At 44.5% G+C, this 288,358-nt stretch overlaps 3 protein-coding genes across 9 annotated transcripts; 2 read left to right on the top strand and 1 right to left on the bottom strand.

Moving 5' to 3' along the window:
- Positions 1–90,499: 90,499 nt before the first annotated feature.
- Positions 90,500–214,201, bottom strand: BANP (BTG3 associated nuclear protein). Of its 4 annotated transcripts, XM_032701011.1 has the most exons (14): positions 206,614–206,699; positions 203,702–203,894; positions 195,261–195,402; positions 194,268–194,362; positions 192,835–193,034; positions 180,617–180,739; positions 179,593–179,768; positions 171,966–172,205; positions 154,794–154,961; positions 147,720–147,850; positions 145,273–145,344; positions 143,291–143,335; positions 93,704–93,847; positions 90,500–91,227 (listed from the first exon to the last, which is right to left on the bottom strand). In XM_032701011.1, exons 3-14 carry the CDS (start codon positions 195,328–195,330, stop codon positions 91,156–91,158), a joined length of 1,536 nt encoding a protein of 511 aa, XP_032556902.1. In that variant the 5' UTR covers positions 195,331–195,402; positions 203,702–203,894; positions 206,614–206,699; the 3' UTR covers positions 90,500–91,155. The 4 variants fall into 4 exon arrangements, with proteins under 4 accessions (XP_032556902.1, XP_032556903.1, XP_032556901.1 ...); XM_032701012.1 differs by lacking the exons at positions 203,702–203,894; positions 206,614–206,699 and adding an exon at positions 213,498–214,201; XM_032701010.1 differs by lacking the exon at positions 203,702–203,894 and having other exon boundaries at positions 206,614–206,720.
- On the top strand, positions 213,923–238,958 carry CA5A (carbonic anhydrase 5A). Of its 4 annotated transcripts, XM_032701017.1 has the most exons (9): positions 213,923–214,194; positions 222,443–222,640; positions 226,132–226,250; positions 226,984–227,079; positions 227,972–228,034; positions 229,569–229,724; positions 231,216–231,332; positions 237,665–237,710; positions 237,932–238,958. In XM_032701017.1, the coding sequence occupies exons 1-8, from the start codon at positions 214,077–214,079 to the stop codon at positions 237,680–237,682; spliced, it is 885 nt and encodes a 294-aa protein (XP_032556908.1). In that variant the 5' UTR covers positions 213,923–214,076; the 3' UTR covers positions 237,683–237,710; positions 237,932–238,958. The 4 variants fall into 4 exon arrangements, with proteins under 4 accessions (XP_032556908.1, XP_032556909.1, XP_032556905.1 ...); XM_032701018.1 differs by lacking the exon at positions 237,665–237,710 and having other exon boundaries at positions 237,932–238,957; XM_032701014.1 differs by lacking the exons at positions 237,665–237,710; positions 237,932–238,958 and having other exon boundaries at positions 231,216–235,447.
- An 83-nt stretch (positions 238,959–239,041) lies between these two features.
- SLC7A5 (solute carrier family 7 member 5) lies at positions 239,042–277,413 on the top strand. The gene is made up of 10 exons (XM_032701045.1): positions 239,042–239,719; positions 252,077–252,202; positions 263,366–263,471; positions 264,151–264,195; positions 265,663–265,786; positions 267,045–267,148; positions 267,761–267,857; positions 268,306–268,455; positions 269,352–269,529; positions 271,259–277,413. Exons 1-10 carry the CDS (start codon positions 239,125–239,127, stop codon positions 271,312–271,314), a joined length of 1,581 nt encoding a protein of 526 aa, XP_032556936.1. The 5' UTR covers positions 239,042–239,124; the 3' UTR covers positions 271,315–277,413.
- The last annotated feature ends 10,945 nt before the right edge of the window (positions 277,414–288,358 follow it).

The raw sequence follows: 288,358 nt of genomic DNA, 5'->3' as shown, positions 1-288,358 counted from the left end.
TTACACTAGAGAGAGATCAAAATTCTTGCCAGGGCAGCAGGAAAGTTGTGCTTTATGTTCATTGCCACGATTCCAGTGGACACAATAACAGCTGCTTGCTCCAAAGCAGGCAGATATCCTAATGTGCTTCCCATCCATGGGTTAGCGGTGCCAGAACTCCTCTAAGTGCATTTTGAGCTACTATTTTTGTTTTGGGGAAGATATGCACAACTCCTCTGCTTTCACATCCAAATGGTCTTTTTCATCCTCCTCCTCCCCTCCTCCCTGGCAGCTGCTCCTGCTGCATCTGTGCCGGGGTGTTTTCAGAGCTGGGAACTGGCAGTTGGTGTCCTGGTACCTGCTGAGCTCTGGCTGCTGCTCCAGCCAGGTTTAACCAAAGCGTCTCAGGACTTGCAGCATTTCACACTCCACGGAGGTTTGTGCTTTTGGGAGGGTGTTACAAAAGCTTCAGAGTCAGGGATTGAAAGTAAGGAAGCAAATGCAACCTCAGGCTTACAAAGAAATTAGTCTGGCCTAAACTAAAGGGTAGATGAGCTGGGGGCAGCTTTCCAGAAGGCCACAGTGGTAATCAAAGCTGAGGAAAGGGCTTTGTAAGGGGCACAGGAGCTTTGACCCAACTCCCAAAGTGATCAAGATTCACTGTGTAATGAGGAGAAGAAGATACTGCAACAACCACCTGTGCTCATACCAAAAGGCAGGTAAATGGAACGAGCATTGAGAGTCATGAAGATGCTCCAAGGGCTGGAGCTGGAGACAGGCTGGGAGAGGGACTTTGAAAGAGCATGGAGTGACAGAATGAGGGGGAATGGTTTTAAACTAACAGAGGGTAGATTTAGATGGGATATTGGGAAGGAATTCTTCCCTGTGAGGGTGGGGAGGCCCTGGCACAGGTTGCCCAGAGAAGTTGTGGCTGCCCCATCCCTGGAAGTGTCCAAGGCCAGGTTGGACAGGGCTTTGAGTGTCAGCTCTCCCTGCACGCCAGCAGTGCTCTCTGGCTCAGTGACACCCTCAGGTGCTGGTAGGGAGCTCCAGCCCATGTCTGAGAGGAGGATTTGGCCCAGTCTGCACATTCAGCTGAAAAGGTCAGGTTGGGAGCTGCTCACATGCTCTTTACGCCTGGCAAGGGGAGGTAAGTGCAGCCTTTAGCAGGGCTAAAACTCAGCTTAGTAAGAGATTCCTGGAAAGTTTCACTGCCTCAAGGGTCTTCACCTCTGGCCAAGAGCAAAGGAAGATTTGCTCCCACTTTGTCCATCTCCATCATAAGCAGGGGGCCTTCTACAGCTGCATAGAACTGATGCTGGTGGGAATTCACACACGCACAAATTCCTATGGAAAGCCAGTCCATCCCTTCTTTACTGGTGGGAAAACAGTGAATTTTTTATTAATTTTTTAAAACTCTTTTTTTTAACTGCCAGATACAGGCTCAGGAGCTGGGGAAGCAGAAGCATGGCTGCCCCCTCCAGCAGGTGACCAGAGAAAAATCCCTGAGGAACGTCAGCAATTGGAACTGGCTCTCCCTCCCTAGGCATGATGCCAAGGACAGGGGCACACCATTTTTTCTCCTGCCCAGTTCCCACTGCTTAATAAGGTATCAGAAAATTATGAGAATACCCCAGATGAGGTTGTGCACCTTGTCTATGCCACAAAAGACCCCTGTGATTTCTAATCAAATTACTTGGGTATAACAGACAGTGATATACAGAAAATTTCTGTTAATCCATTATCCTGACAATTTAAAGACAGAAAAATGTACGTTCACCAAATAGATTCCACTTGGTATGACATTTCTATTAAAGTCAGATTTGTTTTAGATGACACTGATAGCAAAGATAGCAAGGGGACACTTAATCATAGAATGGTTGGGTTGGAAGAGACCTTAAAGCTCTGGTTCCAACTCCCTGCCATGGGCAGGGACACCTTCCACTAGACCAGGTTGCTCCAAGCCCCTTCCAACCTGGCCTTGGACACTTCCAGGGATAAAGAAACCTCCACAGATCCCAAGAACAGGAGAATTCAAAGTGGTTTTCCTCTCATCCAAACAAAAACCAAGCGAACAACAATCTACAAACCTCACTGTCACAGGATCTCAGAGGCCAATCTCAGTGGGATTCTAAAGGATTGCATATAAATATATAAAGCACAAATACTGGGGGTTCTTACATGAAATATTGAGGAAAAATCCTGGAGTTTGGAAGAGCTGTACAGCCCCTCTTCTTGCAGAGCTTTTGGTAAAATTAAAGTACCACGAACCAAGCCCAAATCCCTCCCTCAACAGATGACCCCCCTCTCCCTGCCATTGGGAGCAGGGGTCCCAGACATAGCCCTGATCAGGTGGGTTGATGGCCAACAGCAGGATCAGGGCTCTGATCAGGTTCTTACAGCCCACTGGTCCTGGAGGAGAAATAAATGACAAAAACAAAGAGAAAAGTGCTGCCCAGGTGGGAAGAGCAGAACCAAACTGGGCAGGAATTCCTTTCTCTCATTCCTCTTTAAGAAATGAATGAGCCTGGCTGCCCACTTAGACCCTAATCATCCTGCAAATCTCCCTCTCTTGCCACAACCTTCACATCCCATGACCGTGATGCCCCTCCAGCTCTAACCCAGCAGCTGCCCCAGCACAGTCCAGGTAGGTAGAGCTGAGAACACACATCTGGAGCTGAGCCAGCCCAGCCCACATCTGGCTTTACTTTATCCTTTCTATTAAAGCACGAGGCTACAGAGCACCCACATCTCCCCCTGCAATTATCTCCTCTCAGGATCCTCAGTGCAGCCCCTTGCTTTGAGCTGCTGTGTTTTATTTGGGTTGCACTAAAGTGTTCTTTAATTAAACAGACGGTTTTCTGAGTATGTCTCTGATTGTATCACATTTAAACCAGAGCCCCGAGTCCAGATCTACATTTCTGACACAAACCAGAGAGCCCTCCATAGAACAGCTCCCCAAACCTTCATTACTTTTATGTTATTGCTTTTCTGCTTTAGAGGCCAATACAGGGGCCTGGGGCAGAGAGATGAAAGTTTTGAAACTGTCCACAAAGTGAAGACAACAGTTCCTGCCCCAGGAAGGTTTGGGCAGGTGCTTTAAGAAACCGTTGGTATCTCATACCGAGCTCACTCCTGACTCCTGAGCAAGGTCAATGAACGGGGCTGCTCAAATCCTTTCACAATCTAAAGAAACACTCAGATCCCAGGCAATAACTGCACACAAACCCTTTGTCCTTTCTCCCACCACTTGTGTTTTTGCTGCTCGGTTACCACCTCCCCTTGAATAGTCCAGCTGATCCAGAGCTTTTCCAGAATGGACAGCAGGTGCAGAGTTATGGGATTTCGCAGTCTGGGGCTTTGGAAATCTTGGCTGTAAAATACATCAGGCTGGAGCGTGGCCTCAAGGTGTTTCCAGGAGGAACAGCCAAGGAAAACGTGAGGAGGCAGCACAGCTCCTTAGGGCAGCCGAGCAGCGGAAGCCGCCCTGTGCTGCAATTAAACACACGGCCTTCCAAAGGCTCCTTAATTGTCTGCAGGCAAAGGGAAGAGAAGGAAGTTGGAAGGCTCGGGAAAAGCTCGGCGAGTTCAGCAGGCTGCCGATGAGAGGATTATGTTACTGTTAGTGCTTAGACTTCCTTCCACAGGGACACTTACACATATTGGAGCCTGCACGGAGGAGCCACGCGCTCCTCGGGCTGGCCAGCACTGAAACCACGGATCTGAAACTGTGGATAACGCACAGAAAGGCAGATGCAATGTCCCATTCAGCATCACTGAACAAATGAAACCTAATAAATCCTCCTCAGAGTTTCCAGGAACCAGCACATCTCCCCTTATACTGGGGTTTTTCTTTCCAATACATATTGTCAACACAATGACATCAGCAAGCGCGTCTGTCCCAGTACGTGCACCTCTTGTCCAGCTCGTCCTTTCACTTGACTCACCATAAACACGCTACTCCCACTCCTTTTGACTTCCACTGTCATTAATCTTTCTCCCTGGGACAGTTTCAGCCATCAGTTAGTCTAAACCTACAGCGATGAAGTCATGCTCGCAGGGAACTGACTCAGAGGGGCAGTGACTCACCCGCCCGACACAAGCTTGAGGAGCACCATACGCTTGTTCCTGGATTGACCAGAGGGTTGTTTTAAGACATTGGCCACTGAAATGTTTCAGAGTTTAGCACAGATGGATAGGGAATGCTTGAAAATCAAGCAGTGTTGTTAGACCATGAATGTGGTGCACGTCAAGCTGAGTGAACACATTGGTGACCCCACTCCCACAACTCTGCCAACCTTCCTTGAGATGAGAGGTGAAAATGGGTTGTCTCTGCAGCAATTTGGGAAGACTTAGCCTTTGCTCCTATTCCCATTCTTCTGTCACAGACTGAGCCTAAAGTTAGAGAAAACCTAGACCGGAGAGGAACTTCCAGAACCCCTCCTTGGCAGAGCCACCTGGGAGCAGACACACAGTAAGGACAGTTTGGTTTGGCAACTTACTTGTAGGAATATATATATAGATACATACATTTTAATACCTTTGGCAAATAAAGGATCATAAAAAGAAAAGTTGGTTGGCCTTCCTGGCTGGGCAAAGAATGTACTTTAGGTGAAAAAACAGACTCTGAAAAGGATGAAGCAAGAAAAAAAAATTAAAACATTTTATCTGCCTCTGATCCTTCCTTTTGCCACAGATGTGTCCAGTGTCAGGGTGAGAGCACTTTACTCACGGTTCATCACCACAACAGTTGTGCCACACCTTTAGGGAGACACATTAGGGACAAATCTCTTTTCAGTCAAGTCCAGAAAACTGTATTTATTAATCTGCTCATGCTCTGGAATGAATTTCCCCCTGTGTAAATCACTGGGCTGACAATGCAAAACAAGGCCAAAGAGCAACCACGTTTCACTGCGGAGTCGTTCTCTTTCCCCCTCTCCTCTTCCCCTTTAATTGCCTGATGCTAATCCTGAAACCTGCAGACTTTCTCTTGCCCCCCAGCTCCTCACTAACCTCAGGATCATATCAGCGCCTCGACAATTAATGTGAATGTCTTTCAGATGGAGAAGGAAACTGCTCAATGTGGGTCATCTCTGAAGCATGGAGACAACCCTTAAACGTTGCCATAAAATGTACATATTTTATGTGAATGCCTAAAAAGCCTGTTCAGCATGAAAGATGCATAAAATAAGTTACAGACTGTTAAAATGGTGTCACTCCTGTGTAAAATGTCCATAAAGGTAATTGGCCTGTCCCTCACATCACGTAAATTGCTCTGAGAGTGCTCCAGGAGGCCAATTCTTGGCCAACACAAAGCAAGCCAAGAAGGAAAAGCAACTTTCATGTGTAAAGGACGTTTATGGATCAGATCCTAGTGGAAAAAGTCTCCAAGCACGTGGCTGTCCAGGGGAACTTGGTTAAGGTCGGTTCCACACCAAGCCAACCTGCACATTGGGGATGTGACACTTGGACATGACACTGCAAGTGGTGAAAGACCATTAAATTTCTGTGAGAATGGGGCTGGTCCAAAGCCCGCTGAGTTACTGGGAATGCATCCACTGATGACACTGGGCTTTGCACCAGACACCCTGGAGGATCTGGAAAGATACTCAGGAAATCCATGAGTACTGGTTGGGAGAGCTGAGGGTGTTCAGCCTGGAGAAGGCTCCAGGGAGACCTGAGAGTCCCTTCCAGTGCCTAAAGGGGCTCCAAGAGAGCTGGAGGACTTGACAAAGGCACAGAGTGGACATTGGTATCTCAGAGGGCACAGGACCTCTGCCAGCCACCCAGCTGAGTCTTATTTATTTGCCAGTTGTCAAATCCACGCAGTCAGAAAATAATGATGGTTTGGCATTTTGAGCTACATTTGTCATGAAATCCCAGAGGAAGATTAAGTTATGTTATCAGAAGTTCATCACCTTTTTAAAAAATTCCTCAAATAGAAGCCACATTAAAATTATAAATATACAGAGCATTTCAGAGTTTTCCCATCCTAACTACCAACAACACCACCAAAAAATAATAGTAATAAAAAATAATCACAAAACAACAGAACTGTTTCCAGTGAAATATAAATAATTTACCAATTACTTCCCTAATCTTTTTCCTAAGGCTGGGAACCTATTTGATGAAAGGCCTGGCCTTCCTCAGCTGTGGTGAAGTACCTACAAACCTTATAAACCTGACCTTCAGGTCATAGGTGGGAGAGCTCTGTATGGGCTCCACTCAGCCTTCCCCTGCTCCATCATCCATCTTTGCCAGACACTGCCAAGAAAAGATCTAAGATGCTTCCAGTCGATGAGGAAATGTCAAATGCTCACAGCACCATCCCTGGAGTCTCAAATATCCTGGCGTGGGAGGTCCAGCATGTGCTAAAAAGACTTCCCAAGCCACTTGCAGTGCTTTCATGCTTTAATGAAAAGCCTCAAAACCACTACAAAAATGAGAAACAATGTCAAAATCAGGAGAAATAAGGCAGGAATGGCAGCTGACATCCCTTCCTGGTGGCTCACCCATCTGGGCATACACACAAATGGCCAATGTGGAGAACAACGTTTGCTCTCCATAACTGACCCAGGAGTTGGAAATCAAGACAACACAAGAGCCTGGGTGTGTTTGTTGAGCTGAGGGACAGAGTGTTATATTGTGAGAAACTCAAGGAGCTTCTGAAGTTTGCTTGAAAACAAATGCTTTCTGCCTGGGTGGGAAAGAAGTGCCTGGTCTTCCTTCCTTAGGGAACAGCCCTGCCATGCTCCCAAGCTCTCCAGGTTTGTTGGTGACTCTTGCTTTCAGCACATTGCAAAGACAGGTAGGGAATGTTCATGCTCTGGTGGGAACAGAGAGATGAGCTACCTCTGAACCAGGCTTTTAACACCCAGCCCAGCATCTCTGTGTACTGCAAAACATCCATGATGCCACAAAATCCTGTTCCAAGTGCCTCAGGAAGTTCAGCTTGATGCCCAAGCGAGGCAGGTGTTCCCCATGATCCCTTCCAGCTACATCCCTTAACCCTATTGACAATTTTTGGTGTTAAATAACATGGTACAAAACCCAGGTGAAAAGTTAAAGTCAGAAGAAAATCCACTATCCAAATAGGTGCATTGGGCCAAAGGAACCTGAGGAGAGGAAACTCAAGCAGCATCGAAGGTGAATGGCATCTCCAGTGAGCCTGGAGGTGCAGAAAGGGTCAGAGACCACATGGAAACTCGTGGTGGGGGGGCATGGGGGGCAAACAAAGCATTTCCAGTGAAATGGAATAATGTGTCTTCTGGGGAGAGAGCTGGGCAGAGCCAGGACACGATGGGAACAGGGAAGAAAGAGGTTGCGTTTTATGAGTTTTCCCTTGGAAAAAGCTTGCGCAGAAAAGGCTGGAGAGGGGCAGAGAGAGGAGCCAGAGCAGCTCATCTGAGCAGGGGGTCAGACCCCTGCCAGCAGCAGCACAGGGGCCACACTCAAAGGCCCCCACAGACAATGTGTGAAACACCCCAAGGTCACCTTTGCTGGGAGGGAAACCAAGACCCTTCACATTCCAGCCCCGAAACATTGAGATGCATGTTAAACAATGGATTTTCCTTCCTGCCATGTGGAGCCAACATGGAAAGGCAGGTGGAAAGTGGTTTATGATTGCAAGGCAGGAGGCTTCTCCTCATGCCAGCTCTACAAATGACATCATTCCACAACAAATTGGCTGGAATTTAGCACAGAAATGCCCCGTTCAGTCATTAGAACGTTTTGGAACGTGTTCTCATCTCATTTAGATGGATGTGATGCCTCCAGAAGCAGACACCACCCCACCTCCACAAGTCACAGCAGGATCCCTTCATAAAATAAATTCTATTAATGCAACAAATCTATGGTTTGGGAGGGAACTCCACAAAGTTCAAAAGTACAGCTTCAGAGAGAACTGACACGCAATCCCCTCTTCAACATTAAATTTTTCCTATAAATCTGCAAGAATCACATTCACAATTCCAGTGTTCCTGTTCTCCCTCCCTGCCGAGATGGCTGACTCCCCCTAAGGGATGAGCATCTTGAACAGGACAACAACTTCCTCAAGGTCCCCAAAAGTGAGTCACAAAGCTCCCCCTAATTTAATAAACACTTCCAGGGATGGTGACTCCATCTCCCTGTAATTTCCAAAACCCCACAAATTTCTCACTAATGTCCAGTGGTTTTCCCTCTTTTCCCTCCCTGGAAAAGCCCACCAAGAAGAGCTGGTTCATTCTGGGTTTTCTGCTCCAGATCCAGCCCATATCTAAGTGTTGTCCACCCAAAATCTCCCCCCATTCCCACATTTCTCACTGTTCTTCTCCTTTCCTAGAGAACAAATCCATGTCCCACCAGGAAAGCTGTGAGCAGCCCTGGCTGGCGTCATGCTGGCACATAATAAACACCCCCTGCTCCAGGGTATTTATAAATAAAAAATAAAATGAAATAAAAACCAACACCCCTCCACTTTCAAGTCCAAGAAACTCCAATAACTGCTGATAAATAATCCTGTTTTTATTACAAAGAAAAACATTTTTAAACTTAGAGAGCCCTTCATTTATGTCTGTACAGCAGAGATCAAATTTATGTTCCTCTTGCAACTATTAATACAAAGCATTAAACCAAGAGAGGCATTCAAGATCCTCAGAGCACTTTAGAAACCCAGAAATATTTATGATCAGGCGTTGGGCCTCCTTATATCTGAAAGGGGTGTTGGAAGGAATGACTGGAGAAGGCACTTGAAGAGATTTACTTCCCTCCCACTGGGAATTCAGTGTCTGAACCAGAAACAAATTCTGCCATGACATAATATTCCATAAAAGAAAAATATGGCCCAAGTATTTTATTTGTACATAAAAATCATCTTTTTAATTAAAAGGAAAAACATATAGAGGGGCTTATCAGGGTTTTTGGCAAGAAATAAGTGATGCGTTCAGTGTTATACAACCAAAAACTACTGGATTTTTATTTTTAAACTTCATTTTTATCTACCCTGTGACACATTTCACAAGCAGAGTTATTGGAAGGGTTTTATTCTGGTCTTGCTCAAAAGAATAAAGGGGATAATTGTATTTGCTAAGTACATTTTAATTGTGTCACCCCAGATCAGGCCCCTCAAGGACACTATCCCGAGTCCCTTTGGGAGAGGAGTTACCTCACAAAAGAAATCCAGCCCAACCCCTCCATAGCTTGGCTCCTTCTCCCATTTTTGGCGCCTGTCCCTTCATCCAATTTTGGTTTGCATCGATCGTGATTCCAACTAATTTCTCTTGGAACCAAACTCAATGACTCAAACCTGACACGGTCCAAGAGATCAATTTTTGCCTGGGTTTTGGTGGAAATCACCTGACATTTTCCCTTCCCAGGCCTCTGGCACAGTTCTCACCCACAAGTGTGAAATGACCTGAGCCCTTCAAAGCTCAGGTGTCACGCTCCAGTTAGTGCCAGATTTGCTCTGTTTGGGTGAAATCCTTCCTCAAGTTAAAAGCAGGACACGGTCTGGGCACCTCTGAAACATGAGCAAAGGTCCTGGAGGTGCCTCTGTGTCTCACATCACGCACGTGCTTCCCATCACTTAACATTCCAATTATTGCTTGGAATTCAAGCCTCACTGGCCAACTGCACAATTCCCTGCAAACCCATTCCACCTCTGTTATCCCAGTTCACTTTGGCTATTCCAGTGGCCACCATAGAATGGTTTGGGTTGGAAGGGACCTTGAAGCTCATCTCCTGGCACAGGTAGACACACCTTTCAGTAGACCAGGTTGCTCTGAGCCCCCCTCCCCCAGCATCTCCTGAAAAGGTGGGAGGCCACACGTGTTGCCTCTGGCTGTGCAGGGCAGCAACCCCAGTGCAAAACCCAACCCTTGGAATCACAAAGGGGCTGACCAGTCCTCTGCACTCTGTGCCAAGATCTTGATAACACCCCTCAATACTCCAACCACTGAGTCCAAGAAGATCCAAGCACAGCTGAGTCACCTCAGAGCTATTTTGCAGCAGGACTTTCCAGGCCCTTCCATGCCCCTCGCAGCAGAGCTCAGCAGGATCTGTTGTCTGATCCCACAGAGTGGGACACAGAGCTTCAGAAGCCTGAGGATGACTCATGTCACACACACTAGTCTGGGCTTCTGGGTTTTATTTTTACTTCAGCAAAGTATTCAGCTTGCCCTGGAGCAAACTTATTAGTCACACTCGCTTCTGGGAACGGTCAGAGCCCAAAAGGGATCAAGAGTTATATGTGGTTTCCTTCTTTTTGATTTGATTGTTATTCATCAGGAGCGAAATTCCTTCCTTGGCACAAGCTCTATCTATCATGCATCCCTCAGATAGAATATGGGTCACCTAATTTCACCCCTGAAGAAACAAATATTTCCTGAGAAAAATCCCTTTCAGATTTCCTGAGAAACTTTTCAGAACACTTTCTCCACAGTCTCAAAGCCTGACTCTGCCTCATTTTAAATCAGAAGTTCTTGAGTTAAAGCACAAGGTCTCCATCCTTTCAGAGGAGATGTATCCAGGGAAAACAGAAACCATCTAAACCAGCAAGTTGTATTAGAACAGAGGTAGAATAAGACCCAGACAATGATTAAGGGCTTTAGTAGGACTCTTAGGACTTTCCACATGCAGGAATTATTTGTTGTGTTTATTGCAATAGTGCTCTGTGATTCAACCAAGATGAAACCATCTGCTGTAATTTAGGGCTATAACTTAGAGCTATAACTCAGATATAAGATGAATTTCCAACCAAACACATGCAGTCCCTGGGATGCTCCATGGTATGAGGTGACTCAGTGCTCCAGGAGAGGACAGTGCAGCCCAGTACCTCCCCAGGCAAAGGGTCTCCAAATTCCCTTCCAAACAGAAAAAACCTGCCCCTCCACACACAGAACAGGCATTTAAGCACCAAATGCAGCATAATGCAGATGCTTTTCTCATCCTTTCAGAGAACAACATGTCCCAGGAGACAGGGGTGGGGTGTTCTGATTAATAAGAGAAGTTAAAAGATAAATTCAACTCCAACCCACTTCCAGCCATGGGTGCTTGGAGGGATCCTCCCTCAAAACTGCTCATCCCACACACTGATAATTTCTAAAGCCCCTTCCATTTCCTCTCCATCCAGGAGGGCAATAAATCACTGGTCATCAGAAGGTCACCAGCTCTACTTCACCCTTTCCCAGCAGAGTCTGGAACTACGAGCAGGACAGGCCACTTCGTGCCAACACCAAGAGCTTTCTGTGGTATTTTATGGTGGAAGAATTGCCCTTTAAGAAAAACATCATTAAAAGCAGCATTTTGTACAAATTACTTTCACTGGGATGTAAAGAATGTGAGAAGTTTTCACAGTTTTAGTTGGACCGCAAGTACCTTTGCATTAGAAATATAAATAGCAGCTTAATCTGAGCCAGACCTTTTCCCAAAGAGAGCGAATCCCTCAGACTTATTCCAGCCCATCCAGATTTTATCTGACTTGCTGTTAATCCAGCAAACAACTTCTGAGCTACCAGCAACAGCGAGACTAAAATAAAAATCATCGTGGGAAAACAACAACTTGTTTTCAAACCTCTTTGCTCAGAGTCACTGTGTTCAGACACAACATCCCTTCACAAGATTTATGGATTTTATCACTTCCAGTGGCCCTTCTTGCCAGGGCAGGAGGAAAATGGGGCTTGTGGAATGGGGAAAATGGGAATGTGTCTCTAAGGGACTGAGCAGAGTCACATCTTTGCTGCATCTGCTCCTTAGCATCCCACAGTCCCGCTCAGAGCAGGACGCACTGAGCATTCCATCATTCTCACCACATGAGTCCATTCCCTACCAGTTCACTTTGGTTTTTAATCCTGAAACTGCCCATTTCAAGTTCCAACCAGTACCTCTAAGTACAAACCACAGTTGTCTCCAGTTCAGAGGCTGTGTTAGAGCACGAGGAGGCCAAGTGACACACACGGGAATCATGGGATGGTTTGGGTTGGAAGGGACCTTAAAGATCATCTTGTCCCACTTCCACTATACCAGGTTGCTCCAAGCCCTGTCCAACCTGGCCTTGAACACTTCCAGGGACGGGGCAGCAACAGCTTCTCTGGGCAACCTGTGCCAGGGCCTCACTTGGGCTAAACAACACACTAGACTAAAATATTTCACCAGATTTACAGGTTTTATTAAGTTTTCCCTACTAATATGTTTTACAGCCAAGATAGGCACAATAATGTATCCAAGGACAAATTCCAGCTCCTTTTCCCTAAGCCATAACGAACCTTAAAGCTCATTTCAGCAATACTGATATTGCATGTGAGTTTACCTTGATGGACACCTTTGAAGGATGTAAAACCAGACAACACAGTGGTTGTGAAAAATGCAAAATTAGTAAAAGGAGAAAGAAAACCCCAAATAATTAAGGGTTTTGAGTAGATTCATTTAGTGCAGAAAACCTTATTAACAAAGTAAACACTCTGGAGTGAAACACATGCAGAATCCCATGGATTTTGTCTCCAAAGACTCAAAGATCCAACCCAGGGCAGGATCCTTTGGTTACAGTGTGGGACACAGGAAGAAACTAAGAAAGAAAATGTTGTAATGAATTCTGAGAGGAAAGACTCACGTAATTCACCATCTTGATGTGTTTTAAAGCACTTCCAGAAGTCTGCCCTTTTTTCATATTGCATAATAACTGCATATCTAATCAGAGCATACTTTGTTAGAGCAGCAGAGATACATATTTCTGAAGAAATAAAGGGGCTTTTATATATATAAATATATATATATAAAGGCTTCAGCCTCCCTTGCAAAGCACACACACGTTTGCATTTCACAGCAAGGGCCAGGAGCATAAAGGTCCTTTGATTCCCCAACTTCCCCAAGACACAAACACCCCCCTGGCCCTATGGGCAAAGCTCCAGCTGGACACAGAGGAAAACCATTAAGACCAAACAAACAAACAAAACCCCAAAATGAAAAAATAAAAAAACCCACGCAACGAACCAACCAACCAAGCCAGAAAACTGCCAAAACCATCCCAACTCCCCCTCACTGCTGTTCCCTTCAGGAACAGGCTCAGAGATCCTGCCGGCTGATAGGAGGATAGTCAAGCCCTGTGAACAATCCCTCCCCTCCATTTGGGAGGAATAGGTGGGATGAGGGGAGCACAGGACACAGCCCAGGTCACACCAGGGTGAACCATCTCCAAAGCCCAGGGTTCACTCTGACCTTCCTCCTCAGGGTTCCAGCTGCCACATGGGTGGACAGGCTTGGTGTTCTGCAGCAAACAGGGGGAAGACCCTCACCTTGAAGGTCAGTGCCTCCACGTTCCCTTGCATTTACCTCAGGGTGTTGGGATCCCACGGGATTCTCCTGGTTTTCTTTCCCAGATTCCTCTCCAGGAGCACAAAGAGTTCCTGGATAAAAGGTCCACAGAAAGCTTTGCTCTCAGCTAGAGATCCCACGGCAGTGTCTGGGCTACACTCACTCTTTATTCCAGCATCCCTGCTCCTGGTTCCCACTTACCCACCAGACAACAGCTACGCAGCCGGTTGACGCAAGCAGTGGGTGATCCAGAATCCAGCTTCAGCCCTTGGGATCACTCCATCCGGAAGGCAGCCCCAGCCCCTGGGATCACTCCCTCCTGCCCACTCATCCTTGCTGCAGAGCAGTGGCCGTGGCCACTGGCAGGAGCAGGAGCTCCAGCAGATGGATCATCCCTGGGTGGTCCTGCTGACAACATCTCCACTCCCCCACTTCCCACCCCAGCCAATGAACAGCAGGGACTATCCTGAACTTCAGCATCTATAAAATTTGTAGGATGGTCATTAACTGTGTCATCCTACAAACACTCTCTGGTAAGAGCTTCCCTGTTAATGACACTCCCAAAGTCCCCAAGGGAAAACGGCAGCATGGAGAGATGAGTCCATGTCCCCTTCCACTGCTGGACGGTGGTGCCAGGGGACACAAGAAGTAGGAAAGACAAGGCCAACACAGTTTGCTGCTCCCCCTTCCCATATTTTCTAGCGCTGGATGCTCAATGCTGTTCATACAGCAATATCAAGTGCTACAATCCCTTAATTCCAAATTAAAACATGGATCAACCCAATAATGAGCTTTGATGCTTTAAACCCCTCATTTGTCATGAAACAGATACTCTAGCCATAGTTTGGAAGCCTACACATGACAAACCTGGTTATCCTGCCCTTTTCCAACCTAAAAATCCTCATCAAATCCATTATCCTTGAAGGCAGCAGGCACGGGGCCACCAGGAGAAAAAGGGATATTGCCAGCCCTATGGAGCTGCACAGGGAGGGTCATGGAGAGCAATTCCTCCCTGCTGAGGAAGATGAGGAGGTGAGACTCAGTCTCCCTTTGAGATCAGCCACAAGCTAATATCCACAACTTGGCATTATATCCAAATCCCTCTCTGTATGCCCAGATTCCTTCCCCACTCCTGGATGCTCAGAGGTGTGAATCCCTGGAATTGTTCAAGGGACTTGGAGCAACCTGGTCGAGTGTGAAGTGTCCCTGTCCATGACAGGGGGTTGGATTTGTGTGAGCTTTAAGGTCCTTCCCAACCCAAACCAGGCTGTGATTCCATGATGGGAGCTCACATCCCATCCCATCCCTGCCCGGGCTGTGACACCTTTGGTGAACACCCAAGATGAACAGACACAGTGATTACACCCACTACACCTAAAAAAGGAAAGGTTGGTCATCTTTTTCCCCTCCCTTTCTAAATTGCTCCACAGCTCAGTAACCACAAAGCAAACAATTGCCATCTGCAAAGCCAGTGTTCCCCTTGCAGGAAGGAGAGGGGGTGTGGGAGAGCTCTCAGGAGAGGGCTCAGCTGCTGAGCAGGATGTTCTGATGAAAGACAATTAAATCAGGGCTGCCTAGAAGAAGACAGGTGGGTTTTTTCTCTGTCTTTTCTTATTATTTTTCTTGCACACACCAGTATTTATTACAGGGGACAGTCCCTGCTTGCCTGCACAACCCCCCCTTAGACTCTCCATCTCCTCTGGGTATTTTTGGGGCTGCACCCTGCACCCAAAACAAGAGTTATCACTTCATTTTAGGGAAAGCAGCACAGGAATTGTGAACAACATGCTCAGGACTGAAAAGAGAGTTTGTAGGTCCAGATTCCACCTTCTGGCTGCAATCAGAAGATGATTGTTTTTTTTCCTCCTGATGCAATTTCCCCTTCCGCTCCTCCCTGTGTGAAGGTGAGGAGAGCCCGTAGAGCAAAAAAGGAGGGATCTCAAGATTTATCCCGACTCATCCCTGTGTTGCTCAGCTGTTCAAGCCTGATGACAGCCCAGGAGACAACAGGAAATGCCTCATTTCCACAAGTGTGCAGAAAACTCACAGAGAAGCTGCAATCTCAGCTCCATCATCATCATCATCTTAACTCTCCCTTTTCCCCTACCAATCCAAATCAGGCTTAATGTTCCCCGCGCAATAAAGAGCAGGAAATTGGAAGTTTTGGTAGGATTTTCAGACACACCGAATCCCCAGGTCAAAAACTTACTTGTCCCTCGTGCGAGGGAAAGTTTGAGAGTTAGACTGAAGGGATTTTTCCTTTTCCCCTTTAACAGAGCAAGCTGAAATCCTGCAAAATTTCATTTCATTTAATGTGCCTCCACCACGGCACAAATGCATTAATGACATTCACATTACAATGAGTTGCATCCAAATCTATACTCTAAGAGGTCCAGATGTTTGCCTGGACAATGAGCTCAGAGGAACTTATATGTTCATTTGCACCAGCTGGAAATTTGGCAGAACACGGGGGGAACATCTGAGTTTGCAGAGCCCTGTAAGGACGTGCTGAAATTGTGCAGTAGGTGTTAGAGGAGGGCTCTGCTTCAGACATCACCTCAAATCCACACTGAGGGAATAATTTATACAAGCACTGCTGTCACACAGTGATGGTGATCAAAAGATCCTTTGCCACAATATTTAAGGAGGGAGTGAGAGCCCAGTCCTGGCAGGTTCATCTCCTTATTCTCTCCCAACAGCAGCGCATTACTATGGAAAAGTTTAACCTACACATTACTTTGAGTTTCAAGCAAAGACAAATATAAAGAGATGAAAGTCTAGGCACTTTTTATTACCTCACCTATACAGAATCATGGAATGGTTTGGGTTGGAAAGGACCTTAAAGCTCATCTCGTTCCAGCCTCCTGCCATGGGCAGGGACACCTTCCACTAGACACTATTAAATTCTTCACTCAAAGTACTACAACATATATTAAAAATACTGAATTATCCTCAACAAAGACACTTGTGCACAAAGGAGATGTCTGGCACCTGTGAAAATGTATTTTCCAGCTAATTCCAGTGAAAAACCCTAATTCAAAGCCAATCTGAAAGTATCCCTAGAAGTGACACATGATCTATGATACACATTGATTTGTTACACAGTGATTGATAACAGCACCTCCTATTATGTGGTACCCAGAGTATTCTCATTATCCAGGATTTCTAATAATCCTTACACTGCTGAGTCCAGAAATCGTATTTTGCTGCAAAGGTTCACTACAGATATAAAAAGATACATTTTTTGGAGCAGGCTTCATTTAAAGGATGATTAAACCAAACCTGAGTACAAAGCACACATGAATTTTTCTCCCCAGTCCTTCCTGTTCCATGCTGAACAACCTCCCCTAAAAATGCATATGTGCAGGGAGTCTGTCCATAACAGGAGGAAGCAGAAATTTTGACCTATATTTAGGCAGAGTTTTGGTCTTTTTGGGACACTTTGGGTATCACCAACATGAGGGCAACAAGGCCAGCACAGATTTCAAAATTGGGCTTGCACACCTTGAAACTGCCCTGCCAACACATCTGCCCAGACGTGCTTCCTCTCTGCTTCATCTCAGGCACAGATACAAGTTTGCATCGGATTCAGATTGATATTGTGGCAAAAAGTGCTAAAAACTCAGCATGACCAACTGGTGCCAATCCCACCACGCCCAGTCCTGCAGCCACAGCTTTTCTCCACGTTATTTCTGTCTGGGATTTTGGATGACTTGGAAAAATCACATTTCTGTGCCCAGGAATGATTTTATCAAAAATACATAGATCAGAGATTCCTTTGTTGACATGCTGAGCTCTTCTCATCGTCTGCTGGGTCGTTATCCTTTAGAAATACTTGGGAACTCGGCATAAACTTCTGGAAGAGAGTAGCAACTCATCTCCCTGCTTGGTTCTTTGCAAAATACTTTTGTTTTCATGCTCAAAGCTACACATTTTTATTTGGACTCAGCTTGTTGGGATGAGCAGAGAGTTCAGTAAAAGACCCACGCCCTGAAAAATCTTTAATCGCCAGCATTTCAACTCCAGGCATTTTTCTGAGGTTAGAAAACCCATTTTAACTTTGGAGCTTGTCAACTTCTCCCCCTCTCTAGGAATCCAGAAAATGAGAAAATACTCTGAGAGAGAGGTTTCCTGGGGAGCATTATCCAGGCTGGAAATACAGAGGCTCCCAGGACTGCACAGGTTTGGGATGGGGGAATTCCCTGGGCTCAGGGCTTTCAGAACGTGGACAATGATCCAGCCCGTGTCATCCCCGGGCTGGTGGGAGCAAAGCCAAGGCCTGGGGGTCTGCACTGAGATCTGATGGGTATCCAAGAGCTTTGTGTTTCCTGGAGGGCTGGTCCAGCTCCCTTTGAATCCTTAGTTCTCACACACATGGTCACAACCACAGAAGGTTGAGCAGCACAAAGCTTTACAAGAAGCCTTGAGAAAAGACAGAGCTCTGTCTGTGCAAAGGTTTTAGCAAAAGCAGAGCAAAGCACAGCACAAGTTACCAGTCCCCCTTCAAATAACACTTCATGTGTCCTATGGGCAAAAACCACCATGACCACAAGCCGTCTAAATTTGAGTTATTGTATGAAAAGGTCCTGTTACAAGCCATGGAGGTCTGTCAGGGGGTTATAGCAGCAGACATTTTATAGCTTTCCTGTTGGTCAGGCTGCAGAGCAGAAAGAGATCTCAGGAAAGTCTGCAAGACAAAGATATCCTGCTGTAGCCCATAAATACCCCTGACCCAAACTGAGGTGCTTTCGCTGGCACAGGTTCAGGACACTCCGGAAAGAAACCAGATCCCTCCATCCAGGATCCAATCCCCTCCTGGTGTGGAACTCGCTCCATAAGACAAAACGTGAGCCTGTTTCTAAATTTAGGCAGGTCAGCTGAAAACTGGAATTATTAATTCGTTGGAGATGGGAAGAAAAATTATTAAAAGAACCCCAAACCCAACAGTTTCCAGGTCACAGACCAGGGGAAGGAAAGACTGAAAAACTGAAGGATCAGTAACAGGAAGAAGTCTTCCTAAATCATGTATCAAACTTGATAATATTTTCATAGAAAGGTTTATGGACACCCTTAGTAGAAGCAAAACAGAGTTTTTAAACAAAGAATGTTACCATTGAAAAACAGGTTTGTTGTGAAAACACATCAGTATTAATTAAAAGTTCATGGGAGAAATTTCACAGAACCTTTTCTTTGCATAATTATTCATCACTTATAGAGTCAAAATGTAATAATTTATATTTCTGACATAAACATTTAAAAAAGCCCTTTTTCCAGTAATATTTTTGATAGAAACCACATCCATCTGCTCAAGCAGACTGTTATTGCCCCCAGATAGAATCGTGGAATGGTTTGAGTTGGAAGGGACCTTCAAGACTGTCCAGTTCCACCCCCTGCCATGGGCAGGGACACCTTCCACTACACTAGGTTGCTCCAAACCCCATCCAACCTGGCCTTGAACTCTTCCAGGGATGGGGCAGCCACAGCTTCTCTGGGCTACCTGTGCCAGGGCCTCACCACCCTCACAGGCAACATTTATTTTTTCTAACATCTAATCTAACCCTGCCCTCTGTCAGTTTGAAGCCTTTCCACCTTTTTCATAAGATACAGAAACTTTCCAAGGAGAATTTTATTTTTCATCTATTTACACCCATCATCTAATTACAAGCCAACATCTCAGAATATCTGGCTCCCAAGAGCCAAGGATTCACCTGGGATCTTCTTGACAAGGATTTTTTTTTATGCTCAGAGGATGCATTCAGAGTTATTAAAAACACTAAATATGATTTGGAAAAGGTCCTGTTTCTAATCAAAGATAGAGAGTGGAGAGAATACAGCTGAACCCAGAGGAAAAGAAAAGCTGAAGAAGTGACAGTGAGCTGCTTTTATGACTTTCCAATCTGTTTTTATACTTTGCCCATTCTGAAAAATGACAAGGATTCTGTATGAATAGAAAGAGAATTAAAAAAAAAAAAAAAAAAAAAGGAAGGGAAAGGTTTCCTTCTGTCAAGTGGGATTAAATTTCTGCAGGATGGGATGATGTCATTCCACCCCCTGCTTTCCATCAGTTGGACACACTGAGTGTGTGTCACTAATTACAGGGGAAAACCCAGAGCAGCCACGTATCAAAGATGGGTTAAAGAACAGAAATCAGCCAATTTCCTGTTCCAACCCAAAGCTTTACTGTGATCTGTACTCACAGGGTGGTGAGGCCCTGGCACAGGTTGCCCAGAGAAGCTGTGGCTGCCCCATCCCTGGAAGTGTCAAGGCCAGGTTGGACGGGGCTTGGAGTAACCTGGGATAGTGGAAGGTGTCCCTGCCCATGGCTGGGGGTGGAATGAGATGAGATTTAAGGTTCCTTCCAACCCAAACCATTCCATGACCTTTGTGCTTTCAGGTACCATTCTGCTCATCCTCCCAACCCTTGTGAAGTGTGATGAATCATCAGATCAACATTGCACTGCTTAAACAAAGCCAAAAAGAGCTCTATTCCAAAGCCAAAATCTAAACTAATCCTCAAGGCTTCCGAATGGCTCCTCCCACAGAATTAATTCCTCTAGAGCTGGATCCATGCTCCAATATCCCCTGGATCTGACAGTTCACTTCCTTAAGGAAACCCATTTCTTCTTCCCCTCCCTGATTACAGCTGATCTGGATGGTCTGAGAGGCTGCTTTGAGGTGCTGAATCTTTGAAGAAATCCACCATGTGGCATTTGGTGGGACTGTTAAATTCCTTGGAGCCTGTGCTGTGCCTCCATCAGGAGCATCCTCCAATTAATTTGAGGAAACAAGGACTGGAATAATAAAATTATCTGTCCTGAGGCACAAATCAATGTAGGGCAAGCCTTGGGTCTGAGTTAGGACCCCTGTGCAAGGTGACTCACCAGAGAAGGAATCTGGTGTTTTTCCAGGCTCTGGGAGCTGGGAATGGCATATGGAGCTAATGGGCTGTTCAACCCCAACCCACATCAATAGAGCCCAGAGAGGTTACAGGAAACGAGCTGAAGAGGCTCCAGGCTGGAAGTTTGGCAGGTCCCCATCCCAGGGAAGGGCCACCAACACTGGCATCCCTGAACAACCATTTTTGGCTGCCATGACGAGGGATCTCAGTATCCAAGACCACCCGAGAGAATGGGAGGTGTTTCAGCAACCAGAGTAATTTTTGGGGACACCTGCACTGCAAAAGACCACTCGAGCATTTGCCACCACCTCTCCCTGCCATGCTCCAAACAAGCACCACAGAACTACAAGAGTGGTTCTGGACCCATCTGCTCTCACATCTGGGAGCCCAACCACCAGGAAAATAACTGAAACCAGCTGGATCAGGGAATTAAGGAGAAGGTGAGGATCAAAATGCCACACCGGAGCGCTCCATGGGTTTGAAGAATGCAAAAAACAAAACAAAACCAAACCACCCTGAAATCCTTTTGTTTACAAAACACAGGTAACCTGATCCCAAAGGATCGTGACAAACCCAAAGCAGAGGCTGTTCCTTCCTAAGCAAACACGGAGCAGACCAAGAAAACAGAACCAGAGACAGTTCATCCCCGTGTGAGCTCTTCCCAATTAAATCCTCGTGTGTGTTTGCACACAGGAGCTCACTGAAATTCAAGCAAATAGCAGCAAACCTCAAAGAACAGGAGAAATCTCACTGCATCCCCAAAATATGCAGCAGTGGAGATGTTGCAAAGATGCCAACTGGCAGAAAATGAGGAGGGAACACAGTACTCCTTAGAAAACTCCTCATTTTCCCCATTGATGAACCAAGCCAATCCAAAGGAGTGAGGAGAAGGAGGAGGGAGCTCAAACCTTTCCCCTAAATCAGGAGAAGAGGGAAAGAAAACACTGTAATTTCAGAACGAGCCGACCACACAGGAAAAGAAAAATAAAAATAGTAACAGAGAAAGCAAACTTATTTTCCCTTATTAACTCTTTGTTCAGGACTAACCAGACAAGATGTACCAAATCTGAAGCTCATATCAATTCTCTGCCCACGGCCCATCCCTGAAGGCTGTGGTCCTCAGTGTATGCTTCCCATGGGAAGCCTTCAGGGGCAGTTTGGGGACCTCACAGCTGCCAATGCCAAAAACAAGGAAGAGAAAGAGAGGATGAAATGTGTAGGAATAGCAGGAACAGCCAATGAAACCTCACTTTTCAAGAAAACCCTTGAGGAGAAAATCAAAATTCCACTAGGGCTGTCTGCTGCTCATCACACAAAGGAGAGAGTCACCACTAAGGTGTAGCAGAAGTCCATAAAACTTCAAGAAAACCAAATATTTTGTCCTCCACAGAAAGAAAAAGCTGTCCTGAGCCCCATAGTGCTTTAAGGTAAGTCATGGTCCTGCAGGGACAGAGCCCAGGCTGTCCTCAACTCTTCTGCCCTTTCAGGACTGAGTGGAAAACTCATTTATCTAAGCCATTGTTTGCGTGGCTGAGGAGGAATTAGCTGAAGTTGCAGTTCCAGGGAGAATGGAACTCCCAGTAGAGATCAGAGTCTCCCAGAAGATCCTAGAGAAGGGAACAAGGAAGAAGCACCACATCTCCACCTGAAATCTTTGAGAGGACTCACCGGAAGGACATACCGGGGTGGGGGGTCACCAGAGAGAAGGGACAGGCAGATTTATTCCAAACCCACCAAAAATCAGTCACCCCAGCAAACCAGCAGCTCTTTGGGACAGGCTCCCTGGGCACAATAGGTGGAGACAGCTAAAGCCAAAAACCAAGGCTGTCCCTCAGCAGCCCAAGGGCTGGTTTGGATCACAAACAGCCACGAGGTTTGGTGCTTTTGTCAGCATTCCCCAGCACCCTCTGGAGGGGCCCCACGCCTTTGGTGGCATCTGACACTGGAGAAGACCATCACTCCAGCACAGCAGCACTGGTGGAGGTCAGAGACACACTGGAAAGCATCATCCTTCCCCCAGGGCATTATGGAGAGCTGAATGCAAGGAATGACTCCTACAAAACCCATTTCACAAATGGATGTTGCTCAAAACCCACAGCACAGCCAAGCAGCTCCAAACAGCTCACGCTGGGGCAGCAGCTGCTCTGTGCCTCCTGCTCTGGGAATTAGCTGGAAAATAGCCTCAGGTCCAGGGAAAATAGCTTCACTAAAGCAAGACAGCTCCAATAGCCTTCCCAGGGGAGCCTGGTCCTCACCTCCACATTCAGTCTTGCACGCCAGGTCAGTTTAGCTCAGGAAGTTGCCCTGGAAGGTGGTGGTTTCACCTCCAGCCGTTCCCTGAGTGCCCTCAGCAGCCCCACAAACACGGCTCCCCAGGGGCAGTGCTGACTCAGCACAGTGGCTGCATCCTCAGCAGAGGTGCTCAGAACCAATCTGCACCCCCAGCTCAGCTCAGGGAACAGGAACCTGCCCCCATCCAGTTGGGAACATTGGGATACCAAATGCCCACTGTTCCTGCAGCAAACACCCCTCTGTGCCCTGGGGTAGCCAAACAGATTTTCATGGATAGATTACCCTTCGCTTCTTAGCCACGATCACACTTCCCCCTGATTTGAACATTCCCCCACATCATTTATTTACACCTGTAAACCACTGCTTCCCATATCACTCCAAACACCAGAGCATTGCCAGCAATGTTTCATTTTGATATTCCCCAAGACTGAAATAACTGAGATTGGAATCTAGAGACACCACACAGGACTAAGTCGAGCCTCACCATACAGATGTGTCCTTCCTGCAGTTGTGGGATATCATAACTGTAAGAAAAGCCTTGGAAAAACGTGGTGTTGGATGCCCTGAGCCATGCAGTGCTTTTTCCTGGGATTTTACCTCTCCTCCTCCTCACACCATGGCTCCCCTTCACCTCATTTGCACTTTGCTTTCCCTCTGGTTCTTGTTCTGCCTGGGCACCACACTCGGGATGACAGATCCCAGCCATGGCCTCCAGGCACTTCCTGATAGCAATAAATAATCCTTTTAATAACACAGGAATCATCCAAAGAGAAGGATGATCACGGGAAGCTTTAGCCCTCCATCATCTCTCATGTACAGCACTGGAGTTCCCTGAAAGCATCTCACCAAGATTCAGAGCTGAAGATGAAAGACAGTTCCTTCTTAAGCTTCTAATGTTCACACAAAAACCTCTTTTTGGCTAAAAAACCTTTGAGCTTATTCTTAGCTCATAAGGGATTCAGATATGTGGAAAGTCTGGAGAAAGTTAGACCAGGCTGCACCAGCAGCAGATGAAAACCAGAACCAGCTCCCCAGACCCCCTGCCCAGCCCCACTCCCAAAAACTCAGGAAATTAAATGGACTTTCTAATCCCCCCTGCATGACACATTTGCATCTTGTTTTGCTCCTCTCTGTGACTTCATGGGCTCCGTTTGGCTGTGGTTTAACTCCTTTTGGACAAAATGAGGTACAATATAAGTTCTAGTCTCACTTTTTTAAAGTTTCTCCTGCCAGATTCAGACAGTTCTTGTGGTAGTTCTGACCATGGCTGTATTCTGACTTCTGCACCCACCTGCAGAGATGAGTGTGGGCAAACACACCAGGATTAAATCACCCTGTGACTGTGGTCCTCCCCTCCATCCTGCACCTGCCACAGCCCTGGGCCACCAGTCCATGGATTATCCAAGGAGCTCAATTCCTTGGTATTACAGCAGGCACACCCATGTTTACATCCACACACGTGTTCTGCACTGCACAGATCTAATACGTGTCACCTCCAGAGCTGTCACACAGGGCACATGCATAGCCCTGGTGTCATTGAATAACCACGTGGATTTCACAGGGAAAAATTAGCCCTTGGGAATTCCTCCCTGCAGGAAATTCAGCTGGACACAGAGATTCTACTCTGACACAGAATCCCAGAATATTCTGAGTTGGAAGGGACCCACAAGCATCTTCAAGTCCAGCTTTTCAGTGAACAGCCGATCCAGGAGTTGAACCCACAATCTTGGCATTATCAGCACTGGGCTCTCCCAATGCTTGGTGTTCCATGGAGAGGACACAGTAAGTCCCTCTTCCCCCTCTCCTCCTCCTCTGAGTTTCTGGCTGCCTGTTCTGGCTCTCACTGCACCACCTTTACTACCCCAAGTCCCTTCCCAGCCAGCAGCTCTTCCTCATGCCGTGGCTCCCACCACAGGACACCGACACCATGGAACAGCTTGCAAAGGTCAACGTGATAGTTTGATGGTCTCCAAATGGCTGGATTCCTTCAGGATTTCCCTGGAATGAAGGAAGGGGGCAGGCAGCCACAACTCCAGGTGCAACCCACCCCAAACCCTTCCCAGCCAGCTGAGCTCCCCTCTGGGCATCTGCTAAAACCCCCAATATGCACAGGAGCTATCAGGTGGTCATGAGACATGGAGCTGCTGTCAGGAAATTTCTCCACCGTGGTTTGAGGTTGTGTCTTTCAGTATTATTTCCCTCAATCTCCCTTTTCTTTTCTTGAAAATAATCAGCTCACTCAGATTCTTGTGGTGAAAAGCTTCCAGTAAGTTCCAGCCTGGAATCCAGGCAGAGCAACAGATTATCTGCTTGCAGTAGGACACCTCACTTAGAGCAGCCTAATAACATAAAAATGATATATTTTAAGTCCTGCTCCCTCAATAATACCTTTTAACGTACTCAACTTATTTGAACATTATAAATAAAAGTGCTGGCACACACTGAGGTTTCTTTTGGAAGGGGGAGCAACAAGCTCTCCAGCTCCTTCGCCTCGCCGAGCTCCAGTTGCCAACCTCAGGGCTGGAACTCCAAGTAACTCTAATAAGCAAAATATTCCATTTTCCATGTATTGTTGCTCTTCAGAATGGATCCAGTTCTTGGAGTGACAATGAAAAGCTGCAGATTTCTGCAGAGCAAAAGGCAAAACTCATCAAAACCACATTAGAGCCCACTATGATGGGGCTGTGACCGTCACCTTGACACTTGGCTTCATCCTCTTCCAGGAGAAGAGGACCAGCTCCAACTTGCCATGCTCATCTCCATCAGCTTCCAGGTCCCTCCTGCTGCTGGAGGTTTGGTCACTCTTACCATGTTACACTCTGTGTAATGGAAGCCAAAAGATTCTTTCAAGCTCCAAGTCCCCAAAGTGTGGAAAACTGCAAACCCAGCCCTAAAACTTGGTACTTTGAGCTCATCTTTTCATGTGGGAGGTTGGAAATAGCCCTGAAAAGATATCATCAGTGGCCTTTTCCATAGTTCCACGAACAAAACTTTCTCTGCCTTTTGTTTTCAATAACTCCAGTGTAAATTGGAAGCTCTGGGGGATTTTTCCACATGTATTAACACATTGCCTCCATCCCCTTGGATTCAGGTCTGTTGCTGCAGGGATGGCTCATGTGTTGCTGACAGTTCTAAGCACCTCATTCTCCAGGAAAGAAGAGCTAAAAGCCTTTTCCCGGAAAAAAAAGAAAGGAAACTTGACAAGTTTGAGCTGAGTGGAGCAGGGATGAGGCACTACTACCAGCATCCATGTTCACAGATGGTTGAGAACACAAATACCTGCTCATAACGCAGCCCAGAAACTCTTTAGGAGTTCTGGAGGCAGGTTGGCTCCCCGGATAAATGGTTTTGCTGCTTCCAATGACTTCATCCCAAAAAAGGGTGGCCACTGGGCTTGGGGGGATTGCTGGCAGCAACACAGAGATGCTCTCCAATATTCCCTGGCTCAATCCCCTCCCCGAGCACCATTATCTCCAGTCGCGCACGGAGCTCATCCCGCCGCTCCAGAGATTCCCCAGGCACCGCCTTCCATCCGATGGGCTTTTCCTTTGCCAGAAAAACACTGAACAACATTGACCTCCACGTTCTGGCATCGCCGCTTCCCATGGAACGCGTGGCTGCTTTCACATCCAACTGGGATAACTGAGGTTGTTTGTGTTGTAACCCCGATCCAGCTGCATGACTGAGGAGTCAGGGATGGAGCATTATGGACATAATTGACCTGCTCCGCTGCTCCTGGGCCGAGGATCGAGGCAGAGCAGCTGAAGGGTGGGTGTGGAACTGGCGCAGCTCAACCCAGGGGTCCCCACCCCATCAACTGCTCCTTCCCCCGAGGGTCCCAGTTATTAACAAAGGGTGTGTCAACATTACGGAACCAGAGCGGGATTTCAGCTGCGTAAAGCGGGAGAGCCGCGCTCGGGGCTGATCCCAGTGAGGAGATGCCCTGGGATGGAGCTCTTCCAACATCTGCCCAGCAACATCAATTCAAACACACCTATACTCACACCAGACCTTGCAATGCTCGTGCCTTTGCCTTCTCCAACTAGGCTGGGCACCCAAAGGGTCCTACAGCAGCTGGACCCCAAGGCCCTGGATAGTGGGACATACAGCTGAAGGAATCATGGAATGGTTTGGGTTGGAAGGGACCTTAAAGCTCATTTCATCCATCCCCCTGCTATGGGTTGGAAGGGACCTTAAAGCTCATTTCATCCATCCTTCCACTAGGATCAGGTTGCTCCAACATGGCCTGGAACACCTCCAGGGATGGGGAGCCACAGCTTCTCTGGGCAACCTGTGCCAGGGCCTCACCACCCTCACAGGAAGAATTGCTTCCCGTTATCCCATCCAACACTGAAAATCTGGAGCTTTCTACAAACAAGTCTAGAGGGGAACGACAAAATTAAGTAAGTAAATCTTCATTTCAGGTCAACTGAAATGTTCCATTTCACTTTATACCCCAAGTATGTGCTTGGACACAGTAAGAGTTGGGTACATTCTTTTAATTAAGACTGAACTCAACACAGCACAGCAGTAGAACATCCCAAATCCCTTCCGTGACACGTAAAACTTTATCCTGAAAATACATCTCAACCCTCTCCTCGGTTTTAGGCCCTCCTTCCCTCAGAGCACACGGAAAACAGCCGATTCCACTTCACACTGAGGGCGAGTTACAACTGCTCTATCTCAGCCAGCCCTCCCTGCTAACAAATACATCCTGATCCTATCAATCCTTGCAAAACTTCTGGAATGCCTTTGTTTAGAAAGGCAAGACCTACAGCAGGACACTCAAAATATTTCATTTTATGCTACGCTACAGTGCCTGCCTGAGTGGCATGTTCAAAAAACACTTGGAATAGATGAGCGGGATCAGAGCTTCCAAGCTGTTGATGGGAATTCACAAGCAAAGCCAGTAGTGATAAGAAAAGGAAGCCAGGATGGTGAAAAGATGATATTCACATGAAAGCTGTTGGCATTGTCCAGATACAAGAAAATCTCCCTGTGGGAACCATGTCGTGTTTCATATACAGCTGGATTTAACACTTCCCCGAAATCTCCTTGCAGAAGCTCTGAGCTCTCCAGCAGAATAACCATTAACATCAAAGATTAACCCCAAGTGGCCTGGAAAAAACCCAAACATCACCAAATTCTGCTCTTCATTATCCCTCGAGGGGAAAAAACTGGATATATTTTAATTGAACAAGTGTCTTCCTGGACAAAAATGTGAGGAGAATGCATTTCATCAACAGTAGTTTTATAATTGGTTTTGCAATATTTCCTGCTCTAGGCCCTCTCTTATGTTTGTGCTTCTCTTATCAGCCAAGAATGTCCCACATCAACTCACCAGCAAGAAATTGTGTGTTTTCTCCCTCTGCCCAAGAAATTACTGTCCTGTGAAAGCTGTTCACAGTACTTAGAGCATCTCCATGTCTCAAAAATAAAGACAATAGTGCCCGAAATCACTGAGCAGATATGGCAGGGGACTGGCTGATACCCTGGAGTTACCCATACCACAGGCACATTGCACTGCACGTGCTAAGAAATGACTGTGATTCCCCTTCACGTCACCACAAGCTCCTCGTCTTGACAGGAATTCGGAGTAATTTTAAGAGTGAAACTTGTGTCACACCATTGAAAAGAAAGTGCCAAAGCCACAGAGCAAAACCCAGATATAGGTTCAATTCCGAGTTTTGCAGTAGATTTTCCCACTGTTCCAGTATCCCACCTGATGAGAAGAAAGGAAGAAATCTCCTTCCCTGAGTATGTAGGAACAGAGCCCTTGCCTTAGCCCACTGCTGCTCCTGTAATTCAAACAGTTACTAAAGTCTTCCCTCCAACAACCTTCCTTGTAGGGCCCTTCCAACTCAAAATATTCAGTGACTGAAGACATTTTGTGATTGAACTTCCCTAAGAATTTCGATTCCGGATCAGGCTCAGAGCACAAAACCTTGCTCAACTTCATAAAGCACAACTTAAATCCTGACTCAGATACTGAGTCTTAGTGTAACTCAGCTTTGCATAAAATAAAATTTCAGAGGAAAAATCCTCAAGTATTAAATTAACAGAGGTATGGGACAAACTTCCATATATTCAAATTTTTTTTTTACTGTGAATCTTGGGCGCTGTGAAAGGCTCAAAGTTGCAGGTGAGACACAAACTAGAGGGAGCAATGTACATTCATTCAGCAAATCTCCTTTGAAATGGGACCAGTGAATGTCACTAACTGGCCATAGCAGTGAGCAAAAAGGTTTGCAGGAGATTTCTCCCTTCCTCTTTAGGGCAGGAAATTGCCCGAGATCAGGGTTGGATGATTCCTGGTGGTGGCCCTGGCTCTGAATCAAGGCCCTTCAAGGCTGAATCAAGGAACTTCCAGGCTGACAGGAAGAGGACATGAACAAACTGGGCTAAACTTGATAACAAAAGTGAGGAAAAAAAGTATATAAACAACTGAAGAACCATAATTTCACAGTGATGTTACAAGGCAAACAAAAAAATCATCAGTAGTGATCTCTGAGCCTCAAATTCAATGAATTTACAGACCATCAGCAGCACAACAGGTTGGAAGCTCTAACTCCACAAAGGACCAGCACCAGACTTTCAGGGGAGATTAAACCCTGGCTTGAAGCTCAGCATCACCAGGGACCTTGGCCTTGGCTCGGCACAACAGGACGATAAGGAAAGATTTGCTCACGTGCAGATTTTTGAGCGATCTCAGTGCGCTCAAACTTGGCTAAACCTCGGCACTTAAACACACTCCAGACCTGGATGGCTCAAAGGGACACAGCGTTGTTTGAAAGCTCCAGACCTCCAGGAAATCCATGGAACATTTTATAGCTCACATGCAAGCGGGGTCAGGGGCTGAGTGTGTGCACAGTGCGTGAGTGTCGAGATGTACATTCAGGAGAACAAATGTGTGCATTAAGTTGGAAGGGTCACGGCCTGGTTATTCACTGGGGGATCATCTCCATCTCCTCCAACCCCAGCCCACAGCAGGGAGGGAAACGGGGGGACTGTTATCAGCCACGTGTGGGCCAGGAAAACCCAAGTCATACATTTGCCCTTTCCAGTACCTTTCCATCCCAAGATCTTGGATGCGAAGTGATGCGTGAAGCCAGCCCAGGATCCTTCCCTCCTTGCAGGGAAGGGGGAAGGGAGAAGTTGACTGAGTCAGAAATGTGCAGCCTGCCCTGCCATCTGCTCCTGGAACAGCACCACTGTATCCTGGCCATCACACAGTCTGTGGAAAAGTCACAATCTGGTGCCAATCCTCACTGGTTGGAGTTTCTCAGACTATATTTAGTATTTTTGGGAAGGAAAGGGGTGTTATTGGTTGTTATTAGGACAAAAACATGTGATTCAATCGGCAACAGCTTGATTCCACCGGACCACGGGATCATGTGAGCCCCAGTAACAGCCCTGGTTTCTAAGAACCATTTTGGAGCATTGTTTTTATTTATCATGCACTACACATCACGTTGAACGAAGAGAGAGATTCACTCCACACTGAAATTTGGACCCACTGTGTCCCATCCATATCAGAGCAAAACAGCTTGGGATTGGGAAATCCAATCTGCTCCACAACGTGATTTAACCCATAAATCTATGATTTCATTGGCACAGCTGCTCTTTTGTAACATCAGACTAGACATCAATAAGGAACGAGTTTGCTGGCGCTGCGAAAGCCCATCATGTGGCTCAGCTAATTAAAAGCTGACCTCGTCCATGATCATTAAATGTTGTAATCACATGCCTGCAAATGATTAGAAGGAAAAACAGACACCCCCCTCCTCGTTCCCATAGATCAGCAGCTGAGTAAGCCCAATGCAAGGCCCTTATGCTCAATCCTTTTTATAAACAGCAGAGCTCAGCTTTTAGAGATGAGGATCCAGGAATTTTGACCATTCAATGTTTCCTCTTGCTCCACAACCATATTTTTGCCAGACGTGGAGTCAGCATCAACTCCAACCCCTCTGCTTCCCTGTTCCACCAGAAGCTTTGTGCTTGAACTGGATTTCAGCCATGGTGCTCAGGCTGATCTATCTCAAGCATTGTTAGAAGGGTGATTTAGGTGGGGATGATACCATCAGCCATCGGAGGACAAATTCCAGCCCCGGCACTCAATCCTTGACAGGCATGTGAAGACAGAGAAATTGATTTTCAATTCTCTTTGAAACTTTGCCCTCCCTCATAGGTTCATCTCAGGAGTAGGTACACTCAGCATAGGGGAAGTTAATTAAGGGCAGATGAAAGATGATGGAAGTAGAGGAATGGATAAGAGGGGACAGATAAGAGGCAGCACGTGGAGGATGGAGAGAGGAGGTTGCATGGAGAGCCCACAGCATATGGGATTCTTCACCCTCAAGTTTGCCCTGTGCTCAAACCCCTGGTTCACAGAAGAAATTACAAAGATAACAAGGTATTTTCCTGAAACTGGATGTACTTGAGAGTTACCATTCTTGTACTGGCTTCACCTCTGCACCATGAGCACCTCTGTCACCGTGAGGGGAGGAAGAAACTCCTCCAAATTATGACAGTAAACAAAAAACCCAGACTATGTCTGCTCCATTATAAATCCCTTTGTTCATCTTGATTCATTAGAATCAGAATCACTAAGGCTGGAAAAGACCTGTAAGAACATCAAGCCCAACCCTTAACCCAGCAACACCATGTTCACCACTAACACATATTCCCATTCCAATTACCTTGGTATTTCTACTCCAGCATATTTGGGTATTTGTTCAGTTGGGATTATTTTTTTCTTTTGGCAGGGGTGGTGGTTTGGAGTTTGATTTTTTTGAGGGTTTTTTTGAATATTGGGTTTTTTTCAGTGGAAACCTGTGGAGCTCATGATCCCAGCCTGAATCCACGATGGACACAACATCTGACAATCCAGGTTCATGATTTTCTGGTTTAACTGAGCACCTCTTTTGTTGTGTATTCTCAGAAAGATCATTCAAGTCAAGACATTTCCTTACTTTATACTCCTTCCAATCACTTTTAAAATTCACTATGTGGTAAACACCTCCAAAATACTAAAACTCTCACCCTTCTCATTCCTCCTGCCTCTGAATTCCTTATTTTGCCGCCTCCTTTGTGAGATGAATTTACTAGAATGAGACAACATTTCAGGCACAGGCACTCAGCCCATTTATATAATGGCAAGATATTTTCCATGTGTTTTGTAGGCCTCTTAACACTTCTGTTTGCTTTTTTTTGACCACTGTTGTGTGTGGTGCCAAAGGCTACATTGAGCAACCACTGAGAAGTTTAAGTACTTCTTCTCCACTAATATATTAAACTTAGACCAGAAAAACTGGAGAAGCAGCTCCAATTATTTCTTCTACTGTGGATTACTTGGCATTTATCAACAAAGAATTCAGTTCTCACTAACTTCTTTCAGCTTCTCCCAAGCTGTACTCACTGCCAGTGCCACGAAGTTGACAATAAGCCAACAGCAAAACAAGGTGGCCAAAGGGCATCTTCCAGCCCTGCTGCTCCATGGATGGAGGCAGGACCAAAAAGAAATGAATGGCCCAGTAAGAAGTATCATAAAATAGCACACAGTGCATTTATCCAGGATTTTTCTGGGTGTAGGAAGGGATTAACCACCATGGGAGGGGACTGTGCATGCACTGAGGACTCTTTCATTTGATGATGGAAAAGTCTTCAAGAAGTGAAGTCCCACTTCATTGCACAGGTCAGTGCCCCACAGACTGAGCATTAACAGAGACCCAAGTAGCGTCACATGCAACACTGAAAATGTTGCATTAAATGAGATTCAGTCCATCAAAAGAGACTCAGAGTCAAGAAGAAAGATTTACTCATCCCTTTCATACTCACTCAGCCTCCAACACCAGCAAATATGCCAAGTCAACAACATTTCATAAGGCTTTTCACTCCAAAGCCAGACTTATCACATATCCCAGTGTCATAACCTAATCCATGCCTCACATGCAGAAGATCATGGAATGGCTTAGGCTGGAAGGGATCTTAAAGCTCATCACGTTCCAACCTCTGCTGTAGGCAGGGACACCTTTCACTAAATATCATTTGGAGCTGCTGAGCTACAAAATAATTACACATTTTGAGAAAAACAACCAAACAAATGTCCAGCCTTTCAGTACCCCCAATAAGCAGATTTTGAATAGGGTTTTCTAAGTTAGAGTTTGTACAAATTTGGGCCCTGGGGGCTCCTCCTAATCAGCACGAGAACCTCTCCCTTGTGAAGGGGAAAATCCCCCATTCCAGGTTCCTTCCATTGGTTCCTGGCACAACAGTTCTTATTTTTAAGAACCCAACCCTTGTTTGTGATGTTTGTCTGAATGAATTACATACCTACAAGAGCCTGATGGAAACACACTCAGAATCCAAACGGCTTCTGGGACCAAAAGGGAGAGAAGAGGCATCCAGTGATCCTGGCATTTTCCCTGCCTAAGTTGTTCTAATGTTCTTCTAACTCTGCAAATAGCAATGCTGCTGCACAACACACAAAATAAGTGTGAGGAGAGGCTTTTATCTTGGAAAAAAAAAAATAAGTGCTTTGCTTTCTGATAACATCAAAAAGCCCTACAGAATAGGAAAACTCTAGGAAAAAAACTAAATACTATAAAATTCTGGAAAATAATTAATAGATTTTTCTGTGCTTTCATAACATTCACTCGGGTAACCATAAAAAGCGATTATTATGGTAATAAAAAGGATGAATAATTTATTATGAATCCCAGACAAACTGTTCCCTTCCAGAATTCTAAGATGACTCCATGCATACGAAAATCAGCCCTTAAATCTCTGTGCTTGCTGTAGCCACAGGGTCAGAAAGGTCTTCCATTGTTTTATTGGATTGATTTTCTTTTCCCAAGTTAAAATGGATCATGAACCTGATCATATTGGCACCTCACTGTATTTGTAGGGTTGTAACCTATATATTCCCATTTATTTAGCACAGGGATCAGTTTTATTGTCTGCTGCATCTCAAAACATACAGAACAATTTGGGGAGGGCGTCCTTGTGCAATTCTCTCAAACTGGAATCTTCTCAACAGAAAAAGTGATATCCAGAATACACTTGCTTATAAATTTTATCTGCAGCAGCAGCATCCAGAATTTCCAACTTCTTTTTGTTGTATGGACTGACCATGTCAGTGCCTGTAAACTGTTGGAATCGGGGACTAAATCCAAGGAAGTCCAAATAATAAATCTGAAATCCAAGAGGGGAACTTTTCATCACGGAGAGATGAACACGCTATTAAAAACCTTTTACAAACCTCAGTGTTATGAAAAAGAAAAACAAAAACCAAACAAAACACAATAACACAAAGTCCTGTAGCAGCTTCGCATTAAGGGGCTGCTCTGGGCCAGTTCTCAGCTCTGCCATGGCCTGGATTGATCCTCCTGGATCAGTAGCAAGTCAAGATCCAACTGTGGCCAACTCCAGTCCCAACGTCACCAACACATCGGCATTTACTCCAAATGGGTTTGCTAAACAGAGACCCTGAAATTTTCAGGAGTTTTCTTCTAATTCAGGCACTACAGAGTCATACTCAGCACATTTATTTATTAAAAAAATAATACTAAGTTCCCTAAGTCTACTCAAATACTTTTGATATATTTGTTTATGCAAATACAACCTCTGAGCATCTCCTTAAACCCATGTCCCACACTTGGTTCTGTCCCCCTTTTCTTCAAGAGTTGTTCTTCCAAGACATGGGGTTTTTAGGCCATGCCAAGGTCCCATGAGAGGTCTATGGAAGAATTTGTCATCTCAGGTTGCCTCCAGAGCAGATGAGTCCTCTCTAACTTCTCAGCTACACAACACTGCCACAGCTCAGCCCATTCACCCCAGTGCAAAGCGTCTTTCATGTTGAGAAAGAGAGACCTTGGAAGTTCTTCAGAGGCTTCCACGTAAAAAATATTAGAAGGGGGGGAAATTATGAACTTGAAAATCGGCTTTTCACAGGTCACTCAGTGGCCCCATGGTCTCCATGGCAAAGGATAAAGCAGAAGAGAGAAGGGGGAAGAGACCAGAGTTGCTGCTCATCAGGAGAATGTGAAAGGAGCAGCAAAAAGCCAAGCCCTAAATGGGAATGGCTTCCCACTGCCAGAGGGCAGGGTTAGATGGGATATTAGGAAGAAATCATTCCCTGTGAGGGTGGTGAGGCCCTGGCACAGGTTGCTCAGAGAAGCTGTGGCTGCCCCATCCCTGGAAGAGTTCAAGGCCAGGTTGGATGGGGTTTGGAGCAACTTGGGATAGTGAAAGGTGACCCTGCCCATGGCAGGGGGTGGAACTGGATGGGCTCTAAGGTCCCTTCCAACCCAACCCAGTCTGGGATTCTATGAATAATCCAGTTTAGGGTGTGTGCTCCTCATTTCCAAATCCATCCTTTCTCCACACCTGCAGGGCAGGAGGCTCCACAGAAGCCCTGAGTTATCATAAGACCAGGATTACCAGTGAGTACAGACCAGAGAAGAATAACTGAAGCACCTTCCAAAACAAACAGCCATAATTCAGTATTTGAGATACTTTACAAATTACCTATTGAAAATAGGAGAAGCTAATTCTTAATAAAGCATAACTGCCTGGCTTGGATTTCACAGATGTTTGAAGTGTTCACAATCTGGAATTAAACCAGGCTAATCTAAACCATAAATAGGAACCATCATTTGGATTATATCTGCAACCCTCTGGTTCAATTCACAGATCATTATTCCGGAGTTCAACAAGCGACAAATAAACCTTAGAGAAAGCAAAAGAATTTTGTTACAGTCTAGTGTAATCTACTATTAAGTAAGTCCTCACACAAACCATAATAAAATTCAATTTATTGTACTTTGTAAAATGTGATTCCCCACCTTGATAATTAAAAAGATATTGTAATAAAAGTCTTTAGTCCTCATGTGCTCACATTTGTTACGATCTGATTTTATCCGAGCGGGAGGATTATAAGAACATGGAATTGCTGTTATACCCTCTGTGTGCAAACACAATGTTAGGGGAGATAATTCTGGTGTTACATCCATAATGGGCAAGAAATTTAGAGCTCTGAGCCCTCAGCAGCTGCTGTGCCAGTCCAGCCCACCATGGACCACAACAGACCACCGTGGACAGTCCTGCACCCACTGGCACGAGCTTGGCTTCCCAGAAAGGAAGTTTCTGAAATCTTGCCACCAACTAACACAATGGACTGACCAGTGAGATTAGTGCTGCCTTTCCACTTTGGATTTAAAGCCAGGCTCAGAGGAAAGACTCTGGTAGTCAACTAACAGGCAGAAGAACCAGAGGTGCAGTATCAGCCCTTGCAACCTGTGTGTTCAGTCAGTGCCCAGGATCTTACTGCCTGGCTTCCAAGAGAAAGAGTCAAGTAGCTTCCCATTTAACTGAAAAATGTGCACACAAAGCCATTTTTCCCTAAGTAGAACAGAAGGAAAACTCCCTCACAGACATTTCCAAGTCTCAATTCAGAGCCAACGCTCTGCCTGAGAAACCTCTAGTTCTCTTGGAATCATCCTGGGGCACAGCACCATCCCTCTGGGGCTTTTCCTGGCCTGTTTGCCACCCCTGACACAGATTCACACCCCTCATGAGCCAGCTGGGGTTCCATCCCTGTGCTCACAGCCACGCCCTGGGAAAAACCTTCAGACAATTCTGAGCTAGTTCAGCTTCAGCTCTTCTGCAAGGCTGGTGCTTTCACAGGATGGGTTGGAAGGGACCCAACTCTTTGAGTGGTGATTTCTATTGTTCCAGTTATCTTGGCCAAAAAAATAAGGTTTAATTGTTTCTCTCACCAAGCTGGTGCTGTGAGCAGAGCAGAGGAGTCTCCAACCACTGAACGTGAGACCCATTCTGGAGTCTCCACACTAATAAGCAGTGACTGATGCTGGAAGCAAAAATCGGACCAAGTGTGGGGAAATGCCATCAATTGCAACTCAAATCTCATGGAATCACAGAATACTTTGGGTTGGAAGGGACCTTTAAAGGTCATCTAGTCCAACCCTCGACAGTGAGATCCTAAAGAGCAGATGCTGTACCTCACACAGCCCTGCTGAACAGGACCCAGCACCTCAGGCTCTCCCACATGGACAATGTCTCTGGCTTATGCAATTCCACAGCCCTCATGACTCCCCTTGGCTGATGCAACCTCCTGGATCTGAACATCAAATCCCAGCCATTGGAGCGAGTGCAAAGGGAACCTGACAGCAAAATAGAAATCTTTCATCCAAACACATCACCCTTCCTAAAAATCAAGCAAATACACCCAGTTCCAGCAAGAGCCCAAACTTGATGTTTATTTAACAAGAATTCCTCTACCTCATGAGAGATTAAATCCATCAAGCTGGACAAACACTCCCATAACACAGGAAGAAAAGACAGACTCTACTCTCCTACAGTAACAGTTTGGAGCACCAGCAAAACAGGGTTATAAACCTCATAAAAGGTTTAATTCTTACAAGAGAAATTATTTTTAAATATGTTCACAAAACAAGCACTCCCCCCAACAAAGTTGATTCCCAGCACAGGTTCTCCTACAATGCCCACAGAGTAACCAAAGTACCTGTCACACTTTGTCATCACCAATTCATGGTGTCCAAATGGGGTTCATTTGTAGGTGCCTGTATTATTGGCCTGGTCTAAAAGCATCACAGCATTTCTAATCCACATACTGGCCTGGAATTGACTTGATTTGTTCACATCTAACCATATATAAAATAACATCTGCCTATAAAGGGAGGTAAGGGCTTTAGGCTGGGTCACTTCAGTCAGGTAAGTCCCTGTACAAAGAGAACCAAACTTAGATAACTGAAAGAATAGCCAAGAGTAAAACATGGTAATACACGGAGAGAGAACAACACAAGGACCATCCCTACCACAGGCTGGACTTGATGATCTTGAAGTCATTTCCAGCCTTAATGATCCTAAGATATGAAGAATGCAATTCATTATATCTCACCAGTAAAATGATCATGGTTTTGCATTCATTTACATATTTTGAAAGCAGCACAGAAAAGCCTCTCCAGCCATCACACCACAGACAACACCAGGAGGAAAAACCAAACCTGACAGGTCGGTCTTAATTTTGTCCTGACACTCCAAAAACCGGGTCTAGTCTGGGAAAGGCTTTCTCCTCCCAGCTCCCTGTCAGCACACAAGAGGGCACTGTTCTGTAGGCTCAGGGGAGAGAGAGCAGCACAAATCTATCATGTGCTGTACATGCAAATCCTTGTGCTCATGCCAAGCAATTAGAGCTCCTCTGGAGAATTCAGTGCATAGCAAGAACCAAACCTGCCAATTAACTCAGCATCCTCAACACCTCAGGTGATCCTTCATTGTAGTATCCTTTTTTTTTTTTCAGAAATGCAGATAATCAAGCTATTTATGTTCCCCCAATTATGAGTGTTGTAATTCATTAGCACTACAAGACTGGAGCTGACTCTACACGGGACAGTTTCTTGCTGTATTGCATAAACCAGGTGTGATGGAGACAACACACAGCTCAAAGACCTTCAGAAGGCTCCCAGGTCCAGCCCAGGTAGGATAACCACTCAAATTTAATATTTCAGGTTTAAAGAAATGGATCTAAGAACTCTGATTAAATCCAATGGTGAAATAACTGTTTAGAAATTGAAGTGACACTGAAGTGCCTCTGACTTGTGATTCCAACAGATGCCAACCCTTCAGGTATCTTGTTCTACTACAAAGTGTTTCATAAGAAGCAGAAAGGACAGGAGCAGGGTTTTAGCCAAAAAAGCAAACCATCTAGCAGGTGTAAGAGCTTACAAGGCACTCAGAGCTGCATTTGCTCCAGACTAAACACTGCTACAGTTTTCCCATTTTAGCAAAACCATTCCAGCTTCACCTTGCCATGAACCACATGGGCTGCGGTTTGTTTTCATCCCCAAACACTCTTGTTACCTGCATTTCTAACACCATCTCTGCCCTCTGAGCATAAAAACAGTGTTCATTACAGCCTCCCTCTCCTCCTCCTGCAACTAAATTAATAGGAAAGGGTATTTTATTATTTAAAACCCAGTCAGTCACCTGCTGTCAAGTCCCAATTTTAGGCTTCTGTGTTTCTCCTGCAGCATGTGCTGACAGATGCCACATTCTGGGGGAAACATACAGGTCTTGAAACATAAGCAAGGCAGGAAATTGCTATCTGTGGGTATCAACAGCAACAAAAAAATCATCTATGCATGGCTCCTCCAAGGACAACAATGTTCCCACTGAGGAACTGGGACCAGCACCTCCAGATCAGATTACCTGCATCCCAGAGCAGTTGATTTCCCTCCTGTTCACATTATAGCTCTCAAATCTTCGAGCTAAGTGGCCAAAAAAACATATCAGTCTAGTCATCATGTCTGCTTTTTGTGTGCCTTTCCTGTGCTGGATGAGGGAGCACCACATCACACCAACAGCACCTGGGAATCCCAAAACCGTACATTGTGGCAGGGGTACAGCCTGCCACTGCCATCCTGGTGGCCACTGCTCTGACATCTCAGTGGCCACCACTCCCTGCCATCCCTGTGGCCACAGCCAGCTCGGAACATCCCCCAGGAACCACTTGGCACCAAAGGGGCTTTGCAGTAGAATAAATGTTGTGTAAAACCTCTGGATTAAAGCCATCCTGCAAGTGCCAAGTTGATTGTCAAGTGGAGGCTTCCCTTAACTTAAATAACCTGGAGATGTTGTCAGCCCAGCAGGGCTGTGTTACCAAGGACAGAGCGCGCTCCTGGAACACAAATCTCTTGTCCTTAGGTAGCCTGTGAACTTCCTGAACTCATCCTGTGAATCAGGAGTTCATCTCCACATGCCACACTGAGGGATATTCATGTCTCCCCTGCCAATGTATTACTATGGAGTCATTATATCATCATCTGCACTTCACAGAGATGTTTCAAACATCTGGTTGGCTTTAAATGCTCAAAACCACATGCACGCACCACTCACTCTTCACGGTGAGCTGCTCCTCCCGTGGCTACGAGAGGCCAGAGCATGTGAACCTCAATGACTCCTCATCCATGATGGACATTCCGTTTACATTTCAGCTGACAACACCAAGGGGTTTCCTTTCCAGCTGCAAACAACAACAAAAGAGGAGAGAGAACACCAGCAAAACCCTCATCACGAGTCAGGGACTCGGTGCCTGCTGTCTCCGGGCCACATGAGCTCCAGAGGTAACAACGTCACAGCATCCTTCAGTCAGATTCCAAAGGGATGCAAATGGAGAACATTATTTTACCTATTGCTTAGAGACACTTAACCACCAATCTGGAAACTATTTAACACAATAGAGATAATTAAATTTGCTCACTCCGTTTTGTGGTGATAGAAGCAAAATGGAATTGGACTGAAAGGCAAGATGGGCATGTTACAGCCTGCAGGAAAAAATGGGAATCACTGGGATCAACCCCCCAGTGTCATCACAATATAGCAGAGCACTGGATTAGAATGGGAAATCATCACAAGTCACATATCTGACCTGAAAAAAGTTTTCTCCTGGTTTTGCTACACAAGTCTGGAATACTTGCTTTCTCAAAAATTTTGATAAGTGAATATATGGGGTTGGTGGGTGGGGGATTTATCACCACCCCCACCTCAGAAATGTCTCTTCTGATGGAGCACTCAAATCATGACAAACAGAATGGTACCTACAGACATGTCTTAAGATAAATCAGACAGACAGGAATGGAAGGAAAGACAAACACTGGGTTTCCTTTGCCTTAACAAAACCAGTTTGCCCAGTTGAAAGCTTCTGGAGCAGGGCACCAAACTGCCCTCAACTCTCAAAATCCATTCTGTAAAGACACCTAAAGACAATTCAATAACAAACTGTTTTCCTTGCCCATTCTTTCATCTAAACATTATGTGATGTCTAATGAGAGAAAACTCATTAGAGTAATGAGAGAAAACTTATTAGAGTAATGAGCAGCAGCTGCAAGTGCTTCAGCTCCCTTGATGAACATACCAAGGAGAGAGAGGGGCCAGGGTGGGCTGAGCCAGCACTGCCTGTTGGGACACTCCATCCAACAAGGACATTATTGTGGCTGCAAGCCTCAATCTCTCCTTTAAATCTCCAGGAATAACAGTCCTTTCCAGTAGAATAGAAGAGGATTTTCAACTGCATTTATTCAGAAAGCTGTGAGTCCTGAAGAGACCATGATTTCATCTGTTCTGACCTCCTGCATCACCCCAAGCACTACATCTCACCCACTCACCTGGCTCTACAAAGCCCAAGAACTACATAAAGCCCTAAAATTAAAGCTCCACTGGGGTCCTGGCTAAGCCCCCTCCCATGCAGGCTGGCCTGGTTTGCTGAGCACCAGGAGACAGTGAATTCTCTGTGGCATTCCCACCTGGAAACACGTGGTCTGTGTCTAAGATAGAATGTGTTAGGGTTTAGCTTCCAGCCTGGATTCCATCTTTTCCTTTTGTTTCCAAAGTTTCCTCTCACAAAACTATCCCAGTGCACAAATACCAAGTCACTTCATTCATTATTTTTTTCAGAAATGCAGTAGATTAAGAGTTTTTCAATATTGTTCTTCCCCCAGCTCTCAAATAAATTATTTTAGCCCTTTTCCACACTGCATTCTATTTTGTGATATCTTTTTGAAAAGAAATAAAAGAGTCAAACCCACAGGGGTTGGTTGGGGAGCACAGAGCTCCCCTACACACCCATCCCAGCATCACAGTGACCTTCCTGTGCCAGCCTGGATCATTGGGAATGGCAGGATGAGCTCCCAAAGGCATTTATTTCTGTGGCAGTGCCATCAGAACCTCTTGCCTGCCTTGTTCCCAGATGGAGAGCTCCATCTGCACCAAAGCCTTTTTGATTTGCATGGGCTGAGCTTCCCAAGCCTTCCAGACCACACGGCTTCTTGACTCCCCACTGCCCTTCCCAGCCAAGGCGTGAGCTGGACAAAAGCTTCACCAGCAGGAATGTTATCAGGACTTTAGGTCACTGATGAGAGGATGGAACAAGAGCAGGCCAAGATCCAAGGAGCCCAACAACCAGCCTCTGATTTCATGAGGGCTCCCCGGTGATGACTTTTTTTTTTTAGATGTATCAGCCAATTTTTAATCCCTTTGCTGTGTGTTTTAGCCCATGAAACACTAACTGCTTTCCTCAGATACACATCCAGCACTTCAGAAAGACATCCAACTTTATTTCAGCTACCTTTGTCAACAGAATCCTTAAAGAATGAGGTAACTTTTGTTTGACAGTTGAACTCCATTTCAAAGTGTCCACCAAAAAACCACATTTGTCTACAGAACTGCAACGGTTTATTAGTGCTTTTTCCTCCACTACAAGAAAATGGAGCAATCAAGTGACAGTTTATTCAGTTGGGAGGCTCAATCTGATCATTGAAGGCAACAGCTGCTTTTCCCAGTACCTTGTAAGGAGAGAAGCAGAAAACCAGATAAAAGTATCCATCAGTGCAGGGCACTTGGGAGTCCCAAATTTCTGCTCCATCATTCAGTAACAGCTCTCCAGGAGCACAGGCATTAACTGGTAATTGCTTCAAGAACCTTCCAAACTGAAAGGTAAACAGAGTCCTCACATTTCCCTAACATTGCTCAAATAACCCTCCGCTCATTTATCCGGCAAACCCAGCTCTTAGGATAAGTCATAACAATCCATAAACTCACTCTGAGCCTTCCAACTACTCCTCCAGCTCTGATGAACAGCCTGAACAGACAAACCCGAGTCACCACAGACAGGAATGAGTTGCTCCGAGTCGGGGCTACCAGTGCCACCCCATTAGTCAACTCAGGCCCGATGATTTCATCCCTATCCCAGCCTCAACCATCAAAGGCTTAGACAAATTACGAGTCTTCCCAACTTTCTAGCCAGTTGCCCACCAAACAGCTATAAACATGCAGCAAGTCTCTTTGGTGAGTAATGGGAACAGAATTTGCTCGGCGGCCGCGCTCCGCTCCCGGCGCGGATCCTCTGGTGGATATTTATCCGCACAAATATGCAACGTGGTGCTGCTTTCCCACAAATGTTCCTGCCAGCGCGATTTCTTTGCTCATCCAAAGTGGTTGGGGAATAAACAGCAAAGCAGATCAGCAAATTCAAGATGGAAAAATATCCATCTTGGGAGGATCATCCTGACCACGTGAGGAGGAGCGGCTCGGTGCCGATGCGCTGGATCAATTACCCGTGTTGGGCAAGAGAGTGAGTTGGACTCACCCCCTTCTCCTCCCCTCTGTACTTTTGCAGCCTCATTTATAAGCGGAAATAGAGGTAACAAAGTAGTAAATACCAAAAAAAACCCATCTGAAAACGATCACATAAATTGGTCAAGCCCTTCCCAGTCGGATCGCGGAGCCAGAGCTCGGTGTTGCCTCGGGCTCTGCGGTCATCGGCTCATGCCATAACTCCAACATGATGAAAAGGGACAGAGGATCATCTTGACAAAAGTATTAAAGTATTTCAGACACTTTAGACATGCAGGATGTCTCAGGTCACACATGGGGATTTTCCTCCTGACATGTTACATCTGGGATAAGAAACAGCTGGGAAGGCGATTGTGTTACACGTGCACAGTGCTCGCCATTGTGAGCACAACCAGAGACACCCAGGCCCTCCTTCCAGCCCTCAGCACGTGCTCCCAGAGCAACTGGACATACAGACCCCGGGTGCTGCAAGGCCTCCAAGCACCACTTGATTCACTCTAAACGACAACATCCAGTCCCTTTTGCCAAGGCCCCCATCACCCCCCCCGTCTCAATCCTCTTGCAGTTAAAATTTGCCCCCCTCCCCGCCGGCATCCCAAAATATGGAGCCCAGACCTCTGAAAGTCAAACTAAAATCCAATCACAGTAATTATTGCAGCATTAAAACCCCTGTGAAATGGCATTAAATGGGAAGATAACACAAACATGCAATGAAAGAAATGAAGTACCTGGTGCAGGTGTTCTGGAGATGAATTCACACAGGACAGAGTCAGTGGGTTCAATCGATAATCCTGCCTGCAAAAAGAGAAGAAAAATTAAGATTTTTTTCAGAATTTAAAGATCTTCTATAATTGATTAAAATGAAGATAGTTAAGTCATTAAAACTGCCAACACTTAAGCACACTTAGTAATCAAGAAAGACTTTGTGTTTTTTTCTTTACACCATGAACTTCTTTCTGCCCAATAAAAGAATAGTTACTAAGGTTTATAAGAAAAATTATTCTGTCTTCTTTCCTCCAAAACTATTTTGTTCTAACAAACAAGGGGCCTGGAAGAAAAATCTGAAATACTCTTTAAAAAACCCTATAGTGTGAAAGTTTCATGAACAGGCTTCTTCAGCAGCTTGGTCTTTCAGGTACTGAACTCTACCAGGGAATTTCTTGTAGTACAAACATTAACAATGGCCACACACCCCATTTATTCCACAGAATACTACAAAAACCTTAATGAAAGACCATTTCTTATTATTTTAATCAACATTTTAAAAAAATTAAACAAAACATTTAAACACTTAAAATTTCAGAACATAGTTGGTCTCAATGATCTTAAATGTCTTTTCCAACCTAAATGATTCTGTGATCCTTTGATTGCCATTTCCAGCATTACCCATAAGCATTAATTGGCTTAATAACCAAATATTTTCATTATAGCAGCAAGAACAAGGTCCAGAATCCAAAAGCCAACTAAGATCCTTATCCATTTGAGCCAACACTGTCTTTTCTTGCCTCTAAAGTGAGGGGACAAAAGAGAGTCTTCCCTGGGAAGCCTCCAGGACCCGGGGAAGAGTTAAGTCACCACCAGGACAAGGCCTGCTGACCCCACCCTCCTCCCTGAACTCCCTGGGCCACTTTGTGTTGTTTTATCTAGAAAAGTCTCCAAACATTTGATGCATCTTTTAGAAGTCTCAACACCCAAAGGCTCCTGTGTCAGTGACTATTTCAGTTATTGCATTACAATCAAAGATCAAAGCCCAAATCGCTGGAATTGCAGAGAAATCAGGAACCCAAGTACTGATTTCAGCCTGGAAAAGGCTCCAGAGAGACCTTAGAGATCTTTCCAGTGCCTAAAGGGGCTCCAGGAGAGCTGGAAAGGGACTTTGGATAAGGGCCTGGAGGGACAGGACAAGGGGGAATGGCTTCCCACTGCCAGGGCAGGGTTAGGTGGGATACTGGGAAGGAATCCTTCCCTCTGAGGGTGGGGAGGCCCTGGCACAGGTTGCCCAAAGAAGCCGTGGCTGCCCCATCCCTGGAAGCGTCCAAGGCCAGGTTGGATGGGGCTTGGAGCAGTTTGGGAGAGTGGAAGGTCTGTCTCCCCATCCACATGGAATGAGATGAGCTTTAAAGCCCTTTCCAATGATTCAATGATTTTACCCAGAACCACGACTATTAGGAAGGAAGCCAAAATCCCCCTACGTTTATTAATTTATTATAAATTCATGATTTTTAGCAACCAACTCACGATTTCTAAGTGTGCAGGGCTGGCAGAGCTGCAAATCCTTTTGACTCATAACATTCATGGGGGAAACCTCAACTGGCCTTCACTCCCCACCCACTCTCAGTGCTGATGCAAAGGTAGCTCCTACCAGGTCCATAAATATGACTGGAAGACAAGATCCCCCCCATTCCTGATGGCCACCAGAGAGTTCTCTGTCAGAGTATCTATGGCAAAGCTATTGCACAATGAACAACATAAAGTATCCCATTAAATTACAGTCAGTGTTTTGAAATCAGACAAAGAATGCTCCAGATATAAATATTTATGGGGGCTGATGAACCACTAATGAAATCAAGACTCGAATGTGCTTGGACTGTCCTTCACCCAAAATGAGTAAGACTTGAGTGTAAATATTGCTGTTCAGTGACACAGTTTGTGCACTGGCTCCATGGCAGGGAGAGCACACATGGGAGATCAAAGGCACAGAGTGGAATCTTGATTGAGCTGCAGCAAAATATTCAACCAACCATGCCAACCACGTTCTCCTGAACAGCCCTTGGCCAGCAGTGACTGGTGTGCTGATGTCACTGGTACAGGTCAACACCTGAACTGGTGCTAATCCAAGTAAGTGTAGCATTGGTTTTGGCTCCATTTCCCTTGGTTTGGATGCTGGCCAAGATGCAGATGTGGAGAAGAGCCCTTCTGGGAAGGGGAGATGATAATCACAGGGATTACAGGAGTCAAGCAAAGGAAATCCTCCTGCATTGTGGTCAAAGGCTGAAGGTGCTGATTCGTCCCCTCTGTTCTGATGAGATTCCACTAGGACAATGCAACCAGCTAACATAAGGATGTGGAGCTGCTGGACAAAGTCCAGAGGAGGCCATGGAGATGCTCTGAGGGCCGGAGCCCCTCTGCTCTGGAGCCAGGCTGGGAGAGCTGGGGGTGTTCACCTGGAGAAGAAAAGGCTCCAGGGAGACCCAAGAGCCTCTTCCAGTGCCTAAAGAGGCTCCAAGAGAACTGGAGAGGGACTTTGGACAAGGAGGAATGGCTTCCCAGTGCCAGAGGGCAGGGTTAGGTGGGATATTGGGAAGGAATTCTTCCCTGTGAGGGTGGGGAGGCCCTGGCACAGGTTGCCCAGAGAAGCTGTGGCTGCCCCATCCCTGGAAGTGTCCAAGGCCAGGTTGGACAGGGCTTGGAGTAACCTGGGATAGTGGAAGGTGTCCCTGCCCATGGCAGGGGGGTGGACTAGATGACCTTCAAAGGTCCCTTCCAACCAAACCATTCCATGATTCAGCAGTCAGGGATCCCCCTGTTCAAATCCACAAGATCTCAATAATTCCCATGCCTGATTTTCCATCTCAGTTGCAGGTCAGGGAGACCAGGAGCAGCAGGAAGCCAAACTCTCCAATGCTCTGAAAGCTCTTTGAGACTCTGCAGCTCAAGAGTTACAACTGTGGAGCAGCACCAAGACTGAGCTCCTTCCCAGAAAGCCCTCACTGCAAACTCCCAGGGCAGACTCTTTTGCAGACATCCTGCTTTTCCCACCCTGTAAAATGTTATTCCAGAAATTCCATATAAACGCCTTTCACATCACATTACATTCCCCCAGCAGAAATAAGCCAGATAAGGAATGTCTGCCCACGAGTGTTGTGATCAGGCTTTCAACACATCTGAACTTCAAAGGGGCCAAAGAGGAAAATCTGCTCATCCCAGCAAACATTTGCTACAGCTCCCACCTCCAGTGTCTTTCAGGTGTCTGATCATCAAATTAATGGATTTCCCCAACCCTTCTTAGGTGGCTGAGGAGCTTCTCCTAAACTCCTCCGAAATGATCAGTGAGGGAAATTAGGAAAAAACCCCAAGCATATGGTTTGAACACAATGGTTTTCAAAGGAAATAACAGCTCTCTGTAGACTCCACATCCTCTAAATCCACTGTGAGAACAGATAAAAGCCACATTGTAGTCGAGTCTCCACCTAAACAACTCAAGCAGAATCTAGGTCAGTGTTCCCTCCTGGGAAATGACGGATTAATCAGTGGTGCTTCCGAAGGGATTTTTGACTAATGCAGTGTTTTTATATAGGAACTGGCAGCCACCACCTCCTGCAACTCAATATTCTCTCAAAGCTTCCAAGAGCCAAAAGTTACACTTGAAAAGTGCTTTTAAGCCCGCTGGAAAAAACTGTGCCCTTATTCCAAGCAGAAACAGAAAGAGGAGATTATTCTTGGTAACAGCACTTCCTACCCAGCACTTCCAACACCAGAGGTGTCTTCTCCTCCCAGGTGGTGACAGTCCATCCACTCAGGGTTCCAGAGCTGCAGATCCAGGAGCCACCAGCCACAGCTCCTGAGGTCCCATCTCCACCTTCAGATCCTGTTTGCACCATCACTGTTCAAAATGGGAACCAGCCACAGGAAGTTTTCTGTGGCACTGGATTTAAGCAGGACCATCTTTGCTGGCTGGAAGAGAAGTTTCTCATCCCAGTTTTTTGGGATATGGTTCCTCTTGGCTGCACTGAAGGAACTTGATGTTTTCTGCCCAACCAGTCCACAGGGACATGTATTAAATCTGACAATATTTGGTGGAAAAGAATCTGAGGTCCAGCGTGAACGTTTTGCTGCCTCCAGAGAGATGAAGGGAGGCAAAGTGGTGGGAGGGGGAGCTTTTCCTATCCAAAAACTAATGTTTTGACTCCATTCCATTCAGAAGAGGAAAAAAAAAAACCAATACCAAAGAACAAACCCTCCTACTAAAAAGTCTTGTTTTCATTCCTTTGTGGAAATCAACCACAGTTTAAACTTCTATTTTTGTACAAAGCAGATTTTCGTTTTCTGGTCATTTATAACTTGCCCTCCACAATCATCTCCCACCTCCAAAGTGCAGGTGACACCAAGGGGAGTCCCCAGCACAAGGGATTCCAGAGCCAGGAAGGGTTTTATTTTCCACCTGTCCCTCCAGCCCAAGGCATGAGTTAATTCCAAAAGGACATGAAAAGCTCTGACTATGAAGACAACTCACAAATATTTTTAGCCTCTATAAAGACAAAAAAATTGAAGGATAACCTGTCCTCTCTCACTGCAGCTTCATCTTACAAATCTGGGATCCAGTTCCATCCCATCTGAGCTTCCCACTCTCCTCCCTCTCCCAGGGCCACAAGTTTTCAGAGCTGGATTTGGGGAAGATGCAGGTTTTGACCCTGGGGAGCTCCTGCATGAGCCACAGCACAGCAGCTGCAAGACCTGGGTCAAAGAAAGGCAAGAAAATGGGCACGAGGGCAGAAGAAATGACATTATTCCTCAATTTTAGCAATTTTACAGCAGCTGGGTATGCACATCTGGGTGTCAATTCTGCCACAGCCACGTGGCTTTTAAATCCCTCTAGGGATGGAGGATCCACCACTGCCCTGGGCAGCCTGTACCAGGGCTGGATAACCCTTCTGGAAAACAATTTATCCCAACATCCAACCTAAACCTCCCCTGGCACAGCTTGAGGCCATTCCCTCTTATCCTATCTCTTTTATTTGGGAGAAGACACCAATTTACGATCTACATTATAAATGAACAAGAACACAAGCCCTGAAGGGGTAACACCCCCCTCCAGCTGCTCTCTGCCCCCCAAAAGCAATGAAGTGGTCACACCCACACTCCCATCCTGTGCTTAGCAAATGTTTCCCATTTGCATCAATTTTATATCCATTTTGCTGGTTTTATTACCCATATCTCTGACCCATTATCTTCTCCAGAGCCTGCAGTCTCTCCCTGGACGAGCCATTTATCTCCAAACCCAAATAAAGAACATTTTTAGGCTGTGCCATTGCATGGGAAAGATGCACTTTAAGTTAACAGCTTGAATTAACAAGGCAGTAAAACTTAAAATGACCTTCTTTGTAGTTCTTGGCATGAGAGGAAGCATCAAGTCCTCCTTTTTTTTGTTAGAATGGCAGAAGATGGTGAATAGAGCACTGCTTATGGTATCAAGTGATCCATTTCAGTTTTACTCTTTAACAAATAGAAGACAAAACCCCTCCTTTTCTTTCCTAAAAGGGTTCCTCTCAGAGAGGCTTTTACTGACTGATAAACAGGGTAATTATATTTTGGCCAGGCTGCCCACAAAGAATCAGTATTCAAACCAACCCCTGTATCCTTCTCAGCTCAAAAGGCTTTGCAGGGACAATCAGGGAAAACGGAGAAACTATTAAAATCACATTTCAACAGGATCATAGTGTTTCTCAGGGCAGGTCCATTAAAGAGATGGACTGATACCTCCATGTCCTGTCAGGATTGGGTTCCTCTACTCAGAGGAAATGGCATGTTCATTTTCCAGGACTGTGCTGCAACCTGACTCTGAATAAACTTCGTATTTCCTCCACCTGGGAGCTCAAACCAAGTCCCCACCTGAGCCAGCAGATGCGCCCCTACATCCCTGTGGAGCAAAGCCTGGCAGCGCCCACTCACCCACTGCCCCAGAGCATCACTCTGGGCCTTTTGGTCACTGCTTCTACACATCCCAAGGGCAGTTTGAGCTCAGCATGGGGAAATGGAGCCCAGCATCCCTCTGGAGGGGCTGCCAGGACTTTGCACCACACAGGAGCAGCCCCTGCTCCAGCCTGGTCCTCTGATCCAGCCCATCTTTCCAGCTATTGATGCTGCCCTTTATTTATCACCCAGTGATCTCCAAGCACATCAAGTATTAATACATTCAGTTTTCAGGTCCCAGTGCAGGACATATCCCCCATCACACCCATCTCACAGACAAGGAGAACATTAAATCCTGGGCTACAGCCACATTTCACTCCATGACACAAGTGAGGACATCAGCCCCAGCGACATCACTGAGTCCAATCACCCCCTCAGAGACAGGATTGGCACCAGGACATTTTTGCCTCCAGCCAAGCCCACACACTCTCCAATATCAGCATGTCCTTGACCAAAGGCAGGATTTGGATTTTTCCCCCTAAGGATTGTTTTACTTCCAGTTGTGAAGGAAGCACATGCCTTGGAGACAGAGCAGCACAGGCTCAGCACTGTTTCCCAGTTAGAAAACCAAACCAATCATTCCCATCTTCAAAAAGCACTTTCAGGTGACAATCAGCACAGAGTTTGATGCACCCCTGGGCTGCAGAGTTCCTGCTTCCCCTTTCCATGGTTCCCACAAAAACAGCAGCTCCCCATTCCAGTTCTCTGCAGTTCCAGTGCTGTCCCACTGTTTCCCTCCTCCTCTCAGCAGCAGCCCCTGAAGGAACAGGAAACTTCTACAGGAGCTTAATGGAAAGTAGCTCCTGAGAAAACAGCTTTTTTCCTAGGAAAACATATCCAAGCACAGATATAAGCACTTGCTGCAGAGGTTCAAGAGTGCAGCCAAAAATGCCAGGAACCCTAAATCATGCTTTTAAAACTCTTCAAATACCTGACAGGTGAAGGCAAGTCTAAACTGAATCAACGCAGAGGCTCTCAAAAAAATAAAATAATTAAAGAAATAAATAAATCACAGCTCAGCTGTTGTTTAATCCTACAAACATTTAGGCCCTCCGGACACCTAAAGCAACTCTAAAGATCTCCAGGTACACAATATTCCACTTCCAGGCAGGTAGGATGAATTTTATTTAGGAGAACTGTGCAACTCAACTCCTATTTCCAGACTTAATCAAGTCATAATGATGGAGGAGACACGCAGGGAATAAGGATTTCCCACATCCCTGTGCCCTCCTGTCAAGGATAAAATACAGACACACACAAACTGAGAGACAAGCATGGATTTGGTATTTCATACCCTCCTTTTTCTCTTCTATTTATGAAAATCCCCTTTGAAACAGGAAGTCAAGATTCAGGACATCCTGAGAAGGATCCCAAAAAGGCATGTGGCAGTTTTTTCTTTAATTAGACCCAAAAGTGAAGGCACCTGTTTAGCCCAAGGGGCTTCGTTACTTAATTGTCTGGGAGGAGTTGGGTGGTGATGCTCCCAAGTGATTCCAGCTGGGAGGAGAAGACTCAGCTGGGTAGGGAAGGCAAAAGAAACTTTTAAACAAAAGCGAGGAAAACAACACAGCTTCTACTCCAAAGCCCATTAAATCCACGAGAATCTTTCAGGCAGCTTCCAAAGATTTTGGATCAGTCCCAGAAGCTGCTTCTCATCCACAACTCACAATGACTTTACTAGAGAGAGAACAAAAGGCCTTTTTGTTCACATTTTCCAGATGTGGAAACTGAGGAACATGGAAAGCTGGTGCAGAGCAGGTCAGGGTGACAGAGCCTGGGACAGGATCACTCCTGCTCACCACAAAACACAAGAGTGGGGGGGGAGACATCCAACCAAACCCATCCCTATCCCAGGGAGCAGGAAGGGTTTGAACTTGTTTTCTCATTACAACACAAAAAAGACAATTTTTAGTGGCAGAAAGTTGTCTCTCTCCAAGGGAGAGCAGAGAAGCAGAGGGTGACATGGTGGATATCAGAGACATCACAGAATTAAGATTCCAGGGGGCACTGCCCTCAGCCAAGTTTATGGATCACAAGGAGAGGAAAACAGCAACATCCACTACAATAAAAGCAAACCATTTGATACATCCACCTGGCAGCACTTAAAAATGACAAAAAGGAGGTTATAAGAAATAAAAGACATACCTTTTGCTGACACTGAAGAGCACAGGACCAAGAGGGAAGAGGTTTGGGCAGAAATGGAAAGGAAAAGCAAGAGCTGTTTTGCTCCAAGGGAACACACCTCTGAACTAGGGATGGTTTCTACATTCTGAGGCTTCACAGCCCCAGGGCTGAGACACTGGCACCAAACACTGCTCAGAATAAGAGGGGGAAGGAGCAGGATGAGCTTTGCATCCGAGACAGCTCTAATCTTCCCTAACTCAGAGCAGCAGCACAGTAGCACAACTGAACCAAGAGGGAGCGAAACCAAACCACAGCTCAGCCTCCCACCCACACACACACCAGGAAATCACAACCCATTAGACTCAAATCAAGGCAATTTGGGGACACAGAGGAGAGAAACACCTCACTAACCTGCTCAGGAAGGAAAGGATGACACTGGAAGATGCCCAGGGCTCCAGCCAGGTCCCAGGAGAGGTGACAAAATTTCAAAGCATAGCACATTGAAGCCCAAAATCCAGGGGTTCAGGAAGACCTGTGCAGACTCCCAGGAAGCAGAGAACTATCCTCCAACTCCCTTGCTGCCCTTAGCAAGTTATTAAATTAAAAATAAACCCTTAGCTCCAGGCAGCACCTCCACCAGAAACCCACTCCAGGGAGGGGAACCAGCACTTATGGGTAATTTTAAACCCACTGCCAGGTGGGGAAAATGAACTGGGCTGGGCTCTCCCATTCCATTAATCTCCTCCAGCTGCCCAGAGATGCTGATGGTCCCACCTGGGCAGCTCTGAGCTCTCAGAGGGGAGTCAGACAAGGGCAGCACCCAGGAAAGGGCTGGTGCCTCCTGCATCGCTTATCCCTATGGACTCCTCTCCTGGGAATCATTTCAGGACTTGTCCTTCAGTGCTCCCTGGTTGTTCTTCACATGGATGATTCCCTCCCTCATCATTCCCCTGGGAGCCTGAGCACATCAGAGCAGCTCCCACAGCCGCACATCAGAGCAGCTCCCACAGCCCCTCGCCCACCAGGCAAACCAGGAGTGAGGGGCTTGACAAACAGTTCTGGTTCAGAGGGGTAAAAGGTCCATCTGTCCTTCCAGAGTGACCCCAACAACAGTCCAGGATGCAAGAGGGACAGAGCTACACTTGGCTTTTCAGTCATGAACTAAAGGAAAGGGAGACAAGTCAAAGGGAGGTTGGACAGGGCTTGGAACCACCTGGGATAGTGGAAGATGTGCCTGCCCATGGCAGGGGGTGGGACTGGGTGGGCTTTAAGGTCCCTTCTAACCCCAACCATTCTGTGATTCCATGATCTCTGACTCCAGACACAGTTACAACAGGTATCAGTGCCTTGGGACTGATAGGAATTCCCAAAATCCAACCCTACCCCCACCTTCCCCAAGTTACACTGCCATCACTCCTGATTTGGGGTGGAGGAGGGAAGTTGAGCACCGACTTGTGAATGTGGCAGTGTTTCAACAACACAAAAGCTGCAGAGTTGAGAAACTGAGGGTTAATTTTCTACTGGAAAAGGGAGAGGAGAGCTCAGCCATGAGAATGTACAGAAAGGCAGCCCTGGCAGCTCTGGCTGTGTTGTTCCCCATCCCAAGCTTCTCTCCAAGTCCAAGTGCTTTGAAGCACAGGAATACACACTTATTAACTTGTAGTAATTACTGCTTAAACTCCAGGACTCAATGTATAGGGTTGCAGAGAGAACTTCAAAATGACAGCAAAGTGCTGCTTAAACTAAAACCCAAAACAAACCAGGGGGAGGGAGAGTGAAAAAAGGGAAAGAACCCCACATTTATTAGACATATGAGCCCTCATAATTCTGAACCAGCCTTGGGAGGTTGGAAGCCTGGTCCCAATTTATTAAAAGCAAGGGCCAGCAGTGCTGAGAGTGAGCTAAAAACATGCAGAACAGAAGATGAAACACACTGAGCTACTGGATGCGGTAGTAAATCCTTCACTTTGTTAATTAATTAGTTTTCATGCTAAAGGTGAGGTCAGATGTACACAGAGCCCATGGAGTGAGTCTAAATGATTTTTGTGATCAAAAGCTCCATCTTTTAGGCTTGCAGCCTAAATAAGCCAATTTTTCTCTTTTTTTAACCAACCAGTGATCTGGTTAAAGCTTTGCTCAAGGGACACACTGGTCCTGCCTTGTACTAAGCCCAGCCTGTGCAGGTCAGCTTTGCAAACAGCATCTCCCACAGAGCCAGGCTGCACTCAGAAATTATCCTATTTTCTGGAGAGTTTCTGGGGTTTTTTTCTCAAAAAGAAGGAAAAATGGAGACTGATGAATGTGGTTGTGTCTCAAGCATTTCCTACCAGCACTGGGTTGGTGCTGGAGGAGCTCTGCCACCACTTCTCCCCCGTGCAAAGTCAAAAACCATTCCCCACCTCCCAGACTGGTGGCATTGCTTGGATTCACCCTGCTGATGGAGCACAGTCCCACCTTATAAAGCTCCTTCTCTGCAGGGCCCTGTCTTTGCCACAAATCCTGTCCTTTCCTGCCAAACCCCTGCACAGGGAACAGGAATGTTCCTCCTTTATCTTCTTCCACCTGCACTTCTTCTTCTCCCGGGATAAGTGGGAAAGCAGCAGCCTGTGTTCTGTGAGAGGTGAGAATGGTGTGGGTTGGGAGGGACCTTAAAGCTCATCTCATTCCACCCCCTGCCATGGGCAGGGTCACCTTCCACTAGACCAGGTTGCTCCAAGCCCCGTCCAACCTGGCCTTGAACACTTCCAGGGATGAGGCAGCCACAGCTTCTCTGGGAATTCCATTCCAGCCCCTCACCGAGAGGAATTTCTTCCAAATATCCCACCCAAATCTCCCCATTTCCAGTGGGAAACCATTCCCTGTGTCCTGTTGCTCCAGGACAACAGCTTTTCTCCAGCCTTGCCTTTGCAGACCAACAGCAGAGCTCCTCTGGAGAAACCTCCCACCACCCAGCAACGGTGTTGGCTCTGCTTTTGGAAGAGCAATGAAACTCAGAATTGCCAAGATTCCAAGTTTTCCAGCAAAATATGGCCAAGACAAAGCCAGCTATGACACCCCTAAAATATGCTGTCTATGGATGCTGGAGGGCTCCATGGAAACTGCAGAACACACCTCTGGTATGTGCAGTCTGTGCAATTTTTTCCAAGATCGGAGCCCATTTTCATGGGATTATAAATCAGCTCTAATAAACTTAATTCTCAGCACAAAAAACTCCCTAATAATAAATTTTAAAACATATTTTAAAAAAAAAATATATATATTCTTGGGGTCATATTCCACAGGTTCTGCTCATGAAATGTTGTCCCACAGTTCTCTGGCCAGGCAGGGCAGGACAATACTGGGAATTCCAAATGAAATCTTGCAGAAAATGGGCTCAGATTCAATAGTCTGGACTCAACATATAGGAAAATAGGAAAGGGAATGACTGCCCTTGGCAGGTCAGCTTTGATCCTGCTGCTGAACCCTGCAGAGTGTTCACACACCACTGAGATGGGTGTGCTGAGTAAACACTGAGGAGCAAATCTGTGCAAGGATTAATGGAATTTCCCAACATTTTCAGGCTCAGGCACTGGATTTTCAACCTCCCTCAGGAAGTCTGGGAGCACAAATTCCTGCAGGGTGGTAGAATCCTCGTTCTTTATCCTTTAGACACTTTAAATAACAGTTTGGGAATCAGCATGGAATTTTGTCTTTTTTTTTTTTTTCACTCAGAAAATGAGGTCCCCAGAATTTTTCTTGTGAAAAGATTATGGTTTTGCATTATCATAGAATCCTGAAACGGTTTGGGTTGGAAGGGACTTTAAAGCTCATCCAGTTCCACCCCCTGCCATGGGCAGGGACACCTTCCAGTAGACCAGGTTGGTCCAAGCCCTGTCCAACCTGGCCTTGGACACATCCAGGGATGGGCAACTTTCAGCCAGAGACCCTGGGAATTTGCAAAATTACCTACTCCAAATGTAGGCAACTGCAAATTCCCGCTTCCAGCTGTCAACTCCCCCTTTTTTTTCATACCCCAGACCTGCAAAGCACCTTGCTTTGCTTTGCTGGCAGACAATGACTTTGCCCTTGGCTTTGTTGTGCCCTTCCCAACTCTCCAAAAATAGCCTTATTTTTTCCACTTGGAATTTATTTTTAGCCATTACATTCCTTTCATCAAAGCAGGCAGCAAACATATTTAAAGATATTTATCTTCCTTTAGTGGTCTGACTCTGACCTTACACAGAATCCCAGACTGGTTTGGGTTGGAAGGGACCTTAAAGCTCATCTTGTTCCACCCCCTGCCATGGGCAGGGACACCTTCCACTGGACCAAGTTGCTCAGAGCTTCATCCAACCTGGCCTTGAAATAAATTGGGAATAAACTCCCTGAAATCCACGTATTGAATGGGGGTAAAAGTAGCACCACCCTCTCCAGCAGGAAATGCTGCCACAAATTGTCCCAGTTTAACTTCATAGAGAAGAACTTTAACTCATCATTTCTGTGCTTGGAGGCTGATTTGACTCTGTAAAATCTGCCAAAACTGGGGGAAATGGCATTTTCAGTCATGCACAGGTCTGATTTTCTGTTGGGAATGTTGGTAGCTGCAGTTAAAAAGTACAACTTGCTCTACACCAGTAAGTTTGGAGAAAATGCTTCAAACACAGGAAACACAACATTTTTGTCTGAATGATGAACAGGTTCATCTCAGAGGGAGAGTGCCATAGTTTGTGCTGATTGCATGACAAGAATTCCATGTGAATTCCATGTAAAAAGGCAAATATCAGGGAGGTTTTCAGCATCCAAACCTCCTCCAAAACCCTCTGCAAAACTCTCAGGAACAGATGTGAACCAAAGGTAGCAGCAGCACCTGAGCTGGGTGGGTTTCCACATGCAGCAAATATCAGAGTTTGCAGAGAAAAGAGCCAAGAAACAGCAGGGAAAGGTTGAAATTCAAATAAAACTCAATACCCAGAAGCTGGGGAATGTCAAATAGTGCCACTGCAGCACCATATTTTCTTTCATTTTGGACACAGTGTGAGCCAGACTTTACAGGAGGAACAGAACTCTGGTGTCATCAGAGTTTTCTGACACCACAGCTCAGGAAATCAGGTCAGTCCAAGCCTCTGCACAGTCAGGCTTCCCAGGTAGGACCAGCATAACCCAAATTCCTAAATAAACACAACCCTCTGTGCATTAAAAGATGGGAAAGTGTCTCCCAGAAAGCTTCACCTGCCACGCGGCCACTGGAGGTGGGAATGCTGTTGGAATGCCAGGAGATGTTGCTGCCCACCCACTATCCCACACCTCTGTCCTGCCTGTCCTCATCACCACGTGCCCTCTGGGACCCCCCAGCAAAGCCCAGGCAGTTCTCAGCTCCCACTCTGGGGCTCTCCTAACTTTTAAGCCATTCCTTCAGCCTCACAGCCCGGTACCTGTTGCTCCCCGGGGATTTTTCGACCCAGAGGGAGCAATCCCAGGTTGGCCTGATGTTCCTGCATACTCAAAAGGGTTTCACTTGGATGAGCTGGTAAAATTGAAAGGAAAGAACAAGAAGAGAAAGTTGAGTTGGAGGAGGAGGAGGAGGAGAAAAACCTTTTTCCATCACCAGCCCATGGGGGGTTCCCAAGGTCCCCTCTGTGCCAGCACCAAAGCCCTGCCCAGCTACAGCCCCGCATCTCCTCCCAGTCCATCCCAGTTTAACACCCTGGGAAGTGCCCCGAGTGCTCTGCCTCATTCCCTTTCTCTTCCCAGCTGGAACTCCCTTTGTGGCACTACAAAGCTCTGGCACAGGTCCCCCTCTCCCTACCAATGGAGCCTCGGGAATACTCCCTGGATCCCTCAGCGGCAGCCAGGAGATAAGATGCATTCCTAGAGATTTAGGGACTTGGAGAAGGGGGAGGTCAGCAATTGATGTGGATTTCTTCCAACTCTGGAATCTTGCAAAGGTGAGAAAACAGAACAAACAGAAGAGAAAGGATCTCTGTGATCTCAGAACAAAACAAAGCTGGGGATGATTTCAAATTTCAGTGTTTGCATCATCCCTTTCTCATCTGCCCTTGAGCAAAGACAGATAGTGAAATACCTCTGAAATAAGAAAAAATATTTAACATTTCAAATGCTGGGCAGTAGCACCAGGTATTTTATCTCAGCAGGACAAAAGGTCCATTAATCATGTGGCACTATTTTATGCACCATCTCTTATCTCCCCATTGCTCCCTGAGCTCCCTTTTACAGGACATCTGTGACAGCAGTAAAATATTGATTCATATTATTATATACCAATGGTCTTCACTGAAATTGCTGTATTATTTAGAAAAATTGGAACACAGGCATGTGTTTGCCCCAGAATGCAGCCAATTCCAGGGTGGGATCTGCCCAGCAGCAGAGCATTTAGGATAAGAAATGGAAAATCCTCTAACAATGAGGAAAACTCACAGAATCACAGAATGGTTTGGGTGGGAAAGACCTTAAAACTCATCTCCTTCCACTGGACCAGGTTGCTCCAAGCCCCATCCAACCTTGGACACTTCCAGGGATGGGGAATCCACAGCTCCTCTGGGCATCTTCTTAAAATATAAGGCCTGAAGGAAGGTGGGATTTAAGGACAGAAGTAGGAGTTAAGACAGAATTACCCAAAATCCCTTCTTGCTTGGGAAAGTCCTGCCAGACCTTTGGAGAACACAGCTGAGCAAGACCCTGACTCCTCATTAGCTACAGGAAAAGATGAATGTTCATTTGCATATTTTAGAGCTCAGCAGACAAGATCCCCCAGTCATCAGTTTTTTCAGTGCTTTTATTATAGTTGTTGCTGAATCTCTTGGCAAGAAAGTCCATTCTCTGACATGTTAAATAGGGGGTGTGGTTATGCCTGGATTGGGAACAAGCAGATAAAGCTGATTTTTAGGAATCTCAGCAGGGGAAACCCCAAATTCCTACTTCCCATCAAACAGCCACCAGCAGGGCTCGATCCAGCTGCAGAATCCCAGCTCACACCACAAAGGAGATGCTGAGCTCTGGGCTCAGCTTAACCTCTGCAACACCACCCCACTAAAAATGTTTCAAACAGCTTCCCACTGGAAAGGTGACCTTACAACATGTGGGAATTGGTGTTTATGGAGGGGTTTAACTGTATCCTCCAGCTAAGAGCAGCATCCCTGTGGCCATCCCTGGGGAAGCAGCTCCCAGGCTGTGGGGTCACCTCATGGTAAAGCCACATGGAGGATCGCATCCCACCAGGACCCCACCCAGGGGATGGAGATCGAGGGTTGGGATGGGCAACTGCTGCAAGGAAACACTGGAAAACAGCTTCAAGGTTATTAATAATGAATAAATAATAAATAATAATGAATTCAGTTAATTAAATAAAACTTAAATTAGTTATCCATTTTAATAATAATGGAATTAATTAATTAAAATTACACAATGATAAATTAATAATAATTAACCAGCCTTTGCAGTGCTGAGGCTGCAGACTCCTGAATTATTCCAGGTGCTGACACATGGACACAGCAAAGGGGTGTTGGAGCAAACATGGCCATGGTGGCAGGGGTGGGAGGTGCCACCAGACCCTCTGAGTCTCCACACATGATCTCAGGAAGTTTGAAGCTATTTTTTGGAGCACTGGGGAGATCCAAGAGAGATTCAGGGCACCGCTCCCATGAGAGGGCACTGGCTCCACACATACCCTCTGCTGGGAACACACAGAGCTGTCCATGGATAACATGGACCATTTGAATAGTGCAAAGTAGGGGCTTGCTGGAAGGAGAAACAGAGTGTTCATGAAGTAATGACCTTCCAAGAGATGGAGACTGATGAGTTCTGGAGCCATGGCTGTGCCGTCCCCCCCCCTTGTGTCTAAACTTATGCAATGATTTATTTGCATCCTGCACGAAAACAAATGGATGTTTTACATATTTATATCATAAGATAAAGTGATATTTAAGCCCATCAAAGCCACGGCAGATCTGGAGGCGATTACAGCAAGTGTTTGCTTAGCTGAGGTCACGGCGCACTCGGTGCGGGTGAGGCTCCGGGTCTGCTCCGCACATGGGAGTGTGTGAGGAAGGTCAGCACAGGCAGGCACAGGCTCCAAATCCTGGCTTTCCAAGAGTGTGGACAGCTCAACCAAAACTGAACCTGGCTCCTTGCATCGGGCCTTGGGACAAAATGTTGGTCAAGGGGATAAATGTTGTGCCGTTTGCAGAATCAGAAGTTGAGTTTGTGGAGTTTAAAGCTTTTTGTCTCTGATGGAAAGGCATTTTGTGTCTGATCTGTAAGTCCTGAGAGGAGCAGCTGGGGGAGCTGGGGGGGCTCAGCCTGGAGAAAAGGAGGCTCAGGGGGGACCTTCTTGCTCTCTCTAACTGCCTGACAGGAGAGAGGAGCCAAGTGGGGGTCAGGTTCTGCTCCCAGGGAACAAGGGACAGGGCAAAGGGAAACGGCCTCAAGCTGTGCCAGGGGAGGTTCAGGCTGGACATCAGGAGGAATTTCTTCATGGAAAGGGTGGTCAGGCATTGGAAGGGGCTGCCCAGGGAGGTGGTGGAGTCCTCATCCCTGGAGGGGATCCATCCATGGAACAACTGGCTGTGGCACTCAGTGCTCTGGGCTGGGTGACAAGGTGGGGGGATCAGTCACACGTTGAACTCGATGATCCTGGAGGGATTTTCCAACCTCAGTGATTCTGTGATTCCACGAAACAGGGGGCAATTCTGTCCAGCAGTTTCTGAAATCTGCCTCAGGACCTGCACAGATTCCATTGTCCTGGGACTATGATTCCCTCAGTTCTCATCCCTCAGCTGAGCTCTGGTGACAGGCTGGACAACTCCTCCTGAGCCACTGGAAGTGGAAAGAAGCCCATTCCAGAGCACCCAAGTGATCCATACTCCAATGGACAGGCAGGCGTTAGTCTGGATCACCTGGACTGCTCACAATCACATCAGAGATTGGAAGGGTGGAAAAAGTAACTGCCAGATTCAGAGAGACACGACGACTTCTGGTTTGGGATAATGCTCCAGCAGTTTTTCCAGGTGCAGGTTCAAAGTCCTGGAAGCCAGGGCTCTGATTTGAGAAGCTGAGAGCTGTCTGCAGCACAGGACACAGATCCTTCACTCTGCAGACCTGGCATGCCCAGGGCTGGCCTTAGAGAGATTTTCCTCTTTGGCACCTGAGGTTACACACTAAACCACATGGTTGGTCAGGTGCCCCTGTGGAAATGGGCACAGGATAAAGGGGATGTAACACTTCCCCCTGGAAAGCCTTGCAGTGCTGGTGGCTGGGCAGAGGCTACAAAAGCCAGGCATGACCAGGGATGATCCAGCCCAACAGTGTACTGGGATAGACTGGAAATACTGATTCCCTGCCTCCCCGGCTGTGTCAAGGACACTTTCCCAACATCCACCCCATGGGAAACCCAGAGCAATGCTGATGCAGAGGGATGTCCCTGGTGCATTCCTTGCCACTTAACTAAATGTCATCCCACTTTTATTTCTGTCTGCTCCCACTGAAACAGCAAATTCCTGCTCTTATACCAGAGCCCAGCAAAGCCCAACACTGAAAAAGCCAAACTCTCCCTTAAACAGAGTCAGGGACTTGCCTGATTTTCCAGCCTTGCAAAGACATGTCGTGAGCTTCCACCCTTTCCACTCAGCATAACTGACTGTGCAAAGCCAGCTGGGATTTGCAATCCCTGAGAGAGGCAGAGCTGCTCTGGGATCTCATTCCCAGACACATCTGGGGCCCTGACAGCACCGGCACAATGCAGAACTGCAAACAAGCTGCCAGGCCGGGAACATTCCTCCTTCTGTTTAATGGGATGTTGAAATGAAAACCATATCCTTATCTTCCACCTCTCCTGTCATCCCATCTCCCTGCAACTCATTCCCTTTGCCCAAGCTCCTTCTGGCACCCGGGGCGTGCAGGAAGGGCAGCGCTTGTGGTGTGTCTGCACGGGGCACGTCACGTTCTCCAGCTGCAGCAGCCCAGCGAGCACATCCCTAATGAATCCCGTGTGTGCCATGGAGAAGACAAGAGGCTCCCTCTCCCTCAGCAGCCTGAGCCTTCATCACCGTGGCTCCAATGTCAGCACGATGAAAACACCCTCACCGAGCTCGTTATCAGCCTGTCTGGGGTGGGATCGGAGCAGCCACAGCTGCTGCTCCAAAGAGGGGATTAACCACTGCTGATAGGAGGTCTCCTTTCAAACAGACTCACTGCAGGTGGAAAACCTCCCGACAGCCCAAGAGTTCACAAACCACAGGAATTTTTGGCAAGTCTTTTCCTTAAGTGCCAGCCAAGGTGACTACAGGGCCGCTGGCTCAACGCTCCGAACACCTCAGTGATGCTCTGGGATGGACAAGGCCAGGGCACAAAAGCTCTGCTCAGAGCTGCCTCTTCTCCTCTCCTCTGAAAAATGTACTCGAAAACAGGAAAAGCCTGAAAATTTAACAGAAAAGCTGCAGACTTGTCTTTTTGGTCTGTCTCAGCAGCACGAACAGGTTGGAGCAATCTGTCTGGGTCACAGTCTCTCTACCACGGAAAAGTCATTATTTGGTCTATAAAGGGATTTTGATACCAAATACGTGAAAGCACTAAGACTTCCTGTAGCCAAACTCCTGCATAAAACAGAAAAAAGGCAGGGACTTCAAACAGCATCTTTTAAAAACTTTCCAGCAGATAAATTAAGAGCTGTGTTTTTAAAGAAGCCAAGGGAACCGGGGCTGCCCCACAGTGTTTTGCTGATTTTATTTGGGAAATGTCATGTTTCACACCACCTACACTCACTAAGAAGGGCTCACCAAGAGCTTTAAGCAAATTTATTTGCTTAAATGGCAGAAAGGGTGAATCCAGACTGGATGCAGCCAGGATTGGGGTGCAGATTCTCCACCCCACTTAACACTGAGCTCTGTTGTCCTACCTCCCAACAGCTCAGCAGACCGAAGATGCATGTCTTTGGGTAAGACACGGCACTGGTGAAAGTAAGACATGTTTCCCCACTCACAGCAAAACCCCAGTGCTGACTCTGCAAATGTCCCTCTGTCCATCTCTACCCTAAACCCTGTTTTGGGGGAAAAACCTTCTCATGGCAGGTGCTCTGGTCAAACTCCATCACTTGGACATACCTTGACCTCTCTGCGAGGCTTTGGGCAAGGCTGTGTGTGGGCACTGAGGGTTTGATGGGGTTTCCTGAGGTGGACACGAGCTGTGTGGGAAGAGGATGGAGACTAGCACGCTTGGCTTCCCAATATCCAGGGAAAAGACAGACCTTTCAGGATCTGCCCTTGTGTTTCCAAGACTTGTTTCACCAGACTGTACCAGCACAGCCTGTGTTTAACTGATCACACAGAAACACCGCTCAACCACAATCCATTTGGGACATAAATGGGCAAATGACCTCAAATAAAGGCTTCACAGTCATTTCCCCCAACCAGTCCAACCCCTTTAATATGTTCTTGCTCAGCCTCCGTGTTCTTGGCAAGTCTAGTCCCGACTTTCCAACTGCATCCCCCGAACCCTCTGCACAGCCCTCGGAAAAGGACAGATTTCATCATTCTTATCTGAGCTCTGTAGACAACATTTATCTTCCCTGACAGAAATCAGCTTGATTTCCGAACAAGAAGACAAATTAAAAGGCCACGAGGCCCAGGAGGGCCTGGACTGTTTGAGCTGGCGCAGTCAGGGGTGAAGTCCTGGAGCCCAGCATTTGTTTCCAGTTTGTCCCTTTGCACGTGGTGCACTGGGACTGTTCCAACACGTCGGTGCTGACGGGAGACGGAGCAGATCCAAGCCCTGTACACGGAGCACAGACCTGGGGGGCTGCAAATGTGAGGTCTGGGAGATGGGAACTCCAAGCCCACCCCATCCCAGCTCCCCCCACCCTCCCCACACCGCTGTGGCCATCCTGGAGCCACGTTTCTGTTGGCTCCTGTGCCGGCTGGGATGCAGGACAGGGATGAAATAATCTTTGGACATGCTGGACATGGACAGCAGGAGTTTGCTTGCAGTAGTGCTGCACCAGCAGGTCCCACAGGGCCTTAGGGAAGAGAAGAAAGACTATTTGCTCCCTTTCAAGGCTGGAGAAATGGCTCAGTCCATTCTGACCTGGCAAACCCCATTCTGGATTGCTTCCTCTGCTGTACCATCCTAAATGGTTTGAGTTGGAAGGGACTTTAAAGAACAACTTGTTCCACCCCCTGCCATGGGCAGGGACACCTTCCATTAGACCAGGTTGCTCCAAGCCCATCCAACCTGGCCTTGGACACTTCCAGGGATGGAGTTGGTGCCCTGCTCAACATGGGAATGATGGAGCATGTTCCTAAAGCCAGCACTGAAAGGGAAGAGGGGTTTGGGAAATAATCTTGTTTCCCACAGGTTTCTGGCTCCCAGAACCAGTCCCAAGCTGGTTTGCAGGGAGCAAACAAATCCCATGCTGGGCACCATATGGTCCAGATACATCTATCAGCTGGGACAATGCAATACAAGTCAGGATTCAGACAGAGCTGGAATATCCCCATTTGTGGGATAAGTGTGGCAGGGACAGCAAGAGAAACAAAGCAAATTCCCTGCCTGAGCTGGAGATCCTGGTTTTTCAGCCTAGATTCGTATTTTTTAGGGAACCATCTGGCCCTGCACAGCCAGATTCTAAGTAGGAGGGAGGAGAAGGATAAGAGGCACCTGATGCACTCTCTGAGCACTGTACCTTAGTTAACACCCCTTTCTGCATCAAATCCCTCGTTTGACCCAGTCTGAGCTGCTCCCTGCAGCACGAACAGCCTCAATACCCAGCTCAACATGAGTCCATCACACGCTCCGTGCCGTGCCAGAGATCTGCAGCCAGGCAGAGCAGCCCAAAAAACACAGTGTCCTGCCATGGAGAGGGTGTCTCCTCTGACCTTACTCTATCAAAGCTTCCAGGTTTTGTTTGCTTGAACTCTCAGTTTCTTCTTTATGGCTCCCTGGAGGTGACACACTCAGCACACACTCTGCTCCCATCGCTCCGAGATCAAACAGCCAGACAGGCTCTGCAGGGGCCAAGAGAGCCCTGCCAGCACCGTGCAAAACAGGTCCTGGTGAAAGCAATTCCCAAGGAAACAGCCCAGAAGGCTGCCCTGCTTTTAAAAAGCCCCTCGGGAGAAGTTTCCAAGCACATTCCTGCTGAGCAGAGTGGCCTGGGCTGGGTTTATCCCAACGGCAGGTGCAGCGCACAGATCACACTCCCCCAGCCAGATCCAGAGCCTGGAGAGGCACCTGGAAGTTTGGCACGTGGAGCCCCAGCACCACTGAAGTGTTTCTGCCTTTGGCTGAGCTCAGCCTCCAAATCCAGTCATCCATGGTGCCTTTCAGCCAGAGAGCTGCTCCTCTGCCTAACAGAGACCTTTTATTTCACTCTGCAATTAAATGAACATGTGCAGGACTGATCCAAGAGATCAGTTCACTCCAGGGGGTTTTTCTTTCCTTCAGGGTACACTGCCTGGTTTTCGGTTGGCACACACATTTTGCTCACACAACATTCGGCTGGTGGGTTTTGGCAGCAGTTTTCCAAAGATCTGGAAAGGAGCAGGCACCAAATGCTCATAAACTGTGCATGAACAACTCAAGCTCCATGGAAAATCCCAGCTGCTACTCCTCCCTGTTGTATCATGTGCTCTGAGCTCAAGTCAAGTAACAGCCCAAAGAGTCCAACCTTTGTAGAGAACTTCCAGCAATGGGTTCCTTCTCCACCATCCTTTGAAAACAACCATCACCAACCTTGAAGCCACAATAATAAAATTATCCATGAGTATCTTCTAGTGTAGGGGCAGCTGAAGTTCCAGCCTGAGGGATTGCCCTTGGAAACATTTCCAAATAGACAGCTCCAAGCAGTGGGAGTTCACCACACTGGCAGAGCCTGACTTAACTCCCCAAATTAGAAGCTGATTTTTTTTTTTTTTTTAAGGAAGTGACCTTAAATGACACGCTCAGTGCAACACATTAAATCCATCACAGTGCCAAGACTTGACTTCAGCTCTCCTGGTTTCTGTTCCCTGATCCCAGTCTTTTCCTCGCGTTTGGTCCCTTACACATCATTGTAACAAGAAGGTAAAGGCTCCACCACACCAACAAGCTCAACTCACTTGTGTTCAGTGCATTCCCTTCCTGCCTGCTCAGGAATCTCATCTTTCTCAGCAATGGGTCACATTCCAGCCCCCAACTCCATGAAAATTCCCTCAAGCCAGCCCAAGGTTTGGCTTCTGTAGAGGTTTCCATGGGCAGATGTGCAGAGGGGGAAGAAATGAGCTGCTGCCCTGACAGAAAAGCTGAACAAGGCAAGACAACCCTGTGCAGAGGTGGTAGGGCCATCCACTGCTGCAGAAGCCAAACTAAAAGGAGGAGCTGCCTCAGGCAGGAAATGACTGATGGACTCAACTACCCAGAGGATGGAGCTTGTGGCTTTAGGGATCCCCTGAAGGACAATTTGTCCCCTCTCCTGATCTTGATTAAAAAATTCCATGGGCAGGCATCAATATTTCCCATCAGAGAGAAAATGGAGGGATATTGGAGGTAATCCCTGATGCCAACCCCATCCCTGGCAGGATTTTGCCCAGAGTTTGGGGGGAAAGTCAAGGGAGGTTTGTCAGGACCCTCAGCGGTTCCCAGCAAGGAGCTGTGATCCTCACTGGCTGGCCCAGCAGGATGCAGGCCATGGATTTTTGGAATGCTCCTGGGAAGAGCAGCCCTGCTGTGCTTCAAGTGGAGCTGCCATCAATTTTAATGCTATTTTGCAAAAATTCCCACTGCTGATGGGAACAAAAGCCACATCCTGCCATGGCTCCAGTGGAGCAGCAGGAAGTGATGATGGACGTTCTGAAGGCACAGAGGCCCTTTACAGAAAGGGCCAGGGAAGAACAAAGAGAATAATCATCCCAGAAGGATGTGGGTCAGGAATATGACATTGCTCAGGAATGGCACAGACAAGAGGGATACAGCTTCTCTGCAGGTTGGGAACACACAGCACTTCCCACTCACTATTCTCCAGTATTTTTTCAGGTGTTGAGGTAAAAAAGCAATACTTTAGACCTTTCTCTATTTCTTACAAAGATTCCTGCAAATTAATGATGGTCAAAGCAAGCACAGTCCCAAGTCTGCCCTACCAAACTGAACCAAGGATCACTTGGCATAAAAACAACCCAAAAATCTGTATTTAAAAAAATTAACCCTTATTTAAAGTCCAATCACAACCCCCAATAGCATCATCAACAACTTCAGTCCATTTTCCAGGACACTCCTCATGTCTCCCCATTTCACTGGGACTTTCAGGGTTACCTCCACCCTGCCCAGTGCTCAGGGTTCACCAGACCATGGCAGCTCCAGTGTTGCTGGAGTGTCCAAATTTATGGAATACACATTTCCCCCTCCCTGCCCCAAGAACTTAATGCCTGGAGTAAAAGCAAAACCTCCTGAAAGGAGGTTGTAGTGAGACTGGGGTTGGTCTCTTCTCCCAGGGAACAAGTGACAGGACAAGAGGAAATGGCCTCAAGTTGTTACAGGGGAGGTTTAGGTTGGATACTGGGAAAATTTCTTCATGAAAAGGGGTATCCATTCCTGGCACAGCTGCCCAGGGCAGTGGTGGAATGCCCATCCCTAGAGGGATTTAAAAGTCATGTGGATGTTACCTGGGGACAGGGGTTAGTGGTGGCCTTGGCAGTGCTGGGGGATGGTTGGACTCAGAGCCTTTTCCAACCCAAATGACTCTGTGGTTCTACAGCAAAAGAATAAACCATGTCTTTGGGTCAGTGTGGTCACCACACCCCACAGCACTTGAAGTACCAGCTCAGCCCAAGCCTGATCCTGCAACAAACCATTCCCAGCCTCCTAGAAGGGTAGTCAGTCCTTCCCCAAAATTGACTGAGGTGTATCCACAAAACATTCCATCAGCTGAGCTCTGACCCAGGAATGCCAAGGCCGAGGAGCAGGGACTGCCTCATTTTGCTTTTTAAGGGCTTTTCTCCTGTTGTTGGACATGTTGCTTTGTTTATCCATCTGTTTGCAATTCTGGTGAGGTTTGGGAGTTTTATAGTTAATGAGGAATTGCTTGAAGCACCCCAAGCTATTATGAGTGGGAGAAGGGGTGGGGGTTCTTGGAAGCTGTTGCTGTGGAGAGCTGAGCACAGTATATTTCCTACAAGGCCCTTTAGGTTTGAGTCACAGCACTGGGGTCCTCCAGGGGATCTCACAGAAGTCTCTGCTCAGCACAGATGTCCCCATTTCCCTGCTTCTTTACTCAAAAGGCCTTCCAGCTGGATCCATCCCTCCTGGCCCAACTTATCCCAGTGCCACCTGGATGGGGATGGTTTCCCATCCTGCATCACCAGCCCCTCAAATGCCTTGGGTTTGTTATACACCCTGAAATCCGCTCACCACTTGTCCTGTGCTACTGTGAAAGGGAAGGATTCACTGAGTTTATTACAATATAAAAAGTAGAACTGTGATTCAAGATGAGGAATGGAAAGATCCTCAGCAACCCACGCACTAGTTTGGCTCCCATTGACTTCTCCATCTGGATCCCACCCAGCTGAAAAGCTGTCTGGTAGCTCCCAGAGCTCCCCAGGGAAGAGTGATCCTACTCAGGTCCTTATCCTGGGTGTAGGATCAGCACAGCCTGTCCTTTTCTGACCATTCTCTCCCTGTGGATCAACTCTTGATCCAAATCTCACCAGCCTGTGGTTTCCTCTGCTTCATGAGTTTGATACTGAACTAAAATATGTTGGTTCTATTTGTTGAAGGATTAATCCTCTCCCTGCCTGGCTCTGGGAACGCTCGTGCCCCTCGGTCATGGTTACACTGAGTCACTTCTTGGCCAGACACAAGCAAAACTCTGCTGAATGGACCAGCAAAGCCAAAGGCCCAGCTTGGGCCTTAATTTGATGACAAACAAATCATTCATCTGTTGTGACTGAAGTGTTCACAACAGAGGGAGAAGAAAAGGTCCAGGCTCTGTGCACAGCCTCTTCCCTTTGGAAACTGTCCTTCCCACCATGGAGAGCACTTGTGACTGTCACTCTGTGCTTTGCACAGCTGTGTAGGACAGCAATGACCTTGAGATGATTCATATGGCAGTAATATGGGAACTTGGGGTTGAATAACCTCAGATTTGGGGGGTCTGAGATTGAGCAACTCTGGGGTGTTTTATTGTTATAAAAATCAGGCAAAATGCTGCAATATCATCCATTGGGAGCAAATCCCTGAGAGGTATTCACTGCTGGAAAGGGATGGGAAGGATGCTGGTGGGTCTGAAACTCTCCTTTAGCATCTCCACAAGGGTAAAGGGGATGGAGGAGGTCACAGCTCTTAGTGCACAACCAACAAACCACCTGCACAACTCACTTCAACACATCCACGGCTTCTGGCAATGTGGGTGAAAGCACTGTAGCTCAAAATAACACACTAAAAATGCTAAAAGCACAGAAATGCCAGATCATGGAGTTGGAGGGATTCCATGAGGGAATATTAACCTGGCTTCATTTTAGCCACCAGAAACTGGGCATCTGGGTACACCAGAGCTGCTACAGGAACAGAGGTAAGTCATAAATAACAGGGCAGAAAGAAACAAGAGGGGCAAAGAACAGACACACTTTTGGCTGAGACCTGGAAGGAGGTGAAGGCAGACGCTGCTCCTGATGGCAGGAGCAGGAAAGAACAAACACTGGCAGAGCCAGGAGTTGGACTCGATGATCCTGACAGATCCCTCCCAACTCAGCATGTTCCATGATTCCGTGACATACTGTCACTTGCTCCCTGGCTCTGTCTGGAGTTGGTTGGGCTTTATTTTGCCAGGAATTAACAGGACAAAAGAAAAACTCACAGCAATACAGCAGCAAAGTGGAGCTTTCCCTATCAGTGGGAAGGAGACAAAGCCTCTCCCTGGAGCCCAAGGCAAACCCCAGGGCTGAAGGGCAGCCTGAGCCCCCTCTTGTTCCAGCCCCCTGTACTCAACACCACTGTCACGACACAGCCCATCTACCCCAGAGCAATTCCTGCTGGATGCTCTGTGTGGAGTGTTGAGGAATACCCAGGAGGGCAGGATATGGGCAGGTTTGGTGTGACTGGCAGCTGTCAGGGCTGCAGCCACACTCACCTCTGACCCAGCAGCCCCTGAAGGATCCAATGGGATCAACAATCCATCCATCCCAAGCTCCTGCAAAGCCTCCTCAGCAGCCCTGGGGTTTCTCTTCCAAGAGGTTCCTGGCAGCCTGTCACAAACATGTCGAGGCAGCACCAGTGGGTGGGAGCCAGGGTGGGCTCTACATGTTTTGGAGACTGTTTTTCATGGTTTTTCTGGGGTGTTGAAAGAAATCCTTTCTTTCTCCTGCCTCTGGGAGCTCATGGAGTACAACGGGGTGCTGCTGAAGCTCTGGAGCTGATTAAATCCAAGCTCAGCAGTTGGAGAAGGCTTGCTGAGCTTTATTGGTGATGTCAGCAGCACAGAGGTGTCAGCTCAGCAGCTTTCCCTGGCTCTCCATGGGCTGCAGAATTCCCAAAGGGTCCCTCTCTGGATATCTGGATGGTTTTTCCCAACCACCAATCCCTCAGTGTTGTGCCCAGGCTCCCTATGCTGTCCCTGTAAGTATGGGGTGGCACCAGGGCAACAGAGGCAGCACATCCCAGGAATGACCCCGCACTCGCAGCAGGAGCGGAACAGTTGCTGGGAGAGGTCAGCATGGGGGACTTGTAAAAAACTGGCCTCCATGACTCACCAAAACAAGGGTTACATCAGAGCCTGGATCCAACCCCTTGTCCCAAATCCCAGGCCTTTCCCAGGCAAGGTTCTGCCTGACACAGAGCAGGAGCATGTGGGAAACACAAGGCTGTTTCACAAACTGGATCCATCTGTCGGGTGTCCCAGTACACCCCAGTTTATCAAATAAATCCTCCCCACATTTCCCACTCCCACTGAGCAAGTGGTTTTCCAGATGGCACCAAAAAGAGAGAAGCAGACACCAGCTGGATGCAGTGATGGAGCTGCCCCTTCCCTTGCCTTGCTCGTGTCACCTCCTGGCCAGGCCTTTCCTACATGAACAGGGGCAATTCCAGAGAGACCTCCAAGCTGTGCAACCAACTGAAACAGGGAAACCCAAACTTAAGAACTCTTTTTTTTTTCCTGCTTGGATCCAGCAGAGGGAGGTTGATGTTAAAAGCACCAAGAACTCAAACAGAGGGAGAAGGTTCATTCCCTGCCAGTTGTGTTGTTCAAATCCAGCTCATCCTCAGTAGGAAAACAACACCCAAAGCCAAGACCATCCCCACATACACACATATCCCTATTTGCATTTTTCCAGGAGATCCCAAACTGTGCCCACACCCACCCATGGGAGTTACCCTCACTGCCCCAGCCATTGGGGACACCTCATGCCCACCCTGTGCTGTCACCACAAGGCAGGAGCTCATCAGAGGCCTCTGTGGCTCCTCCCTGATCGTGATTAATGTTATTAGAATTGTTATTAATGATTTTTAACCCACTGCTGAGGAGGTGAGGCCAGCAGGGCTGTGGGGAACAGCTGTCTCCCATTAAATCCCTATCGTGGAATCGTTTTCCTCTGGAAGGCCACAGCCAACTCTGAACTCCGTCTGGAAGCCCGCGGTGCCATTGTGCGAAAGGAAAGGGGGAGAAAACAAAAGGAATAAAGAGTTCAAAATCTCCAGAGGTGATTAATTTATCATCTGCTTCTTGCTAACGTGTGTCCATGGGATGAACCCGTCACAAGACAGGGGAAGAACCAGCCTTTGGAAAGCCAAGCTGGAGATCTCCCCAAATCCCCGAGGAAAACAACTATCTGCTAATCTCAGTCTCCAGGCCAGCGCTGAATATCCATTAGACTGGGGCAAAGCCAAACTCCAGCTCTAGGCCTCTGCTTTTCCTTTTTGGGATGGTTCCGTGCTGGTTTTTAGTGACTCTGCAGCACCAAACGTGTGTCTCACCCGCTCACACACATCCAAAGCCTGGGGCCACCATGACCTTGGAGGCACAGCTCAGATTTTCAAGGTCTCCACAGGACAGAAGCTGATTAACCCCTCCAACACATCTTCCTCAGCCCTCTAAGAGCTGTGGAGATCTTCCAAAGCAGGAATTCCCCAGTGGAACAGACCACACAGATGTAACCAGCTGGAAAAAAGGGCTTGAATTTTTTATATATATATATTTTTTTATGGTGTTGTTTTAACCTGCAGACAGTAACTCTAGGAGGTGCTGCTCATCTCCTTACGTTTCCTTCTGCCCAATCTTAAATGACATCCAGAAAACCCTCCCTGCTCCCTCTTGCCACCGACACAAACCACAAAACCCAAGGTGTGAAGCCCACAAAGGTATCAGCTCCAGCATCCCCCACAGCACAAGACCAGCCTCATCTCACCCACAGACTACAAGTATCCCAAAACTCTCCTTTCTGCATGAAATTTTAGCTCATTTTTAAGACAGCAGTTGCATAAGCACTTTTGCATGTGGTTACTTGTAAAACTTGGCCCAAGGTTCCCCTCAACATGGCTCAAGTGTTATTTTAGGGGGGAGGGAGGTTGTAGACACTGAAAAACCAGACCTATACAAGCTTCAAATAAGTCTTTTTTTGTCCTGCAGACTAAAATTACTGGAGTTTCAATCACTGCTATTTTATGGAATAGCACCTGGGAGAAGGTTTAACTCTCTGAACAAGCAATACCTTAAAAAAAAAAAAAGGAAGTTTATTAGTTCTATTCTTTAGAGGAATATAACTGGATTATTAACAGCATTGGGGATTATTAAAAACTGCTGAAAGCAAATTAAAAACTAATTCTGTTCTCACCATTTCCTGACTTCTTGTGCTTTTCACAACCTGGAGTGTGAGGTGCTGCAGAAGAGTGGATGGGGCATATTATGGAAAGGTGCTTCAAGTGTCTTCCCTGCCACTGACAACTCAAATTTTCCATTTCTGCTTAATTCCTTTTCTTGTCCACAAATTCTGGAGAGGGAAACAGCGGGAGCTCCCAGAGCCACAGGAAAAGGGGTTAGATTTCCCCCTCTCACCTCCTAATTTGCATGAAATACCCCTTTTTATGTATAAAATAGTTTTTATAAAATAGAAATGATGAGAAATCCAAGCTCTTGTGAGCAAGGAAAAGTGATCAGTAGGAAGAGACTCAGCAAATTAACTCCTTCTTGTTAGAGCAGAAACTTGTCATTAAACCTGGGATTAAACATCATTAAATACAAGAAGCTCAATACCAAACTTGAGCAGGAGAATACTTAACACCCAGCCCTGGTGTTGCTCTTCCCACCCTGTCCTTTATGGTGTTGTCAACTCACACAAATGACATCATTAGTAAAGCACTAATTACTTCTCTTGCAAGATGCAAACAAACCCAGGTTCCTCTTCCATCCAGGATGGTGGAGAGAGAGAGTAAACAATGGAGAAAAGATTCCTCTGCTCACCTTGCCTTTATGAAATCCCTCTGCACATCCCTGGAAACTCCCTTGCAGGGGATATGCATTCTCCAAAGGTAATTTCACGTTCTGTTGCAGTTCCAAGGTTTTTTTAAAGGATGTGACATAAAATCAACTAACCTTGAACCCCTGTAGGCTGAGAGCTCAGGTCACTCCACAGATCTCTCCCTCCTGAAGGAGTTTCCTGGAGGAAACCTTTTTTTCCCAGTGGAAGAACCAAACTGCCTGAGAAGGACCAGAACGGGTTTGGGTGTTAACACGGCTTTGCTGGGACAAAGCTCCAGCTCAAACATTAAAATAAAGAAAGGAGCTTTAGAAACAATTAGCATCAGGTGATTTCTATTAAATTCTACAGGATTTTTCCTGGGCTGTTGTTTTCAAGACGTGCAGGATCTCCTGAGCCCGGACACACAGGTGCCCCGAGTTTGGTGAGCACAGAAACCCCCTTAACAACCCACAGGTGCAAACACTCTGCCATCTCCACATGATTGCTTTTCACCTCTGCATTCACCAAAACAAGGTTTTGCAGCAAAGATGCCATTCCTTGTGGAAATGTCCCATTGTGGGATCTGGAGAGCAGGAGATGTTGCTTTTCCCCCGTGGCTTTCACAGTCCCTGTGATGGTAACACAAAAAGACACCACAGTCTGTACTGGCAGGTGGATCTGCAGCTCCATATGGAAAACTATGGGAGCATCAGGTGCTCCCAGGATATAGAATGTGAGAGGATGGAAAATTCACACTCTCCAATTATTTTCTTTATAAAATCCAAGTCACCCAGAGTTGAGTGAAAATGATCCCAGGCCCTTTGGTGCTGTCTGGAAGAGGATGCTGTGTGGTTTTCCTCTTCTTCTGTAGAGAATAAAGGGAAGGATTGGCTTTGTGTCCAGCCAAGTGTAAAGTCCCTGTGATGTCTGGAAATAAGGATTAACAGAATTCCCTAGGGAGGAAAAGATGAATTCCCCAAGCTCACCACTCCACTCTCCTCCTTGTGCTTTTCTCACTCACAAACCTTTCCAGGCAGGAGCTTGAGGGAGCAAATTTAGGGGGTCCTGAGCCAGAACTCAGTGAAAGCACAAAATGCTACACCAGAGCAACTCTCCCAGCCTTGTTTTCTGGCCTGAGGCCACTGAAGCAGCTGGAAGATGTTTATTTACCAGGATAATTATGAATTTAGCAAGGTAAAAGAGATGGCAAAGGCAGGAAGCCCCAGGCCAGCTCGGGGAGGGGGAGATGGGTCTTGGGGGGGACCCCCAGCAGGGGCAAAGCATTGAGAGCTTGGGGTCCCCCCTGGCATGGGGGACGATCTGCTGCCAAACTGCCTTCACAACAGAAGCCCTACAAACCAAAACATACAGTGCAATTAAGGTGCACTTTGGGAAAACAAAGCTCTGCTTGGGGGGCACTGGAAGATCAGCCAGGAAAAGCCAAGGCTGGAGCTGCAGGAGGCTGCCAGGACAAAAATGAGCATTATTTAGTAGCCAAAGAAGTCTTTTCCTTTCTTTTCTGTGCTTATAAAGATTACAAAGCTCAGTCTGCAGAATGCTTGGCGGATCAGAGTGTTAACCCAGGTTGCTTCTTGTTAATGGTTGGACTTTGTTAATGGTCTTGCAAATGTTAATTATTGGACTTGATGATCTTAGAGGTCTTTTCCACCCTAAATGACTCCATATTAACACACACACATACTATTTTTTGTATGAAGTATGTCCTGGTGAAAGCCCCTCCCATGACTTTGGGGGCAGATGAGCAGCAGTGTCACCACATCCAGGCCTGGAAGGAACAGCAAGGACAAGAACTGCCACTTCCAGAATCTCTTTAGTTCTAGAAATCAAGACATCCAAGGCTCAGTCTAAAGTGCACCAGTGCCAGCTAAAAGAGAACTGGTTTCCATCTTTCCGAGGGTCCCAAAAAGCTGGAGAAGTGGATAAAAGCCAGGAATGACTCCTCCATCCTGGAGTTACTCATTATAACTTCTGCTGAAAGAAGTGTAATATAGCCACTCATGTGGCTCCATCCAGGGACAAAGTGGGGGATAATCCAGCAGAACTGGGGTGGAGCCTTTATCTCCCTGCTCTCCCATCCATTCTCCTGTTCTTTCAGCACCCACATCCCTGTGTGGGATCTGCTTTGATCATTTAGTTTTTTACTGTGTAATCACCAATAACAATTTCTCCTCATGAAGACTATCAGGAATGTTTGCAAAGTGATTTCCCACCCCCGGGAGACCCTGCAACTGGATACCTCATGTGCTAACCCCCAGATTTTCTCCACTCCAGTATATCCAGGGGCCCAAGGCCTCAAGGAAATTAACAATCCAAACAAATTCTGCTGAGGTTTAAAAGATGAATTCTTTTAATAACACTGCACTTAGCTTGGATTCTGGGCTGGAGACAGCTCTCTGCAAAATCAGGCAAAACAGCCCAAAGAAAGAGGGGTTTGACCAAACTTCAGCTCAACTGTCACGTAGTTTTCTGCCCTCCTTCCCTTGCAGTGCTGATTAACCAGATTATTTATGTCCAAGCACAAGTTCAGTTGCTTTTCCTTCTCCAGAAGCTTGTTCTTTCCATGAGTTCCAGAGAAAAATGAAAGTGACGATTAAAAATAGAAGAAAAAAAATAAATAAATTTGCTATCTCCAATGGCTTTTGCTTCTGGCACTTTCAGAGCTGTTCCTTGTTTTGTTTGCTTGATTTCTTGCCTTTCTGTCTCCCTCTTCTCAAGAGTGAACTGCAAAGGTCAGACACTACCACGCTCTGAGTGTCTCCTGCAGCAAGAGCTGCTCTCAGATCTTGGCAGACACAGACACCAGACAGTTCCTTGAGCGAGGTCACAGTCCAGGCTCGGGAAGATCCTCCCGGAGCAGCACAGCAGGAGCAGCACGTGGGAGCCCTGAGTCACAGGCTGGGAGCTGCTCTGGCCCAGCTGGGTGTGAGATGCTGAGCTCCCAGGGAAGGGGCACATCCAGGGGTAAATAAATTTGCTAAGTGTTCGTGGTGGGAGAGGAAAACGAGCTCAGCTGCTCCACAGAGAGAGGGAACCGCATAAAACAGTTCATGGGCGAGGAAGAAGTTTCTGAACTGAGAATCCCAGAAGCAGTTGTTGTCCAAACGCTCCCTGACCTCAGTCACTGAACAGTTAAATTAAAACTTGTGACACAGACCACGATTCCACAGTGTCACATCCCCCTTTCCCAGCTGTGGAGGGTGAGAACTTGCTGGAGCAGCACAGGTTTGTCTCCAGTCAGCTAGAAGTGAAGCACAGCTCCAACCTGGTCCCAAACTGGAAGCAGATGGTTGCTCGGGGCTGCCAGCCCACCCTGCTTCTCTGCTGAAGGTCACTCCTACCCCAAAGCACTTCCCCCCTCTCCAGGGCTCCCAAAGTTCCAAAAGCTAAAAGAAACCAGTTACCCCTGCCCCGGGCTCTCTGCTTTGGTCTCAGCCTGGCACAGATCCTGGAGCAGCAGTTTGGGATCTTCTAGGAAAGGAAAATCTGTTGCTGTCAGACCCAGCTCCTTCCCTGCTCTCTGTGATGAAGTGACAGCTGCCTACACAGCCCAGGTTCTCATTGCTGTGGTTTATCCCCAAATTCCCACCTTGGTCCTTCAAGGTCTGTGAAGGAGAAAACCTTGGCACTGTCTCCGTTGGCTTTTCTGAATTTCAGTTTTTCTAGGTGAAAAAATATTTTAAAAACTTGTTTCAAAACCCCTGCACTGCAAAGGTCTCTCACTGCTGTGAGGGACCAGTGTGTCTCTGGGCTGCACAGGCCAGCAAAGGGGTCGACTCCAAAGTTCAGGATCTGCTCAGCAGCTCAGGATCAGCCAAGGTAAGAGTTGTCCCAGCGGCAGTAAAGAGCTCCCCAGTTTGGTTCCTCCATCACTGTCTATTTTGGGTGACAGCCAAGCCCCAAGTGGAACTGGTGGCAGAAGACTTACACCTGAAGATGCCAAAATTTTGTATTAGGAGGCTGAGGGGACCTTCTCACTCTCTACAACTCCCTGACAGGAGGGGGGAGCCAGGTGAGGGCTGGGTTCTGCTCCCAGGGAACAGGGACAGGACAAGAGGAAATGCCTCAAGCTGTGCCAGTGGAGATTCAGGTGGAGTATCAGGGAAAATTTCTTCATAGAAAGGGTGTAAAGCATTGGAACAGGCTGCCCAGGGCAGTGGTGGAGTCCCCATCCCTGGAAGTGTTCAAAAAACACGTGGATGTGGCCCTTGAGGACGTGGTTAGTGGTGACCATGGTGGTGGTGATGGATTGATGGTTGGACTTGATGATCTTAAAGGTCTTTTCCAACCATAATGATTCTTAAATTGTCTCTGTGTCACACCTTCCCATGGCCAAATGCCTCACTGGGAAGGAGGAAGACGGAGTTCCAGGAACCATGTGCAATGTGGAAGGGACAGTGGCTTTGGTGGCCCTTGCAGTGCCACAGAGAGGGGGGAATTCCATGCTCTGGGAAGGTGATGACCACATGTCAATGCTGGGAGCCCTGAGAAGGATGTGTCTCCACAGGACAGGACAGCTCTGTGTGTCTCATCTCCTGCCATGGCCCTTCCCATGGAGAAGGATCCTCAGCAGGAGCTGAAATCCAAACTGGTGTTGATGAATTACAAAACATAGGGAAACACTTCCCATGTTGTTAATAAGTAAAACAGGACCATGGAATGAAGATAAGGGGGAAATCAGCTGAATTCATTAGACTGCTAATTGAGTGGAAGGTTTCACAGCTTGAAGTGAAAAACTGGGAACACATGAAATCAAACCAAAACAAACCAAACTGGAAGTGGATTGCAGGAACCAGCTTTATCTTACTAAGAGAATGGACTAGACTAGACCTAGAAGGGCTTAGACGATCTGATAATGATGAGAAGAGACACAAATATCATGGAAACAGTGAATTTTGAGGCCTGTACTTCATCCCTTGCCCTGTTAAAGAGTGCACATGGTGAGCTACTGCTGCAAGTAGCTAAAACTAAGCTTAAAACACTGGGAGGAGTTGACTGAGTGTAGTTGGTCTTGGCTTCACTTCCCTGCCATAAAAACAAGTGAATTTAAAACACAGGATGAAAAGAGGGAGCAACAAGTGCAAAAGAAATAGCGATTTCTGTGCATTTGCTGTTTATAGCAGGGAATGAGTCAGTCTGTCCCAGCAGCTTCCAGGAGGACCCTGCTCAGGCCTCCAGCAAATCCCCACCTGGAAACTGGAAAAAGCCTCTGTACATTGGATATAAATAGACATTTTCCAGACATATGAGGACAAGAGCTCAGACTTGCTGGACAGACATTGCCCCACACTGCACAACTGCCACCAGGTTTTATCATCATTACTTAGAATCTGACCTTATTTATGGCAAATGTGAAGAACTCAAATCATGGAAGAAAGGGAAAAGATTGGAATGTTTATATACTACAGGGTTCTTTATTCCATGCACTTCCCTGGGTTGGTTACTTCAGTTGGTTACTGAAGGTTTCCCTGTTCCCCCTCCCAGGAATCACGGAGCTGGATAAAAGGATAATGTTCATCTGTCCCAGAGACCAACTCTGCCTGATGTGGAGCCCATCAGAATTAACATCCCAGAAAGGTTGAAGGCCGGGACAGGCTGACTTGGTGCCCAGTGATGATGATGATCACTCCAGTTGGCTTCTCCCATGGGAGTTTTCCTGGGCACTGCCATCTATTGTGATTTTTTATCCCAACACTTGTGCCTTCCACAATCAATACAAGGACAGTGCTACTTCCAGATTTCTCTAGTCCATGCAGGACCATGAACTGAGGAGGAGTCCATGACTGAGGAGGACTAATTCTTCCCTGGGTCCAAGAAAACATGGCTGATGGAATGAAAAGCCAGCTGCTATTGCACACCAAGAGTGAGCCAAGCATGGAGATCCTTGCTGAGCTCCCAAGGAAACCCCTCAGCTGCAGCCTCCTCACAAAGGGACTCGTTATCCATAACACTGAGCTTCCAAAAAGCAGCTAAAGGAGTTCTGGGCTTTCCCTAAAAAATACAAGGGATTCCTGGGGTGTCAGTGATCCTGCAGTGCCTGCAGCTGCTCCCCGGATAAGCCATGAGCTGGGAAGGTCACACATGGAATATTTGGAACAAGGTGCTGGGCTGGAGGAAGGCCGTGTGATGAACAATTCCAAAGGGTTGGGAGCACATTTGCAGGAGCACTGACCATGAGTGCTGCACATGCAAGATGGTGTCTCATGGCCTTGGTAGCTTTGATCCATCTTTGGTTCTGGGATTATTTATTTGGCTCTGTGAAACTACTTTACCAAAAGGCAATCCTGAGGGGATTACATTTTCCTGTGGGGAAAAGCCTTGGCAGAGCTGGAATCCACTAGAAGTGAATCAAATAGAAAGAGTCAGTCATGTGAGGAGCAGCTGAGGGAGCTGGGGGGGCTCAGCCTGGAGAAAAGGAGGCTCAGGGGGGACCTTCTCGCTCTCTGCAACTCCCTGACAGGAGGTTGAAGCCATATAACAAGGGACAGAACAAGAGGAAAGGGCCTCAAGCTGTGCCAGGGGAGGTTCAGGTTGGAAATCAGGAAGAATTTCTTCATGGAAAGGGTGGTCAAGCACTGGACAATTTTTTAAAGCATTATGGAGCCAGCAAGAGGAGCACAAAGCATAAAGAAATGAGGTAAAACTCAGGGTTTGGTGCAGAAAGCTCAGCCTGGCTGTTGGCACCAAGAGAGGCCATTTGTGAACCACAGAGCAAGCAAAAAGTCAACAGATCTGTTGTACTCACAGCTTACTACAAGAAAAAATTCAGTGTAGGCAAGAATATGTTCAAAAGAAACATTTTCCATTACCTACAGAGAAAGACATTTTTGGAGAGATGTCTCAGGCCAAATGTATTTCTGTGCTTGAGGCATCAGCTGCTCTGGCAGGTACCCTGAGAAAACAAAGTGCACTTGTGGGCATCCAACGCTGAGAGCCACTCTTCTCTGCCTGGCACTTGGGCTGAGTTCAGCCCCAGAGGTGTTTGACAGGAAAATACAACTCTTTTGGGTTGGTGTAGCCAGGAGGGTTCCAAAGTCTACAGAGCTAGTGCTTCCAGCTGGGGAAAATCTGCAGGAAAGCCATGACAGAGAGCTCCAAGTCTTTGGAAAGAGCTGGAGCTGCTCAGCTAAAGCTGAATTCCACAGAGTGGAAATAAAGGAAAGATATGAGGCAGAGAAAAGTTTGGCAAGTGTCCCCTGCTGCCAGGAAAGAAGAGGAAATTCAAGGATTTCCTGGAATGATGATGTGCAAGCAAAGCTGCCCAACTTCAGCTGCTCAAAGCAGCAACCTGAGGGTGCTACTGATCCAGGGAATAAGGAGGACCCATCCCTGGAAGGGTTCAAGGCCAGGCTGGACAGGGCTTGGAGCAAACTGGTCTAGTGGAAGGTGTCCCTGGATGGGGTGGAAGGAGATGAGCTTTAAGGTCCATTACAACACAAACCAGTCCCTCCTTGAGGAAAAGAGGGGTTATCTGTGACAATCTCACACCATGAACACGATATGGATGCATGAACACGATGTGGATCCTTGAACATGACCAGGGTATGTGAACACAACCATTGCTGCTGCCAAAAAGGTCCAACAAGGCCAAGTGCTGGGTCCTGCCCTTGGGTCACAACAACCCCCTGCAGTGCTCTAGGCTGGGGGAAGAGTGGCTGGAAAGCTGGAAAAAGCCTTGAGGGTGCTGGTGACAGCAGAAGGACATGAGCCCAGGTGTGCCCAGGCGGCTGATTTTTGCTCAGAATGGCACCTGAAACAGCCCTTGTTGAAGGACTCAGTCACCTGCAGCAAAAACAGGGTCTGGAGTTTCCTTTCTGACTTGCTCCTCTTTCACCACTGCAATGGGCTGGTATAAAATGCCAAAACAGAGAAGGACCTACTGAAAAACAGCCCCAGAGCCAGAACCTCCTTTAAATGTTTTTATTTTGTTACTACTGTTGTCGTGTTGGGCAAGTGAAGGAGACTGGGAGCAGGGACACCTTTGAGAGGCACCTTCCAGAAGCAGTTGGACATGGCTGTGGTGCTGCCCACATGCTCACATGTTCCTCAACCAGCATGAAGCCCTGAACACAACAGGGCTCTGCTAAAATCTGCTCCAAGTCCTCACTGACCAGCTCAGCTCCCAGTTCTGCTGGCGCTTCTTAAAGCCAGAGACTAGAAAACATCATTCCTGGGAACGACGTGGTAAGAAGAGAAATTTTAGAGGGCCTGTGTGGCCTCCAAGTATTTTGTTGATAAGGACTTGGCAGGTTGAAGTTGTAAGAAAGGTTTTATTTCAACAAATCAGTTGGTTTGATGTGCTCTGCAAGGCCCAGGAAAATTTTTAAAGCAGAGTAAAAACCAGAACAAGGTTTCTAATCTGTAACCCTGAGTCTTGGTTTTATTCATGTTGTCACTCCAAGCTAATTATGCTTAATCTTAGCCTAATTATAATGAAAATACAAACAACACTGTTTATGCATTAATGATCAAAGGCTCTGACCTGGGGACAAGTGAAACTCATGGATGAATTACTATTTGTATCCTACAGATAGTGGTAGGTGCTGAACAAGGAAGAAAGGATGGTCCAAGGCTCCAAGAGACAGAAGGACCACAAAGACATAAGGGTTGGAAGGGACTAAAGGGCAAGAAGTTTGCAGAGAAATTTTGTTCCTGCCAAGTGCAAGAAGGGGGAAGGAAAAGATCTTAAATGAGCAGCAGGATCTGGGATGAGGAAAGGCCAAGAAGGACAGTGAAAGCCCAGACAGGTTTTTGATGTGCTGGAGAAGCAAAAGACAGAGGAGAGGAAGTTTGTGAATGGATCTGATTTGGGCAAGAGGCAGCATTAACCAAGGCCAAGAGCAAAGGATGTTGTGTTAATGGGGCTGTGGTGAGATAACAACTTGGCCAAGAGCTGGGAGGAAGAAAAGGTTGGATCCTTACGGCTGCAAACACTCGGGGCAGGAATAGGAAAACAAGAAGATGTTCATTGGCCAGAAAGAGAAGGAAAATCTCTCCCCACCACCTGAACTGTATCAGCTGAGACAAGTCCCCTCAGGAGACTTGCCTTCCCCTCCCACACTGTGCAGCTTCCTCCTTTAACTCTGCTCCCTCCCCAGCTCTCTGTTATCATTTGGATTCTGTCTGTCCTTCTGCACAGGACCTGACTCAGGCAAACAGGGCTTGTCAACCCACCCGCCTCCACGGGGCTTTTGATGTCTGGAGCACAGACAGGCTGCTGAAATTTATGGTTTCCAAGGAAGACTGAGAGAGGGAGAAATTTATGTTAGGAAAATGTGACTGTCATCTTCGTTTATCTGCCGGGTTTGTAATGGAAAACAGGCATTTTACAAACACATCCACACAAAGCCCAGCGTGAGACGGTCTCTGAACTCCAACTTAACCAAGAACCAGCCCAGAAAGCCTGGTAATAATAATGGTAATAATGCAATAAATCACACCCCAGCTGCAACATCACATCCCCATCACCTGGCTAGGGAGAAAGCCCCCTGTAGAGAAGCAAGGCAGTAGCATTTCTTTCCTCTCCCATCCTTCATTCTGGATCAATCAGGAAGACTTTGGATCCTTCAGACTGACCACAAACACTCCCCAGTCTTTATATATCACACAGGCAGCAAATAAAGTGTAGAGTTACTTATATTTCCTAAAGATCCTTCAAAGTTCAAGAAAGCCCATCCTCAACACGTGGATTACCTGGAAACCTTCAGCTGCAGGAAGCAGATAAGGAGAACAGCTCAAGCTGGAAGCAGTTAAGCCATTCAAAGAGAAATGCTCAAATTTGTATATTAAACACAGACAAATCTGCATTCCCGCTAAATGTTTGTTTGCAGTCCTTGGCAACTCCTTTGGACTTTTGAATTTACAGCAGGAAACAACAGAGATTCTGCTTCAAACATCCCCATTCCTGGGGGCTGTTTGCAAGGGAACCTGCGACTTGCATTTAGGTAAAAGAGCATCTATTTGATCTGGCACCAAATAATCCCAATTCACCTCAATTTCTGCAGTTCACACCCAACCATTTCAAAGTATTTAAACCATTTGCAAGCATTTAGCCAGGAAGTTTTTCCATACTCACCCTGGAGGAAGTGGTGGCACTACTGATCTATGTCCTGCCCTACATTAACTGTGGCTGTGGAGTTATTTATGTGCTTTTCCTGACTTCCTCTGCCACAGGAGTTGGTTGCAGAGCTGCAGGATTACGTCTGCATCTCTGAATCCTCCTTTCTCAGCTGGAAAGTCTCAAGTTCCAAGCTGGGATTCCCTCTCCACCCCCTTCTCATGGACTTAACCCTCCTTCTGCTGGAAGTGTCTCGTCAACACCACCAAAACCTTGGGTACAAAAGGAAGTGGGAAGGCAGCGGTTTATGAGGAAATCTCCATATTTTCTTAGATGCTCCCTGCTTATTAACTCTGTGCTGTAAAAAAGCTCTTATTAATTATGATATTTTTAATTATGGACCCTCAAAAACCAGTCCCAAAGGATTAGGAATTTCAAGGCTTTTTTAAATTGTTTTTGCCTTGAATTCTTTTTCTTAGCATTTTGATCAGCCCGCTCCTCCTGCCTCGGTTCCCAGGTCACCCAGACATTTGCTGTCATCCACAAACAAGGTCTGTGCACAAGAATTCACCACTTCTCTGTTTCACTGGTCCCAAAAAAAGCACTTTTAGCCCAATTTAACACTCACACATTGAGAACTTCAGACAAGAACATCTGAGCAAGTGACAGACAACCCTTGACACCCTTCCTGTTGCACCACTCCTGATCCATATGGGCATCTGTTTTCAGCTCAACACCACGGAGCAGCCTTCTAGGAGAGGGTATTCCCAACATTTCCCTAATTTAGGAACAATTTCTTCACCAAAAGGGTTGTCCAGCCCTGGCACAGGTGCACAGGGCAGTGGTGGAGTCCCCATCCCTGGAGGGATTTAAAAGCCATGTGGATGTGGTCCTTGGGGACATGGGTTAGTGGTGGCCTTGGCAGTGCTGGGGGATGGTTGATCTCCATGGTCTTAGAGGTCTTTTCCAACCTAAATGATTCTATGAATTTAGGATATTTCATATATTATTGAGTTGTGCTTTTTGGCACAGAGGGAATGTTCCTGATAAATGGATCCAGTGACTGTGGACTGCGTGGATCCATCTCTGGGAGCCTGGTGAAGCTGCAGACTGTGGGAACCAGGGGCATCCCCTGGGATAACCCTTGCACACCTATCACAGTGTGCCAGGCTGCCACAGATCTCAGCACATTCCCATTCCTGTCCCAGGGCATGTGGGGCTGCATTTGGGGCCAGTCAGGAGCAGGAAGTACCTAAAGGTGAAGAATCCACCACTCAACGCTTGGCTTGGCCATCAATCCTCCTCCATACACTGTCAAACCCTCTGCCTCATTTTCCCACCTGGATTTACTGGCTTAACGTTCCTGCAATTCCCCCCTTGCCCAAACTGAAGCTCTTTCCCAGCCAGTGTTTTCTTCCCAAGAGTCCAATCCAGGGCTTTTAAACCTTGCCCTCCACTTACCCAAACCTGCACATTGATCAGAGATTTAGAGTCAAGAGCCTGAAGCAGCTCAAATCCAAGGACACGCTTCTTCCAGGCTCCTTTCTGTGCAGCACAGAGCTGGGATTCCCAGCTCCACACTGGGAATGACACAGGGAAAACTCAAAATAAAAGCAAAACCACACACAGAAAACCTGCCTCAAAATGTTCAGCCACTCAGTATCCATGAGGTTTTATCAGTGCCAAGTCAGCTGCATTTGCTCAAAGATTCAGCAGGAAAACTGTCACTCCATGCAAAGACATTCCAAGTTTTCTAAGGGAATATTCCTACAAAGTTGATTTTCTGGCAGAAAAATGAATGCCTTCCACCTTTTACGAAAAGGAAAACAAAAGGAAATTATTCTTTTCACTCATACCAAGGTGCACTCAGCCCTTTGCCACACAAGAAAATTCCCATGACAACGCAGGAAAATGTCAGAGGGGGAAAGTGTGGAGATGGACTATTTATTTTTCTAAAATTACTATTTATTTTTCTAAAATTCTGAGACAGAACCTGCCAGAGAAGCTCCTGCTTTCATTCTAATGGTCAATTTAACAAAACTCAGAGGAATTTCAGGCACAACCCAAACCAGATGTAAATCCCCCCAGACGTTTACAAACTATTTAAAAACACAGTAAGGGATAAACAAAATTTAAACTAAAAAAAGATGAAAACAACCCCAAATCTCCCCCTTGCCCCTGCCTACCTCCAGAACTGCTGTTCCTGGGATAAACTGGGATATTTTTGGCACTATTGTGTGAACTTCTCCCTGGGAACCACCATGTTTCACTGCAGAGAGGAGGGAAAGGCAACCTGAGCATGTGGAAAAGGAGGAATCAGACCAAAGCACCAAAATGCTCCTCTTTTTTTCCCTGGATTCCTCACTCCTCTTTTAGGAACATTTGGGGTTTTTTTAATTTCTTTTGCTGAGGAGGCAGGAGCCCATTAGAGCAGGGGGATTAGGAGAGTTGAAGGAGGATTGAGTAATAAAATTGCTGTTAAATAACAGGAATTATGCAAGGCACATGCGTCCAAGGAGAGCACGGCATTCCGGGATGGGACACGGAGCTGAGCCTCACAAATCCCACCAGTGGGGCTGATTAAAGCATTCCCAGTTGGGATGAGTGGAGAAGGGCCACCCCGAGAGGCCTGTGACAGGAATTTTAGGGAGAAATGGCATCAAATAATGAGTTTAGCCATGGTCAACCTAAACTGGGAGTCAGCAGAATTCCCAGGAGCAGCTGCTGGGATTCACCTGGCGCCGGCAAAAGGAGGTTTCATTTTGCTGCCACGAGGAAACAGTAGGGAAAAATCTGGTTATTCAGTGAAAATGTTATTAATTAACAGCAAACACTGACTTTCCAACTGGGACATTTTTGGTAACTAAACCCAGTAAAAGAGCATCTTCCTGTGCACAACGTTAAGGTCTAAAATGGCTTGATTTTTCCTGTTAAGTGCAACTTAGAATCCAGCAGACCAAGGGTTTTATATATATGTATATATATATATTTATGTATATATAAATAGATAACATTTCTTGTAAAAAAATATGTGATATATTTATTGTATATATTATATAACTATATATTTGTATTGATGTGATATACACTATAAATACTAAAGGTAGTATTTATAAATACTAAAGGTAGTATTTATAATATAGTACTTATAATGTATAATATATAAAACATAGTATATATAACATATATGGGATATATAGGATATATATAAATATGTATATAAACAATAATCATAGTATATATAAATTATATGTGTATATATCACATATAAAATATATTATATAATTAAGTATATAATTTTATATAATATATATAAAAATAAATAACTGACTGACTAACTAACTAACTAAATATATCAAGCAAGCTGAAATGCACCTTTCAGCTACTCAAATGGTGCTGGGTAGCTCCCAATTTTTTTCCTGCTTTTCCCAGAAAGCCAGTGGTAAATTGAACATTTAGTTCCTCATTTAAAATCCGAATTATTTGCAATATAAGTCCAGCAGATCTGTTTTCCCTGTGGGAATAATAAAAGAGTAAAGCCCCTTTATTTCAGTGTATTTGCTTCAGTTCTCAGATCCTGCTTGGCAAACAAAGCCCAGGGCATCTGGAAAATAGAAATCCCAAAGATTCCTTCAGAAAAGCAGGGAATCAGTGTGGAATACAGGGATGTTTATAATTTTCATTAATTTTTAAATACCATAAATACCCAGATCATGGAGCAGTGAGGGACAAAGAAAACCACGTCTGACTAAACTCAGTTTTCCATCCAGGTTTTTGTTGTTCTGTTTTATAGGAAAAACCTGGAATAAACTATTTAGTAAAATATTAAATAACATATAATCTCATAACCCAACATGATGGACAGAGATGAAACTGGACTGTTCAATTAAACATTCAAACCCACAGATCATTAACCTGAGGGACCAGAAGAAATATAGAACTTTTCCCAGCCTCCTGGTTAATTAAAAAATCCATACTGATGAATTAAACCCCTTTAAAAGAGATATAAGATATATTTTCTGCCCAAAATATAAAATTTTATTAAATATAATGAAAAGACTTTTTTTCCTTTGTGAAAAGGAAATTTAGAAAAATTGAAGAGGAAGAAAAGAGGAGAAAACTTTGTATTCACCCAAAAACAGGCAAAACAGTCGAACAGAGAGATTTGAATTAAAATTTGTATGAGAGGTTGTAAATGGGGAAAAATAGATTTTCATCCAGTTCCATCCAATTTAGCATGAGAAAGAAGAAGATTTGATTAAAAATCACCTTTAGAACGAGGAGTGTTGACCCTCTGCCTTGGCCAAAGTGCTTGTGGGCTCTGCACGGCTCCTCCTGCCTCCACTTGCTGCTGATATTCCTATTTTGGGGTATAAAACACCCTTTAAATGAGTCAAACCTTGTTCAGCAGCAACTCCAGGTCTGTGTGTTTGTAGCAGAACATTAAACAGCCACCTCAGTTTACCCAAATATAATTCCTGCTGAATGACTTCCTTATTCCCAGCTCCATCCCAGGAAATGAGCTTTGACTGCTGAGGGCTCATCTAAACCAGCAGAGCTTCCAGAAGTGCTTTGGGATCGCCGGGAATGAAAGGAACATTCTTACTCCTGATAATGGGAAACAGTTCTGGTTGAATTCTAGTCAGAATTTGCAGTGCCTGGATAATTAGGAATTCAGAAGGAATACTGATTGCTAACAGAAGTTTGTGTAGAGGGACATTATGGAGTGATTTGGGGGTGGGTTTTTTTAGGTATTGGTTTTCCCGCTGTATTTTCTAACATGCAACTCTACATCCATGGAAGTGGATAATAAAATCCAGGGCCACCAGAGAATATCCACACACCAGGATCTCCACGAGGGAGACAAGCATCAGAGCAACATTTTGGCCACGATTCTTTCCTTTACAGGCACACTGTCAATACTGAAATGCCTAAAAATGCAGCTAATGAGGACATTCCAGTTTATTTGGGTCACAGGAGGGTGATGGTTTTTATAGATTTGTTTTGCAAGACAAAATGCATAAAACTAACAAGGAATGAAAGCAAGAAAAAACCAGGAAAGAAATAACCCACTCCCTCACTTTTTTTAGACCAATTTCTGGCTGTACAATCCACCAAAATGTAATATTTTGATTAGTTTTAAATCAGGACTGTGGAATCCCTCAAGAATTCACCTTTTCAGGTGGAATCCAAGGACCAAGTAAAGTAACCAGAGGCTCTTCTCCCCCCAAGCCTGAACACAGAAATATTCTTGCACTCAACCAAATCAACCCCATGAAAACAAGATTCTGCAGGTCACAAGATGAATTAATATCAATTAAAAATAAAACATGCAGCCAATCCAAGTCTAACCTTACAAGAAATGTCTCCCTGAAAACTCCTGGTCATATGTTCTCAACCTCTCTTGGACAAAAGCAGCTCAAGGAGGAAAAGAACAGTTAAAAATGAGGACTTTGAAAGGTTTGCTGAGGGGAAAAGAACCTTATTAGTGACAAAGCAGAGGCTGTGAGTAACAGGAGACATAATGAGAGTGTAATTGTAGTTGACCCACTGAAAGTTGTCTTCAAGAACAGAACCACATCTGTGGTCAAACAACACCAACCTGCCAGAACTCAGAGCCAGGCAAACTCTCAGACCCTACCTTACAATATTTTTAGGATTTCTTAGTGTTCTGTGGAAATGTTTTTGTTACAAACTCTCTGTGGACATAACATCACCCTGCACAGAACCTCCCAGACCATTCACAACTATTTCCCAAAAAGGAATTCACTCCTGAATTACTCTTTTTGGGAACGACTTATTTGTAGGTGACACACCCTGTGATGCCCAGAAAACACATCAAACATTCTTGGAGACATTTCCTCCCTGGACAAGGACATAGAACCTACAGAAAGGGAAGAGGGACAGGGATTACCTGGAATTGGAATACCTGGCTCAGTGCTGAAGACTCTTTCCTTTGAAGTACAAACACAGCTCAGACTCCTGAAAACATGGACATAACATGGAGGAACATTCACATTTTGAGGACCTCAAAGTCTGGATGCAGTGAAGGATCTTACTAAGCTGCTCTCCTTACCTATTCCAATTGATTTGACACCCTCTGTTCCACACTGGAGCAGATTTCCTTCTGCTGGAATCTACATCAGCTACTTCACCACTTCATACACCTTTTGAGTCAGTTTTAGAAGAAAGTCGAGCCTGCAGCAGGTCTGGTGGCTAAAGGGAACCTCTCCTGAACTCAATCTCATGTCCTGAACTCAATCTGATCTCGTACCTGAGCTGAAAAATGCAAAGAAGAACAGAATTCTTAGTTGTACCATGAAACAGAGCAGAGCAGAGGGGGAGAATTCTCCTCCTCGACTTGACAGGACAAGGGGAATGGATTTAAAAGAAAATACGGATTTGAAAGAAAACAGGTTTAGACTGAATATTGGGAAGGAATTCTTCCCCTGTGAGGGTGGGGAGGCCCTGGTACAGGTTGTCCAGAGAAGCTGTGGCTGCCCCTGGATCCCTGGAAGTGTCCAAGGCCAGGCTGGATGGGGCTTGGAGCAACCTGGGATAGTGGAAGGTGTCCCTGCCCATGGAAGGGGGTGGAATGGGATGGTCCCTCCCAACCCAAACCATTCCAGGATTCTGTGTTTAACCAGCCACAGCAAAATGTACAGGCCTTGCTTATTTTTAGGCCTCTATTTGGATGCCAAGCTCGTCAAAGATCCCCCAGACTGAGAAACACTTTTATAAAAAGAAATTGAAGAGAAGCCAAATTCTTGGCCTGGTGCAAACCCTGTGTTCCATAAGCTGTGGTTCAGTTTGCATTGTGCTCCTGAGTCAAGAGACATCCTAAGGAGAGGGAAGAATTTATATAAAGCGTAACATTTCCCAGGGACAACATTTCCAAAAACTGGCTGTGCTTAACCCTTCCTTTCATAAGAAAAAAATAAAAATTCAAGTTATCCTGAATTCAACAACATGGAATTTGTGGCTATGCCTCACTCATTAATACATTAAATCCATTTTGAGCCATATATTGGCAATAATCATATAGAAATCAGCTGAAAATCAGATACAAAGAACACCTTCCCCAGTAAACTCTGTATTTTTCAAAAAAAATCATTAATCAGATTATAGGCAACAGGTTTCCTTCCTACTCAAGCTTAGCAAATAGGAAAATGGTGCTTTGTTGAAATCAATATCAAATTTCCCAGAAGTTTCAGAGGAGAGAGGGTTTCACCTTGCTCTGGATGGTGAACAACAAGATGGATTTCAGACTTTTGGATGGATGAATCCCAGACCGAGGCACTGCTGGACAAAGGAGGCAGGAGGAACTAAAAGGGAGAGAGCTCAGAAGAATTGTTCACATTTACCATAAATTTCATAAATTCATTGTATAAAATACGATTTGCAGACTTCAAAGCTTAACTATCCCATTTTTCTTGCACTGAAAATTTAGATAATAAAACTATCTGAGATTGAGACCTTCCAGCAGAGCTTGCAAGCGGCATCAACTCCTCCAGAACTCCACTCCTGCAGCCACCAAACCATCCTCATCCCAAGGCAGAGCAACTTAGAGCTGCACTATTCATAAATACACATTTATTTTCCATTAGAAATGCATAATTACAGCATTTAAAAGCCTTTTCCCCTAGAAAAGTAGTTAAGCAACAGTACAAACAAAATTGTTAGTCTTCTGCAAGTACAGTTTTCATTACACTGAACAGAAAACACCAGCAAAAGGCCAATACTTGCTGTCATGGGATTTTCCTCTTTTTAAATATTTTCCATTTTTTGTTATAAACACCATAGCAAATAAAAAAAAAGCTGTTTAAACAGTGAAAAATAGCTGAGCTCTGGAACTTTTCTATGTGGTAAAGCAAGTATTGCAAAGCAGCAATACACCTCCTAAAGTATCTGCAGACATTCAAAGGGCCTTTTTCACAGAAGAAATGGGTGAGCAGGAATTGAGTCTCACAGTTTGGATGCATTAAATCTCCTTCTGTCTTTCTGCAAGGGTTGGTTTTTTTCCTCTTGATTTTTTTCCTGAAGGTCAGGTCTTCACTGCTGTTGTGGTGCAGCTCCAGCTGAAGTAAAAGGGTGTGAATTATTCTGGGTGAGGACAACCAGGCCATGGCTGGAGATGTCTGAGGTGTGACCATTGGTTTAAGAGGTATTTTTGTCCTCTTGCACTTCATTTCTGCCTGTAGTTCACCAACAGCTCCCAATGTTCCTCAGTGCCCTCACTGAATTTGGATTGCTCCGTGTTCTATCTGCATTTCTGGCTGGATTGCTGATTGAAGGCTGTCAGTGCCCTGCAAAGGGAAACAGGACAGCAAGAAATCAATCTAAAAGTGCTTTTCATTGGTGTAACCAAGGGAATGTGAACTTGTTGTACTAATAGAAAGTTCTTGCATATGCCAGTGGAAAAATCCCAGTGCAAAATCCATATGGATGTTGGCTCTGTGACAGAGTGGGAATGGGAACACACTTACAAAGGCACCAAAAATAACATCAAGAGTCCTTCTGAAGACTAAATAGACCTTCAGGCTCTAAGGAGAAGGCTGAAATAATGCAATTATGATAAAGATCTACACAATCAGGAGTGGCACATAGGAAACAGTTATTTCTCCTCTCTTCCCCAAAAAGAACCAGCTCTAAATAAAGAAAATAAACCCTTTGTCTAGCACAACATGAAGCTGTGGAAGGGCTGGTCCCAGCTCAAGGTATGGAGAGACATTGGGGATATGGAGCTGGGCAGAACTGTGGATAAAAAGGCCACCAAGGGGATCATGGAAGAGCCAGGAGGGATTCTTGGAATGACAGAGCTGCTCAAGGTAAGGAGAGTAAAATTCTGTGATGGCCTTGTGCTTGGAATTTCTCAGTTGCTGCAGGATATGGTCTGAAAATGCTGATTTTACCCACTGCAGTCTGTGTTTATTTTGTGTAAAATGAGAATAAAGCTACAACAGTCAACTTTTCCTCCAATAAAATCCTTCCTGCAGGCCTGATTTTCCTCGCTTTCCAAGGAAGAACAGCTCTCGTGACAGAATTGAGAGTAAAGACAATTGATTTCAGCTTTCAAGGGAAGTCTCCTTAAAAATTAAATTCCTCCCAGTGGGCTGACAATGCTGGGGAAGGATAATCCCACCGCAAAATCCCTTTTAGCCAAGTTACTTGGAGTAAGGAAAAGGAGCTGCTGACACAAACTCCATCCTTGGAGCTGAAAGATAAACTTCAGAACAGCTGGACTGGCTTGGAGAAAGCCCCTCACACCCAGGAAACCTTCCCCTGACAGAGCCAGGATCACAAGCACTGATAAAACTCCAAGCAAAGGGCAAGGATTTAATGATATTTCTCTGGATTTTCCTGCCCCACATTCCAGAGATCTACTCTTGATGGATTTTCCCCCCATAAACACATCTAATATTTGCTTTATGTAACACCCTGGATACAGAATTACATCTCTGACAGTATTTCTGTTGTAAAATAGTCTGATTGGACGTCCTGCTTTTTGCCCTCAGCCTTGGATCTGCAGGATGATCCACATGGGTGGAAACTCCTGATTTCCCATCCTTCAGATTTTACTACACAGTCACAGCTTATTTATTCAAATAAAAATACCAGAGGCTCGAAATCATGAAGTGTTTCTCCTCGATTAAGATTTGTTTTCAAATTCTTTCTCTCCATCTCTGCCTTGTTGTCAGTAATTGCACGTGGCTACAAGACTTTTACCCTGTTCAACTTGGAAGGTAATTTGGTGTTTGCTTAAACTTAAATTGTTCGATAAATTTGTGCCAAAGTGGTGAATAAATCTATCAAATTGCTAAATTTGAGAGGACAAGCATGAGGAACACACCCAGAAAAGCTCCACAGAAGGTAAATTTGAGTATTTTCCAAGTCTGGAGTGAGGGCAGCAGCAGGAGAAACACCTCTCACTACCTGCTGCCTGTGTACTTCACTTATTTGGCTTCATGATCCTTGTGAGTCCTGATATTCCATGACTCCATGAATTATTAATTGCACAAGACCAGCAGTGACGGAGGATTCATAAAAAATAAGGCACAATCCCTGTAGCAATACTCTCAGTGTCCAGAGCAGTCTTACAAATGACTAAGAATAAAATCTTCAGAAGGCAAAAAAATTCCACAAGCACTTGGCATCCTCCAGAACAGAAGCCCAGGAAGTGGGATTTGCAAAACAACCCGTGACCATCTTCAGAAAAACTTCTTACAACTGTTCTAAGTCAATTTTCTTGCGTTGTCACCAAAGCTTCAAGTTGATGACAAGCTTTTTCTAGACTCAGCCACACAACTTCAAACTGATTTAAAAAGACAAAAATACCCGGTAATTCCTCCACCATAACTGAGGGGATCAAGTGTTCACTCACAGATGCTGTGGGAAATCCAGGCTGTTGATCAAAACAACTGGAAAACTGCTGTCAGGAAGGGTATAACATTTTTAAGTGAAACCTCAGTCTAAAATATCCTTTTTGGCTGCATTCAGGCACGTTTCTTGCCCTGTCCTTTGCAATGGCTTTTAGCCTTCAAGGGCACAGGAAAACAATGATGACCAAAATAACTGTTCTCTAGAGGCACTGAGAAGGAACACAGCAGAGGGAGTAGGAAAAGACCATTCATATCTTTAAAAAAATTATGTAAATGATATTTTTTTATGGCTTGGAGAAAGGATCATGAAGTCCTTGTTTGTGGGTAGATATAAAGGACGTGTGATGGATATTTCACTCGAGTTAAGCACATTCAGATGGTGAAAATAGAGACCTGGACATACCTGGTTGGTGGCAGAGTGGTCTGTCACTGGTGTGAGCTGCACATACTGGACCTGGATGTCACTTCCCTGGAGTGGGGATCCATCCACCCCCCCGGGCGCGGGCTCGGCCGACGCCACGGCGATGAGCTGAGCACCTTGCAGCACCTGTGGGGACAGCAGGGAGTCACAACTCGGAATTCCAGGGTGGGGCAGGCTGGAAGGGACCTCAGTGGGGCATCTCCTCAAACTGGGTCATCCCAGAGCCCCCGTGAGAGGCTGGGATGTTCCTGGTGAATGGCTCCAACAAGGGGCCATTTGCAAGAGCAGCAGGTCCAGACTCTTCCACCAGTGGACTGTGAATGACCCACATGTTCCATCAGTGTAAAACCTCCTCCCTGAACCTGAGCACATATTAACCCACTGGACTTCATGTTTTGGAGTCTTCCCCCACCCCAAGGGATCAAGACTTTGACCAACAGACACCAATATTGCAATAATCAGTCTCGTAGCTGGACCCCCCAGTGGTGACATCCTTCTACTCTTATCCTTCCTTTCTCTTCCTTTCTTTTCCTTATACATTTTCCTAAGTGTTATTTTTATGCCTATATTTCTACAGATAATAACCACACCAGCTACTTTTATATTGTTTTATTACTATAGATAATAATAACAACAAAAATGGCTCCACATATCTTTTCCAGTGCAACCAAATTGTTCTAAAGTACACCCTACGTATATACATAGATATATAGATATAGATATATATAAACCTCAGTCATTCAGTGTCTGTAACCTCCTGAACCAAACCAGATCCAACACCAAAGACTGTTAAAAAGAAACCCAAAACCACTTGTCCATCAGTACCAGTTGCTTTCAGCCACGTGGACATGGAACACGGGGATTCCCACATAAGGTGCTCAATCCACTTCGCCTTCTGGGATTCATAATTATGCTAATGATAATAACAAAGACTAATTGGGACAGACTGACAGGTCACATGAGAGTGACACTACCAGTAGTGCACAGGGATGTCACTGAGTAACATTTTACTGCTGCATAAACAGGCCCAAATCCAAGATACTCCTTCTCACAGCCAAAGGCATTCCAGTGTTGACCATTTATTAGAGCAATGTTTATATTTGTGTCATATATGAAGGTGTAGATTTAAGAATTACTAATTAATTCTAAGTTCCTACAGTTCCTAAGTTCCCAAAGGCTTCAAAACCAAAGGATAGTGGATCCATCTCAAAGTGCTTTTTAAAAACATGCTTTTTTTTAGATTAATTTTAATTTACTTCTTGACACACAGATCAGAATAAAATACCTGTATGTAAATAATGACAAGTCCCCACTGCCATTTTTGACATTCAGCTAGAATAGGCACATTAATTAATATTAATTTCATTTCTTTGTGCCATGAGGGATGTATTTTTAAACTACAGCATTTGACCCACAGCGAACAAAAGGAACCTTTCAAAGGAAGGCAGGAGAACAAAGAGCAAAAATAACATTCCTAACAAAGGTTTTGCTTCCCAAAGTCTGATTTCTCAGCTGATCTGAGGGTGGGTGGCCATGGAGGAGGGGGTGGACCACAATTTCTCTGGGGAGCGTGGGAGGCAAGAAGAGGCGACCCCAATAAATGACCTCAGGGGTGTGCTCAGGATTTTATGAGATCTTGGGTGTTCTGGGATACAGTTGGCATCAAACTGCAAAGGATGCTACACTTTGTTTTTACAGGAGTGAGCAAAATTCTCCCACCCTACGGTGTTAGTGTTGGAACTGAATGATCCAGGCTGTTGGGATCACATCACATCTCTATTCATTACCTGTAGGTCTTCAAAGGGTTTTTTTCTCATTTATTTCTGAATTATAAAGTTCACAATGACTGTGAGTGACTGAACAACCCCATTATCATGGAATCATGGAATGATTTGGGTTGGAAGGGACCTTAAAGCTCATCTCATTCCACCCCCTGCCATGGGCAGGGACACCTTCCACTAGACCAGGTTGTTTTAAGCTCCATCCCCCCGTTCTTGTCACATAGAAACTGTTTTACAACAACGAAGCCGAAAATTTCCAACAGAACCAAAAATTTCCAACAGCTTCCCTGTTTTATTGCACGTTCTCACCTGCCAGTGACCTTCCAGAGCACTTGGAAAAAAAACTCCCTTTCACAGCAGATTCAGGGGAAAAGGCTTCAAATAGAAACAGAGGAGGTTTAGATTGGATATTGGGAGGGAATTCCTCTCTGTGAGGGTGAGGAGGCCCTGGCACAGGTTGCCCAGAGAAGCTGTGGCTGCCCCATCCCTGGAAGTGTCCAAGGCCAGGCTGGATGGGGCTTGGAGCAACCTGGGATAGTGGAAGGTGTCTCTGCCCATGGGGCTGGAACTAAATGATCTTTGAAGGTTCTTCCAACCCAAACCATTCTGGAATTCTATGATTGTACCAACTGTGTCATCCCACTGACCTGAATCTCTGCCTTTCTCTTTGGGTTTTTTACCTCCTCTCTCTCCCTTTTTTTTCTCTTTATCACTCAAACTCTTGATGGTTTGGGACATGCAAATTATTGATCTCCCAAACTTCTGTTTTTCATCCCTTCTTCAGTGAGATGTTTGCCATACAAAACTTAATAAAATTAGTCTTAATAATGAAAACCAGCCACCTTCTCTGCCTCCTTTCTTTCCATGTCAAGCTCATTTTATCCCATAACTAATTGTTCCCATTCAACATTCAACTGCCAGGGCAGGAAATAGAATTTTCTTCAAAAGATTAAAATTTAATGCCTTCTTTCAGTTTCTTCCAAAATTATTCAAACAGTTTCCAAGCATGGTTCAACACATATCACACCCTCTGCTGATTTTACTTATCACTGACAATTATTCTTTTGGAAGTTCATAACTTAAGCCTTTAAATTCCAAACCCAGATGAATATTTCAGAATAGCTGGAAATTCTTTACCAAAAGCAGGCCCATTCCTCAGGCTGGTCTTTGCCAGATTGAACATTCTAAAAGACACTTCTGAACCTTTTAAAACACCTTCTTGCTACTGTTGTGAGCCCTTTTATTGATCTAGGCAAGCACAAATATTTGCTTACTCATAAAAGGCTCAAAACCAAGACACTCCGAGAATGTGGTGTCTTTTTTCCCATTTCTACTGCAGGAATGCAAAAAAATATGATTTTTTTTTTAAATAAAGAGAGGTTTTGAATTGCTGAGTGGTTGTTTATAGAAGGTTCACTAAAAATCCTGTGGCACTGATGGCAAAACACATTCAAACAGCAAACACAGCTCCTTGAAAAGATAAGCAGCTCTGCTGATAAACACCTTCCCTCCAAAAAGATAAGTCCCTCTACCTGATTCTTTCCAGTCTTAAAGTTTTCTTCACGAAGCCTTAAGACTAAAACCATCTTACTGCCAACAAAACATTTATTTAGTGGATTTACAGGCTCATGGATGAGTTTATCTGGGGCAATTAGACTCTGTCTTTAGGTCCAGAACTCAAAAACTGTTTAGTATCAAAAATTAGTAAGTTCTTTGAAAACATCAGAGGTTTAGATTAATCCAGGTCTCCAACAGCTTGGCATTCCCTAAGGAAGCTGGAGCAGGCAGTGCAGAGCCAAAAGAATGGAGCTGTATGAAAAAAAATCCAAGACTCAAGTCCAAAAGTTTAATTTTGTAGTTCTTAATTTCCCTTGATGAAGCAGAGCAAGACCCAACACAAGGAAATAAGTCCAGCGTGGAGGACACTTGCTTCACTCATCCATCCTCAAATAGTACAATATTACAATGTAAATTCAATATACAGTTTTGTGGTATAAGGGTTTGACAGCAGCTCTGGTAACATGAACTTTATTTAAAAACAGTACTTTATTTAATTAATGTTCTAATTAATTTCTCTTAAAATAAAAGTGTGTTGAATTAAGGTAACTGAAAACGAAATAAAAATTATCAACTGCTCTCAAAGCTGATATCACTGGGAATTTACTGATCTACATCCTAAAGCTTTACTTGGGGACCTTCCCTTATCCAACAAAAACTTGTACCTAAATTTGCAATTTATTCCTTACATGAAATGTGCCAATACCAAAATAAACTCAGCATAAATAAAAGCCCAACTCAGAGCAGTTCAGAGCGAGGGGAACTGTCCCTGCTGTGCATTTCGGAGCTGAACCGTGCAAAAAGTGCCCTTAAATCTGTCAAAACCTCATCAGGGAACCCCCTGCAGAGCCATAGAACTGGGAGCACCTCCTTGACATTCCCTAAATAACAGGCAGGAAAAGTGAAATGGATTTCAGCTCCACAGAGGGTGGAAAAATGAAACGGATCACTCCAGAGAGTGTTTTTATCAGGGGCAATATTTCCTTGTATAACAAGGAATAAACATCTCAGCTGCTTTGCTGTGGCCACAGCTCTGCTCAGCCCTGTCAGCTCCCAGATTCCCTTAATGTGCCTGGAGAAACACATGGACACAACCACAGCTACTGGGGTTTGAACTCTCAAACTGCAACTGCACCAAAATGTCCCTTTTTCTGCCTGCTGAGGTTGGGTGGAGAGAGATCAGTTATGGTAAAGTGTGGCTTGGTGGATTTAAACCATCTGCATCTTTATGGAATCATGGAATTATGGAATGGGTTGGGTTGGAAGGGACATCAAAGCTCAGAAAGTTCCACCCCCCCGACACCTTCCACCAGACCAGGTTTCTCCAAGTCAGGTGCAACCTGGCCTTGATGTCCTTTCACAACACCCACTTCCTTCCCAAGAGGTCCCTTTTGGTGATTCCAAAGGAAAACATGGCTGAGGGAGCACCAGGAATGAGTCTCTGCCTCTGGAGAGTGACTCTGGTCAGCAAAACTCCGATATTTCCCAGCACTGGGGTTTTATGGATTTGCAGCCATCAGGGAAATCCTGTAACAGACCCTGAGCAAAGAAAAATGAGGTGCTGAGTGAGGAACTGAGGGGAGATTTGAAAGGGAAAGTGTGGCAGAGGTTCCTGATCTTTATGAACATTCCCTGCACAAGGTTTTTTTTAAAAACAAACAAACAAAAAAACCCCAGAGAAAAACTCCAAAGAAACCAATCAGACAAAAAACCCACAATCAAACCAAAACAAAGAAAGAAAAACACAAATAAAATATTCTGGGGACTTTGAAAACTGTTCACATCTAATTTGGGAAATAAACTGCAAAACATAAGGTGCAGAAAAAGATCAAATTAATATAGATTATGTTATCTTGTATTAAAAAGCACCTGCTCTCACCATCACTGTCCCCCCTGAGCTTTTCCTAAACACAGCCCAGCTAAAAGAAGCCATTTTTTTCCACATACAGTATTTAAAAATACAGAATATTTTTATATTCATTATTTCTGTCCAGGTTAAATACAACCTGTGTAAAATTAAGTGAACACCAAGAGACAAAGGTGAAGCTATTAAAGGTATCTCAGACATTCACTGGGTCTACACCTCTTCGAGGGCAAGGTGAGGGTCCCTCAAGAGCCCACCAGCTCCTTGAGAAGTGGTTGGTGTTGAACATCATCAGGGTAATTTAAACTTTATCTGGGAATTTTTACAGGCTGAAAGGGATGCCAAGTTAATTAGTGAGAAATAAAAGTCCAAATCAAGCTTTGCATCATGTGATCTGAATACAAGGAGATACAGGAAATCCTGGGTGTAGGAAGCTCACATGGTCATCAGCAGCATTTGATTTTAACTCAATATCCCAGATGGACAGACAGGGATGTAAAGAAAAGTCATGGAAGGAAGAGGGATTGTCTCAAGATGCTTTGGGGTCACATCCCAAGGAAGCCAAGCAGGGCCCTTCCTTTGACTTCTAGTAGGGATGAGCTCAGGCCTTGAAAAAGGATGTAAAATACACCAAAACCAAACCCAGAGTTTCACTGAAAATCCACTTTAAACCAGCACATGTGCAAGACTTAATTATACTTAATTGGCAGTTTGAGAGCAGATGTAATTTCAGTAAAAGTGACTTGGTTATGTAAAGAGGAGTTACCTCATCTAAACTCACTGTATCAAATCCTGGGGGATGTTTGGAAGGAAGGAAATCTGGATCATCTGACTCAGCTTTTGTACCGAGATCCTCTCAGTGAAATGGAAACTCCTCAAACAGCTTTGGGGTTCACTGGCAGCTCTTCTCAGATGCTGAACTTCCCAAAAACAACCCCCAGTCTGATGTCAGTTGTTCCACAAAAGGTGATCTGATGTCCCTGCACCTGCCAGAGTTCCCTGAATTAGGAATTTGGGTATTTCATGCCCACCCTCCCTGGTTAATTAATCTCTTCTCTGGTGAACCCATGGATCATATCACATGAACTCCACACACATATGGCAATGGGACTGCCAGGTAGTCAATCCACCCAAAATTCTTCCATATATCCCCATAATCTTTTGGCAAGAAAGGAAAAAAAGAGTCAGAAATACATAACTAAGCATTTCTGCTCAGCCTTCTGTGTTCTGTTATAGCTTGTAAAAACTCTGGAGTTAATTCAATCTGAGAACAGTAAATATTATTCAAATCTCATGGAATCATGGAATCCCAGAGTGGTTTGGGTTGGAAGGGACCTTACAAACCACCCCCTGCCATGGGCAGGGACACCTTCCACTAGACCAGGTTGCTCCAAGCCCCATCCAACCTGGCCTTGGACACTTCCAGGGATGGGGCAGCCACAAATCTACATAATTCCAACATTTTGTGAAGAAACAGCTCAGTGTCATCAGCAAGTAGGGTAAAATCAAGGAACTAATTCCAACAGGAAGATTTTTCGGAGTGGGCAGTTCCATCTCCCCACGATAATCCACTCTTTGGAGTAGTACTTAAGAAGCTTTGGCTTCCATGTTTTTTTTCCAGCAGAATGTTATTTTTGGGTTTTATTCAATGCACAACTGAGTGCTGTTAAGAAATGGCTGGATAGTTCAGAGCAAAATACTCCAGTGTCAAAGAAATCTTCCTGAAGTGGAGCTGCCGAGTGCAAAAGCTGAAGGAAGGAGTGAAAGCCGAGTGACACAGACTCCTCCAAGTGACCAGCACGGCCAGAGGTCACCCCAGTGGATAAGGAACGTGACTCACACAGCATCTGGCTGTGGGAAATTTGCTGTTGTGACATAACCCAGCCAAGAGGGAGAGGATCCTTCCCTTCTGAAGGACTGTCTCCCTTTATATTTTGCTGTGGCAAATCCCTGCTACTTCAGTAAATGTAAACACGGCTTTAAATGTCACCCTGCTGGGCCCATCCTCCAGGCTCCAATTCCTAGTGGAATTAGTTATGCTCAAAACAAAAGGTCAGGAGAAATGCTGAAGGACTTTGAGCATTTACTATGAAATTCTGCTCAAGTCTTGAGGCAATTTCAGCAGAAGGAGCATCCAACCCTTTCATAAAAAACTTAAAGGAGGATTTGGACTCTTAGTGCTGATGAGAAGGTCCTTCCCTTCCAATGAGGCTGGTAGTAAATATGCCGCTTAAAAATAGGAAGAGCAGATCACTGAGGATCTCCCAGAATCACACACAGCTGTTCTTTTGCTTTCAAATGTCCAAACCAATTCCTCACTTTGCCCTCGGAACGGTGATTTCACTTTGATTCCAGAAAGAAAAGGCATTTAGGGGGAACTGCAAATGTTTACATCATAACTGGCAGGGATTTTTTTTTTAAGTTCTAGCAAAATAACATCTGAAAGTTTGACTCTTGTAGCCAGGGTAACAAAACACTGCTCCTACTGTACACGGCAGGATCCCATTAACTTGGAGAAATATGGATGGGGAAAAAAAGCACGAGCGACAACGGCTCGTCCACAGAGGGACAGAGAAGTTCTAGGATTGCAATGCTCAGGAAAAGTCCTAAGGAGAAACAAATTAATATTCTCCCTCCTCCACTTTAATTGTGGAATGATGTAACCAGCTCAAGTTCTATCCATCAGGATCAGAAGGACGTGATGGATTCAAAGGAAAAGCAGGAGGAGGATGGCAGGAACAACCCCAGCGAGCAGCCTGGACTATAAATCAGCAGCTGGAGAAAGTTCTAAGCCAGGACTTGTCAATTAAAGAGCACTTAAATGAGAAAACAGTGCTCTGGAGAATTACCTGAATTACATTAATAAGTTGCTTAGAGAAACTTGCACCAAAAAAAAACCACTGTGGATGTAATTCCTGAAAAAAACATCCCAGGGACAAGAAAACGTGGCAACTTGAACAAGTTAAAGAGCACATTTGAACCCTCAGGGTTTTTTCCCCCACCTAAGGGAAGACAGTCCCAGATTTCACAGAGAGGGAAGGCATCCAGAGCTTGGAACTGTCTGTTGCCTTTAATTTCCCTTTTCCCCCCAGTCCCATGGCAGGAATGACAGAGCTGGGAGACACCAGGACACGAGAAGTTCTCTTCATGTTCTAGTGGATATGTCCTTGTGTAAGGGGAACACGAATTCCAGAATTTTGACTAAAAATAAACATGAAATGGCTGGTTTTTAGAATGGAAAACATATGACAGAACACCTGGACTTCTCCAAATACTCCTACAAAAGGTTACAGGATATCGGTAGGAAAGGAATTAAAATACCCAACTATAGCTCTAATCTTGGCTTTTATCTCCTAGGAAAGTTCACGTAAAAAGAATCCAAAATAATAGAAGCTTTATCCACTTTATTTCAATTATTGGCACTGAAAAGGCAAGTGTTGCTGTGAACTGCTCCGTGGGCTCCAGTGAGGACCAAACCAAGAGCAGATGGGATGGATATTAAATGTTATAGATCATGTTCCACCTCAGCAAATCTTATGTTTGATGTCATTTTTTTTTTCAGAAAAAAGTTCCCAAAGAAAAGTAATTAGGAAAGATGATGGATTTCCTCCATGGAGGTGGATGTCCTTACAAATATGCACTGTCATTTTTAAAACTATCATCTTTTTGACAGATTTAATAACCTCAGACCACCACAAATCACCACCCCCTGACTTCCACCAAGGTTCACAGATAAGACATGAATTATATATATTTTCTCCACCTAAAGCCACATCATTCCAGGCACCAGAAGCTGCTCAGCACTGGAGCTCCACATGTGCTTCCCTTTAGCCCAGGCACTAAGTGGCCAAATGTTTCCAATCCCCTGGAGAAAGGCTTGGGAATTGGTGCCTCTTTCACAGCAGCCTTTGGGATGATGCAAACAGCCTTTCTCTAATTTCAAGTCATAAAATGAAAATGAATCCTACCAGAGTGTCACTTTGTTTGCCTAAGTTGTGTAGTTATGGAGCTGCACATGATACTTTCCCAATTTTCCAAATGAATTCCTGGTTACTGGATTAATTCCCTCCTTTATTTACTTTTCTCAAGTAGCCCAACATGTAAGAATTACACAAACCCTTAAAAAATGTGGGTTGCCAGCTACATTCCACGTTGAGAACGCAAATAAAATGATTTTTAAATAATGTTAAAATGATGGTGGTGATTTTTAAATAATTTTAAAGTGGTGATTTTTAAAATCCTTTTTTTTTTTTCTTTTTTTTTTGCTTCCACATACCAGCTCTGCACGGGAAAGCATTCCCAGAGAAACTACTATTTTAGCAGGTAACCAAAACTCTGCTGTTGGAAATGGGAAAAAGAGGAACAAGAAGGGATTTGTTTATCCCTTTCACTTCCTGCACTGCTTAGAAAACTGCATCGAGTCATTCTAACCCCATTAGGTAACACATCCACCCTGTTCTGCCATAAATCATTAAAATCTCTTTGCTTTGGGGATGGAAAACAATTGGCACAGTAGTTGAGTGCCTGTTCTCCCCTGGGGATTGAACTCCAACCATATGTGTGTTGTCAGGGCAGTTCTACCCTTCCAGAGCATCTCTCCAAGGTTCTGTGCCGTCACTTCTTTTCCCCATTCGTGTCCGGGGAAATCCACGGCTGTGGGATGGAATGAGAGGAACCAGCCCAGCAGTTCCAGCCCTAAATCCCAACTTTGCTGTAGAGCTCAAAGTTTCACCTATGTGGAGCTCCCAGACACCAACAGCCTGTGCTTGACCCTCCCTCTGACTCTCCCTAAATATATATTTTGCTACCAGCTGAGCCTCCGGGGCAGCCAAAGGTCTTTAACATCGATGCAAATGCAATCTGGAGAGGGAAATTAAGCTTTCCCATCAGCATTAGCATTTTTTAAGCTGCATTTTTGAACCCCTCTCAATTTTTTTCCCTGGAATATGGAGTGTGAATTCGAAGCAGACATCAAGGAGAGCCCGGGACCCAGAAGGATTGTTTTCTTAGAGTCCACATCTGCTTTTCCCCAACATGCTGCCAGTTCTGGAACTCCCTTTAATACCCAGCTGGGATAATGTAAAACTAGTCTATAACCTGAAATAAATGCTAGAAGCACATATTTGTGTTCAGCAATACTTGTACAAATTAAGCTCAACTTGACTAATGTTCTACCCACTGAAAAGTTTCTATCAATGAAGAGGAGGAGGGGGAAAATCCCACCCAAACCAGGCCCTGTGTGTGTGTGTGGCCACAGATTGGAAACCAGAACTAAAGCTCAGCAGAGCAGCAGAAAATCCTGCTTTTAGAAGGTTAAAATGATTTCTTTTTGCAATCAAACCCCGAGTTCTTCAAGCAAAGCCATTTAAAATGTGGTTTTCTCACAATGTCAGGAAGGAACTATCAGGTGGAAATCTTCTCCCTGACCAACTCCAAACTCTCCTCTTCCTAATCCCTGGGAAGTACAAATGTCTGGTAAGAAAATTGTGAATTAGGAGACTCCTCTGGAGTGTGCAGAGGAAACTGCTGAACAAAGAAAGAATAATTGTGTATAAAAGATGAATAATTGTACAGAAAACCATCATCTTTTGGCAGCTTTGATGAGCAAAACATAAATCAGAAGTGGGGCAGCAATAAAAGTGAGAACCTGATAATGTTATCCCAGAGGGAAGGAGCACAGGGAGGGTCCTTGACAGGGATTTCTGAGATGTTTAAAGAGGGGCAGTAAAAGTTATTCCTCCCTCAGCCCATTAAGGAATGAATTATTCTGCCTCAGATTCCCAGATTTTTATTCACACCATAATTCCACACCCTCAGCCTGAGCCTGACTCTCTGTCTGGCTGCTCAGAGAGAGGAATAAAGGCTTCGAATGGGTTCAGCATTTTAGGAAATAAAAAACCCCACATTTGGAGTTGATCAACTCTGGTCCTGACACAAATTATGGCACTTCCAGCCCTCACATGGTTTCAGACACTGCCTTGGGAGTGTAAAATGCCAAGACACAATTAATGTAAAGATTTCTTAGAGCATGTGCTCATAAAAAGCATTTTTTTCATGTCTAACACAGAACATGCTATTTTTTCCTCTTAGAAATTCAATTTATTAGACTCCAGAAAAAAACAGATTAATAAGACACACACCTGGATTGACCCTGAATCCCCAGATAATAAGGATATTCTGGAAATACTTATAATATTTAAAATATGTAAAATAGTATTTCTGGAAATATTTATAATTTCTGAACACCCCCGGCGTTCTTTGGAGCCTGTTCCTCTCCTGGTTCCGACACTGTCCTCTGGAACAACCCAGAGGAAAATCCAAATTATTTCACAACCCCCATTAAATCCAAATTTCACACTTTTTGATGCTTTCTAGGAGAGAAGGGGAATATGGAATTTAAGAAGGAGGTAATAAGTGGTATTTAAGCATTTGTAATATCAAGAAGATAAAAGCAAGGGAAAGAAAGAGGTAAAAGCCTACCCAAGGAGATTTACACCTTTATACCAAGGATTCCCTCTGACACTTTTATTTACCTACATATTGTTTTTTCCTGTGTATTTCAGGACATAATTCCTTTCATATTTTCACTTAGAAATTAGATCACACAAAGCACTGTACAGTAAATAAACCACTGGCAAAATTAGGAATGAAACAGCACTGGAAAAGATAAATTTAATTTTTTCCCCCCTTTTAACTGTAGTCAGATTAAAAAATCTTTGGGGATAAATAATAAACCCCTGCACATCCCAGAGAATGGTTGGTCAGTGTTATAAAAAGAACAATAATAGTTAATAATTTGAGTTTGAAGTTTAAATGATGGTAGACAGAATGGAGCAGGCAAACAGGGAGCAGGAAAACTTTTTTTAAAGGCTTGGGAGTCTCTGACTGTGAACAATTTAAAATTTAATTCAAAATGTAATTAAAAATTCAATTGGGAAAAATTTAAGATTTCATGGAAAGGAAAATTTCTGGCCATTTTTATACAGTAACATCCTGGATGTGACTGACTGGGGGTTAATTTAATTGAATACTCTCTGAGTGTCCCTAGAGATGGGAATGGGAGCTGAGGAAGACCATGGAATTCTGTCCTATCCTGTCCCACAGCTGGATGGGCAGATCATCCCTGAGTCCATCTCCCCACTCGTTTTAGAGGAGCAAAGCTCCCATTTTTATTTTCGGAGCTCAACAATCCCACATTTTCTTCCTCTGCACTGGTGGGAGCCGACCCGAACCCCCGGGAATTCAGCTGAGCTGTGTCACTTCTGAACAACCACATTCCCAACTTCCCCCTTCAAGTCGCATCTGATTTGTGGGTTTTCCCCCTGTTTCTCCCTTCAGGAATCCCTGAGTCTCCCAAGCAGCAGCAAAGCCCAGCATTGTCCTGGCTCCTGACCTGCTGGATCGAGGGGTTCACCCTGGGTTTGTCGGGAATGTTGGATTAACACCCCCCAAAATGTCAAGAGGCAACTCAAGGGAAAAAAATCAACTTTTTTGGGTGAGCTCAGCACTGCTGCCAATGGAAACCCCACAGTGTGAACCTCTGGCAACCTTTGGTATTTCTGCCCTCGGTACAAAACCTCACAGGGCTCATTCCTGCCCCTGGGAAAATGTGCTGCCATTTGGGACCCACGTTGTGGTGACATTTCCAGAGTCCCCCCAGGCCATTCCCAGCCCCGGGACAGCTCCATGGACAAAGAGCCCCTGTGAGAGCACAAAGCAGCTCCTACAGATCCATCAGGGCTTGAACCATTCCAGATCTCAGTCCCTAAAACAGCTGCTGCCATTCCTGAAGGGATTTCTAATGCCTTAGGGCACAGGAAAATGGTTACATTATATATATATGTCATTTAATAATAATAATAATTATTATTATTATTATTTTGTTATTATATATTATTATATTTAATATTATTATTATTTTGTTCTTATTTTCTATCTAGTTCTTATTTTCTACCTAGTCCTAATTATATATCTAGTTATTTTATATATATCATTATATATCTTCCATTTATATTATATAGTTATTGTTTTCTATCTAGTTATTATTATATATCTAGTTGTTATATATTATTGTTATTATATTATTATTCTTGTATAAAAATATAAATAGAATAATGAAAACATACATGTAAATTTTAAAGTAAAAATAAAATTAAAAATCAAATATGTAGGGCACAGGGGACAGGATTTATATCCAGTGGATGGGATTTATATCTTGATAAACAGCTGAGAAACGCAGACATTATGCTGCTGAAATATTAGTTTAGGACAATTCTGCAACATATAACTAGAATTAGTTTTTGGTGTAAAAAGAACTTAGAGAGGAAAATATCTGTATTGAGAAACAATTTGAAATAGTTAAAAATGCAAGAAATTTGCTTTAATTCTAAATGGAAGTTCCAAAGCACATCATGATAAACACCAAATTTCTATTCCTGCAGTTCAAACCCCTTGAGCAGCAGCCAGTTGTGCACTGAAAACAATGTTATCCTTCAAAAGCTTCCAATGGAATACTTTAGATATGCAGCTAAAATTCAAAATACACCAAATTTATCACGGAGGGGGAAAAGAAAAGGGGGGGAAAAGCAAACATGAGTTTTATTGTTTTTACTGCGGCTGCAAATTCGATTTCAGATTGAAAGGGAAGGACAAACAAAGTGGGTTTTATGTCTAAATATGGTTTTGATCCAAGGAAAATAAAGTCATAGACCTGACCTAAAAAAGGGTGAGGGACATTTCAGTCTGTGTGATGTTAAGGAGACAAATCATGGTAAATTATGTGGGAATAAAGAGCCTTTTCGGAGTGTTCAGTCCCAAAATTTCTCACACTTGTCCCATATTCCGAATATTTCTGGCCTCAGTCCTTCTCTGTGCAGATCCTGGACCCCCAGGAGAACCAGGCTGAGCAATGCCAGGCACCAGCTAAGCCGGGTTTAAAATTATGATTTAGGATGTTTAGAAAGGGAGGGTAATTTTGCTTTGAAATTTCATGAGATAAAATCCATCATAGATGTCAAAGGCAGAAACAAAAATGAATGATAAGCTGCTAATTTCCTGCAGATTTCCAAGTTTTTCCTCACTCAGTGGTAACAAAAGCTAAATTTCTTTACTAATTTATCGTGTGTGCTGGTCATTAAGGACTAACAGTGCTAAAAGTCAGATGAACGATTTTAGGGGGGGATTTTTCCTGACTTTGAAAGTTCTGTTTTCATATCCTTTGACAGCATTATTGTCTATTTTCATAAAAAGCCAAGAATTTTAAAGAGAGAATATTTACGGGGGTTATTTCACGTTTATATTGTTGTTTTTTGGCTCACGGGGCGGCACAAGGACCAAAGATTTCGTTGAAAAAGGATTTTGAAATCTCTGCCTAATGAGTGACTAATTGTGGACTAACTCCATGACTTCAGTCCCAGGAATTCCAGGTAAATAAGAACTGCCCAGATACAGAATGTTCCCAGCAAAGTGGCCAAGACCGGACACTTTTCCAGTGGAAACTGGCTCGGGATGAGCCGCGTGTTTTCGGAAACACGAGGCAGAGGAAGGACTTGGGGAAGGATTCCTATGGGACAGCCTGAGCTAAGGAACGTTCAAAGGTTAAGGAAGATTGATTTTATAATGAAACCACCTGCATTTTGTAATGTAAATTACATTGTAATTTAAAGAGATGCCTAAATGGGGGGGTTGGCTTTTATTCTCCAGAGTGGTCCCGTGGAATAAAGAATTTTGGAGGAAGCTGGGAAAGCAGCACAGTCAAAGTGACAAATGCAAAGCAAATAAAATAAGAGCTGAGGGGAAAAGCCTTGAGCAGAGATTCCTAAGGACAGACACTGAACCCCATTCCCAGAATTGTTTAAAAGTAAAAATGAAGAAAAAATAAGTCACTTTTAAAGGGAAAATCTTCAAAATTAAAATCATGTGCTAAACACTTGTTTTACATGACACCAGCAGTGACAGAAACAGGTTTTGCCACTATTTATCTTTACAATTGAAGTAAAATAATTCTTATTTCTTGAGCTTCACTGTTAAGAAGGAACCGGCTCCATTTCACCCAGACCCAGTGACCTGAGTTTGCTTAAACCAGGCACTCAAAGACCAGCTTGACACTGACTTTGGGGACCTGAAGCTTAAATTCCAGGTGGGTCCCCTGTCCTTATCCCTTAATTTGGTTGTATCTCACTAAATATTGCCAAGTGTTTTTACAGACTTCCGAATTTACTGCTCCGCGTTGGTTTATTGTGGTTGTAACCTTTTCATTTGCTTGTAAATCACTGATGTGAAGGCGAATAAAAAACAAAGATGAATATAAACCAAAGCTGTTGTGGATTTTTTTTAAATAAAACCATTTTGAAGTATTTATTTTAGCTGAAAACAAATGCCTTTGAGCTCCTTTCTTTCTCTGACTCGCAGCTGTCGGCAAGTGCTCAGGGAACAGAATATTCTGCTTTCTAACAAGAAACAAATCTTTCTAGTTCAGATTATTTAGATTAAAACCAAAACTCATTAAAAGACACCAACAGGTGACCCTGGGCCGTTCCTGCAAACATTTGGTTGACACTTCAGAAGGGCTGCCAAGAATCCATGAAACATTTCTAAAATCTTGGGACTTCACTTGAGCGCGAACAAGTTTTCCTCAGGGAGGCTCGAATTTGCTGCAGAGGCTTTAAGGAGTATCATCAAAAATCCATCAAAACCCAACACTGAAACCCCATAAATTAAAAGGGTACAACAGCATAAAAAGCAGATTATTTTGATGGGAAATCAAACACAAAAGTTGCAAAATGCGAAATTTTCCATCACAATAAATAAGTCGCTTCATTTTGTTAATTAAAGTTTTCCTGAAATTATTCCATTTGCAGCATAACAAAGGAAAATTATGTGAAATGTAACATGGAAATCAAATCAATCCCAAAGATTTTGGGGAAAAACTGTCACAAATACATCAAGTTCTGCTAAGAATCCCAAAGCATTTGAACAACTTGGAGAAAAGCTGCCCTGAAACCTGGAGCATGGGGCAAAGAGCTCCAAAAACACAAGGGAATGCAAATTCCAAAGGTTTTTACACAGCTGCCAGGTCAGGGCACTATGAACTTTCTATAATTTTCCTATAGTTTTTTTCCACTTTTTTTCCCCAAAATCTCTCTAAGAACAAACACAGGAAGGTTTATAAAGCATTTATTCCATGTGTTCTGCAGGATTATGCATAAAATCCCCTGTAAGAATAAAAGGGTTTTATCTTCTGCTTGATTTATTTTGGGGATATTTTCCTTTTTATAGAGGTAACTTGCAAGAATAGCAAATAAAAAGGCAACAATGCAGGGAGAGATGATGTTTTCGTGACAATAAATTCCCTCCTCTCCCCTTCCCGTGATTCTTCCAGCCTCGGGAGCACTGTTTAGATAGGAAAAATTAGGAACAAATGGTTCCATTTGCCACAGAGTGAAAATATTTCCAATATTCAGATTTTTCTATGGATAATGTGTCCATACATATTTCACTGGCTCGGACAATTAGGGCAAGTGGTTCAAGATGCTCCCAATTTCTCTTTTTAAAACAATAATAATAATAAATTTTTAAGTCCTGCTGTTGTCAGACTTTCACATTTTGCCAATTTGAACCATTTTCTCCCTCCTCCCAAAACCCAGAGGGAAATGCACACGTATTTCATTCCTGGGCTCTGACTCCTGAGTCCGAGAGACTGCGAAAGGAGTCAGGGAATATTTGGGAATGCTTGAAGTTTGGGCTGATAAGGCAGCGAGAACACAGCCAGGAGCTGGATGCAGGATTCTGTCAGCTCCAGAGAGAAAGAGAGGATGGTAACAGCTTTAAAGCCCACAGGAATAGGATTTATGTTGCTCCAAGAATGAAACACAACATAGGAATATGTTATAAACACATCCCTGAGCTCACATGGAATCACACTGAGGTTGGAAAAGCCTCCAAGACCATCGAGTCCAACCATCCCCCAGCACTGCCAAGACCACTAACCCATGTCCCCAAGTGCCCAAGTGTTAAATCCCTCCAGGGAGGGGGACTCCACCCCTGCCAGGGCTGGATGACCCTTTCAGTGAAGGAATATTCCCAATATCCAACCTAAACCTCCCCTGGCACAACTTGAGGCCATTTCCCCTTGTTCTGTCGCTTCTGCTTTGGGAAAAGAGCCTGACCCCCACCTGGCTCCACCCTCCTGTCAGGGAGTTGTTCAGGTCCCCCCTGATCCTCCTTTTGTCCAGGATGAGCCCCCCCCCCCCCCCCGCTCCCTCAGCCACTCCAGGTGCTCCAGCCCCTTCCCAGCTCCATTGCTCTTTGGATCACACAACAACCAACAACCAAACGTTGGATTCAATAACAACTCCTGATTCTACAAAGTAGAAAACACCACGAAACTAAAACAATCCCAGAATCATAAGATGGTTTAGGTTGGAAATGTCCCCCAAGATCACCAGTCCAACCATTCCCAGCACTGCCAAGTCCCCCACGGAACTGTGTCCCAGAGTGACGCGCCCACACAGCTCCGAAATACCTCCAATAATCAGAGTTCTGTAGCCGGAGCTGAAAACTTCAAGGTCTGATCCAGGTCCTGTCAAATCTATGGCAAAATTCCCAAGAGCTTGAAAGGGAACAGCACGAAACAAAAGCGGGGAGAGCACGAAAGACCGAGGGTCGCTCCGAAAAAACAACTCGGCTGAGAATATGAGTAACAGGCACATGAGATAAGTCAGGGAAACCCAAGATGCCCTTCCCAAAAGCTGGGGGAGCATGAGGGAACCTCTGGAATTAAGGTAAACACAGAAAGTTGTCTCCTGTCCAAGCCCTGAGCAGCTTTTTCTGCAAGTGTGTAACTATAGATTCTGGAATTCCTCGGCTCTGCCTCCCGATTCCCCGACTTCAAATAACATTATTAGGAAAGTACAGCCACAGAGGAGTTAAGATAAAATATATATACAAACACACACCACACAAAATCCTGGCTATTTCCTTTTCCAACTGCTGTGTGACACATTCTGAAAACAGTGAGTATATATTGAATATTTGGTTGATTCTATATTGACTAAGCAAAGAAAAAATCCTGTGGTGCTTCTGATCAGCTGGAAGTATCCAGCTCCAAAAAGCCTCTTCTTACCACACAGATTGTCCTGTCACACGGAAAAGTAAATATTTATAGCAGGACATAGGGAAAAAATACAATGGATATGCTAAACTCCACTAAATCCCTCAGACTCTCATTTATAATTCAAGTGACTTTCATTAAATTCAATCTAATTAGACTGGAAAGTGAATTAAGATACATGGATTAAATCTGCTCCAATTCTGTAAAATAGTGTCCACACAGGGGTTTATTATGGTTTAAAATAATCCACTGGATGTCGATCTTTGTTAATTTAGATAAGATTCTGGGAATATTCTTGTACAGAGCAGACCAAAAGAACACATTCTACGGGAAGAGTAAGTTTAGGAGAATTATCAAAGGTATTTTTGCACACAAATCTACAATTTTTGGATGATGGTTTTAAAACATAATATAAAAATTGATCTCTCCACAATTTTAATGCAGGTTGGTCACACAACCATCACCTCGAGTTTGGGACTCTTGGCAACATTTAATAAACATCCATCCAAGTGCTCTTCACCCAATCTCACATTTTCCCCATTATTGTTCACTCTTCCATGTCACCAAAGTCCCAAAATTCAAAAAATCATACAAGAAAAGCCCTTTTTTTGGGTAATAAATCTGCCCTTCTACAACATCATCTTAAAGGTTATTATAATCAATGTCCACCAGGAACATTTTTCTCTATAATTCAATTATATTTCCACTTTTATTAGGAGCTTTATTTACTGTACACAGCAGTGCCATGTCTGTTGGCTCCAATTTTCCACTTTGGCTCTGTCACTCTCTTAGATTTTTATGGAAAAGGACTCCCATTCCACCACCACCCTTTTGGAACCACATCATATGGGCTATTTTGGAGGCCAGCCAGTCCCAGCTCTAACTTTGTTAGTGCTGCATGTTCCCTCCATCCAAACAAATCTCTCTGGGTATTCCCCTCAAAATGGTCCTGGAATGTGGGAACTGACGCCAAAGACAAGTCCAGGTCTGGAGTGGGAACCGGCACCTTGTGCTTTATGAGGAATAGATTGAAAATGCCCCTGAGATCCCCAGGGACATCCTGATTTCCTCCTCCATCTCTCTCACACCTCCAACACGAGGTTCAATAAAGGAGAAGGGGATGTCCCAAGGCATTCTGGAAAAATTAATATTCAAATGATAACTTCAAGTCTTGATGTTACCCTTTAATAACCACAGAGTTTGGCCATGTTAGAAACCATAAATATAGAGCCCAGTGCTCTATAAATCATCATCAGCAGGAGAGCAAAATATACAGCAAGAAAATATTACCATAGATCACAGATCTACTATTTATTTACTCCCATCTAAAGCAAAATACAGCTTTCCAGGTGTTAAAAGCAGAGACAGCCAAAAGCACTTTACACCTCTGTGAGTGGAACTCATACATGTATTTTCAGTCGTATTTTCTACTTATCTCCTTTAAATCCCTTTTGAAAAGCAGCCAAAGCAAAATCTAAACCACCTCGAGAAGCCTCCTGGAGTGAGTTTCCATCACACACATCTCCACACTTTCAACAGCCTGAGAAATTACTGAAAATTTAATTAATAAAGGCATGAAATGTTTCAGGTTTCCTTTTCTCTGAGGACGCTGATGCCTGTCCCTGATGGAGAATTATTTTCAAGGAGACTCCCAAGCTCTGCTTTTGGTTTCAAACACTTGTAGCCAATGGCAGGAAGAAATAAGTCAGGGAAAAGTATCTTCTCAAGAGAAACTTCACTCAAATACTGGGCTTATGGTTTCAGAATGAAACGTTCTGGTTTCATTTCAATGCACTCTGACACAGAAACTGGAATAAAACCTGCTGTGACTTTAATTCATTAATCTATACAAATAAGCACCACTTAAAGTCACATGAGTAAAAAACCAGGAGAAAGTTATATATTGTTTATGGCTGTCTTAGGGATTTTCCTTGAATTTATGGAGAGATATGAACATAATTTTAAATTTTGCAGGATGATTTATTAATGAAAAAAATTCCCTGTCCAGAGCTCATAAAAAGGCAGGACAGACCAAGCCCAAAGCCCTCTCTGAGGGGGGATTTCTGTCCTGTTCTTGCTGTCTGGGGCCTCTTTGGGCCCCAGTTCACCTTTGCCAGACTCTCCATTGATGTAAAGTTGTTTTTTGAGGCTTTTTTAGGGTGTTTCTTGCGTCTAATAATCACCAAACCTGTTTTCTTGACTCAGTAGGGCTTGAATTTTATTTTTCACTAATTGTGGGAAGGATGGGCTTCCACAAGGGATCAATTCCCTGTGCTACCTTGGCTCTCTAAGATTCCTGGTTCTCTTTTAATATGCAAGACCAGAACATTTCTGCCTGGAAGAAACACTGTCAATACTAAAGAAATCACAAATTATCCTCTGGATCAGGTTTTTATTATTCTGTTTCTATGCAAACTATTCCTGATAGTCAAATATTCTCTAAGTTGTTACCCAAAATGCTTTCCCTATAGGATTTTTCCTGTTTTTTTTTTTTCCAATTTCATGTTTTTCAAAATTCAATAATTCATGTGTTATTTCAAAATAAAAAGTCAAACATTCCTATTTCTCCTCCTCTTTATTATCTGTGTTTCCAAAGAATTACTTCATGGAAAAGATGAAAGTTCTTCCAATTTTATTTTTTTTTTGTTAAACAAATTTTAAAGAACACAAGGTTAAAGTTGAAAGATGCCCCTGCTATTGTTGGCTGGGTGTTTGTGAGTTGTCTGAAAAAATATATATGGAGAAGTTTCACTGTAAAAATGACCTTTCCTTTGGATAACTTCAATAAGGATTTGCTTGGCAAGTGTTTTCAGAGGAAAAAAGCTTTACATATGTGATTTTTTTTCCATAAAAAGACACAAATGAAAAGAGAGAGAACAATATACAAGGAAAAAATACTCGATTTTGGGAACAGAAAATTTAAGAAATTTAAGAGAAATTTAAGTCCCTTTTTAGCAAGGATCTTCTTCAAAGTCTGAATCCAAGGACTTTAGTGACACTGGAGGAAATCCAAAGCTCATCTTTTCATTTCATGCCAAGTTTTGAACTGTCAGTTCAGTACAACAGGCACACAAAGCCAAAAAAATCAATCTTTAGCACCCAGCTACTGTTATTTTGCCCTTCGAAATCCAGCTGCAACCAAAGGATCTCAACCCCCCTCAGCCATTAGTTAATTAGGCCTTAAAATCTGGACATGAACCCCCGGCGTGTTTAGACCAGCCTGGATTGTGTTTCTGCAGCGATGGTCCAGGCAAACAGGGATTTAATTGGGAACTTCATCTGAGTTGGAAATGCGGGATTTTAAAGGGGGAGAGTCATGGGATGGGGCTTCAGGCAAAGGGAATTGATTCCCCAAACCCTTCCCTCTCATCAGAGCTCAAGCACAGCTTGAGGGGTTCAGCAAGCAGAGAAAAAGTGAAAATAGACCTGAAAGGATGGCTGGGGCAAAGGCTGCACTCATATATATATATATATATATAAAAATGTGTGGGTTTTAGCAGATTCATTATTTTGAACTAACAATGTAAGGTCTTTTGAAGGGTTTCAGTCCTAATTCTGTATCTACAAACCCTCCGGGTTCAGCTGTGGCTCCAGAAATTGAATTTTGCTTCAATTCTATGTTTTATATGAACTGGATTAGGCCAGTATCTATTTTTTTAATTCCTGCCTTAGTAAGTGTACAGGAATAATTACAGACACAAGCAGGACTTGGGTTTCCTTATGTTGAATTCTGTGTCTCTATACTTGGAATTCTGAGTTCGCAGCTCTGATCCTGCACATCATCTGCCTGTAATTCCACACATAACTTCACATACAGAATTAAAAATGTGTTGAGAACTTATTTCTATCTGCAGGGAGATAAAAGACACTTAGAAAAAAAATCCTCTGCCTCCAAAACCTCACAGCCAGTGCTACAAAAACCCAGCCCAGCCTAGAGCACGAGCATCCCCTGCATTAAAACAATGATTCCTTTGGCTTTTCTTGTGTGTATGAAGCTAGGGACTGAACTATTTAAGCAGATGGACCTAATTCCCCACAAGTGATTTAAGAAAATTAATTTCTCGGGGGTGTTTGGAATGATTCCCCACCACCACTAAAAACAAGAGAAATGCCAGAAATGTAGAATTTACACACAACTTATCAGGCTCAGACTGGATTTGTTTAACAACTTAAAGGGGGAAAACAGTACTTTTTTCAGCTGTATTGTATTTACTGGTGAAAAATAGAACATGGCAAAGTAGTTCACAATATTTTTACTCAAAATACACTGTCTACAGAATATTTTTCTTCTCAAATATATCTTAATAAGTACAAGTTGTGATGAGAATGTGAAAGACGTGAGAAAGGTCAAATCTTTAGTCAAAAACTCTGTATTAATTTCTGAACAGTAGGAGAAACACTTTGAGGTTTTTAGATTGTCAGGAATATTTTTAGCCTTAACCTTCAGAAAGGTGGGTGACAGTGCACTGAGAGATACTGAACCATTCTGACAAAGCAGAGCAGAACCTCCTGCATGAACCCAAACCAACAGAGCAACCCTTAAGAGCATCCCAGAAAATGCAGGTGAAATTCATCCCCAAGTTAATGCCACATGGATTTCTAAATTAACTCTGTAAAATAATGAAAAAGAAACCAAGCAGAGGTTTGAATGCCAAGCTAAACCGCTGGGAAAGGCACGGCAAAGAGGGAAATGCCATTTCGTACAATCGAATTTCGTGCTGTGCCTGTAAATATGTGTCCAATTTTAGCTTCTCAATGTGAGAAACCAACCCAAAGAATAGAAGAAAGTAGTAAAATATATGGGAGATCTAAAAGCTTTTTAGGAGGCTGGGGAGTTTAAAGATTCCCGAGACAAACAGGCGCGATGGGGCTGATTTGCCGCGCCGTGGTACTGAACGAAAACATCACATACTTCGCTTGGTTCAGCATCAGGAGAAGCTTTTCAGCTTTGCTTTTTGTGCAGCATTTTAAGTCTTTCCCAAATGCAAATGGACATTTACTGCAGCCCAGATGGTTTCTGTATCCCCAAAGAGCAATTCCAGATATCAAATATTAAGTTCCACGGCGCGATACGGACCCAACTGCGGCTCTGGAGCTCTTCAGTGTCCCACTACACTGACATAATCGTGAAGTCCCCTGGCTACAAAAAACACCTCCAAAACCACCTGAGCCACGTGGGCTGAGCTAAGGGAACAGAGGACATGAGGGGCAAAAAGTTGTTGGGAGAAAAAGCGGAATATCCTTTAAATGAAGCCATATTTGAAACGACTGGAAAAGGCTTCGACTGTTCAGCATTGCTGGTGCAAATTAAGACAAATTCCAAGTGGAATTGGAGCAGCAGGAAGATTGTTTTTTAAGGGAAAGATTTCAGCGTGGCATTGAAAGCCACATCTAAGCTCTGTATAAATAAATATGAAGTTATATTTGTATGTGACAAAACTCCTCCTGCTGACACCGCGGAGCCGCCTGTAACTACAGGGAGAAATGGCTGGGGACAGCTGAAGGGATTAATAACAATATTAGTTGCTCATTAATTAAAAAGCAAATTAATAAACAAAAAGAACCCCAAAATCATTCATTTTGGTCAATGCTGAGACTACTGAAAACTGTTTTTCACAGCCTGACAGATGAATTTACTGCGCCCGCAACAACAAACAGTTGGGAAAACTGAGATTAAAATACAATTATCAGATATTAGAAAATAAGCTCTTACCACTTTCATGCTCTTCACTATCTCAGGGTGGGATGCAGAAGCTAAACTAAGTGTAGGAAGAATTCCTCACTCTCAGATGGCTCATCCTTAACATTCCTCCTGAAATGTGAGCACCCTCAGCCCGGTACTTCACTATCTGCTGCTAAAATTTTTAGGATGTTCCTTCCAAATCCATATTTCTTCCTGCACTGCTGAGTAGAGTTAAACATTGTCAACTGAAACAAAACAGACCCAGCTGGAAATGCAGCTCCCAGAGAACTGAAGGCATTATAGACTCAAGTTTTTAGTGTGCAAAGTTCTTATTTATTGCATTAATAACTCTCCTTGCAAGGCAGGTAGAGGAGAAAATGTTATTTTCTAATCACTCTGTATCACAGAAAAATGTCATCATTAAGTTTAATAAAAATATCTCATTCCTCCTTCATATTATGAATTTTTACCCACATAATACTTTTTCAAAACCCCTTAACCCACATGTTCTACAAGTATCAACAGCAGATAAAATCACAAAGTTCAATCCATGAAAAAAAATATTTGCCTCTATCAGGAAAATCCACAGAAAATAATAAAAACCAACTTATTTTTAACACATCTGTTTGACATCAAGAAAAGAAAATTTCTATTTTCAAATCCTTCAGCCCAGAGATACCAGTAAAACCAGTGGTAGTAAATTAGAGAGGATTTTTATGCAAGTCCATGGATTTTATCAATACAGCAAAATCCCACCTCCACCCACATGAGGTTTCAACATTTTTATACAGGATATTAATAAATAAGAAAACGCTAACAGAAAGCATGTACTCAGTAGGGTATTTTTGCAATGTTTCTTTTCATCCATTAACTTCTGGCTCGTTTTTGGGATCATTCTTCAAAACAAAAAATGGAGTTATCAAAAATGGATGTTGTCCAGGGAATAAATTACTTAAGAGATCAGAAAACATTCGTTATTCTACCATTTCTTAACAACAAAAGAACATCCAACCTGCTCTCTGCTTTGGCAGGAATGTGTTAAAGCTTTGCAAAAACCAGCTTTAATAAAGGGATTGCCAAGTGCCCCTTTTCCCACTTAGGCTGTGGGATATTCTTTTCCCAAAATAATGGTTAGTTAACATGAATTGTTAGATTTTGGATTTAATTATGTACTAAATGCCAGTGGTGTCTTTTTCCAGGATAATTCTGGAACACAATTCCACTAAGGCTGCAGGATTTTCTTTGCCCAACACGATGGAAAGGCTGAGAGCTCTGATGGGCACCTCATCATCCCTCAAATCTCATGGGATCATGGAATGGTTTGGCTTGGAAGGGACTTTAAAGCCCATCTTGTTCCATCCAGGACACCTCCCACTAGACGAGGTTGCTCCAAGCCCCGTCAAACCTGGACTTGAACACTTCCAGGGATGGGGAATCCACAACTTCTCCGGGCAACATGTGTCAGGGCCTCCCCAGGCTCAGACTGTGCTCTCCCCAGGGCACAGACTCTGGAATATGGAACCAGAACTTATCTTCAATTAGCCTAATTATTGCCAGGTCAGTTCTTTCTCTGCAGTGCTGCCAACATTAGTGACAACTGGGCTTCAATTATTACAACTCAGAATAAATAATCAATTCTAGCTCTAATCACTGCAAACAGCCTCAGACGTGTGGAGCTGGGTGAGCTCCTCAGCTGCGCAGATGCTCTGAGCCGACAGAAAAGCTCATGATTAAGAGATGACTTTCTGCAGTCACCACCCAACATCACCATCCCATAACCAGCCTCCCCAGGTCGCCCAAAGGTCTTCAAGGTTGTGACCCACCACAGGGCAGGTCCAGGGCTGGACATCTCAGCCAGGAGGTTCCCAGGGCTTATTTTTGGCTGGAAAAGCCTCCGGATCGTCCGTGATGTGAGACCAGAGAACACACAAAGCCCAGTGTGCCAACTGACCCCACAGCAGCAGCCAAGCAGCTCCTCCTCACCCCCAGGGAACTGTCTGTGTAAAGAACACAAGCTTTCATGTCTTCACAAAGGGCCTGGCCACCACAAAATCATCTGCTCACTACCTAATTAATGCAATCAACTTGTCCAACAGAAGAGCTGCAAGGACTGAGTCCTTCAATTAAAGTCAAGAGGACAAATGAAAAGTGTGCTTGTTGCTTTTCCAGCACCAACAACCCCATTCTTCCCATAAATTACTGGCAAAAAATCCATAAATTATTCAATATATTAAGTCCAAATTTAAAAGGAAAACACTGAGAAGACACTTGTTGAAGCAAATTCTTTAGAATTATTTATGCTACAAATTTAAGCACAGAAGCCTTTCATAAAAAAACAATTTTTCTCGACGCCTTAAAATTATTTTTTCCTTTATCTTTTTTTTCCACCCTGATATTTTTCAGAAAACGTGGTGCACCTGGTATGCAACCAAAAGTGACTAATTGAGAGACAAGGGTAGGAGGATGAAGCTGGAATGTGTTTGGGTCACATGAACTCCTAACCCTGGGCTGGATGTCAGGTTTGCAGCCTTTGTTTGGTCTGTCTCACCGGATGCTTTCCTTGGCATCAGGACAGGTGAGGGTTTTTTAGTCTCTGCAAAACCCTGAGCAGGCAGTTTGATGTTAAAGAGAAGAGCCCTGACTGAAGCTTTGGCTGGGATATTAAATTCTAAATCATAAGAACCTCATAAAAGACGAAAATAGTCTTATAAATATTTATAATTTATTCTTATTACATTTTATTTGTTACTGAAGTCTGAACCATGGAAAATTACACCAAAGCCATGGAGCTTAGCAGGGATGTGAAAGGCCATTTTTAACAGATAAACAGAAAGGCTTCTAAATAAATCCTGTAAAGCTCCTAATCCAAGACAAACATGATGATTAGGATTGGAGGATGCTCCTGCAGAGTATTGTTGGGTACTTTAATTGTTTCATGGGGTAGAAATAAACCCCTCCTGACAGGACAGAGACCGCAGTTAAAAGCTGGAGAACATCTGGGGATTTTATACACCCTTAAAATGGCTTCTTGTGCAATGGCCACTAAAAAAGATTGGGAAACCAACTAATTTTCCGGTGAAAATAATTTGGGGATTCTCCTGCTGGAACTCCTGAGCTGTGCCATTGGTTTTCCCAGTGGCAGGAATGGGTTTTACAGGTCCAAGCTCAGACTACACCCTGGAGAAGGATGGGCTTTGCTGGGTCTCCTGCTCTGCTGGCAGCTCTAGTGAGAATTGGAAGTACATGGAATCATGGAATATCCTGAGCTGGAATGGATCATTGAGTCCAACTCCTGGCCCTGCACAGGACACCCCAAAATCCCACCCCGTGCCTGAGAGCATTGTCCAAACATGCCTTGAGCTCTGGTGCCATGACCACTGCCCTGGAGAGCCTGTTCAGTGCCCAGCCACCCTCTGGAGGAAGGACCTTTCCCTGATATCCAACCTAAACCTTCTCTGAAACAGGTTAAAACTGACAATCAAGAGGATGTTCCTTTCCAGTACTATCTATTAATTGCAATTAAACTAAATTTAAATACATGTCAAAAATTTATCTGCCACTTGGTCTTAAGTCTCACATGACAAATAAACATCCCTTACATTTACAGTGAAATTTGAATCATGGCCAAATGTCGCCCTCTGACACCTCCTTGCACCAGTAACTGTTTTAGGCTCTTCTTTTTGAACAAGTGACAGAAACTGGGATCATGATGTCGTGCACTGAAACACCCTTTGGATTTACTGTGAGGGTGGTGAGGCCCTGGCACAGGTTGCCCAGAGAAGCTGTAGCTGCCCCATCCCTGGAAGTGTCCAAGGCCAGGTTGGATGGGGCTTGGAGCAACCTGGTCTAGTGGAAGGTGTCTCTGCCCCTGGCAGGAAATGGGCTTTAAGGTCCCTTCATCCCAAACCATTCCATGACTCCATGATTTTAGTTAAAACAAGACTTCTGTTTGTTTATTCTCCTACCTGGAGTTCTTTGCCCATAGGGGCAACATCATCATCCAAAAAAGAAGTTGCATTTGAAGCTGTTGCAATGAAACACAACTGGCCACCAAATGAAACAAAAATGCAAAAATATGAAGGGAGAAAACAAGCTCAGACTTAGATTTATCCTCCTCCTTCTGTGTATTTAACCTACATTCTTCAGGCAGGAAGAGGCTGGATAACAAACTGATTGTCTTTTTGTGTGAATCACCTCCATTCTGGACTTTTTTTCTCTTAGCCTTCTCATAACCTTGCAATCCAATAATGATAAAATTCCAGAGATATTACAGAGATGAGCAGAGCATTTAATTGAAGTGTAGTGCTACAGATATGACATTTCGAATCAGGCCTGGACTTGGCTGCACAGATTCTCTAATACAATAAAAATAGCCTTTTCTTTCCCACATTTTACTATCTGTCTTTGTTTATTCAACCATTCAGCAAACCCAGCTGGATCACAGGCATTGTCATCAAAGAAACATTCTAGGTCAGCCAGAAGTGGATGCCAATTGTCTAAAAATAAATAGAGGCTTTGTCACTGGAGTATAATTTTAAGGCCCCTGTAATGAATAATGGAATCAAAAATCTTTCCAAACAAGTGGGATACACTGATTTCAAGCAGAAAGATTTCACAGTTGCTGTAAGCTCCAGATAACCTAATTTTTAGTTGATTTCAATAAAAATGATACACAGAGGAGCTTGTTAAAAGGTTTGGTGTTGTTTTAAATACTTAAAGAGCTGCAGAATACCCTGGAAGATGAGCCCAGCATTTACCTGTCACACAGACATGGAACTGAAATGCTGTGGGGAACCAATTTCCTACAGGTCACCAAGTGGCAGAACTGGGATCAGATTTCACACTTCCCAGCTCTTATCCCTGATATAATGCACAAATTATTTCCTCTAAGCTAAAAGAAGAGACAAGATAAGCCCACATGGCTTTATCAGCTCAGCCTAATTGCTAAAGATCTTAAAGGAGCTGAACAAGGAGCAGAGCACCTCCAGAAGTCCAAGATGTTGTAACAACCACAGCGTGGCCCTGGAAATATATTGATTTAAAGAAAACACTTAGCTAAATTCCTTCCCAAAAGTTTTTAAAAGCTACTTCCTCAATGGATAAATAGCAAGGTTTTCCAGCTGACATTAAGCCAAGGCTCATCAGCAAAGCCGGGATTTTGTCTCAAGTGCCTGAGGAGTAAAAGATCATGTGGAAACTCATTGTAAACCTGGAAATCAAAGGGAATTTTTGCTCCATTTTCTTTGGTCTTTGCTAAATACTATGTGGAATACTTTCCAATTTTTTCTACCCAGCTCGAGGTGCCCTAAAAACAGGGTGGTGAAGGGAAGATTGACACCCAAAAAGAAGTGGTATTGATATGAACAATCTCCTGAATATTTACTGTCAGTGTGTCGAAGCACCAAAGTTTGAAGCAGAATCACAGAATCCCTAAAGTTGGAAAGCACTTCCAAGATTGAGTCCAACCATCCCCAGCACTGCCACTAACCCATGTCCCCAGGTGCCACATCCACAAGGCTTTTAAATCCCTCCAGGGATGGGGACTCCACCACTGCCCTAGGCAGCTGTGCCAGTGCTTTACAACCCTTTCCACAAGGAAATTTTCCTTGGTATTTAATCTAAACCTCTCTTCCTCCTCTCATCCTGTCCAAAGAACCAGTCCTGTCCAAGTGCCAAGGAAGGCCAAAGATCAGGGTCACTTCCACTGAGTTAGAAATGTTATCATTTCAATTTTTTTAGAAAATACTGGGTTTGCCCCCAATTCCTTCAACTTGCTGGAATGAATCCCACCTGGCAAAATGAATTCAAAAATGAAGAACACCACGAGCATTTTTAAGATTAGAATTTCAGAATCCTTAAGCTACACTCAAGGTACCTCTTTGTTTTCTCCTGTCCCCTCACAAGGGAGGAGGAAGAGGGTGGGAACCTTCCATCTCCAGCTACCCCAGGAGGGCAGGACACTGCCAGAACAGGCTGCACATTGTAAGGGTTCGTGTTTTGTACATAAACTTTTGGAGCAACTCAGTTTTTACAACAATAAAATACTATGTATTAAGGAGCTTCGCAATGCAGGAACAGCCTCAGATTTTTTGTGAACACTTTTAGTTGCTCTACTCCCTCATACCATTAGTGAGGGGACTTTTCATACAGTTCCACTTCACACTGGCAACAAAGGAGCTGAAAAGTAGCAATTTTGGCTTCCTGTCCAACACTCAATGGATTATATGGCATTAAGGAATGGCCTCCATCCCCAAGAACCATAAATTCAAGTCCTAAAACAACAAAGTCTGTCAATATTTCTTTTACAAATCAGTCACTGCATTGATCTTCATTGAATTCGTCGTGTTTTTTGCTTGTTCAGTATTTTGAAATCAGGACAAAAGGTCCAAAGAATGACACAGTAACTGAGTAAGATTCAAGGGAATATAATCCACTGCTTTATGTAAAACCAGGGAATTACTGAACTCACTGCTGGCCTTCTGGCATTGCCTCTGTGAGATATAAACCCCCTTACGCTTTTAGCTTCTGATGTTGCCGTAAAATATTTTAGAAATTATCTTATATCTCTTCAGAAGGAAATCCAATCCTCCATAAGCTGCAGAAATTGTTTAAAATCTAAAGTAAACCATCCCAGACACAAATAATTTTCTTTTCTAATTGGCTGGAACTTCACTGCTCCTTAAAACAACCCCTCCAGTGCTCTAATTCCACAAGTGTTACAACTCAAAAGTTTCTAATGTTTCTCAAAGTGCTCATGATAAAAATAGTCTGGAAAAAAAACCCCAACCTTTCAACGAGTTAAAAAAAAAGGAAGAAAAGGTTTAGCACGTTTTTCTCATCAGGTTGGACCGGAGTTTTCTATTAAAGTTATTCCAAGAGAGAAATGATTCACACTCTCCAAGCTGAAATGCTGAGAAATTTGTGGTATCTTCCATCCTCACCCTGCCCACTCCGATGAGCCTGGAGCAATGGGAATTGGAAGCCACAGGATTGACAGGAACGTGGAGCCAATGCTTCCCAGCCTCCCTAGGAGAACATGTCGGATCCTTGTGACCACAAACTCGCCTTTGTTTACTCTGTTGTGAAATACTTCATATTCTGATCAGTGCTGGGGCTGGAAGAGGCCTAATGAATAAAATGTGCTCCAGAGATAATCCACAGGCTGCCGTGAAGGCAATTCCCTGTAAACATTGATATACAAACCCTGCCCTGAAGATCCAGGAGATAAAGGCTGGCCCAAGTTCCTCGGAGAACAACTTCACAGTGTTAATTGACACAAAACAAGGGAAAACATTTATCAACACCTTTACCTCTTCTGAAGGAAGAAATGAAAGTGCAAGGACTCAATAAACATCATTTTCTCCTCCTGAGGAGACACAGGCAGGCAGCACTCAAAAAGGTGACAAGGTAACACAGGTTGTTCTGCACAGCTGGAAGACTTTACTCCTCCTAAATTAATGGACAATCTGGCCCCGTGGGGTGGTTTTGTGCTCCCCCAGTGCTGACACACTCGCTGGAGCAAAGCTTTGCTGGGCTTTCCTTCCCCACTGGCTCCATGCAGGCACAAAGACTTTCACACCACCTTGCCCAGGTTCCAGCTGCTCCAAGGCCTTGACATCACATCCCCCTTCCAAGTGAGAACTTAGAAACACATTAAAAAGATTTCAAGCCCAACATTAACATCACGTGAAATATTTCCAGTCAAACCTGTGCTTGTTGTTATTTATATCCCAGTCAGGAAAACGCTCGGTGCCACTGCTGGAACCTTCTGGGCTCCCTGGTGCTGCTGAGCTACTGGGGGTTCTCACTGCCTTGGAATTCATCACCTCATCCTACACCCCAGCCTGTTTGAAATGATTTCTGGCAAAATCACCTTCTTTCCTCCTGGAATTCATGCTTTTATCTCCCACTACTGTATATTGTACCTTGCTGGGCTGCCTCTCACACACAACCAAGGGACAAGTCCATGAGACAACCCTGCTCCTTGTAATCCTTTCCTATTGCAGCCCCACATGGTGCCTTTTCCATAAGATAAAACCAGAACCACCATCAGTATGTTGGTCTCTTCAGATCTTTGAGTCCATGCCTGTCAGACACCACTTCCTATGCCACAGAGACATCCTTGTTTTCACTCTTCCCTTGGACAAAACTGCTATTCTGCAATTTTACAGTACCCAGGACAAGGGTTTGCAAGGGTCTGAGGCTACTGGAAAATTCTGGATTACAAAAGATTTAACAATCTCAGTGTGTCTTTTCAAACACTTGTTCTAAACAATACACCTAAAATTTCTGACACGGGCATGGAGTGATAGAACAAGGGGGAATGGCTTGCTACTGCCAGAGGGCAGTTAGGTGGGATATTGGAAAGGAGTTTTTCCCTGTGAGGGTGGGGAGGCCCTGACACAGGTTGCCCAGAGAAGCTGTGGCTGCCCCATCCCTGGAAGTGTTCCAGGCCACGCTGGATGGGGCTTGGAGCAACCTGGTCTAGTGGAAGGTGTCCCTGCCCATGGCAGGGAGTGGACAAGATGATCTGTAAATTCCCTTCCAACCTAAACCATTCCATGAAAACTCTAGTTTTCTACCTCAAATAAAATCTCCTTGAGCCATTACCAGGCCTACTGAACTCACTGGAGATCAGCTGCCTCCTGCTGTAATAGTTTGGAGTATTTTCTGTATGATCCCAAGCTCTGTGGTAGCTCTGGCAGCTCCAGCCACGCTGGGTCTGGATCTGGCCAGGCTTTGCTTGTGTGTAGTTGGTTTTGATCAGGTTGACATGTACTAAATTTAACTCTGGTCTTTGTTCCACTGTGCTTTTGGCAAAAACTCGAGAAACAACGTCTGCAAACACAAAATGTCTCTCAGTTGTGTGTTCCACTGGCTGATCATATATCTGCAGTCAAAACACAACCCTTCTCCTCTGGTGGGACATCACCCATTTGCTCTATTTGGCAATACCAGCACGGCCGAGGCTCAGCTGGACTCTCCCAAGGGATCATGGAAACCTTTCTCACAGCTGCATCAGAGCCAAACCTGCTCCTCCTCCTTTTCCCTGGACTGGTGCATAATTATTTTATAACAATCTCACATCCCAGTCCCTGAGCTCTGGCTCCTGATTACACACAGGAAAAACGTAAAAAGTCAGGAAGTTGAAGCCACTCCTGTCCTGTCACAGTCCTTGGGGCTCCTGTGTTTGATTCTTTGGGGTTTGGGGGGTGCAGGGTGCAGAATTTTTGATTTATAATTATTCCACAAGTTATCTTTATCCATCAGCATTCTTTGGCTGCTGATTCAGACAGTTCCTCACTTAGGAATCTCTTCTGCATCTCTCCCTAGTGTGTCTAGGACAGCACAGGAGTCATAGCTACACCTTCAGTGTGACCTTTTTGCACACTCCATGTTGAGCTTCTCCACATGGGTTACAAACCTATTGCATGGATTTGATGCTCTACATGGAGAGAGCATTTCTTTCTTGTCTCTTTTTTTAAACTTTAAACTCAGCCCCAAGACCTCTTTGGAATGACATGGAAGAGCAGTGCTCCTTCCTTCCTCGCTCTTCCCTCTGCCCCAGGCTCACTCATCTCCAGGCATCATCTTTCCTTCTGCTTCCAGATCTCCCCAGTGCACAAACTGATCCACAACCTTGGCTTTAAACCCCACACCAGCTCCTGCCTTCTCCATGGGGCCCTTCCCAGTGCACCACAACTCCAGAATGTTATTTCTTGCCGTTCCTCCCAGCTGAGAACACATCCAAATATAGTGACAGAGCTGCTGAGGCTCAAAAGAGATTTTTCTAGCACAGAATACAGACAACAAACATGCATCCAGTCAATAAATCCTTCTGGCAGGGAAAACTGTCCCCCTGGGCTGTCCCTTGGCCATCACTGCTCTGTGTGAGCAAAACCAGGCTGTAACACTCAACAGAGCGTCTCTGGGGTTCAACTGAACTCAAATGATAATCTGAAAAAACTGTCTCTTTTAAAGAGATTAAAACACAAATGAAAATATAATTATGCTTTTTAGGGGCTATTGTTGTGACCCTCCTGTCCTGGGGAGGAGGCGGAGCTGCTGGATTCACCAAAATGAAATATTTAACAAATGGGTTTCTGCTCCACTCCAGCTCTCTGAGCCACGTGGTTTGTGGCTCCAGGTCTCTTCTCCTGTGGTATAATTTTCCTTATGCCCAGCAGCCTTCCAGTGCCTAAAAGGGCTCCAAGAGAGCTGGAAAGGGGCTTTGGACAAGGTCATGAAGGGACAGGAAGGGGGAATGGCTTCCCACTGCCAGAGGGCAGGGTTAGATGGGATATTGGGAAGGAACTGTTCCCTGTGAGGGAGGTGAGGCCCTGGCACAGGTTGCCCAGAGAAGCTGTGGCTGCCCCAGCCCTGGAATTGTCCAAGGCCAAGTTGGACAGGGCTTAGAGCAACCTGGTCTAGAGGAAGATGTTGGGGTTGGAACTGTATGAGTTTTAAGGTCCATCCCAACCCAAACCATTCCATGATTCCATGATTTCGTGCCCACAGCAGCAGAGCTGCAGTTGCAGCTTTTACCCCGAACCAAGAGCCTTATTTTGCTGGACAAATTGCTCCTGCTTTGAACAACATTTTGCTTCTGAGGCTCCTCCATCTGATCATTATCACAGTTTGATCTCTTATCATAGAGACAATAAAAAATCCTTTATAATGGAAAAAAGTGGTTCTTGAAGCTTTGATCAGTCACCGGGTTTTCTATGATTTCACCCACTTTTAGCGTCTTTTGTCTTAAAAGCTAAAACTGCATCTTTTCCCTGTATTTCAAATCCAACTGGAATGCAGCTCTGCTCCCATTCCTTTGATCCAATTTCCCACTTACCTTTGTCTTTTAGAGTTAAAAGAAAATGAAGTATCTCAAGTGTGTCCAAAGCAGCTATTCCTGCCCGGCCCTATTCCTTTGTGTTGGGCTCAGTCCATTTTTGTTTAAACTTCCCTGTCCACCTCAGAGATTACATCCAATGCATGTTTTACATCCTCTGCTCTCCCACTGAGGATATTTTCTGTTTTCCTTTCATGCCTTGTACCACATGGAATTCAGCCATCGCAGCAGAGTCTTGAAAAATCCCATGTGCACATTTGTGCTGCTTCTTTTAAAAATTCTGTTTCCTGCTCCAAGTTGGCTTTACAAAAAAACCAACATAACCTTCGCTATGTGTATTTTGTCTCAAAAATTCAGCTTTTAAGCTGAATTATTGCACCTTGCTGGTGAGGGGCACAATTCAGATTTTTCCTGAAATAAGGTTTTGGGAGCTCTCATGTTGCTACCAAGTGAAGCTGTGGAGGATGGATTGATTATATAACAGGACAGGATTGATTTATAATAAAAATATGATATTGAAGTGGTCTCAAACAGCTCAGTTGAAACACCACTAACATGAGAATATCAAACCACCACAAGGAAAATGAGAAGGAAAAATCCCAGTGGTACCTTTGTATTTTCTAATCTTGATTACCACTCACTCCAACACTGATTTTTACATGAAGTCATAACTTGAGATCACATTTATGGTGTTGTGCCAGACCCTTTGTCCTTCAGCTGCTCTGGGATAAAAGGTTTTACCTGGAATCCCCACAGGATCGAGTTGCCCAAATCCCTCTGAATTTGAGAAAGGCTTTGAGGTCTTTGAAAACCATTCCCCAAAAGTGGCACCAGTGTATTTCAGAGGCATTAACACAGTTTATCCATGAAGTCTGAGCTAAAAGCACGATCCAGGGGAAATGTGAGGCCAGGCAGGAGCCTTTGATGGGGTATGAGAACACAGACCAGGGAAACCAAAGCACAGCCAAAATATAAAGATTTTTAAGGAGTCAAACTTTTCCTGGAGCAACCCAAGAAAAAAGATGCCAAAGACTCTCCTGAGGGAAGAACAAGCCCCTGATTAAATGTATGGATGACTACTGTAAATAAAATGTAGGAGAGAAAGTCTAGTTTTTGGCCTAAAAAGAGCAGCTCAGAAATGCATCGAAGGACAAAACCCAAAGTTTTATTTAAGCAGAATCTCCAGACAGTTCTATATAATCCTGAGAACAGAAGACTCATTTTTGACCTGGTTTTCCACAGGTAAAACAACCCCAGCATGAAAATAATTCTACAACAACTTTAATGTTTCCAGCTCACACCGAATGAAATATTGGAGTCTCAGAAAGTCTGTGCAAAAACTGAGCCTGGGTTCTGTCAAGCCCAAAAAACTCTGTGAACTCTCCAAAACAAAGGCTCCTGCTACCTGTCAGCACTGATCCCAAAGCACAGAAAGAAGGCCTGGGCTTCTTGTGATCCAAACTCCTCTAAAAGAGGCATCTGGGGCCTCCATTTCAGTGAGTTCCCTCTTCAACTCTTACATAATTCTTGAGGCATCAGACCTTAAAAGACATGTTATAACTCTTCCATGATTTAAAACAGAGATTTGATGTGAAATGTTGCCTTGTGTCCGTCAATTTTTAGGAGGGTGAAGGAAATAATTAACACTGAAAAGTCTCAGCAATGAAGAGAAGGGCAAACAACAGGAACAAAACCATCTGTGCTGCAAACTTCTACATGAGGACAAATTTCTTTTGGGATTCAGATACCAAAATTCTCTTCTAGCCACATATATATATACAAAAAAAATATATATGAAATATAAATATATGTTATATATTTATCATTTTAGAGGTGTATATATATAAATATATATATTTAAGTGTTACATATTTCCTCTGTATTTTCTAATGGAGGAAGCCCAATTTTCTTTGAGAGCTGGTTTGAACCACGATGTAGGTGAAGATTTAACTGCATAGGAAGCACAGTCCATGTGTTTCCAAAATATCCCAGCCAGGATCATCTCCCTTGCCTTGGGATGCTCCAGAATCCCACCCTGTGTTAACCTCCAGCCCTTGTTTTATAAGGAAATTGTAAAACTTTGCTCACTGAAACAAAATACTTCCTTCACAATCTTTCTGAGAAAACCCAGAGCTCCCAAATACTCCTTGGAATTGTTCTTTTCATTCCTTGCAATACTGATTGGAAAAAAATAATGGGAAGTGTTCCTTCCAAGCTTTCCCTTCTCATCTTATCTATGGACTGACATCTTTGCACTGTCCAGAATTGCAGAGATGAAGGAAAAAGTTGAATTTTAAAGCAATTTTCTCTCAGAATAGATCTAAAAATGCCACATGTGAGCCCACCTGCACCCCACCTACTCTTAATTCCATGGGAATAAGGAGCACGTATGTCAGGAAAATTGAACACAGATAACTTTTTGCCTGTCCTGGATCATTCCTTCCAGTGGGATGTTCTGGACAGATAATGTCAGATCCACCATAAAAATTAATGGACCATAAAACCAAACACATCAGTCTCCCAGGCAGCTGCTCCCTCAGTATGTGCAAGTTTATTCTCTTTTAAAAGATGATTCTAAAGCAGATTGGATTTAATTTTAAATTATTTTTTAACACTGAAAATTATAGTTTCTTAATAATAATGTCTAAATTTTATTTAATTACTTAATTAAAACTTGATTTAAATGTAAATAAATTTAATTTTTAAGAAATAAATTTTAAATCTGTGTTGAAAGCAACTCAAGGGTTTTTATTTCATTCACTTTGCACCAATTTTTGCTTTAATAATAATAATTACAGGCCAAAGGCAAACAGATGGCAAAGCAAGTTACCATTTTAATAGAATGTTTTACTTGAAACGGAAAACAATTCTCAACAAATTCAACATTTGGAATTAATCTGGGATTTGTAGGAATTCAGAAAAAATCCACAAGAAATGTCAGTTCTTGTACTGACATCAAGGTCTGGCTTAATAAAACTCAACCCAATTAAGTGCAATGGCTCAGGAATGTGACTTTTAAGTCCTTTTGCTTGATCATTAATGTTTGGAAATGCTTGGAATAAGGGCTGCTGGATGCCCCTGTGCCAGAGCAGGATGGGAGCTGGGGAAAACCAACTTGTCATTTGTGTTTTGCCAGTCTAAGCAAAACAAATTTAAAGAAATACTATTAATTTCTAGGGAATAATTTAAATTTCTTTATGAATTATAGCTCCCTTTCTTACAATTATGCACAATCCACATTTTAAAGGATTTGAGTTTTTCCTTACAGGGAATTCTAAAGAGAAAACAATACATATTTTTCCGGAAATGTCAATTATTTAAGGAACAAAACAATGAGGAAGGTCAAAATCTCCCTCAGTCCATGTCGCCAAAGTCTGGGAAGCTGGATTCCACTGTTACAATTTTACAATTTATATCGATTTTAGACATGAGGCTGAAAGGAAAAGCTTTTCTACTTGATATTTCAGGTAGGGAAAAGATAAATTAAAAATAAATACTTATGAAAAAATCTGGCTTAGTCTGATGTGACAGAACAGGAAAAAAGATTAAAACTCTGTTAAAAACAGGGAATGTTGGTGCTTCACTGTGGAAAACTCTGGCTTTGTAAGGATGTCATTCCTTATTCAATAACCAAGTCAGTGTTGGTTTACTGTCATCAGTGAGACAAATTTCTGCTTTTTTAAAGATTAGGGACAGATTTTTGAAGAAATCGAGTTTGACGCAATCTCCAAATCTATTCCAGTGTCTTCCCATAACAATGACCAAGACATTATTCAATGCATGGAAAACTGAAGCACCTGTGGATCTTCAACAAAATAATCCAGGAAGGCCCAGATATTGCTAAGCCAAGACCTGAACTTCAAAGCAAGACATCTAAATTCAAGTTTTCCAAAGGAAATGTCTAATGAAGACATTTGCAACTGATTTACCTAGAAAATATTCTTGTATAATGATATTTTCCAAAAGAACATAAGAAAGTGACTCCTGAACAGTTTTAGCTGCTCATTTGTAGGTCAATCATCCAGGGTCCTGGATTTCCAGCATTCAGAATTCTGGATTTCCTCAGCTGCTACTTCTCTACTCCAGATAAAGTACATGGAGCCAAATGAAAATGATTTTAATTTGGAAAATCTCCACAGAAGATGAAAAGCCCCCACGTTTCTAAACTGACAGAAATGGCCCTGCAATACAATCATGGAGCTCCTGAGTGATTTTTGGTCCGTCTTAAAGTCCAGTGTTGGACTAAATGGCCTCCAAATCCTGACAAATCTCTTCACATCACTTGGAAAAGAATGTGGCCAATGACAAATGTTTCTGACAGCTCCATTCCCATTACAGAAGTCCAAGTCATATTTGGTTTAATTCAGAACAGATGATCTACTGATCACTCCTTTCTTCAGCTTTCAGACAGTGCCTCTGACACATCACCACCGACCAGGAAAACACACACCAGAGTCCAACCATGTGGTGTTTGCCCACGTGGCTTTGGAGATCACATCCTGTTCTCTGGGAGAGCACACAGAGGCAGAACTGTCCTTCCTTTGGGTGACTTCACACGGAAGGGACCCCCTCAGACATTCACAGAATGGTTATCACAGCAAAAATTTATCCTCACTGTTCTGGCACAGCTCTGATGTAACATCTAGACTTGTTCTCCTCTCTCTGCCCTTACAACCCATTTCTGCTGTCTGACATCCTTTTTATGGATTGACCTACTATGAACAAACCTCGCAGGAAAACATGATCCCATCAAAGTTACCCCCAACAGTCCCTGTGCCATTGTTGAAACACTGTCATTCACTTCTCAGAGCAAGGTCTCTGGGTCAGCCCAACTTTTTCCTCTCTACCCAGACAACTCCTTTGTTCGCACTTCCCAGATGTCCTGGCCTTGAACTGAACTCTGTTGAAGAAAAACACAAAGATCAAAAATCTCCCAGCACAGTTCCAGAACTGAGAAGTCCTGAGCAGTGTTTTTTCTTTGTTTGCTGTTCCATCTCCTGGCACCACCAACATTGGCCTCCAACTGAATTCCATCCATCACAAACCACACACAAACTGAATGCAAGATGGGAGGGATTTGAGTCATGGAATGGTTTGAGTTGGAAGGGATCTTCAAGCTCATCTTGTTCCACCCCCTGCCATGGGCAGGGACACCTTCCACTATCCCAGGTTGCTCCAAGCCCCGTCCAACCTGGCCTTGGACACTTCCAGGGATGGGGCAGCCACAGCTTCTCTGGGCAACCTGTGCCAGGGCCTCACCACCCTCACAGGGAAGGATTCCTTCCTAATATCCCATCTAACCCTGCCCTCCGGCAGCGGGAATCATTCCCCCTTGTCCTGTCAGTCTAGGCCCTTGTCCAAAGTCCCTCTCCAGCCTTTTTGAGGATGGTACCTCTCCTGCGTGATTCCTGTGGGATGAGATCCCTCATGGCCAGTGTCACCCCAACCCATAACAAACAGTTAACTAGAAACCCCACTAACATGATAAGTAACACCATTCCAATACTTCCTCCTGGTGAACTCCGTGACACTTCTGCTGCTCAACGCAAATATTTAGCAACATTCCAGCAGAATGGAATGACATATTTTAGGAGTAAAAATAGTTGTAAAAAAAAAAAAAAATTAAGCAATTTATAAACCAGATTCATTCATAATCAACCCTGGTTGGAGCCCAGAGTTTGTATCAAAGGAAAAGACTATCTCTGTGTGAAGGAGTTTTGCTTCCAGCCCAGGCAGGAACTGATAGATCCAACTGGATAATTGATGGAGTCAGGATACAACAACTAATCCCAGCAGACTGGATCAAATCAAGTGAAGCAAGTTTATCATTTCAAATACTTACTCCACAAAGAATTATGTTGTTCACAGAGCACTAAAGAAACGGCCACGGCCGATGGTTTTCCGAACAGACTTTCCAAGTGTTACTCAGAGTAATACACTGATGTGCTCTGAATAAAGGAAATCTACCTCAGCTAATTAAAATAGAGCAGAAATTAAAACTGTGCTGTTGATGTGGAATTTTAATGTCTAAATTAAGCAACAAGGTGGTCACCTTGTAGTGGTTTTTTTTAATATGGTGTGTTCCAACCAGCACAGGAATCTCAAATTTAGGATCTCTGATCATTGTTATTCAATTTATTAGAATTTATTAGATTAAATTTTTTTATTCCCTCAGCAAGTTTGAAATATTTTAAGGATTCTGGAAAATTGGCCTGAAAATAAAGCTGAACTACGGAAAGGATTAAATATATGAACAACAGACAAAAGTCAACCAGTTGGTCAAATCACACTTTGTTTAACATTAACTTGTTAAAACCCTGAAAACTCTCTCTAAATCACACAGGTTTTCTTCTACAAATATAAACTTATTCTTAAGCTGAGCCACTGTGGTTGAAATTTTAAAAGGAGTGGGTTTGGTGCCCCAAACTTGGTCAGAAGCAACTGTTTTAACAGAGGGGAGACAAAAAAGAGGAGCCATTTCCCAATTTCATATACTTCAACTGGTCTCAAAAGGTTTCCAAAAGCCTTGACCACCATTTGGGAACTACTCCAAAATTCCATTTATCATTTAACCCAGACAAGTAATCTGGAAACAGGTTTAAGTCATCAAGATTTACTATCCAGCTTAACAGAGAGGGAAGATTCATTAAGTTAATGGCCTAAATTATGCACCTGCCATTAAGTGACCTGATCTCACCTACATGTCATTTGGGTTTTCCTGGGGATGAAGGGAGATCTCTCCACAATGAACAGCTCAGGCTCTGCCAGGAGCAAGTGGTTGGTCCCAGCCATGGATTTCAGGATTTCAGTGAACCCAGTGTCAACCCATCCTGGGCACTGACAGCCCAACAGTACCAATCACTGAGGTTGGAAAAGACCTCCAGGATCGAGTCCAACCTGTGACCAATCCCCACCTTGTCACCCAGCCCAGAGCACTGAGTGCTACATCCAGTGCCCACCTCCCTGGGCAGCCCCTTCCAGGGCCTGACAGCTCTTTCCAGGAAGAAATTCCTCCTCATGTCCAACCTGAACCTCCCCTGGCACAGCTGGAGGCCGTTTCCTCTGGTCCTGTCCCTTGTTCCCCAGGAGCAGAGCCGGACCCCCCTGGCTCCATCCTCCCACCAGGGAGTTGCAGAGAGAGAGAAGGTCCCCCCTGAGCCTCCTTTTCTCCAGGTTAAACATTTCCCAGATCCTTCCTGGGCTGGAATGTGTAACATGGAGCAGTGATTCCTGAGCATATGATGAAACCTCCCTAATATCTGAAATAACCAAGGTGGCACTGCTGGAGCCCAGGCAGAGAACAGGGATGGGCTGAGGGCAAACCTGCAGCACAAACAGGGCTCACATCACATGATGAGAAAAATCATAAATGAAGAGTACTAAAAAGAATAAACAAAACAAAAAAGAAATGATTTCTCTAGATTAGCCCAGCAAGATAGCTTTGTGATCACTGCTATTCTACAAGCTGAGATTTTATTACCAAAATCTCTAATAAGAGGCAGCTTAGACCTCTGCCTTCTATCAAGGTGGAGAAAATTATTTTTCCTTATATTTAAAAGATTATCATTTCGTATCTCATCTCTTCTTATTAAGTTTACAGCAATATTAAAACAAGATTTGGGTGAATAAAGAACATAATATACTCCAAAATAGAGCACATATTCTTTGGAGCATTATAAATGCTCCTGTCTGCTTGAATGGAATTTTAATGGAACAACCCACCTTCTTAGGAGAAAAATAAAAAAAAAAAAGATGACAGAAAATATTATCCTTTTCCAAAACCTTAATTAAACAATCTTGCTTTACAACTACCACAGATCACTCGAAGAACTGAGGGACTGTATCAAAGAAATAACTGCAAGAGATTAACAAATCACCTCTATTAATTCTTTCCACCAGTCAGAAGGTTTTTACAAATGGAAAGAAGTAATTTAAGGGGTGGAAAAAAAATCCTAATTCATATCAGTATTAAAATAAAGGCTGATTTTACTGTCTCTCTGGACATTTTGCTACTTTTGATCAGCAAGGCAAAGAAAAACAAGTCTGTGGTGTGAGAAAGGTATCAGTGAAAGGCTCCATCATCCAGAGACCCATTGAACTGGGAATGGGGAATTCTGAGCAGGAGACAGAAATAGTTGCCTGACATAATGTCTAAATCTCGAGGAGCACTAGGAAAAAGCCTCTGCTGCAAACACAGCCATATATTCTGTGCTCACAGCCAAGGAGCTGCTGGAATTCACTGTTTGCTCCCAAAGCAAATCTTCACCCGCGTCACTGCAGGGCTGAAAGGGGCACATTTGATCCTGTTATTATTGGGAAGCTGTTCCTTTATTGTCACACTTTGCCAAAAGCAGAAGTGACAAAAAAAAATACCATAAATATGAGATTTTGCTGCTGGAGACTTTGCTTACCTTTGCCTTCAGCAGAGATTGCTTTTTTCAGCATATAAAGACAAAAAAACCCCAAACCACTGTGTTGATGGATGAGAGTTAATAATAATTAGTAGATAAGGAAAAATTTCTTAAACAAGTTGAACTGAAAGGCACCTGCAAACTTTCTCACATGTCACCTCTTAGGTGCTACACTGAGATCTTGGATAGGACAAAGCATTATCATAATAAAATTAAAGGCATCAAAATTACAGCTGCTCTAAGACAAGATCAAGGACTTCACATAAAAGCAGAGCAAACTCCAGCAAGTAACAATCACATAGTGACAGGTGGGGAATTCAATATAAAACTGAGCATTTTCCAAGGAGATCTTTGTTCTTTTACTGAATAGTAAACCAAAAATGGCTTTATAAACCTCAGACCCAAAAAGCCTCAGTGAACTTTAGTGGACACAGAACAAGGGCAGCCTTGCCCATAATTTCCTATATTCACATTTTAAACTGCAGATTAACAACAATTAATGACCTTTGATGACTAAAACATATAAATATCTCCACAGCAAACCCTAAGTACACTAAACCAACTTCATATCTGCTTTATCACCAGAGTAGCAACTCCTTTCTTCTGCTCCTGATAATCCTGTTCCCTTCTTCCCTGTTTCCTTCCTTTCCCACAAACCCATCTAAATTCTGCCCTTAATCTACATATCAAACACACATATATACACATTTATATACATATAAACTAAACATTTTATTACATCTTTTTAGTTAGCAAAAGTTATCACAAATTTTCCTTATAATACTAATATTAATTTTTTCAGAGATATTTTATATTTTACTGATCATCAAGTAGCAGGTTTTTCCCTTAAGCTTTTTTTAACCCATACATATCTGTAAGTTTTAGGGCACTTCACCGCTTTAAAATGAAATTTCTCCATTTTCTTTTGCTAAAATACCACCTTCTTTAGCAAACTAAGTTTTCAGACTAAGAGTGTTGTGGTTTCGACGAACTACTTTGAGGAAGGAAGTGGAGACACCTCTTGTATGAAACACCAAATTAAAGAGGATGTGCACAAAAATCTTGTCATTAAAATGCTTCTACTTAAATATAATTAAGTATTTAACCACTCTTACTTTATCATAAATAGTGTTGCCATAAAAACTCTGTGTTTCCACAAAGACACCGTGATTTTACCTGAAATTTCCACAAAACAAATGTTGTTTCCAAACAATTCTTTCAATTTTTGCTCCTAAAAACAGGCTCAGACCTCCAAGACTTCAGTAGAATTTAGTACAATTATTGAGGAAGTCTCAGTCAGAACTAATCATTTATTTTTTTCCAAACCCAATCAAGGAGCTTTTAGGTTCCAGCTGAATGATATTGTAGTTTTAATTTGATTATTGTTCTTCTGACAGTCATTTTTCTGTTTATGTTATTCCGATAATAAAAAAAATATTGGAATTAATAGAACTCAAAGCCTTTCCAATCCTTCCTCTCTCTCCCAGCTCCACAAGCACAAAGACTCTCACTCAGACGTTCTCTGTCCCTGCAAAAAATACTTTCCAGGGGTGACTTCGGAGCAGTTCCTTTCTCCCACTTCGATTTCCTCCTCATTCCTTCCAGCTTCAGCAAATAGCTCAGAATCATCTTAATTCTACTGCCCTCTACTGCTGATAAATCAGGGATAGGGAAAAAACTTCCTACATTGTGTTAATTATTGCCTGAGCAACTTGAATAAAGAATTTTAGCATATTTAAATCTAGAACTTTTTAATTAAATGCATGATATGAAAATTACAAATTGCAGAAGATGATTCTTTTCTCTGTCTTGGATAATATATTATAATTGAAGTGGTTAATATTGATAGAAACTACAAGATCTATTCCAAAGGCAATTAAAAAGCATACTCAGAAAATATATGTTTCTTTCCCAAAAAAATGACATCTGGAAAATGCACAAACAAAACAGAGCAGCAGCCAAGTTATTATGGAAATGTCAACAACATTTTTGTTTGTATAAGTGAAAATTATAACTGAGTTATGGATTCAATTTGACCTTAAAAAACGTGGTGCCCTCACCACAAAATTGTGAATGTCTCAATAATGATCAGGGACGTAAACAGAGAGACAAAAGCCAGATGTCAGTGTTGGTTTTGACTGTCCCACAGGTTTGTGGAGAATTTGCAAGGGGCTGCCAAGGCAGGTTTGGAATCACCATCCCTGGAGGTGTCCAAGGAAGGCCTGGATGTGGCACTCGGTGCTCTGGGCTGGGTGACAAGGTGAGGATCGGTCACAGGTTGGACTTGATGGTCTTCGAGCTCTTTTCCACCCTCAGTGATTCCAGGATCTGTGATTTCCTCAACAAACCAACCTGTTTTCATTTCAATTTGATCCAGTCACAAATAAGATTCACTGGATTTTACGTGGGATTACCAGGATAGGGTTTTTTTCCCTCTGAACATTTGGAACCATTTCTTCCCCTTCTCCAGCCCTGCCAGATTTCTTGCCCTTCCCAAGACTCTAGTAGAGCCCAGGTCCAGGACAGATGTTTCAGACAGAGATGATGAGGTTGTTTCTCCTCCTGAGCTCCACCACAGGCTCTGTGGGGGTTAACCCAGACCTGCCCCAGACCCAGCTCCAACTCCTCCCAGGGCAGCACAGACAAACCCTGGTTGATCCATCCATCTCTCTATCCCAGCCTTCCAGGCCCAACCTCCCACCCTCAACTCTGCTCTATTTTCTCCATCACAAGCAGCTTTCCGAGGATATCTTTCCCAGTCATGGATCTGCTCTCCTACAATCGTTCCACACATGAGGATGCTTTCCCTCCTCCACAGTCTGAACCCTCCCAGCCCTTGGAGCTGCTGTAAAGCTCAGAGCATCAAGCTCAGAGGAGAAGGTCAGGAGAAGATAAAACAATCCCTGCTCCATTCAAATTCCTCAGTAAACAGCAGGAAAACCCGTAGGAACCAGATCCCCTCCCTCTCTCTGTACCTATAACTCAGCAGTTACTCAGGGATCTCACTGCACTTCTTTGACCACAAACTTCCCTGGGACAGACTTTTGTCTACAATTATATAAAATGCCAATTCTGCACATTTATTTCCTATACACATAGATTCCACAAAAGCAGTTTACACTGATTGTTTTTTTCCTACATGCTCCTTTCTCCTGAGTTCTCCCGCTTTTTCTACCTTACCTACAGATCCTGCTCCAAGTGAACTAAATGCTGCAATTCCTGTTAATTTTTCAGTTACTCAGCAGGACAAATTGTCAGCTCCCCGGAATACGAACAATCCTATTTGAGATTTTAAAGTACATTAACTTTTCAATTTAAGAACTAAGGCTATTAGTTGAAGACCATTTCCCTGGTGTCATTTTAATTAATGCCTAAATTGGAGAAACACTGGTCGGGAGACGAACAAAATGTCTGAAATGCAGGATCAAGGAATGGCCTTGGAATTGTCCTGTTCTACCTCTTTATATCCCTAACTTTGAACACTGTGGCAACACCTCACCTTGCGCAGGACACACACCGAACATCTCCTGGGATGTTCCAAGGAAGAAAAGGATGGAGTTAGGAAGAAAGGAAGGCAGGTAATCAGAGTAGACAAATTAGAAAACTTCTGGTAATTCATAAGGATCAAATGCAAAGCCCAAAAAATTCCCACTACTCCGAGGTTTCGAGTGTTGGTTAATATAAAGTCTAATTATTTTTGCAGTTTGGTATTTTTATTAAACGTGCACTGAAATATGAAACTCCCAGCTAATAGAACACATGTGGAGGTAGACAGAGCTCCTTTTGGAGTGATTTCATTATTCCATGGACAGTGATGCCAGAAAAATAAAATCTAAGTTCAGTGCAACTACCAGGACAGACAAAGGGGGGGGAAAGTTAAAATCAAAGCGCAGAATTGTGCAGAGAAGCCAGGATTTAGTACCTGAACATCTGTGTCACCTTGGGGATTTTCCTGATAAAATTTCATGGTACATTAATGCCATTTTATGCCTTAGTTCACATGGAGTTTATAAATCTATGCTTTGCAGCCCCAGCTTCTTGTAAACCTTTCACTTGTGGTTGAGAGCAAAAAGCTCCATCAGCAGCAGGACCAAACCTCACCTGGGCAGAGGGAGCATCCTACACCTGCTCAGTGCACAGAATACATGGAAAACAGCAGCCTGACATGAATTTTCAAGGGGAATATTTAGGATCCAAGCTAAGATTTAGTGCCACTGATAAGTATATATTAATCAGCTTAAAACACTCAGTAAGTGCCACGATATTCCTTGTTATCAATATCCCCCAGAGTCCCTTGGCTGGTGCATTAAAGTTCAAAACATGCAAGGAAAAGCCAATTTCCTGAAAAATAATGGACAGGTTGGAAAACTACAGGAGTTTTTCTTTGATCCCAGGTCCTGAACAGCTACTGGAAGGTCCTGCCTCAAGTTACCCTGCCCCAGATCCCTGACAGGTTTTTGTGCTCTTATCCTGCTCCCAGTGCCAAGGAAAATGGCTTAGTTTCAACTCCCCTTCTTCAACCACAAGCAGAGTTTAGTTTAACTCCTTATCCTTTGCAGTTTTAGGAGCTCAGATAAACAAAGATCAGCTGATGAGCAGAAGCCACAGAGCTAGTGTAGCACAGGGATCATGTGAGTGCTGCTCACCCACTTCAGAGCCCAAACTGCTGATGAAGCTTTCAATAATTAATGCAGGAGGGAGCTAAAAATCCCCTAAATATTTGCTTGCTCCTATTTTATGGTCCACTGAAAAATAACCAGTTTCCAGCAAATCCTTTTGGAGGAGTTTGAGGATTCCTGGGAATTTGCAGAGCCACCAGTTGAAGTGTGACAATACCTGGCTGGTGACGCTCAAGACACAAAATGCAGCTGAGTGTAGGAAATAAAAACAAAAAACCAGCACTTCACTATTTGTTTCGTCAAGGAAAGTTTAAAAGCAGAGCTCAGAGCACAGTTAATTAAAAAAAAAACAGAAAAACTGGATGTTAAAGTGACTTTCTACATACACATGTACAGCCAACAACCACTTAGGCAGAACCAAGATTATCCCAAATATATATACTGTGTGATAGTGCAGATATAGATAACATGATGTTGATTTAAACAAAAAAAGGGCAATTAATCATGGTTTTCTTCCCTATCTGGTGTGCTCTCACACATTCTAACAATACACATATATCCATATATATGCACAGGCACACAAATTTACACATGAATAGATATTTCAAGGAGAAAAATAAAGCTATTAGGTTTTAATTAAAAGTAAATTCAACTTAATCTACATGCCTCACTCAGAGAGACATAAAACCACCCAATATTTGTCTTGTAAGAAGGTGCAATTTGGGCAGCAATATTTCACCATGAAAGAAAAAAGAACAATAAGCACTAAACCAAAAGTTCTGACACACAGGAAAAATCACCTTCCCCAGTCTCACTTCTGCAGAAGTACTGCTGATGAAAATCTCAGTAAAGAAGACTTAAAAGTGGTTAATTTTGCTGTTTTTAAACCCCCACACAAATCCTGTATGTGGTCAAAAGTTCAGAGTGTTGGGAGCTTCCCTGAGTTCCAAACCTTCCTGATGTCAGATTGTTCAATGCAGGGCAGGACTCGAGTTCTCCCCAGATGTCTCACAACTTATTCATATTCAACACACCAAAAAAATCCATAGCAAGTGGCCTGGCTTGAAAGCTTCTCACAGGAAGGTTTTTGTGCTGTGGGTATTTTAAGAGAGCTCAACATTCAGGAAAGTGTGTCTGAGATCAAATGGGAGCAATTTTGCTGCGACCTGACATGGAAATTCTACTAATTTAGCCCTTCAGTGACTCAGCACTCCAAGTAAAAGCTGCTTTTTCTTCTCTGATGTGTGCATAAGCACCTAATAAAGCCATTTTATCAGCAAGAACAAAAGCAGATGGGAAAGATCTGTTTCCCAAGCCTCTCCATGTAATGAAAAAAAGAACTGCTTAAAAATCAGCAATAAATGTGGGGTTCTGAGTCCACATCTGGCCATGGGGACAGTGGAGAACAGAGACAAGAACACACTGTACACACCAAAATCAATCCAGTTCCTAAATGCAGGGGGGGAGAGGCCAAAGACAAGGAGGGATAAAACAGAGGGATGAAATATGTTGCAGGAATGATGAAATAATACAAAGACTTTTTGTATTTAAAATATTTCATGTGCATGTCATCATTTTGCAAGTTGTTTATTTCAACAGATTCTCCTCCTTAAAACAGCCACTTACAGTCTGGGATAATTCCAACAGCAACATTAAAGACCAAAGGAAATGCTGTTTAAACTCAGTTCTGTTCCTACCTGTCCATCCTGACCCACGTGAACTTGGTGTATCTGCAGGTTTCCCTAGAAAAAAAGAGCATTGACAATAAATAAAAAATGGGAATTTAAAAAAAGTTGCTTTATGCTGAAAAAAGTCTGTTTCTCATCTTATTATTAAACAGCTTCAATATTAAGCAAACCTATTAATTTAGGAAGTCCTGAGGGTTATTTTGGCAATCCAGCTCCAATCCCATAGTCAGCTCTGCATCCACAGGGGATAAACAGATCAAAAGCAGGGAAGTGTCTCAGCACCAGCATATTTTGCTTTTTGAAAGCTACTACATAATGCATTTTAATGTTAAGTTTCCCAGTATTGTTTCTGAGAAACAATTTTTGGGTTTCCTTATTTATATAAAACTGCAAATTTAAGTCAACCCCTTACTAAACTAGAATTAGAATTTAACACTTTTATATGTATGGGGTGTTATTTACTAATTGGTTTTTGTTTTATCAAAATTCAATACTGAAGACTAACAATTCTATTACAGGAATTACATCTATCACAAAAAAATTCTCAATAATGGGAAGGATTTTAAAGGAAACTGTAGCTCCAAAGTCTAATAAGGAAATCTTTACAAAATGAAGGTTTTATTCGTATGCTCAGAGATGCCTCTCCAAAAGCACAATTGGATTAAGGAAAACCAGCTTCCCAAACAGTGAAATAGCAGATTTCTTGGAGGAAAAAATAAAAATTCCCAATTCTTTGATTTGCATGTTTTGGGCAGTGTCTCTTCCTGGCAGCTCCTGCTCTCATTTGAAGCTGTACATTGGAATAAATTAAAGCCCAGATGTTTTCAAATGCAGCCCTTGAAAGTCTTAGAGACACAAACAGCTGATGGACACAGGGGGTGCCTGAACCTCAGGATCAATCACAACGGGATCTGCTGAATCAGAATTTTTTAAGTGGTTTTTTTACCCAAAACTCCTTCAGTTTTATTGTAGCACACTTTGCATTCCTTCAGACCCAGAGTATTTTAATCCCTTTTTATTTCTCTCAAGACAAGCTCTTCAAAGGAGAAACCTTTAACTCTAATATTTATTGAATATTTATGATAATATTTATTCTTCAAGAGCTGCCTGTGTTAACAATATTCCTTCACAAAGTGGTTTTATGAGATGTGATTTGGGTACTTTGGAAGTGGATTAAAATAACCCACATTCAGATATTCTTAACAGTGAGGAAAAACCTCTACAGGGAAATGGTACAGATTAAAACTGTTGTTTAACCTTATTTTTCTATTCCTTCTTTATTCAAACAAAGAACACAGAAATCTAACAGCAGTTTTAGCAATTAGGAGTATCTATATATTCTTAAATAACCAACAATTGCAGTCCCACACAGGTAAATCCACCTGGCTTTGAGAGCTGTTTTGCCTGAGTCAAAACTGGGGGGTTCAGGACTGAATTTATCCATTTCCATTCTACTGAACTATTTTTATGAAAAAAATTAAAGAATGTAAACACTGCAGTGCCAAATTAATTAGTCAGTAATGAAGGTAAGTTGGTTCTGCAAAATCTCTTTACTAGATGGTGGTTGGAATTTTCTCCAACTTCTGTTCAACAGTTCCCACATGCAAAGGCACTGAGTATTCTGGACACATTTAGTTCATAAACCTAAATAAAATAATTTCATTTTAATGGCAGTGCAAGCAGCTAAACTGATTTCCTCTAGTATTCTGTATTAAATTTCCAAAGACCATCAGTTTTATACAACAATCATTAGTGTAACACACACAGAGCTGGTCAAGGAAGATAAAAACCCCCAAATCCCAAAACAAACAAAAACCCACCCCCCCAAAAAAAAACCCAAACAGAGAGAAATAGCAGGTTGCATTAAACACCCTAAAGCACATTTCATTCTGGTTCCACCACATCCTCTCACTTTACTTTAGGGATTTCAGAGGTACAGTTTTGGAATCAGGGCCCCAAATGTGCTCCAGGGCACCCAAACTTTTGCTCACCTCACTGTCCTGTGTGATCTGGACCTGCTCCCCCTGGGGCACTTGGGCTATGTGGAGATGGCCCTGTGGGATCCACAACAAAAGAAAACACCAAGGAGCATCAGAGGAAAATCAGGACTAGAGGAAGCAGCTACTACCTTGCATCAGCACAGCTCAAGGTATAGAAGCAAAGTGTTTATTCAGTGAAAACCATTAGAAATAGCTGTAAAAAATAAAGTGTAACTGTATTTCCCCCTCCTTTTATGTCAAACATAAGCAGAGTGACTTTGAGCAAAGAACAGTTCATTTTCACTGAAGGGGGAAGAAAACAGGCATAATAATAAATAACATTTATGCAGTGAATTTCTCTATGGCAAAGGATCTGTACTTTTGACTGACACACAAAGCTTGGGGCTGACTTGGTGACTGAAACATTAATCCAATGTAAAGACCTTGCAAACTCAGTTCTTTAAACAGATACAGCAAGACTAAATATCCCCAAGAGCAAGGCATTCAAAGGCATCTAATTTCCATGGATTTGTGTACACTCACACAGTTCTGGTGGATCCCAGACCATGCCAAGGACTCTCAAACTGCTGGGATTTTGGAAGAATTCATTAATTTGAACACAGTTACTGCCCTAATAGTGTTAATCATGTTAATACTTTACATTGCTGACCATAGTCCCCACTCCAGACTGGTACCAAGCCTATCCTCTGATCCAAACAGGGATAAGAGTGGATGGAATTCCTTGTGCATCCTGACTAGCCCAGCCAAGTCTTTGCTCCTGTGATTTACCTGAGATTGGATTCTAAATAACCTCCTTGAGGGTTTCTAAGGCTTTGTGTTCATTTTAATATGCCTGCATGAGATTAAAGATAATCATTTGGAATTCTGTCAAAGGCTCTTCTGATTTTATAACACAAGAACAATTGCATGTGATTTTCAAAGACACACAGATCCCTCTATTTCAAACAGTTTCATTTCCTTTGGAAGGAAACCATCTATTTATAGGGAGAAAAAACACTCTGAAAGTCTCACTCTGACAATAGGGGCTGTATATAAAATTAGAGCACTGCCCAGTTTGTGTGCAGATTAAAATCACTTTCCCCTCCTTAACATGGAGCTCTCAGGGCTCCCAGGAAAAAGCCTGGAGCATTTGGAGGATCCATTTAGAGTGGGTTTAATTATAAGGAATCCTTTCTGGCTGGAGGGACAGGGAGAAGGTGATTTTATTCAACTTTTTATGACCAAAAAAAACCCTGCTCACTCATCTTTTGCAGACACAGAATCGGCCCTCAAGGACAGTCCTTCTCTAATACTGATTTTTTAATATATATTATAAATAACTACTACATTACTAATGACTCTTAGCCTGATCTATATGTGTTATTCCACAGAACTGAAAAAACAACGCCATTTTCTCCTGTTTCAACCTCTATATGTCTAAATTACGACATTTAGAAAGTGGTTGTGGGTCACAGAGAATTTTTCCTGGATTTCACAAGCAATTTAAAGGATCATTAACGAGTCTGGAGCTTTTAATGAGGCAAATTTGCATCACTCACACCTATAAATGTAACCACTTTGTCTATTATATTCATGTATTTCATACAATTTTCCCTTCTACCTTGTCTTTCAAGACTTGAAAAATGGTTTACAGTCATCAATTATATCTCATAGGAAGATCCACCGAGGAATCAAGAAGATTTAAAATCCATAGGGAAACCAAGAGACAAAGAAATTCCCATGGTAATACTGGAAAGTTATGGCAAAAGTGAAGTGGAAGCGGAACTTTTGCACCCAGTTCCTGCAGAAAGAGCATTATTTCACTGAGGACACTTTTCAAAAATAATTTTAAATGAATTTTAATCGAAGTTTGAATTTCAAACAATCCTTGTATCAAACCGTGGGACAGAGGGACTAAAGTGAAGGTGGGTTTTTTCAGAGGACACTAAAACCACGTACAGAAATAATCACAGCCTGAGATGTGTCTCAGGCTAAAAAAATGTCAATATTTATAACTTTTACTTATATACACGTAGCTAAACGAATACACATGTAAAGGTTCAGCCAACAGATGTTCAAAACCAGCTGAGAATGCAGTTTTAAAGAAAAAAAAATTAAAAAATGCATTTCTGTTGTGTAATTCATAGCTAAAACTAAATCTGGTGTGTAAACCCTACACTTCGTAGGGCTGCTGGTGCCATGGCAAGTGCAAGAAAACAGGTAAATTCTATAAAATAATGAAGGTGCATTTATTTGCTATAATTGTGTGAGCAAATCCTGCAGGAAGAGTTTTGTCAAATAATTTTTTTTCCCCATAAGCCTCCAATGTTTATTTACTGAAAATCCTAAGTGAGGGCAAGTTACTATTTAAAAATAAAACATTAAATTGCAACTGAAGCAAAGTTTGCAAGAAATTAGAGGGTTTAAATGGAGGGATTTAGAAAAAGCTGAGGACATACTACTTGGACTTGTCCATCCTCTCCTATCTGGTGGATCTGGACCTGCTGGGCGTTGGCCAGAGCGTAGTGAAGGGCCTGGGGCTGGTTCTGCTGGATCTCATTGGAAGCTGACACTGAACTCTGGGATCCCTCTGGAAAAAAGAGACAAAAATCCACCATTATTACATGTGTACATCCCATCCCAGTGGCCACACAACTATCCACACCTAAAACCCACGGAAAACAAATTTTCATATTCTTCTGCATGTTCACTGCACAATGTGCATGTGCTACAAATTCCACAGGAATTCCAAAGGCTGGTTTGTCTCTGTGAAAGCTCTAATTGTGTTAATGATGTGAAATACAGAATTCCAACCACAGCACTTCTGCAGGAACTGAGGAAAACACAAGAAATCCATCTTTTTGCTGCCTGTTGGACACACACCTTTAATACCTCACGTTTGATGAGCAGGTAACTACAGAATGTTTAGAATTCCTTAAATATGGTCTTGTTCTTACTGTGCAATTCCAGTATTTCCTGCACTGCTGTACAATGGAAGTTTGCTGTACAGAATTCTGGATGGGATTAACAAATTCCAGTTGGCCAAAAAGTCCTGGACTGAGTATAAAGCCTGTCCCATCATCCAAATAAAAATGGGATTTGTTCCCATTCAGATGCTCCTTTGCCAGTGGCTTTGTCATGGGTACTGAAAGGAACAGATACTCATGGAATCCCAGAATGGCTTGGGTTGGAAGGGACCTTAAAGTTCATCTCATTCCATGGGCAGGGACACCTGCCACTATCCCAGGTTGCTCCAAGCCCCATTCAACCTGGCCTTGGACACTTCCAGGGATGGGGCAGCCACAGCTTCTCTGGGCAACCTGTGCCAGGGCCTCACCTTCCTCACAGGGAAGAATTCCTTCCCAATATCCCATCTAATCCTGCTCTCCAGCAGTGGGAAGCCACTCCTGCCCCTCCAGGCCCTTGTCCAAAGTCCCTCTCCAGCTCTTTTGGAGCCCCTTTAGGCACTGGAAGAGGCTCTAAGATCTCCCTGGATCCTTCTCTCCTCCAGGCTGGACAAAGATCTTTATTAAGCCTCCGTCTTTCCCTTTTTCTCCCATTTTCATTTCTTCTCATTTTCTGTATTTTTTATTTTACAAATGGCTAAGAAAGGCCTCTGTGATTCAGCTGCTTCTCCAGGTTTCCCAAGAAACCATTCCCTCCTGATTTTGTCTTTCCATTGTGCTTCCCAGACTCTCACCGTGTAATTGAATTGAATTGAACTCGACTTCTACGAAACCACAGTGTCCAAACACCTAATCCTTCATTTATAATGAGCATTTATTTTCTGATTAGGAAAGTTATGCAAAGAGTATCAAAGCAAAATGAGCTGCAGCAGATAAATATATACATTATATGCACATACTGAAATACATTTTTAACTGTAAATCCAAAAGTCCTTATTTGTAAGTAATTTTTTGCTTCATAAGCCAGAAATTATGGTGCTTTTCAGAGGTGGGAAGAGGAGCCATAGCCTGAATAGAATCCCACTGTACATCTCACATGGTCACCTATAAATAGATTTTACTTTGGCTTCACTGCAACAACCTCAGTTGGGTTTTTTTCTTTATTTTGTTGGATTTTTTGGTGGTTTTTAGTTCTTAGGAAGAAAGAAGAGAGAGGACTCACCAGTGTCTAAAAACAAAACATCCTTTCTGAGTATTGTTTTTCCCCTCTACATCTCTGAGCAGACAAAAGGAATATTTATCCCTTTTTAAACATTCCCCATTAAAAACAAACACAAACATGAGGAGCACACACAGCTTGAAGAGAGGATGTGTCAGCACTCATAAATCACAGTCCTCACATCTACAATTTTGATCTCTTAGAGCACCCCTGGCACAGAGAAGCCACAGCTGAGCTCCTGCTCTGAAATCTTCCAGTAACTCCAAAGGGGTAAGTTCAACATGAACCAAACGGCTTTTGTAGTGCTACCTTATCCATGGCATTCCCAAAAACCCCTCTGCTAGACGGAATAGCTTTGGAGACACCCACAGTATGGAAGATGCTGCACTGACCACTCCAATACAGATTAAAAACAACTGCAGAATATTCCTTTCTCTCAAGTTGAAGTGGGACCCTGGTCTGATGGAAGGTGTCCCTGCCCACGGCAGGAGGTGGAATGAGATGAGATTTATGGACTCTTCCAACCCAAACCACTCTGGCATTCCATGACTCTTTCATGTTTTCCATGTCTTTGCTGTTTGTGCTTATGAGTCAAAGAAAATTGAGGCTGAGTGTGCTGAGTGTGTCTTCTCAACCCATTGGTCAAGAATTGGCCAAATGATCCCACTGAAGTGGTTTCTTCTGTCACATTCTCAGTGCCAACCCTCCTCAGACACTGCTGAGCAAGGCTGGATTTCCCAAAGGTAATTTTTAACTATTTAAAGGATACCTGTTTAATTCTCAGCTAAAATCAGTTTTAAGACAAAGGCAAAACCTTAAGCCTTTTTAATTCATTCCTATTCTACTTCATATTTATCAGTTGAGCATGTGGGTTTTCATTTTCACAGAATCACAGGTTGGAAAAGACCTTTAAGATCACCAAGGCCCACTATCAGCACCATGTTCACCACCATCCATGTCCCAGGTGCCACATCCACATGTTTTTTGAACAATTCCAGGGATGGGGACTCCACCACTGCCCTGGGCAGACTATTCCAATGCTGGACAAACCTTTCCTTTCCACGAAGAAATTTTTCCTGATATCCAATCTAAACCTTCCTTGAAGCAACTTGAGTCTGTTTCCTCTCGTCCTGTCACTTGTTCCCTGGGAGAAGGGACTGGCCCCATTTTGGAAGTGGGGGGGGGGATAGATTCTACGGCAGAGGGAATTCCTGCTCAGTGTCCTCATGGTTTGTACCTATAAAGTATTTTCCTAGTGCAGAGGCCTCCCAGCCTCACACTTCAAACCAGGATTTCTCTCCTTTCTTTCTGGTTGTGCAGTCCCAGCAAGGAAAGGTTAATGGATAAATCAGAAATCCTCAAACCCAAAAAGCAGGACAAACCCCATCCTAGAACAATGGAAATAAACCTGTGCACTGTAAACCATTATCTCCCCCTGGCTCATCCAGGGCTAAAACCTCCAATATTGTAAAAAACCTTTGAAGATTTGGCTGCACATCCATTTTGCTATGTGACACCTCAGCACAGGCTGAGCACTTCAGCCTAAATCTCCATATAAATCCCAAAGTCAGAGAACTAATTAAAAATTCCAACATGGAAAACTGTGATAACAGCTTGAACAATCTTAAGAGAAATTAAAAGAAAGGAAGAAGGCACTTTTCAATTAATCCTCCTCCCAAACCCCTCGTTTCCTGCGGCCCTCCCTTCACACACTGCCGAGGTTTTAAAAGGAAGATCCAGTTAAATTCTCATGGCAGCCACTCTGGTTGGAGAAAACATGAGGAAAACATACATTAGGTACTGAAATGTTGGCTCCAAGAGCAGAGCAACCATTGCAATCAACACCTCAATTCCAACCAAAGGCAACAGCAGAACCAGCTAAAATAAGGAAAACCAAGTTCTCCATAAATATTAGTCTGCTTGATGCAACCCATAAATCCTGTGGCTACTGTGACAATTAAATGTGAACAACCTCAATCAATATCTTCAGGGGTGAAGGATAAAGAAGGAATATCCATTTGTATTTTCCTTCCTCAGACACGCTCGTTTGCAAATCTGTTTCTCTTGAACACAATCGTTGGATTTCAACACCAAACCCTCCTAAGGCTCCATAAGGACTCTGGGTTCAGCCTCCTGCTTTTCCGTGTCATTTGTACAGTTAATTTTTCCATATGATACCAGAGAGGAAATCTGTTGCCATTTTGACCATGACTCAAATCAAAGCCACGTGCTGCTCCAATTGTTAATCACAACAAGCAGAAAAAGCCTCAAAGTTTTTGACATGGTCAACGAGTACATGAGAGTGAAGCTGAAGAACAATCCTCTTGTGATGTAATAATTCAGAATTATTTATTATGTGTGCAATAATTCATTTTTAAAAATAAAAAAAAATCACAAAATAGATGAGGTTGAAGTGACCTCTGCAGATCCTCTAAACCAATGTCCTTCCTCAAACCATGGACAGTCAAAACCAGTTTCTTTGGACTGAATCCAGGTGGATTTTGACTGTCTCAAAGAGGTGGTGGCAATCAAAATTCCTCAGAGCCAGAGAAACCAAAGTCAGGTCAGAGGCAGATGAGCTTCAGGCTGCTCTATTTATATTTTTTTTTTAAATAAGGTAAATTAATTGCTGGTAAAAACCAGCTCTGAAAATCCAAGTCTCCCAATTCCTAGGGGAGGATGTCCAGCGCAGCAGTGATCACGTGGATTTGAGAGTATTTCAGAAGTGTCCAAGGCCAGGCTGGACAGGGATTGGAGCCACCTGGGCCAGTGGAAAGTGACCCTGTCCGTGGCAGGGGGGTAGAATGGGAAGTGCTTTAAGGTCCCTTCCAAACCAAACCATTCTGGGATTCTTTGAATAGAACATGCAAAAAACTACAATTCTATATCCCCACATCCTTCCCAGTGAAACCTGACACAGGTTTTCTTCTGCAACAACCACAGCAGGGTGGAGACCTGCCCAGGAGCACCTGGAAGCTGGACTTTAAAGCTGTACCAGTGGAAAAGGCAGTTTCTCAAGTAGCTGAATTTCAGAGTGTTCAAGGCTCACCTTAAATTGCCCCCTGAAACAAATGCTCCTATAAAAACTGTCTGGGTTCATACAGAACACTTTCCAAAGCCATATTTGACAGCTCTGTTGTCATAACTGTGAAATACAGACCTCCTTTACTTCAGAGCTGTGAAATATTACTGCGAGCTGGCAGCAGGAATTCTGCTCCCTCCACTGTACGGGGGGATAATCAGGAACAGATGCCTGGGAATTCTGAGGCTGTAATTCCATTGAGGGGTTTCAGGGATGTCAAACCACAGTTCCTGAGCAGTTCCTGGAGCTACCTGAACACAGAGGTGGAATTACAGCCCTGTCATGCCACCTTTCAAAACATGTGTGAATCTACATTGTCTCTTCCATTTCTTTTCCCAATATCCTCACTGAGCCTCTCAACCTGCTCTCCTGTTCCTCCTCTTTCTCCAGGTGAAACACCACTCCTGCTTGGGTTTGGGTTGCAAAATCACTTTTCAAAGGACCACCTGATTCTGCAAAGTGCTCTGTTTTTATAAAGTGGGTCTGTTTTTTCCACAGTGGGTGAATTCACCTCCCACCTTTTCAGCTTCCCAGAAAATGATGCCAAAGACATTCTGAGGGAGAGCAATATTTTCAAGAAAATTACCAAAAGCCTCTGACACCACGGGAACATTTTCACACACTGTTACCAAAGGCAGCTGTTCCTGTTATTGCCTGGACTCTGCTTTTGGCTGCACATCTGGACAGCCCTGCCAAGGACATGCCAAGATGCCTCAGCTGACCTTCAGCATCATCAGGACCAAAGACATCCCTACAAGGACATGTTGCTCTTTAGGGGACTTGGGAGATGAGATCCCTGCACAGGGAGAGATGCAGGTGCCATAAAAACAATCCTGGGGATTGCTGGACCACAGGCACACCACTAAAAACACCAAGGTGGCTCTTGCAGAAACACCTCATCTCCCACCTTCTCAGACAGCACATGCTGAAATCCCACAATCCTGGAACGGTTTGTGTTGGAAAGGACCTTGAAGCTCATCCTGTTCCAACCCTCTGCCATGGGTAGGGACACCTTCCACTAGACCAGGTTGTTCAGGAGTTAATTCAGGTGGTCTTTTACCCATGGAACATCTTACTTACAAATTAATTTAGTGGAATTAAGGGGAAAAATGAGTTTTCAGCTTAACCACAATAAAAGAACCCACCAAAATTTATCTTATGGCCTTCTGAAGGCAGAAACTCACTGAGCCTAGCCTGTGTTTTCCATCTCTACACTGGTGTTTCCAAATCTCCAAAGCAGAAGATTAAATAATAGTTTTAAATAATAAATCTCAACACCACTCAAAGGGTACAGTCTAATGAGCACAGGCCCCTAATATCCACTTATTCTAAAATACTGATTGCTAAGAGACTGAAAATAAAGATCCCATCAACATATAAGGCTTATGGTTATCATTAGGTTGATTAGTTGTTTTAATTTGAGGATTTTGGATGTGATTCTCTGTTCCAGCACATAAAATTTTCCATTGAAAGCAGATTTTGGCTTTCTTTGCATGAGATACAGTGGTTAGTGTTAACATGCAACCAAAAATTTTATGCAGGCAAATAAACTTCCTTCCTTTTCCTTGGGCTCCCTTCCAAACCCCTGGTTTTAATATCTAATGTACAAATGTCCCATAACGCTGCTTTATATTAAAAGCAGGAGCCAGAAATGTCCTCCGAGAACACTTCTTGGGTCAGGGTTTTTCAGTTGTTATTATTATTCCTGCCTCCATACCTACATGGAAATACAGAATCACCTACAACATATTTAATTCCTTCAGAGGAAAATCCTTCAGGAACAACCTTTAGCACGTCCCACTGCCTGGTGTGAAAGATTCAGTCACTGACTCCTCCGAGGAACAACAATTGCAGCAACATCTTCATTTTCTACTCAAAGAACTGAGCGTGGTGAAAATAAAACATATGAGAGCACAAAGCTGCATGAGCTGAATTTTTTAGTTAACATATGTGCAGGAACTGAAAGAGAGCAGGGTTAGATGAGATATTAGGAAAAAACCTGTTTATTGTGAGGGTGGTGAGGCCCTGGCACAGGTTGCCCAGAGCAGCTGTGGCTGCCCCTTCCCTGGAAGTGTCCAAGGTCAGGCTGGATGGGGCTTGGAGCAACCAGAGGAAAGTGTCCCTGCCCATAGCAAGATGATCTTTAAGGTCCTTCCAACCCAAAGCATTCCATGATTTTTTGACTGTATGTTCTCAGCATCTCAGTGAGGCTAAACACTCGCATTAAACATTGAGGTATAATGAAAAACAAATGGAATTTATTATCACTGCGAGTTTTCCTTTCACTTGGGGTTTGATTGGCTTTGGGGGGGTGTTGGTTTGTTACCTGAACCACTGTAAGAGGATGATGAAGGTGTTCTTCTGGAAAAGCTTTTCACAGCCAGGCTCTGCCCCCTCTGCTTCCTCCTCCACGCTGTCCTGCACTTGGAGTCGATGCTCTGTTTGATGCGGTACCAGTCGGACTCTGTGATGCCAAACTTGTAAAACAGGTGGCCTGGAATTACAAAGAAAAGAGGCAAAAATAGGCATAAACCTGTATTTCCAGAGAATTCCAAGATGACACACCCAGTCCCACACACAAGGTGAACGAAGGATCATTTTAGAACTGCCCACATTGCCTAAAGGAATACAGTGACCTCAACAAAGACCCCCAAAGCTGTACAGTGGTGTGATTCCAACAAAATTTATTCCCAAAGTTCAGTAATCATACATGCACAGTTCTGTCTGTCCATGGAATTTTATAATCTGCCCTTCCATCCACGGGAGCTGCACTGTTACATCCACACTGTGCAACAGTGACAGAGGATCCAGCACTCTGAAGCCAAAACTGGATACAGCTTTATTTCTCACTGATAGTGCCCCACAATAAGTCTGATAAGCAGGAGACCATATAAAACTCCTATTAAACCAAACAAAAATAATAAAATATTTTAAAGCTCAGCTCAAAATTGATCAGACTCCAACAAAAACAACACAAAACGAGACCTTTCCGCAAACGTTACTCCTGGAATTAAGTCATTTCAAGAGCCACATGATGTACTTTGTAGCCTTTGGTGTTAAGTTGCCAAAGTGTTCCATAAACACAGTGCTGACTCAGGAGCTGAGCTGAGCGCTGGGAAGCAAAGCTCACCCAGACTGAGCCCTGCTGCCAACTCAAACCAGTTTTATCGCCACGTGCAGCCCCTGAACCCGAAGGGAAAGCCCAGATACACCAGGACCAGAGAGAGTAAAATGATTACGACAAGAAAGACTTGGTTCAACATCTGCACAAATGGCTTTAAAAGTGGGAAGGAAACATGTTGAGCAGTGTCAGCTGCTTCGAGGTCCTCCTGTATTACTACAGACTGTGACCATTTCAGTGTGAGCTTCAGGGGGGTTTGTATTTTCTTAAAAGCATCAATACTACAACAAATTCATAATGCTCATGGCTGTAGAAAAAAAAAATAATTGAAAAATCCAGTCACTGTCTGCCCATATAAGAAGGAAGAAGAGAATAGGGGGGGACTTTTTGCACGGGCAGATAGTGCCAGGACAAGGGACAACTGGCAGGTTTTAAACTGCCTGAGCGCAGGGTTAGATGGGATATTGGGAAGAAATTCCTTACTCAGAGGGTAGTGAGGCCCTGGCACAGGTTGCCCAGAGAAGCTGTGGCTGCCCCATCCCTGGAAGTGTCCAAGGCCAGGTGGACGGGGCTTAGAGCAACCTGGGATAGTGGCAGGTGTCCCTGCCCATGGAATGAGATGAGCTTTAAGGTCCCTTCCAACCCAAACCATTTTAGGTTTCTATAATTCTATGAGGTTCAAAACCCCTGAATTCAAGCAGATCTATTTTTAACAGTCTCTAAAACTGTGCTTCTAAACTTCTCAGATTCAGATGTGCAATCCCACAGTTAAACAAGCCAAAGCTGTAACAGGAGCTTTTGCTCAACATAACAATGCTTGAAGTGTCTCTAAAATTCTTATTTTCTTTTTGGTATCAGTTCCTTTCATACCTTGCACAGTAAAATAATCTTTTCCACTTACTGAGCTTTCAATCTTCCTCTCAAATGGGATCCTAATCCTGTGAAGTACTTGCTTAAGCTGTTGTATATAGAATATATAGAACAGGACATGCTCTGTGACTGCAAGACAAATGATTTGAAGCCTGGAGCCACAAAATTCCAGGTTTGCACAAGCTAAAAGCTTCATAGTTTCCTCTGTATTACAAATGAAACCAGAGTCCTCAGAATGTGAAAGCTGCAGTTACTGAGCTTAACAGAGCCAAATGGAGAACTGCACCTTTTATGGCATCATTTCTGAAATATGTTGAATTTTTGATGCTCTGAGTTTTTTTGTAGATCTGTTTAAGAAGCCATTTGAATAAAGGAGAGAATATACAGGGGGAAAAAAGACTGGTCCCGAAAGTGCCTCAAAGACCCCATGGTTTCTCATTTTAAAGTGACAGCAAGAACTTTACAACTCTTGTTGTGTCACCAAAAAGGGGGTGGAAGTAGGAAAGGAGGAAAATGGGCTGAAATTACCATCTGCTGCTGTGCAACAGTTCCCTTTCCATAGGTGTCAGCAAAAGGAAAGCACATTCCATATTGTAAATCCTGATCCCACGTTTCTCAGCCTGATCTATTACTAATGTGCATTACACAGAGAAATGGGCTCAAAAATGTTTGCAGGGATGTCCAATAAAAATAGTTGTGCTTTAACTCTTCACCCACCCTCAGCTGTCAGGATGTACAAAAGCACTTGTGAGTCCCACATAAAACACAGTCACGTGCTCTGTGGTTAGTTTGGGGAAAAAAAGTCCATATTTCATCCATAAGTACATTTTAATGACTTTCACGTTGTGCTGCCCTGGTTAGAGAAGTGACTGATCAAGTGTAGTCAGAGGAAACTCTCAGAGAAAAGCTGTCTGGTTTGGAATTTTAACTATTACAGTGTAATCCCTGGGATATTCCAGGATGTCACTTAATTCAAGGAGAAATCAAAAGTAATATCAATTATTTGGGACAAGAGATCATCAGGTGCAGTGAGATGTTCATACTCAGGTCTCCCAGCATGAGGAAGATGATGAACCAGAGCTGTGACATAAAACATCCCAGAAATTACTTTATCGAGAGAAGGCAGGGAAAGACCTTCTTCACATGGAAAGAGAGTAGGTTTGGATTAGATATTGGGAAGAAATCCTTTCCTGGGAGGGTGGGGAGGCCCTGGCACAGGTTGCCCAGAGAAGCTGTGGCTGCCCCATCCCTGGAAGTGTCCAAGACCAGGTTGGATGGGGCTTGGAGCAACCTGGGCTAGTGGAAGGTGTCCCTGTCAATTGAGGGGGTGGAATGAGGTGAGCTTTAAGGTCCCTTCCCACTCAAACCACTCCATGATTCTACCCACTGATCACAAACACTGTAATTTAATCAATGTGATAAGGAATGGCCATAAAGGGTTTACCATTCCCTTCATGGAAAGAACATGGCTCCAGAGAAAAGCCCAGACAACAGGTAACAAGCTAAACAGGGCAGAGTCAGAGAAGATTTTAGACTACAGAGATCTAAAGCATCAGGCAGATTTTCCAAGCCAGGCATCTCTATTTCTTTCCCTTAATTCCTCAAATTCCCACTTGCTGTTACAGCAATCAAAGGTGTAAAACTGGTCTAGACAACCAGTGCACTGATTTTTACCCCAGTTGCAGACTCAGCCACAGCAACTGCACATACAAATTAGGCATGAAAAATTAGCCCTTAAGTCCAAAGATAGTTGATAGAAAGGTTCAATAAATTTCAGCAGTAATATCTGTGAAGTTGGGATCACAATCTAAAATGTTATTCAGATCTTGAGCAACCACACTTCCTCACAGTCCTCCGGTGACTGAAGGAAAATATAATGTTAACAACAGTGGAGTAGTTTTGAAGCAGATAAAAAGTTCACCATGACATTAGAAATGTGATTTACCTGCAGTGGAGAAGGACATCCTGAAAACATGTGCAAACAATCCCAGAAAAGCAAAGCGTGCTGCCTCTGTTCCCTATCCATAAACGATCCCAGGCGGGGGAGCTTTCAGCTGCCTCATTCCCTGCACGTCAAACACCCAAACACTAAAGCAGGATATTGGAAATGAGATGTTTAACTTGGGGAAGCCCATAGCAGAAAAGGCAGGAATACCTAAGTGGGAAGGGATTTGACTTTTTCGGACCATTTCCTACCCAAAAGCAGCACAAACGCTGTGTTTTTAAACAGCAAAGTGTCTCTGAGCCACAAAACACACATAAAAAATACATTCAGTAACATAATTCAGCACTTTGACAAAGAGATGCCCATTAAAGAAGGGGGAAGTGCAGGATTTAGGTGATTTAAGGCTGGTTGACTGTGTTTTTAGGGATCTTTTCATGCAGGGCAATGGATCGTTGCTTTTGTAACACTCAAAACAAAGGATGTCCTTGTTTTTAAACACTAAAGGGCCAAGGTTCGCTTTTTTTGGGAATCTCACTTCCTAAACAAAGCTTTCTATGAAAACACACCAGAGACTTTCAAATAGTTCAGTTTTTTAATAAATTGCAAGAGTCTGAGAGATTTCCATAAACCAGGCTGATCCTGGGAGTTTGGGAGACTAAAAAGTCTGCACAGGGAATTCATGGAGACACGAAAAAGGAGAAATCAGAAGCCAACATTCCAATCTCATCCAGCAAAAGCTCAGGAAGAAGACAAACATGCATCAGGAAAATTTAAAAAGTCAGCTTTAAAAGCCAGCAGGTGCATCAGGCTGAGCTTTTCCTTCCACATCCTGGATTAGAAACACAGGGAGAGCTTTGGGGAAGCTCCTATAAAATTAAAAATACTGACAATATTTAAAATAAATCTTTCTCTGGTTCAAAAGAAAAAAAAAGGCTTGAAAATTCAAAGGAAAAAAAGCTTGGAAATGCAAAGGAAAACCTTGGAAATGCAAAGGAAAAAAGCTTGGAAAGGCAAAGGAAAAAGAGCTTGGAAATGCAGTGAAGATGATCTGGTACAAACACAGGGATTGTCAGCACCGATGTCGGACACGATAACACATTCCCAAACTTTTGGGGCATCTAACGTACAAAATAAGGAGGGAAAGGTTTGGGTTTTTCTAAAAACCAGGACTAATTCTAAAATAAGAAAATCCCAGGAAAACCATGTTCCTGAAAAAGTAATCCTCTCCTTCTTAAAGGTCAGGAGTCAGGCAGCAGACGAAACAACGCACAGAAAACATGAAACTGTAAAGAAATCTAATTAAGAACAAACTGAGGAGGAAGAAAAGACATTTGTAAGATCAAAACCAGACATGAAATATTCCATCCTGATACTGCATTCAAAATCAGCTCCTAAAAATCAAACTCCGTGTCAGAAGTTTGCATTTGGATACTGGATATTGTTCGCCACGATCTCCACATTTCCTTGGAAAATTAAAAGCTAAATCATTATTTTCATGGACTTGGCAGAGTTCCCTTTATGCTGAGATGGCCCAGAATTTCCTACTGGTTTTGCTACATTTGGAAAGATTAGGGAAAGTGTTACCACCAGAGAATCCAACAGCCACACGAATAAAATAAATACATATTTACATCATAAATACATAATCCAAACAGATTTGCTTCACTGCTCCTTCATTTTCAAATTTAACCTAATTTTCAAAGCTTAGAGAAAAAACAACAGGCTGTCATATTCATCACTCAAATCCTAAAATGACAAAGAGAATCTTTTTTAAACTGACGGGAACATGATGGATAATCCGAAAAACAAGGGCTTCAGATCTGCCTGCTCCGAGTCGTGGAGAGGGGCGATTCTTCGGGGCCTTGGCTCACAAAATGCATTTTTCCTCAGCAGGGTCATACATTTGGAGGCCTTTTTATTAAACCAATAGCACATGACAACAGAATCTGCTGCACTAAACACTGGAACGGTCGAGGGAAAAATGAAGCACCTCCGAAGTTCCTTCTTGCGCCTTCGGGCTCCGACTCCTCCAACGGAATCAAGGGCTTGCACTGCCCATCTTGAAATCATTTTAAATGGAGTAATTGTTTACTCCTCCGACAGGATCTCCACAGCTGGAAGTTCTTCCCCCTCTCCAAAAATCGGAATGTTTAGGTTTGGGCAAAGGGATGCAGCGTCGTCCTCCTCCTCCAAGGAAAAGTCGCCCGTTCCGGAGGGATGGCAGAGCCTTGGAGGCTCCTCCAAGTCACATCCATCATGTCACCGAATAATCACTTTCCATCCCATTGTTCTCATCCACAGTGGCCAAAAAGAGAGCTGTTAGAAACTTGGAGAGAGGCAGGAGGGGAGGAAAATTCAGCTACCAAGTAATTAGTCTGGTTTACATCTTATTTCTTCCTATTTCTTTTTATTTCTGAAACAGTTCCTTTGTTTCATTGTTACATTTATCCCTTTCAAATTACCCCTTTCAAATTTTCCCTTTCAAATCATCCCTTTCAGCCATAAATCCATAACCACCACGTGTCGAGGTACAAACTGTTCAGGGGGTACTTCCAAACAGCCCCAAATACAACTGAGATCCTCCTATTTTACTACACACATATAAAGAAGGATTTACTAACCTGTGTCAGCAACCAGAATATTTTAAACAGTGAAATACATAAATATGAAATGTTTACAAAAATCTGAACTTTCCAATTGTCAGCTTTTAAAGAAAAGAAATGCTCTCTCATTGTTAAAGGAATGAGATTCCCTGTCTTCCTACTTATGGACGATATGGTTAAGAGGATTTCTGCAAATAAATTTCCATAGAAAATTGATTATTTTATTATACTCTTGAAGTAAATTATAAAAATAAATAAACCTCAAAATTCCACACTATTCCTTTCTGCTTGGACAACAGGAACTCAACTCCAGACTAGAGATCACTCCAAACCTTGGGCAACTTTGTGACAAAGCACGTAATTGCTCATTTTACAACTGTTTTACAACAAATACCTAAAAACTCTTTATCTCCAGTAAGAAAATAGCATGTTTTAGCTATATTTCAAGCAAACCAACAATTTAAAACAATGTTTTCTCATCCCAGTTCCTAAACCAAATTCCAATTAATTACCTGTCTGGTAGGAATATCTTCTGGGATCAAAGAAATGCAGAAAAGTTCAACTACAATCAGCAACTACTTCTGAAATGCCAATGACACTGTTCAGACAAACTGCTGTTTTACAATTCCACGCCCAGAGAACACTAAGACACTTGGAAGAACAGGCATGAAAGTTTTCCTGAATATAATAGTATAAGTTATATATTATTACATGATGAATAATAATAAATTACTGTATCATGTTGAGGAAACAATTCTGAAATTAACTTCTTTTAAACTGCCACGAAACAGCAACCAAAGTGTTTGCACAGCCAGGCTGGGTCTGAGGGACAGGTTAAAGTGAAAGTGAAGAGATGAGAAAACAGTTCTCATCCCAAAGGCAGGAGGTCTCCGTTTCTCTGTAAAACACAGACAGCAGGGTTTGGATTTTCAAAGATTTTGAAATCAAACATTCCATGAGCAAAGGAAAGTCCTTCTCGATGGGTCTCTGGCTCAGGAGTTGCTCTGGTCATGCAAGAAATAACAACCAGCTGCCAATTACCAGAATATCGAACAGCTAATTTAATTGTCTTGGAATGCTTTGGGTTGGAAGGGATCTCAAAGCCCATCCAGTCCCACCCGCTGCCATGGGCAGGGTCACCTTCCACTATCCCAGGTTGCTCCAAGCACCATCCAACCTGGTCTTGGACACTTCCAGGGATGGGGCAGCCACAGCTTCCCTGTGCCCTGTGCCAGGGCTCACCATCCTGACAGGGAAGAGTTCCTTCCCAATATCCCATCTAAACCTCCTCTCCTTCAGCTAAAAGCCAATTTTACTAAAAGTTACTTTGTCTGATTAATTAATATTTATTAATATTTATTTACCATATTTGTCTGAATATTTAATTTTTAACATATCACAGAACCAGAGGAAACACGAAAATTAAAATTATTTAAAATGCCCTTCTTCTTCACATTAGATGAACCCTACCAGAGGTTTCAAAAATAAAAGATTAAAATTAATTAGGATCTAGAATCTCCAAATGCCACTGAGGAATCTTGTTCCAAAGCAGAAAAGCTCCTACACTCAGACACACTTCACACTTCTCTGAAAAAGTAGTCAGGCTGTTTTTACCTGTTTTACAACAAGCAGAACCTGTTCTATTCTGCCTTATGGTGAGAGCCATAAGCATTCAAATATTGCCATCTAGTGGGCTGTCAAATTCCCACTCTGGCAAGAACGGGCGGATTTTTATCCATTCCCGTGTTTGCTCATTCCCAAGTCCCTCCCGGCTCCTGCCAAGTGCTATGAAAGGTCAAGGAGCTGCAGGACCAGAGAAGGGCTGTGGAATGGGACTGAGTGAATTAATTAATCACTGTAGAAATAATTAATCACTGCAGAAATGGAATATTTGTGATGTTCCTGGTGCACCCTTGGGTGGAAGCTCCACAGATCTCTGATGCTGACAGACTATCAACAGCTGCATAAACAGAACTATTATCAGAAATCAATCAACCAACCCCACAAGAAAATAATTCTGAAATCAGAGGGTTTATAATCTGAAAAGAGAAAAGTCTTCCTGTCATCTCCTACAGCCTTGCTACAGGTCACAAGTTTCATGAGAGTTCCTCCACTATGCTGACACCGGACAAAGGACATTTGCTTATAGTTTTTTCCCCCATTTTTAAAAAAATGTCCCACATTTGCTTCTATTTTTTCCCCATCTTTAAAAAATGTCCAACATTTCTTTCTGTTTTTCTCCCCCATTTTTAAAAAAGATGTTGCTTGTCCTAAAAATCATCTTGCAAAAATCCAAACACCCGGCAAATAAAAGGAGATACCTTGGAAAGAGAAGATCTGTGTTTCATTTCCTCCTCAAATACTCATGGAACATTCGGGTCCCAGGATGAAAGCAGAGCTCTGCACTCCTTACAGCTGGAGCTGGACAGCTGGAAATGGCAGGGGCACAATTCCATATGGGCTGCACAGGTATTTTCATCCAAAAAGGCTTTTCTCAAAGATCAGGACCTAACAACTCTGACACTTGTTTGACTTATTCAGCCATTAATGATCTCCTTCCAGATAAAACACCTAATGAGCTCGTGAGAACCATTATTTTCCTTCTGCATAATTAAAATGCCCTCACAGGATCTCAAACTTGGAGCCTTCAGTTAAATTTACCTCTTAGTTTTGCACATTTAAAATGTCAGAACAGTCATTTGTGATCACAGTCAGCTTTTCCTTGCTACAGTCTTGATATTTCTTTTCTTCACTGGGAGAAATCCCACAAGATTGTCTCTGTGCTTTGCAACGGGACACAGTTCAGTGTAGGATGTGATCATTGCCAAAGGATCAACTGCCTGCTTGGAATCAGAGCCTGTTGCTCCAAACAAATGGAATCACCTCAATCGAGGCAATAAATAAATGTTTCTGATTTTAGGGAGCTGCTGCCAATAACCACATATAACAAATAAGCACATATAACAACAACCACACGTAACATGGGGGTTGACAGGCACAGTTTTACAGAGAAGTTGATTAATCAGCTGTTTGTGTTTCATGGAGCAGCACAGTGTGCTGTGAGAGGAGCAGAGCCCATAGAAAAGGGGGGTGTTGTTCCCACCACCCCTTCCCGAGCCGGCCCGTTACATAAGCGCTGCCTCGGGAGCCCATCTGGATGGCAAAGGGGCTGCCAAGAAAAACTCCCTGGTGGATCAACAATGCACATCTCCCCCCTTCCCAAGGAGCTCGTGGCTCTGGGAAGGACTGGCTGGGCAGAAACCCCAATGACATTGAGGGCGGCCGGAGGCACCTCCTCCATCGGCTTTTTAACCCTTGGGAGATGGAGAAAGGAAAGTTCAAAGTCAGGAAAGTCTGTGACTTTCTGGAATTCAGTTCGGGAGGCTCTGTGAGCTCCCCGCTCTCCCTGCAGGCAGCAATGCCTTTTCCAGATGAATATACAGAAGTTTTGTGTAGATCAATCCGTGGTTGGTGGCTGAGCTGCTTTTCCTCTCCAAATGTCAGGGATCAAACACTTTCTTAGACTCTTCGTGTCTTCTAAAACCACACTGTAAAAGCTCAATTTGGTCGTTTATAGGCTTTCAATAGTAAATAATTCTTGTTTGGAGCCCGCTGGAAGTTCAGTAGGAGATTTTATTTATGCCAGGACTGAGCCTGAGTGACACTGAGTAACCAGCAGCCTCCTCTCCACGTGGTGACAGTAAGGCACACCCTGCATCCATCTGAATTAGGCCCTAAAGGGACACCACCAGTGCACACTGGAGAAACTACTCTGCAGACAGTCATAACACTGGAGCAGTTCCATATGAGGAGGAATGAGCCCAAAGAAAACAGTGATTAATACAAGGGTGATACAAAGAGCTCTCTGTTCCACTTGTAACTTCAGAGCTCTGATGGATCTGCAGTGCTGATAAAGATGATCCTTGGACATCACACTCAATACATTGATCATAAACAGTCCAATGCCTCTCACAGGGTTTGGGTTCTCAGACCAGGATTGTTAATATGTGAATATCTAATGATGTCTGAAATCCACACAAGACTCCCTTGATTGTCCTCAGAAAAAAACAGCTTTTGTTCAACTGAGTTACAACAGTTGTAGCAATAACTTTCCCAATGAGCACATCTTCCAGTTGCCCAACTGGCTGGCTTTTTTCCTCACACACTCCTGAAGCAGCATTTAAAGTCACTCAGAAAGCTACTTTCATGCTCCCAGACTGTTTTTAGCTGCCTCTGCAGGAGTGAAGACCTGCACACTGCAGCACGTACTTGAACTAAGTTTGGCCAAAGCGGGAAAGTATCAAAGGATGGAACAACTGTGGGAAGAGGTGGTCCAAGTGACCTCATGCATTCATTTTCTATTTTCTGCAGAGCCTGCAAACTCAGCAGTGCCTGACAGCACATCACACACGATCAAATCACACACATCACAGTTGGGACTGACAGCAGTTGCTACATCCAAGAGTGGAAAATGTAATTCCTCGCTTGTATAACACAAGAACAACAAGAGAAGTGGGAGAAGGAGAGAGAAACCACACCATTGATTTTATTTCCCAAAAGTCGCTGCCTTTATTTCAGTTTACAAACAGTAACTGGCCAGGAAAGTAATTGAAATAAACAGAAGTGCCCAGGAAAGAAGGAAACACGAGGCAGTGCTAAATTCCAGCCCATAGGAAGTGCCAGCAGTGATGCCACTTCTGAGAACTGTGGTGCTGAGATAAACTCAATGGGTTCTCCCATTATCTTCCTGCCCAACCTCAAAAGAGGTTATCACTGCCCTCCATGTGGCAGCATTTAATTGATTCACAAAGCAGCAGCTATTTGGAACTGAAGCCAGACTTTTGCAGCTCTGAGAAGACAACGTGTGCTAAAGGAGCAGCTCTGCTGCAGCACACAGCCCTTCCCCAGGGTGCTGGAGCAACAGGAGTTAAGGATTTTCAGAGAGGAGAAAATGCTTTCTGTCACTTCTTTCTTTTTGAAGATGGGCTGAACTCCCTGACTTTGCTTCTCACTCTCCGGAGTATGAGATAGTCAAACTCTCCCCCCTCTCTCCCCAAATTCTGTCCCTAAGAACACACACCACCTATGGACTTCACAAGGAACCAAACACAGCTTTTTGGACATTGCCAGCTGGAGGAGGCCCTCTTAGTGAGACTCAGAGCAGAGGTTTTGACCAGGAGGACCTTCTTGCCCTCCCCATCTGGCACAGGCACAATGCTGCAGAACTGGGCACGTTCTTGTCTGCTGGTGCTCAACCCTCCACACTGAAGTGACATCTGTCCCCCCCTCAGCCGTGACCTGGCAGCTGAGGAGAAACATGCTACAGCACCTGAGCTGAGCACCTGGGCCAGTGGAAGTGTCCCTGTCCATGGTAAGGGGTGGAACCAGATGAGCTTTAAGGTCCCTCCCAACATAACCATTCCAGGACTCCGTGATAACACCACAGGAACAGGCTGAAGTAAATAATTACTTCCCAAGAACTACAGTCCGTGGGATTCATCACCAGGAGAAGAAATGTTGGCAAAAAGGATTTCCAGGGACCACAAGATGAGCTCATCCACCAGACAGAAACCACATAACTCCTGTTCAGGCTACTACAGCTTGGAAGGTTAACTAATATCCTATAGAATGAAGAAAGAGATCAGAGATCCTCAGCAAATCATTAGTTTGAGCACTGCCACTATCCCATAGCCCATTCTCTTCCCCCCCGACCTCCAGATTATCCAGAGCTATGACTGATTCCCAAGTTAGCTGTCATCCCCCATCAAGGGGATGGACTGAAATGACAATTAACAACAATCCAAATTACAGAAATCCATCAATTTCTAGTGCTGATGAAAGATTAAATTAGAGATAGGATAAAATGCCAATTTGGATAATTTTCCTGGAGCTCTCCAACAGTCTCCTGATGGAATTCAAGGTCTGGATGCACAACTACAATTGCTGATATTTCAGAATTGTAGCATCTTGGTGTAATACTGGTAAACTACTGTATGTTGCTATGTATCTAAAAGTCAGTGATTAGAACGATATTCAGAAATGAGACACAAAGAGCCCAAAATTATAAACAGGAAATGAAAGGAAGACAGAGAAAATGCAAAAAAAGTGTAAAAGGTTAGGAAGGAAATAAGGATATAAAAGAAAAAAGGGTGTAGTTAATAAAAATACAGTAATAAAAAGGTTTTTTTAATTAGAAAGCTAAAAAAAATAAAAATACTAAATATATTCTGTATTTATAGGGCATATCTTCAGTAACTGAAATGTTTGTTTATAGTATATGAAGGGAGACTACAAGAAAGATGGAGAGAGACTATTTACAAGGGCCTGGAGTGACAGGACAAGTTGGGAATGGCTTCAAACTGCCAGAGGGTAGGGTTAGATGGGATATTGGGGAAGAAACTCTTCCCTGTGAGGGTGGTGAGGCCCTGGCACAGGTTGCCCAGAGAAGCTGTGGCTGCCCCATCCCTGGAGGTGTCCAAGGCCAGGTTGGACAGGGCTTGGAGCAACCTGGGGTAGTGGAAGGTGTCCCTGCCCATGGCAGGGAGTGGAAGGAGATGATCTTTAAGGTCCCTTCCAACCCAATTCCATGATTCCATGAAAACAATTCTATAAAACAACAACAGTCTGGAGGATCTCATAAAACAAACCCACTGGTGAGAAACACCAGAGCCAACAGTTCCTCTCTGAGAACTCACTGCTCTTTCTCCAATATTTAAGTAATAATACTTAAGACAGACAGAAATGGGGTATATTTGTTGTTTATCCTGCATGGCTATTAAAGATCAACATCTTCATTCCAAAGAAGAAGCTGGAGCAGCAGTGACTGACCACACATTTTACTGGACACCAGTGACCAGCTGCTTAAACTGGCCCAACCTGCCTTATGTTTGGGGCTGTGTGCAATAATATATATATATATATAAATATCTTATCTAAGCGACATAAATTACCCAGCCAAATATGTTTCCTATTAAGCAAATGTGTGTGGGCTGCTGTTGTGTCAGTTTGTGTGGAGCAGCACCAGTGTTTAATTCCATTTGGCCTCTGTTGAGGACACAACTTCTCTCACAGTGGATTAACATCTCTTACAACTAATCCACTAGGAAAGTGGTCCCATCCTGACTGGAAAAAATATTACACAGAACAGAAACACTGAGCTTTGATCACCAATTTCTTTCTATCCTATATTTTTAATTATGTCTTAAAAAGTGAAAATGTGCCAATTCAAGCAGAATATACATCATTTACAGTTAAAAATCAGACTTTATCATTAGGTATTCTTAGATAACACTTTATTCCTATGGCATTTAGATGACAGGGATGGATTCTGGATGAGATAAATGTTAACTCATGAAGGAAAATGGTGAAAATTCACTCTACACGGTAATTTTGGAAGCAGATGGGAAAATTCAACACAACAGGACAACTTTCAGCACAGTTTCCTACCCTCTGCAGCACTGGGGGGTTTGGGTGGGGTACTTATGGTTTTGAGTTGTTTTTTCTCAGTGACAATCATGTCCCTGCCATGAGAGTTATTTCAACATAAATAGTTCCCTGAGCAAGAGATGCTTTATGGAGCCAGAGGATTTCTGGGGTCCCAAAACACAACTGAACTCAGGGCACAGTCTCCCCTTAATGCAATTAGTGATCAATTAACCAAAACTGACAAATGAGGGAAAAAATGATTGGTGAGAGTGTGCAAAAACCCACGTGCAGAGCAAGAGGATTGCACAGAAATGACACACTAACAACGTTATACACACTAATATATATATAAACATATAGATTATACATATAAAATATATGTGTGTATATAATATTTACATATAAAATATGTAAATATAAAAATATACATTATATATATAACTAATGTTATTTTGTTTTCATTTAATTAGATTAATGTGAAGAAGAAGAACCACTGATAGATTTTCTTTTCCGAACTTCAGAAATCCCCTCTCAATTTTTGCCAATGACATGTAAAATCATTCTTTGTATTATCGAGTTTCTTATAAATTAGTTATAAACTAACCCTGTATTTTCTGTTGTGCAAAGAAAATTACAACTGAGGATGTTCTAGTATCAGATTTCACCAGAAAATGTCTCCATTTTTAGTAGGGCTGAAGTAATGAGCTATTTAATGACATATATTGTGTTTAAGTCATTTTGGTTTTGTGCCCAAAAACTCTCTCTTTTACCACAGCCACCCCACAGGCAAATTCATCCCACAAGTGAAAATTTATCCTTCCAAAGATAAACTTTCCTCTCTCTTGTGGTGAACTTTGTGCAGTGGATCAAGAATTTTTAATAAACACACATCTCTTCATTTTCTATACTTTTTGCACATTATACAAAATATCTGCTCTATTAAACGCAGATTTGCTTGGTGTTTTTCTTATAGAAAAAAAGGATGGAATATCTTTCCACTGACAAACTGCAAGAAAAATAAAATCCTTTCTATTGGCCTGAGCTCCTCCAGCTGTGACTGGCAAGGGTGAGGCTGATGACATTGGATTTTTCATTTATGTTTAAATTAATGCATCGAAGTCTCACCAGAGCAGAATCAAACCACATTGTTGGGACAAGCACCTGAGGTAGAGCTGCACTCAAATTTTGGTCAGCTTTATGGAACAACAGTTCCCTGATAAAAAGCAGCTGGTGTGTGGAGAGGTGAGGGGGATGTGGGACAGCTCTTCCCAGGAACCCCCTGGCAAAGATGAGGGATGAAATCATGGCACAGATGAACTCACCAGGAGTTCTGCCACCAAACTGAGCATGGGCACAACCTCCCCTGGAAAGCTGGGACTCATCCACAGCCATGAACAGACCACTGAAATCCAACCTCACTTCCACTTAATTACTCCCAGTGATGACAAATTAAGTTATTCTGTGGAATCATCATTTCTGGACCACTGTTGCTACTGTTAAATTTGCTGCTTCATCAAGTTAACATGAGTTTTCTTCATTTGCTGCCACAGGATTCTTTGTTATGGTGGTAGCAAATCTCAAGAACCATTAACATTTTGGTACCCAAACTAGTAAACTCTGGTCAGACCCACACAGGAGGAATTTTCTCCACAGGATATCCACAGTCCTTTGTTTCTTATGGACTGGTTCCCAAAATAAAGCAACACACTGATCAACATGAAGAAGAAATAAAGGTGTTTTTCAGACACTTGGATCTCAAACCCTCTAAACCGTGCTCATGATGTACTGCTCCTACATCTGTACCATTCCAGACCTTTTCCAGCTGCAGGAACCACTTCCATAATCCAGTTTCTTCATGGTCAGAATGCCTCACAGAAATGACATAATCCCCAGCTGGAGCACTTGGTCACATGGGCACATTCCTTCCCCTTGCTCACATCTTCAAAAATCTGATTTTCCTACACAACCAATTCCAAACTGACTTGTGTGATTTGTGCTCAAGGATTAAAGTGATGGGAAAAGGGCTGCCTGGGACTTGCTTTAGCACTGGAGAAAGATCCATTTCTTCATGTCCCCAAAAACTACTGTCAACAAAAATCCAAGTTTTAAAAACACACTAGAAAAGCATCATTTACTTTGATGAGATCAATAGACAAAAAGGGTTTGGAGATCAGAACTAAATTATTATATCTCTTAAAAATACATATTTAACATATCTGCAGAAGAAGCCTGAAGTCTTCTCCTTCAGGTAAGTAATGAGACAAAACTTGGCCTAACACAGTCATCTGAGGGGGTTAGTTTTGGGAATCAGTTTGCCCAAAATAGCCAGAAAATCACTAGAAACAACAGCAGGTCAACAGGACTGTGTTTCCTCAGCTCAGTGTAAGCAAAGCACAGCAGTGGCATCATCAAACTCTCCACATTTCCTTCCCTGTAACTATCCCACACATTGTCCCAAGAGAAGCATAAAAACATCCAATTCTTGCAGCACCATTCCAAACAGGCTCTCTCTGGCCATGTTTTTAAGCCTTCACTGGAATTTTAAACTAGCAATTCCATACAAAACTCTCTAGTATAACAAATTATTCCAACTTCAGGTGACCAACAGAAAATGTGACTACAAAGAATCTTTTAACTACAAGATCTATTGGTTTATCAGAATCCAGTTCAAGGATCATCCAGTCCAACTCCTGGCCCTGCACAGGACAGCCCAAAATCCCACCATGTGCTGAGAGTGTTGACCAAATGCTCCTTGAGCTCTGGCAGCCTTGGGGCCGTGACCACTCCCCTGGGGAGCCTGGTCAGTGCCCCACCACCCTCTGGGGGAAGAACCTTTTCCCATTTTCCTGGAACTATATTGCAGAGAACAGACTTGGCTGACCTCAGTGTATTCACCAAGTCATCCTCTGCTACAAGTCATGCACATCCAGACCCTTCTTCACTTATACAACCAGTGGCTGTGCCTACCACATTCTATATAAAACCATGCTTGATTCCTTCTAAATTAACAAAAACTGTGCCTTCAATACAAATAATATCTGTTCATTACTCCATAATAGCTTAAATAATCAAAAGATTCCTGCACACTGGAACAGAAACAAGTCCATCAGCATCATGTGAGTCCCTGCTATGAATCCACGGATTTTATGATACTGAGATTGCAAATTTCTTCCATCACAATCACAGCAAATATTTGGAAATAACACACAGCAATAGGAAGTAAAAAACTAAGATTCAAGACCATCCTGCTTTGAGCACTTGAAATTTGTGTCATTTGCTTTATTTTTTTGTTCCACTATCTGAAAAAGGAATGTTTCTACCATATTTGCTGTGCTCACAGATGGCAGTTCTGAAAAAATCCGAATTCAGAATTCAACACTGGGGAATCTGCGGTGAACACGTACAACAAACTTAATTAAACCAGCCCATTGGGATTCCTTCATAAGCAAAACCCACCAAAACTTGCAACACCCACACACGCCCCGCTCTCACAAAACCCGATTTGCGTTTCGGAATTCCCAGCGCAACACTCACAGCGAATCCCGTAAATCATGAGCGGGTCCAGCTGCTTCTTGCCGTGCTTGCCCTGGCCCGAGAGGTTGGAGATGGCCTGGATCTCGCGGTGGAACAGGTAGTCCAGCAGGGTCAGGGCCATCTTCTCGGCCGTGCGGCAGTTGGTGCTGATGTGCAGCATGTCCGCGGGCGTGATGGGGCAGCGCACCCGCATCTCGGGGTTGTTCTCGTCCCCCAGCCACGTCCCGTTGGGATAATCCTCTACAAACACAGAGCAGACACATTCTGTTGGTATACTGAGATTGTGTGAACAATTTCCCCTGCATTTCCATGAGTATTGCCTTGGCATATTTGGGTGCGAAGAGTAAAATTAGCTGTGCAGTTAAAATGGCTGCGGGAGCTGAAGTTAGAATAAAAAAGGCTTTTTGCCAAGGTCAAGGAGGAGTTTTTGGCAGGTGAAGAAGTTTTCTCATCTCCTATGGCCACCTGCTGTGATCCAATTAGCACCGGACAACAAAGTATGTTTTCCTTATGTATCCAATCTTCTGTGAACAAGAAACACAGGTCTCAGTGTCATAAGCAGTATATAAGGTGTCTTTCTTCTAATAAAGCGGACATTTTGCCGACCATAATGGCCTGTGAGCATCTGTCCATACCCCTCCATCAACAACATTCTGGTTGTGCCACCAGTCAGGTTCAACTTACAGCCAACGTTTCCTATCGTGACCTCTCCCAATTTTCCTCCCAATCTCCATAAACTTTCAAATTTAAGCAGGAAAAGAGGCTCATGGGATCTGCTACTGATAAAAATTAGTCTCAAATTCAGACCATTGGCGACCAAAATCATTGCCATTCACATTCTGGCCTTGCCAGGATCTGGTGCAGTTAGTCCAGATGTCCAACTCACTCTCAGATGCCTTTTAAAGTGTCTCACATCAGAGAAAACACTCCAGTCACAGTGTTCTCATGCAGCCTTAGTCATCCCCTAAAAATGAAGATTACTGCAATGCCACATTATTCTGAAAGCACAGCTCATTTCAAGCAGCCAACAGCTTTGAACCACATTTTCCCCCCAAAAAAAATCAGATAAAAAGGAGTCTAAGCAGGATAATAAATTTAAGAAATTACAATCAATAGTGAATTTGTTTAATCACTTGAAAGGAGTATCTCAAGCAATGACAATCATTTAGAATGTAGCCAGAGATCCCCAAAAAAATTTCAGTCTTTCTTCAAATTTACTGGCTACATTATTTTCTAAACAACCAGTTTACTAAGGAAAAGGCCCAGCATAAAGATAATGAATCAATCACTAATCATCTGCCAAGTGACTCTTCCTTTCTATTCAAGTGTAAGCTCATTAGGAGCAGAGCTATACCCACCAACACATACATTCTATATATTAAGAAGCTTTTTCATTTCTGTTCCTGCTTGTCAGTTTGGGAGAAAAAAAAAAGGAACACTAAGAATTAAATTGATTAAATAAAATTAATTAAATTCAAAGGAATACTATGCTCTCACTTAAAATTAATCTGTGCAGACAATGCCAAAAGTTAGTGGATTCAAGACTAACCAGAAACTAGAACAGAGCCCAGGATCAATTCCTGCTCAAGTGGAGGATGGAACACAGGACCGAGGATGAGACTCATTCCAGACAAAACCAAAAATTCCAGTAGAATTCTTGACAGTGATAATAGAAATGGACAGAAAAACATCCCAGTAGTACTTCAGTGTTCACTGACAGGGACCATTTGGATTTGATTTCGATGTTTACTCAACTCTGTGCAGTAAAACAAGGCTTCCTGGCTCAGGGGTCACTCAGCCCTTCCATACCAGAGGGTTACAGTAATTTATTGTGAATAAGCCATTCAGTTATATGACTGATCTTGCATTAAGTGACTTTAAAGGAGAACTTGGTGGTATGTACAGTCACAAATTCCTGGGACCCACAACCCCTTGTCACTAAACAGGGTGACAGAGCTCACAGCGACCAGTGCCTCCTTTTCACACTGAGCAGGACCCTGAGCAGCATCTGTATTTCCAAATCCTGGCCTGGGCTAAGTGGCCTGAGCTTTATCAGACCACAGGCCAAAAGCAGTAAATAAAATATAACATAAAAGCAACTCAAACACTAAAAGCTGCTTTTCCAACATGACCTCTGGGTTGAGTCACAGCACATGTCAGGGGCAGGTTTATTGCAATGAAAAATGACAGGATGGAGCAAACGTTGGATTGTGTAACACTGAGATATCACTGGGACAGCAGATTATCAGCTGCAAGACAATCAAGGAATCCTAAAATGGTTTGGGTTGGAAGGCACATTAAAGATTATCCTGCACCTTTCACTATCCCAGGTTGCTCCAAGCCCTGCCCAACCTGGCCTTGGACACTTCCAGGGATGAAGCAGCCACAGCTTCTCTGGGCAACCTGTGCCAGGGCCTCACCACCCTCACAGCCAAGAATTTCTCCCCAGTATCTAATAATTGGTAAGGAAAAATATTTTTTACTGATGCATGTAGCAACTAATCTCTCAAACTTTTGTCTGCTGAAATCAGAACTTATATATATATATATATTTCATTTCCACCTTCCTTTTCACCCTGAGCATGTAACAGGGTACACTGGCTGATTTCTGCTCCCAGAACCAGGTGCCATCCAAAAAATAAGGTGGTTGGGATGAATTCCAGCTTGTTTTGAATGCCACTGTGTCTGGGCTCACCACAAGTCTGGTTAACATTATCAGGGAAAACAACAGGCTGTTCCTGAAGATAAATTGCCTGGTTTCTAAAAATTTGGGCAGAGCTGGCAAAGCAAAAACATCTCCGGATAAATGTGTATGTTTTTCAAAGACATTCTAGGAAGCCTGAATAAATTATTCTCATCCTATCACAAACTTATTTCCTTACCAGTTGACAGGATTGCTATGGGATATAGGAGCTATTCCTCCTTATGGAACACCTTTTGCCTGCAGACTTGCTTAACAAACCCTGTTAACCTACGTGAACCAAAGATTTTTTTCAATTTGCAAAATAATCTCTTTTTTCTACTGGCACTGAGTCCAGAACATACTGTTTTTACCACATGCAACTGTTCTTTTATTGCTCACAGGCTGGAAAAAAAGACACTATCTTGTTATTCTGACCTATGACCACAATCCCCCCATTAAATTATCTCTTGCATTTTCCTCCTGCTTGAAAAGTTTCGACAGAAAGGGAATTTATTTTACAATCATCTTGCATTAAGCAGGACTTGCATGACTGGAGTTAACCATGAATCTACTGTCTCACTGCAGGGCACAAAAGCTGAATTATTCTTTATTATATATAAAAATCATGCCTACCAGGCTGCCAACACATCTGGCACTTTGCAGGGAGCAAACACAAGACTGGCACATAAAATCTGGTGAAAAGAGAAAATGCAGTGCCACTTCTAAGCGAGGCAGAAACACTCTAAGCCCTGGTGTGTGTGAGGGAGATGGAATGAATAAGGGAAGAGAAAAGAGATTGGGAGTTGGATGTAAATTCCCTCTGAACAATTAAGTACATGAACACCTTAATAACTGCACTATTTGAAGTTCCTACACTCAAACATCCTTTAATGCTTTTGGAATGGTTCTTTATTTGTATTATCAGGTTTGTGTGTGATATCTAGAGAGAATCTGGATGAGTTGAATTATTTAGTACATCCACTGGAATATCCACACACTGACTGAGCTCTGCACAAGTACACTCAGCTGCTTCTACTCCTTAAAGACTTCCAAAAAATCAATAACTGGGAGCTGAGAGGAAAAGCACATTCAAAGAACACACTCTTCTTAAAATTTACACACTCACCTGGAACTCAGTTAATCACCTTTCTTATTTTGCCCTAAAGCATTTTTCTTTCCCTAATTAATTAAGAACTTCTTTCCATGAGAGTGGCAGAGCACTGAACAGCTGCTCAGGGAGGGTGTGGAGCCTCCCTCTCTAGAGACATTCCAAATCCACCTGGACGTGTTCCTTTGTCACCTGCTCCAGGTGACCCTGCCTTGGCAGGGGTTGGACTGGACGATCACCAGAGGTCCCTTCCAACCCCAACTATTGTGAGATTCAGTGAATTTTCCTAATGACCTCCCTGCATTTTGAGTGCTACATGGAAAGCTACTTCCTTAACTTCTTTCACACCAAATATTGTATCATCACAGAAGTGGCTCCTGATCATTTTTACTTCCAGTGCAAAGCCCTGGCAGTTCAAGCTGGTTCCCTCTCTGCACTCAGAACCTCATTGTCAGGACACACTAACTTCTAGTTCCTCCTCAGTGGTTTTTTTAAGATCAGGAAATTTCCCCTTATCTCCATTCAACTGAAGTCAGAACTAATTCACTTTTCAAGGCTATTTTTGAATCTCTTTTCCTGTACTAAGTCCATTCTTTTCTCTCCCAACACCGCTGACCATCCCGGTGCTTGGGCAGGGACGTTCTGGGGCTGCCACGCAAACAAGGATTTCTGTGGGAATAGGAGGAGCCCTTTTGAGGTCTGCAGCAAGAAAACCCCTGTCAAGAGAACACAAACCAGACAGGAGTTGCTGAGGCTTTCAGGCTCCCTCTGGACGTGTTCTCCCACCCAGGGAGATGAGAAACATCGAGCTGTTCCTCACGTTTTTCCATCAGGATACACTCCCCTGCTTTGACATGTGAGCCTGGAAGCAAAGCCAGGCTCTGCTCTCTCTCTGGGAGCTGTCAGTCATTCCTTTAAAACAAGGGAAAACAAAAGAAGACACCTGCCCACACAAGCACTTGAATTAACATGTTCCACTACTCCAGTATTGTGTTTATTTTACTATCCAGGCTGGGTGCAGAGCTGGCAGTGGCAGCAAACCACTGGTAGGTACAGAAAGGCAGAAAGATGAATTAATCTTTGAAAAATTTTTTAAAAATCCCAGATCCTAACCTACAAAAATAAACTTCCATTTCTAGAGAAATTAAATAGCATTTTGGCCGATGTATAGAAGATTCAACATCATCATGTGGGGGGGTTGAAACGAGATGAGCTTCAAGGTCCCTTCCAACCCAAACCATTCCATGATTCTGTGATCTTTTTAAATAAGCTTCTGTCAATTAGCCCCTGCAAGAGTTCACAGGGGCAGTGATTAATTGCCAGAGACTATAGAGCACTGACTTTATTAATTAGCAATCATTAAATCTATGAAAGGGAGTGACAGCTGGGCTGGAGATTAACCTACAAATCCAGCAATGGGGTTTAAAGCTGTGCTAAAAGAAAGGTTAAAGAGCTCATTTGGATTTTGCCCACTTTTTCTTGTTTCTTGCCTCTTCGTTACATTTAACTTTACACACTGGCCCATGTTAATGCCAAACATAACCGTGACAGGCACCTGGAAGAAACCATCATTCATTTGTTGGCTCCCAATAACTGAAAACATCAGACCAATTCAGGTTCTATCATTTTCTTTGGCTTTAACAAGACACTGCAGCTCCTGAAGTCCCATCAGTGCCTTCACCCCAGCTCTAAAATATTGGTTTAGGATACAAATGGTTCCCTTTTGCTCTGATATGGTTCATTCTTCCAGTATCTGGTCATGAGGGGCTTGGCAGGAAAGGGCTGCAAATGCTCATCCAACATGTGAGATCTGATCTTGCCATGAACTGGAAAATCCTTTGGATAAATAAGTCTGGGCCACATACAAAGAGCTGCTTGGATTCACATTTGGAAAGCAAATCCTGAGCACTCTTTAATGCTACTATTGTAAAATGACTCAGATACCAAGTAAAAGAGACAATATGTGATTAAAGAATTTTCTTTGCAAAAAATATTATTCATCCTTTAGTTACCACACAATGCAGAGCAGTTTGCCTTCTCAAAAAATACACGTTTACATTTCTAATTTGATATTCTCTTCATCAGGAGCTGGAGTGACAGGACGAGGGGGAATGGCTTCCCACTGCCAAAGGGCAAGCTTAGATGGGATAATGGGGAGAAATTCTTCCTTGGAAGGGTGATGAGGCACTGGAACAGGTTACCCAAAGAAGCTGTTTAGATAAATATATTTGAGACTGTCAGAATGTTTTCTAACAGCTTTGTGGTGGTGCATGGTCTAGTCAACTGAACACCAGCCCTTGGCAGGATTATGGACACATTCCAGCATGGGAGAGCTCATTCCAGTCAGGAAACAACACAGGTACTGAACAGAATGGGTTTAAAACTCCTCTAATTTAAAACTAGTGTGGATCTAATGTTCTTCCCAGTGTTATTTTTGTCCAACGGAAGGTAAAATCCAAAAGAACACAATGTTAGGATGACAACTGTTGTGAAAAGAGACTGTTCATGAGACCTTACTTAGATTAGTGCTAAGACCAGGTTGGATGGGGCTGGCTGGACCTGGTCTAATGGAAGGTGTCCCTGCCCATGGTAGGGGCTGGAATGAGATGAGCTGTAAGGTCCCTTCCAACCCAAACCATTCTTTAATTCAATATCTCCAGAGATATGAAGGTCTAAAGAATTGATTCACAAAATTCTGTCATAGTCTGAAAGCTGATGATTTTTTGCCTTTTGCTGTGACTTTTGCCTTTTACTGCTGAAAAAGACGAGTCTGCACAGCAGCCCTACCATTCTTCATCCCTTGCTTTATTAATAATTTCATTTATGACACTCTGCAGGAGAGGTCACTCAGCAGCCCTCCTGAGCAAGGGCAAGGAGAGGGAGGTGGGGATCACTGATCTGATTCTCAGAGCATTCATCCATCTCAGGGAGATTTTTAATGGATGAGTGTTCTAAAGGTCTGAAGAAAATCAGATCTGAAGACATTAATGGATTAGGTGTTCCTTCAAAATTTACATGTACAACAATGGCATAAAGAGCCAATGTCACGTTTGTGTGTGCAAATCTGTGCCAAAGCAAGTCAAAAAGGGAATTATACAACGAATATCCTCCTGGTGTTGGCAACTTTGCTCCTGGCATGCCTGTCTTGCAGTGATGGGCCCAGAACTGGACACAGAAGGTGTGACCTCACCAGTGCCCAGCACAGAGGGACAATCACTTCCCTAGTCCTGCTGGCCACACTATGCTTGATACAGAACTATTAACAGACTCCACAAAAAGAACATTTTATATTTATTTTCACATTGAAATACCAGCACTATCTGCAATCTAATCATTTTTTGGAGAGGAACTTCTCAGTCTCAATCTGCTTTTGATTCCCCATTGACCTAAAAAGAAATACCCTATCCTTGGAAGTGTTAAAAGCCAGGTTGGATGGGGTTTGGAGCAACCTGGGATAGTGCAAGATGTCCCTGCCCACTTAAGGGGTTAGAACAAGAGGATCTTTAAGGTCCCTTTCAACCCAAATCATTCCATGATTCTATAAAACACCTTCGAAGCAACTCTGTTTCACAACATACAAACAGAACCCAGAAGCTCTTTACAACACACGTGTGTTGTATGAATACCTATAAAAGTTGAAGCATCCTGAGCTCAGGCGTCTTAGAACATATTTTCAGCAAGCAAATGATTCAGATACATCCACCCTTATCTGATCTCACTGCACTGCCTAAAAATTCCAAGGAAGACCCACGACAATATCTTGGAAGTTGCCAGTTGGTTCTCAGTTCATCGCACCACCACATTTACTTTGCTCAGCGGCCTCACAGCCAAGGTACCTTCGGAGTTGAGCGTGATGAGGGTGACGTTGTTCCCAATGCTCTGGCTCCCCATCTGGCCGCTGTTGGACACGGAGTCGCTGGCCTCGGAGCCGCTCTCGCCGTCCTCGTTGTGACTGTCGTCGTGCCCCGGCACCTTCACCACGATGGTGTTCTGCCGACGGCCCGGAACGGCACTGTGGCAAAGGAAGGGATGGAACTTTGGGAAAACATAACCTTCATTGGGAATAGCATAGAATCACCGGATAACCCGAGTTGGAAAGGACACAACTTGTTCAAGGAATGACTGGGCACTGGAGGATCATCGAGTCCAACTTATGGCCCTGTACATCATTACAAGGGAAGTAAAAACCCTAACTGACAAAATTAAATGTATTATTAAATAAATTATTAAATAATTTATTAAACAAACTCCTTTAAACTCCTTAATCCTGTTTATAACCCAGAGCTATCCAGCAAAATAAAAATGGAAGGAAAATAGCAGAAGAAATCAAAAAGTCTTAGATACACTGTCTAAATTTGCATTAACGGAAAAGCCTCAGCCCAGTGTGCAAAACAAATAAAATATTTAAATTATTTATAAAAATATATTATTGAAGACCGTTTTCTACCCAGAATCCCCAGTTCTACTTATTGAAAATTTGCTTAAGACAGTACAAGCCTTCCTGGGCTGCTGCTCATTCCTCCTTCAGCTGGTTAAATACAGGATTTTGGTATCTTCCCAAGTGATTGTGCAAAAACATGTGGCTGTGGGCACTCTGTCTTTCACTGTCAGCTGTCAAATAACATGGGACCAACCCCAGATCCTCCGGGACAGTCTTTCCCATCAAGAGTGAAGCATTGCTTTCCCTTTACTGTCAGCCTGAGAAAGTATCCAAGTCTAGGTTCAGTGTTTCCATCATTTCCATCACTATTACCCCGAGTATTCCTCATTTTGCACTTCAAATTGCACTTCAAACTTTAAACTGATATTGCTCTGTCAAAGCAGGGAATGAAGGGGAGGATTCCTGGGCATGCTACTAACTTGCTAAGGATGTTTTCCAGGGAATCCGCTGCTCTGCTCAATGGCTCTTCCTGCCCGACCATCTTGGCTACGATGGAATTCTGCCGGTCATTGTTGAGGATCACTGTGGTCTGAGGGACAACACTGCAAGACAGAGATCAGAGAGGAAATGAGAATGGAAAGGAGCAAACCTGATACGTAAAACATACAGCTTTGTGGTTTAAACAGTCCTGACACGGCCTTCAGGTCGAGCTCCTTCTCCAGCATCGCGGTCACGGATCAGATGCTAAAGCTGCTCATCCATGGAGCCTGACACCCGCACCATTCCAAGCACTCCCATCTTCTCAGAGGATGGATGGAGGGATGGATGGCTTCAATGGAATTATAGAAAAGTCCATTACCCCGGCAAAGCAATAAAGAATTCATCAATTCGAGATAGGCAGGGGGAAGTCTGTAAATCACAGCTCTGAAGAGCCACCAAATTCTTCTTTGGAGAGTCTGAGTAAGCATTTTCAGAGGTACCACGGCCAATTTACATGGGAATGCACCAGCTTTAGTAGGATAATTCTCAGGAAAAAGATTTGAAAGGATTTATTGCAAAACTGAATGATGAGCTCGGTTAAAGAGCGTGTGTTTTCTTCCAGGGTAGGGAGACGAGAGCAAACAAGGCCAGGCTGGAACTTTAAATAACAACAGGACTAAACTGTTTCTTGTGTGCATTTCACATATATTAAAAAAAAAAAACTTAAACAACAGAAAAGTATTTAGTGTGTGAGAAACCAGAAAACCTCTATCACTCCTGATGACAACGTAGAAGGAAACAACTAAAGAAATGTTGTCTACATTGTACTGCAAAAGGAAATATGAAGTAAACAATTGTCTCCACATGCAGACTAGCATCTAATCTGTTTTCAGAGATTATTGACATTATTCCCACACCATTACTCAATATTCTGAGGGTTTGATAGCTAAGACTGTTTCTGCTCATGATGAACTTACGGAAAGGACTTGGAAGAAAACTTGTGTTTCAGTGACAGGGGAGGTTTTCCTCTCTCCCTCTGCTTCCCTCAGTAAACAGTCCACTCTTGTTTTTACTGGTCCAGCATCTCAAACATGACTGACGGTCATTTATTTTCCTTTGGCAAACAGTTGAAACATAAATTAAACAAATCTGATGACAGAACTGTGTTTACTTCAGCTGTTACAGAGCACACCCTCACTTGAACATTCATGTGTCTACACAAGACTTGAAGCACTACATTATCCATCATCAAGACCTAAAGCAAAGACAAGAACCTGTCACAGGAGCAAACAATGAAAGCAGCCCAACTTTGGCACAGGTAAGAGGGCTGACCACAGGTTTTCCGGCTCCAAAAAGCCCCAGGCTCTAATGCCCTGCCTCCCCCTTACAGTAACTGCATCTGTTCCTAACAACATATGGGATTCCTCATGGACTGCCAATGAGCTGCTGGATTGAAAGCTGCAGAAGCTCTGGAAGATGTCTGGCTGATCACAGACAAGTACAGACTGTACTAGAGCTCTTCACGTGCACGTGAAGTTCAAATTTTAGCAAGCAATAAATGGGGTGTTCTGTTGGTTTCCTTTCATTGCCATCTAAAATATCGTCTAAAATTACTTTCATAGTCACCTGTGCAAAATTTTCTCCATTATCAAGAGGAAAAACACTCGCATATTTTGTATTTTTTTTAAAAAAAGGAAACTTGTTTCCATTTTCTCAATGCCAGCACTGAACATTTTAATAAAAAACGCCATCAAACACTTGGCAGCACAGTGATACGTGGCAAATGCTGTCCAGCAGCAATGTGTGCTCCCATTACATTTCCCAAATTGCCCAAACAGCTCCACTGGAAGTTTTTACAGGCCAGTTTAAAATGTTCAAGTATTTTACACTTTCTTTTAGACACTGTTCTTTATCACCATCTTCCCTGCAATCACTTCTGGCTGCCTGTTTAAAATGTCACTTACCAAAGCTTATTTTTAATGAAGACTCTGAATAATTAATTTCAACTGTAGAGATAAATGCAATAAAAATTACATTTAGAAAGTCCTTAGCATTTTGCTCTTATTAAGTTTATATTTGAAAAAAAGCCTTAGCACTAAAAACTGGCATAAAAGAAGGAAGAAGTTGCGAGGGTGGTGCCTTTTTTTAGGAATGTTCATTTTTATGAAGTCGCTCAATTCTTTCTCAGCCTTAAAGGAGAAGGTATTTCTTGTGTTTAACTCCTGAAGAATGATGCTGTCAAAAGTCTGCATGAGGAGGAGAAGGAGGAGGAGGGAACATTTCCATTGAAAACATCCTAAATGTTAACCAAGAAACTACGATTCCGGTCCGTGTTCTATGTGGAACAAGAACAGTTGACAAATTGTGACAGCAGAAATTGTGAGGCAGAAATTCGTCACAGCTGATGCTGTGAAACCTGAGCTGGGAGAAAAGGAAATCATTGGGACCAGAACATAAAGGCCCCACTAAATTTGAAAAGGAGGGTTCCATGGGGTTCTCCTGGACTCCAATTTGTACATGTGAGAAATGTACATTCCCTGCAGATCACAGATTCATGGAATCACTGAGGTTGGAAAAGGGCTCCCAGATCATCGAGTCCAACCTGTGACTGACCCCCACCTTGTACCCCAGCTCAGAGCACTGAGTGCCACATCCAGGCCTTCCTTGGACACCTCCAGGGATGGGGACTCCACCACCTCCCTGGACAGACCCTTCCAATGCCTGACAGCCCTTTCCAGGATGAAATTCCTCCTCATGTTCAACCTGAACCTCCCCTGGCATGGCTTGAGCCCATTTCCTCTTGTCCTGTCCCTTGTTCTCTGGGAGCAGAGCCTGACTCTCACCTGGCTTCACCCTCCTGTCAGGGAGTTGCAGAGAGGGATACAGGAATTTGCTTCCCATTGACTTCCCTGGGAGATATTCTAATCTCTGTTTTCAGACCTATTTAGAAATCTACCGAATATATACAAAATAAACACAGAATTCTACATAAAATCAAAATATCAGGCCAAGCTGACAAAAATCCATCAGAGGAATTCATTAAAACTCATTACAGACAAGTGCATCCTCACTTATTATTCCAATTTCTTTTTTCACTCTGTCCATCTCTGAAGATGAAATAACTTTAAATCACTCCTTATGTACTGAAATACAGAAAACACCAAGGAGGAGGAGGAAAGCTTTTGATATTCACTGAGCTCCCAAGTGAAGCAGTTCTTTCTCTGAGTGCTGCCAGGACTACTGGAGAAGATGGAAAGAAAATATTCAGGGGGTCAGGGGGAGTGTTTCCCAAGCCCAGTGTGTCTGCACAGGCTGCACAACTTTCCACTTGTGCTCACATATTCCTTTCCCCATAAGCATTAGGACTTGGAGAGACTGGCTCTGCAATTTGCCTGTTCTTGGACCCAACTTAGTAAAAAGTTATAAATGCATGAAATGTACAGATATAATAATATTTGGGGATTTTTTTACTGATTACTGAATAATCTGCAAAATTACAGGTGAAAATATTTCTAAAAAAATAAACATACCAACTAATGATTTTCAAGTGTAGTTTTCAATTTAGCCTCTGATTATTTTTTTTAAAAGGCCATTCTATATTTTGCATAAGAAAATTGCTGCCAAAGGTCATTTTGAGTATGGAAAACGTGTGAGTCAGAAATGCTCATTAATCTTCATGGTTGAGGTTCCATTGCCAATAACCTGCCAATCACACAGAGTGCAGCCAGTGACAGAAAAGAACTTTTGGCAATACCAGGCCCATCATCTCCTCCTCTTCCCAGCTGAGGTTTTCATTTGGAGAGAGAGAAAAATCTTCCACAAGGTGCAAGATCAAAAGTGTTTCTCCAAATGGATGAAAATGACTTGGAAAAACTTGGATTGAACTTTTCAGACAAGTTGTTCTCCTCGTTCCCCGAGACACATCACAAGGAGCAGTTAATGGAGGAGCAGAGGAGCTCGGGATGCAGGACTTGGAGTTCCTGCTGGCAGAGCCTCCAGCCAAACACAGCCTTAAGGAAAGCAAGTCTGGGAATGAGACCTTGAACTTTGGTATTTTCCAGATGAACATGAAGACTTAAATGTATAGTTCATGCATGTGTCGGAGCTCTGGAGGAATATTACACTTATTACATTAAATCTAAGTATTTTTCAAATTATATAGACAAATTTCTTTTTTAAAAATGTGGTGTTTTCCTCATTTTTTTTCTGATTTATCTTTCACTAACACTTGTGTTCATCTGGAAGAACAGCCACTCTTTGCATCTTTTCATCTCTATTTAGGAAGATAAAGTTAAAATGCTCCTTCCTCCTGATGGCCACCTGCTTCCTTTGCCTTCTGCACACACAGTTAAGGATCCCTATCCAAAGAGGAATGAGAAAACCCGCTTATGAACTTGCACTACATGAACAAAACCACAAACTGGCAAAGAATACATGAAATTATACTGGATTTATGCCCTAAAAATTAATGCAGTTCGTCAAGAGAGCAAACTTGTCAACAACGAAACTGTTCCCCAAGCAGGTGGGAAACCAAGAGCAGTTAAAATTTTAAAGTCCCAGCCCATCCGTTTGCCTCGTTACAGCCAACTGCCAAAAAAGCAGCAGCGTTATCCATCATTGTCAGTGAGAGTTCAGTCATCAAGAATTATCTTTGGATTCCCTGCATGTGGAACATCAGCCCAGAGCAGACATTGCTCTCCAGCCCCAAGGATGAGGTGAAAAGACAAGCCAAAGTACACCAGCCATGGCTGGAGAGATTCATGGATCTGAGACCTGGGAGAGCTGCAATCAATTAATAATAATGATAAAGCAAATGAGGATTTATTAAAACATACTGTTAACAATTTAAGAACAGTCAACATCAAATTTTGAACTCAACTAAGTACAAGCCAGACATTTTCCACGTTTCAGATACATCTCTGTAGTTCATTGTACTCAGTCTTACCTACAGAGGAGCCTCTGAGTTGGCTCAATTAGAAAAACATCAATTACCAGCTTTAAGATCAGCTTTATCCACCAATTTTAAAAGTTGTTAAAAATCTGTTGTGGGTTATTCTGCCCTGAGAAAAGCTAAACCCACCTGGACAACCAAGTGGGATCAGTCATAAATGACAACAGCCAACAATGAGTTCAACAACTCCCCAACAACCAGGTAACACCTCAAGTGACCCAAAACCCCCCAAAAACCACCTGTTACAAAGCCAGGTTCATTTCTTCAGGCATTTTCCACCACCTCCGTGGGTACACAAGTAAATTTATACCTCATTTTTCAAAAAATACAACTAAATTTAAAAATCTCTTATTTTGAACACAACTGAAACTCTGTAAAAATGTAAGGTGGTGACACATTAATGAACCTCTTGCCTTAAACAAATACACAAAACCAGCAAAAACAGAACATCCAGGCCATATGTGACATAACCAGGACTGAAAAATACTATACTAGAAATTACATTAATTATTAGTCTTCTGCTTTTGCTTATGGACAAGAAAAGGCCAGGTCATGACAAAACTCACAGGTTAATAGCAGCCTTTTTGAAGATAAACTCATAAAAATACAACAGCAAAGAGATCTTGTTTGCAGACAGTATGGAAAGAAATTTGCAGTTATTACCCTTCTTTGAGGCTTAACTTCCTGAGCTAGATAAGTAGGAGCAGTGCAGCAACTGGAGATTGAATTGAGTATAAAATGAGAGAGGCTGGACTGATCCTGAGCACTATGAATGGAATTATTTACTAAAATACAAATTGGTTCATGTTTAGAAAAGTCTGTGTGAAACAGAAGACTTGGAATACTTTATTATACAATTAACTACTTCTACATTATTTTTATAATTTTCTTACAAATTCTAAGATCAGCATAAGTCTGATTTAGGCACTAAAAGCTCAGGGGAAAAAAGGCAGTGTTACAAACTGGCTTTCAAGACACTAATTATAATAAGTGAAGCCCTGATGATCATCAGATAAACTGCCAATAAATCCAACAGCAGGTTTCTGCAAACAGAGTGGTTTGTAAATCATTTCCATCAGGTACCTCTGGTTTTCCTGCTTCTCCTCATTCCCCAGCCAGTTCTGTCCACTTGCCACCACCTTCTAGGAAGGCCAAGGATGCTGCTCTGAGAGCTGGGATGGAATCTGGAATTTCCAGATGCCCTGAAGGCATTTAAAGAAATGCCACTCTTCACTTTGTCTGAAGAATTCAATTTAAAAGGTTATTAGGAGCAGATTTCCAGCCTCATACTCCACCCTGTGCTATGGAACAAAGAGATTGAGCTAAAGATATGCAAAAATGTACAGCTCCCCAAAAAGGAAAAAATCCTGTTTGGAAAGACACTCGGACTCCAACCAGTGTGTTTTTTAGTTTGGAAATGTATCAGTTAAATGGCACCTGCTGCCAAAGAAAGCAGATGGAACTCTGGCTCCTTGCCACATTACCAAATTTGAGAGATGTTACAGAACCAAAAAGGCTGGAAAAGACCTTTAAGATCATCAAGTCCAACTGCTCAGGTCATTCCACCCCTGGGAAGCTCTGCATCCCTCTACTGCTCTTTTCCCTCTTGCTTAAAGTAAAACTGGGACTCTCCAAAAACACTGGAGATTATTTTTTTTTAAACTATACTACTGTGGATTATTTTCCAAGAGAAAAGCAGTTGGGTTTGCAATTTTTAAGAACAGAATTACTGGTACTTCAATCTGCTATAAACTGGTATGCAAATTAGTTCAAAAGACAACCTGCATTTCTAAATTTTCATAATCTAATTTCTAAATGTTCCATTTCCAAAGGCAGATGAAACCTTGCCCTTTAATCACTATTTGATGATCTGCTTTCCTCTTCACTCCTTTCATTTATTGCACTTGCAGAATTAAATACCCAATTTACAGGAAAAGTTTCTTACCGTTGGATTTTCAAACTCCCAGAGACTGGAACAGCCAAAATATTTAAGTTCTCAAGACTGGAACCTGAAAGAATATATAGGGCTTTTCTGCCCCCTTCTGTTTATTATATGCTTAATAAATTACTTCTTAAAATATACGGTATGTAACACGTACTTTCATGTATATATTAAGATTTTTAGAGTTTCACTAAATTATAATCCCATTTTACAATATTCAAGAGGTAAAAACTCTCCAATTTCATTAAATACAAGAATTTTTTTAATTGTTTATTTAGGCAGAAGGAAAAGCATGAGCCATATGAACCAAATTCCAAGTCATGCACCTTTATATTTATTCCTGGAATGCATGAACTGCCTGTGCTCACGGAGCCATGGAATTAAATGTTCTGCTTTCCCTGGAATTCAGCTAACATAATCCTATGGGATTTGGCAAGGGGTCACGTTAACCCACATTTTAATATTGTAATTGGGTTTAAATGTTCTTAGACACTAATTAGACCAGTAAATGTCCCCCTAATCTGTGTATAAACTCAAATCCTGTTTGATTCCCAGCTATTCCTCTTCTTCCCTTCCCAGAAACCCTCACAATTAAAGGATGTTGGTTCTAAAATGAAACTAAAAGGACTCACAGAGGTCTCAGACCCAAAGTTCCTGGATTTCAGCTGAGTGGGAATAAATAAACTGTTTTTCCACATGTGGTTCAGAGTGATCATGGATTATTTCTGATCCTTCAAACCTCCCAAATTAAAAGATTTCACATTGATCATGGGCTAAGAGTAACAACCAGGAAAACTTACCGTAGGATTACCTGGCAAAGAGCAAAATACCAAACCTTGCAATACATCTGACACCTTTGTCTAAAACCTGAAGGAACTTTATTACCTAAAACTTGATTTTCAGTGTATATTCTATTTAAGAAATCTTTCTAAAAGCTCACTTCTAGCATTTTAAGCCTCACAAGCCCATTTTAAACACCACCATCATAACTGAAAACACTCAAGCCACACATTTTGCATCCATTTCTCAGACTCTGCTCGGCTCTCACTTGAGTCACTGGATTATTATAAATGATATTTCTTGAGAAACCATTCACTTCAGAAAAATTGGACTTGGGAGAATGAGCCCACAGTTCAAATCTTGGTCAGTTCGCAAAGTTTTATAGATTGAGTTCCACCCCATCCACGCAGGAATTATTGAACTCTCCAAGACACAGATGAACTGCTGGTATTAAATTGTTATTTTAATTCCATGCCTGACCTTGCACTCTCCCCCTAATGCTGTCTGGAAGTCAGACATTGCTTCTCAATTTATCAAATCCCAACACCAAATTACTAAACACTTGGCTCCCCAGTATCTTAGTGCAACAAAAATGGAATGTGAAATTCCAATGCAAACACTGCTGGACACATCCAAGATGCCACTTCTAAGTCCTGTGGGAATTTTAAATATATGAAAATCACAGCCACTATTTTCAATATAAGGTTGTATTGACCATAAATATAACAGATCACAGAAGTTCATTTAACTCCCAGCAGGGAGTTAAATCCATGTTCTTGTGTGGGTAAAATAAAAATCTGTAAATGTCCAGAGATTGAGGTTGACAAGTTTTGTGACAAATTAGGAGACTTTGGAAAGCATTGTCATGGTTTTCAGGGAATTAAGTATGTCAAATTTGGATTTGGGTTTTTTTCATACCAAAGCCAAAGAAACTAAAATAAGCAGGATAAGAGGGGCTGACAGACAATCAAATAATTCCTTTATTTCATCAGTTCTGTTTCAGAAATTGAATTTTTGAATGCAAGTCAGCACTGTAGTTTTCAGATAAATGTGTCTTCTGCACCTCAGGAGGAAATTTGGGGGTTTCATCCATCCACTTAGATATTTCAAGCCCCAACAATTCCTCCAGGATGAAATGCTGCTCATTACTGGCATTAAGGTGATGGTCACCGACTTCCTTTAGGGAAGAAAACCATTCAAAACATGTTTCATACATTCAGCTTGAAAACAGAGTGGGTGTGTTCATACATTAATGCAAGTGTAAGAAACCCCTTTATTTCTTTCAGTAGAACTGAAAACAGAGGCCCCAAAGGGCCTGGAAAGTAACACCTTTGTGGCCCAATAAATGCAATTATCACTTCAAGTTCTGACTCCCTCACTCAAAATTCCACTTTGCCAAAATTTATCAAAAATATCAAAATTTGGCTTCCATTTCTGCGCTCTTTAAAAACCTTGGGATTTAAACAGAATTTTTAAATACATAAAAAGGGGTAAAATCCTCCAAAGTCATGAAGTTTCAATGAAGATCTTACATCGTGTAAATATTGACTTTGTTCCCCAGTTGTGAGTGTAACCAAAGAGAATGTTGTGAAAACAGAACCCAGACAATTGTGCCATTCTCCTTCAGCCCCTTCCTCCTCAGTCCTTGAGGAAAAACCCCGTTACACAGGACTCTCACTGTGGGAAGCTCCAGACGGGACACCTGAACTGGGAATTTAAATAAATGTTTGCTCCCAGTTGAGTGATGACAGAAAGGAAAAGGTTGAGAATTTATTGATCCCAAAGGATCCATCCAAAGCAATGACAAAAGTCCATTTGTGGTTTTGTTTCAAACTTCAATTTTTACACTAAAAACGCTGCTGGATGAGGCCCCAGGAAAGGCTCTGACCTAAGACAGGATAAATAAACCTGGACTGCTTAAAGAGTAGCAGCAACTTCTGAAAACCTGATGAACTCCAAAGCTTCTCCAAATAAAACCTTTATAATACCTTCTGATTAACACCCCAAATCGCTGACTCAATTATCTGGAGCACTCCACTCCCTCTCACCCCCAAAACACATCCCTGAGTTGCCTCCAGGGCTGAATCTGCTTCCAGGGAAATATTTTTTCAGGCATTGAGTTGAGTGTATGAGCTCAGGCTCACAGCAGGCTGAGTAATGTACCTGCAACTTGAAAATAAACCTTACATCTTGCAGGATACTCTGCTCCTCAAGCCATGCTTTGTTTCAAACTGGCTAGTTCAAATAAATAAAGTAAAATATTCCTGAAAATTGAGAGTCCTCAGGTATTTCCAGGAAGGGACAATTAGCTCTTAACTTCAGTTAAAGGCAGTAAGAATCCTCAAGGTTTACAATGTTAATTTATTCATCACTGAATGAAATAAAAGGAAAGAAAAATTAGCCATAAATTAAACTTGGAAAGTGGTTTAAATCACCTAATGAGTTATAGTATCAACTGCAGTGAACACAGGAAAGAAAGAGGTGAACAATATCCACCAGAAACTGAACTACTCAGTGACAAGGGCTGAGGAATTACTATTCTTTCTAAAAGTCTGGATTAGCAGAGGAGGATAGTTTACTATAATCTATAAAAATGCTTCTGATAAAAATGCAATTAGGTTGGTAAAGGATTTTGTAACTCACAGAAAAAAATTAAAAAATAGAATTCTGGGTATTTTAGGTTTTATACCAATACCTTTATAATATTTCTTCAGGTTTGTTTGTTTTCCTAAAGGTTTTATGCAGGAAAAGAGAATCTATGGCTGCCACACCCCTGGAAGTGTCCAAGGCCAGGATGGAGGGGGCTTGGAGTAACCTGGGATAGTGGAAGGTGTCCCTGCCCATGGCAGGGGACTAGAACTCAATGATCTTTAAGGTCCCTTCCAACCCAAACCATTCCATGATTCTGTGAACACTCTGACTCTCAGTGGAAGCTCTGCCTTCTGTGCTGGAAGGGGAAGAGGGAAGAATACAGAGAGTTGATAAACCAGACCAGGCTTTAATTGGCAATAATCAACAAGTGATAAAGCTTTTTATGAATGAGACACAGGGAATTCAGGGAAACATTCTGTCTCTGTGAAACTGGAGTGTCATCAATGCCAAGTTAAACACATCCAGTCCTATTTTCTTTTGAGTCACAGAGGCCACAGCCTGCTCAGGAACAAAAAGCCCTCAGTGCTTTACTGGCACCACAGGTTTGATAATGTGCAACTTCAGACCAACACCAACAAATATTTGGGGCAGAGAATCTCAGAGTCTTCAAGAATTCTATCTAAATTTACTTTCAGACTGTCTGAGAAGCTGTCAGCAAAAATTTGTACACCCAAAGCAAAAGATTAAATGCCAAGTTCCCTGTTACACAGGACAGCTTTCTGATGGTTACAGAGATTTAAAAAAAACAAACCAAACCAAAACAGCTCAGGTCTGACAAATCCCTTAAGAAACTCAAAATAGTACCATTTACAGAGGAAAGCATTCACTGAACAAGAAATAGAGTCCCAAAGGGGCCATTTCTAAAAAGGCTTCTCAGGTCTTTTGTGCACAAACAGTAAGTTCAGCTAATGCACAAGGACTTGAAGATCTCCAAAATAACGACAAAAAACCCACCCCAGGTTTAGAGAAGGTTCTTTAAGAAATACTGATAAAAGAGTATTTAGCAAAAACACTGGTGTGATACTCCAGTTACTTGCTGTATGATCCAAGTAGTTATGCCCTGCACTTTATTTCTTTTCTTATAGAACTTGGCCATGATTGACCTTTTCAACGTATGACTGTGAAGCTTTCAAGAGCAGAGGAAAAGGTAGACACAGTACCTATTTTAAAGAAAAATTAAATGCCTAAACACTTTTGTAATGGAGAATAAAAAGTAGGTATTTAGAGAAGCATTAAGTATTTTCTATCTATAAAAATATGAATGAGGAGGAAAAAGTTATTAGAGAGAAGAGTATTTTCATAAGCAGCTTCCTGTGTCTGGATTCATCTCCACAGTAAAATGACAGGAACATCAAGATTCAGATATTTAAAACCATATTAGGCAGCTCATACACCAAGCGACTGCAGGTCAAGCCTGCTCTTTCATCAAAGTGCATTAGATTATTCACCAGATTTTCCATCTCCAACTTCTAACTCCAAAATAAGCACAGATATTTTTCTAGCAGGAGCCTTTAGAAAACAAGCCCATAAAACAAACTCCATTGTACTTCTGGTGAATAGAAGTAAAATGAGAAGCAATTAGAATGATGATGAACTCATTAAGTCAAAACAGCTACATAAATAAAAGCAAAGCAAGCCTACAAAACCTGTCTGAGGCTTTTCCAGAGGATGGATGAATGAGCCTGGTTTAAGTCAAAATGAAATGTGAGAGTTGCAAAGTGTCCATGGACTCGTTCTGAGTAACATCATGAAACTGGTACAGAAATTACCTCCAAGATAAATGAATTTTACCTCCATGAACAGCCTCTTGACAGCTCTGCAGACAGAAGGAAAGGCCCAAAGAGTGGACTGCTGTTATTTTAAGAGCTCGGTGGTGAGTGACGTGTCCTTACCATCGCACTTTGTTGCAGGTCTGGGTGGCGCCGAGCGGGGACCCGGCCACCATGGGCACCTGGATGGGGCTGTGCTGCTTGTTCATGACCAGGTCCAGCTTCTCCTCCAGGGATTTACAGGTGGCCTCCAGTGCCAGCAGCTTGGCCTCAATGCTGTCCAACCTCAGGCATATTGTCTGATTGATGGAATACAGGAATGACTGCAGAGGGGAGAAGGCAGAAGAAGCTCATTTGAAACACGGATTTATCTCCGGCGACACACGCGGGAGGAAGCTCCGGATAAACGTGACTGGGAAACAATTCTAAAGGAATTAGCAGTGACAAAACTCAGACCTGTTCAAATCTGATGACATTCAGGAGCATTTTAGCATTCTCAGATGCATCCAGATTTTTATTCAGAAGCCAAAAGCACACGAGCCAAAAGCATTTTCACCTAAGCACTTTGTAGGGATGATTTCATACACCACAAAAATCATTTCCAGTGATGTGCCAAAGCCTTCCATTCCACATGTTAAAACAGAAGGATTATAAATCTATGAATGCATCCTCCTGGATGAAGTTAACTAAGTTTTTTTCCTGTCCAAACAGATAAATTCAGATGATCGCAGTGGAAATTGTATCAACACAAATAACCTTCGAGACGATTAATGCTGCTCACTTCAGTTTTCTCCTCAACAGCAAATCAAGGAAAGCAAATAAATAAAATCTGTTTTCCTATGCAATCTTTTGCAAAAGAAAACATATTCTACTCGGGTTCTCTTGGGAAAGCAGGCCCTTAAAGGGAAAAGTCACACACACTGTGCTTTGCAAACAGCAGCTGTGCCATCTTGTGGCCCTGCACTCACTGAACACCCCAAACCACGCTGGCTCATGGAGCTGCTGCTCTTTCAACAGAGCTTCAGATTCCATGAACATTCCAAAAATACAGAATTACACACTATTTAATGTGTGTGGCATAAAATATTAGATATAAACTTATGCTCCAAGACAAAAAACAACCTTAAAGCAAACTAGTGAGAACAGAGGGGGAAGTTCTGAGCTACTGAGCCTGAACCAAATATGAATTATCTGTTTAGGAGAACGTTGGTGGTTTCAAATAATAATTTAAAACACGCTGAAAGTATCTACAAATTGTAATATAAATACATGCTCAAGTTTATCCTTTCAGTCAACTTCACTGGCTTCATGACAAAATGCACCAATAGTGATGTTTGAGTCACTGGAATTATTCAGATATTTTATATTACATACAAAATTCTTTAGATAGTCATCCAGATTTTAAAATTCATGCATAAAAATGAACAAGCACTTACAAGAAGGCCATGAATAATTCCAGCATTCTGTGTAAACAATTTATTTTACATTCTTTTAACATATTTTCCTAAGAAAGTGAACTTAATTGGTATTAGCAATGACACCAAAGGCATTGTCACCTTAATGGAGGGGTCCTGGCAGTTGATTTCGATGCGCTGACGTTTCAGAGCAGGTTCCACATCATCATCTGCCACCTCATGGTTCTCCAACACAACTGCAAAGAAAAAAGAGCATTGCCAGAGTTCACAACGCAAGAGGACAAGGCTCAAATCAAAAATACATCAAAAGGAGAAAACAAAAGAATGTAAAATGTATCTAATTAACATATTGCAGGGATTCTCTTACATTTACTTGGCTTTTCTCTTAAATATCTGACAATGGGGATCTGACCAGGTTTGTTCCTGTACCAATTGAGCAAAGACTTGTTGAAGGTTGTCCACACCCCACCAGACAATCCTGAAGTTATCAGCAAGGCAGGGACAGGCTTCTCCTCCAAATATTTGGGAATATTTCTGAAGGAACTTTTTAATTTTGTATCAGAAAAGTAGGTTTTGGTCTGTGTTTCTGTTTTCAATAACTGCAGTTACTGTTCTTTCACTTACTTCAAAGGCCACATTGATCATTAATCACAAAGGATCAAGATCTAGAGCTGATCTCAATATATTTTTGCTTAGTAGGCCAAGTTCTAAGCAAGGGATATCATAATATTTGCTTTCAGAAGTGTTTTTCAATTTTACTGTACAAAGAATTTTAATAACGTAGCAGAGAAACTATTTTACAAGTAAAACAACAATCCCTAATGGATGGGTGACAGCTCCCATTTGAGGGAAAGGAAAAAAAGACTGCAGGAGGTCATATTTCATTCAGTTTTTGGGACTAATCTACCCCTGCACAAAAAGAAGCCCCAGGCAATAAAGCCTTTACAAGGAAAGTAAAATAAATCAAATAATCTCATCTAAAGGGTTTGAACATACGCAGGTGAAGCTACTGAAAATGTGGGATGTGGTCTTTAGAAGCACCTTTTGGGAAAAAAATCTGCAGCCTGGTTTGCATTTCTAAGTAAAGCCTAGCAGTGATTTCCACCTCGTTGAGGGCAGAGCTGTAAGTGGTACCTGGGTCATCTGGAGTCAGGTCCTCAACTGCAATTTGAACAACATCTGACAAATCCTGCTCTGACATCATTCAGAACCAGCAGCAAATCCCTCACACACCACTGCAGGTCCCCAAGGCAGGAATTGGACACGTCATGCAATCCTGGAAAACAGCAGCAGGGAGAATGTTAACACAGATACATGTGATACAACAACACTGCCTTTATTTTCCATTCTTCTGCTATTAAAGGAGATTCCCAAAGAAATGACCAACCTACAAAGTGATTATCCAGTGGTATCCATGGATATTTTACCCAGCCACCTCAAAGAGCAAAGCACTGCACGACCTGCAGCACCTCCAGGACTGAGCTCAAGCTTTCCTTGCTGATCCACCTTTCTGCACTTTCCCAACGGATGAAGAGAACATTCAGGTTCACAGACCTGGCAGTTCATTCGTACAATATCCAAAATGAAATGTTTTCTTTTAAATTGATTTTTTTTCTTTTCAAAGGTCTAATAACATACAAGACCATTCCTGGACTGCAAAGTTTTAACTTATGAATTATTACTTAGTTCTCAGAAGTGATCAGACTTTAGTCTTATTTCACAAAAGCACATGAAGCTCCCAAGCCCCTTAAGATTTGCAATTACTGCACATTCACGTATGAACCTTCACAGGCCTCTAAAATCTTCCCAAATTCAGTGAGAACAAGGAGTTCCTCACAGCTAATTAAACTAGACTTGAAGCAAAACTTGACCTTTTTTCTTGAGTATGAAGTTGCCTGGTTTTTCTACAGCTCAACTCTGATTAATTCATTTTCAGAATATGGTCCTGCTTTTAAAGCCAAAATATTTCTCAGCCCTGCTCCCTTGGAATTCTCTGTCCAGGTTATTTATGATTTTTTTAAGAGAAACCTTCAGCCTGTAAAATTGAATTTAAATCACTGGAATCACTCATATCTGTGCCTTCCCACAGTTTATGAAGGGATGGACAAGGAATACCAAGGGATCAGTGGATTTTTCCCCTTTTTAACCTTAAGTAAAAAAACACTGGAGATAATTTGAGGTTTACCAATGGAAATGATAATTCATCCCTTAATGCTGACACAGATTTTCCTCTTCCCCTCTTCCACTTGAGCACAAGAAATCCATTAAGCCAGACAGGTGGAGGATAAATTTTTAGGAGAAGAATCCTGAGCAAGCCCATCTCAGAGGACTCCAAAGTGTTCGCTCAAGACACCAGCACTGCCAATACTGAGTCATTTGAAATTCTGCTCATGGTGAAAACTCTTGGGCCAGCACAGACTGTGGCAGGACTCCCAAAATTCCCTGGCAATCCAGTTGTGCACATGGATGCCATTTTGGCAAATTCCATTTGCCATTTCTGAGAAATCCTGGTGCCCAGCCAGGCTGGACAGAACAAAGCAGCTGGCTCCTCATGTCACACAGTGCCTGGAAGAGTGAGAACTCCTCAACCTGAGGGAAGACATTCACTAAAAAAGGACAAACTAGAACAAAATCCAACTGTTAAACACTTTGTTATTTACAGGATTCAAGATTTCACTGATGTGCTGCATTTAAATCAGTCAGAGTTACAAAAATAGCAGTATTTTTTAAAGCATTCTGAAGGCGTTGCAATGGTTTTAATACTTCATGAGCTGCACATATTTATCATGGAATATTCTCAGTTTGAAGGGACCCAGAAGGATTAAAGTTCAACTCCCGGCCCTGCACAGGATACCCCAAGAATCAGACCATGTGCCTTCAAAATTAATTATAAAAAAATCGCTTAATTAAACCTTTTTTCAACACAAACATAAAATAATTTCACACTTCCAACACCTGTTCTCCCCCTCTTACGGGTCATAGTCTGAAAGTGTTCAACCTCACACCAGAAATACCGAATATTCTGGCCCAGAGCCCTGAAACAAGGGCACAACCACCAACTAAAACTGGAACAGCTACGACACAGCAATGAGTCTCCATAATATCCAAATTTATTGCCATTTAAACAAATTTAGCACAATTTCACTAAATCAGAGACATCTCGTAGCCATCAGCCACCTCTTGATGGACACAATCCTGCCTTCTCAACAGGCAGAACAAAATTCCCCTGTGCTGTCACAGTGAGTTCCGGGATCAAAACATAAGGGAAAACCAAATAAATTTGGTATCAACACTGGATGTGTGGATTAGAAAAGCAGTGTCCAAGGAAACTGCAACCACAGCAGTTATCGCACTCTGAATAAAATGCCCCTCTTCCAAATTCACAATTTGAATATATAGTAGTAAATTTTAGCAGTGGGCTGACCTTGCTTTCAGAACCAAGGGTAAAAGCCAGATAAAATTTAACAGGATGAGAGTTAGATCAGTTTATCAGCTGCAAAAAGCTTCAGTTAACAAATTCAGAATAACTTTCCCAATACAGTTTCCATATATTTAGTCAGTGAAGTATTTACCAGCATTGCTCCACGTAAAACATCTCTCTTCTTGAAATTTGCTCTATATTCTCCTTTTTTTTTCCCCTACTTTTTTTTTCTTCTGGTTGAAGCTCTAGTGCCTATTAATTCTAAATTAAGAATATGTACATTGGCACTGAGCTGCCAGTGCTGAACTATCACCTGGAACAAATATTAAGTTATAAAACAGAAATATTAGCAGAAAGCCGGGAAGCTGAGGATAAACTACACCAGGGACATGGAATGTGCCCACTCTTCCTCCCACAACCAGCATGTGGAAGTTGGATCAACAGAGAGATATTTTACAGTCAATTATCTTATCTGGGGGAGGGTGTGAGAGGCAGGTTCTCCCAGGCAATAGAAAATATCCCATTAATACACTGGCTATGGAGGCCTTGGCCAGCCAAGCTCACACTGACCCAGTCGAGCACTCCAGGTGGATCTCCATGGAACTCAGCGCTTCTCCCGGGGGTTCTGGGGTTGGAAAAGGCTCCTTTGACTCTCACTCAATGAAAACACCAAAACCAGGTTCTGGTGTGTACTGGAGGGATCTCCTTCCACCTCCATTCCCACTCCAGCCGTGGGTGCCTTCCAAATGGACAAGTTGGATCCACGGGCTGAGGCCAACAGCAGGAGGTCAGCAAGGGGATATGCTGGGTCCTGTCCTTGGGTCGCAACCAGGGAACGCTCCAGGCTTGGGGCAGAGTGGCTGGAACGCTGGGAAAGGCCCTGGAGGTGCTGGTGACAGAGTGAGCATGAGCCCAGGTGGTCTAGAAAGCCAACGGCACCCGGATTGTACCAGCCATGGTGCGGCCACAGGAGCAGGGCTGTGACTGTCCCTCTGTGCTGGGCACTGCTGAGGCACCTCAAGTGCTGTGTCCAGTTCTGGGAGAGAGACACTGAGGGGCTGGAGCATGTCCAGGGAAGGGAACGGATCTGGGGTAGGGTCTGGAGCACCAGGAGAAGCTGAGGGAACTGGGGGGGCTCAGCCTGGAGAAAAGGAGGCTCAGGGGGGACCTTCTTGCTCTCTCCAACTCCCTGACAGAAGGGGGGAGCCAGGTGAGGGTCGGGCTCTGCTTCCAGGGAACAAGGGACAGGATGAGGGGAAAAAGGCCTCCAGCTGTGCCAGGGGAGGTTCACATTGGACAAAAGGAGGAATTTCTTCGTGGAAAGGGCTGTCAGGCATTGGAAGGGGCTGCCTAGGGAGACAGTGGAGTCCCCATCCCTGGAGGTGTCCAAGGAAGGCCTGGACATGGCACTCAGTGCTCTGGGCTGCGGGATAAGGGGGGGGATCGATCACAGGTTGGACTCGATGCTCCTGGAACCCTTTTTCACCCTCAGTGATTCTGGGATTCTGTGAAATCTCAGTAACCCCTCAGACCTCTGGTATCACTCAGTCCATTCCCAGAGCAGCTTTTTCACTGTCCCCCTTTCCCCACCCCAGACCCTACTTTGGTCCCCTCCCCTAATAAACCCACCAGACCCCTGTTCCTGTGGGATAAATAAGCACAAAGCTAAAATTATCTATGTTGCCTCAAAAAGCAGAGCAAAAAGCTTAAATCCCTCCCTACAATCACTTGCTTGGAGGTGGCTCCAGTACTGGAACACTCAGAAAAACTCATCACAGACAACTAAAGGTATAAATCTAAAGCAGATTAGATAAATTGCACTAAATATCTGCCAATACTCTTACTCAGAATTGATACACTTAACACAGAATTAAATCAGCCTTTGTTTAATTAAGCAAATTAATATTAGTAAGCAACTAAATTAAATTCACCTGAATTCCAGATTAGCTTTTCCACACACAAGTTTAATTTAATTTAATTAATCTATTTTAAAACAGTAATTCAGAATAATTCTTCTGAGCAGTGCCTTGTAAACAAACCTATTTACTGCAGTATCTGATGGCTTTACAAAATCCTGGGGCAGCATTCCAAAGTGGATAATCAAAATCATCCAATGCCTTGTTAACACAGAAAAACATGCACAAAAGACAAATTTTGTCTCTCATACTAATTAGGGAAGGTAAACATTATCTTTAAAAAAAAATACATTTTTTTCAAAGCTTTGGTCTACTTGGAGTGTTTATTGGACTTCTCTTATGGAGCAGCTGATCATTCTCCTGGATAATATTTCTCAGTGCTATTGATAAATAAACAAACTTCTGTTGTACTCCAACAATGCCAATATCTAGTGCTGATTGTGTGAGAAAAGGGGAAGGATGTCATTTGCCTTTGCCCAACCCCACAGCCCCAAATGTTTTTCCCCTTCTTCGTTCCATTCTTTCTTTAAATCACTTAAAGTCAACTTTCAAATATCCCAAATATATTTGTCACAAATATATTCCTCATTATACAAACACATTTGGAATCTGGAATGGTTTGGGTTGGAAGGGACCTTAAAGATCATTGAGTTCTAATCCCCTGCCATGGGCAGGGACACCCTCCACTATCCCAGGTTGCTCCAAGCCCCGTCCAACCTGGCCTTGGACACTTCCAGGGATGAAGCAGCCACAGTTTCTCTGGGCAACCTGTGCCAGGGCCTCACTCCCTCACAGGGAAGCATTTCTTCCCAATATCCCATCTAACCCTGCCCTCTGGCAGTGGAAAACTATTCCCCCTGAATGAATTCACCCAATGAATTTAGCCCAGCAGCCCATTTTTCTGAGCCCAATATATACCATGGATGGGACAAAGTTCCTTATCCTCCAAGAACTCTGATCTACTGCCACTTACAAAAGTTTTCCAAAGCAGGTTACTGGGAAGCCAAGCTCAGTGATGGGAATATATTCAACACATGGCAGTGGATTAGTGCTCTGTGAGAAGTGAGAAAGTAAAACGACCTTATGCCATAAAGGGATTCCAGTGGAAAGATCATCCACCCCCTGATAGGGCAGATTCAGAGGACAAAACACTCTAACTTTATTTAAGTCAGCCCAGCTTCCCTGAGGTCTCATCCCTGCAGGGAACCAGCCCAAGGGGCCTCTGAGCTTTAAGTCTCTGTGCAAGGAATAATCCCCAGCTCAGTTAAATCCACTCAGGAATCAAACTATGGAATCCCAGCAAAAAGCATCCAAGGACAGGACAAAATTGTTCAGGTGAAGGTCTTCCTGAAGAATAACCCTCTAACCTGGACATGGGTCTGCTCTGACCACCCTGTGGTGTCTTCAGAGGAACCACCTCCATGAGCAGTCCCAGGGACAGAACTGGGAATGTTGGGATAATCTGAAGTTATTCCTGGGTGTTACACGGCTCAGAACCCAACAAGGCTCTGTTAGTCTTGCTCTCTGACTTGCAACAATTAAAAAAACCCAAAGCCTGGCTTTTCCCTCAGGATAAAGTCACTTCAGTTGGCAGCTGGAAGGGAGCCTTCCTACACTAATTCCTGGTTCCCAAAAAAGCCACACCAGTGCAAATGTTACTGTAACAAAGGATATAACAGGATAAAAACCAACAATTTAAGAGTATACAGGGTTCAGTGCATTGTAAATACAAGAGCTGCCAGCCTCCCTTCTCCCCCAGCTCTGCAAAGAGAAGCTCCTTTTTCTGGGAGGTTGAAAATCAGTTTTTAGGGGATAAGAGATCAGATTTACACTTCTTTATTACTATCAAAAACTACAAAGGAGAATTATCTTCCTTAGCATCTGTTTAGCTTTCATCCTTATGCCCAATCCACCTTAAAGGGCAAGTAAAAACAGTGTTTCAAATTTCATAGTAAAACTGCACAAGCATTTCAGTTTAACAGTTTAAAAACGAGTACAACAATATATAAAGGCAGCTTTGGTTCAGCCAAAGATCAGAAAAAATATCTGTTGTCCCCAAAAATGACAGAAACATTCCTTATCTGGGAAAGCCCAGACAACAGCCACAACATCCTGGAGATGGATACATAAAATAAATCTCACTCCCAGGGATACTGTGTTCATGGACTCCACTGCAAGTCCTTAAATTCAGAGAGCAACCCAAAAAAATGGAATGGCTGCTCCAGGAACAAAGGAGCTGGAAAGTTTTTGGTGTACAAAATCTCAGAGGGAGGTAGAAATTCTCAAGTATTACCAGGACAGCTCACATCATTAGTATTGTTTTATTGGTTTGCTCTTAGAAATATTCAGCTTTTTAGGATGGTGTTTTTTTCATTCCACCTGGTACAAGCTGCTGTTTTGCTTGGATGCCTTTTCCCAACTCTTCTACCACACTGCCATTGGCCACAATCCCAACACAACATACAACAAGCACTCCAGGAAAACACTTCCCTGCTTCCCAGTGTCCTCTCAGGTGCTGGACACGCTCTGTAACAAGGAATGTCAGTGGGTGGTCACACACCAGCAACTCCAGCCCGAATTCCCTGTGGATCTTGCACAAACACTCCTGCTGCTGTCACGTGCCAACAGCTACACTGCCATAGCTTGGATGGAATTATTCCCAAGGGAGCTGGGAAGGATTTGTTCACACCTGTTGCAGCAGCGCTTTCAGGTGCCTGGAGACACAGAAAGGGTTGATTTTAATTTTACAGCCATTTAACCCCGTTGAACTCCACGAGCCGAGCCCAGGGACTGGATCTAAGTGTTTCCAGACTGGGGGCCTTAAGGCAGAGCTCAGCTCTCACCATCCTGCTGGAATTATTCCAGACACAGGTCGTTCACTCTGGGTACAGTTTGTACAGTTTGCTGAAAACTAGCAAATAGGAGACAAGACCTGCCCAGACAGCAAAGTCTGTCCTGTTGTTTTCTTGGTTTCATCCACTAGATGGAGAATTTTATTGATAACAGCTCCAAAAAACCTGCAACTGCTTAAAGGGAGGGCGAGGCTGGATAACAGGGAAAGGTTCTTCCCCCAGAGGGTGGTTGGGCACTGACCAGGCTCCCCAGGGCAGTGGTCACAGCACCAAGGCTGGCAGAGCTCAAGGAACGTTTGGACAACGCTCTCAGGACAGGGGGGGATTTTTGGGGTGTCCTGGGCAGGTCCACAATGTCAGACTCAAAGCATTCCTTAAAATCATGGAATTGGATGGAAGGGACCTTAAAGTTCACCTCATTCCATGAGCAGAAACACCTTCCACTATCCCAGGTTGCTCCAAGCCCCATCCAACCTGGCCTTGGACACTTCCAGGGATGGGGCAGCCACAGCTTCTCTGGGCAACCTGTGCCAGGGCCTCACCACCCTCACAGGGAAGGATTTCTTCCCAATATTCCATCTAACCCTGGAATTCCCTCTGTCAGCTTACTTAAAACATAAACTTTAGTAAAAAAAGGGAATAATTTATTTTTTTATCATTTTATATCTTTCCTAATAAATGCACTGCTCATCTTCTATACACTGGGAAAACTTCCTGATCCAGCAATTCCAGGAGTGTCAAAGACAGACCCCAGCATTGGCACAGGCTGCTACTACAAAAAGCAGGATGTCCAATATCAAACACACAAGTAACCTGCTTACTCCAGTCTTCTAACAGATTTTCCTCCTGTAGCCACCTAGAAAAAGGAGCCTTTCCAGCTGCCCAAACAGACCTGAGCACTGCTTTAAAACAGGGATACCAGGATTTTAACATTCTTCCAAAAATACTTATAAACTGGAGGTCACTTCAGTAGGAAAACATAGAGTGAATTCTTCATGTTCTGAAATATTTTCATAATCACTGAGGTTGGAAAAGCCCTCCCAGCCCACCGAGTCCCACCTGTGCCCAATCCCCACCTTGTCCCCCAGCCCGGAGCACTGAGTGCCACAGCCAGGCCTTCCTTGGACACCTCCAGGGATGGGGACTCCAAACCTCCCTGGGCAGCCCCTTCCAATGCCTGACAGCCCTTTCCACGAAGAAATTCCTCCTTTTGTCCAATGTGAACCTCCCCTGGCACAGCTGGAGGCCATTCCCTCTTGTCCTGTCCCTGGGAGCAGAGCCTGACCCCCACCTTGCCTCACGATTTTTCATTTTTTTGATCCTGGTTTGTCATTCCCCCTCCCTCTAGTTAAAAAAAAAACAAACTAAACTCAGCTTTAAACTTACAACATTATAAATTCCCAGGATACGGGAGGTAGGTTGGCACATGTAACACATTTGTGCCTGAGAAGCAGGGACATAAAGGGTGAGTAACTTCCCAGTTGCCAGGAATTCCCTCCATTCCTTTCCCCCATAACACAGGCTCCGATTTTCAGAGGAGAACTTGAACTTCACATATTTTTTTTTTTCCTTAAGTGCTCTAAGTCAGGAGTTACAAAGAGGAAACAAGATAAAATGATTTTGTTCAACAGACAACATTACAAATTATTTTATTTAAGTCCTAAAGGCAAAGGATGTGACGAAGTTAAACCTTCTGTGTATTTTGCAGTCCAACAACTGGTGGGGAAAACTCAGCACTGAACAGCAGCTTTAAAAACCTAAAACTGCAAGGAAACAAGTGTTTGATGTGACTTGGAAGACAGTTGATTCTTTTTATTTTTACTTGAGGGAAAAAAAAGATTAGTCTTTAAATAAATACGTAAAAAAAAAAAAAACCACAGAAAATAAAGTTACTTCAATTACTGTTAATAACTAAGTATCAAGTTTCTAACTAGAGGAAATAAGTCTGTCACCAAAATTTTATTGGCAAAGTTTCATCTACAAAGACCTTTTGTAGCTCTAATTCTAATCTTTTCTCAATCCCAGCAACTCCAGTTCAAGGATTTCTCCAATGAAATAAGAGAAAAAGCCTTCAAGTTCTGACAAAATAAAAACATGCGTCGTTCCTGCACAAATGGTGTTTTACCAATTTAGGGAAAAGCTCAAGAAAGACACTTCAAGTCCTTGCAAATGGGAGTCTCTTCCCAGAATTCCCGTGGATCTGAATCCCAGGGACAGCCCAACTCCTCGCAAAGTCAAAGCAAATCTGCAATTAGAGTTTCTGGTGACAGGAGCTGGGAGAAAAAGCTCATCTTTCCTCTCCTCATCACCCCAAAACTCCAGAACAAGGATGCTGTCCCTGTTACAACCAGCACAGGCAGGAAATGAGCCTTTTCCAAACACATTTAGTGGAACAAGTGCTGGTGGAGCCCCTGCAGCTGTGGACATTGAGAGTTAGTACCACACTTAATGGTATTATTCAATTATTCTGGGTGTTATTAATCAATTAGACCTTTAAAAAAAAAAACATAATTAACACCTGTCCTGGAACCACAAAACTTACACATGGTTGGGTAATGAAAATGATAAGGCCACAGTTACTGTAAAACAGATGAAAAATCAAAAAACAACAACAACAAAAAAAAACTTACAAAGTGTTTTCATCCTCTGAAGGAGATAAAATGTTTCCCAAATCCAACCTCAATCATTTTATTCTCTCAATAAATATATAATCTTTCTTCCTAACAGCCGGTAGTGAAAACTGAACTGCTGCCAAGGTGCTCACAGTAATCAAATCCCTCATATTCTGGTCCATTTCTAAGAACATCTGTTTTATGTAAATATATTTATATACCTATAAATACTTTCTAACAGAGAAAACCCACCATTTCAAGAATCACTTGAAATTCAGTGACTACACTACGAAATTCAGACAAAGGTACTTTTTTGCTTGATATTTTAAATTCTTAATTTAAACATTCAAAATTTCTGCTTCTTGAAATCCTGCCATGGACAGGGCACTACACCTCATAGAGAAGGCAAAAAAATAGCAAAAAAACCCACTTCCAATTTAATTTAATAATGATTTAAAGCCACTTCCACTGTAGCAATTGCTCAGTTGCTAATTACACTTGTTTACTTCAAAAAATCTTCCCTGGAGAGCTCCAAAAATAAACTGATCCATAAACTATCCATGCCATAGCAGGATAAAATGGCTATATTTGGTGAAGTACACAGCTTCCCACTGTGCAAGGATTTAAAAATAAAACAAAAAACAAAAAAGGCAACACTTGAATTGCAAATAAGGGCAAAGGGAAGACTGAGTATGTTCAGAGAATGTTGGAATGGTTTGGGTTGGAAGGCACCTGGAAGACCATCCAGGTCCATCCCCTGTACATTCCACTATCCCAGGTTGCTCCAAGCCCCTTCCAGCCTGGCCTTGGACACTTCCAGGGATGAGGCAGCCACAGCTTCTCTGGGCAACCCGTGCCAGGGCCTCACCCTCCTCACAGGGAAGGATTTCTTCCAAATATCCCATCTAATCGCACTCTCTTTAGTCGAACAGCTCACTCAGCTCACTGGTAGGAAGAGGGTAAAAGACACCAACACCGATATGGATGCGAAAAACCCCCTCTCGCACTACGTGACCACACACTAAAGCACAGCAGGACGCGGTTTTCCTCCTGCTGAGGGATGTGAGGGATCCCAGGGATATTCCCAGTCCGTGACCACTCCGGAGCAGCGGCAGCACCGAGCGCGTCCTGCCCCAGGAGAACGGATGGAGGGAGCGCTCCCAGCCCATCCCATCCCATCCATCCCAACCCGAACCTGCAGCGCCGGCTCCGACCCGCCCGTGCCCCAAACACCCCTGAGGGGACACCGACCCCAGCACTGATCCTGCAGGGGGTGACCTCCAGCCCCAGAGAAGAGACCTTAAAGATCATTTAATTCTAATCCCCTGCCTCAGGCAGGGACACCTTCCACTAGACCAGGCTGCTCCAATCCCGGTCCAACCTGGCCTTGGACACTTCCAGGCATGGGACAGCCACAGCTCCTCTGGGCAACCTGTGCCAGGGCCTTGCGAAGGATTTCTCCCCAGTATCAAACCACGGGTTGATAGGGAAGCCACAGGGGGTGGGGGGTGCGCGCGGCCCCCCCGCCTCGGCCGCTCCCTCCCCGCCGGGCTCGCGGCCCGGGGGGCGCGGCGGGTGCGCGGTGCGTGTGCCGGGGTGTGCGGCGGGTGCGGCCGTGCGGGGCCGCGCGGGGCCGTGGGGCGGCCCGGGGCGCGGAGCCGCCCGCCCGCGGGGGCGCCGCGTTACCGTGTGAGGCGGGTGCCGAGTTCTCGTGGTGTTTTGTGCGGCGGCTGCGATAATGGCGTCCTTCCTCGCGAGAGATCCGCCGCGCTGCCCGCGCCGCGCACGCGCCGCGCCCGCGCGCCGGGCGCATCAACTCCCCCCCCACCCCGCCCTGCGCCGCCGAGGCGCCGCGAGGGGCAGAACCGGACTACAGCTCCCAGCGGGCACCGCGCGCGCCCCCGCAGGAGCACGCCGGGACCTGTAGTACGCGCGGGGGACGCGGGGCGTGCCGGGAAGTGTAGTCACGGAATCACGGAGTCAGGGAGTCACTGAGGGTGGGAAAAAGGCTCCGGGATCAGCGAGTCCAACCTGTGACCGATCCCTGCCTTGTCACCCAGCCCAGAGCACTGAATGCCATGTCCAGGCCTTCCTTGGACACCTCCAGGGATGGGGACTCCACCACCTCCCCGGGCAGCCCCTTCCAAGGCCTGACCACCCTTTCCAGGAAGAAACTCCTCCTCATGTCCAACCTGAACCTCCCCTGGCACAGCTGGAGGCCGCTTCCTCTGGTCCTGTCCCTTGTTCCCTGGGAGCAGAGCCCGACCCCCACTTGGCTCCATCCTCCTGTCAGGGAGTTGTGGAGAGAGAGAAGGTCCCCCCTGAGCCTCCTTTTCTCCAGGCTGAGCCCCCCCAGCTCCCTCAACCGCTCCTGGTGCTCCAGACCCTTCCCCAGCTCTGTTCACTTTCCTGGACACACTCCAGCCCATCCGTGTCCTTCCTGAAGTCCACACCTCACCACCCCACACCCTCACCCTGTGCCCACCCTGAGCACACACAGAGCCCTGAGGGTTTCACACAACCCTCTGGCTCAGAGGGACCCCCCTGTGCTCCCCAGGATATTTTGGACAATGCAGCCCAGTGTTGTGTGCACTGATCCCACAGCTTGTGATCACGGCCTGCTGTTCCTCCTCCAATAGCGTCTCAGGACCACTGCAAACCCCATTATTCCGTGTCTTTTTTATTGCTTCCAGACCTGCCACAGTCCTTGGCCAGCAAGTCGTCGCCCAGCAGATCAAAGTGTATCTGCACCTCAAAAGCCACTCACACACATTCCCATCCCTTACTCCTTTCTCTGCTCCTTCCGTCAAATTCCTCCCAGAGCTCCTGAGCACCTGAAGTGGGATGAGCTGGGTGAGAGCTGTCATGTTAAGGAGGATAATGTCCCCGTGCTCAGAGCACAGCTGAAGGGAGGCAGTGAGTGGGAATTTGCTAAATGAACTCAGCAGCCTGATCCTGCTGCTGCTCTGCTCCTGCGTGTGCTGTGAGAACAGAAGGGCAGGGAGAAGGTGGGAAACAGTCTGTTCACCTCCTGGGAAGGATAAAAATATTCAAAAGCACAAAAAAGAAGCATGGAGGAAGTATGCAAGGGGCTCTGAAAGAAGACAGAAATTAGACTGTTTTATACCTTTATATATCACAGTGTTGCCCAATAAAGACCATCACCATACTTCATTTTTCAGCTTCAGTGGTGACCTTCAGACTTTTGTATAAAAATATTCCTTAAATAAGATGCTTAATCCACTCTAGTTCAGCTGTAACTGGTTATCCTACAGATACAACTCCAGACCTAATGGGGCTGTTCCTGGGTCAAAATGCTGTTCTCAGGTGCTGTAGCTTTGTTCTAAAGCACTTTAGTCCCTTCTCAAGTCAAAGTTTTCAGTATTAAAGAGTTTTCATGAGCTTGGGAATTAACAACTGGTGTGTCAGGAAAAGCCTTGCTCCTGCATCCAGATTTGTAACTGCTCAGCCGAGTCTGTTGATTTACTTACTGTGTTCTCTCCCTTCACAAGTAGATTAGGCAGTTCAAAGGTTAAACTACTTATAAACTGACTTTTCAGACAGGATTATTTCACACTTTGCTGCAGGAATTTGCCCTGTGACAGTTTTGCTATAGAGTGTCTGCTGGACTTAAGGAATTGCCAGGTCTCAGCTTGGAAAACAGGGATAGAAATATGAGTGTTATACCTGCTGTGGGAAGCTGCTGGTAAAAACCTTTGTCATCCTAAACCAGCCTGATATAAAAGCTGTCCTGATTTCTTATCCCCTCCCAGAGATTATTAACCCCTGCTCTGCTGAAGGTGTGAGATCCTGCTCCTCTGTGGAGCCCGGGAATCATTCATTTCTCAACACAACACAAACAGAAAAACTGTGCCTGTCATAAACCAATTATAGTATTTATCTAAGGGGGGCAAATTAACTGGAAATACTGGCGGGATCCAACTGATCTCTGCAACTTTGATCAGAGATAACAGCACAATAAACCAATAATATAACAGTTTATCACTAAGAAAGGCTGCAGCACCTTGTGCCAGGAAGGAAGTCCACTCTGATCCAGCAAGCTGGAATCTACAATTAACTTACCCCTTATTTTTACCTCTTTACCACAGCAATGATTTTGTATTTTTTTTTCCTATCATTTTCTCAAAGCAGGGGATGTTTCCTTTTCAAATTTTGAATTACACCAATAAATCATGATAGGACTCCATTATCACAGCTTATCCCTTGTGCCATGGGGATGGACACAGCCAGACCTGACAAACACTTCAAAAAGTCTGACTGCAAACCTTGGGAAATAGCAGGAGTAAGAGGATCTTTCTGTTCCCAACCTCCAGTGGAGACCTACACTGTGCTTAATCAGAAGGCCCAAATTTGGCTTTCAGTCTTTAATTCACATGAACACATGAATGACTGAGCTCAGGAGAATTGTTTTCTGTGCTTCACAATCTTCTGAGCTTTAGGAGCTTTCAAAAAATGAGCTCACCTGACTCTTTCTGCAATAATTGAATGAAATTCAGTATAATCCCTCTTCAGTGAACGAGGGCTTCATTTCACCATGGGATAAGAGTCTGTCCATGAGCAAACACCAGCAAGAAGTTGATACACTGGAAATTATATTCTGATTTAAACCATGGTAACTTGCTCAAGTGCCTACATCAAATCCATTCGTATTTTCCTTCCCCCATATAAAAATGAGCAAAAACTTCAGAGTGTAATATATCAATTTAGTTTTTTAATTTTAAAGAAGAAAATACATTTTGTTGCCCTGTTAGTTTGTGTTCCCAAATAAAACAAGGTGGGGTTTTTTTGTTTTATGTCCTCACCCTTTCCATCCTCTTTTTTTCCTCTAGTCTCTCTTTTGCATTTTATTTCTGTGCTACCATTTCTCTGCCATGTTATGAAGAATCATTTGGTTCCAGGAAATATCCAGCTTATTTTACCCTTGTATCAGCATTCATTTACTATTGTTTTCTGAGGAAGTTGCTGCTTTCACATGTTTTCTGTGGATCAGGAGAGATTGGTATCTCATTCATTGGTTTCCTTTTTTTTGTTGTTAGGAAAAAAAAACCTTTCATAGCATCAAAGGTAAAAAATTAACACACTGTGCACACGATTTTGCAGCTGCAGCAGCAGCAGGAAAACAAAGGTTGCCAAACAAAGCATTTGTTTAAACAAGTGACAGGCATTCCTAATTATCCTCACTGCTGAGCAAGAGGATACAGGAACAAAGGGATGAAGAACACACAAGATGTGAGCAGGGCACAGAAGTAACTCCAGAGGATTTGCTGTAAGAACTCTGTAGGAATAATTTTGGTTCTTATGGATAAAATCCTCAACCACACCCTGTGCTATTAAAAGCAAAAAGAGTATTTGAAGTTCCTCTGTTTATTCAGCTTTTATTTGAGTTTATTCATATTCTGCACAACATCTTTTGTAACTGGAGAGGGACACAAACCCAGCCTGGTGAACATAGCAGGTCCTATATTGGGACAGTGATTCTTAATGAAAAGTTACATAAAATACATTTTTAAAAGAAGACGATATTAATATTATTTGTAAATGTGATGTAGCAGCATATGAGGAGCAACTGAGGGAGCTGGGGGGCTCAGCCCAGAGGAAAGGAGGCTCAGGGGGGACCTTCTCCCTCTCCACAACTCCCTGATAGGAGGATGGAGCCAGGGGGGTCGGGCTCTGCTCCCAGGGAACAAGGGACAGGACCAGAGGAAATGGCCTCCAGCTGTGCCAGGGGAGGTTCAGGTTGGACATGAGGAGGAATTTCTTCCTGGAAAGGGTGGTCAGGCATTGGAAGGGGCTGCCCAGGGAGGTGGTGGAGTCCCCATCCCTGGAGGTGTCCAAGGAAGGCCTGGACATGGCACTCAGTGCTCCAGGCTGGGTGACAGGGGGGAGATGGAGCACAGGTTGGACTCTCTAACCTCAGTGATTCTGTGATTTCTCCTTTTATCAACAGAAAACTTCTCTGCTGTTGAAATCTTGCGAGTTTTCCACCTCCAAAAAGAGGTTTCCTCATCACTTATTTTTCAGACACCACATCCATTTCCAATCCTCTCAGAATTGTTCTTTGATTTATAACAGAAAAATGTCAGGATCAAGTGGGTTTTGCTCCTGAACCTACTTCACCTATCTTTGTAACATCCTCTGTTCCAGCTCTGATCTCACTTCTGGTTTATGCTGAGTAAACTCCATTTTATTCGATGAGGATATTCCTAATTTTCATGGATGAGGATGAAGGAAAAGGCCTTGAATTCCCTCAGCAGAGAGAAAAATGTTGTTATACATTTTGTCATCTGGCTGGTCAAAGTTCATGGTCTTGCAGGGTCATTTCTGTCAGTCTGAGAAACAAGGCAAGAAGGGTCAGGCGTGATCTCAGTGTTCTCTTATTTATTTACATACTCTCCCATCTCCCTGAATACCTCATGGAAAAATAATGATGGGAGGCTATTTCCCTTCTGAGAAATCTGCCACTGGCCCCGGGCCTGTATTTACACTTTGTCTGACTGTGATCTTCCCCAAATCCCACTTCCAGCTGGTTCTGTGCCCTTTTCCCTCCCTTACATAGCTGATATTTGCCCAGCTTTGTTCAGGTCTGCCCCAGAGCATGTTTACTTGGTCAGGTACCATCATCATTATGACTCTTTTTTGATCCACTAGGATTAATAAAGTCTGAAGGGGAGCTCATTACACCTACTGATTTTAGAGGATTTTATCCTTCTATTGCTCTAAGCAGAATTTGACCATCTCCTAGTTCTGGACCTGCATCTATTTAGACATGTGTTCAAAATTATATGCAATGTAATCCTATTTTTTCAGGTGTGGAGGGTAAAATAAAGTGCCAGGTTGACAGAATGTCCCCTCAGCACCTTTCCACACAGCCCCACGTGTCAGGGCTGCCCTTCGGCGCCATCCGGGCGATCCAGGTCAGCCGGAACTGCAGGAAGCACAACAGAGGCAAATTTCAAGCCCTGCACTTTGGGATGGTGTAATCCTGTGCTTCCCTACAACCTGGGGACTGAAAAGTTCTGGAGACAGAGCTTTTCTCCAGTTCTGCAGTTCCAGGTGTTCTCCAGTAGATCCTGGGGAACATGTAGAACACGTGTCAGCAGTGCACCCTCACAGTGAGGAAGGTTCATGGCATAGTGGGGTGTATTAGAGCTTTCCAGCACATCAAGGGACTGTTCCCCATTCCTCAGCACTTCCTATGGACACATCTGGAATGTTCTGTCCCGTTTGGGGACCCCAATGAGGGAGAATGAATAACCAGAGGGAGCAGAGGTGGTTGCCAGGCTGCTGAACTGAGTCACACAAGGTGTCCCAGCAAAGTGTGGACATCAAAGAAAAGCTTCCCTTAGGCTGAGGTAAAATCTTCCATGGGAAAATTTCCCTGTGTGATAAGAGATGACAGACAGGCAGGTGTTTCATGAAAATATCACCAAGCAAAGAAGTTTCTAATTCAAAACAACCATTTGTTACACAAACAAACAAAAAACCCACACAACTCCCCCAAACAAACAAACAGTAAACTATTAAAAAATATTTCACAGGTAATTTTATGATTTACTGAAGGAGTTGGGTTTAATGGCAAATTTCTAATAGCAGCATGTTAATTTTAATAGTCTTATCATTTATCATTTCTTCTTGCTCTGTCATTGATAGATTCTGTAGCTTTCAAAATACACCCACCTGTGTATTTAATGAAAGAAAATAATCACATGGGTGTTGTCAATTCTGACAAGGGAATTACTAAAGGCCTCACGATCCTTTTGTTCTGGCATGACCCTGAGACCCCCACCGAGTTTTAATGGCCTTGAAAAGCCTCACCTGCAGCCTCCACCTACCCCCAGGGGCCAGGAGCCCACTTAAGCCTGAGCTTGAGCTTCGGCCTCTCAGCTCTGCTGTTGGGTCATTTCAGGTTTGTCTTTCTCCCTGTCCTCAGGAAGGACTTTGCAGCCTTGTTGTTGCTGCTGCCCTTTCGCCCTGTTACCTTTTGCTGCTGTCTGGGCTCCCTGGTTGGACTCTGGACCTGGTTTGTCACTGCCAGGGGACCCTTTGGCTCAGGCTCTGCTGTGCTGGGTCATCCTTGGATCCCTGCCTCCCTGCCATTGGAAAGGATAACTCCATTTTCAGTGGCTCCCCATTTTTATTCCCATTTGGCCTGTAATAATCTGTAATGTTGGGAAGTCTCCAGAGGAAGCGTTTGTGCCATTGACATGGATTTTGGCCATGGGAGGGAGAGCAAACATCCCAAAGAAAATGCAAGGGTGAGATTTTGATACACATTTTTCACATAAGTCAGAAAAGCTACTAGAATTGCAGGTGGAAATAGGAAGACAGTAACCTTGCTTTCATCTCTAGGAAATGTGGGGCAGGGAAACATCTCCATCTGTTCTCTCCACTGAAGAAACACAAACAATTCACCTGGTTCCAAGTGGTGTGTGAGCAGAGGAGTAACCAGGGTTCCTTATGCCTTTTCCTATTTTTAGTCTGTACAAAATTAGGGGATGTTTTTTGTTCTTAACAAAATCTGTTATTTAGTTTGTTCTTAAATTCCTTACCTCGAGGCTGCAGTGATGCTGCCCAGAGCTAAAATGCTCCTCTCCCTGTTCTCAGCAAACTTTGCATATCTCCTGGATTTCTGGGAATTCCTCAGTTTGAGCAGTCACCAGCCCTCAGCATTCCAACTGTTCCTGCTAGCAATTCCTGGCTATCAGTATTCAGATACACAACTATTCATTTTCAAAGTGTGTAGCCTGAAGAAGTGATAAGAAACTTCTCCTTGCATTCCAAAGAGGGGCTTTCTGCAAGCCTGTTCTTTGAGCCAGATGAGGGGGGAAAAAAAGCCTGGAAAGCACACGTAGAATAATCATCAACCAGTCAGGCCCTTCTGAGGAAATGCAGAGCCAATGAAGAAGACAGTCTAGGGACAAGTTAAAAATTAACCACTTAGTTGGCTCCACCTCTGAACCAGCAAAGGGTGCTCTCCAATTTTTTCAAAAATAAGCCTGGTGACCCCTCAGTTATCTCAGAGCTCTGTATACATAAGTTTTTTTTCCTCTTTGTGTTCACAGGTCCATCGAGTCTGGACAGCTCCTCTGAGTGAGGAAGTGAAGATTTTAAGGGCCCCGGTGGTGGCAATGAATGGTGTGAAGGCAAAAGCCCTGGGGTGTCTCTACCAGCAGCTGAAAAGCCTCCGGAGCCCAGCACGGCCCTGCAGCCTGGCTGCCTGCTCCAGGAAAAACAGGAATGCTGCCTGTAAGTGCGTTTCATTTTATCCAAAAATATTGGATATTTGCCTAATGGAGATGCTGAGGTAGAAAGAGAAAAGGTGTAGTTAAGTCTTGTTCTTATTTGTTAGGCAATCAAAAGGGGGAACCTGAGAATGTGACTGAAGGATGAAAGAAAAAAGAGTGAGAGGAACTAGAGATGGAAATACCTTATGGAATTGCAGGATTAAAACGTTGTTCTCTATTTCTGCTGTGCCACTGCTACCAGGTTGTTTGGGATTTTCACTTGTGACTACAGTGAAGAAACAATATACAATCACTACTTTCTAATTTGGTCCTGCAATGTTTGACTGGTTGCACGGAAATAAGTGTAATTCAAAACACATTTAGCACAAGTTGAGTCTGACTTTGAATTTCATGGACATCACAATGTTTAATCTTGAAAATGAGGCCCAGTACAAACCAAAACCTTTCTAAATGTGCTGTACAGAAATACAATAAATCACTGTGAGGTGCAGGATACTACTGGAAGATGTTAAAAGTTTAGTTATTTAAAATACTGATTAAGTGGTTTATAGATAAGATGAGGCCACCAGAGGTTGTGTGTCTGCACAGATAACATCAGCTGGAGAACAGTAGAGTAATTTTTTCCATTTGGAAAATCCTTTTGTTTCCTATTTTCTCCTCTTTAAATGTATTCAGTTTAACTTTTCCCAAAGAACAGCCAGATCCCTGCTTGAATACTGAGGTGTGATTCCTTTCTTTTTCAGTTACCAAACACCAAATTTTGTATTTACTTAATTGATGAGAAAGCAGATGATTTTGTGGCACAAAGCTTTGTTTCTATTGAAAGCCAGAAGAAATATTCAGTGATTTCAATGTTTAATAGCTCTGCAGTTGTAAATGCATTTTTAAAAGGCGATTTTTAAATCTACAGAAGATGCCTAATCTTAGAAGCAAAATTAGTATTGAATTGTTTTACCAGTGAAACAACCACAAGGAAGAGCCTAATTCCTAATGCAAAATGGAAATGATCCCACTTGCATCCATGACAGTGTTTTCCTCTTTTCTGACCTGTGCAGAACTTTCTTAGCACAGCTCAAAGGTCTCTTGAACTTTTACTTCCTTCCCTACCAGTTTTGTCTTGACAAGCAGGCTCAGAAACTTCATTTTCCTGATTAAAATAAGGAAAAAGACATTCTTCTTCTATTCCAAGAAAAGCACTACAATAAAGTTTAGAAAAACAATGATTCAGCCTCATAAAATAATAGCTTTTCTAACAAATTAGTATTAATTAGGTGCATGTAATAGTAGCTTTTCCACTGAATTCATATTAATTAGATGCGTTAATTAGTCTGTCAAACCAATGCACAGATGGGTGGGTGCACATGAGGGAATATATTCACAAGCACTGTCCATATCACTCCTTTATCTCCAGTTTGTGATAAGCTTTTTCAATTCAAGAGCCAAAGCCCAAACCTGTGCCAGACAGTGCAGTGCTGGGCTCCCACAAACTGCTTGTGGTGACAGGAATTACTGCTCCAGAGGGGAAATCCAGAGAAACCTCTGGAACTGTGGTTAAAAAGGTCATTATTCTGTATCTTTATTCATTATTTTTTATAATTTATTCACTATTTTTATATTTGAAGACACAAACTGAGAGATTGCAAGTGAATATTTATTATGAGTCCAACAACTTCCAATGTGGAGACACAGACAATATAAATCATTAAAAAGTAATGGAATTCATGAAAAGGCAGCACAGGATCCCCCTATGCAATCCCAATTCTTCTGCTTGTTCAGTGTTAACATCCCACAAAATTTTATGGCCTATAGAGTTAAGAACTTTAGGAATGGAATTTATTAGGATGAAGTGTTCCATTTCTGTTCAGTCAGAGAAGGTGTAACTGTAGGAAAATTATCTGCAACTGTTCAGTGGGGTAAGAAGTCAAACTGGAGAAAAACTGAGCTCTCCAGATTTCCACATGGAATGGAGAATTATTTTATGGTTACACATAAGAAGAGATCCCATTCCAGGATGGATCATCCCACGCTGCTCTATCGAAAGACCACTGAATAAATAACTACAATTGGTATCTATTTTTACTCACATTCCTCTTTTTTATTAATGATTGACAATATTTATTACTTAAATCTTTCTCTACTCCGTGCCATTCATGCAGCAAATGCCAAAACAAACTGATTTAGGAAAACATTCCCTTTGGAATGGCTGGTTTTGGCAGGCAGTGAGTAGACAGGAGCACTGAGTAAGACAAGTCTGGGGGTTATTCACAGTGAACTCGGCCCTTAACTGAGACAAGGGTTAAACAACTTGAAGGATGATACTTCCTAGAGCCTTTTTTTGATTTTTAGAGCCTTTTTTTTGGCTTCTTTTCCTGTACTTCACTGGGAAAGAACTGTGAAAACACTGCTGAGGATCGTGGCATGTATGTAAGAATTCCTAGTGATGTGGAGGCCCACAGTGCATGTCTGTGCTAAGCTCTGGGGTACCTTGTAACTATATGTGGAGGTGCTGCTTTCAGACATTACTTTATTACAATAGTTGCTGGAAAAGCTCTCCATGGGGATTTTAAGCCTATGGATTTATTTTTAACTAAAATAAAATTTTAAATCTAGAATTGGATTATTTTAACTTTATCCCCAGTAATTATTGCCAGAGCAGACCTGAATGGCTTTTTCTTTTTAGAAGTAGTTACAAGAAAAGCAGAATCAAGTGCAGCAGTGCCACCCAGTCCAGGTGTGCCATCTCCAGGACTGCACAAACAACTGCAGGGACTCCCCAAATTGTCCAGGAGATATCTCCCAAGCCCTTTCCATGCCTGCATGCATAATTTTAGCAAATGTTTTTATACAGAAGAAGATAAAGCCTCTGTTTGCTTTACCTTGCCAAGTGGAATTACTTCCTCCTTATCTGGATTTAGCCTCAGCCTCTGCCTCCTCATCCAGCTCCTATCTCAGCCAAACATTCTGGAAGCAGAGAAAAGCTCAGCATTTCTCAATCTGTGCTGCTTCCCCGTGGAGCTCAGGGCACCCTGTCAGCTACATCCCTTTGATAAAAACCACTGGGCTGTTTATCAATAAACTGGCCCGAATCACAGTCCCCATCTGACATCAATTCAACTCAACTTCAACACCTTGTCATGATGGACCTTGGCCAACCATCGCTGTTATCCCCCAAAATCGTCATTCATACAAAAAAATCTTCCAAGAAATCAATCTATCCTGGATTTCCTTGGCAATATTCAACCCAAGTGGCTGAAGCAGAGTCCTTTAAAGTTTAAAATGGTTCTTTATTGAGTTTCAGGAATAAGTGTATTTTATTTTCTCACTCAGAATGTGTTGCTACGGCAAACAGCCCTGCCCAACTCAGGACAAAACCTTATTTCCTTCCCCTGGGTGGGGTTTCTCAGCTCTTCCCACCCTGTTGTCCTCCCTGTTTTATCTTGGATCTGGAGGAAGCTCGTTTGAAAATCTCTGTGTAAACAAATCAAAGGACTGGATTCCACAGATCTTTTTCTCTTTCTTTTAAGATTAAAACCATAAAGACTGAACTCTACTGAAGCTGAGCCTTTTACCCCTCATTTTCTAACCCATATGTGAGATCTTCTGCCCAGGATGCTTAAACAGAATTTAACACTGAAGCCTTGAAAAAAGTTTTCTCTCTTTAAATCAAGTTTACAACAGTGTAAATTGGCAGTAAATCCTTTCATTTAACTCAATTTATTTTGGATTTTTACCACAGAACTGTGGCCTTCAAAATATTTGCTTGGAAACTGTTATGAGTTATAATTCATTAATACAACCTGTATTTTCGCCTGGATCTTGACTCCCAGCCAGAAGCTTTTGATACTTGTATCAATCCTAAATGGACTTTTTAATTGTAGTTTTGGAGTAATTGTTAATAATAGAAAATAATTCTAAAGACTGGGACTATTTGGATGGCTCTGTATACCCACTTCAGCTGGGAAAGACAGGAAAAACCCCACAACGCAAATGTAGGAAGCCTCCAAATACTATAAAATTAAATGGAACATCGCTGTGTCTGTCTGGGAGGCCTAAAAATCGAATAAATCAAGCACAGATTAGGTCTGTTTGTGGCAGATCTCTCTTCACAGGTTATTTGCATCTTGGTCATGCTTTTTATATGACAAAATTTACTATAACTGCTCTGACCATAATAAGAGATGTGTGTGTAACAAAGGTAAACAACAGACAGACCCATTCTCAGTGAGCAAAGGCTGCAAACTGCTCACTTCGTTCATAATTCCCACCTTGTCTTTAAGTAACTTTGAATATTTGAAAACAGATCTCGTAGATGAGGGTCCTACTTCTCCTTCCACACAGATCCTGCATCACTTGAGCTCATCCCTTGGGCCAATTGCCAGACTTCTGGCTGTGGAAACCATTCTGAGATCAGGAACAAGAGAGAAAAGAGCTGAAAACCTCCCAGATGGCCCAGAAATGTAACGATTTGGGGAATACAGGAGAACAACAGAGATACTGTAATTCTGGCTGCTGTTCCCTCCAGCTTTAGCTGCATTAGAGCCATGGCTCCCTTGCACAATTCACGATCTCTAAACGGAGCACAGCCAAGGGAAAACTCTGTTTCTGGAATGGTCCAGAAAAGAAGATTTTGGCCACATTGCCTTAGTGCTTGGAACAAAGTTGAGGGCTTATGTTTCCTCTTGCACAGGTAGTTTTTGTTTTTCCATCTGCAGGTTCAAAGCAAAACATCTCACTGCCACAGACCATTTTCAAGGGTTTTTCTTTCACCTCTGAGAGAAGAAAAGGTTTCTTTTAATTAAATGCCAGCGTTTCACTGATGTTTATTCTCAGTAAGAAACAGCATGTGCACATAAAAATTGGATGGAGACTCTACAAATGATTCAAAAGGAAAGCAAAAGTATTGTGTGTCTAAATTATTTCTCTTTAGTTTTGCACTGGAACAGCTCACTGTTTCTCAAAGCATGTGCTGTAAGAACTTCCCTTTGGTTTTGCTCTTCAGCCCTCAAGAAATGACTCATTCTGTCCAGCTTCGTAACTCTGTAATAAATCTTTCAGGATCAACCCCCTAAAAAGCTCCATGGTGTTGGGTCATCTTAATGCCACAGTGTAAAGCAGGGAGAATAAACCCCAGACCCCTTATTTATGCTGAATATAAAATATCTGAAGCTTTGTCTGAGCTGTGATTAAGCTGAAGCTCATCTGGGCTGTCCTGATGACCAGGAGGTACCTGTTGTTCATCAGAAGCTTCAGCAGCAGACACGTCTGACCTGTGCTAAATAATTGCCTAACCATGATCAATAAGCTGTTAAACTGTGATTAAGCCTGACTGAATCATGATGTTTATGGGCAGCAAGTCTTTTCAATTTTCTGTGTACTTATCTCTTCTTTTCAAGTTACAGGGAGCTCTATATGAGAATAGTAAATTAGCCTCCTGAAAAACATTGAGAGTCAAATTGCACTTGAACTCCACTATACAAAAAAGACTGTGCTTTAAAGAAGGTGTATCTTGGCAGGGAGGAAGCACAATGAAATTTAAACGCAGCTTACTGTCCTAAGATCACAAGCTGTTTGTACATCTCCTGATGATCTGTTTTCTGATTGTATAGCCACTCAAAGCAAATAACTTGCCAGATTTCAACCTCCTCTTACTCAACTCAGGAGTACTTTAAACTGTGAATGCAATGAAAACGTCTTACATAATGTTGTAAACCAGAGCAAACACTTCTTGGTTGACTCTAGTTGAGTATCTAGTCCTGTCTCCTCTTCAGTAAAACATTGTCAATCCCACATCAGGTTCCTCATGAAAATTCAAAAGTACTCATCCTAACAAAAGAAAAAATCCTCAAAAGAGAAATGACGTGTAAAATTATTTGAAGAGAGTAACTATGAAATAAGATTCAAAACAGATGGTAAGATGAAGGCCAGGAGCTGAGGGAGGTGTTCTGCTCCTGGCTGCCCAACAGCTGGCAAAAATGAGAACATTTTATCTCTGCTTTCACTGACGTTCAGCTTTCTACAGGCTTTTCTTTATAGTGTGTTCCTCACTGGCAGGTGGATAAGAGAAAAGGTGCAAGGAGCAACCGAGGTTTTAACCAGTTTCATCAAGGTTTCACTGCCTCAAGCAGTGCCAGGTGAATATGAGTTGACTCCTTTTACCATCCAAGGTGGGGCTGGTTTGGCCTCCTGCCTTTGGGACAGCCAAGAAAAGTGACCATAATGTTAACTTTTCCTAAGTTTTCTATATATAGTTTGGGGCAGGGACCTTGCTGTGCCAGGGCCACCCATCTCTGTGGGTGATGGGGATACTCTTGGTGAGAGGGGACACACTTTTGGTGTGATGGAACACTTGGTGTGAGGAGATAGACTTGGTGCCAAAGAATCGGTTTTGGTGTGAGGGAATAAATACTCTCTTGGTGTGAGGAGACAGTTTTGGTGTGAGGGGATACTTTTTTGTTGTGAGGGAATGTACTTGGTGCAAAGTGATTGTTTTTGGTGTGAGGGGATAGAGTTGGTGTGAGGGGAATAAATACTCTTGGTGTGAGGGGATGCATTTGGTGTGAAAAAATCCATTTTCGTGCCAGGGAATAAATATTCTTTTGGTGTGAGGGTATAGACTTGGTGCGAAGTGTGAGGGAATAAATACTCTTGGTGCGAGGGGATACACGTGGTGCAAAGAAATCAGTTTTGGTGTGAGGGGATGCACTTTTGGCGTGAAGGGATAGACTTGGTGTGAGGGAATAAATACTCTTGGTGCGAGGGGATACAGTTTCGGTGTGAGGGGATGCGCTTGGTGCGAAGGAATAAATACTCTTTTGGTGTGATGGGACACACTTTTGCTGTGAGGCACAGGGACGAGCCTGCCCACGGGCAATGGCGAACACGCACACACAGGGAACTGTTGTGGCTTCTCTACCGTTGTGACAGGATGGAACGGCGGTGATGTCGGCCCGCCCCTGAGGAAGCGCTGCGGGCCGGGCCGTACCGCCCCCACCCCGCCTCAGGCGGGGGCCATGGCGGCGGGGGGGCGATGGCGGCGGGGGGGCCGTGCCGGAAGGGGCCGCTCTGGGCCGGGCCGGACCGGGCTGGGCGGTGGCGGCTCCGCGATGGCTCTGGCGATGCTGCCGCTGCTCCGCCGCGCTTGGGCGGCCACCGCCTCCTCCCGGCGGGGCACCCGCCGCTGCAGCCTGGGCGCCTGCTGCTCCTACCGCCTGCGAGACGCCCGTGAGTGCCAGTGACCCCCGCGACGGGCTGCCGGGGGCCGGGGCTGCGCTCACCCCTCCGGGCGAGCGGCTCCCGGCGCCCGAGGAAGGCAGGTCGCTGCCCCGAGCTCTCCCCGCTGCCCACCCCGCTCTCCCCTCCCTCTCCTCGCTGCCCTGTCCCTCCATCGCTCCCGGCCCCCTGCGCTGAGGGGGCTCCCGCTGCTGCCAAACTTGGTGTCGGAGCGGCGGGGACGCCGAGTCCAGCCGGGCTTTGTCCGCGACTTCCTCGGCTGAAACGTCAGGGGGTGACTGTGTTTTGAATATAGAGGGTATTTTGCGCCGCGTTACCTGCGGCAGGTGACCTTATGTGGCCCGATAAAGTTTGCTCCTCTCTAGGAAACAGAGGGGGAAGGTTGTTTAGCCACCCAACACGTGAGTGGTTTGTTAAAAGATTTAATTTGTCTCTAATGAGGTAGACTGTAATGTTTGGGGTTCGGTGGATGCACAGGGCACAAAAACTTGTCTGTAGGTCATCAATGTCGGGGACAGGAGGTGAACAAGTGCTCCCCATCCACACAGATCTCAGGTCTGGTTTTAAACAGAATAAACTCCTGTAAAAACTTCATCTGGGCATTTACCCAGTTATCCTGTGTCCAGTGCAATCCCAGGTCAGCTGATCGTACTGATGTCCAAGGAAAGCTGAAATGGAGTGCTGAGACTCTGGCAAAGTTGGAAAACAGAAGCCAACTTAAAATCAACTGGCAATAAAAGGAAAAAATTCTTTTTTCTGGGATATAAGGGGAGAGAATTTCTTTGAAGAGCATATTCCAAATGCAGAAGGGTATTGACACAGTTCTAAGTCAAATTACTGCGCTTGCCTGTGTGGTTTTGAGTCATGCAGCTGGAATGTAATATTTTTGTTTTACTTTCCTGCTCATCAGCTGACTCAAATTAGCCTTTGGTGACAAAGCACCTTCCCGTGCCAAAAAGTTCTGAAGTGTTTAGCTCTGTATTGTGCATCACAGCCTGACTCTCCTCATCATCTTCCAGTGCATCCACTTTGGCAGAGCCCACTGACAATTCCTGGAGGCACCCGACAGTCTCCCATCAACATCCAGTGGAGAGACAGTGTTTATGATCCCTTTCTGAAGCCTCTGAAAATCAGCTATGACCCAACAACATGTCTTCACATCTGGAACAATGGATATTCATTCCTCGTTGAGTTTGACGATTCTACTGATAGATCAAGTAAGCAAAACCCAGAAAAATCTATTTAATGTCTCATTAATACTTAGAGAGGAGAAGATGTTGCGGGAAGTGAATCTCAGGACAAGTATTGAAGATGAATGTACAGTAAAAAATGCTGTAGCTAAACATGAATTTACAGTGGTGGGAATTGGAATGAAGGAAGTCTATATAGAATTTATTTTTATTATGTTGCACAAATCCCCTGTTGTATGTTGAAACTTATTCCTATTGCACGAGCCTCAATGTCTTGTCTTTTAGGTCACAGCCTTGCCTATATGAGTCAATCTTCAGTCATATATATGTGTATTTACCTCTTTTAAATCAGATTCCATCACTGCACTTTATTGAAGTAATCTGCCACTTATCTTTTTTGTGGTGTTAACAGTTATATTTAATGCATTTGAAATAATCAGCTGCCAAATTACCTGCAGCTGGAAAGCACAAATGCTTATCTCCATGGGCTTTTGGGGAGTTAAACAATACTTGAGCTGCTGCCCAGGGAGCAGGTGTGTGTGTTCCTGCTGTTTTAGGGCAAGAGGAGTCATGTATGGAAAATCCAGTCATGCATTCCAGCAACTTCATGGGAATAAGTCTCTGACCTGAGCAGCTCAATCTTTTTAAATGCTCAGTAGGGTCAAGTGAGTTAAAATCAAGATACTGCTCCCAAATTCCAGATTTTTTTGTTCCTTTTAAAAGTTGCCTTTACCAAAGGATATTGCAGGTATGTGTAAGGATATTTCATAAGGCAGGAGAACTGAGCACGTGATTACTCAGCTTGTCCTGGAGGGAGCAACTGAGAGACCCTGAGCAAGTTTGAACCTGTCGGATCAGAGTAATTTGTGTTTAAGGTGACTGCTCACCGTGAGAGATCCTACAGCTTCCTGAGGGATTTAGTAGTGCTCTTGGGAAGGGAGCTTTCAGCAAACAAATATTTTGTGTTCACAGTACCAGTATTTTTGATCGATGTTTGGAAGGAGGCTGATAATGCAGCAAAAATGGTGGTGGTGGTGGAATGCAGGGAGCTGGTGTGACATTTGAGGCTTCTTTTTTCTTTTATTGTTTCCAGCTCTTCACTCAGAATATCAGTTTCCAAGAGGAGATATTCTTGGTCTTGCTTATTTGAGAGCTGTTATATGTAATGGAGAAGCCAAGTCCCACCCTTCTGTTTCTGCAGCACAACCTGCTGTTGCATTATGGAGGTGGGATTAGGGGAGAGACATCACTTGTCAGCTTATCAGTGATTTTAACTTACTAACTTTAGGTTAGGTTTGCTTTTAATTTAACAGCCTTTTGCTTTATACAGCCACACCCTGCTCTCTGTTGAGGGATATGATCCTGAAAGGTGTTTGGTGGATAACAAAATTGGGTTTTTTTTCTGCAAGAATCGATGTAACAGAGGGGAATTGCCTTTTCATCATCCTCATCTTCCTCAGATGAATTCAAGTCCATGAAGGGGTGGGATGGCATCAAACATCAGTGACAGGCTCCAAAGTGACAGAGAAACACCAGACAGTGAGATGGTGCTGTATAACCCCCCAGTTTTCAAGTGCCTGTCTCTCTCCTCCACCTTTCTCTCTTTACTCTTGCCATTTCTGATTTTTCTTTCTGCCAGCTTCTGTCTAACAAGACTAGAAATCCAGAGAAGAAAGCTTGTGAACAAACAAAAGCAACACAGTTGAAACAGAAGATGGAAAAGACAAAATGAAATGTACACCCAGGATAGACAAAAATTCCCGAATGCTGAGATGAGGCAGAACAAGAGTTGGGCTAAAGCTGAAGGTAGTGCTGCTTGTGAGCAGAGAAGGAGGAGGAAGAGGGTGAGGGGAAGGTAGGTGCAGCACGTGGTCCTGTCTGTGTGTGATGCCATCAGGAAATGAGGCTGAAACAGAACCAGGGCTGCAATAAAAAGCTGGTGTGATTCTTTTCCCTGGTTGTTGTTACAGTTGCTTTAAACTTCTGGTTTGTTTTGAATTATCCAAATTGCAATTTGAGAGGAAATGCTTGTAAAGGGGCTGTAAGTTCCTATTTGTTTCCTGTCACTTTCTGGTGTCCACTATAAGAATCTGAGTATCTACATCTGTGTGTCTGTGCCTAAAGTTACTTGTGAGGCAAATATTTAAGTGAATGTGATTATTAACACAAATTTAGTCACTTGTGGGTTTGCATCATCACGTGATGAGTGGTTCATGTTAGAGCACAGACACTTTAATTGGGAAGGATTTGGCATTTCTTCATCCCACCCTTTCTCCATCACAGAGTCACAGAATGGTTTGGGTTGGAAGGGACCCTAAAACTCATCTCATTCCAGCCCCTGCCATGGCCAGGGATACCTTCCACTAGACCAAGCTCCATCCAACCTGGCCTTGAACACTTCCAGGGATGGGGCATCATGATTTCTCAGTGATGGTCAGTATTACATTTGTTCTAAGAGGTCAGCAGTAGTGGGTGAAATGAATTAAATGCATTTTCATTCCTGTTTGAGCTTCCTCCGTTACCACAACCAGGCCTGTCCAGTTAGAATTCCAAACCTGCTGGCTGGCCTTCAGGGAAAAAAATAAGACATGAAAAGCTCTTAATGCCTCTCATTGTTTTCTCCTTAACATGAATGTGATTAACTTATTTTCAAAAGCAGTGTTGGGATTGGGTACTTTAGACCATGGTTTGCTATGAAACTTCACCATGTCCTGCAGTGAAGTGAAAATCAGCAGATGCTGCTGGTTTGGTGGTGGCCTTGGCAGTGCTGGGAGAACAGTTGGACTCATGATCTTAAAGCTCTTTCCACCCTAAATGATTCTCTGATTCTATATGTGTTATTAGCCCTGTGGCAGTAATTATGGTTCCTCATTTACCAGATGCTCTGATATAATAAGGAGCAAGATGAATTTGCAGGATATTGCTGGTTCAATCAGGAGGAAATGAGTCAAACCACAAAGCCGGGCAGAGACTTTTTCATTCGTATCTTTGCGAAATGGGGAGAGGCCTTCTGAAATCAGGAGAGCAGACTGAAGGTTTGCCTTTATTCATGGCTAAAAAGTGCATTAAAGCTTCCAGAACTCAGAGTCTTGCCCAGGGGCAAGTTTAGATACTTCCTGAAGTGTAGCTTGAATATTTGCATATTTTTGGCTGTGAAGGAAGTCTTTTCCCTTTGGTTCTGCAGTCTGAAATGTGTATTGAAGCAGAGTAGTATGTTTGGATTTTTGTAACTTGGAGGAGAATTGAACATGTGACACAATATACTGATTTTTCTGGCAAAAATTGATTTTTGCAGTCTCGATTGTCACGAAAATGTCAATATTTTTTTTACAGCCATTGAGGCTTTGCTGGGATGTCATTCAGTACATGTGTCATTGCTGCAGCCAAGCAACAGGTCACTGTTTCAGTGTAAATGGTTGCTCTACTTGATGTTTTTCTGGGCAAATATTTGTCAAGGATTTCCCTGTCTGGACAATTCTAAGTCATGTTTATTAATATGTGTGTCTTGTGTTTTTTAGTAATCGTTGGAGGTCCCTTGGAAAACCAGTACAGGCTAAAGCAGTTCCACTTCCACTGGGGAGCTATAAATGACTGGGGTTCAGAGCACACAGTTGACAGTAAATTTTACCCAGCAGAGGTATGAGATAAAATGCTGAACAATGCAAACACTTGTCTCAGGTGTAAATATTTAAAGAGAAAATGGATTATTTAATTCTTCCAGCCACAGCTGTAACTCAAGAGGCCTGATCCTCCTTACCTTGTACGTGATAAATTTGTCTTGTGTATGTGACCCCCAGAGCCTTGGCTACTGTTCAAAAGTTTATTCCAATTATGGGCAATTTTTTGGCATTTCTTAAATTATTAGAGTGATGTACAGCAGAGTTCTCTGGCAATATGGTGGTTATTATCATCACTTTATTGTCTGTTTGCAACTCTTAAACAGTTATTAAAATAGCAAAACTTTTGTGCTTAAGTGATGACTAAGGAAGAAAGAGTCAACAAAAAGGATGGAGTCAATGGGGAAAAATAGGACAGTGTGCTCTGTTCTTCCTGTTAAGAGAGGGACAATCCCTCCAGTTCCAGGAATACTAAGCTTTTCTTTTGTTCCTTTAACTAGCATTTCTGTAGCCAGTCTCCCACAGACTAAATCCCTTTCATATATGGGTCTTTGCCTATTGTTTTAAGGTAAAAAGAAATAAAAAGGGAAGGGCCATTTTCCAGTAACACTTTGTTCCTCATTTTTGTGGTGTGGTTTCTGAGGCAGCTCATTGCAGTGTCTCATTGCCAAGGCCCAAATGTAGCCAAGATCAAAAGTGAGGTTTCTTTTCTGTGCTCTGGGCAGGTGCTGATTTCTCACATTTCTGTTTCAGTTGCATCTGGTGCACTGGAATGCTGTGGAGTACCCGACTTTTGAGGAAGCTGTGATGGAAGGGAATGGCCTGGCTGTTATTGGAGTGTTTTTAAAGGTAATTTCATAAGCTCTAGTGATGTCTTTTTGTTTGCATTCTGTTAAAACCAATTCAGGGCAAAATACAGCAGCAACGGCCGAGGCAGGGTCCTGCTCCTGGGGAGGAATAACCCCAAGTAGCAGCACAGGTTGAGGACTGACCTCCTGGAGAGCAGCTCTGCTGAGAGGAACCTGGGGGTCCTGGTGGGTGACAAGTTGACCATGAGCCAGCAGTGTGTCCAAGGGCCAGTGGGATCCTGGAGTGAATTGGGAAGAGTGTGGTCAGCAGCTCAGGGAGGTGATCCTGCTCCTCTACTGAACCCTAGTGAGGCACATGTAGAGTGTTGTGTTCAGTTCTGGGCTCCACAGTTCAAGAAAGATAAGGAGCTGCTGGAGAGGGTCCTGCAGAGGCCACAAAGATGATGAGGGGTCTGGAGCATCTCTCTGATGAGGAAAAACTGTGGGAGCTGGGCCTGGTTAGTCTAGAGAAGAGGAGACTGAGAGGGGATCTCATCAATCCATACAAATATCTCCAAGGGGTGTCAGGATGGTCCCAAACTCTTCTCAGTGGTGCCCAGTGACAGGACAAGGAGCAATGGCCATAAACTAAAACACTGGAAGTTTCACTTCAACATGAGGAAGAACAACTTTCCATGGAGGCTGTCAGAGCACTGGAACAGCTGCCCAGGGAGGGTGTGGAGCCTCCCTCTCTGGAGACATTCCAAACCCACCTGGACGTGTCCCTGTGTCACCTGCTCCAGGTGACCCTGCCTTGGTAGGGGGGTTGGACTGGAAGATCTCCAGAGGTCCCTTCCAACATTCTGTGATTATTGTTTTCAAAAAATGTATATTAAGATAGATAAGCAGAACATCAGCTTAACGATTCCCCAACTCCTCCCTGTCCCCTGCAGCTGGGAGCACGGCACGAGGGGCTGCAGACCCTGGTGGATGCCCTGCCAGCAGTGAAACACAAGGTCAGTGCTTTGAAGTGTCCCACTGGAGGTGGGTGGGGAATTTTTAAGGAGCAGTTGTGTACTTGAAGCTTTCAAAGCCTCTTGAAGAAATGAGTCACTTGAGGTTGTATCCCCTTGGAAGGGCAAGCACGTGTTTCACGCTTGAAGTGGTGGTTTATTTACTGGGGAATTAAGGCTTTTTGATTTTTGTCTGGTCTTTGAGGAGGAGATTATTTGCTTTTTTATAAACACTAAATTTTCTGCTTCGGGAACGGGATTCTCTTCCTAGTTGATTCCTGACTCTTGCCAGGAGAGGGAGTGCTCTATCTCTGATAGTGCTCAGTAGCAGCTCCTGCTCTTCCAGGTCCCCGTTCCCTTTTCAAAGTACACAAAAAAAATGCACGTGGACAGTTGTAACTTGTAAGCACATCCAGCTGAAGTCACTGTGCCGCTATTTCTCACAAGAAGGATTTTAAAAAATTCAAATAAATATTTATGGCAGTGCAGTGACAAATAAACCACCAAACAGGTCAAATCAGTGCCAGAGGACCTACAAAATCTGTGCACATACATCCATTATGAGAATATAATGTTTTACAGCATATGAATTTGAAAGAAACCGAAGTCCAGATATAAAAATAAAAGGTTAGTATCAAGCATCAGGCTCATCAAACTGCATGTGGGCTGCTCAGAAAGGGATCTCATTTCCAAAGGCTGTCACTCAGCAACTCATCAGCACTTGGTTTAAAACGTTTGAAAACCTTTGTTGCCTTTCCAACATTATCACTGACTTAAGAACCAAACATCACCCTGGGGAGGAGGAAGGTCAGAAAATATCTGTTCTCATGTCCTTCCTCCATCTAGAATCTCTCATCCAACCTTCCATTTTTGAACAATTTTTGACTGTAATATTTCTCATTCTCAGTGGGGAATGGATAAAGTGGAAGGGAAAAACAGGATCTTCCTTTCCTGCATTGCCAGTATATCCTCAGGAGCAATGTTTGTGTAGGAAATCCCAGGCTCTGAAGTTCCCATATGGTGTTTGATACCTCACTTGTGGGATTGCAGTTCTGGAGATGGGAATATTTGATATGATTTAAATAAAACTTTAGTCCTCTTCCCTCTCCCTCTTGCCTAAAATCACATGGTGAAAAGTAAAACACTATTGTTTGCAGTCTTTTAAGTGTATCTGGCAACACTACTGGTGAAGTTACTCCACCACTTATTCCTCCTTTTCCCTGTTTGCATCCAGCTCCCACAAAGCCACAGGCAGCTGCTCCTTCACTCTCCTTGTTTCTTCTGAATTCCTAATGGCCTGCGGGGACAATAGAAATATTTCAATTTTGTCTGCTCAGCAGCTGCCTCAAATCCCACAAATTTGTGGGATTTTATATTATATTTTTATGTAGAACTTTGTTAATATTCAGAACACCTAATTTCCCATAATATATGTAACATGTACAGTATTTAATCTCACGATTAAGATATGTTTTAATCTTCTGTAGTTTTTTTCCTCAAAATACAATGCTTAAAAATATTTTTTCTTGGTGTTTAGGACACTGTTATCGAGTTTGATGTCTTTGATCCCTCCTGTTTGTTACCTTCATGTCCTGACTATTGGACCTATGCAGGCTCCTTGACCACTCCCCCCTTGACTGAATCTGTCACATGGATTATTAAGAAGAAGCCAATAGAGGTGGATGAAGATCAGGTAAATCTCAGATTTATCTTTCATATCATTCCTGTTGCTGCCACAGAGAGGAAGATGCACAGAAGCACTTCCTTGCCAGCAATTCTCTGTGAATGCACAGAGGATTCAGGATTTGAGAAGGAATCCTCACATTACAGGAGCTAATGCTGAAAGACTCAAGATGTTTCTCCAGCTCTCCTGAACTCTGTCAGCTCTTCTCAAGAGTTTTCTCTTGATCTGTGATAATGCTGGAAGCTGCCCCTTGAAAACATCAGACGTTTTGGGAACTTCTAAGGTTATTTATTGGAGCATAATTTTGCTCCCCTCACCAGGAGGTTTTTTTTGTGGAGGGAAGGTTTTGTGAAATTCCAAACTCTGAGCTTTGGTGCATGTTCTTGATGGCCACGTGCACAGAAATCTTGGAGGCACTGCAAGGGCTGATCCTGTGTTGTTCGTGTTATAAAAGGTATAAAGTAGATGCAGGGATAAGGAAAATGGTCAGAAGGAGAACTGTGCTCCAATTGTGGGTTTTATTGGAAGTTCTCAGGATTTTTTTGCCTCTTCAAAGAGGTGGAGAGTACTTTGAGGGGCATCACAGCATAGAACAAGTCTTAGGAGTTTGCTGCAAAGCAAGTAAAAACGGACAGCCCCAAAAAATCTACTATTTATTCATGGTTTAAAAGGAACTGAAAATCATCTGTGCATTGTTCCTGTTTTTTGAGGCTTTGATTAGTAGTGAAGTGAGAATCCAATGACATGAGGCAAGAGAGATTTGGTTTTTTTAATACAATTTTGCATGGGGCTTGTCCATCAAGAAAGTCATGCTCCAACCAAACACCAGCTCTGAGAAATGAACCTACTTGTGATTTTAATGTTTTTGTTTACATAAAGGAACAGGAAGATTGTTAACAGAGCAGAGAACTGCAGACACAGGGTAGCAATCTTCTTTTAAATTGAAATTTTTCTCATTTTTCCTTTTTCTTGGCCCTGTACTCTCATTCTTTTATGGCACAGCAGTGACTTAACATTGGAATGCCCTTGTGAGCATTAAAAGCTGATCTGCTGCATACTTTCTCTTAATCCCAGTTATAAACCACTGAGAGAACAACTACCTGGATTGTTGCTTGTTGAGGTTCCCTCATTCCTGGGTGACAGCGTGTCAGGAAGGGTGTGAATTAAGGCTGGGCAGGTTTATTTCAAGATGACACATGTTCCAGTATCTGAATAGGAATCAGGTCTGTCTCAGACATGCCACATTTGGGATTTAATCTGCCTAAAGATGGCAGCTGACTGACAATTCCTCTTCTGCACTGACAGGGATGATGGGATAATCTTTGCCAGCGGGTGACAAAGAAGTGCCAGAAATTTGTTTGAAAATTTCTCAGAATACAAATGTAACAGTAACTCCCATTTTTATTTTTCCCCCCCAAGAATAAATGACTTTGTTTTGTCACAAACTCCTACAATCCCCCAATTAGCCAAGTCACTAAAGTGGACATTTCTCCTTCTCAGCTGGAGGCCTTTAGGATGCTGCTCTTCACCTCAGATGGGGAGGAGGAGAAGAGGATGGTGGACAACTTCCGTCCCCTGCAGCCGCTGATGGACCGAACCGTGCGCTCGTCCTTCCAGGTCAGGCACCTCCTGGACACTGAGGCACAGCCCCAGGGCCACGCTGAGCAGGTCAGGCCATAGGTGGCCCATCAACATCAGGCTGCAGCACGTGGACATAATGTTATTTCTCATTATTTTCCCTTTTCCTGCAGTGTATCCCTGCACTTTCACAGCCAGCCCCAGTGGCAGTCCTGCTAAGTGCCCTTTGACCTTCACTAGAGAAGCTGTGAGGGTTTTTAGTTTTGCTTTTCTGAAGAAGTAAATAATATCAACCCTTAACAAATTGACTTGCTTTGAGACAGGGATCAGTAAGGAATTATTAAGATAGCTAAAGCTAAAATAACAGTGGGAGAGGTCTTCCTCTGCCTGTTCTCTGAATTGTTCTGTGTATCTTCAAATGCTGTTTCAGTGCCTTGCATGAGTTAATAATCCTGGTCAAAAAGTTGTTAGCAAGGAGAAAGTGTGAAGAAGTGCAAAGTATTAACACTGATCAGGTGCTTTTGTGAATTTGTTTGAGATCTGAGAAGAGAACTGGAAGTAGTTTCTCTAGTCACACATACAGAGACATTTTACCTTCTTCCTTTTTCCTTGGGTGAAAAGAGGAAAAGGACAAAAATGACTTGTAGAATAAAAGCTCTTTCCATTCTGTTGGCTGCATGATCCATGTTTGATGTGGAGGCTGCAGAATGTCCACTCTAAACACATCACAAGCCAGAAGACTTTCTTAAACCTTTTAACAAATGTAGAAGCTTTTAGCTTTGGCAGCTTTTACTCTTCTGTGTTAATAATGTATCAGGAGAAGAGAGCAGAGGAGAATTCACCAGCATCTCAGGACTGGCAAGAGCAGCAAATTAGGTGAAAATGTCCAATTGATCTCAGAAAACCGATCACATCAAAGGAGAGCAAGATTAGATAAGGTTCAGCTGACCCTCCCAGTGGGATTTGGGGAAAAAAAGCCAAAACCATTTTCTGAAACCTGTGCTAGGACAAAATGCAGCCCTCAGAAAGGTTTTTGATTTCAGTAACTCACAGAGCACCAGTGCACTCTCTTCAGAGTTTTGCCTTGAAGTGTATTGTCTTATAAAAAGACTTATCCAGCTTCAGGACAACAGGGGACCAGTTTGTATTTTTAGCACCTTATGGTAACGAGGTCCAGTGGTGGTTGAAATGTATTTGTGGACCAAACCAAGCTGCTGTGGAGCTGCCACCTGCAGAGTCTTATCCTGGAGCTGTGGTCCAATTGCCACGAGTAGTATCTACCTCTGCTCATCCTACTAGGCCTGATTTTCTCTCAAGCACCTTCTTCCCTGGCTCTTTCTGCTTCACTGGATGGTCAGATTTTCTGGTGAGGAGCAGGTCTATCTGTAAACCATGGTGTGATCTTGATTGATTGTGTTTTTGATTCTTGAGGAACCGATCTTACTCATTTGCTTCTCATTGCTGCTGTGATTCAGCACAAGGGAAACGTGACACTGGCTTGTCAATCTAAATCCAGAGCTTTAGAATTGATACTTTTATTTTTGAAGTCCAAGTGTTCAGTTTAAAAGCACTTTAACACTTTTTAGTGTGACCCTGACGATTTTAAGGTTTTGAAATAATCTTGTTTAACCAGTTAAGTGCCCCTATCCTGCCTTTGCTTCCTTAATAGCTCTACCTCAGGCTGTTGTTACTGTGCAACAGTTGTGCCTTTCTGCCCTGGCAATTTGGAATGTGGCCACTTAACTTTGGAGTGACTGTACATGGTAAATGTAAAAAAAATCTCCCTTCTATCCCAGTGTAGGATGTTTTTTCTGTGTAGCGAATTCAAAATGGCAACATCTCTCTTTGGTTTCTTTGCTTCTCCCAAGCCCTCTTACTGCTTGGGTGAACCTTTCCATGTTGGTTCACCTTTCCATCTCTCTTTGGATGGGGCTTGGAGCAACCTGGTCTAGTGGAAGGTGTCCCTGCCCATGGAAGGGGCTTGGAACTGGATGATCTTTAAGGTCCCTTCCCACCCAAACCATTCCATGATTCCATGATCTCAGTTGACCTGTACAGTCTTTGGCATCATCACACAGACTTTCCACTATGTACAGAAACACGTCAGTGATGATTTTTGCTAGAGAACGAGATGTTCCAAAATAAATTCTGAAGGAATATCTCCAGTTCTGGCAATAGGAAAAAAATGTTTTTACTTTTTGCCTGAGTGTACATGGCCTGGTCATTAAGTCTGAGGTTTTTGTTCAGTGCTGTTCTTGCAAACACTTCTCTGAAGAGGACCCTGTAGAAGGGTGGCTGTGGTTCAGATATTTTACTACTCATTATTAATAGGAAAAATTGTAATATAAAGACATGTTAATGTTGCCTTATATTTAAAAATAGAGCAGACTCGGCAGCACTGGGCTATAGGTGACCTGCATCAATAATATCCTTATCATATATAATATATTCTAAAAGGCTTCACGCAATTGCTCAATTTTTTAGTTGCCTTGGTAATTTTCACCGAGTTTTTGGGTGTCTCTGCTCCCAAACAAGCTCTGTCTGAGCTTGTTTCACTCCTGGGAAATACAAAATACAGATTTAGAGAACCACTGGGGTGTAAATGTTTAACCTTGAGGTGCTCTGTAATGCTGTGGTACCTCACACCCACCTGAGTTCTCCATGCTGAGGTTTGCTCCACTGAACCACATTTTCCTCCTGGGTGTGTAAATCTCTTTTTAACACACCACCACCCATCAGAGGCTATGCTGAATATTCCCTTTTCCAGTGATCCATTTCAAGTTCTCATGGAGATTTACTTTGTTGAAGTATTGTCATTTATTGTTCGAGAATAGGTGCATTATGAAGTCATACAGGTACTAAGCTATACTCCATATTTAGATAAAATCACATCTGTTTTTACTGCCATAAAATTAATAAATTTCAATTTCAGCACTCATCACTTCAAATATATGGAAACAGGGTCAATGTAGAAACAATTAACTTTGCTACAACAATAAGTTTTCTGTTATTTTGCTGTTTCTTGCACTTCTGTGTAGTGTTTTAGCACACCTGGTTACAGTTGCAGGGCAGATTGTTGTTGGAATTTTCAGTTTGGAAATGGACAGAAAGGGAATTTTGGATGTTATTTTAATTTTAACTTGTATGTTACAATGACTTTATTGGCCCTGTGAGTGCTGACTTCAAGGAAATAATTGTGTGCCTGCACATGTGTGTAAAACAGGAGATGGGGTAGAATTCTTTGCCCTTATTCTCTGTTTTGTGTGTATAAAAATGATTTAATTGTTGGGTAAGAGCTGATATCTGTAATGATTTTGCACAATTAAGTGAAACTTTATTTGAAAGAGGAATCTTTAGGCTCTTTAGGATAGTACAATATGAAAGGGTCAAAGCACATATTTGTGTTTTCCTTGCATAGTGGTCACTTTTGTAACTTAACAGTGCCCTGGGAGGCATTCCTGTGGCAATAAGTACTAGGAATTAAAGACTGTAATAGAAATAATTTTGGGAAAACTGACTGAAACGGGAGTGGAAGGTTTTTGAGCACAGACCTGTGTCTGTGTTGGCCTGACTTCCAGCTGCCTTTCAATATTCCTGTTAAATGCTGCTCTTATCTCAGTCTTGGTCACTTTGTGGTTGGAACAACTCCCTTTGGCATTTGAATGTTTGATCTGTATTCCTGCATTCCAGAACTTTCTCACTTCAGGTGTAACCACCTCGTACCCCTGACCACTCTTGTGCTGCCTTCTGCCAGGAATGACCCCAGAGCTGACAGGGGTGTCTCCCTTGGCTTTGAAAGCTCTGGAAACAGAGATTGCTTTGATCTCTACAGGGGTTTAGAGGACTGGAACTGTACTTTGGAGGAAGGGTTCGTTTGTGCCTTAATTTTGAATGTTTTAATTTGTGTTTCTTGGCACATCTTTGCTTTTTTCTTTGTTCACTGTGTTTTCATGGCTGTTATTACATTTTGTATATTTTAATGTTTGTTATCTGCCTGATCATAATTTACTGAAAATAATTGTCTTAGGAGACAGCATCTGTAATAGGGAATGCCTTTTCCTTCAGTTTTTACCTGCTGTATAGAACCTTGTAGCTGCTGGATTTTACACTGTTACATTAGTGTGCAACTGCAATAAAGGACCAGAGAAACCTGTGCCTGGATCTCGTTGTGTAATTAAGCTCTTCAAGTTAAAAACTAGATTTTTCTGTCAAGCAAATAATACAATTCCTCTTTGAGAATGACCCAGTTCATTAGGAGTGGAGTCTAATCAGCTGTCAGATGTGCTGTGATACTTCCAGGCTCTGAAAAGACTCTGCTGAATTGTGTTAGAATGGGAATGAAAGCACAATGCCCTCTCTGTTGCTGCTGTGCTGATGGAAGGGTAACTAATTACTTATTACATCCAGCCAGATGCAACATGCCATTTCCCAGGGGATTCCAGATTTTGGGGATCTTTGCTAAGCTCCTTCTTTTGGCACTGATCATTAAACTGGACCTGTCAGCTGAGCTCCTTTCTCTGTTGTGTAATTGGCCTTGATAAAACTGAGCCCATGTGTGGTGTAACTCAAGAGGTTCCCAGTTTGTGGTTGTGGCTACAATAATCTGGTCAAATAACCCGTAAAATAAATTACTTACCACAATTAAAAATTGATACAAGACAGTAAGTTTAGATTAGATATTAGGGAGAAATCCTTCCCTGTGAGGGTGGCGGGGCCCTGGCACAGGTTTCCCAGAGAAGCTGTGGCTGCCCCATCCCTGGAAGTGTCCAAGGCCAGGTTGGATGGGGCTTGGAGCAACCTGGGATAGTGGAAGGTGTCCCTGTCCATGGCAGGGGGTGAGACTGGATGAGCTTTAAGGTCCCTTCCAACCCAAACCATCCTGTGATTCTGTGAAGATTGGCTAATTAGCTGAAATGAACATTAATTTCTCTGTCTCACTGCAGAGCCATGCTTGGAGTTTAGCTATCATAGAGAGAGGTTTTGCTTAGCTGAATTAATTCAAACAAGTTTCTACTTATTTTGATGGGAAAAAAATAGGAGATTACATTCCTGGCTAAGGAATCCCCCCTAAAGTAATAGTAGATAATGCTTCATAGAAGGCCTCCCCAGTGGTGCTTTTTGGCAGGCAACATATTGTGTTAGATTAAGAGCGAGGTCAGCTCTGCTATTTTTACTATTTAAGGGTTCTAGAAGCTGCCACTACTTCTATTTACCCAAGAAAACGAACTTCCAAGCTCTGTCTTAGTGGACCTGAGATGTTTGCTGAGGAAATGGCTGGTCTGGTTCCAGGGGGTGGCTGGGTGTGATCAAGGCAGCCCTGCCGATACCTGGTCAAGAACATCCACATTACTCCTGACAAATGGCCAATTTGCTCCTGCTCCTGGTAATTATTTGTCCTTCTGACAAATCCTTCCTTCCTTCCTTTTTGATGTGACAAACTCCGAGTGCCTGAGTATTAACACATGGAGAACTGATTGGATAATCAAATAGTCTTCAAAGATCCTTTGGAATAACTTGGGGGCCTGAGGAGAGTTAATGTTCTGATAATAACACTTGGCATTTGGGAAGTGCTTTGAAGATATAAAGCACTCTGGGAACACACTGGCAAAGCCAGGATTTTCTCAGGAATACAAATGGAGAAACAGTTGCAGAATTAACTCTGATGGATTAATTTGCAAGAGAGTCAAGTATGTGGTTGACTTGAAATAGGGGCAGTTCAATGGCTGCTATTCCACTGCCTCTGGATCCTGGGACTTCCACATTCTATTAAGAAATTCCCTTTTGGAAGAATTAGAAGAAGATTACTCCATCCTGTTCTTGTGAAAGTCAATGGGAATTTCTGGGAATTAGGTTAATGTCAGGTGTAAAATTCCACAGTCATCAAGCAGGTCATTGGGATTGTCCTGTGCAGGGCCAGGAGTTGGACTCCATCCGAGTGGGTCCCTCCCAGCTCAGGATATTTTGATTCCAGTTAGTTTATTTGCCTTGAGGTAAGAGCTTGGCCTAGAGAACTGGTGGAGTAAATCCCTCCATGAATGATTCTCTTCACCCAAATACAGACCTAAATTGGAGCATTCATCTGGAAACACCTGAAGGATATATTTTATTTCTATCTCAGTCCTGTCTGCTGAGTCCAGCGTAACAAGGTCAACACAGAGACAATCCCTTAAGTTGTAACTACCTAATTTCATGGTCCTGTGAAAATTTTACCCCAGCATAAAGCATTAAATGCAGTAACAATTGCTTTAGGTTACAGCCATAGAGTCTATAATGTTAAGCTGGTAGACTAAAGAAAGGCTTTTAGGGTTACAGAAAAATTCTGATATGTTTTCCTGCTTAATTAACTGTCATAGTCTTTTCAATCCCTTCAGGTTCCCATTTCTAGTTGAAAACTGGAAGAACATGCTCAGTGCCAAGGTAATTTTTTTCTAAGCTTTCTTTCTAAATGTGGATGTTTATATAAACCCAGCAGCAGATTTTTGAGCCATTGGGTTGAGCAGCCACTAGATGTCAGGTTCGGATTAGTGCTCCCAGGATTAGGCTGCTCAGGATTCCTGGAATGGTTGGAAGTAGTGGTGATGGCAATTACCAGTGTGAGATACCTGAAAATGTTACTGAAATGTCACATCTTTCCCCAGAATTCCCATCTGTGAGGTATCTTGGAGAAAACCTTCTGATCCACCCACTGTCTGAAACATGGTCCAGGAGGATGGTCCAGGAGGATGGACAACTTCGAGTTTTGGAGCTTGGGCACGACTTCTTGTGTGACACCAACTAACCCCTGCTGAGAAACAGCTGCTCAGAGGTACCACTTCCACCTCTCAGTGAGAAGGAGTGTCGTTGGGAATCAGAGCTTCCAGGCTCAGAGCTCCTCTCCTATCCTACAAGGGCAAGAGGGAATCTGAATTTGGTAAAAAACTGGCTCCTTTGGCCTTATTGTAGTACCCAAGTGAGCCTCCTTGGATGCAAAACTTATGCCTGCCCATTTTGCCTGCATGCTGCCAGACTGGTGAATTATTTTATATTTTTGGTTTCCAAACAAGCTTTTTTGGTGATTTTGGCATCCAACATGGCAGTCAGATTTGAGATTGGCAAATAATTTTTTTTTTTTGATGATTTTGGCATCTGCCATGACAGGCAGGTTCCTGCAGTGCCTCTGCAGAGATGCAGGTGATGCAGCACCGGGGACTTGGGTGGAAGGTGGATAGAAGAGCAGAGCAAGATGGGACTGGAGGGAGCTGGGAGACACAGGTTCTGCTGAACTGCAGGTTTAGACACACAGGGATCCATTCTCCTCTTGAGGAACGCACAGCCCATGCAGGCAGGAGAACGGATGGTAACACACACCTCCCCTCCGGGCCCCCCTGTACCCGGGGGCAGAGGTGTGGGGTGGCCGCTTTGCTTCCCTTGTCCCCTCTTGGGGCAAGGGAAGGTCGGAAGGGGTGGGCATGAGAGAGATGCGCCTGTAGGAGTGGGAACCCCTGGTAAGGAGTGGGTACCGCTGTTAAGGAGCAGTTACGGCCGGAATGGAGCAGGTACCCCCGGTACCAGAGCGGGCACCGCCGGTAAGAAGCGGAGACCCCCGGCCAGGAGCGAGTGCCCCCCCGTACGGAGCGGGCACAGCCCCTGCCCAGCGGCCACTGCGCCATCCCGGGGCGCTGCACCACCCTCCTTCCTCCTCCTCCTCCTCCTCCTCGTCCTCTCCTCCCCCCGGAAAGGAGCCCGGCCCCGCCGCCGTTCGCCGCCCACCGCCGCCGGAACAAAAGGGGCGGCCGATGGTGGCGGCAGAGCCGCTCCGCGCCCGCTCCGCTCCGCGCCCCGCTCCGCCACCATGTCGGGCAGCGGCGGCGGCCCCGGCGACAGTGCCGTGAAGAAGAGGAGCCCGGCGGGCTCGGCCGCCTCGCTGGCGCAGGATGAGGACAAGCAGGCGATGGAGAAGATGCTGGGGGCGGCGGGCGGAGGGGCGCAGGAGAACGGCTGCGCCCGCTCGCCCTCGCCGTGCGGCTCCGGGGAGGGGGTGACCCTGCAGCGCTCCATCACGCTGCTCAACGGCGTGGCCATAATCGTGGGCACCATCATCGGCTCCGGCATCTTCGTCACCCCCACGGGCGTGCTGCGGGAGGCCGGCTCGCCGGGGCTGTCGCTGGTGGTCTGGGCGGCGTGCGGGGCGTTCTCCATCGTGGGCGCCTTGTGCTACGCGGAGCTGGGCACCACCATCACCAAGTCCGGCGGGGACTACGCCTACATGCTGGAGGTGTACGGCTCCCTGCCCGCCTTCCTCAAGCTCTGGATAGAGCTGCTCATCATCCGGCCCTCCTCGCAGTACATCGTGGCTCTGGTCTTCGCCACGTACCTGCTCAAGCCCATCTTCCCCACCTGCCCCGTGCCCGACCAGGCTGCCAAGCTGGTGGCCTGTCTGTGTGTTCGTAAGTATCATTTAATGGCTTTGAACTGACGGAGTAGGGCTAGATTGGATATTGGGAAGAAATCCTGCCCTGTGAGGGTGGTGAGTCCCTGGCACAGGTTGCCCAGAGAGGCTGTGGCTGCCCCATCCCTGGAAGTGTCCAAGGCCAGCTTGGACAGGGCATGGAGCGACCTGGGATAGTGGAAGATGTCCCTGCCCATAGGACCGGGATGATCTAGTAAAGATCATCACTGATCTTTAAATTCCCTTCCAACCCAAACCATTCCATGATTCTGTGACCCTTTCTAGGTCTCTGCTGTCCTGCTACACGTGGCTCCTCATTCACCATCACCTTCCCCAAAAAGTGTGCTCATGCATCACTTTGGAGGAGATGCCCCATTTCTCCTTTGCTGTGCATACCGAGTTTTTCTGGCTGTTTTGAATGGCAGCAGTAGGAAATGTGGCCCCCTCCCAAATAAATGTAGCGAAAAATTCCCCAAATGCCAGTTGCAGGTTAATGAGCCTCTCTGAATGCAGTGTGCAGTAAATACAGGGTGCATTTTTGCTGGGAGCTGGAATAGGATTTCTCGTGCTCTGCCCCAGGACTGTGTTTGGGCAGGGTAAAATCCCCTGGTGCCGTGCAGTACTGCGGTGTCTGGGATGGGCGTTGATGTGCAGATAGAGGTGGGGATAAGGAGCACTTGGGAAATTATCTGTCACAAGCAACTGGTGCTGAACGTGGCCTGTGCTCAGTACTTGGCTGGTTTCAGCACCAGTTGGGAGATGAGCTGTTTCTGGGTGGTGTGTGTGCTGATACCATGCTCAAAACCTGGTTTTATGGGGATTTTTTGGCTAGCAAACGTTCTGTCTCACGAGGCGTTGCCTTGCAGAGAAGTTCAGTCACGCTGTGATGAATTCAGGGCACACAGATCTGTCTCCTGCTGCAGTTTTTGTCGTGACACTGGTGTTTTGGAATCTGCAGTTGTGCTGCTCAAGCCCCATTTTCCGTTCCTCTGGTGAATGCAAAGTCACCCCATCCCAATTCCTCATCCTTTAAATACAGGACCATTTTCTGCCCTTCCCTCCTCATTTCCCATTCAATCTGTTCTGCTCCACTGGTCTTCTTGTGCCTTTATAAAGGTGTATGTTGGGAAAGAATGTAATTTTTGGGAGGGCTTTATAAAGCATTTATTCACTGTACGAAATCACAGCCAGGTGATCTTTTTCTTTCTGCGTTTTGAAGTTGTGAAGAGAAGGTTGGTTGTTCGTGCTGCCCTTTCCAAGGGGATTGTGTTAGATTCCTTCCCCCTCTGAGGATCCCAGGCATCCAAAAGCTGCAGCACATGGCCGTTATGGGAAGATATATTGTCTGTAAATATCTTTATACCCACACTGACCGAGGCTTTGGGAGGTAAATTATATGGCTAGTTAGTAATAATAGCATTAATAACAGACAGGGCAGTGAGTTGTACTTTTGTCTGGTCAAGATTAAAACCTCCTCAGTCCCCACATCAATTTTTAGGAATGTAAGGGTATGTAGATAGGCATGTGGATTTGCATCCAAGTTTTTCACCAAGTGTAGGGAACATATTAAGGAAATATAATTATTCAACTAAGAAAGCTGCACCAGGGTTAGGAAATAGTTTTGCTCATGGGTGCCTTCCTTGCCTTTTGCAAATGTGGTTTTAGAGCTTTCCTACCAGTCTGCACTGTGGTTTCCTCAGGGACCCAGAGGAGCATGGCACAGATGGATGTGGTATTCCCATTCCTTTCTGAAAAGCCAAGGAATTAGGGCATTGATTAGAGGCTTTCTTACTACCTTATGGCAAAGTTTTGCTGTGCAAGCACATGTTGGAGTTGCCAAAGCCTTTGAGAACGTGTTTCCAATAATAAATACCTTTTAATCTGAGGGATCATTCCCAAAACAGGTAGGAGGAGGTGTCTTTTCACATTTTATTGGTCAAACCCCAAAGCAGGGGTTAACTAGACTTGCCCATGGTGAGATCTGTTCCCTGACAGGGTGGATTGCAGCATCCAGCTTCTTGAAGCCAGGTCTCATTCCCGTTCCTGCTTCTCCAGTAAACGTCTCCAGCTTTCCTTTGCTGGCAATGAGGAGTTTCCCTGAAGCAGAATTTGTTCTTGAACCTTTATCTTGAAATGCCAAGGAAAGAGTTTTGAGTTCTCCAAATCTCCATCAGTTCCATGTGTTTCTCCTTTAAACTCCACTCCCCCCACACCGCTGGCTCCTGTTTTGTTTATGCTTTGGGTCAAATTTGGGGTTGTCTCCTTTGCTACAAAAGGTTAGTTCATCCTGCATCGCCTTCAGCAAGTCAGCTTTGGTAACTTTGATTTTTTGGAATTAGCTTTTCAACTCTCTGCTGCCAAAACCACATCATGGGCTAGGAACAATAAATGAAGTAAATCTGCTCCAAGGACTCAACAGCCACACAACACTTGTGTGGACTAACAAGCAGCTTTGTTTCATGGTTGTTCCAAACATCAACTACCCAGGGAGATACTTATTTCTTTTCAAAAGCAATAGAGTTGAAAAAATGACCTATTTGTGCATATGCTGTAGCACATACATTAATGAGTTATCTCAAAAAAGGAAAGCGCAGTTTAGGAGACAATAGAGGAATTTGGGACTGGGGGCTGGAATTCAGTATCCATAATCCAGTTTTCTAGAGCAGTCCCAGCTCTATCCCTTGAAAAGTTTGTATCTCAACATGAAATGCAGTTGCTGCACGCTTTCTAGTAAGAGGAGAAATAACAGAAGTTATTTGTTTCCCCTTTACTGGTGTTGAAACAGTTGGATAAATAATGTGCTGTTTGGTATTTGCCACAATGAAGTCCAGAGACTGTATTAATGCATTAAGAGACTCCAAATCACAGTCTTGAATGAAAGAAAAAAAAGTGGTTGGAATAGGGAATTGCCTTCTCCTGAAGGTGCCGAGGAAAACAAGGTGGGTGGTGAGTGGAATTTAACTACAAATAGGTGTTTTTTGCTATGAAGATTGTAATCTACACCCAGTTGGCGTGCAAGACTTCTTTCATGAGACACCATGAATGCTTGTTAGGTTTGCCAGATAAAGGGTGGGAATTCACTACAGGGAAGTCTTCCTGTAGCAAAGTGGGCCAAGCTGATCCATCATCAGCCTGGTTCGTTTGTGTTCACCACGAACCAGCCAGTGCTCCTTGGGTGTAGGAATTTGGGTAGCAATTTGGCTGAATGCTTGTCAGGCTGCAGATTATTGACAATTCAGAAACTTCAGCATCTTCTTTTACCTGTGAGATTGTATGGCTGATATTTTTAGAGCTGATAAATCATAACAGCAAATACCAAGGGACAACAAGCACGAAGTCCGCCGTGTAGCCAAGAGGAGCAGAAAAACTTAAAGTCCAAGGAACAGAGTTTGTGCATGGAAACCCAACAAAACCCCAAATCTGATCTCATCTAAACCAGTTTTACGCCTTCTATAGCTGATGAGGGCCAACCATTAGGTCCTGACTTTGCATATTTGCTGTACAATATCAACATTGGACATGGCAAAGATTTAAACTACAGAGGATTCCACGCTCTCTGTCTCGGATGCATGTGGGTCAGGTTCTCTTTCACAGCTGCCACTTGTGTTAACATTTCTTAAATTCAACTGATAAATCTTAACAAAAATCCTTAAAAATCACAGCCCAGCACACTGTGTGTGTTCTAGAGGTGGCTCAAGGATGCAAAGTTTCACATTGCCCAGTTAAAGAGCCCATGGCTATTCCTTTTTTCCGCGTTATTTTGCAGATTTCCTGCTTGCACAGAAGCGCCTTCCCATGTATTGTGAGGTGCTTGAGTTGTCGTACAGTAACTTAATTCCCTGTAGATAAGGGAGGCAAGAGATAATGCTGCTATTCCATAATTTACCCATTTCTTGACAATATAATCTGCTTCCCAGAAGCTTGAGAAACCGGGAGTTGGACTTGATGTTTCTTGTGGGTCCTTTCCAACTCGGGATAATCTGTGGCATCTAATTTTATTCTTGATCTGCAGTGTCAAATCAGCAGTTTGATTGTTTGCTGCTGAATTCTTTTCTCACTTGTTAATTATATGTGCAAATCTGGCACTACTAACCCCAGCACAGCAGTATCTGCTGTTTCCAAAGCCACAGTATTTTAATCTTCTTCAAAATTTATTTAGACTTTCTTTGCTGCTTCTGAAATATTATTTTGGGCACTCCTCCTGCAAGTGTGGAATTCCGTGGAAATGATGATGAATTCCTCATTTGTCTCTTTTGTTTTGAACAGCCAAATAGTGAAAGAATTAGTAGCAGCCAGAGCAGAGCTGAGTCATGTCTAATAGCACATGTCATGTGGAAGTGCCTGACACCCCTCTGAGTAACTTGTGAGTTAGAGGAGAAGGGAATCAAAGCCAGGCTCTGGCAGAAGGGTACAAACACACCCCTGACCTCTTGCCAAGTCACAGCTGTGGCCATAAGTGAAGGTTCAGTGTCAGCATCTCCCCCAGAAGTCACAGATGTTGAAAGCAGGAACATCTTTATTTGGCATTAAGGTTTCACTTCAAATCTGCCAAGCTCAGCTCTTTGCCCAGGTGTTTGAAGTGAAGAGGTGGATTTTCACCTCATCAAGTATCAGCTGGTGAGCAAGGCAAACACAAAATATATCCCATCCCATCCTATCCCTGTCTGTCTCAGAGGGGTTTATTCTGCAGCATCTCTACTTTTAATTAATCTGCCAGGACAAGCCAGGTGTGAAGCTTTGAAGATTTATTTTTTCTCCTCCAGAAAGGTGGATTAAGTGACTAAAGCTGCATCAATAAATAGGCCCTTGCTTGATCAGAGTGGAGGGAAAGGGTCTGTAGAATCCCTGCTGGATGGAAAATGCTGCAAGGCTGAGCTTGCCTTTTTAATCTGCGTTTAATTAGAGCAGCGTTAATGAAAACAGGCTCTGACACTCACAGAACCCTCCTGAAATCAATGAAGGCTTGGAGGACTCTTGAAACAGAGCAACCACTGCACTTACAGCACCTCTTTCTTGGCTTTCATAACAAGTGTCCCGTTAAGTTTTATTGTATTTGGATGATTTATGTTATTACTGAGATCCTTCAGAGTCTTTCCCTTCTGGCATGAACAAATTGGGAAGGTTTGTTTTTTTTCATGGTCAGTGTCGTTCAGAGCAAAATCCCTTGTTTTGAGCATTCTAAGAGTCTCATAGTCCCATGTCAGATGTGGCCAGTAGATCAAATCCAATGGATGAGGAAACAGTTTTTTCCAACCAGGGTGCAGAGCTGAATTCTGACCCCCTGCATGGCACAGGTGACTTGACTCAGCCTAAAACCTGCTTGGAATTTTTCATGATGAAGCTCATGATCCAGGATTTAGCACTGAGTGCAGTATTTCAGCCACCTTCCTATGAATTTGTGGGATCTAATTCAGTACAACTGTGGAAAGGTGCTTCTGTGGAAGTGTAACCTCATGGTGGGCCAGGTAAGATGGGTTTTGCAGGTCCAGTTTGGCCAGGATGATGATGTGTCTTTGGGGCTTAATGTGCCTATTAGTAATACTTAATTTGTAATATTAAATTAATGTATTAGTAAGTATTAACACTTAGTAAGTGTTGGTCACTGTTAGGAAGATACTTCTAAAAGGTGGCCATGGTGGAGATGTTTAGCTTGTGATAGTTAATTTGCTGGGAAAGGAAGAAATATGGAAAACCTCTTTCTCCCTCACTTTTCTCTCTATATTTTGTTTGTCTTCCTGTGGTAAAATGACCTTTTTTGTGGAATTGCTGCATCATGTCACGTGGAAACTTTGGCAGTAAATCACAAGTTTCTTCCTAAGGAGACAAAATAGTAACTCGTACCTCTAGTTAGGAGTCAGCTCCCCTTACAGCGATACATTCTTTGTAGTTTGCATGTGCCACACAGAATAAAGTGTACCACTGTCATTATGGGATGTTGGTAGCACAGCAATGGGTGGGTTATACAGATTTGGGGTCCAGCCTCTGCAGTATCTGGAAATGGTGAAATTCCAGCCCCTGAAGCTGCCTCTTGGCCCTGGCTGTGCTGCACTGGCTGGCACAGCTCTAGAGAGAGATGGCAGGGAAGTGCTTGGCAATTTATTCTTGCAGAATTCTGGACACCTGAGGGGGTGGATACTTCTGGGATCATAGGGTGACATCCCAGCCTCATCCCGTCTTGCACAAGCTTCTGTGTCTCCCAGCTCCCTGGAACTGAAAGGCAGGGGAGAGATGGAGCTGTGACACTTTCTGGGTGTCTGGGGCCATTTGTTGGAGACACCCAGAACTTGTGGTCTCGGGGGGGGGATCCCTTTCCTTAAACTCCAGTGGCTGGGCAGCCTTTGCTTTCTCCTCTCATTTGTTGATGCCTCATTCCCTGATTCCTGTTTTGGGAAGAGAAATAAAAAGGAAACTCTGACCTGTTGCCAGGTATGTTGATTATTATAAGTCGATTTTAATATAGACACATTTGCTCTGGGGCCAGGTGCTCCTTTCTAGCTGCCCCCAGGCCTTTCCCTGCTCCAGACTGGTTGCCCTGGGTGTTAAATTTCTCCAGGGATTTGTCCTTGAAGAAAGATCTGCACAGTTTTTCCTTCTGCTTTTTCTCTTCACCACCTTGCAGGGCACAAGGCTTCAGTCGATACCTATCAAGCTGAAATTTTCTGAACCATTTTCTGCCCCTGTCCTTGCATGTCTCATGTTGGATTGTGCTGTCAGAAATAGTCACCTGAGACTTTTGGGAGACTGGGGCATCACATCCACCAGGATATAAAACTGGTGGGGTTTTTTTTTTTGCCTTAATGAATTGATTTTCCCATGGGTTTAAACCACTGTAGTCACATAATCCCTGGTTTGTCCTGTGTGGAGTAACTCTTTATTTTCAGTTCCAGCCTCTGGTGAGCCGAGGCAGCAGTTCCCTAAAGCCCACGGACTGTTCTGTGCCTGGGGTTTGTTCCTTGGTGGCCACAGGCTCAGCTTGTCTTGTCTCTGCCTGAAACCTGGTTGTACCATCACTGGGAGGAGAAAAAACTCCTTGTGTATCATCTGAACTTCATAAGGAGTGAAAGGAGGTGGGGAGAATGGGGAATGGAGAGGAGCTGGAACTGTTCTGGAAGTAATTGTAATCTGGGAGACAATCAGCATCATCCAGTGGCAGATGGTAAATGGAAGCATCATCTTACAATTCCAAGGGCCAAGCACTTTGGAAATATGAGTTACAAGCAGGGGTTGTGCATGAACAACTTACAGTCCCTGTTTTCCTGGAGAAGCTGAGGATGAGAATTTCCCTTCATTCTTCCCCTTATTTTCCATAAGCTCCTCACCCTACTGTGCATTTTCATTCTGTCCTGTAACACCACAAACAGGAATCTGTGGGCAACTTGCAGCAAATTAATGAATTTACTCCCTTAAAGCAGCTCCTTCCACGCATTTATCCATGTTACAGAGGTGTACTTGGGAATACATGGCAGTACTACAGGTCAGGAGCAGGGAAACCTGTAGGAGGTGACATAAAGGACCCAGGTGACATGTGCAGGGCTCCCAAGGGGTGTAACCCCACAGGCAGCACAAATTCTGATACCTCAGGGATTCCTACACTCATTCCAGAGATTTTTCACCTGAAAAGCTGCTGAAGATCTTGGACTGAGCTCCTGTTGCACCACCAGGGCATGGAGTTGAATCCTTTTCCCTGTGAGTGAGGATGATGCAGAGTTGTGGCTCAGCTGCTTGTTTGTTTGAGGTTTTTTTTTTTCCCCAACAAAGCCTCCCTGAGCACTGTCTTTACTCTGTGCCCAGTCCACGTCCACACTCCATCATCCAGGAAAAGCTGCAGCCCTGCCTTTTCCTGTAGGAATATTGCCAAGACTGTTGCATCATAAGTGCCAGGCCCAGATTTACCTGTGTCAGGGCTCCATTCCCGCTGTTTGCTTTGGGCAGAATGCCACAGGAGCTGTTGTTCCATGCAGTGTGTTTGTCATGGACTTGTTCTAGATAGGATTGTCACAATCCCTTGCTGTGTCTGCTTTGTAGGCATTTATTCCTGTTGTCATCTAGGAATTGTGTTTTTGGGAGGGATCTTGGAATGCCAGTTCAAAGGAATACAGCTGTAAAATGTGAACTGGTGGGGGGTAAAGTCCTGGGCCTAGTGTTGGATTAGTCAGTTTGTCCTTGTTCCTATCAGTAACAGGAATTACCTGGCTGTGCAGGTGAGGGCCAGTGGAGCAGGTTCAGTGACGTGCCTGAAGGGCCTGCTAGGGTCTGCTAGGACAGAGTAAATATTGAAGCCAGACCTGCTGTTGTCTTTAAAAAGCCAAATTTCTCTTTGAAAGCTTCTGGTTTCCCCTGTAGCTTGAGTTACCTTGGAATGAAGATAAGGAATGAAGGCTGGAGCAGGTGAAGAAGTGAAGAGCACCTGGTGAGCACGTTCTACAGCAGTGAAACAACAGGATCTCTCCCACTTGTGCCAGAGTGATCTCTAAATAAAGAATGGGATTTAGATGGGACGTAAGGAAGAAATTTGTTACAATGAGGGTGGTGTGGCCCTGGCACAGGTTACCCAGAGAAGCTGTGGCTGCCCCATCCCTGGAAGTGTCCAAGGCCAGGTTGGACAGGGCTTGGAGCAACCTGGGCTAGTGGAAGGTGTCCCTGCCAGTGGCAGGGGGTGGAACTGGATCTTTAAGGCCCCTCCGAACCCAAACCATCCTGAGATTCAGCCCCCCCCGCTACATCTGCCATTCCTGCAGCTTTCTAGCTCTTATTATCCCAATTATGTAAAGCCTTTGGAGAGGGGCTGGTGGATCAGCCAAGCTGTGTCATGTCAGGTCATGCTGAAATCCTTATTCCTAGAATGATTCCTGGCCTGAGTGGGGCACTCCAAAGGTCTCCCTGGCTGGCGCCTGCCAGGGGCTGGTAGCTGGAGCTGTAGGGAAGATGCTGCCGGAATTAGGGCAGTGCAGGCTGATCGCTGCCTGTGCTGTATCACTGCCCTGATTTAAAGCCGTTGCTGTGCAGCTTTCCCATGTTTTCCTGGGAGCGGTTCATCCGAGGTGAGGGAGCGGTGCCAGGAGGAGCCCCTGCGTGGCAGGGCAGCATCTCAGATCAAAGGAATCAAACTTGCTGCTTTAAGAAATCCCAGCCCTCTGCTCTCCTCAGAAGCTGAGCAGCCACTGGAATTCGTCCTGGAGTTTTTACTGAAAAAGTTCTTATCCTGGTTTGGTTGTTTTTTCTTTTTCTGTGGGATTCTTCCTGATGGGAGAGACTGAGGTTTATTTCAGCCCTTCCTATGTGTTGAAAGCATTTAAGTGGAGTAACTCCCCCACGCTCCTTTAGGAAAGACAAATATTATCATTATTGCATAGTGGGAAAAGCAAAGCAAAGCAGGGGGGCTGTGACTGGCAGGGCTCTGACTCAGGGCAGTGGAAGTTCTCAGCCTTCTTCAGTCTCTAACCCCAAATGTTTTCTTATTTTCAGGGAGCCTGTTTATCTGGCACTGGTGGGGTTTTAGGGCTGGATACAGACACTTGGATTGTGCAGGAAGCTTTTGCCTTTTATTTTCACCACCACTCTCCCACAATCTGTCTGGGGGAGTCTGTACAAAACCAAAACGTGAAAAACAGCCCCAAAAATCAGTATTTCAGTGGAGGCCAAAGCATCCATTGTCCTGGACACAGAATGCCTAAATGGGAAGGGAATGTCACTCACACCTCTCAGGGCTGTCTTCACCCACGGGAGAAGCTTTTAGCTGCCTGAGCTCATCCTTTAAATATCCCTCTGTAAACAAGGGGAGATTTATTTTTAGCATAATCGCTGGTTGAAGGGAATCCTGGATCCCCGGCTCCCTCCCTGTTAGGATTCACTGGAGGTGCTTTTAGTAGGAGAACCATGAGCTGTGCTGTGCTTTCTTCTCTCCCTCCATGGCACAGACATAAGTTGACTTGCCTAACCTTTATTTTCTCCTTCCTGTTATCTGACAACATCCCTGCTGGAGGCAGATGTGTCCCAATCTCTCTGGTGGTGAGGAGCTGTGACCCTGCAGCCCACAGATAGTGCTGGGCTGCTCTGGGTGCTGAAAAGCTGCCAGACCTGGGCAAGGGGTGACTTTGTAGCTGCTCCATATCTCTCAGGAGCAGTGTGGGGTGGAGGCACCCTGGGACAGGGATGGGGACAGAGGTATGGCAGGTCTGGACACAGATCCTCCTCCTGCCCTTGGCCATGAGCCAGAGCAGCTCAGCCAGAGCCCAGCTGGTCCCTCCCCAAAAACAGCTCTGGGACCTTTTGGTCTCACCCACACTCCCCAAAGGGCTTGAAGGGCACGACACAAAACAAAGTCAGTCTCAAATTCCTTTTTTACTTCTCACTCGTAGGATGTAGTGGATCATGGGGGTTTGCTTTGTGAAGACATCCAGCTCTTTCACTTCTCCAGACTTTGAATGCTCTTGTGTTGAAATGGCTCTTGTACTGAATGCTTTTGTATGGAATACTGGGGGTGGGAAGGAGCCAATGATTCTGAAAGACATCATGTTCTGGGACAGTGGCACAGAGAAGCTGTGGCTGCCCCATCCCTGGAAGTGTCCAAGGCCAGGTTGGATGGGGCTTGGAGCAACCTGGGCTAGTGGAAGGTGTCCCTGCCCTGGCAGGGGGTTGGAAGGAGCTTTAAGGTCCCTTTTGACCCAAACCAGTCTAGGATAATCCAGTTTAGGGTGAATTCTCCTAATTTCCAAATTGATCCTCTCTCCACACCTGCAGGGCAGGAGGCTCCACAGAAGCCCCAGCCACCCTGTGATTCTGTGATCAGATGCTCTGGGCTCTAAACTGTGAGTGCAGATCCAGCCCATAACTTCAGTAGAGGGGGATCCTGATGTTTTGGGGTGCAGCTCTTTGGTCTGTTCAAGGCAGTGGGGTCCTGGGAAAATGAGTTGCAGGGTGTGGGAAAGAGCCTTTGCCCGAGGCTGGAGGCCAGCAGGGAAAAGATCCCACAGGGAAAAGCCTCCAGCTCCAGAAGAAGAGTTGAGATCTGCTCCTGCCTGAGCTGCTGGGGACCAGCAGGCCAGGGGCTGGTGAGGGGACAGCGAGGGGTGACTGTGCACAAGGGAGGCAGCAGGAGGGGAGGGCATCCATAACATCACCTTTGGGGTGACATTTTCCTGTCTCTATAACAAGCAGCAGGCTCTAGGCAGGGAGCAGGGCACCAAAATAGTAAGTGATTTGGAACAACAGCAGGTTTAAGCCATTATTTTCTCCGAGGCAGGTGAAGCTCAGCCAGGAGCAGCTCTGTGGCTTTGGACAAGCCCTGGCTCTGGCTGTGCCTTGCCTGGCAGGAGGGTCACAGTGCCAGGAGCAGGATAGAGATACAGGGGCAGAATACAGGGTTGGAGGGGGATTAAGGAAAAAAAGAGGTTGGAAATTAGTCTTGATTGTTTCTAGTAACCATAGGGCAACTTGTAGGAAATGGGAGCTTCTTGGCAAGCAAAATGCTGATGGTTATGAGCACAGTCCTGGGCAATCCTCTCTCCCATGCCCACAGTGTGTGGCCTTGGGGAGCATCTCCAAACCCTACATAGCCATCCCTACCACTGCTGGTCGAGCAGGTCAAGCAGAGGATGAGGATTTCCACAGATCCAGCTGCTCTTCCCACCTGCCCCACTGACCTGCAGGTGTTGTTTGTGTTGTATCCCAGAGTGTCAGGGCGGGGACAGCTCCTCCACATCCAGGCAGGGGCAGCATGGTCTGGCCTCGATAGCTTTAGGGTGCTATTGGTATAAAATAACTATAAATCAGTCCTGGAAGCCTGTCCTGACATTTCTACAGTGTTTTCACACAACAGCAACATTAAATTGGATAGACTGAACAGGGTTGGGGCTGGGCATTTTGAACCTGATGGGTCCTCTTATTTATATGCCCTCAGAAGTGTATTCTTCAATTCAGGGCTGTTCCTTGTCACAAGGACTATGTACATTTTTCAGATCACCTGTTGACAAAATGAGGTATAGAATTGTAAAGTGTGAGCCTGGCTCTGGACTAGTTTCTTTTTTAGGAAGAGACTCTCTGGTTGGTTAAGTTTTAGCAAAAAGCAAATCACAGAATCACAGGATGGTTTGGCTTAGAAGAGACCTTATAGATCAGATTCTTGTAACCCATGCCATGGGCAGGGACCCCTTCCACTAGACCAGGCTTCTCCAACCTGGCCTGGAACACTCCCAGGGATGGGGCAACCACAGCCTCTCTGGGCACCCTGTGCCAGGGCCTCACCACCCTCACAGCCAAGAGTTCCTTCTGTATATCCAATCTAAAAATTTGTCATAATTTGTCTTGCATGTTAAGTGTTTCCCTGGTGCTGATGTGTGTCCCTGTGTGTCCCCAGTGCTGCTCACAGCCGTGAACTGCTACAGTGTCAAAGCTGCCACCCGTGTCCAGGACGCCTTTGCTGCGGCGAAGCTGTTGGCACTGGCTCTCATCATCATCCTCGGCTTCGTGCAGCTGGCAAAGGGTGAGTGCTGCTCCTTTTCCTTGGGGAAGTGCTGTGGACTCACAACAGAATTAAGGAGAAAGCCCAGCAGTCCCACCCTGAGCGTTCCAGAGCCGGCAGAAGGGCTTTACAAACCTTTCTTGTTCTCTGCTACGCTTGGGGGGCACTTCCAGCTCGTGCTTTGCTGAGGTTTTGCACTTTATTTGGGAGATTTTGTATTTCTGTCACAGTTTGGGCTTGATTTCATACTAATGGAACCCAGCACGACTCAAGGTCTTTCCGACTTTTACAGTCACTATGGCCTCTGCCTTTGGGATTGTAGGGAAGTCTACAGAGAATGAAGATTTTGTTGGTGTTGCGCTCAGAAATCTTCCTGATTCTGGCTGGTCGTGGCCTTTTGCTAATAGACAATTACCTGTGTGTAGAGAATATGTGTAAACCACTCCTGATCATTTTAATCCTTCCACAAACTGCCCCTGCATGTTTCCCTTCGTCCAGCTCTGGGTATGGAATAACTTGGAGCCCGTGGGTCACCCAGGGTCGGGCAGGGCTGCAGGGACCACATGAGGAACAGAGGTATTGGAGTTCTCAGCTGGCACTGACACATGTCTGTCAGCCAGCACCTGGAAAAGAGGATAAAAATGGGAAGATAAAGCAAATTTTCTGGTGGTTTTGCTTGTTTGCTTCCCACACACATAAAATCGTCTCAAACCCAGAGATGTAGTTTGTTCCAAACCCATCTGATTAGTTAATCCTCACAGACAAGCTTTTTTTTTTTTTGGTGCTAGTTTTGTGGAAATAAATGTTTCTTAGGAAACAGTACAATCCTTTTTTGCTAAATGGGGATCAAATCTCCAGGGAATCCTGTCTCTGCACAGTGTGTGTGTGTCTGTGTGTGCTCCTGGGTCTCTGTAATTCCTGTCTCAGCCCTGGGAGCCAGTGCTGTCTTTGCAGAATTTCTTGCTTTGTCAGAGGTTTTATTTTCTTCCAGCTCGGTGCTGACACTCAACAGGGACATTGTTTGGGGCTTATCACAAAATACACCTCCCTCCACAACTGCCCAGCCTGCTTTGCTGAACTGTTTTGTCTCTCTTAGGAGGATAAGGCACCATAAATCTCTGTTAGTGCGTTAACATTTTGCCATAAAGACCTTTACAACTGTGCTTTGTTTGCACATATAATCTTAATTTGAATCTTCAGAACCACCTTCCTTCCCTCTGTGCTGTTCTTTTGCCCTTTTGTTCAGGTGGAACCACTTTCTGCTCTGGTTCCTCAGGTGGAAATCCATGCTATTTCCATTGAATTGTATCTGTAGCCAATAAGAGATTTCTGTCTTGTGCACAAAAACATCCACCCTCTGCTCTTGTGTTCTTTTACTTCCTTTGAAGTTGATTATAGTTTCAGCTCTGAAGAGGTACAAGCAGGACCTTGCAGTACAGGCAATTCCATGGGATTTAGTTTCCTGCTAAACCACCTGGCTGCTCCAGGCAGGATGAGAGATGGTCAGATCAAAAGCAATTCTTTGATAACAACACCTGAAGACAAAGTCTGAGTACATAACACGAAGCAAACTGGATCAGAGTGGGATCCTTGGGATCTACAGAGGCTGCTGGTTTACACCTTGTTCCTATTTTACAACTGGGATTCTGCCTGGGGTCTCACATGGATTTTATTAATCTCCTTAGGGAAGTTCAAGCTCTCTGCTAAGTCCTTAAGAATGTACAAGCTCCTTTCCTGTGCCCCTCCTCAGCTTCCACCTGCATTTTGCACCTTGGTCCATATTCCTTTCAATAATGCCAGGTGACCCAGTGCTTTTAGCAGGGATACATCATGAGATTGTCTTTTTTCTTCTTTATTTCTTCAAGGAAAGCATGAAAAGTCCCATTTTCAGTTGCAAAAACGCTGCACTGTTCTCCATCTTTGTCCCGTACGGAACCACATTTCCATGCCTTTACTGCTCCTCCATGTGGCCTTGTGTCCTGCTGTTCCCATTCCGATGGTTTTTTTGGACAAAGAGGACTCTCCCCACCTCCAGCTGGGTAAATCCATCCCAGTGAAGTCCTTACCCAGCTGGTATGTCTGGGGCTGCTGTTCCAGGGGAGATGGGGTTGTGTGTTCCCCTGACAATTAACTGGTTTTACTGGTTTCTGTCCCATTGCTGGTTTGTGTTTTACAGAATCCATAAACAGACAAGAGGAGCAAGACCACATTTTTGGCTCAAATGTGGAAAGTTCTTTGATTTCACAGAAATTTTCTCTTTGTATTGACCTCCCACAATTCAGCTTTTGGCTTTTTCTCATTTTCTCCTTCCTGATTTTCAGAGGAGCAGTAACATCTCAAGACAAAGAACTCTGTGGCAATATTGCCACACAGAAAAGAGCATTTCCTTGTGATCTCCCCTGGGCAGCTGTTTTCCATCATTTCTTTCATACCACTTCAAAAGGAGGGTGGAAATTGGTTTCCTGCTCAGTCTTTCAACTGCTTGAAAGTTGTCTCGGTGTAACTGCCCCACTTGGGATGAAATTATTTTATTAATACAAAAGTTACACTTTTAAAAGCCTTCTTGGGGCTGGAGATGCGTTTTAAAATTTCAGTGCCCTGCACTTGGTGTGTTAAACCACCAGTTTGCAGCACTTAAGTAATATAGATAAATTATAACATAGACAGGATCAGGATTTTTTCACTCCAGTATTATAAAAATGAGGCTTATTTTGGTTCTATTATTTTACCAGCTCTCCATTTGCCTTCTGTCCAGCCCCCCTGGGCATTTTTTGGCCATATTCTTGACCTGGAGGTGGTTTGACAGCAGGTTTGACGGATGTTTTCTGTACTGGATGTAACACAGGAGGTCTGTGGTTATGTCCTTCTCATACCTGATCACCCTGCACCTTAAAACCTTCCCTTAAAAACTAACCTAGGTGCGACGTGGTAAAAAATTGGGCTGATCTGTAAGGACACACTCATTCTTTTTACATGGGAGGGAGTTCAGGAAAGGTTTTGATGTCAAAAAATTCTAAAAACCCCAAAACACAGACATGTTTCAGACCTGTTCATTTCTGTTCTGATGCCCCAGGGTATCTGGAGTGTTTTATGTGCCCTCAGGCAGCTGGAGCAGTGAGGGGCAGCTCCTGGCTGCTGCTGCAACCCATACTGTGATGCTTCACCAGCAGTTCTGCTTGAAAATCCAGGATTGGGCATTTGGGACTTAGGGAAATAGAATTTAACATTGATTTTATTGAATTATTTTTATTGGATTTAATGTGCCTTTATTTATTGTCCCTTTTCCTTCTTCTTGCCCAATTTCTGAGCTGAAATTCCTCGTCTGTGATGCCTCGAGCTCCTCTTTGGTGACAGCAGCATTTTCCTCCCTCGATTCCCTTCCTTGGGCTGCTCAGAGACCAGCAGAGCAAGGGGTAAATCAAGGACAAAGTAGGCAAATTTAACTCCAAACATTTGCCATGGAGAGCTCAGACTGGGCAGGGAGGTTTGGGTTTAATTTGGTGGGGTTTTTTTCATAAAATCCCAGAATGGTCCAAATTTTATGTGATTTGCACCTGTATTTAATCACTTTTGCCCTTCTGGACGTGAATGAGGACTTTGCCTGGTTGAAGGAATCTCCACGAATTTTCCTTTGAAGGGGTCATGGTGTGAACCTGATCAGCAGGTCTCAGTACCTGAAGGGAGCCCACAAGGACGGTGGAGAGAGACTATTTGCAATGGCCTGGAGAGGCAAGACAAGGGGGAATGGCTTCACACTGACAGAGAGTGGGTTTAGATTGGATATTGGGAAGAATTTCTTCCCTGTGAGGGTGGTGAGGCCCTGGCACAGGTTACCCAGAGAAGCTGTGGCTGCCCCATCCCTGGAAGTGTCCAAGGCCAGGTTGAAGGAGCTTGGAGCAACCTGGAGTAGTGGAAGGTGTCCCTGCCCATGGCAGAGGTTGGAACCAGATGAACTTTGAGGTCCTTTCCAACCCAAACCATGCCATGATTCCATGATCAGTCGTGCCCTGCTCCCCACTTGCTTAGGGCAGGTGCAGCAGTGCCTTTGTCTGTACCTGGAGGAACCAGCTCTCCCAAGGGACTGGCTCCTGGACACAACCTGGGATATGAGGACCAACTGGTGGTGGAGCTGCGAGAGGAGTTTGGAGCCCAAAGGCAGAGCAGGTGGGTGTTAACCCAGCCAGCTCATGACTAACTCACACTGGGAGTCAAGAGCCACATCCAATGGATACAGAACATCCCTGAAGCCTCCAAGTGTGTCCCTGCACACTGGGCCTGAGGCACCAAGGATTGCAGGAAAACATGCCCTGCAGCTGCCTGTGCTGCTGCTTGTTCCTGGGCATTCCAAAATGCCACCAGGGCGGGATTTTCCAGCAGGGAGCTTTGAAGGGAGCTTTGCTGCACTTCTCTTACTCACTCTCTTGTTCCCGGGGCACATGGAGAGTGGAATACTGTGCCACAGACAGGGAAGCTGGGAAAGCTGCCAGGATCCTGCCCCTCTAAATCACATCAACCGTATGTTGGAGATGAATCAGGCGTCAAACGCTGGAGGGCTGATACAGCAATTATATTTTATGGGCCTCTCACTCTCTAATCCTGGATTTCTCTTCCAGCCAGAGGTGGATGGCAGTGCCCAGCCCAGGTGCTCCTTGAGGGGAGCAGCACTTTGGTTCTGCTCAGACAATTCTTTTCTTGCCTTCTCTGCCCACAAAATTTTTTGGCAATTACAGATTCAGGGGTAGAGTTCAGCCTGTTTGGGCTTTCGCATTGTACAAGAGTGAAGTGGCCTGTCCAAGAATAAATAAATGCATTTAATAACAACAAAAAACCCCCCAAACTAAACAAGCAACCAAACTAAAAAAAAACCAACAGCCCATAATACAGAAACAGTAGGTCAGTGACCTGTGATGATTGTTTTGATCACTGAGCTGAAAGCTTGGCCTTTAAGGGTGATGTGAGCTGTTGTTTGTTTAATATGGAGCTTTGAGGATGGTGTGAGCTGCTGTTTGTTGAGCTGTTGTTTGTTTAATATCAAGCTTTAAGGACCCTGTGAGCTGTTTGTTTAATATTGAGCTTTAAGGACAGTGTGAGCTGTTGTTTGTTTGACTTTGCAGATGGAGGCTCAGTGCTGCCTTAACTGGGACTGTGCCTTTGACATCCCAAAAGCTGCTTTAGCCAGGGAATTGTGGATTGTAGGGTGTTCATTCTGGATATCCTGGATGAAATGCCAGGTGTAAAGCTGGATCAAGGTGGAGCTCAGATGGCATCTGGGATGTGTCATAGGGGACCCTGCTTGCCCCTGAGTGGGTTTTGGGGCAGCTGACATGGGAGGGTCCGTTGGCTTCTCATTTTTCCAAGTGCAGCTATCCCAGCAATGCAGCCACATTTAATGGAGAGCAGTTAATACTTTGGTATTTGCTTTGCAGCTCTGTCTGATCTCCTCTCTCTGCCTCCCCTGAGTCTCTGGGTCATGCCAAAGGTGTATCAGTGCAGTTGTTGTCTCCATGTCTGTGTGTCCACATGGACTTTTTCTTGCACTTTAAATTCATCCTTTCCCCACAGCCTTCGACTGCTGGGCTGAAATTAGTGGTGCCTGTGGTGCTGGGGGACCTGCCCTCCCCAAATGTTCTTGGCTCTCCTGCATGAGCTGGTTGGCTCCTTTAGCCCCTCCAGTGGCTCATTCCTGTTTGTCAGTCTCAATCACGGGTTTTTATGGATGTGGATTGAACCTGTTGTGCAGATATGAAAAGGGAAAACAAACTCATGGAAGTGGATGGAAACCCACTGGGTGGTTTGTTCAGGGTTTACACCTTGCTGTTCCTCTGCCTGGATGGGGATAGACAAGGAGGAAATGCCTTTCCATGCTTTGTCAAGGGTCAAAGAGACCCTGTTTGTCCGTCCAGGATCTCTGCAGTGCTTTTGGACTCACTGGCTCCTGGAGAGGCATCACTCCAGGGCTTCTGGGACTGCTGCCTTATTTCCCATCAGCAAACATTCTACCAGCACAGATTGTGAAAATCGGGAGGTGTTTGCTTAGGAGGAGGAGGGTGAAAGGTTTCTGATGCATCAGCAGGATGCAGAGGAGGTGGGAAAGGTGACAGCACGTTGTCTGGCCTGGGAGCAGAGGCACTTTTGCACAAAACAGAAGGAAGTAGCTGAGAAGAGGGGAAGGGTCATGGCCTATCTGCAGCCGTTGGTGAGGACTGGGATGAAACCCAGGAGCTCTGGCTTCTCCTCGGATGCCCTCCCTGCTCTGCAAGGTCATGGCCATGTGTTCCAGACCATAAACACCTCTGCTCCAGGACCCCAGGTTAAAGGCTGCTGTTCAGAACTGCCTGATGCTGAGCTGGCTGCAGAGAGGAGCAAACAGCTCCCGTGGGTACCGAGCTGCGCTTCCCGGGAGCTCCGAGCCTTCAAGGATGCTCCTAACCCTGGCCCCTGCCTCTCTCTTGTTTTTCTGACTCAGTCCACTGAATTCTCACTGCTTTTCTCAGGAAATGGCTCAGCAGCTGAGTGGATGATCTCCTCTGGGGCTTTTGATACATACACCACGTTTCTCCCTGGCTGGGTTTCTCCTCCCTCCTCGTGCTGAGCTCTCTCCATGGCCACGTTCCCTCTCCTCGCTGTTTGGGCAAGTTAAAAATCCTTAATTATCATGAAATGCTTTCTGCAAGAGTAGATTGCTGTGCCATTAAAACCAGAACGGACATGACTGGGGAGCAAATGAACATTTTTAAAGAAAGGGTCTGAACATGCAGCTCCTCGACCCAAAACAGTCCCTCGCACAGCAAGGCCCCGGCTGACCCGGTGCAATTACCACAGTCTTGGCAGCTGGCAAGATCAGCAAATGGGGTTTATGTCAGAGCTTGTTACCTTAATTTGGTTAATTGTAGAGCAGAGTGCAATTGAACAGCCGGTTCAAACCAGGTTCCAGCTCTCCAGGGTGCCGGGCACGGGCAGGGAATTGCCTGGAGAGCGGCGACGGCAGTGTGGGATGGGGGGGGTGTGGGGAGCTGGGGGTGCCAGGGATGTGCTCTCTTACAGACCTTGGGCTCCCCTGAGGGAGCTGAGGCCATGCTTGGCAGCCTCACCTGCAGATTTGTAACCCTTGATTTGGTCCAAAGTCTGCAGCTGAAGCCTCCAAAAACCCGGAGCCTGGAATTGCACATCGAGGCTTGAAGGATGCTGAGTGTCTGGGAGGTTTTGTAGGCCATTTGTGGATGGTCCAGCACAGTCACTTGTCCCTCCTCCCTCCAGTACACCCTTGTCTAGTTGACAAGGAGGTGTTTGATCAAAGGTTGGACTCGATGATCTTGGAGGTCTTTTCCAACCTAAATGATTCTGTGATTCTTTTGGCAGTGCCTGTTGCAATAGGACAAAGGGCAATGGTTTTAAACTGCAAGAGAACAGGTTTAGATTGTATAAAAGGAAGAATTTTCTTATGTTGAGGGTGGTGAGACACTGGCACAGTTTGCCCAGACAGGTGGTGGATATCCCATCCCTGAAAACACTCAAGGTCAGGTTGGATGGGGCTTTGAGCCCCCTGATCTGATTGAAGATGTCGCTGCTCATTGCAGGGGTTGGACTCCATGGACTGGTGTTTGTTAGGCAGCCCAGGCTCCTCTCGTGCAACCAGGAGGTGATAAAGCATGAGAAACACAAAAGAGCATCCTGTGGACCCTGGAGGATAAAAGCCTGGCCCCTTGGAGCAGGAAGAGTCACAGAATCATTTATATTGGAAAAGACCTCTAAGGCCATCGAGTCCAACCATCCCCTAGCACTGCCAAGGCCACCACTAACCCCTGTCCCCAAGTGCCACATTCATACAGCTTTTAAATCCCTCCAGGGATGGAGACCCCACCACCGCCCTGGGCAGCTGTGCCAGGGCTGGACAACCCTTTTGGTGAAGAATTTTTTCCTAATACCCAACCTAAAGCTGCTCTGGCACAACTCGAGATAGATCTCGACTCCTCTGGTTGTTCAGTCATGAACAAACAGACATGTTGCTGAATCCATTTTACCATGAGGGCACAGAAAAGTGAAATTGAGTAACTCACTGTGAGTTTTTGGGGAGCTACAACTCTCCATGGGTGAGATGGGGAGAGGGCAGTGAAGTGTTGGCTCCTCAAGCGCTGAGGAGGATCAAAAAGCCCCTTCCTTCCTTCCTTGCTTCCTTCCTTGTCCCCTCTCCTGGCTGCCCCTGTGCTGACTTGCCCCTCCTTTGCCGGCAGCGACATTCCGATGCCTCAAAGGGATGGGTTGGGTGCAAGGAGAGGTGTGTGAGTAATTAGTTATGTCCCACCCATCCTTCCTTCCCTCCATCACCCTCACCCACCCTCAGGGAATGAAATTACAGCCTTTGATTTCATTCCTCTGCTTTAGCACTGCTCCAGACGATCCTGCTGCCTTTGATGGAGTCGTTGAATCCCAGGTGGGTTTAGGTGGGGAGGGACCTTAAAGCTCATCTCATTCCACCTCCTGCCATGGGCAAGGACACCTTCTACTATCCCAGGTTGCTCCAAGCCCTGTCCAACCTGGCCTTGGACACTTCAAGGAACAGGGTGTGGGCTTGGACCCTCCCTTACCCAGAGGCTGAGGATGCCTGTGGTTGCCAAGTGGGTGGCACATTCTCAGTACAGGAATGTGGTTTTGGGCAGGGACCACCAATGCTCCCCTCTGCTCCTCTCCCATCCAGCTGGGCCAGGGCAGCAGCTCAGCCCTTTCTTGGCAGCACCAGGACCATGCTTTGAGCGAGGGCTGGGGAGACACCAAGTGAAACCTGCAGCTACCTCAGGAAAAGGAACCTCAGAGGGTTTTGCCTGTGACAGACACAAAGGGGATTTCAGGGGGAGCTGGTGGCCAGCTGTGGACAAGAAATGGAGCGATCCTTGTGATGTTTCTTGTGCCCTGCTGCTCATGGATTGGAGCATCCTCCTCATGTGGTGAAGGTGATGATCCATTGATCCTGGTGGGAACATGCAGAGCCTGAGAACCTTTGAGAAGAGACATCCTGAGGGGTGTTTGAAATGTCAGGAGAGCCTCCTGCTCTCCTAGTCCATCCACGTGCTGTTCCAGTAGCTAATTACAGGCACTGTTAACAAAAAGTGTATCTTATTCCCATAACAAAAGACCTAGAAAGAACTAGACTGGTAATTATTCAGGAAGGGCAGCAAATGAACTCGGGAAAGCTGAGCCCAAGGGATTCAGCAGAATGTGATACCCTGCACCCCCCTGCTGCTCAGCCCTTTATTCATTTGTGCTAAATTAGGGTTCTATGGCTGAACCTGTAAGCCATGAATTAAGGTTAAACTCAGCATTATATCAGTCTCTGCATTTCCTGGTTTTCCTGTTACGCTTGGATGTGTTTTTAAAAAGGATTGGTGCCTTTTGCTCAGGAGGTTCACTGGCTCCAGGGGCATTAAATACATCCAGCACATCCCAAGGTAGATGCAGAACAGACCTTCCTGCTGCAAGGAGATGCTGGGAGAGGGGGCAAAGTGACTCCAGTGAAGAACAGGAATTGGAACTGGGATCTGGACAAGTAGAGCCTTGCACACCTGCTGGACATCCCTGCACTGGGTTTCCCACTCCTGATGGATTCCCAGATGGTGGATGAGCTGCTCCTGTGGTCCTGGCTCTCCTACAGCTCATACCCACAGCACCCCCTTGCAAATGGCATAGCTTCTGCCAGGGAAAAGGCAGAGGGATGCTGGTTTCCTGGGCAGCTGGGTGAGCAGAGAGCATTTTGCACACCGTGATAGGGAATATCTTTTTGCCTGGTTAGGATTTAGCAGGAGCAGGAGGGAGAAAGGAGGCGAAGGGAGCAATGCCCAGGGTGCAAAGGATGGAATGGAGCTGGAGGGTCAGGGATAGAGACGGAAAGAGAAAAGGGAGCTCTCCCACGCACATGGGGCAGCTCCATGTCTCTGGCACAGGTTTGGAGCAGTCCCACGAGTGACAAATGCACCACAGACCAATGGTGCTGTCAGGAAAAATCCGTCTTTCCTTGCAGTGGAAAGATGAGTGGGAGGTGTTACAGGGTCTGTGCATCCAGGTTTGTCACCCAGCCCCTGCAGCAGTGGCTTTTGGTGGCGTAGGGGAGGGGAAGATTCGAAGAGAGGCCACCCAGAGGGAAAATGCCCCATGTTTGAGCATCCCTCTGCTTTTCCAGCAGCACATCCTGGGTTTCCATGTGCTGAGACATGAAGGGTTAAGCTCCAGGCCCTGCTGATGGCCATGTGATGCAGTTGCTGGGGTGATTAGTAAAGATCTGTGCCCTAAGAGAAATCACATGGGCTTCCACAGGGCTCCTGGATGCAAAGGTGCCCCTGGATCCCACCATGCTCCCTCTTCCCTCCGCACCGAGGGGAGTGGCAGGTCTGGGAATGGGAATGTGGCTTTACCATCTCAGCCCTACATCCAGGCCCCACATCAAAAGGCAGGGAACAAAACAACTGCAGAGCATTTGAAAGCAAAATAAATAAACCCTGGGCTGCTCCGGGGCAGTTGGGACCAGAGGGACAATCGAGGGGTCTATTTCTGGCTGTTCCTTTCAAAGGCAGATCCATAACAGGAACTTTTCATCGTGGGGCCCTAAAGAAGGTGACTTCTGATATCCAAGCCCCAAAGAACCTGACTTCCCCCAATCAAAGGGATTGCCACAGCCCTCTGCTTTGTCAGGTGGCTGGTAGGACCAGAGGAAATCCTGGGTTTCTGCTTTATTGGATGGCTGGTGGAAGTGGAGGAAATCCTGGGGCTTTATCGAACACCAGCAGCCTTCAGTTGAGAGGACAACGTGACAACATCTGTGTTTGCAAAGCATCTTCCAGCAGGAAGGTCCCCAGAATGTTTTCTTCCCAGGGAGAAGGTATCTGGGAGATCACCTCAGAGATGGCACGTTGCAGTGTGAGAAAGTTTGGAGGAGTCACTCATGGCCAGTTGCTTGAGACACATAATTTTGGGGCTCGTTATCAATCCAGATGAATTAAGCACTGGTAAGACTGGAGGAATCAGCCCAGTAGGAAGATGGGCACGTGCTCTCAGCATAACCTGAAATGCAGCAGAACGATAATTAAGATAATTAATCCTAAGAGCAGCTTTTCCCTCCAGGTTTCTCTGTTTCAACCCCCCCCAGAGGCCCTTGGGGTTCACAGCCCATCATTGATCCTTTCCTGTGTCCTGCAGGTGATGTGTCAAACCTGACTCCTGAGCACTCCTTCGAGGGCACGAAGGTCGGTGTTGGGAACATCGTGTTGGCTTTGTACAGTGGCCTCTTTGCCTATGGAGGATGGTAAGATGCTCCCTCTCTCTCTTTTCTTTGGGAACTGAATCCCAACACCAATTTCAATACCAAACTGAAGCTCCTGGAGGGCTCCTTTGAGCACCTGCAATCACAAGGAGCTGCTCAATCTACTGTGAAAACAGGCCAGTTGCAGCCTCCTTATCATGGAATCATGGAATGGTTTGGGTTGGAAGGACCTTAAAGATCATCTTGTTCCATCCCCCTGCCATGGGCATGGACACCTTCCACTATCCCAGCTTGCTCCAAGCCCTGTCCAACCTGACCTTGAAAACTTCCAGGGATGGGGCAGCCACAGCTTCTCTGGGCAACCTGTGCCAGGGCCTCATCACCTCCTAGGGAATGATTTCTTCCCAATATCCCATCTAACACTGCCCTCTGGCACTGGGAAGCAATTCCCTCTGGTCCTGTCACTCCGGGCCCTTGTCCAAAGTCCCTCTCCAGTTCTCTTGGAGCCCCTTTAGGCACTGGAAGAGGCTCTCAGCTCTCCCTGGCTTGCTCCTTGCAGGTTTGGTACTGTAGGTCTTGGAATTAGGCATCAGCCATCCCAAGTGTTCCCACAGCCATCTCTGTGCCCCTCCTGAAATCCCCGTGCAGATGAGTTAAACTGCAGGGCTTTATATGTTCCATGGACTAACCAGAATGAACCCCTGTTCTTTTTAAATTCCAGGAATTACTTGAATTTTGTGACAGAAGAGATGATAAATCCCTACAGGTGGGTGTGTGTCCTGGGATGACATCCCTGGGAGAAGGACCTGTATTTTGGGGAAGCCTCTTCCTCGTGTGTGTAACAGGGGTTGCTGATCAGCCTAGAAGCCAAGGTCTTTATCTGGGGAAATAGAAAACAAGATAAATTAATGGCCTCTTTCCTCCCTGGAATCAGGGAAGCAGAATTATAATCTCTGTAGGAGAAGGGCTGTTGTTTACGCTGCTTTCCTGTCCCACTGATATCAGTGCTGCTGGAAAGCCCTGCTTCCTTGGCGTGACACCTCTGTGAGTTATGGGCAAGGGAGAAGCACTCAGGGTTTTATTAGTGCCTTGTATAAAATCCCAGCAGAGGGTTTGTGCTGCTGTCCATGTGTTTGTCCCGTGCTCTTCCCATCCTGTTGAGCAACAGCTGCTTCCTGTGCTGCTCGTGCCTTTCGGGGTTACTCGGGGGCCTGATGAGCTCAGGATGGCCCACAGAAAAGCAGGACAATGCTGAGAAATCCCTTTTGCTCATGGGATGGTCCCTGTGAGCCACTGGGGTCTGAGTCTCAGGGTCACTTGTGCAAAGAGCCCGTTCCTGGCTGACCCTGGTGGTGATTCGTTCGTGCTGGGAAGGATTTGATACTCCCTTTTCTTCAGAAACAGTTAGAAAAAGGGGGGTTGTATTTTGCAATTCTTTGCATGTCTGCTGAATGCAGTCATGGGATTTGATTCTCCTCCTGTGGCTTTGAGCTCCACTGGACCAATTAGACGTGGCACCAAGCAGGGTTTTCTTTTTCAGTTTCCATTTGCAAATGAAGTTAAACTGTTTGGAAAGGCAAATTTGTACCAACACAGCCAGTTTACAGACCCACTCAGGCTGTGTCTGGACTCATTTTCCTTGAGTTTCCTCAGCCCATCCATCTGCACAGAGTTAGAGGCTAAAAACTGCCAGCTGGGTCCCTGAGCTTCCCATCTCCCACAGGAAACCCAGCAGCATAAGTGAGTCTCCTTTGCCCAGGAGAGAATCCACGTGCTAATGCCACTGGGTGTTTTTAATTAATTGCCATTGCAGTGATCTTGGACTCCTGCTCAGGCAGCCAGAGCCTCTCCATGGAAAAAGTCCCTCTTGCCATAATCCTTCACTCTCCATCAGGCTGTTCAGAGAATCGTGGAGTTGTTAAGGTTGGAAAAGACCTTTAAGATCACCAAGTCCAACTGTCAATGCAGCACCACTACACCATGTACTCAAGTGCCACATCCACATGTTTCTTGAACACCTCCAGGGATTCCACCACTTCCCTGGGCAGCTCATTCCCATATGGGCATCTCCTCTGCCCTGGGAGCAGAGTGTGGCTGGGAAACCTGACATGCTGAGGAGCCAAAGAGCAGAAGGGCTCAAACAAACCTTGAGGGAGCGCAGGAGGGCGGCAATCCCTGGGATCAGCAGCTCCCTCCTCTGAACTTCTCCATGACAGTGTATGTTTTTTCCTAGGAACTTGCCTCTGGCCATCATCATCTCCCTGCCCGTGGTCACTCTGGTCTATGTGCTGACCAACCTGGCCTATTTCACCACACTGTCCACAAATGAGATGCTGACGTCCGAGGCCGTGGCCGTGGTAAGATGGGGCTGCTCCAACAGGACTCTTTTCCAGGGCAGGTTAAATCACACTTGCAATCTCTGCTCACATCTCCTGCTTTGTTCCAGGCTGGTCATGGCTGCTTACAAAAAACCTGATGTTTAACAGGAGATAAAGAGCAGCTGTGATGGGAGCTGGGGAGAACAGCGTGATACCAAGTGGGATTAATGGCAGACAGTGAGGGTGGGCAGCAGTTAGTGCTGCTCTTAGTTCCCAAATAGGAAAGGTGGCTGCTGGCCTTGTCACTTCTCATCAGTTACCAGAGCATAATATTCATGGGGAAAGGTCATTCAGTCATTACTGAACTAGATTGTTTTCTCTCTGTGTCTTCCTTGTTTTAATTGAGAGAGATAAATAATACTTCTATTAATTAAAATGCCACGGCGGTCAGAAATCCTGGTTGCTTCAGGAAGGAGCAGAGCTTGCAAACAGTGTGACCAGGATTGTTCAAGGCTTCAAAGGGAATCTCCCAGCCCAGGATGAGCTGGTTTGGGCCACTCAGGTGACAGTGCTCCATCCTTTGGGTTGGCACCAAGCCCCTGCTCCAGCCCACAGGGATGTGGTGCTGAGTTTTTGGAGGTGCAGCCTGTGTTGCATTGAATAATAGAAGGTTTGAGCTGGAAGGGGCCTGAAAGATCATCATGTTCCAACTCCCTGCCATGGGCAGGGACACCTTCCACTACACCAGGTTGCTCCAAGCCCCATCCAACCTGGCCTTGGACACTTCCAGGGATGTTGCTGTAGTTGTGTCCATTGCTGCAGCCACGAGCCTTTGCAAGGCTGAAAATCAATATCACAGCAAAGGCTGGAAATCAATATAAATTGGAGTAAAACCACAATGGAGAAGCACAGGGTCAGTCTGTGACAAAAAACTGCAGCTCCAGGACACTCCATGTCCCCAGGGCTGTGTCCCAGGTCCTGACTCAGCACTTGGCAGCGGCTCCGTGTTTGAGGCTCCTCAGTTTCCGTTTGATCTTGAACTTCCCGATGGCTGTTCTGATAAATGGTGTGTCCTGACCCCGAGGGAAGGGCTGGCTGCTGCTTCAGTTTAACAGTTCCACAATATGCTTTTGCAGGAAAGAGGAGCAGCAAATGGCAATATGGAAAACTCTGTAACAGCTTCAGCACTAAGCCATGTCCTTTGCTCAGATTTCTGCAAAGATTAAACCTTTGTAGGCAGCTGTGAGTTCTTTTGGACATTCTGGGTATGACATATCTCTTGTTGTCCCCCATTTAGGATTTTGGGAACTACCACCTTGGTGTCATGTCCTGGATCATCCCTGTCTTTGTTGGCCTGTCGTGCTTTGGGTCGGTCAATGGATCTCTCTTCACTTCTTCCCGGTAGGTTTGTTGCTCAATCCTGTGGGCTTTGTTTACAAGCTGTGCTTAGTTCCTCTTCTTTTGGAGTTGTCCCCCAGAGAGTGGCTGTGGGCAGACACAAAGTCTGAAGGGTCTGGAGGCCATGTGGGGAATGCAGGGGGAAAAAAAGTCAGCCTTTAAAACCATACCCAGATTAAAGGAAACCTTCCAGTGGTCTTAATCTTCTGTTCCTCAGGCAAAGTGCTGTTGAAGTCAACAAAACAGAAACAAACACAGGCTCGGTGATGATCGGAAAGTGGCTTTAATGAAAAGCAGAAAGCTGTGAAACTTCAGGGCCGAGAATCCCTCCCAGGAAGGAGAGAAAGGACGGGTCAGGACAGGGACTTAGATGGTTCTGGCTCTGACACATCTCTGGGGCTGTCTGAGGAAAGTCACTTAAGGCTCTCTCTGGAATGGAGATAAATACATCTTTCCTGCATTCTTTGTCCATCTCCAGCCTCCCTTCTAAGTCAGGGATTGGCATTTCAGTCCTGCTGCCTTGGTCTGGGCTGAGCTCGGGCTGTCGCTGTTTTGTGCTGCAGACAAAGCCCAGCTGGGCCTGCAGGGGTGTAACTGCTCTGTGTCCCCCTCCAGGCTGTTCTTCGTGGGATCTCGAGAGGGACACTTGCCTTCAATCCTGTCCATGATCCACCCCAGGCTCCTCACTCCTTTGCCATCCCTCGTGTTCACGGTAACAACCGGGGCTGGGCTGGGCAGGAAGGGGTGGGGGTGGGATCCCATCAGAGAGGTTGGAGGGGGGCTCCCACCTCCAGTCACAGCCATTCCTGCATCCACCTACAGGAGAATGACCCTTCTCATCATATCCTCATAGACCACTTCTGGTTTGAATTCTCCTCATCCTTGGAAGTGTCCAAGGCCAGGCTGGACGGGACTTGGAACAACCTGGTCTGGTGGAAGGGGAGGGGAATGAGATGGGCTTTAAGGTCCTTCCAACCCAAAGCATTCCATGATTCTATACAATCATTCCAGGCACCAATTGAAAATAGCTTAAAAAAGTAAAAATTAATTAACATGATCCTTCTCCTGGCAGGCAGTTCTTCTAAAATCCCTGTGTTTAGTGTTGTATCATACGTGGGTTTGACTGCTCCCTTTGCTAATGGCTTTTTCCCCGCGTTCAGTGTGTCATGACCCTGCTCTACGCCTTCTCCAACGACATCTTCTCAGTCATCAACTTCTTCAGCTTCTTCAACTGGCTGTGTGTGGCTCTGGCCATCATTGGGATGATGTGGCTGCGTTACAAGAAGCCAGAGCTGGAGAGGCCCATCAAGGTGAGAACGGTGGAAAATGGGAGGTGGGTCCTCCCTGAGTCCCTTCTCAGCACCAGGGAAGGGTCAGCTGCTCCTCCTGTGTGGGAGAGGGACTGGGATTGCAGGGAGATGTGGGGTTTTAGCTAATGGAGATGTTCCTGCTGCTGAATGGGAGTTGGTGCAGAAGGACAAAGAGCTGCCATGGCCGTGGGGACAACAGAGTGAAGGAGCTCAGGGTGTCAGGGACACGGGATGTGGTGGGATAACACAGCGGGAAGCTCTCCGTGACTAACGCACTCCCCAGGACAGATCCCAGGCTGTGGGTCTCAGTGAAACACTCTGTACCATCAGGGACTTCCCCTAAAATAGTTCTCTTCTAAAGCAGCCCCTGCACTGGGAGCTTTGTTCCCTGTGTCCTTGGCCAGCTTGGCAGCTCCGTGGCCCATCTGGGAGGAGGCCAAGATCGTGTCACCCCGTGTGTCTAATGGCCTTCAGGGCATGTTTCCCACTCATCCCTCAGCACAGTCGTGTCTCTGCCAGGCAACAATACCCAGGGAGAGACAAACTCCCAGGGCTGTGCTCATGCCTTCTCAAAGTGACTCTTTGTGGGGTGTTTCCTTAGTGGTTTTGGGTTTCTTAGTGGGTGCCCTGATCAGAGTCCCCCGAGGAACAGCCCTGAGGATGCCATGGCTTGTGCTGTGGCTGCTGCTGAAGCTGGGGCTGTTGGTACAGGTGCTTTGTATAAGGCATCATGGAAATATGGAACTGGGATCTAGAGAGGTGCTGAGAAAGGCTCCTGGCCATGGTGGAATGTGAACTCTGTCCCTCCCCAGGCTGTACAGCCAGATAAACTTCCCTGGAAAGTGTGCCCTGTTCCCCCAACACATCTCCTGACCTGTTCCTTGGTCCCTGCTCAGGTGAACATCTGCCTGCCCATTTTCTTCATCCTGGCCTGCCTGTTCCTCATCGCTGTTTCCTTCTGGATGACGCCGAAGGAATGTGCCATCGGCTTCGCCATCATCTTCAGTGGGATCCCTTTTTACTTCTTTGGGGTCTGGTGGCAAAACAAGCCCAAGTGGGTTCTCCAAGGCATCTGTAAGTACCCACAGTGAGGAGCAAGGGTGCAGTTCTTGCTCCAAAATGAACAGTTTCCCATTTACATCCTACAGCTGGGAGCGCTGGCTCTCCTTCCTGTGGAGGAGGTTCCAAAGTCTTGGCTCTGATCCATTCTTTAATGATGACAATTTTAACCTGATTATTAGCATGTCTGTCAAGCACCCAAAATGCACCCTGACTTTCAATAATTGCAAAGTTTGGGACAAATACCATGTGCTAGGGTTTTTTTTTTTATCTTGGAAAACAGGTTGTTATTACTCAGTAGAGTGTAATTCCCTGAGCACATTGCTCCTCCTCCTGGAAAAGCCCAGGGCCAAGCCTTTGCTCAGCAGAGAATCCCTTTACAATGGTGTAGGAAGGGAAAAGGAGGAATTGAGCACAGTTGGCCTCTGTTTGACTGCTGAAAATTCACAATTAATCCCAATCCATGGTTTAGCCAGTGCTAACATTTTGGATCCAGGCACAGCTTTCCTTGGCATCACACCGTGGCAGCAGAGCAGAGGGAGGGGAAAGTCCCCTGGATGTGTTCTCTTAGGAGGTTTATTTTTAAGGTATCTGCTCTAAGGTTTTCCAACAGCTGACACTGCCCCACGGTGTGTTTAGGGATGGAGAGGCTGTGCTTGGCACATGGAACCTCTGCCTGAACAACCGAATCCAGAAAGTCAATCCATGTTGTCCAAGTAACTGAACTCCACCAGCTGCCTCCCGGCTCTCCTACAACGGGCTGACCTAGAAAAGCAGACAAGAAGTGCCCAGCCTTAGCTGGGTGTTTTATGAGGAAGAAAAAGGCTTTCAGAGCAGTGCTCAGCACTCCTTATTCTTTTTTTCCCTGTTTCTGTTTCCCTCTCCCACACTCACTTTTTATCCTGAGTATTAGGCTCAGTTCCTGGAAAAGCCATTTTTGCAGTGCCTGGGTGGCAAATTACCATATTCATTGTTTTTCTCCACCAGAGGCTTGTAAAGAAAATATAGAAAATATTCTGGGAACAGAGAATGATAATCCTGCAAACATCCAGTTAGAAACATATGACCTTTAAACCCGTATTTATTGATATATTGCAGATAATTTGAGCACCTCCAACTGATTTGAGTCTGACCTGGTTGTATTTAGAGTTAGTTTTACCAGGCAGGAGTATGTTGTGATCTCCAAACACAGGAGCAGCAGGGAGCAGAGGAGTGTTTGGATATCGGCCACCAACACTAATGGGTGGAAAAATAAAGTTCCTTCAGTTTAACACCTTTTCCTGGGCAAACCTGCACCTGAAATGGTCCCTTTACTCCCACCTGCCCTGGGCCAGGCAGTGGCCTCTGCCCTGTGGGCAGGACAGGTGGGTTTAGGTGGGTTTGTCCTTCCAAGAGGCCATGGGCTCACATGGATTACAAAATTGGAAGTAAAAGCTTCACCTTGGATTTTCCATGCCCATTCCTGACTCAGTTTTGGCTGCTCACTCTTATGGCATCCAAAATGAGTTACCATATCACTGGTGTCCAGAGTCCCAGAGCCTCTCCTGGAGCATCCTTGCTGCAAGAGCAGAGCTCCCACTGTTATGTGTTGGAATTCTGGGAATGAGTGGGGAGTATCCTGTGGGTTATTTCAAGCCTTAAATTGCAAGGCAAATGAGTCAGACCTTCTCTCATGAGCCCAGACCAAGATTTATGTTGGGCCCCTCCGTGTGATCCCTGACCTTTCCTTTGCTTTCCTCCCCAGTCTCCGCGACAGTCCTGTGCCAGAAGCTGATGGAAGTGGTTCCTCAGGAATCCTAGGCAGGAAAAGCAGAGACATTCAGCTCGAGGAAACGCACAATTTTATTTTAGGACGACACAAGAATCTGCTCCCTCACACCCAGATCCCAGGCCCTGAAGCCCCGTGGGAGCCGCTTCCTGCTGACACCACATCCCAGCTCTGCCTTGTCTCCTCCAGCCCCTCCATCCCCACCTTCCCCTGGCACATGGGTGACCCTGCGATGAGTTCTTGGTATGGACACGAGCCAGGAGGAGGAATTCCAAAGGGCATTTCCAAAGGGGTCCTGCCTGTCCCATCAGCATCTGTGTGTGTGCGACATCGAGGGCTGTACTTGGTTCTGGGTGGGCTCATCTGGTTTGGGGCTGGGATGCCCCAGATGAGGATGGATCTGCTCAGGAACCTGGTTTGGGTGTTCAGATGTGCCTGGGGCTGTCACAGAGCCAGGGTTGGCCTGAGCCTGCCCCACCTGCCTTTCCTGGCCAAAGGGGGTGGTTGGGAAACAAAGATTGGCTGGTGTTGGCTCACACACACACACAAACTCACACCAAGACATGCTGCTGGACACTCTGGGTTCTGTCCACTGGCAGTGGCTGAGGTGAGACAAGGCAGAGCAGAATTAGTGTCTGCCTGTCATCATGTTCCTGACAGAGCACTCCCCTGCCAGCACCTGGATTTTAACTTCTAGATCTAATCCCCTGCTATTGAGCCAGTTCTCCAGGATGCTCTTCACCAGAATGCCCATCCCATGGCCCTGTGAAGGAGCACTGGGGCAGGTGCAGGCCCAAGGGTGGAGTTCCTCCAGATAAACCCAGGGAACTGCAATGAGCAGGCGGCCAAGTCCTTGGCTTGCTCATTCCATGCTTTTTTGTGGACAGGCTTTCATCCAGCATGGGATGAGCAATATTGTTCTCTCCACATGGCCCTGCTCATTGCCCTTGGTGTGATCTGTGTTTGCCCCTGAACCATCTGCAAGGAGAAATAAAGGGTGGGGTGCCCTTGGCATGTTCCCTAGGGTCCGTCCGTGCGTTTCCTGGTGCTGTGCCCTCCATCACACTGTGTCTCTTCTGGAATGTGCCACAGAGATGGGACCAACTGGGTCTGGGGTGTAGAAAAGGCAGGTGGCTGGAGCCTGGCTTTCACCTTGGGCTGCTGTAGATCATGGGTTGGGAGGGACCTTAAAGCTCATCTTGTTCCACCTCCTGCCATGGGCAGGGACACCTTCCACTAGATCAGGTTGCTCCAAGCCTGTCCAACCTGGCCTTGGATATTTCCAGGGATGAGGTAGCCACAGTTTCCCTGGACAGCCTGTGCCAGGGCCTCGGCACCCTTGGAGTAACGATGGTGTGTTTTGCTCTGAGGAGCCTGGCCTGGGGCCTGGGCCTCCTTTGTGCATCAGGTTTGGCTTGGTGAGATCCCTCCACCACCCTCCCATTCTGGGAGTGATCCTTGAGCACAAACCCTGTGCATGTGAAATCCTCTTTGGCTGTCACGGGTGGTGCAATCCTATCCCCTGAGCACACCCAAAATCCCTCTAGTTCCCAATTAGTCCAACTGTCCTCTTAGGAACACGTTGCTTTATTTGGTCAAAAGCGTCGCATTTTCAGCAAAGCTGCAGTTCTTGAACACTTTGCTCATTGTGCCTCTGCTCTCTGGTATCAGTTGGAATTCAGAAGCATCTTCTCCCCACATTGAGCTGCTTTGCTCTCTGCTGCAGATCTTTGTGCTTGTGCTTTGTGCAAGTGGCTCGTTGAACTACTTTTTCTCCTCAGTGTTTTTATAAACTCGGCCGTTGGGAAGCCGGGATCCTCCAAGAGCTTTCTGCTGGATTCTCCTCATAGCGTGGGGTTATTTTGGGTGGAGGGGCATTAAGGACACCATGGTACTCACTCACACTTTGTCCTTTGAAGCTCTTTAGCATTGGGGAGTGTCGGGGCAGGTGCAGCTCCTGTCCAGGTGTGTGGCCATGCCCACGTGAGCTCTCTGCTCTCGCTTTGCCAACCAGCTCTTGCTTCGAGTGCAGCAGGAATGGGTGAGACAATCAGCACATGGAGAACCTTGGCTGTCAGGTTGTTTATTCCCTGGCAGCTCAGTGTGGAGATTCTCAAACCAGCTCAGGTGACAGTGTGGAGATCCCCAAACCAGCTCCCAGGACAGTGTGGAGATCCCCAAACCAGCTCAGGTGCTGCTTCACCTGCGCTGAAGTGCTGAGCTCTCCTGGAGCTGAGCTGAATTGTGGGGACTTGCAGCTGGTTTGTGTGGATCTCCAGGGCAGAACCCAAAGTCTTTGGCCAGTGCCTGGCTGTGCAGGGACCTACGTGCAATGAACTGGAGCATCTCGGATCTGGTGCCTGTGGAGGGGTGTTGCATAAATAAGGTGGTAAATCATAAAACCTGAACTTTTTGGCATCTCTTCCAGCTGAAGGCTGAGATGTTTTGGCAGGGTGGTGATGGGAAGTCACCGCTCCTGCTGGACCTGTTTCATGCAGAGAGGACCTCAGTCTGTCACCTTCCACCTGCTCTGCACGTTTTTATCTGTGGTGGTGTCAGGGCAGCTCCTGCAGGGCCTGGGTTCAGTGTAGGGGCTCCCAGTGATGAACTTCCCAGCAGAGTTACTTGGGATGCAAAGCAAAGGGATTCAAACTCTCAGCCACCTCAACCCAATGTCATTTGGCACCAAGGTCCCATCCAAGAGCTCAGAAATGGGTCCAGACCTCCCAAAGGTGGGGGGTGCTTGGTTTGGACACATCTTTGAGCAGTGATGACCATCAGTACGCGATGTCCTCCTGGTGAACGTTTCACGCTGGTTTTAAAGAGGAAACATCACACTAAGAAATATTTTTTTATTAATTACCTGATCTTAATGAATTCCTTAACTTGCTTGCTTTGCTGTTTATGAATTTTCACTATTTTTCCCTTGCTGCTGAAGATCTTTCTCATGTACTAACCTACAGGTTCTGGCATTGATCCATATGTTCACAGTGATCTTGCCAGCATCTCCTTGGCAATAGAGGTTTAAGGAAAACTGAACCAGGTACCAGGACAAAATGACAAAAAAATGTTGAATTTAGTCAGCCACGGGTCACATCTCAAAGTTTAAAATACCTGATTTCTTTCTTTCTGGATTCATTGACCCCCACAGTTCCCCTCCACCAGAGCTTGGTGACGTGGCTGGAAGAGGTTGGGTTATTTTTTCCTGGAGGTTTGGGAGATAATGAGCGAGGGGGTAAAACTGAATTTCATTTGCTAAAGAAAACACAGTAAAGTAGATTCTCCAGTGGGAGAAACTGCTTCCAACAGCATCTGCTGTCCAGAGTGACAGCTTGTCCCTTTGATCAGCAACAGCAGCATCTGCTGCCCTCGACTTGCCCTGGTCAGCTGGATTTTGGTATGGAAAGGGGAGAGCTCCTCCTTGTGAAAGACCTCCTTGCTGCTTGTTTTCCTCAAACATGGAATGAGATGTGTGTCAGGGAGGGCGAGGGGAGCAACAGAGACTTCACAGAAAATTCCTTGTCATTCCCAGCAGTGGATGTGGGATTTGTGTGTTGTTTCTCTGTTGGCTTCTCTTTGGAGCCCGTGATTGGTCACAGCTGCGATGCACTGAGGGACATAAACCCTTCCCACAAAGGGCACTGCAACCACAGGGACCTGAATGAGGTTCCACATGAACCTATTTCATATGAGTGTCCTGCAAGTACAGCTGGAGCCATTGTGTCCATGGAACCAGGGAATCATTCAGGTTGGAAAAGACCTTTAAGATAATCAAGTCCGACTGCGGGGCCGTGGCTGCTCTGCAGTGATCCCATGGTCCTTGTACCACCCTCCCTTCAATTACTGCTCTTAACTTGTTTTTAAGGATTTAGCCTCCCAGACAGGCAGTTGTTTGGGGTGTTCATGGAATAGCATCCTGCAGGGATTGCTAAACAGAGCAGGAGCTGATGGCCAGGCACTTCCGTGCCCATTGGGTTCCTCTTTCTAAATGAGAAACCTTCTTCCGACCAGGAGGGGACCCAGCCCTGCTCAGCCCTGCAAAATGCTCCCAGCCAAAAATCAGGGGGATTTATGTCATCCTGGGTGGATTTTTTTATGATTTTTTTTTCCAGCTTCCTGCAGAATTTGCAGTGTTTTCCACCTGAGACACCCTGTTCTGGTAAACATGCTTTTGTTTTCAGTGGCTCCCTCTGTGGCTCCGAAGTTCAAAGGGACTCTGGCACAGTTGAACAAACTTTAAAGACCCTTCAACTGGATTGAAACTCCTGAGAAGTGGCTTTGTTGTTCTCCGAGGCCTGTCCCAGGGGGTGGCTCAGGCACTGGGCTCCTCCGAGGGTTCCTCCATGGTGGGTCTGAGTGGGAGTGGAGCCCTCGAGGAGAAGCGGTGTTGGAACAGAGCTTTTCCCTTTAGCTGTGACTTCCCAGCCATGGAGAGATGTTCAGAGTGGCAGAGTCCCAATCTGGCTGTGGGGAATCCCAGGGAAAGTTTCCACTCAGTCTGGGAAGGTACCTGTGCCTTCAGCCAAGGCGACAGTGTCCTTGGGCTTTAATATAAGATAAAAATTAAAAAAAAAATTAATAAGGAAACTGCCAAATATTGTCATTACACAACACTCTGGCTGGTTGGGGCTTTCCTGTGGGATGGCAGCTTTTCCATCCACCCATTGTGCAACTCCATTGCTAATGAATCCAAGGGGAGGGAGGGTGATTGGGAAAGGGCTGGAATGAAGCTCCCTCCTGGAGCTTGGGAAAGGGCAGCCCAGTGGGCAGATGGCTCCGGTTCCTCCGGGGCTGGTGCCGGGGCTGTGCCATGAGGTCTGTGCCACGACGCGGGCACAGCCCACACACTGAATGGTCGCCTTGTGCCGGCCCTGGAGCATCTCCGGCTGCGGGATGGGCCGGCACAGCCGGAGCCAGGGCTTGGCTGCCGACCAGGGAGATCCCTGCAGTGATGGGAATCTGCTCCCTCCTCCGTGCCAGGGCATCCCAGGAGACCTCAGCATTGAGGGATGCTCAGGGGGTTTCCTTTTCAGGTGGCTTCTTGAGGAATTGCAGGATTACGCTGGGTTTGCCTGCTCTTGAGGAGTTTCTTCCCAGTTTTCACGCTCTGAACTGGAACTGGGAGCTGGGTGGGGCAGGTGTGTGATGCTGCTGGGCTTGGTGGCACCAGGAGCTCCCAGTTTGGTGCAGATGATACGAGATGTGGTGGTAGGAGATGTGGCTCAGGGTCGGCCATCCCCTAAGGATCCGATATCCAGAGGATTATTTCTTTGCTTTGCCCCCTCCCTGTTCCTCACGTGAGAAGGGGTGTTGCTTCCTCCAGCTGTTGAAGTGTTAATGAGAGAAATAAAAGTATTTTTTTAAACACTGAATTAATTTCTAAACTGCCTAAAAGAGACTTTATAGCTACACCTGAGTTATTCCCATGGGGTGACGTCCAGCTCAGCCCAGGGGATCTCCCACATCCAGCGGGATGTGGGGCTGCAGCCCCTGCACTGGGATTGACGTCACACAGAGGGAAAAACATCCTTATTTGTTCAGGGGGCAGGGAGAGATCTGTGTCCCACCTAAACCCTTCCAAAGGGAGGATTCAGAGTGGCTCCCAGACCTCGCTCCGACCCACAGAACAAAGGGTGACATTCACTCCTGGTGAAGAATCTGACTTTTCAGAGATATTTTTCTTTGTACTTTTGTTGTTGTTTTTTTTTTAAAACACACACACACAAAAGAGCTTAACACACACAAGAAAAAAACCTAGATCTGATTGACAATTTTGTTATATTTGGTTGCTTTAAAAAAAATATTTTACTAATTTAAATGTTGCTGTAGATGACAATTCTATTTATTTTAAGGGGTAAATATCTTTTAGTCTTAATACTTCTCCAGTAAGCGCTGTTTATTCCCAATGTTTGTGTTCCTGGCAACACAGCTATTCCACTGGTCAGCCAGTAGTTCCTGAATCCAATGGCCTTGTAAAACAAGATGTCTCTTGCAATGTATTTTTTGTAGTATTTCTTGATTCTTTTATGTCTGTGGTTTAACAAATCTGTTGAATGTTTGGGTTGTTCTATGTTTTGGGTTGTTTTGTTTTTTTAACAAAGAAAGCTGAATTACAACTCTCTTGTTGCTGGTCTTTGCCTCTAAAACTTTTCTTTTATGTAAGGTTGCCTTGTTTATCCCACATCCATCAGCACCTGAGCCCTGGGTTTCCAGGTATTCCTCTTGCAGATGGATTTAGGAGCATGGCAGCATGCAGGCCTCCATCGCCACCCTCCTTTTTGAAATTCTAGATAACTCTTCTGGTTTTGCCTGTGTTAAAACCAAGGGAGTGGGAAAATGGGTGAGCTTTAGGCACAAGGTGGGAGCAGAGGATGGATGTCCCAGTTCCCAGTGTATCTCCGTGGTTTTATGCTGGAGCTGCTGCTTGTGCTGTAGCAGAATTAGTGTCCAGCAGCAGGCAAGTATCAAGTTTCATAAGGGGAAAGTGATCCTCTGCTGCAATCCCTCCTTCCCATGTCCCTCCACACTGAAGAGGAGAATATTCCAGTGGGAAAGGACCAGGGCAGGGATGCTCAGGCTCACAGAGGTGGGTTGGTGGAAGAGCTGATTTTGGGTGTGCACATGGCAGAGCTCAGAGGTTTTCCTTCCTGAAGGAGAAGGTGGTGCCCAGGATGCTCTGTTAGCACACACACACATCCCAAGGGGAAGAAATGGGCAGGGAATCCTAATGGAGCTTAGAAGGGCCATGGAAAAAAAAACAGGAGTAAAGCAAGTGATGCCCAAATGGGCTGAGTAGATGTTACACACAAATTTCATACTGAATTTAGGTGCCACAGTCAACCAATGTCTTGAACAAGGAGAGAATTCATGAGAAAAAGGCAATTCTTGATTTACTCCCGAGTGTTGTGGCTGTTTTGGGAAGTAACACCGGAAGAGAGAATCTGCTCAAGCCCAACCACCTCATAAAACCAAACCCTGAGACCACAGTAGCATTTAACTAAATATTTATTTACAAAAGGAGGAAGGTGGAGGTGAGGAAATGAGAATGGAGTTACAAGAACCCCGTGTGTGACAGGGCTCTCCCAGAGGCTCTTCAGAGGCTCTCCCAGATGGGATTAGAGGCTCTTAGTGAAGGAATTAGAGTAATCTAAGAAAAACATCTCCACAAGCCAGCGTGGAATAACCCGTGCCATCAGTGATTTAAAAGATATCATTCCAAAAGTGACAGTTGTGGCCAAAGAAGGAAAGCAGGGGAGAGAATAAACTCTGGCAAATTAAATATAAAACCCTCAGTAAGACAAGTCAACAGGACACTCACTAGTGGGACACGGACCGTACACGGAGGAGCAGGGCTGGGACACCCTGGGATGCCTGGCAGGGACATGAAAAGCACTTTACTGGGCAGATAAGGCAGTAGCACAGAGATGAAATGAGTTATTCACATCCATGTTTGCTACAGGCTCACTTGGAAAAGTTCCCATGCTGGAGCATTTCTTCCCAGGGAGCAAACCCAAGGAATTGCGCCAGAGAAAGCGTCGTGTTTGGGAGCAAAGCTCCAGCTGTAGGATCCTGAGGCCTTCCAGAGCACATCTGGGGCTTCCAGCAGGTGTGTGCAGCCACTGCCCAACACTGTGATGCCGTGGGGGTGGAAGATGGAAAATATGGTGCTGGTACAGGTAGAGGGTCCAGAAGCAGCCAGAGGGCTTCCAAGAGGTTGTAGTGGAGAATACAATGAGCAGAGACATGGAGAGGAGCATCCTGGAGGAAACACAGCTTTCCTACAGGGAGGTCAGTCCTCAGCAGAACCACTGAGCTTCCAGTATCTCCATCCTTGGGTTTTCAGCAGGCTCGGGACTCACTGAGCCTCCCGTGGGGTTTGAAAAAGGGAATTATACCTGTAAAAATTGTTTGGGAGAGAGGGAACACGTAAAAGTAGTTACTAATGGAGGGAGATGTCTGCAGAGCTTTGCCTGTGGATCTTCTCCAGGCCCAGGCCAGTCCAGCACACAGGATCTGGAAAAGGACACGGGCAGGGTAGCAAAGGCTTGGGAATGGGTATTTTCAGGCTCATGAAACTAAAAGGGAGTACGAATGAAAAAGAAAAATCCCAGTAATGCTGCTCCATGTTCCTGCCTGAGCACTGGGCTGGTCCAGCCACCCCTCCAGGCCTGGGCTGTGGGTGGGAAGCGGGAGAGGCCTCAGACACCCAGACAAAGCCAGGAAGTGCTGTTTGCTCCCAGCCTCGTTAATCATGCGCTCGGTGTCAGGGGATGTTGCTGAGACCACTTTTATGTGAGCACTAAAGTTCAAAAAACCCAGATAAAAGGGTTTGTTATTGACTGCAGGAGCCCTGGTGCAGCCTCAAGGAACACTTGAGTCCAGGGAAAACCTGGGCAGGGATCAGACCTCATGTTTCATATGAGCTTTCCCTGAAGGTCACTATTGTTGGCTGCTGGAGACGTGGTCCTTTGGCCTATGGCTGCCCCACAGTTGACCTTTCCTTGGTGCCACTGTGGCAGCTGTGCCTTCACAGAATCATAGAATCATGGAATGGTTTGGGTTGGAAGCGACCTTAAGCTCATCTAATTCCAACTATCCCAGGTTGCTCCAAGCCCTGTCCAATCTGGCCTTGAACACTTCCAGGGATGGGGCAGCCACAGCTTCTCTGGGCAAACTCATCCCAGAGAATGAACATTGATTCATCAATGGTGCCAAGGGTGGCAGAGGAATCCTCATGGTGGGATTTGCCCAGGAAGGACTCATGGCATGGGAGCCACATGTGACCCAGTGCTGTCCAGACACATCCTCAGCTCCGGCCTTGTGGCTGCTGGGCTTTGTCCTGATGGCTGGAGGTGATGGGAGAGAGAAAACAGCCCTCTGGAAGACACACAGGCAGCAAGACTGACAGTCTTCCACCCTCAAACCCAAAACATGACATTTTTCCCCCCAAACCCAGGAGCAACTGTGTGGGAGGGGCACGGAGAGCAGGACGGGAGCTGCCACCAAGGAAGGAAGAGCCCTTGGAGCAGCAGGTGGAAATGGCTCTGAGAACTGGAGGCAACCCAGCAAAAAGCAATAAAACTGTTGTTTGTTTGGAGATTTGTGTGGAAGATGAAAGGCGCTCGATATGTTTGGGTTGGGAAGAAGCCACTAAGGGTGGGGTGTGACACGGGCCGGGAACAGCTTCAAGGGTGCTCATCTAAATCAAAGCAAGGAGCTGACAAGGAATCGTGGATGGAACTAATAAAGGGATCCTCCGAGGCAGAGAAATTAATCCAGTGAAAACAAGATACAGGTATGAGGAAATTGGATTAAAGGGGAATTGATGTTGACAAACTTCCTTGCAGCAAAATGCACCCAACAACAAAATTGTTCCCTAAATATTGAGGCAATGGAAGTTTTGCCTGGAAGGGCTTTATTTTTATCATGTTTTAAAGGAGTTGCTAATATTTCACCTATTGTACAAAAGCCATGAAATAAAGGTGTCCCTTCAGCATATGCTGATTTTGCTGGAGACCTTTTTTAGGGATCAGAGCTCAGTGGCACAGGATTTATGGAAAAGTGGGTGTTGGAGATCTTTAACAAAAGAGTGTCTCCAACCCGCTGATTCTAGACCTTGAAATATGACAGAGAGTTTTTTTACAGACACCTATAAGGTTTCTTTCCCCTTGCATAATTACTGAATGTGCAGATTTCCTGCCTGTCTTGGACTGCCCTTACCTAGATTGGGGATGGATGGCACAGGAGATGGAGGTGTGGGTAGGCAGGACCTGGAAATATGTGGATTGTGCCTGGCTGTGCCTCAGTTTCCCCATCTGTGCACAGTCCTGCTCATCTGCCAAGAACAGATTAAAGCTCTGTCTCAATCAGGTGGGGCAATAAGTTCTGGAAATTCCCCTGGTTTTCATCCAAGCTGCACAACACGAAAGATAAATCCACATTTGGATCCGTACAACGAATGAGAGACCAGGGAAGCAAGAAATGACAATTCCTCTTGCCTGAGCCTCTTTCCTAATTTAACTGATGTGTCCTTCTGGGGCCACCATGCAGAACACCTCGTGTTCATATGGAGAGCTCTGCCAACACCCTGTCCCTAAAAATCAGCTTCCAGTCAAGGTTTGCTGGAGCACAAAATGTACCTGTTGCCTTAGTCCTGTTCAATCCGTGCCTTGGAGTGCCTGTCCCTGGATTCAGTGAGCTGAAAGTGCTTCCAACACAATCCAATTACCCACGTGTGCCCGTGGAGAAGTGTCGGCCAGAAAAGAGCTGGAAAGGAGCTGGCAAGGCACTGAGTGAGGGACAGTGCCTGAGACAACGGAAACAGGCAGGATGACACATTTTGGAAGAAAAATAATGCTTTTTTTGTATTAAGAGCTCTTTTCAACACCTCCTTTTGGAAGTGATTCTCTGTTTCCCTTTGCAGCCAGGACAGTAAGCACCGGAATGGTCCAGCTCAGAGATCCTACTCTGTTCTCCCAGTTTTTCTGCATGAGTTGGCATCACTTGTCACTGTGTCCTTCAGAGCTAGAGCACATTGCCAGCAGTGATAGGGACATGCACAGGTCACAAGTCACCTTTGGGATGCATTTGGAGCAGATCAGTAGAAACTCTTTATATCACAGAATCATGGAATGGTTTGGGTTGGAAAGGACCTTAAAGCTCATCCAATTTCAGTGGATGGCATGGGCAGGGACACCTTCCATTCCCTGTGCTCTCTCTGAGTCATCCCAGGTGCTTTGAGCATCACCACAGACCTCTCCAGACTTCTAGAAGTGAAGTATTGTCTGTAACAGCATCAGGTTACGAACCTTGTAGCCTCCAGAACAGACAACAGAATTATCACAAAATCAAGCTATAAAAATCCCAGGCACAGAGCCTTGTGCACCCCGAGCCATGAGCAAATCCTTGGCATGTTGCAATATTCCTGTCCAAACCCTGACTGCATGGTGGGAACATGAGTGTGTGCTCCACCTTGGACCAGTTTTCTGGCTGCTTTGGTCAACATCTCCAGGAGCCTGGCTCTGGATTTCAGTGAGGTCATTTCTGCTCCGACTTGCCCGGGAAAAGCAGGGGCTCCCCCCTCTCCACATGCAGCTCCTTGACTTGTGTAACCACGGAGTGCTGCGAGGGCTGAATGCTCGTCCCTTTGGCTTCACAGGGCTCATAAATCAGGTCTGGGCACCTCAGGAATTCGGGAGGTTTGTGGTGTAACGAGGTGCACGGAAGCGCTGGTGCATGTTGGATCCAGGAGCACAAAAGCCACCGGCTCAGTTAAAAGACAAATAAAATGTCTGGAGGGGACGTGCTCCCTGTGCCAGGAGGAGGGCGGGGGGTGAAGCTCCTGCTCAGCCCATGGGGGATAAAGCCCTGCAAGGCGGGATGGAGAATATGCAAAACACATCTGGGGCCTGTGAGGGCTTGAAATGAGGTTGTGCTGTGCCTGGTTTCCAGCAGCCAAAAGCCAGCAATTGCACGTGGCTGATAGAACCACCATCCATGGAATCTTTCTGCATCAGGCCTTGGGAAAACCAGGCTGAACTTTTTGGGGTTGTACCAGCAGCAGTTGGGGAGGGGTTCTGTAGGCACAGGAAGATCTGGGCAGCCAAGGGCTGAGCTCGGCTTGGAGATGTTTTGCATGGACTGAAGAGGATGCCCAGACTTGGCAGAACATCCTGCCCAGCCCCTCTGCCAGGCACTGGCAGCCCTGGAAGCTGCCTGCAAATCTCTGGGATGTGGGACTGCTGGGAGGGAGCTGGATCAAGGAAAAATCCACTATATGCCACAAGGAATGTGCTTTGGTGACCACAAGATGCCCAACATCCTGGGCATTACCACCTTTTCATCATGTTTGAAGACAAGTGATCTTTAATTCCTGATGAAGCGCAGGAATCGCAGGGCTGGGAATGCTGGGAAGACTGAGCTCCCTGCTGTGAGCTGCAGTCTCCTCACCCCGTCTGTCTGTCCACAGCCTTCCTTCTGCCAAGAGAGATTGAACCACGTGCCAACATTGTGTTTGCATTAGGGGAAAAAAGAATAATCCAGATTGACAAAGTTGCTTGAAATAGGCTTTTCAAAGAGGCACTGGCTTCCCACAATGTAAAGAGTTTAAGCTCTCACATGATGGATCAGGTTGGGCAATTCCTGCAGGAATCAGCACTGGCTCTGCACAGTCCCAGGGAGAGCAGGATCCTGGGAAAGCAGCCCCACGGAAAGGTCTGGGCTGCAGAGCTGCTAACTGGGGAGTCCTTCTGTAGGTACAGAAAATAATGGCTTTAAAAATCAAAATCCCAGTTCCTAGACTAAAGTCATTTAGAGCCACAATAATCCCAGTGTAGACCAGACCCTCTGAGTAACCCAAAATTACTATTGCTGGTCACATATTTCCTTTAGAATATTTGGGGATGGAAAAATCCTTTTGTCACGTATGTTTGTTTTCTTCATGTACCTCTAATATTTTCTAGAAAAAAATAGAAGCCTGGCATTACCTAGTTAGAAATCCTGCAAGCCTCTCTCTCTTTATTTTCCACATTTAATTAAAATCAATAAATTAAAATATAAAGTATTTAAGCAAAATTATTCTGTCTTTTTTTTCTAGTGCCCCATGGAATTTCTGAGCAGGTGCTATCACTGCAGAGCAAAGGTTAAACAGACTGTGTCTGTCTTATTCATTAAACCAAATTTGAGAGGACCACCTGCACCCAAGTCAAACAAGATAAACCCCAAAATCCTGCAAAATATTCTCTCTGGGATTTGCTTTTTGCTGTGTGGGCCAAACACTGGCTGGATTTCTTCCCTGCCCTCCACAGAGAAAAATAAGCCTGAAAAAGCACTTTTATACCCTCTTAATTCTGGCCATGGCTTGCAGCATCCTCAGGGACTGATGCAAGATCCTGCCATGGGCTGTTGCATCAGAAGAAAATAGCAGGAACCGGTTGGCTCTCCCCTGTTTTCCCCCCAAAATTGCAGACTCTGCTTCCTTCCTCACAGGAGGCTCTTTTTTGGAGGAAAGGGACTTAAACTCAACCCAGCAGCCACGAGGCTGCTCCAGGCAGAGCTGTCCTGGTGTCTCAGGGCAGGGAAGTTCTGCTGCAGAACAAGATTCCTGCAGAAACACAATTTGTGGCAACTATTGGATTTAAGCACCTGCCTGTTGTGGCCTGTTCTCCGCCGGGAAAAAAGCTCCAGCCTGGAGCCTCTGGATGCTCTGTTGATTCATGCAGGGGATTAGGCAGGGAAGGATGCTTTCACTTGATTTTCCTTGTCCTTATTAAATGAATTCCAGCCTTTCTGGGGAGCTGCACACCCTGCTTTGTGTGCCACAGCCTCCCAGGCGCCAGTCCTGATCCTTCGAGCATCGACCTGCTCCATCCTCACTCCCAAAATCCTGCCAGGATGGGGAGCTGCAACTGGAAACCCACAGATGTGGGGGAAACTCCTCTCCCACCCATGTCTGAGAACATAGCACGGTGCTGGAAGGTCAAAATTAATCCCAAGGGTGGTTGACTCCAGTCATTGTGACAGAAACAGGGATTGAGAAGAGATAGGGAATTGGAGACAAAGAAGAAAATTGACCTGGGATGAGAAAGGGATCTTAATCCTGCTTAAATCAGAGAGTATCAGGAGGACATTCCATGCCAGGTACATAGTTTGGTGGTGGGGAAGGAGGAGAAGCTGGAAGTCCTTCCCTGTACACATCACCCCAAAGGGCTGGTAGAAGGGATTGGGCCACAACCTTTGGATTGTGGTGCCTTGGGAAGTGGAGGGCTCTGGATATAGCTGCTCAAAGGCCAGCCCAGACTCCCTGCACCCTTTGGGTGACATTCCCCATGTTCTCAAGCTGATGGAGTTACCCCTGGAGCTATAGGATTTGTTGAGGCACAGGCAGTGCATTGACTCACTGCCTCTCCTCAATTAACAACCACCAGCTCCTTCCAACCCCGCTGGACTCCAGGTGCAGGGATAAAGGTGAGGGATTTGGGAGGAATGAGAACCCCAGCACCAGCCCGTGCCAACTGAGCCCTTCTCCAGGCAAGTCTGTGCCTGGGGAAAGCTGCAGCCTCTCCTCGAGGCTGCTCTGCAGCTCAGAGCATCACCAGCATGATGTGTTCGTCTGATATGCTCCAGTTCCACTGATAAAACCTGTCCCACAGCCCTGTGACCTTTCTGGCAGGATGTGGCTGTTCTCTGATGGATGTCCCATGACACTGGTGTGGCACAGAAGGACTCTGTGCCCTGTGTGGGCTGTGCAGTTTTTTTCTTTGAAATATCCAAACTCTTTTTCATGGACAGGCATCCCCCAGTGTCACAAGTGAGCAGGAGGAGCCAGTCCATGAAAGCAGAGGGGAATGGGCAGCTGGCATTGCACAAACCATTCCCTGTGTTCTCCTCTTCCAGGTGCATGTCCTCGTCTCTTCCTTTGCATCTGGAGAGCAGGGAAGAGAGACTGTATTAAATCCAGGAGCTGGACGTTGATGATCCCTGTGGGTCCCTTCAACTTGGGATATTCTGTGATTCTGTGATTCTGAATCACACTGTTCCCACTGGCTGGTGTGGGGACAGCCTGGAAAAGAGGAGCAGTACCCCATGGACATCCTGCAGCCCCAGGAACTCGGCCACCATCCTGCTCCCTCCTGGGTTGCTTCTCCCCTTGCCCTGCAATGTGACAGTTTATCCCGTGGGAAGCACAGAGCTGTCCCAAGAGCCACCATGGAAACCCCATTTACACTCCCAAGTGATGCCAGCCAGCCCTGCACAGCAGGTAGCAGAGTAAATATTAGTGTTCAAACGGGACCTAATTCCCATCTGGCTCCTCAGTGGGATGGATCACTTGTGGTGTGTCAGGGCGTTAACAGGGTTACAATGAAACTTGTGCTTTCCACTGAGGCAGAGCAGAAAACCCCTGTTGTGACACCTCGCTGACATCTGGGGTTTGCCTTCATGGGTGGCTGTTTCTTTCCTAGTAACAGAAATGACATCACAGGGCAGGAAACCAAGGTGGTTATTTTCAGACAGAGCAGTTCATGTCACAGATGTTTTACAGATGTTATTTTCACTGGGATTGAGGGTTAATATTACACCTTTTCTTTAAAACATGAGTCAGTGATAGACAGATATGGGACAATCATCTCTTACATCACATCTGTAAAACACTCTGAAACATGTTCAGAAGTGGAGGTGATGTGTTTTAAAAACAAAATTACACTAATTGCTGGACTATGAACCCATTCAAGCAGTCATGCAGGAGACAGTATTGTGAGGAGGACACACAATGTCCTGCTGGAAAGAAAATTTTTATTCACATTTCATGGTCCCTAAATTGTCAGCCATCCCTAGAGGGTCTGCTGACACTATGGAACAGGCATCTCCCATGTCTCCTGCTCCATGCATGGTTTCTCATGCCCATCATAACCAACACAATCACATCAGGACACAAATACCACTACATAAACCTTTAGGAGAACATTCCTGCTCTAGAGGGTGGTTAACACACCCACCTGCACCTTTTTAAGCCCTTGAGAATGAACAAATATTTTCTTTCCTTCTGCAAAACCACAAGGAATCTTGCCAGGGTCATCGTTTCCTGAAGGTAAATGTTTAGCAAGATAAGGGATGGATGGAGATATCTTTACTGAGGGGCTCAGGAAACCAGCCTGAACCGGAGCAGGACACACCAAATCCTCCCCAGTGCCTTGCTCAGACTGGTAAAGCCTTGTCAAATGCCTTGACAGCAGCAGGGAGGGCAGTAAGTCGATAATCTGATCCCAAAGGGTGTCACAGCACTACCAGGAAAAGCAATGCCAATCAGCTGTGGAAAAACCTACTCACCCAATCAGGCCAGTGGGTTTGGGGAAGATAAACAGAATTAATTTCATCAATGTCACTGTTATCAGGGTTGAGGTAGGTAAAAATCAAACACTAAGGGTCAGTTCTTGTCCTTTAACTCCTCAGCTGTAAAAGTTGGGCATGGCAGGACAGGGAGAAATGATCCATATGTACTCTTTCCCCAAGGCAGGTCGACTCACTCCAATCACCGCTACTGGACATCAGGGGCTTAGACACGGCTTTGGAAATTCCACAGCCACTCCAGTCAGTCTCTTCTCATGTCTCACCCTCCTGGAAGTCAGTAAGTTTGCTCTAATGGTTAAATTAAACCTTTTCCAGCTGATACATAAGGCAGCCTCCTCACACCCTCCCTGCCATGAGATCCTCCCCACCCTGAACACCAGCCAGCTGAGCCCAGGTTCATGTGCTCCCTTAGGAACTGACCGAGGGAAGTTGATGCCGGAGAACACTTGAATGAGGGCATTGTATCCCTGACTGCAACAAAAGCCAGCGGGACACCAAACCCTGCTCTGCCACAGCCTGTCTGTATCTCACTGGTGATACCATCTGCCCCAGCACTTCCTTCCCCATTACAGTGAAACACTCCCCTGAAACGTTCTGAGGTCCTCTGAGGGTTTGTGCTGGGAACAGAGTGTTGGCTGCGTGTTCACAGAGAACTGATATTTTTAAGTGAATTCGTATCTGCTTTCCGAGGGCAAACAGGACTGGTAACTATGGCCAGTCCTTTTTCAGCACCCACCACTCTCTGCTCTGGAGATGCTGTATCTCAATAAAAGCGTGGGCTGTGCAGGCACCTCACGGTACAATAAGTCTCTCGGGGTGAAATGAACGTGCTTGGACTTGCTCTCCAGCAAAAAACATGGGATTAACGGCGAGTCTTCGCTGGAACTGCTTACTCAGTCACCTAATTCCTGAGGATTGAAGAAGAGGGAGGCACTACCTGAAGAAGTGAATGGTGGAGAAACTGAAACAGAGGATTTCTCCACCTGAACAATGTCTCGTCCCAGTTTCCTCCTCGCCTCCTGGAGCCTGGGAACCTGTATCCCACTCTCCAGAGCTCTGTTCCTGCGCAGCTGATGCAATTCCTCAGCAGTTGTTGCAGCATGGAGAGAGCCCTTGGCTGCACTGGAGCTGACACCTGGTGGGACTCCACAGCCACTACAACCTTACTCCATCCCAGGCGGGGTTGCATCAGACTCACAGTTTGAATAATGAGAAGGAAAAACGCTCATG

The sequence above is a fragment of the Chiroxiphia lanceolata genome, chromosome 13 (genome assembly GCF_009829145.1).
Source record: "Chiroxiphia lanceolata isolate bChiLan1 chromosome 13, bChiLan1.pri, whole genome shotgun sequence".
Taxonomy (NCBI): Eukaryota; Metazoa; Chordata; class Aves; order Passeriformes; family Pipridae; genus Chiroxiphia; species Chiroxiphia lanceolata.
This window is presented reverse-complemented; position numbering and strand designations above follow the sequence as displayed.

What these genes read in the sequence shown, in the direction of transcription:
- SLC7A5 (XM_032701045.1), top strand. Translation starts at nt 239,125, where the DNA reads ATGTCGGGCAGCGGCGGCGGCCCCGGCGACAGTGCCGTGAAGAAGAGG. An exon ending in GGTGGCCTGTCTGTGTGTTC is followed by an intron (nt 239,720 to 252,076) that starts GTAAGTATCATT and finishes GTGTGTCCCCAG; the next exon opens with TGCTGCTCACAGCCGTGAAC. An exon ending in GTGGGTTCTCCAAGGCATCT is followed by an intron (nt 269,530 to 271,258) that starts GTAAGTACCCAC and finishes TTTCCTCCCCAG; the next exon opens with TCTCCGCGACAGTCCTGTGC.
- CA5A (XM_032701014.1), top strand. Translation starts at nt 214,077, where the DNA reads ATGAATGGTGTGAAGGCAAAAGCCCTGGGGTGTCTCTACCAGCAGCTG. An exon ending in CGATTCTACTGATAGATCAA is followed by an intron (nt 222,641 to 226,131) that starts GTAAGCAAAACC and finishes TGTGTTTTTTAG; the next exon opens with TAATCGTTGGAGGTCCCTTG. An exon ending in TGCCAGCAGTGAAACACAAG is followed by an intron (nt 228,035 to 229,568) that starts GTCAGTGCTTTG and finishes CTTGGTGTTTAG; the next exon opens with GACACTGTTATCGAGTTTGA.
- BANP (XM_032701012.1), bottom strand. Translation starts at nt 195,330, where the DNA reads ATGATGTCAGAGCAGGATTTGTCAGATGTTGTTCAAATTGCAGTTGAG. An exon ending in CATCACGCTCAACTCCGAAG is followed by an intron (nt 172,206 to 179,592) that starts GTACCTTGGCTG and finishes CTGTGTTTGTAG; the next exon opens with AGGATTATCCCAACGGGACG. An exon ending in ATCCTCTTACAGTGGTTCAG is followed by an intron (nt 147,851 to 154,793) that starts GTAACAAACCAA and finishes TCTTTTTTCCAG; the next exon opens with AGGGATCCCAGAGTTCAGTG.